Genomic DNA, 284,885 nt, shown 5'->3' with positions numbered 1-284,885 from the left:
CCTGACATTATATACGACATGTGGTATATGTGCATTCCGCTTTCATGTTTTTGGCAATCCTCATGTGGATTGGACTAGAGCTGCGACAAATGGAAGTTTAACGACCTTGGCTATACATAGAGATGCGATTCGGACACATGAGGTTTTAATAGTGTTGTTTCATTGTGTATATCCTTAAAACTTGACTATCTATCATAATACTTACCAATTACACCGTTTCTGTTCAAAGAAGAAAACAAACTAAAATGAAAAATGATTTTTGTAAAATATGCATTTGAGTTATTTCCCTTTGGACAGAAATTGAGTAGTTTAAATAAGTATGATAGTTTTGGCTTTGAGTTTCTTGCTGTAATACTTCAGTGCCATTGATGAGTTTTTTGTAGCAAATTCATAACAGTACAGTATATGTTTCACAGTTATGGCTGCTGGGTCCATAAAAATCTTAAGAAAGGAATGAAATCTAGTTGTCAGACTTCAATTTAAAGGAAGTAAATTGTGTAATATCATATTACGATTGTTTAAGCAAATACAGAATAATTTTTAATTGTTTATTATTTTTTTTTATATATATACCCTTAAAGCAGAGATAATTGAAATAATGAAATGATCTTATAAATGAAAGTTGAGTATTTTTTTCTGTTCTATTTTTTACTACAGCAAGAAAATCAAAGTGCGTGTGAGCACCGAGAGATCGCGATATCTTTTATTTTGCCATGTAAACTTAAAATTTAACATTTTTAAATTTAACATAATTGAATTGGAGTTATTTACCTTTATTCTTATTTGTTGTTGAAATTAACCATGTACAACTTATTTAAATTTCAATAAATTGTTTTTCCGACATGTATGGTTATACACATGCGCTACTGTGTGCATCTTGAATATATGAGTACATATTAAATGTATTGAAAGAGGCCTGAATACGACCTTAAAATAATGTTCAACTCAAGGCACTATGTTGTCTAGACTCAATGGCAGTACTGAGGTTTGAAAGATACAGCAAACAATTAAGACTGGAGTCGAGCGCACCATTCATGTGCTGGATTCGACCTCATTACATGACTAGTAGATTCAAACTATCCTCAGAGTAAAAAGATGTACCTGAATTATAAGGTCCGTTGTATAATATAAGTGTATACAAGAAGATAACATTGATTTGTTTAAAATCATGAATCTGACAGCAATACACTTTTAAATTAATGAACATACTACGCAGATGTTAATGATCCACCAATGCCACTTTCACCGTTGCCTACTTTCTTAGTTTAGTTGAAAAAATTTATATTTGCAGCTATAAAGGGATTGGACACAACAAATAACATCATTAGTGATGTCTTCTCCTTACTTTCTACAACGGAGCGTTCCATTTCAGTTGTTTATTTTCAACTAGATATCAACACTCACCAAAGATACAGGTCCTTTCATCTTTGTGCATTTTATACAATAGTGCGTTCCATATCATTAGTTTATTTTTGAAAGGATTTCAATTCACCAAAGATATTACTTGTTTAGGATACACCTGGGAACAGTATATCTAACAATATACATGTTCCTGGCTACACCAAATATTTCCCTTCACATTTTAATTGGGTGATGTCTTCAAATTATTAATTTAATTAATACAATAAAACTCAAAGTGCATGTTGCGTATAGTGTATCGCACTCTTAAATCTATAAGCATATATATAATCCATTAGATTTAATAGTTTAAAAAAAATGATTTGCTAAATTAAAGAAAAATGGTTGAGACGAGTAAATCACTCTTATGAAGTCTTCTCCATAATACAATGAGACTATATACAATAATAACAATAATAAAAATGGATATGTGTGGGATCGAGGAATTGTATATTTAAAAGGAAAGTAAAGGTGTCTCATTATCACTCGGGACTCCCGCGGTGCGAAAATCCATGTTTGTTATAATAATAAGTACTCTAATTTCATTGTGTCGTCTTCCTTGAGCAGCTATGAACAAGAATAAAGACCAGGAGTCGATTTCACAAAAAAAACTTACGACTAAGACTGATCGTAAGTCATGAACAATTCAGTATATTTACGATCAATCTTAGTCGTAAGTTTTTTTGTGAAATCGACTCCAGGACATTTATAAATTACTCTTCCAAGTCAAAGGTAAGGCCTTAGGTATAATTTCAATGAGTTCGACGGTGTCTTCAACCTATGCCAACATTTGAAAAATATATATTCAACCTATGCCTACAAACAAAATACAATAGGTGTTGTTATAACAATGAATAATTAATTACCTATTAAATACAGTCAGTAATTTTGAGCATTAAAACTTACTCCATTTGAATAAAACAACACCAGTGAAATACTGATTATAAATTATGCTGATAAATGTAAGTGTATGAAAAAAAAGATAAAAACATTACAACAAAACACTCTTTTTTGGTAAAATACTTCCAAAAGGTTGTAGTTCTAGATATGCACTTAAAAGCAAACAAATATAAATGAATAAATAAAAATCAAAAATTAAAAAATTAAAAAGAATTGAATAAGACTAGATGTGTCAAAACGACACGAATGGCCCTGTTCCAAAACGGAACTCAAACTTGATCTGTAACTCATCATGGTTAACTCACATACCAAAACAAAATCAGTCCAATATCTGAAAGCGTTTTGAAAAAAAATCTGTATAACTGTGATTTTCAACAATTATCAAAGTCCAAAGCCTGTAATTTCGATAAAAACTAGTTAAGCGGACCGAACCTCAAACTTGATTTGTAACTAATCATGGTTAACTCACATACCAAAAATCAGTCCAATATCTAAAGCCGTTTAGAATAAAAACGTATAATGGTTTGTTGCGGAATGACGGAATGACGGAAAAATGGAAAGCGATTGATTTTGATTGAACTCCTCAAAAGCGACTATGTGGGTAAAATATTTCAGACTTTGAAATAATGCGTCTGTGATGAATAAAAAAAATGTACAGTGGACATACAGATGCGGGTTACAATTTTGGCGCCCTACGTTTTTATTTTTGTTGAGAGGTTAAATACCAAACCGAGTTAATTTTTTATCAAGTATGAACTGGGGTAATTAATTCCGGTTAGTTTCCCCGGGTTTGCCCCCGGTGCAAATTTTATAGTGTGAAGACTTCATGAATAGCTCATGAAAGGTCGTTTACTAAAATTTCAGCAGATTCTAGATTTTTTTCTTTCTGATTTGAAACCCAAATAATACCACTGCAAATATAAAGTGAAAGTCTGAATTAGTATTTTGTCATCTTTTAGCAAAAAAGAAAAAAAAGGAGTTTCATAGCCTATCAATATTTCGTTTTAGCTTATTCTGTCCTTAAACCAATGATCTTCTGATTTAAAGTATAAAATTATAAATTCTTGATTTTCCTTTTAATTTCACCTAAGTAAATCCTTAAATCTGATATATAAATATCTACATTTAAATTTTATTTCATTCTGATGTTAGTATTTTCGAAATATGTATATTTGTACAATAAAATACATTGAAAGGTAGAATAAAGCACTTTTGTAATAAGTAAAATAAATGTATTCAAAACACAATTATTTCATACTGAACTGTGAAAAAAAAACACTTTTCTATTTGAAGCAGTTTTTAGATAGTGCTATATTCATTATTTCCATGCATTTGATGTGGTTCTACTTTTAGAAAAATATCATCAGTTATTTTCACCATGTATAGTATTATATTCACATAATACTAGTATATTCTGATCATGCATGCAATAGTTGCCACTGAAAGTAAAGCAATGTCAATCATCAATTATTTCTAATACGAAAGAGATCAATCTAATTAAAAACCGATCTCTCATCGCTCCTGTTTCTGATATGTCGCGTGGGAGATCTAACGAAACCGGCTTTGAGGTCACATGTGAGTGAACTAAAAGTCAGGAATTTATAAAGATATGCAAATGAGTTGACGACCTATTAATAAGCCAATCAAAAAAGTTTATGAATTATTATGACTGACGATTTCGTCGTAAATAAAATGAGTTACATCCCTTTGCCTTACGTTAAACTTCCAAGATCGTGGAAGACTCAATTTCATTGTTCGAAAAAGACACACCTACGAGGTCACTCACATGTGACCTCAAAGCGGGTTTCGTTAGATCTCCCAAGCGACATATCAGAAACAGGAGCGATGAGAGATCGGTTTTTAATTAGATTGGAAAGAGATCAGCAACACATAGAGTTGTCTTTACAAGTAACAAAAAAAGTCTTGTGTACACTTAACGCCAATTTTAAACTGGTTGTAAATTGATTGGCCTCTAATTAATTTTTTGTTTTTTTAACACTTAATCTATTATATTTTTTTCAACCTATGCCAACATATTTTTATAAAATTTTATACCTAAATTTCAAAATGTTGGCATAGGTTGAATGAACCAGTTCGACCTATGAACTTTGGATAAAAATTCTTGAATTATTATACTACATGTAATATCAGTACAGTATAATAGTCCCAGTTCATATAGACCTCGGTCGACTCGTCAAATTGACGTGAGTTTCATCCGGATTATAAACCCACAAGTAGCTGGCCGAGTGACAGCAAACCAGATTTTCCTGCAGAGGTTAAAACATGAACAATTGAGCAAGTATGGGAACGACATTTTAGTTTAAAACAGTTCTGAAGTTAGATTGTGATTGAATATTTGACACAGCAATTTAAAGGTTTTTAACACAAATTGAATCTGGTCTAAGAAGTGAAAATTTGAAATTCGACATTTACCTACTAGTATTATATGGTCTAATATTATTAATTCGTATATTTTAACAAATTTGATTCGTTTAGGGATAGTCACATGTTAAACTATATATTCGAAGTTAGAGAGAAAACGGCGGATAGCAAAAAGCATATTGCACAGCAAAAAGCATATTGCACGGTTATTTTTAGAATATCTAAAAACCGATATACTTTGTGACGTCATGTAATGAATTTCAGGATATTGTTAAACGACTTAAACGTGACGTTTTGAAAAAAATGTCAAATGATATCTGTGATCGATTATTTGACGAAAAAAATCTTCAAATATATAAGATGACCAACAAGCCAAAAAAAAAAAAAACCAATTGAAATAACAAATAATATTAATTTTGTTCTTGTCAAAGAGACTGAGACAATATGATATCTATAAAATTCCAACAAAATTAAATGACGATTTTGATACAAATATGGTCGGAAATTAATAATATAAAAAATATAGCCTGTGTGTGAGGTCAATATAGGATATATCGACCGAAAGAAGTATATCCTTGTATCGACCTCATACAAACTTAAAAGGCTATATTTGTATAATATTCAAAATCTTAGTACATTGGATCAGCATATCAATACAGAATTCATTTTTTGATGAAATAACTCAAAATAAACAGGAGATCAAATGGCATAGAAATAACACCATTTCTGTTCAAAGAGAAATAACTCAAATTCATATACTACTAGTAATAACCATCACTGTTGCTACTGAAAGGTCTACAACTCAACAACGAGAACAGCTAAAATCGTGAAAATTTAACTTGTCCTACATTTAGTCACAGGAAACAACATATCTATATTGAAAAGATGTCGTCAAAGCGTTTTCATGTAAATGAACTAACTTTTTAAAGGTTGCCCGCCGTACATGTCCAAATCAATAACCGATTTTTGTCTTTCGAAAATCCTGTTAAAATTCATGGATTTGTTATCATCATAAAGCTGAAGCATTATTAAAGAAATTGGACGCTTGTTTCTGGTAAAATTTTGTAGTTCATAAAACTTTCATGCACACATTTCATTCTGGTAAAGGTTAAATAACGACATGAACACATAGATACGATTCTAAATATTAATCTTTGTCCTACAACATGATGTTGGTTTTGTAAAAACTTAATGTACAAACTTACTGTGTGTCTCATAACTTACCATCCAGATTCCATTAAAAACAAATATCACAACAAATAAACTTAATACCATATTTCTTACCAAGGATATGTCTGTGTTGGCATAGGAAATTTCTTCCCAGGACATGACTGCATGGAACAGAATTCCCCATCCTTAGCAAAACTGTCTTTGGTTCCTGTCAAACCTTCTCGAGCAAGTTTGTGATTATTTTGTAAACACATGTAGTCTTTCCCTTTCCTGAACAAACTGGACACAGGTGTAATTGAACAACTGATAAACAGAGGATGCAGAAATACACATGATTCAGAAATTATAATCCTTATACACTGTACATACTTGTGCAAAACTTTAAACAGTTTTTTTTTAATGCAGAAGTTTCCATTCCTCATTATTAAAGGGAAGATGAGGTTTGCACCAATGTCCTTTCTTACTATAAACATAGAACTGACATGCCTGTTGCACTTTTTAATTACATAGTACTTTATTTTAAAAGATGATATATGGGATGAAATGTTTATAAATAGTGGGGTATTTGGCACACTTTTTATTAGGACATATGGGATGAAATGTTTATTAACAGGGGAGATGTGGCACACTTTTTATATACATTGGACATATGAGATGAAGTGTTTATCAACAGGGTCATATGTGGCACACTTCTTATTAACAGAGGACATATTAAAGGGATAATTCGCGAATTTTCACTTTTCATCTTATTTTGTTCATAATACCATAAAAAACATATTCACCAAGTTTTATTTTGATATGAAATCTAATAAAGGAGAAAATTGGGAATTATTTATTTTATTTCTTGAAACTTCCTGACTTATGTGACGTAGTTTAAGTCTTTGATGCATGCCGGGAGTGAAAATATCTCATTTAAGTCTTGTTCGTTAACCATTTAATAACGCCATTTAAAGCGCATCGACGACTTTTGGTGTAGCTATTAACCAACGAAAAATAAGTGATAGCCATGCAACTTTTAAAATTAGATCGTGTGGCTATTTTAAATCGAATTTTAATAATAAAATTAATTCATACAAGAGAACATTTTTATGATTTTTTTCTACAAATACTTTAAACAAACATATGAAATTGACATGATCAATAGTGAAATAAAAATACACGTTTGTATTTTGACCTTTTTGCTTCATTCTCACATTTTCACTTGCTTGTACGGTGGAAATAAAATGTGTATTGTTTTGTGACACCTAAAGAATGTTGAGTGCGTCGGTTAACTCAAGGTAATTAAAGGATTAGCATTATGTAATTCTAATCCTTTGATCCTCATTTAGTGAAATCTAGGCGTCACGGTTTACTGGCTTGAAGGTGTGAACAACATTTCGTATGAATTGAAAACGGGAGTCAGTAAAAGTTTTAGACACAGAAATCAAGGACTTATATAGACGTCCCTGCAGAAATGTAAAAAAAAGTTAATTAACGGGAATAATAAGGTCGCACAATAACTGGATAGCTGTTGTATATTTTTATATTTTGCATAAGCATGATAAGATCACTTTTAAATGAATTATGACTTTTGATTAATTCAGTAACGATAAAATACTTTATTATCTTAATTGAAGTATAAATTCATAATAAAAATGGCCTTCTAATTACGAGTGTATAAACCAAAAATTGTACTATTTTAGATTAGGATCGGCAGCCTTAAATATTTCAAACAGATCATTAACAATTGCAATTATATAATATAGTCCATCCAAAGTTATCTTTAATTACCTATTTAGGAATTAATGTTTTCATCAAAATATTTCAAATCTCACAAAGCACGAATGCTTCAGATATTTGATAATTTTTTTTAAAAATTGACAGAAAATTTAAGAATCTTTTTGGAATGGAATAGAAATTTACGAACATATATGCTTTTCAAGTGTGAAAAACAACAACATTTTGTTTTACATAATCGGGAATGTCCTTAACAAAATAGTCTTCGTCTCACACCGTAACTATATCGGGCCCAATTATATATAATACTTTAGCTATTTGACCAACAATGTATAAAAAAAAACAAAAAAAACCAGAACGAATTTAATGTCATCTTTCCCTATTGTTTAATGTTATTATAAGTCTGTTTCAACTGGCAAGAATACCTATAAAGCGGACAAGCAGTTTGTTCTTTAAATTGCTGTCATTGAATATCAAGAAAGAAAATAAATCCCGAAATTGATTTGAAACTTTGATACTCTATAGTTTTCCTGGAAAATATTCACATCCCTTAGGGATTATTAGTGTACGTCCAGTTGCGTACATATAACATGCATGTCGGAACAATTGTGATGATGACGAATTTCTTCTTTTATTCGAGAACAGTCTAATTGTAATATAAATGTCCTTAACTTCGATGAGCCAAAGAAAGTTATATATCGACCTGTATTTAAATCTCTTCTTCTTCTTCTTTTGGTATACAATAGTCTTTCGACATTTGATGATTACATACTGTTGGCATACGTGGACTAGTCCACTAACAAAACTTTTACCACAATTTACACAAAATGTATGTTTCTTTCTTATGTACAATGTATACATGTATATATTTGAATTTGCGCTATAGTTCCGTAACTTTTTATCCTGGCGTATATACGATGGTCGACAAGTGCGTACATTTTTTAAATCAAAATTTCTGGTATGGTCCGATCTGTCCTTCACCATTGACAAAAAATATGTATATAGATTTTTATTTCATCAAATCTGTTGTTTATTTTTAGGTATTATCTATATTTTTATAAATAATTTTCTTTACATCAGAAATTTTATTCATAAACAAGCGTATGAGCAAGGATTTGTATAGTTAGACTAACTATACAAATCCTTGGTATGAGTTTAGTAATGACTAGTATATAATATCACTTTCGGACACGCAAGATAGAGATGCATATTATACACCTAATAGTTCAAAATGGAAAGTTATAAGTTATCGGCCGTGTACACTGACCAATACCCTAAGAAGTGAAACGATGCATGAATTTGCAAGCTCGACAGGAAATCGCTTGAATACCTGGACGTGTCACACCCCCTGCAATACCTTTGGGAGTAATACCTTTAGCCATGCAGGTGATCAGTGGAGCGAAGATCCTAATTTATTTGAATAAAGTTTATTACATAAAAGAATTATGAACTAATTAGATTTCCGAAAACAATTCAAGTTTCACGGAACACTTATTTATGATTTGAAACTTTTACTTTTTAACTAATTCCAATACTATCATTATTGTTAAAAATAACAGATCATGGTTATTAAAAAAAAAAGATAAGAAAATTTTCTGTATCAACTTAGTTATAGTTAACTAGTCGGATAAAACAACCGTACGATTGACAAGATATCAACACGCAATTACGACTACATCGGGTTACTGTAGTTTTGGTCCTTAGACATATCTTGGGAGCAATTCGGAGAAGGTAACAAAATGGCCGACCGGAGAGAATTGATACTCTAAATTTAAAATCGATGGTGATCTCTTATCAAGCAGAATAAAACTTTAATATTCATGAATTTGAGCATTTTTATACAGAATGAACATAATATCAATTTTTGATTTTTTTGCGAAGTTTCCCTTTAAATGAGTGACATGTTTATTAATAGGAGAGTATGTGGTAAAATTTTTATTTACCGTACATAGGATATATGGTATTCACTTTTTATTAACAGGGACGTATGGGATGCATTTTTATGAACAGGGTCTAGATGCACTTTTTTGTAGACGAAAAGCATGTCTGGCGTAGATACAAAATTTAATCCTGGTATCTATGAGTTTATTTTATTAGCAGGGAACATATGGGATGCATTTTTTTCATTAACAGGGTTATATGTTGCACTTTTTTTAGCAGGGGATAATAGGATGCATTTTTTAAATAACCGGGTCATATATTGCACACTTTTTTATTTACATAGGACATATGGGATGCACTTTTATTATAATAGATAATTTGTGGTGCTTTTTACTATAAGAGGACATGTGTGGTGCTCTGAACTCAAATCCTTTATAAACAAAGAGTAGACTTGTGGGACTCCATGTCCCTATCTTCTTTTTAAAAGAACAAAAGTATGATGCAGCAACATTCTCCAAGTCAATTGTATCAATGCTGATGCAGCAACATTCTCCATGTCAATTGTATCAATGCTGATGCAGCAACATTCTATCAATGCCTCTTGTTGAGAATTTCTACACAAGATTTTATTTGTTTATCCATTTTGGTTCACATGTGGATGTGCCTTCAAGCAAAACTATAAAGTAAATAACTTTGTTCTTTATTTGGCCTTTTTAACATTTTTGATTTGAGCTTCACTGATGAGTCTTTTGTAGACCAAACACGTGTCTGGCGCAAATATAAAATTTCAATCCTGGTATCTATAGTGAGTTTTTAATTAATACTTCCTTGGTTGTTGATAAACTAGTTGGCAGTAAAAATCCTCTCCGGTCTTGTTAAAAAGAGACAGAACTAAAGTATTTAGAAATTTATTTGTAAATTAACATCTAAATACTGGACATAAATATATGCTAATTTCTATGTACAATAAAATCATCAAAATCGACAGATTGTAAACAACAATCATTTATACTGACACAACTGTACTTATATAGAACATTAAACACAATCACTCCTTCAAAGTTTAAAAATTTTCATTCTAAATGCATGTCTACCAGTCTACCAAACACATATACACATAATGGTACATTATGTTTTCTGAATTTAATAGCATTAGGCAATGGTGGACAGAAGAAAACAGTGTAAACGTCTATAGGACAAATATTTATTGGAATTTTTTTTAATAAAATTAAATTTTCACCATGGTCATGCATACAAAACTGTATACTTGTCATATAAGATAAAAACATCTGATTTTCAAAGGTATGGATATGTTATTTGCAGTTCATGTAAACCCATCTGATTTACATTATTTCGAAATGTTATTCTAGAAGTTATTTTTCAACAAACATTGTTGGTTTATAGGTAATTAGTACCTTCTCATTTTATTTTTTTCAAAACTATTACTTTATAAACAACTTAATAGCACTGCAAGTACTTGATAGTATTTACTCCATACAATTTGACAGAACTATTAATGATAAAAAAATATCACATTTACCTCCACAATAAAATTATAATATACAAAAATAAAATGCACAAGTAAAACATTAAGATCATTTCTGGCCATTAGCACCCCTGTTTAGAATGCAATATATTCACAAGAAGAGAGAAATTGTAAATTTTCCTCACAGGAAACTATTGTCTCTATCATATTTATTGTCCAATAGAATTCCTGGTGGAACTCTTTACATACTAAACAAGATTCATATATTGTCTCAATACATTTAGTAAATTGAGACTGGGAATCTCTGCCATATTGATAATGCACGTCTACTTCATTGGCATAAGATGTATAGAGCTTGGTTCACTGAATGGTCCAGGTCGCCCATGAGTATCAACTGGCCTTACAGCAAAATGGTAACGATTTCCTTCTTGGAACTGTGTCAGTGTACAAGCCATAGGTAAAGGTAAAGCTTTGACATCTCCTACCTGTAATAACATTAAATGGGTCAAACCAATCAATCAATCAGATATTTATGAACTTCAATCTCTCAAATGGAATATATACATGTCATGGCTAGGGCACATAAAACTTTGAACAGTTGTTGGATAGGAAATTATTTTTACATGTACACTAATGCATATACCTGGTGTTGTTTAAAATGCAAACGACTTTATTTTAAACCAGATTCATCATTAACGTAGTTATTTTTTCTTTGGTATATTGTTAGTATTGTAAATGTATTTAATACTTACCTGGGACAGGCTTGCATCAAATGAACTTACCTTTTTCCACAGACTAGGAGTAGAAGGTGCTGCAGTTTCTTGATAAGCGAATAGTTGATATGACTGTATTTCTGCATGATTTTTAGCAATATAGGTCATATTCCATGATAAAACAATGCCTACAAAAACAGAATATACTGATGAAAAGTGTTCTTAGTTTTAAATTGATGTGATCACGAGTTCATATAAACTACATCATTATATATATTATCAGGTATATCATATAATATATAAATACAACTTCACACTTGAAGAGTCAATATTTTGAAGTCCATGACGCATATTTATTTGAATGAAACTGGAACAATATGGATGCAAATGCAATGGAACCATGTAGCTTGTTACCATATTACAAGACACTATAACTTGTTGATGACAAACATGTGTTGGGGACAGACAGGTAAACCCGTTTTACCTCTTCCTTTGGAACAGTAGTAAAATGAAAACTGAATAGATACCTACCTTGACTAACTCTAGAAATTTTCAGTGTAGGTTTAGGAGCTAATGGTTTTTCTCCTGGTTTGATGGCTGGTGGATCTTGTACAGGTAATGGAGCAGGATGGCTTTGTTTCTGAGTTGGTGGTGGATGGACTAACTGTGATGGATTTGGAGGTAGCTGTGACTTCTGAAACAGATGAAGACAAGTCTTTTAGTAATACAAACCCTGATCCAAGCAACATTTTATATCTCTGGTTTATCTCATAAGAGATCAAGTATACATTAAACAATTCATCTTTTTATTCTTTAAATCTCTCAAGTAGCCAAAATAATGATGGGAAAAGAAATGAAAATATCATATATATATATTTAATCAAATTTCTAAATATTATCAATTTTAGTGTCGGTTTGACCAGGGACTTGTATAGTCTTTATACAAATCCTTGGTTTGACCCTGAATCCTACATTAACATTTGGTTTGATATTATACTGATGTTTTGATTTTTTCCGCATTTTGGACTGGATACTATGGGAAACTTTGATGAATTGTCATAACATCAGTTTAATAGTTTGATGCACTCTTTGTGTTTATATGGTATTTGACATTTTGGTTATCAAATATGGCTCTCCACCATTAGCATTACCAAGGAAATAGTTAAAACTAACATTCTATATTCATGTAATGTATACTATAGGGTTATTGCATGAATATTGGGGAATATTGTCCCGAGTAGAATTTTATATTGCACGAGCTTGCGAGTGCAATATATGTTCTACGAGGGACAATATTCCCCAATATTCATGCAATAACCCTTTTATTGTATAGCAATATAATATTTGAAAGTAAAAATTGGTTTAAACTAAGATTTTATCGTTAATGACGTCATGAATTTTGAAGATTTATTGCACTAGTGCAATATTAGAATTTATTGCACGCTAACTTTTGGTTACGTTCTGTGGGAAATATTATATTGCTATACAATAAATAAAATTATTAGTTAATATTATAGTTTATATTCATGTTATATTTTTTTTTATATAAATACTTTACTCAAATTCCAAGAAAGCTGTGTAATTATTGAAGGAACTGATTCTTAAATAGATCTTTAATAAAACATGTAGAAATTGCTACATTTAAGTTACCTGTTGGTTATTCTGGTTACTTGGTGCTGATTGTAATGGTGGTGGAGGTCTTACTGTTCTCATCATATTATATTGTTGGGCACCAGTTACCATTGTAGTGCCTGGTAGAGTACCTCTTGGAAGTGAAGCCAGGGGCACCAGTTGTGCTGCTCTTAATTGAGGAGGTCCAACATTTGGTTGTTGTGATATAACTGGAGGACGAACACCAGCTGATGTTGGGGTTGTTACAACAGTAAGCAGACTTCCTGGTCGTATTTGCTGGGCACCAGAATTAAATACCAACTGTAAAGGTTGTTGATTAGGGTTTACAAATCGAGTACCACCTGGGCCATTAAATATGATATTCTGTTGAGGTAACATTGCCTGTTGTGGAGTTAAGTTACGAACATTTCCCTGAGACTGAATACTTGATACAACAGAAGGAATGGAAGGAGTTCTGGCAACATGTGACACAATCTGTTTTTCTTCTTCATCTGTCAGATCAATAATCTTTGCTGAAGGCCTGGCAGCATTTGAAATTGCTGTTACCATATTTGTTTTTGTTGGCATGGACGGAGTAGATGTGACCATTATAAACTGTTGAGGAACCTGTCCAACTTTAGGATTATTTGATGTTGGAAACAACATAGCCTTTGTACTGTTTGACACTATAATCTGTTGTTGTTGTCTAGATGTATCCAGTAAACTTTTGACAGTTTTGTTACAAGGATATTGTCCAATTGGAGGTTCTGGAGGTTTTTGTGTAGGTGACAATAAAATCTGTGTCTTTTGTGGAGGTAACTGTAATATTAATTGGAAAAGTTTTAAATACAAGTCTTTCAACTAATTATGTGGCTAAAACATGATCAATTCCAACCTGTGACTTTAAGAGGTTTGGGGACGACCTTGTGATCTGATGTCTCACTTAAAACTATCAGTGACCTTCAAAACACTGACTTAAGAGACTAACTTAAATTTGCTAAAAAATTGACCTGAAGCATTTTTCAAAGGTACTTGCAACTTGAGTAGGGTACCCTAGTGGTACTCATGTTTTCCTCTTTTTAATTCTGTAATTCTGTCCTTGCAGATGACATATCAAATGAATTTAGGATCACTGATTTTTACCATGTTTAAATTATGAAATTATTTGGCCAGCCTAAAAATGACCCTTCTACAGTTTGACCATATTAATGAGTCATACTTACACTTAAAACTTGTTTTATTTGTGACTGTGTTGTGACACTACAAGTGGGTCTTGTAAGGTTGCAGGTGATTGGCTACTTACACTTAAAGCTTGTTTTATTTGTGACTGTGTTGTGACACTATAAGTGGGTCTTGTAAGGTTGGAGGTGATTGGCTACTTACACTTAAAGCTTGTTTTATTTGTGACTGTGTTGTGACACTATAAGTGGGTCTTGTAAGGTTGGAGGTGATTGGCTACTTACACTTAAAGCTTGTTTTATTTGTGACTGTGTTGTGACGCTATAAGTGGGTCTTGTAAGGTTGGAGGTGATAGGTATTAACTGTCTCGTGACGGCTGGAGGTGACTGGATCATGACAGGCACTTGTGTTCCTTGTGGAGACTGGCAAACAACTGGAACACTTGATCTTGGTGGTGTTTTGGTTCCACTTTTATTTGGTGTTGTCTGATTTTGACTTTGCTGCTGAGCAATTCCTTTACTCTGCAAGATAAAGTTCAATAATATTCTGTCTGGCTAAATATTGATACTACAAAGCAGGTATATAAGACAAATAACATGAACTTAAACACTGAAAAACATCTTTAAAATTTACAGATGAGCAGCTACAAATATCTACAATGCATACATTATGAAATTACTGTTAAGTGTGTCGTATACCACAGACCTCTTTAATATTCCTCAGGTGTGGTAACAATTTGCCCTTCTTTTTTTTATCAAAATTTCTTATTAAATTTCAATTCTATTATAGTAATATAGTCAGCCATGATTTGAGGTATGGATCATCATTAGGACTACAACTACTACTATCAACATTTTTAGTTTCAGGAACATTATAGGTCAATATTGAAAGCAGTTTGGTCAACAAATGTATTTCTCCACATGGGATCATTACTTTGCCACTTGAGCAAAGATTGCTATCTAATGTTTAATTTTTAATCCGTTTTCAATATTTTCAATATTTAAAGTTGGCTGATCAGCAGCTAGATCCTGTAAATTTTGGAATGAATGCCTTTTAAATGTATATGGATTACACAAAAGAATGGATTAAATTTACAATAGTTTTATATCTTCATGCTACACTATATGTGAGCTACTTGGAAAAAGATAACCTACAATACTGATTACAAAGTCTGTCTGATCTGACAATTTTAGAAAGAATGATTCTAAATGATTTTAAAAGGTTAAATATATTTTTGAAGATAAAGTGCAACAACCTGTTAGATAATAATGTTAGTTTTGTTTGGTTCATGCATTAACTGTAGAAACTCATCAAGGATACCTCAAAATTCATCCTATTTTTCATGTTTTGTGGACTTGTTACATAAGTTACTTTTTCCAGCGCACAATCACACCAAATTTTCTAGAAATGACTTTTTTTTTCTTTTTCTTTTTTTACCTCTAACGAATTTATTATTAATGCCAAAATTGAGATCCTGAACATTTTTCTGATAATCTCTGACAATGAATTTGAATGTGATTCCTATTTTCAACAGTAACACAATATTTAACAAAGTGATTATAATTTATCAAATATTCACATGTTATTGGTTTGTCAGATTAGTACATTACATTTTGAATTTATCCTATAAGACTCAAACTTCTTGCATTTAATACATAATTGCTTTATTAATGGCTTCATTTTGAGATCTTGTCAATACTTTCACATGCATGTTATGACTAACATGTCCACACACATGAATTATCAGTCAGGAAATTTAACACACTATCCACATTTCTAAAATCAATTTTAAGGAGAGTTAACTAGTGATATGCAATTTACATATAATAATTTCTTCCAGAGTATGGCTATAATACTAGCTGCTAAATGGTATATTTGGTATCCGTTTCACACTTTATATTATGGATATAGTAGAAATAATTCAGACTTTGGACATGTTGGACATCACTCCTATGTCACATTTTCATAGGTAATAGGCCAAAAAAAAAAAAAAATATACGTCTGTTTCCTCACTCTTGGTCAGAATTTTTAATTTCGAAAAGAAACGATTTTTGCTCCAAGCCACACGTATCATAACTGCTGAAGCAAAGTCTGATGCCCAAAAGTTCAAGAATTGATGGAGGAAAAAAGCACCAAAACATTTTCTGTACTCGGCAGGAGTGAGAAAAACAAACAAATTTTCATTTTGGCTGATTATTTTCTAATGTATGATTTAAACTGGATAATCTGCAACTCAACCTACTGTAAAATCAGAAATTTTTTGCAATATTTTAATTTGTGCAAATATAGCAACAGAAATTTTTCTATACTTCATTTCCCAAAATTGTAATAACTTATAAACAAATTTATATCCATTTTATCAACAATGGCAATATTAAAAGTTATATTTCTGAGTTTACAGTAGCTATATATGTGACTATTATTGAATACCATCAAATGACCAAAAAGTAAACTATCTGGATTACATGCCTCTTGTTATGTACAGATCATTTCTATGTTTTTTGTTTATTTTTCACATGTAGAAGTTTAAATTTAAATATTTTACAAGCAAGCCACACTATTAAACTTTGCCATAATATTTCGACATTAAATTAATTTTTATTTTAGTTTAAAATGTTACATAAATATTAAAATTTGTACAGTAGAGATAGCAAAATCTACTTTATTATACTGTATGAAAAAAGGTTTGTACATTTTTTATATCTTGATTGTTGTAATCCAGGTAGTTTACCACAGAATAAACATAAAACCATCCAAAATTCAGAACTTATTAATGCAAGCTTACCATGGTGTGTGTAGGAGAAGCTATTGGTTGCTGGAATTCAAATAATTTCTTATCAATAATATTTTTTGTATCAAATGGGTGTTAATAGTATTCCAAGGTACCAGGATTATAATTTAATATGCTAGACACGAGTTTCGTCTACATAAGACTCAGTTGTGCCAAAACTAATCATTCTCATTGAAAATCTTGATTTTTAAATTTCCCATTTTTTTTTATATGTATAGTCAGATTAACTGTTAATGATTTTTCCAGAAGAAATATTTCGGGATAAAATTGCACCAATAGTAACATGGGTCATTTCTAAAAAAATTTTTATTTAAAATAAACAATGCAGCAATATATTGCTGAAGAAGAAAGGGTGTCCGAACTCTGAAGATTCCTTTTTATAAAGGGCCTTCAAACACCCAATTTGAATTTACAGGAATAACACAGCTTTTAATGTAGAACTTTACAATATATTTGACATTCTTCTTTCAGACAACATTAGCCATTTAGACTTTTCCTCTTATAAATTATACCAGTACCCATATTAATAATTTTTTGACTTATGTTATATATATAGCAATAACCCCAAGAAAAATTTAAAAACCCTCACTAGTTAAATTTAAAGCTCTATATTACAATTATTACACAAAGCAATGGATATAAATTAGCAAAATATATGTGTGAAAGTAAAACATACCTTTTCCACTTTGTTTTCATCCACCTGTACACCAATGGATTTTGTGCTAATTTGCTACAAGTGAAATTTACATATTTGTTTACATGCAAAAACCAGATGCTCCGCAGGGTGTAGCTTTATACGACCGCAGAGGTTGAACCCTGAACGGTTGGGGCAAGTATGGACACAACATTCAAGCTGGATTCAGCTCTAAATTTGGATTGTGATTAAATAGTTGACACAGCATAGGTTTCGGACACAGAATGAATGTGTTCTAATGAACTTAAAAGTTTTGTTTTCTCTTAGAGCAATTCACTATGCTGTTGAATATTAATCCTCTCAAAAAAATGTTTGAAGAAATTTTCTTTTTTATTTATGAAATTTCAAATGAGAAAAATTGAACCCAATTTTTTTAATCACATCCCCCTTTCCCTTATTCCAAAACTAATCTCAATTAAAATTTCTAATGGAGTTTGCAACAATAACTACTCATTTAAATACATCATAAAATATTAAGATGTAAAAAAACTGCTTGTTATCACTGAATGGTAAAGATTATTTTAATTTATCAGTTGGTAGTAAAAAGTGAATATACATTGTATATTGTATATAACAAAGATTTAAGTTGATTCTGGACAAAGAAAGATAACTCCAATTAAAAAAAAATCTTGCTATTGCACAATATTTTGCAATTAGATATTTCTTGCTTACTATTCTGGACAAAGAAAGATAACTCTAATTAAAAAAAAATTTGCTATTTCACAATATTGTGCAATTAGATATTTCTTGCCATTGCGCAATACTGTGCAATTGAAAAGACTTGCTATTGCACAATACTTAATATAATAATTTTAGATCCTGATTTGGACCAACTTGAAAACTGGGCCCATAATAAAAAATCTAAGTACATTTTTGGATTCAGCATATCAAAGAACCCCAAGATTTCAATTTTTGTTAAAATCAGACTAAGTTTAATTTTGGACCCTTTGGACTTTAGTGTAGACCAATTTGAAAACAGGACCAAAAATGAAGAATCTACATACACAGTTAGATTTGGTATATCAAAGAACCCCATTTATTCAATTTTTGATGAAATCAAACAAAGTTTAATTTTGGACCCCGATTTGGACCAACTTGAAAACTGGGCCAATAATCAAGAATCTAAGTACATTTTTAGATTCAGCATATCAAAGAACCTAACTGATTCATTTTTTGTCAAAATCAAACTAAGTTTAATTTTGGACCCTTTGGACCTTAGTGTAGACCAATTTGAAAACGGGACCAAAAGTTAAGAATCTACATACACAGTCATGACAGTTAGATTCGGCAAATCAAAGAACCCCAATTATTCAATTTTTATGAAATCAAACAAAGTTTAATTTTGGACCCTTTGGGCCCCTTATTCTGTTGGGACCAAAACTCCCAAAATCAATACCAACCTTCCTTTTATGGTCATAAACCTTGTGTTTAAATTTCATAGATTTCTATTTACTTATACTAACGTTATGGTGCGAAAACCAAGAAAAATGCTTATTTGGGTCCCTTTTTGGCCCCTAATTCCTAAACTGTTGGGACCTAAACTCCCAAAATCAATACCAACCTTCCTTTTGTAGTCATTAACATTGTGTTTAAATTTCATTGATTTCTATTTACTTAAACTAAAGTTATTGTGCGAAAACCAAGAATAATGCTTATTTGGGCCCTTTTTTGGCCCCTAATTCCTAAACTGTTGAAACCAAAACTCCCAAAATCAATCCCAACCGTTCTTTTGTGGTCATAAACCTTGTGTCAAAATTTCATAGATTTCTATTAACTTAAACTAAAGTTATAGTGCGAAAACCAAGAAAATGCTTATTTGGGCCCTTTTTGGCCCCTAATTCCTAAAATGTTGGGACCAAAACTCCCAAAATCAATACCAACCTTCCTTTTGTGGTCATAAACCTTGTGTTAAAATTTCATAGATTTCCATTCACTTTTACTAAAGTTAGAGTGCGAAAACTAAAAGTATTCGGACGACGACGCCAACGTGATAGCAATATACGACGAAAATTTTTTCAAATTTTGCGGTCGTATAAAAATATCATTGTAGATTTTGAAGAAAATTGTGTTCTTCTTTTTCCAAACTTCTTCATAATATGACCACAACAATGCTTGAAAGTTCTTAAGATAAGTTTTAATACAAGTATCATATAATTTTAACATTATTCCATTAATGGATGATCCATGTAAATTGGGTCAAGGACAGATAAACCCTGCCAGACAGAGATATACACTAAACAATCATTACATTCATCATTATAGCTGACCTGCTTGAGAAACAAACCAAACCACTAAAACTTCACATTGACCAATGAAAATAAGGTCAAGGTCAAATGAATGCTTCCAGATAGACATGTACTACTCTGTCATTCAGCACATTAAAAATAGATGACCTTATAAAATCTGAGAAACAGCCTAAACCACAAAAGCTTAATCAATGAACCATGAAAATGAGGTCATGGTCAGATTCACCATATTAAATAGATGAAATGGTGTTAGTACAAACCAAAAACACTTACCCTGAGTGCTGCAGTTTTTGCTTTCCGTTTCTCATGTTTTTGTTGTAGCACAGTTAGTTCTAACATTTTTCTTTCCAGATCTCTAGCTTTGTTTTTCCACATTTCATTGCTGCTTTGAAGGTCATCAATCTTTCTGTGGAGATCTTTGATAGTTTCATCTCTGTATGTTCTCAAATACAACATGACCTTGGCCTTCACTAGCATTGATAATTCCTATAAAACAGTTTTGTTTCAGTTACATGCTCATGTCAAATAATTCATAAAAAACTTTTTTATTATTGCGAAAAATGCGATGTAAACGCAATAATTTAATAAATTTTTTATATTTAAAATCATGGAATTGAAAAGAATTATAGTGAAATTATCCTTTGACATAACTAACAGGTTTAGTATTTTTATTTGGACTCAACAATACCACATCATTTCATTTTCATTTAAATAGAAAATAATTAATATTTAAAATAAAATTGATGAGAAATTTTGTAATATCAATTACCTTTCGAGAAACTCTCCTGCTTTTCTTTGGAGATTTTACAGGTGTTTTCATTTCAGCAACATCATCATCATCATCTTCCTCATCTACATCTGTATCTGATGAAGTTTCAGTTTCCTCTGACTTTGACTCTGTCACTTCACTGTCAAGGTGACTTGCATCAGTGTCTGATAATTCCTCCATGGCTTTCACTTTATCTAATGGAATCCCTATTTGTGTTCCTAGCTTACCTATAACTTCATCTAAACGAGATTTTTTTGGTTCTGGCGACCCTGAGTCTTCTGACTCTGCAGGTCTCTTTCTATCAGATCCATCACTTTTAGTGTCATTTTCATTTTCCTCAATTTTGCACTTTTCCGACCCTTTATTATTTGATTTTAAGTCTGAATCACAGCTTTCTGATTTGATTGAGCATTGTTCATTATCACTTGTATCTTTGGAATCAGACGAATTTTTTGCTGAAGATAGAGCATCATCTTTCTCTTCATCAGAATCAATATCCATTTTCTCCTCTTTATCATCAGATATGGAGCTTGCCATGGACTTTGCATCCTGACTATCTTCTGAAGGCTCCAAAACATCCATCTCTTTTGTGTCATCTTGACTATCAGTGTCTTTTTCACTTCTTACAGACTTTGTGACATCATCATTTGTAAGATCATTTTCAACTTTTGTTAATTTATCACATTTTGACTCAGGTTCCACAACTTTACAAGTTGATTGGTCGTTCGAGTCCGATTTAATGCTATGACTGCTAGATTCATTGTGAATGTCTAATTTTGAACTAGAAATATAAACTTCTGGCTTTCCATTATGAATGCTAATGTCAGATTTTGTACTACTATTAGATTTAACACTAATTTCAGAGTTAAGACTATGATTCGTATTAGATGGTTCACTAATGTCTGAGTTATGACTATGATTACTTGAATCACTTTGAATTGAAATATCATCTTTTTTTTTATTATGAACTGAACTTATGCTATGAACACTAGTTTCTGAAATGATGCTATGATTACTTTTTTCAGACTTATCACTATTTACAGACTTCACACTATGAATACTTTTAACAGATTTATCACTATCTATTGACTTAACACTTGCTTCTGATTTCACACTATGATTACTTTTCATACTATGATTACTATTTATACTGTGATTACTTTTCACACTTTGATTACTTTTTACACTAGTTATACTGTGATTACTTTTTACACTAGTTATACTGTGATTACTTTTTACACTAGTCACACTATGGTTAGAATTCTCATTGTCTAACTCTAAAAGTTTATTTTCTTCTTTGAGATCAGCTGTGTTGCCCTTACTATCTAAGTCCATATCAACTTCCATCTGTAGAAGTTTATCTTCCTCTTTCTTATCCAAATCATCTTCAGAATTTTTGGTTTGTGACTGTGAGTCTCCATTACACTTGAGAAGTTCATCTTCAATGGAGTCATCAAGTTCTATAACATCTGGATTTGAGTTTGTATCCACTGTAAGGCATATAAAATATGTGAAGTGATATTATTCTTAGGAATATTTTTTAACATAAGGGGGGGTGGATAATTGTAAGAAATATCTTTCTTTTTTTTCTTTAAACTTGATGTTTTAAAAACAATTATGCAAACTCATAGATAATCTTATTAGACATGTATAGTTTTCTGAACACTTGTTGAAACTGAGTTGATAATCTTTGAAGAAAAAAAACAAAATCACTAACAATTTTCCATCTTCATATTTGTCTCATTGCATCACTATCACTGTATTACTGATTCAAATTCAATGTATTTTTTGCATAATTAATGCTGATTCAAATTCAATGTCTCATTACATCATAAACACTGAATCAAATTCTATGTACATATGTATCATTGCATCATTAACACTGATTCAAATGCAATGTCTCATTAGGCCACACTTAAAAATATTTTTGTTTGCCAAAACCCTACTCAAAGGTAAAGACAGTGTGTAGGTAGGTATGCATTTTCTAAAAACAGAAATTGATGGGTCAGATGTTATTTTACTCTTCATTCTACTGATTAAAAAGAAAATTTCACATCAGGACAATAAAAGATTTCGAGTAGGCAGCTTTTTTCTGGGTAGGTAGGGTTAGGGCAAACAAACCTATTCTTTTTTATGGTCTTACATAATAAACACTAAATCAAATTCAATGTATTATTGCATCATTAACAATTATTCAAATTCAATGTACATTTGTATCATTGCATCATTAACACAGAATCAAATGCAATGTTTCATTGCAAAATTAACACTGATTTAAATTCAATGTATCATTACATCATTAACACTGATTCAAATTCAATCTCATTACATCTTTAACAATGATTCAAAATGCAATGTCTCATTACATCATTAACAATGATTAACACCAATTCAAATTCAATAAGTTCATTGCATCATTAATACTGATTCAAATTCAATGAGTTCATTTTAAGGTAACTTTTTGTTGAGACTTCGACTCTAGTCGAAAAAGCGAGACTAAGCGATCCTACATTCCGTCGGCCTCGGTGTCGTCCACAAATATTCACTCTGTGGTTAAAGTTTTTGAAATTTTAATAACTTTCTTAAACTATACTGGATTTCTACCAAACTTGGACAGAAGCTTGTTTATGATCATAAGATAGTATCCAGAAGTAAATTTTGAAAAAATAAAATTTCCTTTTTTTCCGTATTTTACTTATAAATGGACTTAGTTTTTCTGCAGGGAAACATTACATTCACTCTGTGGTTAAAGTTTTAAAAATTTTAATAACTTTCTTAAACTATCCTGGGTTTGTACCAAACTTGGACAGAAGCTTGTTTATGATTATAAGATAGTATCCAGAAGTAAATTTTGTAAAAAAATAAATCCCTTTTTTTCCATATTTTACTTATAAATGGACTTTCTGCCAGGAAACAACACATTCACTCTGTGGTTAATTTTTAAAATTTTTTAATAACTTTCTTATACTATTTTTAATTTGAACCAAACATGGACAGAAGCTTGTTTATGATCAAAAGCTAGTATCTAGAAGGAAATTTTGTTAATACTTTGTACCTGTGTATCTGTATTTTACTTATAAATGGACTTAGTTTTTCTTCCAGTTAACATTACATACAGTCTGCAGTTAACAGTTTTTAAAAAATTTATAATAGTCATAAACTATCCTGCATTTTTACCAAACTTGGACAGAAGCTTCTTACAATCAAAAGATAGTATCAAGAGGAATATTTTTATTGATTTTTTTCCTCATTTTTGTTGAGCCTGCGATTTACAGCAAATGTAGGCGAGACACTGGGTTCCGTGGAACCCTTACAAATTTTTTGTATTTATGTTAATTGTTGAAGTATCTTGATGCGAAAGATTAAGGAATTGCATTTTTTAAATGTGTATTTGTAAGTTTTGCAAAATCAAACAATTGTAGCATTATACACCCAACATTCTAATTGTGTTTATGGAAATCTCTGAACTTTTCAAATGTTTTCATGTACATATGTATATGACAAATGAAGGTTTATAAATTCTATCAATATAGTAAGTACAGGAGTTTTGTCAGACAATACATACCTGTCTTCACGCTTGAATTATTTAGAACTTTGTCTGAGGTTTCTTGTGTACCCTGAATGTCTTTTAAGTTTTCAAATAAATTGTTTCCCAAATGCTTCTCTGTCATACCATTTTGTGAATTACTGTTCTTGATAATATTACACTTATTGCGGGATTCCAATCCTATAGATTTTGTTTGAGCTAAGAGATTTCCGAGACTGTTGGCATCATTTGAATTATCTTGGGGTTTCAGTTTAACGTTTTTGACATTTGTCATGATATCCTTGAATGAATTCCTGATACTATCGTTAATTGTGAATTTTTTCGGCATTGAGAGAAGGTCAAGGTCGTTTCCATTTTTCTGAAGAATTGTTGGTGTGTCGTCCAATATGACCAAGTCATCCTCTTTCTTTTCCATCTTTAGACTTAGATATTCACTAAAGTCTAAATCGTGCCCCGTCTGACTGTTGAGTGCCTTTAACCCAAGTAAACTCTGATTAAAATTCCGATTAAACTCGTTGTTCGGATCAGCTTCGTCTAATGCCTGCATATAATCTTTTTGTTGTGAAGTTGAATCACATGTAGAATCCGACGCTGGCATGGCCATTAACTAGACATCCTGTAAGTACAAAAGAAATATTTATTTGCACGTTCTTCTCGGGCGTTCTGGTAAAATACGCGTTACGCTTCAGCAATACCACGTGCAAATAGAATAAATTCTGATTGGACGATTCATACACTCTGAACATTGATCAGCGAATGTTTCCTTAAATTAACTGCCAACGAGAACCATAGTCTGAACATGAAAAACACTCTCCCGTATTTTTCAACTTAAAGACGCGAAATGACATACTGCAATGAATCAAACAGATATCTTTAACTTTGTTAACTTTCGTGTCCGTCAGTTATGAGTTATTATATGCTGTATGCCATTAAAATCTTTAAAAAAATCACGGACACTGAAGAGAGTGGACTCTGCAACTACATGATTTGTACATTACGTCTTGTACTCTTAATATTCTTGTGAACTGTGCTAAATGTAAATTTCAGTAGCGATTTCAGCGGGCATTGCGGGCGGTCCCCTAAATGGAGTTATGTATATGGTTTATGCCCTCAAACCCCTTTTTTAAATCCTGTATCCATCTTACCCTATAAGCTGAGACTACTATATAGTAGTCTCAGCTATAAGTTACATTATAACATTATTGACCCTTATGTTGTTTATATAGAAAATCAGCAGCCTCCCCATTAGACGATTCAGTTCTGGTCGATGGAGGATAACTGCATTATTAACTAGGCAATGATTTCTCGAAAACAACTTTTTAAAATCTATATATTTGTTAATAAACAAGAGTACCATCTGAAATGTCTCGCCTGCTTTAGTTTGTCATGATTGAACTTATATTTTACTACCGGCAGTATCGCACACATTCTATGAAAATGTGGTCCATGTCAAATGAACCCTGCTAGACAGACAGTTGCACTGAAACTACAACGATTCCACACACTTAACATAGTGGTCATATGATTTGCTTAAATTACATAACAGACTACAAACCACAAAAAAAAGTTACTTGGACCGATAAACCAACAAAATGAGGTCAAGGTCATATAAACACATCATTATCATTCCATATACAAAACATATATATGACCTAATGCTTATAGTATCTGATAAACTAACAAAATGAAAATTTAACATTATTCTATGTACCATGAAAATGAGGTCAAGGTCAGGTTAATCCTGCAAGTCGGATATGTACATCTTTTAATCATTCCACAACAAGTACATCTTTGTCAGTCCACACCAAAAATAGTTGATCTATTCCTTACAGTATCTCAGATATAGACTTAATCACGAAAACATTAACTTGATCACTTATACATGAAATGCAGTATCGGATATGTATACCTTGAATAATACAAATATACTAGAACACACCCGTGATATCGCGGGTCTGTGACTGAATTAAAGAATATAACTATGCGTAAGCCTTATTTTAGTATTGGTACCGTATTGTCATTTGATAAAGTCATGCCGATTATAAGATGCACAGTTTTCTCTGCTTTCACCATCTTTCTTTTTGAACCCGTCGACCTAGAACTTATCAATTATTGGTATTATTAATTTTATTTGGAAAACAAAAGGGCCTGGAAAGGAGTATTATTTAATTAACAGCATTGCCCTTTATGAGTTATAAATAAAGTTGAATTCTTTGATTTGCTGTTTTACGTCATTCCGGCTAACAAATAGAAAACTGTACATGCTGTACCTATACGCCTTATTTTAAGTCCAGATTTTTATTATTCGTATTGTCGTCTTAGAAAGTCATACTGATCAAAATACTACAATCGGGAACAATGTGACAATGATTGAATTTAGTAGTGTCAACCCTGTGATGACGAACCGTGTATATAGCAAAATCCTAAATACAGCGTTTGGTGGAGCGCCTGTCAGATGCGGAACGTACAGATAAGGTAATAGGTAACAGGTTAATATACTATTGGTATCGGTATCGGATTCGACCCGGAACTTCTTAATTATTGGCAATATTAATTATGTGGAAAACAAAAGGGTCTGGAGTGGTGCAATTTTTAATCAACAGCATTGTATTATATTAGTTATATATAAAGTTGAATTCTTTGATTCATCGTTTTTACGTGATGACGGCTGACAAATTGGACCTCGTCATTTTAGTATTATAGATATATATACTAGATATGTTTATGATTTTATTAGCGAGGTATTCACAGGACAAAAAATCTATAAAATTTCGGGACAGTCGTTGAACCATTAAAAAATTCGTCGAGGACAATGGAAATTTAATTATATCTGGTAGAGAATACTAGGTATAAACGTCCCCAGAAATATAATGCTTTAACATTACTAGTTTACGCCGTCGTTGGTGATTAGAATCCCTATGTATTGCATTCTGAGATTGGAATCCCTATGTATTGCCTTCTGAGATGTTTGTCGCAGGGAATACAGACAATCAAATTAAGGATAAACACTTTTAGGGTGGATGCTTCACTGATTACGTGGTTTTTCGAAATGATATTTTAAAGGTAAATGGGGAATGTGTCCCCATGGATACAGATGAATCCCCCGCTTACATACAATTTGCCACCGAAATTCAAACTCCATCTGTGTTTTGTGGTAATAAGCATTGTGTATATGTTTCATACCATTTGGTTGGGGCAAACTAAAGTAAGGAAACGAAAACGAGTCTCAAACGGTTAAAAGTAAAATCACAAAAATGCTGAACTGTGAGGAAAATGCAAAACGAAATGTCTCTAATCAAATGGCAAAATCACAAGCTCAAACACATCAAACGAATGGATAACAACTGTCCTATTCCTGACTTGATAAGGTGACGCCACCGAAATTCAAATTTGATCTATGCGTTGTGGTATTAAGCATTGTGAATAAGTTTTATAACATTTGGTTGAGGTAAACTCAATAGAGTGAACGGAAACAAAATTCAACACTTTCTCCATTTGTAAAGGGGCAAAACTCTAGAACGGTAATCATTCAAAGAGCTTGTAAGCACAGAACGGTAGGATTGCGTTAATTAATCAGTGGGACGTCAAATTAAATATTGCATAGTCAATAAATTGATTCAACTACAATTCTGGACAATGGGAGATAACTCCAATTTTTAAAGATGACTTTAACAATGACATCATTTAAACTTTAAGAACAGATTTTAAATTCCTGCACCTTGCAAAAGTTATGTTATTTACTTGACAGGTGTAATATTGTTGTATGACTTGAGTATCTGAGCATATATTACAATGAAAAATTCATGGATAGGATGTATAGAATTAAATGATCAATGCACTATATGTTGTGTATCAAAAAGGTAGTGATAAGCCTTGGAAGATTTAGATATCACGTCAGTAACATAGGTATTAGATTGCATTTACCTTAAAATGACTCCATCGAAATTCAAACTTGATGTATGTTTTGTGGATATAAGCATTGTGTACAAGATTCATAACATTTGGTTGAAGCAAACTAAAGTAAGACTGAGAACGGAAACCAATGTTTTGGAAGTTTAAATAAATGGCCCCTCCGCTACGGCGGGGCATAAAATGTATTACATACAGCTGTGCGATGAGATTACATGTTTTTTATTCAAAAAGACTCAATTCGTATTGGAAATATAAAATTTACCGTCTTTTGAAATCATTAAATACGTACTTTTGCAATGGAGATTTACAAGCTACTTAAATTCATTGTTTTATTCCGAGAAACGGTAGGCACATCAGATATGAAGCGGTCAAATATGCTTAATATAATATTGATGTTGTTATTTTAATCCTTCATTCCTACTAGAATCTTATACTTTGAAAAATAAATATCTCTTTTACGTAATCTAGTTTATCAAAATTTATTTTTCAAATGTACATACGTTATTTTGATTTTTTGATTTAGTTATTTTTGATTTTTTCTTGCTACAGTGTAAATTATAAATTTTATAGTCGACGCCCGGCGAATAATCTTTAATAATTGAAGGATCGCTAGAAACTCAAAGAAGAAGAATCATTATCTCTGGGTTTTTTTTAATGATTTCCTTTAGCTATAATTTCTGATTTATTTTTATTTTCAGTGGCTAGGACCGAAAAGTCTGTAATAACATCCTGTTTTTATTTCTAGTTATGTACCAGTGTTAGGGTATCATGGGCTGATTTTTGGTAAAATCTCAAGGATAGACAAGATACATTTGATAAGCCGCTACTCGATGTTTTAAAGGAGCTAAGGTGGAACAAGAAATGCATATACTCTTTTTATTTGGTTATCCAAGTATCCACGTATACTTAAAATGTGAAAAATATTTTCAATTGGATCGTAATGCTGTTTTTTTTTTATATACCGGTAGATTTGGGAAAGTTTGAAATTTCATTTTTATATCTTATTTGTTTCAGCATTTTTACCCGTAGTTGTTAGAATTATTGTATAATCGATTGACATTGGCTGAAAAATATTATAATGGATATGTGAAAGGACACTAAAACACAGAATTTCATAAATAAAATGGAAAATCAGAAGGATCAGTTAAAGTCAAAGTGATTGTGAACCAAAGTAAAGAATGCTATAAAAATCATTTTAAATAGTGAATTCAAAAATAAACTTATATATTGTATTGTATGCAGCAAAGTTACGTATTTAGGCAATATGCATATATGCATTGCACTATCATTATTAAATTGTTTAAAATTGACAAAATATTGGTGTATGTTCAACTCACTGTAATTTTGTGTGTAAAGAAGAGGCCAGATTGCTCAATAGTCAATAACAATATGAATTCGGTTGCACTTTTTTCGATCTTTGCCACAAATTACATATATCCTTGACCATATGTTTTGAATTATGAAGATGCATTATTAAGCGTCTGAATGAAAATGATAAGCATGGTTATTATAAAGAGTATCCATAGAATACCTAAACTTCCAGCAAACACAACACTGATCGGTCTTTACAGGTTATGCTGCCCGTGGCTATTCAGGCCATTCAGGAATACTTTTACTTTTCCAAACTACCAAGGAAAATCACGAATAGTATAAGTTTAAATAATCAATATCGAACTGGACCTTCAATTTGTCACCAGTAACAGCATATTTTAACATTTGAGAAGCAGTTGTTGAACAATTACGAAGTAATGGCAATAGCACATGAAGTACCCTTTTTCAAAAGGATCGGAGACCAAGATACCTAAATGCGTCAATTATCGAACTTGTCTTCGACTTTGTCATTAGAAACATTTATACTAAAATCTGAAAATCATTGATTGCACGGTTCTTGGAGGGATTTGGTTAGCAACCAAACCCCTGTGTTGATTTTAACATGAAATTAAACCAAATGGGATATTAAATAAACAAGAGTGCACACGCTGAAATGTCTCGCCTTCTATACTAATCATTGATATTATGTTGATAGTCCTAAGTATAAAGCTAAGCTTTAATACAACTGTCACATAAACTTAACATTAACCAAGATAACTAAACAAAGACCAATGAACCTTGAAAATGAGGTCAAGGTCAGATGAACCATGCCAGACAGACATGTACAGCTAACAATGCTTCTATACAACATATATAGTTGACCTATTACTTACAGTTTAAGAAAAATAGACCAAAACACAAAAACTTAACACTGTGCAATGAACCGTGAAAATGAGGTCACGGTCAAATAAAACCTGCGCGACTGACATAAAGATCATAAAATATTTCCATACACCAAATATAGATGACCTATGGCATATAGTATTAGATAAAAAGACCAAAACTCAAAAACTTAACTTTGACCACTGAACCAAGAAAATGAGGTCAAGGTCATATGACATCTGCCCGCTAGATAGGTACACCTTACAATCATTCCATACAACAAATATAGTAGACCTATTGCATATAGTATGAGAAAAACAGACCAAAACACAAAAATTTAACTATAACCACTGAACCATGAAAATGAGGTCAAGGTCAGATGACACCTGCCAGTTGGACATGTACACCTTACAGTCCTTCCATACACCGAATATACTAGCCCTATTGCTTGTAATATCCGAGATATGGACTTGACCACCAAAACTTAACCTTGTTCACTGATCCATGAAATGAGGTCGAGGTCAAGTGAAAACTGTCTGACAGACATGAGGACTTTTCAAGGTACGCACATATCAAATATAGTTATCCTATTACTTATAATAAGAGAGAATTCAACATTACAAAAAATCTGAACTTTTTTTTCAAGTGGTCACTGAACCATGAAAATGAGGTCAAAAACATTGGACATGTGACTGACGGAAACTTCGTAACATGAGGCATCTATATACAAAGTATGAAGCATCCAGGTCTTCCACCTTCTAAAATATAAAGCTTTTAAGAAGTTAGCTAACACCGCCGCCGCCGCCGGATCACTATCCCTATGTCGATCTTTCTGCAACAAAAGTTGCAGGCTCGACAAAAAACGGTGTAAACTATCATTAATTTCTTTCCTCTAGTGTTCTTTCTCTAGCAAATAAGTCCTGTTCAACCAACTGTCAGGGCATATTGATTAAGTTTAACAAGAACATTTTCCCCAAATAAAATAAAATAAAATACAAACAACATATTTAGAATTGTATTGGTCATATGAAAAAAATACCGAACACGTGCAGTACTGTGATAGAATCATTTTCATAACAGCGTAGTAGACAACCGCAATATTTATGTTGGTAATAATACTGAATCATTTACCTTTAACTTGTTTGTCATCGGCTATCGATAACAGTGATTTACGCTTACTCAATCTGTCAGAGGCCTTCCAATGGGAATTTAATTGAATAAGAAATTAAAGAACATGCAGGTGCACGAGAAAAAAAAAAAGAAAGATTGTTATTCAACATTTAAATCGACACACAAGATTTAGTCCTCTGTTAGTTATTCGTATTTTTTTTGTTTAGGTATATAGAACCTTTGACGACTCCCACAGTTTGAATGTCCATAACACGTACGATAAGACAAGTGGGAATTACAGACGAACGTTCTACTAATCTGACAAACTATTCTTTTCGTCATTTTGTTTTCTTTCAATGCACTTGAAATCCTTAAACTCTCAAGACTATCTTTGTCGTTATCTTTTTATCTCCAACGCTATTGATAAATATGATGCAGTTTAAAATATTTCATGAATATCTTAAACACTGATATGTATAGTTTTAAATATGTTTTATGACTGGTTCCTTAAATATATATTGCATTAATCATTACACACCACGAAGACAAATATTGCTTTTATTATTCATTTTGTATTGTACCAAGGTGAGAAACATATTAAAAAAAATATATTAAAATTGGATTATCTTTCTTTGACCGTAATTATATGTAAATAAATGGGGAATGTGATCATGGGACACAGATGATGCCTCCTCTTGCATTGAACGTTATAAAGTGACATAACTGAAGAAGCGTTAAACTGACGCTACCCTAATTTGTACTTGTTCTGGTTTTTGTGGTAATGAGCATTGTGTATAAGTTTCATAACATCGGGTTTATAGTCAAACTTAAGTTAAAAAACCGAAACGAAAAATTCAGCATTTTTCCATTTGTAAAGGGCATAACTCTACAGATCAGTAAAAGTGATGTTTTTTTCATAACATTTGGTTGAGGCAAAATAAAATTAGAGAACGGAAACGAAAAAAAAAATCAGCATTTTTTCAGTTGTATACGGGCACAACTCTGAAAAGGCCAAAGTAACGCAACCAAAATTCAAACTTTATCGATGTTTTCTTGTTATAAGCTTTTCGTATATTTCATAAAATTTGGTTGCAACAAACTTAACTTAGAGAATTAAAGCCCATTTCGGGACGTACCGAAGTTCAGACGAGCATGGGTAAAATGGTATGCCCCCTACGGCGGTGACATAAAACAAAAGGTTGTGATGCGTAGTTTATTTGATAATTAAGATTGGTTGTCTTTATTTGGTGTTTCAATCTTGTTTTATCAAGGTACGTTGTGCAGTTGATAGAATATGTTTGCTTTTAAATCATTGCTTTACTGATATAGGAAATAAATTATGTTTTCATCAGGCAGTATACAACGGTTCTAGAAAATCACAAGTTCCAAGAAGGACAAATAGATTCGATCTTAAATGTAAATACTGGCAGTAGTTATAACAAATGACATACGTAATGCATTACTTTCCTACCGTTGAACAGTTTTAAGGAAGTTTCGGCTTATAAATAATCTTCTCTTTATATCGATTTCATGTATTTTTTACTTAATGTACTACCTGCTACAAATACGCATAGCCGACATATCGTTCCTTTTTCTATTTGTATAATGGTAATCTGGAAATCATCTGCTGTTGCATAAGAGATATATACGTCCACACTAAATCTCCTGTTCTGGTCATTCTAGTGTCCACCAAACCATCTTTATTTATATACATGTTACTGGGTTTTTTTTCTTAGACTGACGGTTACATCAAATGTATCTATGAAATCACAATCGTTCCAGTATGTAATGTAGGTCGCTTATCTCCTAGGTCTAATGTGATGCAGTCTACACCTTGCTTACTATTACTATTTCTCAGTATAGTTTCAATATTTGAGAGTTGAAATACTCAAGATCTCTGCTTAGATAACGAGATTTGAAAATAACACTTTATGCGTTAAGTACGTCGGAAGCACTTTTCTGGAGGCAAAATCATTTTTAGAGTTTGTTAAGCATCAAAAGTCTCAATGCGTATCCCTCATTTCATACGCTTTAAAACTACTATGTAAAATGCCCGTTAACATTTCAATCATTTTTAATATAACGCCAGTTTCGGGTGCGGGGTTTTTCGTTGCTTTGAAGACCCATCGGTGGTCTTTGTCTTTTCTGATCTTTGGCCGAGTTGTTGTCCGACTCTCTTTTCGCATTCCCCGTTTCCATTCTCGATAACCATAATCATTAACTGAACATCGAAAAGCGACCATCTGTAAGGAGTGATAATTTCGATATGATAAAAGCATTCAAAGACCCTTGCAATGAACCAAACATGACGATTTGTTCACCCTCAACATGTCATGTTTCCCTCGAAGGGCACGCCCCTCGAAGCGAGGAAACATAACTTGCATCAGAAGTACAAATCGTGACATTCACAGTCCTGTCTAGTTCGCTGCAACAGTGCATGCTTTATCACCAGTATTCAGTCAACATACTTACTGAATCAGGTATTTGGACCTGCTAATAGCCCATGATCAGAAATCTAAGGTGGGTAATTAACTCTCACGACAATACTCAGCCAGTCACAGCCAATATTGGAATAACTTCCATAGATTCCTATGATTATTTGGACATGACAGACTTATATAAATATACGCTTATTCCGAATAAACTTTAGGACTAAAACTATTACTCCAGTGCGCGTATTTGTATGATAAATGTGGAAATAGAGTAAAGTTACCGTGATTCAGAAAATCAGTATAGAGATGATAATCAAATGTATTTATACGCTGGACATGTATTCGTACCCATTTTTCATTGACGCTAGAAATGTCTTTAGCTAGCTAATCCATAAACCATTCCATTCTGTATCAACCATCAACGTTTCAAACTGTGATTTTGTAGAATCAGCATTTAAAAATCCTTATATATATTCAATTTATGGTGAAATCAAACACAGTTTAATTTTGGACCCTGATTTGGACCAACTAGGGCCCAAAATCAGAAATCTAAATATGTTTAATAAAAGGTAATATAACTTATAAGCTTAGTTTTTAAAGAAGTTCAATTCATCAAAAAAAAATTAATAACATGAATAGCATTCAGAAATGAGTTTATACAGAATAACAAACAAACCTACCACAAAATGCTTCAAATAATTTACAAAAGAACAGAAAAAAAATCCAAAATTTTATTAATCATTATTACAAAGTCTTTTAAAAATCTATTAAACTTATCTGTATTAATTATCTGCAAAATGTCTAATAGTGAACAGTAAATTTCTAACTTTATTTATACAGTCCTACTTATAAACTTCTAATCATCAACACTTAGGAAACAGAAATGTTTCAAAACAAGAATGTGTACATAGTACACGGATGCCCCATCCGCACTATAATTTTCCATGTTCAGTTGACCCTTAAAATGAAGTAAAATATCTAATTTGGCATTACAATTAGAAAGATCATATCATTGGGAACATGTATGCCAAATTTCAGGTTGATTGGACTTCAACTTCATCAAAAACTACCTCGACCAAAAACTTCAACCTGAAGCGGTACAAACGGACGGACGGACGGACGAACGGACGCACAGACCAGAAAACATAATGCCCATAAATGGGTCATTAAGTCTGTGACTCCAATTATTATTGTGTGATAAGATATTTACCACATGCGTTGTAACCTGATAACAGGTGAAAACTATTTGACATTATACACAATTAACCATTTCTGTGCAAAGGGAAATAACTCAAACACATAACAAGTACCAATTGTGGCTACTAAAAAGGACGGCAACTACTCAACAAAAAAAACAAAAAAAACGCTAAAATCGTGAAAATTAAACCTGACCTGTATTTTGTCACAGAAAACAAGTATGGGGCAAGTATGGACACAATATTCAAGCTTGATACAGCTCTGAACTTGGATTGTGATAAAATTCTTGACATAATATGAGTTTCTGACACAAAACAAATGTCAAGATCTTACAAATCTATTATGCAATATTGTGCAATGAACTTCTTCAAAGTTTTCAAAAATTTTGGGATAAAAAATGAAAACTACTACCACCCCCTTTTTTTTGCAATTAGTCAAAAACCTGACATTTCTTTATACATTATTTACAAGTAGTGTAAGGGAGGTAAATGCGAACATACCAACTTTATATGTTAACTGTTTTTGAATTACCTCCCTTACACTGCTTTTAAATTGTCTTAATTGTCCATTGACCAGAAAAACCAAGTTTTCCCCTTTTTTGCCCCTAATTCCATAACATTAAGATCAATAACCCCCCAAAGTCATAACTAACTATCCCTTCATGGTATGGAAACTTGTGGTATAATTTCAGACAGATTCGTACACTTAAATACAAGTTATTGTTTGAAAACTGCAAAAATGCTTATTTTGGACCCCCTTTTTGGACCCTAATTCCTAAACTATTGGGACCATAACCCCCAAAATCAATCCCAACCTTTCTTTTGTGGTATTAAACCTTCTGGTAAAAATTTATATAGATCAATTCACTAAATCTAAAGTTATTGTCCAGAAAAACCTATTTCCCCCTTTTTTGCACCAGATTCTCCATTTTTAACCCCTTCTTCCAAACATATTAAGCCATAAACCCCAAAGTCATTACTAACAATCCCTTCATGGTATGGAAACTTGTGGTATAATTTCAGAGAGATTCATACGCTTAAACACAGGTTATTGTTTGAAAACTACAAAAATGCTTATTTTGGGCCCCTTTTGGCCCCTAATTCCTTAACTATTGTGACCATAACCCCCAAAATCAATCCCAACCTTTCTTTAGTGGTATTGAACCTTCTGGTAAAAATTTATATAGATCCATTCAAAAAATATTAAGTTATTGTACGGAAACTAAATGCTTCTTCGGACGACGACGACGACATACCATTATACGACGCAAAAAAATTATTTTTTTGCGGTTGGTCGTATAATCACTAGATAACAACATATTAAAATTTAAAGAGCATTGATTATTCGATTAAAAAGTTAATTCACTGAGAGGATATTATGTGTCATGGTCCAATTATGTGTCATTGTCCAAGTTATCAAAGGACAAAATTCCTGAACGGTTAAAGTGAAAATCACCAATATCGAACTTGACCTCAACTTCGTCATCAGCAACATATTAAAATTTGATAAAGAGCTCTGCCATGAGTGCATGATAAGCCCGTTGCCTTTTATCGTCAATATCAATTTAAAAAAAAATTGTGGTGGTCAAAAAATCCGTTTTGGTCTTTTTTGTTTTTTTGTTCATCTATTTTCATCATTTGCCTCAGATTTTAACTTTCCAAACGAGGAAATTATTTCGTGGTTTTGTTATTTATTTAAAGAATTACTAAAATAATTTGTTCTGTCTATGAAGAAAAACACCAAAAATGTGATACAGAAATGAACATCTATATATACATATATATGCGTAGGATAACTACGGCATAGTATGCAACACAATAGAAAGTGAGATGACATATGTATTAAGCAACATCTGCTCAAGTGCAATAGTAAATCAGTATTTTTTTTTCCTCAAAAGCTCTATTTCTGTATTTTTTCTTCCGACATTTAATTGGTGCGACCTAGATTAATTTTGCAGACAACCTTCAGTTACATACCTTCAACTGAAATTAATCAATGTCCACATGCACTTCTATAAAACCATGTCCTTTTAAGCAATATCTGTAAAAGAAAAAAAATCCTTTTAGATAAAACCAGATGCTCCACAGGGTGCAGCTTTATACGACCGCAGAGCTTGAACCCTGAACAGTTGGGGCAAGTATGGACACAACATTCAAGCTGGATTCAGCTCTAAATTTGGATTGTGATTAAATAGTTGACACAGCATAGGTTTCGGACACAGAATGAATGTGGTCTAATGAACTTAAAATATTTTTTTTGCCTTTGAGAAATTCACTATCCTGTTGAATATTAATCCTCTCAAAAAAATGTTTGAAGAAATTTTCTTTTTATTTATGAAATCTGAAATGAGAAAAATTTAACCCCTCCCCCCCCCCCCCCCATTTTTTTTCACATCCCCTTTCCCTTTTTCCAAAACTGATCTCAATTCAAATTTCTGATGGAGTTTGCAACAATAACTACTCATTTAAATACATCATAAAATATTAATATGTAAAATAAAGTGCTTGTAATCACCGAACGGTAAAGATTGTTTTAATTTATCAGTTGGTAGTAAAAGTGAATATACATTGTATATTGTATAAAACAATGATTTAAGTTGATTCCACTGCTATTCTGGACAAAGAAAGATAACTCCAAATTGAAAATTTTTTGCTATTGCACAATATTTCTTGCTATTGCACAATACTGTGCAATTGAAAATATTTGCTATTGCACAATACTGTGCAATTGAAGATTTCTTGCTATTGCGCAATACTGTGCAATTGAAAATTTCTTGCTATTGCACAATACTTTGCAATTGAAGATTTCTTGCTATTGCTGAATACTGTGCAATTGAAAATTTCTTGCTATTGCACAATACTTAATATAATAATTTTGGATCCTGATTTGAACCAACTTGAAAACTGGGCCCATAATCAAAAATCTAAGTACATGGATAGATTCAGCATATCAAAACAGCCCAAGAATTCAATTTTTGTTAAAATCAAACTTAAGTTTAATTTTGGACCCTTTGGACTTTAATGTAGACCAATTTGAAAACGGGACCAAAAATTAAGAATCTATACATACACAGTTAGATTTGGCATATCAAAGAACCCCAATTATTCAATTTTTGATGAAATCAGACAAAGTTTAATTTTGGACCCCAATTTGGACCAACTTGAAAACTGGGCCAATAATCAAAAATCTAAGTACATTTTTAGATTCAGCATATCAAAGAACCCCAAGGATTCAATTTTGTTAAAATCAAACTAAGTTTAATTTTGGACCCTTTGGACCTTAAAGTAGACCAATTTGAAAACGGGACCAAAAATTAAGAATCTACATACACAGTTAGATTCGGCATATCAAAGAACCCCAATTATTCAGTTTTAAATGAAATCAAACAAAGTTCAATTTTGAACCCTTAGGGCCCCTTATTCCTAAACTGTTGGGACCAAAACTAACAAAATCAAACCCAATATTCCTTTTATGGTCATAAACCTTGTGTTTAAATTTCATAGATTTCTATTTACTTGTACTAAAGTTATGGTGTGAAAACCAAGAATAATGCTTATTTGGGTCCCTTTTTGGCCCCTAATTCCTAAACTGTTGAAACCAAAACTCCCAAAATCAATCCCAACCTTCCTTTTGTGGTCATAAACCTTGTGTCAAAATTTCATAGATTTCTATTTACTTAAACTAAAGTTATAGTGCGAAAACCAAGAAAATGCTTATTTGGGCACTTTTTGGCCCCTAATTCCTAAAATGTTGGGACCAAAACTCCCAAAATCAATCCCAACCTTTTTTTTTGTGGTCATAAACCTTGTGTTAAAATTTCATAGATTTCTATTCACTTTTATTAAAGTTAGAGTGCAAAAACTAAAAGTATTCGGACGACGACGACGCAGACGACGCCAACGTGATACCAATAAACGTATTAAAATATATGACAGCTAATAGTTCGTTTTTAACAGTTTTACAATCATTGATGTAGATGAAATCAGAACGCATATATGTCTCACTTTTATGTCGCAATATACTGAATAAAATATGATTAAAAAGAGGCCCCTTGCATTGAAAAGTGCACGTCGAAGTGGAGAATTGCCTGTTTAGTTTTATAATTCCAACGAGCAACTCAATTTTTCAACTTGTATGTATTATGAAAGACGGATAAAGGGACTATATATTATGTAGAAGAATTTACACAACACCAAATACCACCACACTATGCAATCCTCAACGCTACAATTAGGTACTATAAAATATAAACGCAAGCAATTGCAACAGAAGATTCCAAGAAAAATTATTAGGCTCTCCGGAAACGTGTCTCGACTGGTAATTCTGATGTCAGCATAAAATTTTATATTTATCAGTAAAATACTGACTCTAAAATTTTATGATTTTTTTCCTGAGCTTATGTAAGCTTTGTCCAAGTTAATAAAAATCCATCCCAGACAGTTTGACTATGAAAATGTGTGTAAATTTTAAATTTAAAAAAGTCGAATTATCGGGGTAATTTAAGACAAGAGTGCACACGCTGAAATGTCTCGACTTCTTTACTAAACATTGATAGTATGTTGATAAACCTAAATTTAAAGCTACACATGTACTACTGAACCATGAAAATGAGGTCAAGGTCAGATGACACCTGCCAGTTGGACATGTACACCTTACAATCCTTCCATACACTGAATATACTAGACCTATTGCTTATAGTATATGAGAATGGACTTGACCACCAAAACTTAACCTTGTTCACTGATCCATGAAATGAGGTCGAGGTCAAGTGAAAACTGTCTGACGGGCATGCGGACCTTGCAAGGTACGCATATACCAAATATAGTTATCCTGTTACTTATAATAAGAGAGAATTTAACATTCCAAAAATTCTTAACTTTTTTTCCAAGTAGTCACTGAACCATGAAAATGAGGTCAAGGACATTGGACATGTGACTGACGGAAACTTCGTAACATGAGGCATCCATATACAAAGTATGAAGCACCCAGGTCTTCCACCTTCTAAAATATAATTTTTTAAGAAGTCAGGTAACGCCGCCGCCGGAACACGGTCCCTATGCCGAGCTTACTTCGACAAAAGTCGCAGGCTCGACAAAAACGAAAATAGGTATTTCAAAATATTGCTCTGACTTTTGATAATGAAATAGTTTCTGTGATGTTTCAGGGAATTCCATCAAGGTTAGATAAATATATTGATGTTCAAATAAAAGATAACCACAGACTTAATTTAATGTTAATGTCGCTGAAGGCATTAACATCAAGGATAGCACACGTTATGTCTCGGCAAGTGCGCGTTGGATTATGAGTGTAGACTTAATATACGAAAATTAAATGTTTATATCATTTTTTATTTTGCATGATTTATTTAAACATTTTAATTTAAAAAATATATAAAAAATTTGTAAGGGTTCCGCGGAACCCAGTGTCTCGCCTATTTTTGCTGTAAATCTCAGGCTCAACAACAATGAGAAAAAAAATCAATAAAATATTCCTTTTGTTACTATTATATGATTGTAAGAAAATCTAAGTCCATTTAAAAGTAAATTACAGAAAAAACGGAGTAATCTTTTTACAAACTTTACTTCTGGATACAATCTTATGATCATAAATAAGCTTTTGTCCAAGTTTGGTACAAACCCAGGATAGTTTAAGAAGGTTATTAAAATTTTAAAAACTTTAACCACAGAGTGAATGTAATGGTTCCCTGCAGAAAAACTAAGTCCATTTAAAAGTAAAATATGGAAAAAATGGATTTATTTATTTACAAAATTTACTTCTGGATACTATCTTATGATCATAAACAAGCTTCTGTCCAAGTTTGGTACAAACCCAGGATAGTTTAAGAAAGTTATTAAAATTCTAAAAACTTTAACCACAGAGTGAATGTAATGGTTCCCCGCAGAAAAACTAAGTCCATTTATAAGTAAAATACAGAAAAAATGAAATTTTGTTTTTACAAAATTTACTTCTGGATATCATCTTATGATCATAAACAAGCTTCTGTCCAAGTTTGGTACAAACCCAGGATAGTTGGAGAAAGTTATTAAAATTCTAAAAACTTTAACCACAGAGTGAATGTTCTGTTTCCCCGCAGAAAAAACTAAGTCCATTTATAGTAAAATATGGAAAAAATGGAATTTTATTTTTACAAAATTTACTTCTGGATACTATCTTATGATCATAAACAAGCTTCTGTCAAAGTTTGGTAGAAATCCAGTACAGTTTAAGAAAGTTATTAAATTTTCAAAAACTTTAACCACAGAGTGAATATTTGTTGACGCCGCCGACGACGCCGACGCCGACGGAATGTAGGATCGCTTAGTCTCGCTTTTTCGACTAAAGTCGAAGGCTCGACAAAAAGCACGAGTTGTCTCCCTTTCCACAATGATAAAATACTCAGCGCCGCGTACTCCGTATAGTCACCGCAATAAACCCGGACAGTAGGACAGACACTGTCACATCAAATTGAAAAGTCATTTACCGCATGTTGTTACGTAGGCACGTCTCGCTTGTTATTGCTTGAGATCAAGTTTATTTCATTTTGCACGAATGTTTTTTTTTTCTGATTGAGAATATTTCCTTAATAATTTTTCACAAGAAACTAATGGTACTGAAATTCAGAAATATGTCGTTTAATAACCCATGTATGTTTTACCCTTAAATAAAAAAACAAAACTGCCATCCAATATACTAGTTTATACCCTAATTGTATAAAATATTTTGACACACGGACTTGATATTTTTCTAAAAGGTCAAAACTTATTTTACTGATGATGCTTTCTTCTTAGTTTTATCTATTCTAAGAGAGTAGGATAGCTCACTAGTGTCAGACACCAGCATAAAACTAGTTTTTTCTACAGTTGGCGTCAAAAGATCTGATTTTTTTTATATCGCCGATCCCGGTCACATCGTATTTTGAGCTACCCGGTTTGCTGGGGTGAACGGAATTTGCATCTTTGAAAACATAAAACCGTTTTATGTAAAAGACGTGGCGTATGCATGTTACTGCCTCAGAGCCGCGATTCCATACACGCCCCAATCACAAGCAGCTCTTTAAACAAAATAAATATAGGGCCTATTCGGAGAGAAAAAGGGGGGGGGGGGTAATTATTCCGGATTAATCATCTATTTTCATATTTGTTTCCCGTTCGAAAATAACCAAACAAAAGTTTATTTGTATTGTTTTTGTATTTGTGAACTATCGTGTATACATTTAACATGTTTAAAACAATCCGATTGTTTTACATTTAATAAAATCCGGTTGTTTGGATTTTACACTAATAAATGTCTTGTTTTTGAAAAACAATCACATTTTCTTTTAATAGTTTTTTTCTCTCGGTAGAACTTAGCTTTGATCAAATCGAACACTTGTGCTAGATTGTCCACTAAACGATTTGCCTAGGTTGTCATTTTCCGAATGTATTTCATGATTGGACTCCGCGACACGCACAATGTCAGACATTCTACGCAAGTAAATTATACAAAGGGATGTCCGGTGCATGATTTCCTCGTCTGTCAAATGTTCAACGTGGCGTAGGGGTCGTAACTCTTGAAACTGCATAATATTTTTTTATGAATCTTCAAAAGTTCATAAGAAGCTTCATCAAACGTGACTAATCAGAAGTGTTCGTACGACTACCAAAAATTTTTTTGTGAGAAAAATTGAAACAAAACATGTTGAAAAAGATATTTTATTGTCATTTATTAAGTAATTGTTCGTCAATCTTCAGAAAGATACGCGTGTCACGTGATACAGAGCAATATTGATTTCCCCGCTAATATTAGCACACCTATAAAATACACAAAGAGAAATAAGATTTTTCATTGGGGCTTCCAACGGGATGAATGAAAATAAATAATAATGGTAAAATAACAGAAGATATTTACCAACTGATTTATTTTAACAACAGAGATATACATGACGATTTGTAACTGCAATAATAAAATTCAGACTCAGTTATCAACGTACAAAAATGTACACACTAAAACCGCGTGCATAAATTAACTTTTTGTTTGTGTGCTGACCATACAAGACATGTAAATGTCTTATGTTTGATTTGTCAACGGTTTCAGAGCAAATTAAACAAATTGTAAAAATATATATATATGCCTTCATTATTTATCTCATTTGTCCCATACATCTAATATCCAATTTATTTGACATTTCTTTTTTGTTTAATCGTATTTAATAAAAACTTGAAAAAAACTTGTATTTTGTTTCCGATTTATGCTTAAAATTATTTATCTAACATATGGTCTCATATAAGCGAGAGAGGTTGGAGATATTTGCTTACATTGCAAAATTTATCATTTCAGGTTTCATTATAAAATACGACGCTGCGGAATGCGATATTTTAGAAAAGTCGGGTTTTTTTTTGGGGGGGGGGGGGGGGGGGGGGGTTCGTGGTACTTAACTGACAACATACCCAAAATAAAAAGCCTTATTCTTATTTTTCTCTTTTTTTTTTAATTAGATTTCCAAGTCAGTTAGTTGCTTCAGATATTCTAATATTGGTTTATTTGTCTGCGCATGCGGACCGCATTGACATTTTAGACAACAAAATGCAGGGAAAATCTCAAAAAGGAAGAGTGACCAAAAGTTCAGGGAATTTAGAGAAAGCCTTTTTTTGAAAATTTCAAAATGATCAACGACTTTTTTACTGGACAATTTGTTCACGTGAATATATAATTAGTATATATATATATATACGTAACGCACTTAAAATGAATGTCGGAAATTTAAACCTTTAACAAAATTAAAATTTAAATAATTGTGTACGATACATATATGTTCATAAGATTATTCAGTACACAATTCTTTTTTAAACCAGTTTCGAGTTTTGGCTGTATTCTGCTTTAACCGTTGATATAGTTTCCATTTTAGGTCATTGAACATGTCGACGAATGGCGATATTGCATTCTAAAAATAAACGTAAACGAGGTCATGACCCACTTGGATCATTTTAAATCTGTAATTTTTCTGACGTTTCTCTCGTATTTATATATGCCAAGCAGTATATAATATATAAACTTGTTAATCGTTTATTTGTGAAATATAAATTTTAATGTTATCTGAATTTTGTGTATACCAGCAAGGTAAACCAGGCGATTGGCCATTGAAAATTCTCTCCAACGTCAAGTTATTTACATACATAATATCAGTTTTTACATTATTTACAATACAAAGTCCCGTTTTCTTTACCTCAATAGATCTTAGGATATAACAAATATATTATTTCAACTCTGTAATAGACATTAAATCTTACAATGTTTTTTGTCGGTTATATTGAAAAGAAATTAAAAAAAAGAACTCGTGATCAATATATTATGAGACATTTATTACCGTACCTATTACTGTCAGAGCATGTACATCGCATGGCATTTCCAACGCGAAACAGACTGAGAATCAATATTCAAATTAACTCAACAGATGCATTACATTATTACAAATACAATAATGCACAAAAGTTCACGGAGATGTACATAGTGTAATCCAAAAACTATGTTCGATACTTTCCCCGTCTTAACATTTCCTGCAGACGGTTTATGTCTTGAATGTGTAACTCTAAATGATTATTGTCTGAGTATATTGTTTATTGCTGTCATTGAGAAAACAGGGTTGCTGTCCAATATTGGAGATCATTGAAGCGTATACCAAACATCAGTTGCATCTTAACCGCCCTGTGTCGAGATTATAAAGTAGCGCTAAGAGCGTATCATGTCTAAAGTCTATTATCGTATGCATTTGGTTGCATGCGTTTTCTATCATTATTGGTCATTATTTCATCCATATTAGAATAAAGGTTCCTTACAGTGCGACATCAGCTTGCTCACAATTCCAATTGATTCTGATAATTATGTGATAAAAAGTATTTTGATGTGTACGGATTCACTGGCAGAAATATTGTAAATAGCGTTGAGGAGTTTTTGTGCAAGTTTCAGACACTAACTATTTTCACATTTTGTATCAAAGGCTAGAATATTGAAACCTTTTTCAAATTCAATAACTGTTCAAATATATGTTACAACTTTGAAGGTATGTCATGGAGTTATATACATTGAAGCATGCTATTTTATTTGCAATGTCAGTCGAGACTATAAAGGGCCAGCAACAAAACTTTTATGTTATCCTGGAAACTAATTATATAAGACACCAACCATTCATATAATTTGTTGGGGAAGGATGATTTCGTATGCCCGTATGTTTACTTGTCTGTGTGTACGTCCATCAGTTCGTCCCGTCTCGCTTCAGGTTAACGTTTTTGGTTGAGGTAGTTTGTGATAAAGTTGAAGTCCAATCAACTTGAAACTTAGTACACATGTTTCCTGGGCACAGGACGTTTGCGCTTTTTTACCTGTAAAACGATAGGACATTTGCGCTTCAAATACTATGGACATTTGCGCTTTATGTTTTGATTCACCTGTATTAAATTGATTGGACATTTGCGCTTTTTACCTTTGTATAAGTGAACTTGGATGTTCCAAATTTGCAGACTATCTGCAAAAATTATGTGACAATTGAATCACGATTTACTTGACTCATCCTGCTATGTTTATCTTGTTGAAGAGTATCATTGAACAACACTCAGTGAATTACATTTAGATTCATTATATTGATGATCAGGCATTCCAGTCAAGAACTGAGAAAGAAAAACTTGATTTTTGTATTTGAAATGTGGACAAAATACCAGTCAGAATAGATAACAAGAGCTACTTATTTTGACTCTTTAGGCTTCAGATATTAAGCGAAACATGAACTGTGATGACTGTTCGTGTTTTATGTGTTTTAAAATGTTAACTTTTAGCTGTATATAAACTTTTAAACATTTAAAAAAATATGACTTGTCGGTCCCAAGCCAGTATAAAAGAGGAAGGAAGTCATAAAAACAAATATTGCAAAAGCGCAAATGTCCTATGTAAAAAGCACAAATGTACATTTTTAAAAAGCGCAAATGTCCTATGATTTGAAGCGCAAGTGTCCAAAATTAAAAGCGCAAATGTCCTATGAAAAAGCGCAAACGTCCCGCGCCGTGTTTCCTATAATATGATCTTTCCAATTTTAATGCCAAATTAGAGATTTTACATATTTGTGTATCTACCTGGGAAAATAGATTTTTAAGGAAGTGATAAATATAAAAAAAGAAGATGTGGTATGATTGCCAATGAGACAACTCTCCACAAGAGGCCAAAATAACACAGAAATTTTCTATAGGTCACCATACACCCTTCAACAATGAGCAAAGAAAGAATGTGTGTTATTCTTTCTTGCAAATGCTTTAATGCATTGGGAAGTTTGATGCTATGATGAATTCTGAAGTTTGTTTTTCCATAACACATACCTGGGTACTGAGTTCAGACTTTTTGCCAATTGGTCTGTAACCTGACAATTTAAAAAAATAATCTTAGGCCCATTTAAATAAATTGGTCTCACTTAAAAACTTTATTCGTCTAGTTGATTGCAACCAGTATATAAAGTAGAAGCCTAATGCCTATCCAATGCAAAAATTGAACATTGAACCGGTTCGTTCATTTCTTGGATTGCATGTTTATGAATATTTCTGTATATTTTGATCGTCATACTTCTTTTGTGTAATCAGAAAAGAGCTGTTGTACTTTTGTCTGATGTTTATTTTAGTATCCTTGTCCTTTAATATTACAGATAACAAGTTGAAAATCTATGTTGGTTTCTGGGAAACAAATATATATAAATAGTGAAGTGCAGAACTATCCGTTACAATAAATTCTGATTATAATTAGTAATTCTTATTTCTGGCCGGTTGTTTTCTTTAGATTTCCTTGACCTTGTAGTTTCATATAAAGTTGATTGCATAATTTGCTATTAAAGTACTGCATTGTCAAAGATAAGGGAGGAAATTGAGAATCCAAATTCATGTTGATCCCATCACCTATAAATCATGACTTGTCTTCTGCTGAATGTACAAATGTATATGTCTCCGCTTGGAAGTACGCTTGGAAGTACGCTTGGAAGTATTATATTGAATATAATACTTCCATGGTCTCTGTGTCTATTAAAGCTTAAAAGAGCCTGTATAAATACAATCCTAATGGCTGATGTGTTACAATTGTATTTTCCTGTTATTGATACCAAGTGCCTAGAACAGGTATTTCTTCTTTTATGACCTGTAACAGGTATTTTCTTCTATTATGGCCTGAAACAGGTATTTTCTTCTATTATGGCCTGAAACAGGTATTTTCTTCTATTATGGTCTGAAACAGGTTTGTTGGGAATTTTTCACATCTATCACCATGTTTGTGTATCCTCTTTTCCTTATATTTGGTATTAATGTATACATTTTTTGTACATAAAAAAGATCGCATAAACTTCAAAATTGATTAGTGAATTATGTTAAAATGACCGTCTCTTATTTAGAAAGCCTTGAAAAAAATTGTAGATGTTCATGCTTCTCTCAAATGGACAATGTACGGACATTTTTAAATTGTCCGGATTATATGACTGTTTTAGAAGCCTTGATTCTCATATTTTAGCTTTGATGGACAGTTGACAATCATACCAAACCACAACCTCTTTAAAATCTTACTTAATCTGTTTTTGCACCCAAATAGAAATTATGCAAACATAAAAATTAACTAAATGGGTTCCCCTTACACTGACCTAATCACATTTTTTACTAAATTACATATAAATCCCTTAGCAAAAGTTTCAGTGTCAATAGACTAAGCAAGGGCAGTTGCTTAAGGTGCACAGTATTGGTACTATTTCTGTGCTTAAAGTCTGTAGTACTGGAAATTTACTTTTACTATTTAGTACTATTTCCTTACTTTAGAATTATTGTAATATTAATTTATTTATGTACTTTCCCAGTACTTGATTTGTACTTAAAATATTGATACAAAAATAATACCAACAATAATCACAGTACTCCATGTTTGAACATCCTAACTTACTGTCCCCTTTCATTGACTTGAGAATGCACCTACACTAATTTAATTAGAATTGGCCATGGTCTGTCAGAATTTGCTTTTCAAATATATTATTACAAGTACATTGTATAAGCTTTTCAAAAAGCTTGCCTGACTTCAAATTAGCATTTATTAAATGTTAGGAAGTGCTTAACTAGAAGGCAGGGCAATTTCTGGTAAAGGTTTAAGACCAGTTTATAATGGGCTTATATCGGTTTTGTTAGACTGGGTATCAAGTAGTCAAGCGCTACAAATATTCAGTATAGATTAACCATGGTAAAAATTTATACAAGTATGTACAAAATTTTTCATTTGTTCGGTCTCCTTCAAAGACAAACATATACCTTACCCAATTGAACTTTGAAATATATCAATTCATTCTCAATTCTGTAAAAAGTCTTAGGGGCTTTTAAAAAAAAACATTTCTCTTACATTCATCAAAATAATAAGCTGGTATGATTGCCAAGGAGATAAGTCTCTAACAGAGACCAAATTTCCAACAGAGAACCAAATTTCTTAGAAATTAACAACTATACATAAGTCTCCAACAGAGACCAAATTTCTTAGAAATTAACAACTATATAGGTCACTGCTACCCATGATATATTTTAACTTCTTTGCAACATCATCAAAGCTACCATATAAAGTTAAAACTGAATTTGACAAATTGAATCCTATTAATGTCTATATGTAGATGTGGTATGACACGGTATGAGTGCCAATGAGACAACTCTCCATCCAAATAACAATTTCTTTGTTTCTCAAGCACGGTTTTCATGGCAACAAAAAGTGTACTCTATTTAGAAATTTCCTGGAAAGTCCATCTGAGAGTAGTGTGCACGTGAGGTATCAACAATAAAATAATTGTAGATTTATAAAGAAAATTTAAATAACTAGAAAGAATTTTCTGATTTGTTGATTATAGTTGTTTTTTAAATCAATATGCAATATAAATGAACAATTAATTTTTCTTGTGTTATTATATTATTACATTTGGATAGGGGTGTTAACAATAAAAACTTAAACATATCTTAAAGGGGCATTAGCTGTCAAATTCATGTTCACCGATTTGACTCAAATTCTCATATTTGATTAGTAACAAACATACTAAAATGTATATCTTAATGTCCTTAATTATAAAAGTCTAAAATTAACAATTTAAAATGCAAATTTTCACATTTATAGTGTTATCAGACTACTCATTTCGGGGCCTTATATAGCTGACTATGTGGTTTGGGCTTTGCTCACTGTTGAAATCCTCTTGTGGAGAGTTGTCTCGTTGGCAATTATACCACATCTATTTTTATATAGAATAGTCTGATTTACCATCAAGATGTCCTCCGAAGACTACAGACTGTCATAACCTGATATAAACATAAAGTTAAGATATAAATAGATAACTAACTTGTGCCATTGGATTTTTTAAGGTTAATCATCATTTTAAATTACCTGTATAAGAACCAGTTTTAATGGATTGAATTTGTCAATAAAATGGTTTGCTCTTGTTTCACTTTCAATTTTGGCATTCTTTTCTTTTAATTACAGAACAAGCCTAATTCATGGGTAACCCATCTCTAGCTAAGGGGTTAGATTTAAGGTCACATGAATACAGATTTAATGATGTTGAATTATTCACTTGCAAGTAAATAATTCATCAGCGATGTTTCTTAGCTTATTTTATCAAAATTAAACCATTCTGGCTGAATTATTATCTCACTGTTCTATATATATATATATATATACATTACATTTTTTGGGTCTATTTAGCAAACCAGCAACAATCCACTAATTAATACTTACCTTACATATTATTGTTAGGGTATTTGCCTTCCCTAAGCTCACTGTAAAGTAAAATGATGTATAAATGTCTTTTATACTTAAAAAAAGATTTCATTTCTTCTCCCTTGCAGGTAAAAGGATGTATGCCTTTCATTCAATCAATAAATCAACCAAATATTGGTAATCACTAGTAAAATCCATTTAAAAAAGGGAGAAATCTAAAAATTCAGGAAAATTACAAGGATGATTTTAATCTACTTCAATTTTCCAAGACCATTGAATGTTTAATTGAATTTTGAATATCATTTGGAAGTCGTTGATACGCACGAAAAAAATATTCTATGTAATATTGAACCAGAAATGATATGGCCTGATATGGCCTCCCAATAGGTCCCAGGGAGTTGTATTACATTGATAGAAATTATAAATAAAATGTCATCTTTGTACTTTTGGTAACATTTGAGACACCTTTCATTATTTGCTTGAAGTTCAAATAGTCTGAGATGAAAATACATTTGTATCACACTGAGGCAAGATCATAAAGTGTGTAAACAAAAATGAGGATCCATCTATCTCAAATGTATGTTGTTTTGAAACTATAATAATAATATTGTGATGGGGAAACAGACACATTTTTTGAGGAATTGAAGATTTAGTATTATTTTCTTGGAATGAGAACACTGACTGCTACCCCACTGCAATGGTTTCAAAAAATAATGATCACAATTTTCCTAGTTGATTACATATTCATCAAATTAGACATATCTTCCAAAATGAAAAAATAGGAACTACATTTGTATCAACAAATGAGAACCTTTTCCCTGGAATTAAATTTTTCTACAGACTTAAAATGACGTACGAAGTCTCATTTTCATAAATTTCACTAAAATTGGGACAACTTTCAAATTCTATTTTTCCATCCTCAATATTAAATATGCATTATTTTGGCCATTAATAATTAAAAAAATTTCTAGCTATCTTAATTCATGGTTTAGTGATTAAAATATCCAAAATAATTGTTTATTATATTTCTATCAATTATAGATTTTACAGCAATCTCCGGTTTATAACAAGAATTTTTTTTACAAATCTCCTAAAAAAAGGTCTGTATTGCGTCTAAAATGGACATATTTCTTTTTCTAATTTCATATTATTAATCATTTTTTAACCTGCATGTAGCCCGTGTAAGTTCGTCAACGGTCACGTGGTCTGCTTACAAGGGGTCGACTCACAACATACAAGCTCGTTATCAAAACAACATGGCTGTTCTTTTGTGGAATCGGTTGGTTAAATATCCTTCATTTATCATGCATTTCCATGTAATTGTAAGTATTCTGTCGTTTCTACCGTCAAATTTCAGCGTCGGCGATCGTCGGGATGTAATGTTATCGACGTCGTTGGTGTAAACAATGAAAACGACGAAAATGTCAGCAGACGATCGCACAATAATTGACGCTTTTGAAATGAATATCATAATAGTTAAAAAATATTAACTCACCATGTCAATATAGCTTATCTTCTTTTGTCATTTTGCAGGTTGGTTGATCTGGTCGGATTCAAAGGTCCAAAATGGCTACAATTTGATAAGTAAGCGCATGCGCTAAATTCAATATGCAAATCTGTTGCTCAACCAATGGAATCCAGTGACGTGCGAGTGCTCAAGGAGTGTCCAACTCTACCTCCTCAGTACTCAGTACTCGAAGGTTGTCGAAGCAGTTTACATAATGTAGAAAAGGGGGACCGAGCCTTTATTGGCATACCTGTTCCACAACATGTTGACCATACAGCACATATATATATAGTGATACATGGGCTTACAAAATCAATTTATTTATGCGATTTGAGCAGGGTCGAGTTTATACAAAATCTTGGAGTAAAGAATATTTTAATTTTGAATAACAGCCATTTACGAATTTCTAATGAAAGGAGGTTTCGAAATGATAAATACCCCCCCCTTTTTTTTTAAATGTACTCTCTTCATATGTAATACTTTGTCTGATTGTAGTGTTAAAATTATTTACTATCTCGGCAAAAAAGGGACATGTCTACCACCCCAAACTTACCACCACACTGATGTTTACCCAAGGTTCAAAACATTCGTGTGTATCTGGTTTGAAAGATTAATTAATGCACAGCAGTTTAAAGGTCGAGGTCATTTTATCAATGCAAATATTTTTCATTATCGTCGGTTTATTCAATGCTACCACTTTACTACAATGTTCTATCCAAGAGTACCGTACTGTAACGTTTATAACAATCGCGACATAACAATTAAACATTTTTTTAAAATTAAAATGTATTATATATGCATAAATCAATATAACTCTCATTGGTCTCATTGCATGTCTTAATTTATATTAATGGTAGAGCAGCCGACAGTAAATCCGAATCTGCGAATGTCAAAGTTAGTCTATCGTGACACGATTCATTGATAAATAGATCAGACCCGGAATTTAAAGACGTCAATATCATAGTTAGTGCATCCGAGTTGTAACAGTTACAACTGAACTCTCCAAAAAACAACATTCAAATGAGTCATTTTATATTCTGTCGATCCCATGTAGTCAATCAAAATTACGATTCAATAATAAACCAATCAACCTCAAAAAGTCTCCATGTACACAGTCATACTAATATGATAACGTAGGGTGTAATAGGTATAAGTTAATTTTACGATAGAGACCAGATATTCGACTAATAAAACACGTAGATATATGTATAATATAATAATAATAATAATATGTCAGAGATAGAAAAAATATCACTGAAAAGTCGGAATACATTTATCTACATGATGAGTCATCAGTAAGAGGCAGCCGAGGGATCGTTAACATTTTACATAAGATATCGATCTTGTTAGCTAAATCATCAAATCATATACAAATTGGACCTACTTTAAGGCAGCAACCATTTGATTTTCTGGGGGGGGCTATGGTTTTTTTTGGAAAAAAAAGTTTGTTTCCAGTTTTTGGAGAAAAAAATAATTTGTTTTTGATTCTGAGAAAAAAAATTGTTTGTTTCACCCTCAGCTGCCACTATATGTAATGTTAAAATTGAAAGAAAAAAATTGTTTTCGACTTGTCGTGAAAAAAATAGATTGTATTTCGCAGCAGGCGAAAAAAAAAGTTTGTACAGAAAAAAAAACCATAGCCCCCCCCAGAAAATCAAATGGTTGCTGCCTAACAATCAAAACAGGCGATAAACCATGTAAATTTTATAATAGTACCTTGTAACTTGTCGCTGCTATATTTGTACGTGTGCATAACCCATACGTGTATTGTGTATGTCATGAAGTAACACGTTTAGAATATATTTAGGTCAGTTGTTATAGTGTATAATCTTGTTAACTGGGGAAGTGATTTAAATGCAAAAATGTATTGATCACTTATAAATATGTGTCTGTTGTGTTGAAAACACATTTTATTGTGATATGACGTGTGTAAATGATGAGGTGAATGATTCGAACAGTGCACTTTATAGCCTCTACTAAAAAGAATTACGTCCCAAAATATAACCACGCCCAACACTTAAATGTATATACTCCCCGGGGTAAGCATACGTAGCAACTGATTAAAACACAAGAAATGAAACCTGATCTATTAAACCAAATTTTTATACAAGCCCCCGGTACCAGCCCAAGTACCCTTAGACGAAAGAATATTATAAACAGTTACCACGTAAAGGAGCTAACTTAATAAAACTGTTAGATACATCATTTACATATCGAGTATTCTATAAAGTACAACGTTGCGTTACATGATCCATTGATCTATCTGGCGATCTATTACCTACAAAACTATTTTATTCTGAAATTTGAATCTCTTCGTTTACTTTATGCCGTGACTCTGACCCCAGCACCATATCGTGAAGTTTACTTTCTGCTCGTACAAAATGTTCGCCATCTTCCATACGATTTTTTAACGTTTTTTTTTTTTTTGGCAATCAAGTTTCTCTCTCTCATTTTTAAGTGACAATACTATTGTGTACTACATCTTGTAAATTTGACTAGCGGAACAAGCCAAAAATATTTTGTATATTAATTTTAATGGGTGATTAGATAAAAGTATTTAATTCCAAGATAATGGTACCATATATGCATTTTAAAAATCTGCCAGCCCCTCTCATGAAAAAAAATGTGTTTTGTCAATTTAGAAATGACAGTACAATTTATGAAGTCATGAAGTACATGTAGCCTTTTAACATGATTTATTGATCTTTATTCACAAGGCTCAAACTAGATGTATGATAAAATGAAATTTAATAAGAAATTAATTACCACCTGTAAGATAATTTTTCATTCTCGTCTTTAAAAGCACTGAGCCTACTACTATAAGCATAGCGATATCAGATATGCTATAACTGGATTGGTATTGGATACAATTGTTTTTAACAATGTAAATAAATGATTAAATTTGTTTCAACTTTGTCATGTAGGGGGAGATAACTCCGATAATGTTACTTTTATAAAGGAATGGGTTATGAATTTGCATGTTTTGTTGTCTTGCAATAAAATAAACATGTGCTCATAAGAATTAATGCTTTTTTATATACTTTTATATGATGGAAAAGCACTGATCGTGCGCACATTTCTAATATGAAGCGCGGATATATAAGTTCTTCGTTCAACGCTCTTTCACCCTACATTGTCATAGAATTGAATTTTTTTATATGTTGTGTACATGTTTTTATTTTGTACAAGTTATTACTCGTACAAACATACAAACATTTTGTTCAAGAAATTACTTGTATGATGCCATCAAACAAGTAAAATAACTTGAACAAATACAATTGTACAAGTAATTCCTTATGTAATTGTTATTGAAAAAAGATAATAACTTCAGGTACAAATCATTACAAAAGTATTTTTTCTTGACCTATTTGATGTTCACAACAAATCTTTTCCCTTTAAACAATTATTTAATACAAAGTCAAAAGGTATACATTTTTAACATGTGAGAACTTTTTATTCTAAAAATATGTGAGCTAAGCTATGTAGTTTAATAGGCATTATGCCGCATAAATGAAATGAAATAGAAAACAGTGTAGTAAAGGAAATTTCATGATGAAAAAATGAAATTTTGAGATGCCAACGAATCAGTATTCACACGCGAAAGTTGCAATTGCTTTCTCTAAGTGATGGTCAAGGTCATAGTCACTGCAGCTGTAATCAAGGCAGATGTAAATCCAAAAGATGGAATTACAGATGTCATGGCCTGTGCACAAAATTGGTTTATTTGATTTATAATGATTGACTTTTGCTTGATTTTCCAATATATGATATCATACATGTATACAGTATGCAACTTTTTAACATGATTTATGTTTGAAAATAAATGGTAGAAGGGTTTTATATTATTGTTCCTTTTAACTACTTTATTACTTTGCACCAGGAGCAAAAAGCTAAAACAAATAACAAACACAAAGAAATGAGTTTTTGAATAAAACAGTTAAAAACAGACGGGAGGAACAAATATAATTCAAAGATAGTGAGTTGTAATTGTTATAATCTTTTTCTCAACAGAAATTGTACAAGTAATTACTTGTACAATCATATGTGTACAAGTAATACTTAACTTATATGATGACATCGTACAGGTAATGTATAATTCATATGAAAATAATGTAATGTATAATTCATATGAAAATAATGTAATGTATAATTCATATGAAAATAATGTAATGTATAATTACTTTACATGTATGTATGTTTCATAAGAGTCCGTAACTTTGATTGGCTAAAAGCAATCGCAAGGCATTTTAAAGTCATATGAAACGAGTGACCGGTGAAAAATAATGTTAATCCAATTCTTGAACCAATGCATACAACATATATCATAAACTTACTCTTCTGTGCACGATTTTATAATTTTTTTCGCATAAATTTCGTATAATCGTCAACTTTTTTTTCAATCGGTCAGTGTTGTTGTGAAAAAATGGCAGGTAATTAAAGTTGGTGCTTTGAAACCGAAGTTTAACGATTGTCACCCGGATGTAAACAATCAACAAAAAAGCATGGATATTGAGCACGTGTTTAACATACATGTACAATCAGATTATAGTTTATTTCAGTGACAGATCCATGCGTAAACGCGATCACCGGTTTTAACGAGAAGGTTCACGCTAATATCACTTTGCATACGGAAAATATGTCGGCGAATTGCTTCCTGGAAGCAAGCAATTAAAAAAAGTAAACTTCATCTGAATGTGGACAAATTAAAGAATTTTCTTCAGAAAAAAGTATGTGTTCATATTGTGTTAATTGATATTTTATCGTGTGTTTTTCTATGTTGTGATGTTATACTATTGTTTCAGAACTGGGAGAAGGTTTGGTACCATTAAAACGTTTAATACCGATGCAAATGTTTGCAGCGGTCTTAAGTCAGGAGTTGTCGTTTGTTTATGTAATTTATACGTGTTTCTCGTTTCTCGTTTTTTATAGATTAGACTGTTGGTATTCCCGTTTGAATGGTTTTACACTAGTAATTTTTGGGGCCCTTTATAGCTTGTTGTTCAGTGTGAGCCAAGGTTCCGTGTTGAAGGCCGTACCTTGACCTATAATGGTTTACTTTTATAAATTGTTATTTGGATGGAGAGTTGTCTCATTGGCACTCATACCACATCTTCCTATATCTATATGAGTTTAATAATGAAAACTATCCATTTTATTTAAGAATTGAATGCTCTTTTTTGTAAATTTATTGGGGTGTAAAAGCGTTGACCGAAGTACATTTTGTATGAAGCGCAGAGGCGCTTCATACTTAAAATGTGCGCACGGTCAACGCTTTTACAACCCTATAAAGTTACAAAAAAAAAGCATTCAATACTTATAATTACATTTTTACCTATAGGATCACGAAAACACGCCTTTTATCAAGTTTTTATTTTATTTACCTGTGCACTTTATTGTGGGACCTCGTGTCATCATGAATGAGAAGTTTTATTGAGTGATACAACTGCTTAAGGAATAACACATGATGTGCAGTTAGCCAATCAGAATAACGTATTGTAATGAAACATACATCTAATGTAATTATTATAAATATGCTTAATTTTTTTTTAATTTGAGGTTTTATATGACTTATGGTTTAATGTCAAATTGTATTTCTCAATAAAATTCAATATACATGGCAGCACGTGCTTCTCACGACAAATTCACAACAATGCATAGGTTTATCAACAAACAAATAATTAATTGCTACAACCAAGGATTTGTATAGTACTATACAAATCCTTGCTACAACTCGTACTATGATAACAAACCAATGGGTCATATATATTTTGATAATTACAATTTTTTTATAATATCATTTATTTTATTTTATATAATTTATATATTTTATATAATTTGTAGAATTTATATATTCATATATTTTATATATTTTATATATTTTTTTTACCTTTATATCACGTTTGAAAATTATCATAAAAGGCATAAAATTATTCTGCTCATTTTGGGCGACCTGATTGGTTAATAAATTGTTTTTTTGTTTGTTCGTACTTTGATAATGTCATGGTTGTAGCATACACATGTCATTGTAGAGATTTGATGCTTCCTTATGAAATTATATAGGTTGTAAAAGCGTTGTTCGCCGGTTTGCTCATTCAAAATGTCGTTCGGGCAACTACCCAATGAAATCACAAAAAGCATTCATTCTTATTTATCATGTAATCATACCGCTAACTACAAATAAAGACACTGACATAAGCACAGAAAAACTTAACTTAACGCAAATGTGGGTCTAAATCAATAACCTACTTATATAATGATTACATTAGATGTATGTTTTCTTATAATACGTTACTTTGATTGGCTAACTGCAATCGCGCGTCATTCCGAGATTAACCTTCATTTTAGAATTGAATGCTTCTTTTTGTAAATTCACTGGGGTGTAAAAGCGTCAAGTGATCGAAGTACATTTTTTTTGCGCTTCATTCTAAAAATGTGCGCACGGTCAACGCTTTCACAACCCTATAAAATTACAAAAAGAAGCATTAAATACTGTTAATTACATTTTTTAGCTGGGATCATGAAAAGTTTTTCTTTAATTTACCTGTGCACTTTTATTGTGGGAGCTCGTGTCATGAATGTTACATTTCATTGTGTAATGAATGATAATTACAGAAGGACCGAGATTGTTGTCAGCCAATCAAAAACTTAGGATCTATTTTATTTTAAGAAACTTCAAAGTAAAAGTGGAACAGTTTTAGCCGCTAAGGGAGTTCTTATTGGAAATAGACAACGTATTACTAGATCTATCTATTTACAGAAGTGCAACCTGAATTTAGTCAAGAAATAAGCAATTTATAAAAAGCATTAGCAAGTATTGTTTGTGGTTCCCCGGTCATAACCCCCAAAATCAATCCCAACTTTCCTTCTTTTTTTTTTTGGTATGGAAGCTTGCTGATCAATTTCACAAAGATCCATAAACTTATATTCAAGTATATAGCAAGGACACAACTGGAACACACTAGAAAAGCTGGCCCAAAATCGAGTTAGATGGCGGGAGTGCCGGCGTCAATGGCCTATGCTCCCCGGAGGAGCCAAGGGCCTAAGTAAGTAAGTATTGTCTGTATACCAGAAAATCCTAGATTTGTTGCCCCTAAATCCTAAACAGTTTGGGTCATAACCCCCAAAATCAATCCCAATCATCCGTTTCACTCGATATGGAGTACAATTTCATAGTAATCCATACGATTATACACACGTTATATATTGTCCTAATACAAAACAACGTCTTAGCTATACGACCGCGACCAATCGTATAAAATGGGAAATGTATCGTTACAATATGGTTACACGACAAAAAAAACATATAGGAGTGACATATGCAGTGATTTTAACATGATTTTTGTGTGTGTATTCTAATAATCATTAATCATGAAAATGTTCATGTTTAAATGTAAACACACTTACATGACACATTTTCATATTAATAGTTATGCGCTATAACCATTTAATGTAAATGTGTAACTGTTTGTACAAAAATATGGCAAGCCATTTTACTATATTTATTCGAATTTCAAGAAATCTCCTATAATATATAAGATATCTCCTTTAATATATAAGATATCTTATATAATTTCATTTTTATAAGATATCTCATATATTATATAAGATATCTTAGATGTTATATGAGATATCTTTAATTTTATATAAGATATCTTTAATGTTATATAAAATATCTCATAAAGTTTATATGATATCTTATATACTTTATAAGATATCTTCTAAAGTTTATAAGATATCTTATAAAGTATATGAGATATCTTATAAACAATTTTTTTATAAGATATCTTATATAGTTTATAAGATATCTCATATAGTTTATAAGATATCTTATATAGTTTATGAGATATCTTATAAAGACAATTATATAAGATATCTCCTAAAATTTATAAGATATCTTCTAAAGTTTATAAGATATCTTATAAAGTATATGAGATATCTTATAAACAATTTTTATATAAGATATCTTATATAATTTATAAGATATCTTATATAGTTTATGAGATATCTTATAAAGACAATTATATAAGATATCTGATAAATTATATGAGATATCTTGTAAACTATATAAGATATCTTATAAACTATATAAGATATCTTATAAACTATATAAGATATCTTATAAACTATATAAGATATCTTATAAACTATATAAGATATCTAATAAAGTTTATGAGATATCTTGAAGTAAGAATAAATAGCAAAACGGCTTGCCATACAAAAAAGATAGTGTATATATAATTTATAATACATACAAGGATTTATATAGGACTTACTAAACAAATCCTTGATATATGTATATGATTCCAGAAAAGATCAACACGGATAATATTGAACGCTACCTTTCAATTCAAATTTTATGTTTTCATCTTACAATTTGGAATGATTATTATTCGTTCGAAGTAATACATGGTCATTCATCAAAAATATATATTTTTGTGTAGTATGACCGCAGTGTGACTCCTGATAGGTAAAAATCATTGTTATTATACAAACTAAATATATGTTGTAGGTTGAATGAATATCCCCAGATTATTACAGACTGGCAAATAATCTGTGGAATGAAGTAGTTCAAGATTTCACGCTTTTTTTATGTAGAAAAAAACCATACTGAGTTATAATTAAAAATTAAAAACGTGTTTAACATGTAAATTCAGATAATAGTTTATTTTAAGGACATTCATGCGTATTGAGATCACCTAATTTTTACGAGATGGGTCACACTGAGGGGTCACTTTGCATACGGAAAATATGTCGGGGAATTGCTTCCTTACCTGGAAGGAAGCAATGAAAATAAAATAAACTTCTAAATATGAACAAATTAAAGAATTTTCTTCAGAAAAAAGTATATGTACATAAGTTTTATAATGAAAACTATCCATTGAGTTATAAAAAAAACATATGCATTATTTTTTTCAATTTGAGGTTTCTTATGACTTTAACTTCCGACGGCAAACTGATTAGAAAACTAGTTAGATTGCGATCAACAATCAATGAATGAAATATCAATTGTCGATCATACCTTATAGATTTGTAATAAATGTTTAAAAAAAAAAGTGCAATATAAGAATCTAATTTAATGTCTTTGCATGTATTCGTTCAATAATTTCCTGAGCTATAAAGGAATTACAAGAAACTCGTTTCATACATATGACTTTAATGTATTTATTTGTTTTGTTGTCTATCAGCATGTCGAAATGTCCTACTGTAATTATATATATATTTGTTTATTTGTGTGTTTCTTTGTCCTGAGTGTTCTTGCATTTGTTTGTACTGTAATCCTGTCATGTAGTGTTGTCATTTAAATGTTATATTTAACATTGCCATAAATGCGCGAGGTTTGGCTAGCCACAAAACCAGGTTCAACCCACCATTTTAACTTAAAATGTCCTGTTCCAAGTCAGGAAAATGGCAGTTGTTATCTTAAAGTTCGTTTCTGTGTATGTTGCATTCATTGTCGTTTTATTTTTTTGCAATTCAGTGTTTTTGTTGTATCGTTGTTTACCTCTTATATTTAATGTGTTTACCACAGTTTTAGTTTGTAACCCGGATTTGTTTTCTCTCAATCGAGTTATGACTTTCGCGTGAACACGGTATACTATTATTGTTGCCTTTTTGTTCTATAGGATTACTATGCTAAGCAATGTGCGCCATAATTGGCTTGTATCTTGTGACAAAATTATGGCAACCCGTTTTGCTATTTATTCTTACTTCAAGATATCTCATAAACTTTATAAGATATCTTATATAGTTTATAAGATATCTCATATAGTTTATAAGATATCTTATATAGTTTATAAGATATCTCATATAATTTATCAGATATCTTATATAATTGTCTTTAAAAGATATCTCATAAACTATATAAGATATCTTATAAACTATATGATATATCTTATAAACTATATAAGATGTCTTATAAACTATATAAGATATCTTATATAAAAATTGTTTATAAGATATCTCATATACTTTATAAGATATCTTATAAACTTTAGAAGATATCTTATAAAGTATATAAGATATCTTATAAAGTATATAAGATATCTTATAAATTTTAGGAGATATCTTATATAACATTAAAGATATCTTATATAATATATAAGATATCTCATATAATATATAAGATATCTCATATAATATATAAGATATCTCATAAAAATGAAATTATATCTTATATATTATAGGAGATATCTTATTTAGTTTATAAGATATCTCCTAAAGTTTATAAGATATCTTATATAGTTTATAAGATATCTTATATAGTTTATCAGATATCTTATATAATTATCTTTATAAGATATCTCATAAACTATATAAGATATCTTATAAACTATATGAGATATCTTATAAACTATATAAGATATCTTATAGACTATATAAGATATCTTATAAATTATATAAGATATCTTATAAATTATTTAAGATATCTTATATAAAAATTGTTTATAAGATATCTCATATACTTTATAAGATATCTCATATACTTTATAAGATATCTCATATACTTTATAAGATATCTTATAAAGTATATAAGATATCATATAAACTTTATGAGATATCTTATATAACAATAAAAATATCTCATATAACATTAAATATATCTTATATAATATGAGATATCTTATAAAAATGAAATTATATATTAAGATATCTTATATATTAAAGGAGATATCTTATATATTAAAGGAGATATCTTGAAATTCGAATAAATAGTCAAACGGCTTGCCATACAAAATCGTCAAACGACTTATACCTGATAACTAATAATGATGTTCAAAATAACAATTTATTATCATTTTCTTCTAACGATTTCAAAACTTGAGACTTCTATAACTATGTGTAGTGTTGTAGTTATCTTAGCCAAAACCAAATCTTAATTTTTTTAAGAAATCTGTTTATTATTCTACAATCAATTACCATTTACGATTTAAAAATGGTCGAAATGTAAAATTATTCAAAAACAATACTAGAATCATTTTCTTGTTAGAAGTTTTTTTTAAAAGATACATCATACTGTTATCAGCGTCGTCGTCTTCGTTGTCATCATTTAGTGTCGACTTGAGTAAAGGTCTTTGTGAAATTGTACCACCATGGTCCATACCACGATAGGGAGATTGACTTGTGATTGTTTTTGGGAGGTAATTTTCTTTACTGATTAGGAATTAGGATAAAAAAGGGGCAACACACATGTATTTTTCATGTTTCAGTTCAATAACTTATGTATTTTTGTCGAGCCTGCGACTTTAGTTGCAGAAAGCTCGACATAGGGATAATGATCCGGCGGCGGCGGCGGCGTTAGCTAACTTCTTAAAAGCTTTATATTTTAGAAGGTAGAAGACTTGGATGCTTCATACTTTGTATATAGATGCCTCATGTTACAAAGTTTCCGTCAGTCACATGTCCAATGTCCTTGACCTCATGTTCATGGTTCAGTGACTACTTGAAAAAAGTTAAGATTTTTTGTAATGTTAAATTCTCTCTTATTATAAGTAATAGGATAACTATATTTGGTATGTGCGTACCTTGCAAGGTCCTCATGCCCGTCAGACAGTTTTCACTTGACCTCGACCTCATTTCATGGATCAGTGAACAAGGTTAAGTTTTGGTGGTCAAGTCCATATCTGAGATACTATAAGCACTATGTCTAGTATATTCGGTGTATGGAAGGACTAAGGTGTACATGTCCAACTGGCAGGTTACCTCATTTTCATGGTTCAGTGGTTATAGTTGAGTTTTTGTGTTTTGGTCTGTTTTTCTTATACTGTATGCAGTAGGTCTACTATATTTGGTGTATGGAATGATTGTAAGGTGTACATGTCTAGCTGGCAGGTGTCATCTGACCTTGACCTCATTTTCATGGTTCAGTGGTCAAAGTTAAGTTTTTTGAGTTTCGGTCTTTTTTCTAATACTATATGCAATAGGTTAACTATATTTAGTGTATGGAAACATTTTACGATCTATATGTCATTTGCGCAGGTTTTATTTGACCTTGACCTCATTTCCACGGTTGATTGCTCAGTGTTAAGTGTTTGTGTTTGGTCTGTTTTTCTTAAACTATAAGCAATAGGTCAACTATTTGTTGTATGGAAGAATTGTTAGCTGTACATGCCTGCCTGGCATGGTTCATCTGACCTTGGCCTCATTTTCATGGTTCAAAGGTCAATGTTTAGTTTTTCTTGGTTTATGTTAAGTTTATGTGACAGTTGTAATAAAGCTTTATATTTAGGACTATCAACATAATATCAATGATTAGTAAAGAAGGCGAGACATTTCAGTGTGTGCACTCTTGTTAAAGTGTATAGCCCTTTATACAATATTCCATACCTCAAGCGGAAGGTTGGGATTGCTTTTTTGGGGTTATGGCCCAAACAGTATAGGAATTTTGGGCCAGAAAGAGACAACAAATTAAGAATTTCTGGTTTCAAGACGATATTTTAAAATAAGGATCTCGATAAAATTGTACCACTTAGAACTAGAGCCTCTAAAGAGCCTGTGTTGCTCCCCTTGGTCTTTGTGCATATCAAACAAAGGACACAGATGGGTTCATGACAAAATTGTGTTTTGGTGATGGTGATGTGTTTGTAGATCTTACTTTAATGGACATTCTTTCTGAACTTGGCCCAGTAGTTTCAGAGGAAAATATTTCGTAAAAATTTACAAAAATTTAAAAAAATTATGAAAATTGTTAAAAAATGGACTATAAAGGGCAATAACTCCTTAAGAGATCAAATGACCATTTTGGTCATGTTGATTTATTTTTAGATCTTACTTTGCTCTACGTTAGTGCTGTTTACAGTTTATCTCTATCTATAATATTATTGAAGATTATAACCAAAAACGGCAAAATTGTCTTAAAATTACCTATTCAGGGGTAGCCCCCAGCAACGGGTTGCCTGATTGGTCTGAAATTTCAGGATAGATAGATCTTGACCTAATGAACAGTTTTACATTCGTTAGATTTGCTCTAAATGCTTTGGTTTCAGAGATATGACAGGTGAGCTAAAAAGGATGGTTGGGATTGATTTTGTTTGGTTTTTTTTTGTTGTTTTTTTTTTTTTAAATATAACCGAATACTCACCGTTTAAGAATGAGGGACCAAACACAATACTCTTTTTAAACACTTTGTATACATTGCTTATTTCTGGACAAATTTCAAAGGCCTTGATTTTTTTTTACATATAACCTGTGTATTTAGATTTTGGAATTTGGTTCCTGTAGAAAAGCATTAGTATTTCAAAATTTCAAAAGTTTTGTAAACAGTTCATTTATAAATATGACCATATCAATGATAATTCATGTCAGCACTGTGCTGACTACTGGGTTGGTGAAACCCTCGGAGAATTAAGACTCCACCCGCAGTGGCATCAACCCAGTGGTTGTAAAAAATCTCAGCTTAGATACCAGGATTAAATTTTGTTTTTACGCCAGACGTGCATTTCGTCTAAAAAAGGACTCATCAGTGACGCTCGAATCCAAAAATTTTAAATAGGCCAAATAAAACACGAAGTTGACGAGCACTGAAAACCAAAATTCCAAAAAGTACGTTTTATAGAATTATTAAACGCATTGTTATAATGAATGATATTTTGGAGGGGAAAAAAATCTTCTATTTTTGGAAAAACAACATGGTAGGTTTGTTTGTTATTATCAAGGATTTGTATAGTTAGATTCTATACTAATCCTTGTTATTATGCATAACTTATTTGTACTTGGGTTTGCTTAATCTATAAGCGTGTATATATTTGATCATTTTAAGGGTGTGCCCTCTGCAGTTGTATCTAAGGGTAATCAAATGAATATTTTATAAAAATTGATTAATTTCAATAATTAAAACTCAAACTTAATGCATTCTAATGTAAAGAAGATATTCAGAATGCGTTTTTAAAAACTTTCTGTGTTTATATTTTGAAACAAAAAGTTAATATGTCTATCCTAAGGAGAAAAATGTCCCCGACACAGAAAGGTACGTAAATGTTTATCTTTTTGACACCATATATCTCAAAAAGTCGCACATGAAAATATGTTTTGATTACATATTCGAATTGATCAGGTGAAAAATAGTTTGAATGAAATTATTATTTTAATTTTATAGGGGTTATTGCCCTTTGATGTTTCGACTTATCTTAATGTTGCTTAGATCATCTTACAGTAAAAATTACATGATAAGAAAAGTAAGATTCGAAAATATCAATTGATAAAAACTATCCCTTGACTCATTGAAGTAGTTTTTGGCCTTAAGGTGGTATGGGTGTCTAAATTAAAAATGATAGAATTTGTTCATACTTTGCAAAAATGTAGTCCTTCTTGGTATATGTTTCAAAAATATAATAAAAATGATAGATCATCGCGCATTTTCTCAAGCTACAGGTTGTGACAAAATTACACATTTTGTATGGATTATACAGGAAAAAACATCATTATGTGATTAAAAGCTAAACTAAATGATAGAAATGAATACGAGAAGATAGCTTTTAGTAAATGCTTTGAGAATATCAAAAGAAAAGATAGGGTGACCATACGTTTTTTTCTGGCTAGAATACAAAATAGCAAAATTCCAGAGTTACCTCCCATTAAATATACATTTGTCCCCTTCTGAAGCCATTTTTGTACGAATCTTTTCAAACTTCAATTGTATCAAAACTACAGATATAATGAATAATAGAGATAGGCCATTTTGTACATATACCGAGGGGAAACTTGATGCAAAGCATTATTATTTACTGTTTCATTGCATTTATTAGAAAAAGAGTTCTTTGTGGCAAATAAACCAAGATTTTTATAGAAAATCCAGTCTTTATTACAGAGATATTTGTTATAAAATTTGAAACATGTGCTAGTGTTTATTTTTTTACAAATAGTTCTAACCAACCTGTAAACTCCAAAATACCTCGTGCTGAGTCACTAAAGTCGAGCGCACCCTAAACGGTGTACTTGATTTGGTCCATATTTTTGTTTTGTTTTAACCAATAACTACAATAATAAACTTGTTTTTAGGAAATCAATGCTAGCACTGCACATGGTTGGAACCCCCCCTTTTTTTTGGACGATCAATGCATTTGAATGGGAGCATATAGTTGAAACAACCCCCCCCCCCTTTTTACTCTGGGTTGGGACCCCCCCTTTTTAAAATGGCTGGATCCGCCCCTGCTGCACTGAATATAAAGAAAGCGGGACTGCTGAAGGTATTACATAATGTACTGCAAATAATATTGAATCTACTGAACATAATGTCGAAAGTACTGAACATAATGAAAAATGTACTGAATATAACGTCAGAAGTACCGAACATAATTTAAATACCACTGCATATAATAATGAAACTACTGAACATAATAACCAAAGCACCGAATATAATGTAAAAACTACTAAACATAATGTAATAACTACTGAACATAATGTAATAACTACTGAATATAATAGGATATCTACTGAACATAATATACATACTACTGAACATAATGCATAAAGCACCGAACATATTAAACAATCAACATCAGAAGACAGTCATGGCGTTCCATATGGTTCGGTTTACATCTTTATATGGTGTCAGAACATCATTATGATGATGTCGAAACATCATTATGATGATGTGCATTCGTCGTCCTGATGGTCAATGAACATGATTACGATTAAAGCGATTACTCACTACGTCAGAACTGATTCCGATCTGCTTCTGCGGAGTAACAATTAATCAGGCTCAAACTTTTAGCTGTCGTTTGGAAAATGGTTGAGATTTAAAAAGAGATAAAACTTGGCATGTTAGTACCTCGTTTTAAGATGTAAAAAAATCACATCTGATATTGTTGGAAAAATGTAAAAATGAATTGCAACGTTTTGTTTTAATCGACTGGTCTAAAATAATAAACATATAGTGAACATACGGTTAAAATTATTAAATTTAAAAAGATAATTCTTTTATTTCATGCTCTATGCTCATTTTAACAAGGGAGGGCATTATATTTGTCAATTTATGTACACCATAAAAAAAAATTCTATAAGAAGTTAATACACGAATTTCTAGTATGTATGTTCCGGACCATATGAGTATTTGGACCGTACGCGTACGGTCTGGATCGTATGCGTACTTTTTCAAAATACTCATACGGTCGGACCGTACGCGTACACATTTAAAGAAGATGGTCAAGTTTACTGATTAGATTCGAATATATATTACAGATTAAGATAACTGAAATCTTGAATCAATTTTTAATGTTAAATTATAAATTGAATAAAAAACTTAATATTTTAAATATTTAAAAAAGACAGGTTATTTTAATCTGTTAATCTCTTGTATTTAAAAAAAAACTACATGGAATAAACTTTCACTCATTGAAATTGAAGTTATTGGAAGTAATCATAATGTTGGAAGATTTTTTTTGAGAATATTTATGAACTTTACAACAAAAACCGACAAAAAAAAATGGATAGAAATTATAAAAAAAAAAATGGAAATAAAATAAGTAAAAAAATAATAAAAACTTGTCGAAAACAAATGCAAAGATTTAAAAAGGTAGAGTTCTTTGTTACTCTAATAATACTAGTAATTGATAGGATCTTCCTAGGAAAATCCGTAGGCATCAATTTTTACGCCTCGTTCCGCTCGCCTCAATTGTTAAAACCTGAATCCTTAGTTTTAACAATTTCACTGCAGAAAATTTTTCATCTGAAGCTAATATCGAATGAAGGTGTGATAAATATTAATGAGACCATAACCGGCAAATCCAAATTAAGTTCGTGAAGTCGCAAACAACTTCCACACTCACTACTGACGCAATATTTTAAACTTATAATGAATGCATTTAAGAACTTTTTTTGTTGTTATTACGAACAAAAGTATTGAAAATGTGTGTTTGTGTGTAATTGTTAGGTGGTTCCTTTTTTTGGGAAGGGGGGGAGGGGTAAATTTGTAGGTCTTTGAAAAAGGGGGTATTTATTGACTGTTTTTCCTTCTTCAAGGTGTAGAAATGAAAAAATACGAGAAAATCCACTGTTTTCTCACACGGCCCCACCCCCAATGAAAGAAAATTACCATAATTATTACTTATTTATTTATTTTAACATTCCGATGTATTGTTACCAAAGAGATTTCTACTTACGTAGCTTTCGTTTTTGACTGGTAACCGATTTATAAATACGGACATTATAGAGTGCAAAGTAACATTCCTTATCGCTTGTTATAAATTTATTTCTTCAATGAATACTCATAAAAATATTTTTTTTAGATCACAGATTAATAATATATAATTTGTATCACTACAATATAATAGTTATTACGGTGAGGTTGAATTCCCGATCATTTATTCATCATCCACGCACGAACTTGTCTCAGAAAAAAATATACATTACTTTCAGGTACAGATATGATTTTTTTCTGAGACAAGTGCTTGTGACCATCCACAAGAATTTGCGGTCATCCGATGATCAGTACTTCACTACTTTGATTATATCTGAGTGTTCTTGTCTATACCAGTTTTCAAGAAAAGTTTTCTCTATAGATAAGTTATCAAGATAATAGCCAATAAAACAACAAAACTATGAATAATCAAAAATTGCCCAAAAAGGACCTTTACTATAGAGTATACTCAGACACATTGCACTATTTTTTTTTTTTTTTTATTTTTTTTTCATATAGTTCCAGGATAAACGCAAAATGTTAAAAGCCGCTGCCGTAAATCTTCACTTTGAAATATTCAAAACACAACTCTCTATCTGCAAGAGAACAACAGGTCTCAGTTTACAATAAATAAATGCATGGTTTAAAATCATTTAGACACAATCTGATAGATTACAGGTATTGTGTGTTCAAGCTTTGCTTACACCGATCTTAAAACGCTCAATTTAAGATCATTGGGATTCTCTGGTTTTGTCGGATTGAACCACACCTTCAAACATATGAAGGCTGAAATTTCATTGGCTGATGTAATATAAACCAGGACAGAAAGTAAAACGAAGTGTTGTCAGATCATTGTAACCAAGCTTAGACAGATGATCTGTACATTATATATTAATGATTTGTTAGACACCGACTGCAGTGTGGGTAGGAGCACGTGTATTTCCTTGATCGACTTTAATAAAAAAGAACTTGGTTATTTTTTTTTTAATTTCATTATTGTTTTATTTCCCCCTGATTTTAAATGCAAACAAACTATTTCGCTTCCCTTCTGAAAATATAAAATCTCTTTCAAGAAATTTGGAATCAAACATTTACCAAAAATGATTTGATTGGCTTGCTTGCTTTGTTTTTATAACTGTTTGCTCATGCATTTTAATTAAGTTTTATAATTCCAATCAACAGATAGGCTTGGTTTCAGCTTGTATGATGTTATTGAATGCTTGAACAAACATTTATGAAGACAAAGAAAGCAAGCCAACCAAACCTTTAAACTACATACATTAGGAAAATAGCTGTAACATGTTTTTGTACGAATATGCTTATCAATTTGCCGCTGCACATCAAGCATCCATCCATAACCATCTATATTGAAGTTGTGAAATATATGCACGAAAACATAATAAAAAGCTGAAAGTAAATGAAATACACCGAGTTAAAGTTCATTTCATATCTCCTTTAAACAATTTCGGATGAAAGAGATGGGCGCTCGCTGGTCGAGTGGTGTGAAAAGTCTAACAACTGTATCACTAGTCTGTCGACACTTAGGTGTGTGAGTTCGAATACCGCAGGTGGCAGGTAAGCTCGACTCCTATCTTAATTGACCAGAATTGTCAGTTTTCCAAACGAAGGTCGGATGGTCTCACTGGGAACTTCGGCTTCCTCCACCAATATAAACTCACCGCCACGAAATAGCATGACAGTGTTGAAAGTGGCGTTAAATATTAATCAATCAACAAATCAATCAAATCAATCATCCATACTGGTATAATTATGGCCTCTAAATCTATATCTTTATTCTCATAAAGGCAAGTGTTGAAACAAAGAGTGTGGACACAGTAAGGATTTGGACACGGTTAATATATTTAATTCTTTTTCTTTAAAGAGACAAAAACGGGGAACATAATGCAAAAGACGGACATCACCCCATTCATCTCTGTTGGAAAATAAAAATATCAAATACCCTAAATTGAAAAAGTGTGGCAAAGTGTGATTTTCAGTGTTTTTCCCCCCTTTTAACTAAATAACCGTATGAACTACGTAAAATCCTTTATACATTACCGAAAAGGATCAAAATGAGTACACAATGAAACAAATCTCATCTAATTAAATGAAAAAAAAAATCCAAACACTTCACCAGGAATCAACTCCTCTGTATCTCAGAAACCGTTGACGCCACTCCAAATCTGTTGACATACTCAAGTTGCAGAATTTTAATAGCAATTAAAAAAATCTCCATTAAAATAAGTTGAAAATAAACAATCTGTATATACAAATATGTGAACATTACCCAACCTGACCATTTCGCATTTCGCGGGCAGTACGTGGACTAAGCACGCGGTCTCCGAATTTGGATATTTTGGCTTATTCTGTGGAAAAAATGTGTTTCAAAGTCAAATTAAGGAAGTACAAAACACTACATGTATACGTCATATCACAAATATTTCCGACTTTGTATGGTTTTGGAGGAGTAACACTACATTATACATCTTACCATTTATATTATTCAATAATAATTTTATAAAACAAACCATCTTGCCATATTATGCATGAGTAGATAATTCTATAGCTATTGTTGTGAAATATTTTTAAAACTGACTGTGAGTTTAATGGTGTATTTTGCAATGAATAGAAATAAGAAGATGTGGTATGAGAGCCAATGAGAAAACTCTCCATCCAAGTCATAATTTGTAAGAGTAAACAATCATAGGTCAAAGTACGACCTTCAACACGTAGCCTTTGCTTAACCCAAATAGCAAGCTATAAATAGCCTCAAAATTTGTTTTATCATATTTGAGGGGCCTGATGGGGGGATCTCATCACGATTCACAAGTTGATTTTTTTTGTCAATCACGATTCACAGAAAATAAATTTCCATGATCACAGATCACGAAAATATAAAAGAAAAAACAATCTGTAGAAAAACGGATCACGATAGCGAAAATGCGCCGATCACGAAGAACGAAAATAACCCATCAGGCCCCTCATATTTTCGCTATAGCCGCAAATTTCTCCAATTAGCTCCTGTATTAGGGACGACATCAAAAGTTCAATGTAGGATAAAAAACTTAATTCACATAGTTTTTCCACTGACCCCCACCCCCCTCTTAACTTAGTTTGGGAAACATTGATTTAGCAATAGGGATATGATATGTAAAAATCGATTTTAGATATACAAAACTTGAACTTGCAGAATTTTAACACCCACCCCCAAACTATTTGATTTAAGTTTTTTTATCCTACATCGATCTTTTGATGTCGTCCCTTAATTGATCTTAATCTCCCTCCGAAATGTTAGAAACGTTGATTTTGTTAAATTGCATTGTCTCATTTTTCCTATTAATTGCACTCTCGCTAGCGATAGACACATATTTGCAGTGGCGGATCCAGAAATTTTCATAAGTGGGGGCCCACTGACTGACCTAAGAAGGGGCCCGCTCCAGTCACGCTTCAGTGATTCCCTATATAAGCAACCAAATTTTTTCCCAAAAAGAATGTCAATAGTACACGGATGCCCCACTCGCACTTTCATTTTCTATGTTTAGTGGACCGTGAAATTGGGGTAAAAACTCTAATTAGGCATTTAAATAATAAAGATCATATCATAGGGAACATGAATACTAAGTTTTTTTTTAAGTTGATTGGACTTCAACTTCATCAAAAACTACCTTGACCAAAAGTGTATAAAAATAAAAGGAAACAATTTTGTTTTACTTTCTTAGCGGCAATTGGCGTAAAGATTCAAATATGAAGTAAAAAATAGTAGTTTTAATCTTTAATAAAAACTAAATGCAATATTTCCCAATTTGATATACCATTGCACATCTGTTTGATATCATTGACTTTACCGGAATTTCTTAACTTGTATTCAAATCTGGCTGTGTTTAATGCTCATAAAACTATCGCAATTTTAAAGTTTTTAATTGAAAAAAAAATACAACATACAACATGCATGATTTTTTTTAGTTTCTTTTTAACATTTCATTCTTACATAATTAAATTCATTTGACAATCATTTACACGAACTTTTTGTGAAAAGAATACCAATGATCTAAGCTAAGGCATTATTTTTTTTGAGGATTTTTGTACATTTTTTTTTTTTAAATTCTATGATAATATTTGTGCAATGTTGAACATGATAGCCGTCATTAATCCAAATAAGTAATACAGTAGTGTAATAAAACTTATATTTTAGTCATGCATAACTGATATCGACGAATTTAGAATAGTTCGTCCATACATCGTTGTTCTTGAAACAATCATTATTAGTATACATGTAAGTTTCCTGACGTATAAGCGCCATTGAGGATGAGCTCTATAGAAAGCAGACTAGTAGCGTTTCGTTAGTTTGTTTGTTGGGAAAGGAGAGGAAATGCAACCACTTGTACAGATAAACGACAGAATTACCATACAAGCATTTATAGTCAACACAACCAGAAAGAGTTCCCATCGTTGGACGGGGAATATGAAGGCTTCCAAGAATGAACAAGTGACATGTCCAACTCTGAACAGTTAGAAAACGGACTATCGACATCGACCGCTTGTTCTTGATATTTGAAACTGCATGCATATATACGTATACGTTTATGATAGTGATGAGTTCTTGCGTCTGACAAAAACTAAATTCCTTCATGGTTATATCTTGCCATACGTTTATATTGGTTTGTAAGGTGATTACTCAAAATCGTTATTTGAAGATGTAGATTCATTTCAATACAGAAATTTCGTCTATATATTAATTTTGATGTATACCATGGAGAAGCTCTGAAGGTACATTACTCCCATTTTGTTTGGGTGTGAACCATCGATGTTTACAGCAATATCAAAGAATAAGATGATGATGGTAGAAAGAACTATGGGCGTCATGTGGCAAATATTACATGCATATCGGACCATGAGTTGTCAATCTGTATGAAAAGATTTCCAATACAACCATATTATTGAGAAGGAATGTTTACATGCTATACTCTCGTACTAGTATTACAGGGTTCTTGTGGCGTCCACCTTAGACACACATCTTTTTAACGATGTTTAAAAAAAAGACAGAACCAATTTAATGTCATATTTCCCTTGAATACCAAGAAAGAAAATAATACCTTCATAGACAAGTCTAGCCATAACCTTTTTTGATTAATTAGGTCATTCCTAAACAAGAATGTGTTCATGATACACGGATGCCCAATCTGCACTATCATTTTTACGTTCAGTTGACCAGGAAAATGGGGAAGAACTCTAATTTGGCATTAAAATTAGAAAGATCATATCATAGGGCACATGTGTACTAAGTTTCAAGTTGATTGGACTTCAACTTCATTAAAAACTACCTTGACCAAAAATTTTAACCTGAAGCGGGACAGACGGACGAACAAACGGACGGACGGACGAACAAATGGACGCACAGACCAGAAAACATAATGCCCCTCTACTATCGTAGGTGGGGCATAAAATTGTCAAAAAAGAGGGGATACAGCAGTCAACATTGTGTTAAAAGATCAGATGAGATGAACATTTCACTTAACCAAACAACTATTTTTATTCAAGCAGTCACTGTGTTATACCATTAAAATGAGTTCAAGGTCAATGAACATAAAATAAACGGAAACTTTGTAACATAAGGTATATGCACACAAAATTTGAAGCATCCAGGCCTTAAAGGCATAAAACTTTGCTCAGTGCTCGGAGCACAAAAATCATGATCGAAACATGAAATCCAGCAATTTGATTGGTTGATTCTTGAGTCTGAGTACAAAAATCTTTCTCGAAAGTTTTATGACCGCAAGGCCAGGCCTTCTACCATCTGAAATATAAAGCTTTAAACAAATGGATAACGCAGTCATCACCATCTAATTGTAGTATCTATGTCTCTCATACTGCAATGAAAGTCGCAAGCGAGACAAAAACGAAAGAAACAAAGAGGACGTATCATCGACAAATGAACCATACAAATGCGTTTGTCAAGATTTCTCTGGTCAGAATTACCCGACTCGCATTCCATAAATGAAATCTGCTTGGCCGATTGACTATGGATAGGAGAAACTAACCTTACCGCTAAACATAACAGACTAATGAGCCATAATTGTTATCAAAGGTACCAGGATTATAATTTAGAACGCCAGACGCACCCTTCTTCTACATAAGACTCATCAGTGACGCTCAGATCAAAATAGTTATAAGCCAAACAAGAACAAAGTTAAAGAGCATTGAGGATCCAAAAGTACAAAAAGTTGAGCCAAATACGGCTAAGGTACTAGTAAATTAATCTATACCTGGGATAAGAAAATCCTTAATTTTTCGAAATATTCAAAGTTTTGAAAACAGGAAATTTATAAAAATGACCACATAATTGATATTCATGTCAACTCCTAAGTGCTGACTACTGAGCTGGTGATACCCTCGGGGACGAAACGTCCACCAGCAGTGGCATCGACCCAGTGGTGTAAATATTTATCAAAGGTACTAGTATTATAATTTAGTTCGTCAGACGCGCGTTTCGTCTACATAAGACACATCAGTGACGCTCATATCAAAATAGTTATAAAGCCAAAAAAGTACAAAGTTGGTAGAGCATTGAGGATCCAAAATTCCAAAAAGTTGTCACCCATAACATCTCTGATCAACACTGCTAGACAGATTTTTGCTTTTTACAGCCATTCAATACACTAAATGGAAATAATTGCACACACCGATGCAACTTTATACAATTTACCTATCGCTTATAGTGTCTTCACAAAAAAAGTAACGTTGACTAATGAAAATGAGGTCAAGGTAATACAAAACCCGCCAGACTGACATAAAAACCTTGCAGTTACTCTATTCACAAAACTTATTTGAACAATTGATTACATAGTATATAATAAACAGCCTTAATCACAAAAACGTCAGTTAACCAATAATATAGACCCCCCCCCCCCCCCACAATGTAAGAAAGTGAGTTCAAGGGTAACAGACATATGCAAGACCGGACATTAGACATCTTTGTACATTAACTCATCATAGATAACCGGATTGAAATTTTGGATTTGCGCCAGACGCACGTTTCGTCTACAAAAGATCACAAAAGACTCACCAGTGACGATGGAATAAGAAAAAGTTAAATAGGTCAAATAAAGCACGAAGTTGAAGAGCATTGAGGACTACAATTTTCTAAAAGTTTTTGCCAAATACAGCTGAGGTAATCTGTTCCTGAGGTAGAAACGCCATAGTAAGTTTTGTAAACAGTTACTTTATAATTATGACCACATCAATGCTAATGCATGTCAACACAGAAGTGTTGGTGATATCCTCGGGAAATAAAACTCCCCCAGCAGTGCATCGATCCAGTGGTTGTAAAGAAACTCATCATAGATACCAGACGTAAGATATTTTAACTTTTAAAATTTAAAGCTTTATGTACCACTAATACGTATTGTTTTCAATTTAGCATCCCTGTCTCACTTTCTAAAACATTAACTGCAGGTGAGACACAAATAAACTGTTAACACAGAGCTATGTCTCTCCTTTGTATAATATTTATAACTTAAAATTTTTGATTAGATCAATAAGCTTTTTCAAACTCATTTTGTTGTAGCATCTAACTGTGTAAATTCTCTTTCAATTAATTATTCATTTATTAAAAAGCAAATGTTTTTGGTATTTCTCTCATTACACAGTTGTTATATATTTTATCATGTCTAGTATAGTGAATTAAAACACTTATCTTTAAGTTATCATGCTGTCTCACTTAAATGCCTTCGGATCATAGCTTTTCACCTATTGCAAAATCGACAAGATCCAGATCAAACCTTTTCTCCTATGGTCATCATCAACAAGACCAAAGTCATACTTTTCTCATAAGGTCATCAACCTTCTTTTCTTATATGATCATCATCAACAAGATATAGATTAGCTTTTCTCATTTGGTCATCATCAACAACAAGATCCAGATCATAGCTTTTCTAAAAATGTCAAAATCAACATTATCAAGATCTTAGCTTTTGTCATATTATGGTCATCATCAACAAGATTCACATCATAGTTTTTCTCATATGATCAAAATCAGGAAGATTCAAATCATAGATTTTTTCTTATGGTTGTTATCAACAAAATCCAAATCATAGCTTTCCACATATGGTTGTCATGAACAAGATCCAGATCATAGCTTTCCTCACATGGTCAAAATCGACAAGATCCATATCATAGATTTTCTCGTATCATCATCATCAACAAGATCCAGATCAAAGCTTTTCTCGTATGGTCATCATCAACATGATTCAGTTATACTTTTCTCACATGGTCATCATCAAAAATACACAAGGTTTGAAACCATAAGAGAAAGGTTGGGATTGATTTTTAGGGGTTATGGTCCCAACAGTTTAGGAATTAAGGGCTTAAATAGGGGTTCATATAAGCATTTTTCTAGTTTCAAGACAATAACTTGTGTGTAAGTGTATGGATCTTTCTGAAATTGTACCACAAGGTTTCATACCAAAAAGGGAGGTTGGGATTGATTTTGGGGGTTATGGCCCTAGCTTTGTATAAATTGCTTATTTCTTGACCAATTTCAATGGGGTTTTATTCTTGAATTTTTGGGGTTCTTTAATATGCTGAATCTAACCATGTATTAATGATTTTAAGTTTAATGATTTTGGGCACCGTTTTTAAATTGGTCCACATTGAGGTCCAAAGTTTCATTTCATCAAAAATTGAATTATTGGGGTTCTTTGATATGCCAAATCTAAGTGTGTAATCAGATTTTTTATTTTTGGTCCCGTTTAAAAATTTGTCTACATTAAGGTCCAAAGGGTCCAATATTAAACTTAGTTTTATTTTAACAAAAAAAATGAATTATTGGGGTTCTTTGATATGCTGAATCTAAACATGTATTTAGACTTTTGATTGTGGGCCCAGTTTTCAAGTTGGTTCAAATCGGGGTTCAAAATTTAACTTTGTTTAATTTCAACAAAATTTGAATATATGGGGTTCTTTGATTTGCTGAATCTAACCATGTATTTAGATTTTGGACCATAATAGGTTATTCCCAATTTAAAAAAAAAAAAGTTCTTAGACCACGTTCATTCTGTGTCAAAAACCTATGCTGTTTCAAATATTTAGTCACAATCCAAATTTAGAGCTGTATAAAACCTGAATGTTGTGTCCCTACTTGCCCAGGGTTTGACCTCTGCAGTCGTATCAAGCTGTGCCCTGTGAAGCATTTTATCTCATATTGTCACCATCAACAAGATCCAGAACATAGTTTTTCTCATATTGTCACCACCAACAACATTCAGATCATAGCTTTTCTCATATAGTCCAAATCAACAAGATACAGATCATAGCTTTTCTCATATAGTCATCATCAACAAGATCCAGATCAAAGCTTTTCTCATATGGTCAAAATCAATAAGATCCAGATCATAGATTTTCTCACCAGACAACAATCAACCAGAGTTCAAATGACGAAAATGCACTGACCAGCCTTCAAACTCCTTCAGGTAGAGTATAAAACAGACTGGTATAATTTTTTTTATTGGAGATGAAATACAATGTATTATAATTTTTTATGAAGATCTATCCATGGATACACAAGATGTCCTTTCATTAGATTCAGCAGGAAGTGTTTCCATGACAATAACGGTTGTGACATTGAATCAATTTGATTGGATGATGACATTTTCATTATCCTTCCAAGAGGAACTTTGTGAACCTACAACAAACAACATGTAGTTTCAATATAATTCATCAGATGTTTTATTATTGCATAGGACACAAATATCCACCTAAGTTCAAATAAAGAAGATGTAACTTATTGTTCATATTAAGTTGAAACCCCTTTTTGTTATCTATTTGTGTTATCTATTGTCAAATTCTATGTTACTAAACATAACTTTTGGTAAGTCTTAATATCTTACAAGGATATTTCAAAACTTTTAAACAATATTTAACAAAATAAACAATGAATTCTTGATGGTAACTGGTACTAGACAAGCATATCTATTATATAGAAAAGCACATGCCATTAATGAAGGCTGTTTCTTACTGACCTGTAGTGAAAATACTTGGCAGTCTGTCTTTTTATCTGAAGGTACACCTTCCAATGATATTTCTCCTAGAAAAAAACATAATCATTCATTAAACTTGAAAAACATAGGCAAATCATAATAAGTATGCCATCTGGTGGTTTGACCAGAATATCAAAGACATTTCTTAATTCCATCATAATACCATAACTTATAAGAAATGGTGTAATTAGTACCTCTTTAAGCCATACTTGTTTAAAGATACAATAAACTTATTGAGCGATACAAAACTTCCTTAAAAAGTTATTGTTTGTGATGCTCTTTCTTGTCTCAATTACTTCTATGTTTATAGCTTTCCAAATGTTGTTCATTCTAAAAATGTGCGCACAGCCAACGCTTTTACAACATTATGAAGTTACAAAAAGAAGCATTCAATACTTATAATTACATTTTTTAGCTAGGATCATGAAAATACTAATTTTATCAATTTTTTATTTAATTCACCTGTGCACTTTATTGTCGGACCCCATGTTATCATGAATGATAAGTTTTATTGTGTAATGCAATTGCGTAAAGAATAACACGTGATGTGCAGTTGGCCAATCAGAATAACGTATTATAATGAAACATATATCTAATGTAGTTATTACAGCATGATACACTAAAGCTAAGTTTCATTTCTTGAATTGTAATTGGCAAAGGATCCTTGATATATTTTATAATTTCACTTACCTGAAACTTTATTAGAACCAATGACCCATAGTAAAATAGAATACATTGGTACATGGTTGATAATGTAAACAATTGTGGACAGGAAACCTTGAAACAGTAAAACCACCATCCTCAACTAAAAATAATAAAAAATAGAAAATTTAATTTGTGTTCTCTTTTTTACTACAAGATATATAGATTCATCCACTGTATCAAGTGTGTTACAATAATTCTCCACTCAAAAGTTAAATCTTAATATTTAAAGCCCTAAGTTTTTCTCACACCAATCGAGAAATTTGAATAACAAGCATGAGAATTAGAGAAAACAGATTTAACTTATACATAGTTAGAGGGACAAAAAATAATGAAAATGTCAGGCAGATGCTGGAATAATTTAGCACACTAACTGATGAACTAATTGTCTTATGTTTCAGTTGTATTGTATTTACATTACTCATTTGTCTATATATGTAGTTTGACATGCTGGCAAAAGTATAATTATGTATTTGATAATGTATAACTGGTATACTCTTGTTGTACCTTACAGCTACCTTAGTTGTAAATAAAGTCTTACTGTTTCTTTAGGCGACATTTCTAATTCATTTTAAATCTGATAATCATTTTCTTATTCTTACTTAAAACACATTTCTGGCTGTAAATTCAACTATTCAGACAATACATATGCATGCACATAGAATTCATCAACAAAACTTACCAAGGTGAAAACTGTATAATACAGTGCTGTTGTTGGCAATAGAAATAAGAAAATTGTAAATAACAATGTTCCTACAAACAGCTGATCTACATCAAATGATGCTGAGTCTACACGTCGACGTAATACATTCCATTTCTTCCCTCTAAATAATCTCCATAAGGCAGATAACACATATACTTGCAATCTGTATAACCTAGAGAAGAATTCACATATATACTTTGTGTAATAAAGAGAAAAGTTCACATAATGTAATTAGTATAACCTAATGAAAAGTTGACAAATGATATTTGTATAATCTAGAGATAAGTTTACATATGTATTTGTATAAGCTAAAAGTTTATGTATGTTATTTATATAATCGAGATAAAGTTCAAAACTGATATTTGTACGATCAAGAGAAAAGTGCACGTTTGATATATGTATAATCTAGAGAAAAGTTCACATATGTAATTTGTATAACCTACAGAAAAGTTCACATATGTAATTTGTATAACCTACAGAAAAGTTCACATATGTAATTTGTATAACCTACAGAAAAGTTCACACATGTAATTTGTATAACCTACAGAAAAGTTCACACATGTTATTTTTATTATCTAAATAAAGTTCAAAAATGATATTTGTTCAATCTAGAGGAAAGTTCATATATGTAATTTTGTAAAAACCTAGTTTGTAATGTGGTATAGACCCTATTCTTGTCTTTGTTGAATAGTTAGACTCTTGATCTGCCACAACTCTGGTTAAATACATTCTTCTGTAATGACTTACAGCTTACCTAGCAGCGTACACATAATAGCAGTAAATGTGTAGCGTAGTTGTGGAGATAATGTCCTTTAAAAGACAAATTTGTGCAGACAGACCAAGAACACCAACACAGGAAGAGCACCACAATAAAGTATTGAATACTGGCGACTTCAATAAATGTAGATATCCTGTAAACAAAAACATTAAAGATAATGTGTAAATATTGGTTATTTGAAAATGTGATATTTTGGTTACATTTGTGTTAAATTATCATAGTATATATATAACTACTGACTTTGCCCTTGAAAATTTAGTTTAACTAGCACAAAAAAAAACACTGGTAATACAAACCAATAAAAATTAATGAAAAATAATAAAACAAATTTATTGTTTGTAGAAGAAAAATGGCTGTATCTAACTTTTTGTGAAACAATTTATTTTTTGGTCATTGTGTTACTGTCTTGTAGATGTACTCTTCAAAACCCTTTCATTTGTACAAATGCAAAACTTATAAAAACAAGCACACAGGATGATAAAAATGTATATCTAAGCCACAGAAACATTGTGCTGCAATGAATAATATATATATATAATTATTATAGCAAACCTTTCCATAAGTAGATGTGGTACATAAAGAAATGACCCAGGAATTCTGTTAAAGGTTTATTTAGTTTGAGACCAGCAGGTGCTCCCATCAACCAGTTCAACAGTATGTCTAACTCACTTGCTACTTTCTATAAAATGAATCAATCTTTCTAATGACAATGAACATGTTTTGACTAAAACAAGCAATACAAATGTCAACAGATGTAAAGGATGCCAAGAAAGCACTGTGTGTGAAGTAAATATAGCTAGAGATTCTAATATGACATGCTTCTTTCGCTTTGTGAATAAAGCCATGCTCTAAATCCAATAAAATTTGTTTGCACATGCATATATTGACTACTGCAGAATAATGAATTTTATCAAATTGGCATGCATTTGATATATTTCATTAACTTAAATACTTCCAAACTCTTAAATGATGCACATGTTGTAACTAATTAATTTATTATGACTGAAATGTGTTCCAATTTGAAATGGACATATTTGACCTAGATACGACATCCGTTCATGCTGGCTGTTCAAACTCCTCCCTCTGAAAAATCACAATGCCAGTTGTTTACAAACAAAAAGGGGAGTTTCATGGAAGAGAGTACACAAACCCTCTACACCTATACACATCAGACATAGAAATTACCTTGATTGTACTGATCAGAATCAAAATAAATGATACAAGCTATACTTTATTATAGTTTTAACATGGGTAGGCATTATGTACTAGTTATTTTAGCCTTCACTATCGCTCAGGCAAAAATAATCACGAATATAATGCCTACCCATGTTAAAACTACAATAAAGTATAGCTTGCATCAATTATTTCTTAAATAAAATAAAACATTAAATAAAGAACTTTTTGAACATAGATAGAAACTGTTTAATAAGGAAAGATATAAAATGTATATATTTCTTAGAAGGGCGTAAAGGGGGGTATCTGCACGGAAGAACGTGAAGTAAAATTGCCATTTCACGATGAACGAACAATCAAAAAATTCCTGCATGTCGATCTTTTTACCGATTTCATGAAACACTGTGAATAACGAATTTTTTTTCATGGCATGAAAATAACCCTTTACCACTCTCTTCTTAGAATAATCTTACAATCTTAAAATTGGCCTTCAACAACCTAAAAGTAGTTACAAACATATTTTATTTCAAGGGACAATTTTTGTTGTTGCTAATTTATTATATATGCCATTTCATGCCACTTTCGTTCATTTGTAGAATTTTATGAATATCATTTCATTAGTGGACAATAGCAAGACCAGGTAAATCTGCATCAAACAAGACAAACAAATAAAATTGATGATGCAATGATCTACATAGGAATTTAATTTATAGTAATCAAAATATATCTTTAAAACTAGAGAATATGTAGGCCAGTAATACTACAATCTTAACATACACAGTTTCAATTGTTTCAGAGAAGAACTTTTTTTAATAACAATGGACAATAATGAAACCAAAATTATGGGAATAATTCAAGTGGCAAAAATGTCCCAGATGAGCATGATGAGTTAAAAATATTCATAACAAACCTCTGTCCATAAAAAAAAGTGAGTGGTAATGCTGTCTATCCAACCATTCTGGGTGAGAAATATCATAACTAAGATGCCTAACAACACATCTAATACTGTCTGACTTACTACATTTTGGGTTCTGATGAAAAGAAAAAGATCAAATGTCAATGATGTACTTTATAGTTTGATGAACATGTAAAATGTATATTATTTAAAATTATGAATTCTATTAATTCTCATATCCTTAATTCTAGTAAAATTAACCAAGTTAACTTTTTTGCAATAAATGTGATATTTCAAAAAGCAAATTAAACATTTACTAAATTAGAAACATGTTTGGGACTTGTCTCATTGGCACTCATACCATATCTTCTTTATCTTTTGCGTATTTAAACAATGTAGTACTGTGGAATAATTTATTTTTGTGTTTTCCAAATTTAGTGAAGAACAATAGAACTTCCAGGATATTTGATTTCGTGGTTTTGACAAAGTCTGTATAACAGCTTATAGAAAATTTGTAATTCATTGAAGTTTTTAATTTATGATTCACTTGGAACCACTAAATCCATGAAATGTTATATTCCATGAATATTAATTAATTCACAGTATTTAGCAATATTACAAATTTACTTACTCAAATAGTTTGTTCTTTGATGTTTTTGCAGAGTATAGCTTTTTTTTCTTTAAAATTAAATGCTGACAAAAAGATGGGATTTCAGTGATACTTTTTAATAATCCTGTCCTTGTAAATCTGTAAAAGTAAAACAAAAATTGAAGCAATCTGACAGTTAAAAACAGACATAATCAATCTTTATTGGGTTGGAACTAATACTTTTAATTGTCATCTTAAGTCTGTTCTTCAAATTGTTTTCATTGAACTATTTTATTTCTTGGCTTTATATTTCCAGATTTATCGCCCCTTTTTAGATAAGCTCATTTTGCTATAGATCCAGACTGTTTTTTGAAGTAGCCAATTACTAGAGAAATACATATCAGTAAATACATGTAAGCCATGTTATTTTGGATTACTGTAATTTTTTCTATAGAATGTGTGTAATGAAAATTATACGTATATAATTACCTATTATCTATTAATACTGTAAGGATAGAATACAAAACTGTTAACACTTGTAGAAATATGCTAGACATGTTGATGTTGTTCAGATAATTAATAATCTGACTTGAAGCTGAATGTTGTTGGTTTTCATTATCACATATAACAGTAGAATAACTAACAAGAGGCTGAATCATGTTGTTTTCATCCTGAATCATATCTGATGATTGTAAAAAGTAAGACTCTAAAATATTTTGAGGATTAAATAGTATACAGTCTACACGTGTTCTGCTCTTTCCAGATAACAGTATACAATCCAGCTGTCCTGTATCAAGCTTGTATACAGATATCCATATATTTTCACTTGATATTTTGTTTGAATGTCTGATTGGTTGTGAAATGTCACATGTCCATTCTCCAACAACTTGTGCATCTAAATTGTTATCTAACATTCCTACAGATAGCACATATATTCTATGACAATTTCTGTTAACTTTGCCATACAACTGACAGCTTGGAAGACTGAGAAACTGATATGGAATAAACACAGTCCAAACATTGTTTTCTTTATTAATTGAAAAACTATCTTTAAATTCCATTTCTGTGTATGCCTCTACTGTAAAAGAAATTATGACAGTTAGTATAATAATAAGTTTAACATTTTTAGGGGTAAAAAAATTACATTGACATAAATAGTTTGCATATATGATATTGTTTAATTATGCTGGTGCATGAATGCTTTTATATTTTTGCTGGTGTCTATTCATGTACATGTAAGCTATTGTATCATATAATATTAATGCTAGTGTATATACATGTACATGTTTGCTACTATACTGTATTATATCATTGCTGATATGTATGCTATTGCATTATATTATTGTTGGAGTACATATGTATGCTATCATATTATACTTTTGTTGATGTATGATTATGTAATCTACAGTGTATTACATAATTTTTTATGTATATGTACGTATGCCACTGTATTTTTATTATACCTCAGTATGTTTTTTCTATTAAAAAAGAATAAAATAATTGTGCTATTTCATTCCACAGACACTGAGCCAGTCAATATTTTCAAAGACTGTTACCCTGGTCAATATTTAATTAACATATTTCCCATACCTTTTTCATACTAAATTTTCAATGTACAACAATGACATCATTGACTATTTATCTTTAAATGTGCACTTGGCAATGTTTAACTGTGAAGTATTGTAAACAGTACAACAACGTTACGTGTATGTGTTTGTTGTGGTAATTTCAAATTAATATATTACTTGGTAGCTAGCATTTATTATACATGCACAGGAGTTTTTACACAAGGATTCCTAGTTTTGATTAAGTAATCAAAATATCGAAAAAATACCACACTGACAAAAAACACCCTGATAGTTCATTTTGTACCTGTTTATGTGACTGTTTTTCCCTAGTGGTGTATGCAAATCGACTTTTTAGACAGTTGATTTGTTCAGTATAGTAAAACACTTATTGACTGGTTAGTGGTGTAATAGCAAGTTTGTTGTCCTTTTGATACTAACTATTGCCCTGGACTTCACCTAGAGCAATTTACAATAACTGTCTTTTGATTATAAGGTAAATGTGTGGTTTTATTGACTTTTGAAAAACTGATATTCACTGAGACCAAGGGTTGAAGTGAATGTCACTATATGTTTCAAAAGTCAATTAAACCATATACAATGTATTTACCTAAACAAAAGTTAATAATTGTTTTATTCCATGTTCCGAAAGAGAAAAATGTGTTTTCAATTACTGTAACAGTCACTAACTTTTATTTACAATAAACATAATTGAATGTTTTTGTTTTGTTTTGAGCGGTGAATATACTTTTTCCTTAGGTGAATATGCTTTTTTATTCAAAATCTAATTTATTTAGAAAACTCTACTAAAATTCTGTCAATTTGGAATAATAGTTGGTATCTCAGGGACAACAAACTAGCTATTATCCTCATAACCATTCAATAGGTGTATAATATAGTTTTGGGTGAGTTTATGCTAATTTAATATATTATTGCTGGTGTGTACATTTATATGCTACTGTATACACATGGTATAATATAAATGATGATGCAAGTATGCTACTGCATATTATCGCTTATGTAGGTATGCTATTATATTAAATCATTTCCAGTGTATGTATGCCATTTTATCTTATCTCATTTACATTTCTAGGAAGCATCCGTGTGGAGGTCGTGCACTATCCATATTAGGTAAGTAGGGAGGCAGGGCTTTATTAGTTACATAGTGTGTAGTATTTCGTTATTGTTTGTGTATGATTATGTATATCAGCTACCATATTATATAATTTCTGATGTAAGTATGCTACATGTACTGTATTATATTATTGCTAGCGTGTGCATCCTTCTGTATTATATTATTACCAGTGTATGAACGCACACTAAATTCCTAAGTTCAAAGACTAATAGCTCCTCCAAAAGTCAATTGATAACAATTTCTTGTGGATAAACATAGACATGTTATGTCCTTATATTATCTTATCTACAAAGATCCAGGGAATTCTGTTTCAGAGAAGTTGCGATGATTAACTGTTGCAAAAGTATATCTAAGCCAATATGTACATCTACATACTATGTCCTTATTATCTACAAAGGTTTATGAAATTCTCTTGTGTGGTTTCAATACATCTTGAAAGGCTATTCAAATTTTTTCTGTGATGGTGTCATAGTTATATTTTTTTGATTACAGTTGGGTGCACACCAAGCATTACATGTAGACAGTTGGAAAAAGTTAACACAGCATTTACTTGTGTGTACTTCATGAATACAAGGCGTTAACTCTACATTAACATCAAAATTTCTGTACACATAAAAATTAAACAGGCGTTTACCTCTGAGTCTGTGTTAAAGCGAAAAACAGTGTGTCTTCCAATTTTGTAAAGGGTAAACAGGTGATATTTGTACAAATGTACACAAAGTTTATTTTATAACTTACACAATTAGTTTACGAGAAAAGTAAACGTGTGTTTACTTTCAAATGCAAGTAAAAATACACTTGTGAAATCTGAAGTAAGCTCTCGTTTACTACCCACTAAACAGACACATAGTTAATGCACTGAGACATTAGAAATTTCAATTTTGGCCGTGTTAACGTAAATATAGTTAACTAATGAAATATGTGCACACAGCATTAATGTGTGTTTACTTGATGTGGGTCTCATTTGGGTCCTAGCATGACACAGGATTGCCGATTTATTGTAAGCATCATATGTGAAAGTCAAATTATTGTGCCATGTAACTGGAAATAAAGTCTAGCGAGACACGGGAAATTACAAAAAAAATGAGAATTGCTTACATACACAGTGTAAGCGGGATACAGGAATCTGACCAAACAGTAAGCGTAATCCGGGATCAGAACCCCCCTTGGTGTAATGCTTGTTCTGCACTAGTCCGAGATTACTAGTTCTGCACCCAACTATAAATTTTCTTATCTCCCCCTGAAAAATAGAAGTTGTCATGAATTGACCAAGAAACTTGTCATCTGTTGGAAAAAGTGGATATTGACAAGTCTCATTTGATTGACTTGCAACGTTGAATAGTTTGACAGTTTAAGCAATAGCTTTTGATATGAATACACACTTACCAGTGCTTACTCAAGTTACTGGTGTTTATCTGTTAGTTCCAAACGGTATCCGACTTGCTTATTAGAAAAACTCTAAAACGTCGACACGATTGAGATCACAGGTAACAGGAAGTTGTTAGTTGTCACGCCGAAAAAATATTCGCAATCTGCACCCGAGGGTCACCTGCCAAGAAGACCACCTGCACATTTCTTGTAAGTAGTCTCAGACGATAAAACAGACTATTTCTCCGTAAAAACTGTCACATTTTTCTGGTATATGCAATTTTTTGAATCCGGGTCCGTTCGAACACAGTTCCAAGTTCGCCCCTTGTTCCGGTTCGCCCTGTAAAACATTTACTTTTAATCCTGGACTTCTATAAAAAATGGGATTAAAAAAAACTATATACGTAGGTCATTCAGTCAGTGCGTCCGTCTGTCCCATGAATGTTTTCGTTGCATCCACAGGTGATGATCCTGTAATGAGCCCCCTATAGGAATCCGGGTCGGTTCGCCCTGATTCACGTTCACCCTAGTAGCTGTTCGCCCTGATACCTGTTTGCTCAGGGTCTATTCCCATGGTTTTTATTTTTTTCTAATTGTTGTCTAGTCGCATAATTTAATTATAACTCAATGGATAGTTTCATTATAAAACTTATGTACATATATTTTTTTCTGAAGAAAATTCGTGAATTTGTTCATATTTAGAAGAAGTTTACTTTATTTTCATTGCTTAGGAAGCAATTCCCCGACATTTTCTGTATGCAAAGTGACCTCAGTGTGACCCATCTCGTAAAAATCCTGAAAGGTCAAGTGAGCTTTTCTCATCACTTGGCGTCCGGCGTCCATCATCTATAAACTTTTACAAAAATCTTCTCCTCTGAAACTACTGAGCCAAATTTAACCAAACTTGGCCACAATCATCATTGGGGTGTCTAGTTTAAAAACTGAGTGGCGTGACCCGGCCAACCAACCAAGATGGCCGCCATGGTTAAAAATAGAACATAGGGGTAAAATGTAGATTTTGGCTTATAACTCTGAAACCAAAGCATTTAGAGCAAATCTGACATGGGGTGAAATTGTTTACAGGTCAAGATCTATCTGCCCTGAAATTTTCAGACAAATCATCAGACAACCCGTTGACTTGTTGGATTGCTGCCCCCAAATTAGTAATTTTAAGGAAGTTTTGCAGTTTTTGATTATTATCTTGAATATTATTATAGATAAAGATAAACTGTAAAATGCAATAATGTTCAGCAAAGTAGGATCTACAAATAAGTCAACATGACCAAAATTGTCAATTAACCCCTTGTTATTGCCCTTTATAGTCAATTTTTAACCATTTTTCTAAAATTTTAGTATTCTTTTAAAAAAATCTTCTCTGAAACTACTGGGCCAAATTAATCCAAACTTAGCCACAATCATTATATGGGTATCTAGTTTAAAAAATGTGTGGCGTGACCTCGCCAACCAACCAAGATGGCTGTCATGGCTAAAAATAGAACATAGGGGTAAAATGTAGATTATGGCTTATATCTCTGAAACCAAAGAATTTAGATCAAATCTGATGTGGTGTAATATTGTTTATCAGGTTAAGATCAACAATGTATCTGCCCTGAAATTTTCAGACAAATCAGACAACCCGTTGTTGGGTTGCTGCCCCTGAATTAGTAATTTTTAAGGAAATGTTTCAGATTTTGGTTATTATCTTGAATATTATTATAGATAGAGATAAACTGTAAACAGCAATAATGTTTAGCAAAATAAGATCTACAAATAAGTCACATAACCAAAATTGACTATTGACCCCTTAAGAAGTTATTGCCCTTTATAGTCAATTTTTAACAATTTTCATAAATTTTTGTGAATTTTTTGAAAATATTTTCCACTGTAATTACTGGGCCAAGTTCATTATAGGTAGAGATAATTGTAGCAACAAGCATGTTCAGTAAAGTAAGAACTACACAAACATCACCATTACCAAAACACAATTTTGTCATGAATTTATCTGTGTCCATTGTTTAATATGCACATAGACCAAGATGAGCGACACAGGCTCTTGAGAGCCTCTAGTTTTAATTAGATCGTAAAATCTCCAATATAACAACATAGATTTTTCATAAAATTGGATATTTCATTATTGACATATATATATGAGCAATAAGACACCAAGATGTGTACAATATTAGATTTAGATCTGTTCAATAACTTCTAGATCTGACTATAAAATTGTTTTGTTGTACATATGTTCCCACCATTTATGTAGGGAATTCGTAAATTATCAGCAAGAGGTCTTTGTGTTGACCAGATTTGAAAAGGTGAAATATTGTAGATTTGTACATGATATATATATATACACATCAACTCATGGAGGCCATGTTTGTGATGTTCGCTTAAATTGTATAAATTTCAAGATTTATATAGTGTTTTAATTTGAATAGATTGACTTGATTCATTTTACATCGTGCTATTACCGAAGAAGGATATCTGTTATCTGAAATATCTAATATTTGTTCATTTTATAGTTATTGTTTGGTGATGTTGTAGCCTTTTTGACTTGTTAGATAAACATCAACTCATATACTGATATATTTTACAGGTATAAATGAGTGCAAATCAGGAGAAAAATGTACTCCATCGCACCCTCAGTATGGATGAAGCCCGTGATTCTATCAAAGCAGTTGGGTCTGCTGTTTTCTACGGCACTTGTTCAGTTTCCATGGCATTTATCAACAAAGCTTTGATGACAACTTTCAAGTTCGACTATCCTGTTTTCATCATGGTTGTGCAAATGATTTTTACCATTTTTATATTAGAATTATTGAGCTGTTTACAACTTATTCAACTGCCAAAATACACACTAAGTCGAGGGAAATCATTTGCATTACCAGCGTTGTTCTATGCACTGAATTCTGTACTTGGTTTAACTGCTTTGAGTCATATGAATGTAGCCATGTATGGTGTACTTAAGAGATGTGTTCCTCTGGTTACCATGTTCCTGTCAGTTGTAATACTAAAACAGGGATTTCCATCGAAGAAGACTATTGCAAGTGTTATATGTCTAACTTCTGGATGTATTGTAGCAGGTAAATTTTTATTATTATATACATGTATTGTAAATAGGTATAAGAAGATGTGGTATACATGTAAGTGCCAATGAGACAACTCTCATCCGAGTGGCAATTTAAAGTAAACCATTATAGGTCAAAGTACGGTCTTCAACAGGGAGCCTTGGCTCACACCATGGAAGTATTATATTGACAGGAACTACTACGACCCGACTTCAAACGTTTCATCTGCGATGCCGCGCGCAATTTAATGACATGTTAATTAGCTTGAAACATGGCACGTTATTTACACACCAGTGTGTGGTGCCCTACGATATTGTCATTCACGGTTGCTTTCGGGAATACGGAAATAAACGAAGAAATCGAAAGTTGTGATAAATTCTTAGGAAACAGCAATCGGCAAACCACGACAGATTCCGTTACCTTACATCTGCATATGTGTGTCGATTGAGTGATTGATGGATTAATGCGAGTCATCATTAATTCTATAGAAAAACACATTGACGATGGAGATTTGTACCAAATTTATTGAATAAATGCCCCATTTTTATTGATTTATTTTTCGGTAGAAATTGGACTATATGTAATATATATCGCAAGTTGTGATTGTATAATAACTACTGTTTACTCCACTGAGTGGCACACATATCCTGCATTTTTAAGACGATTGTAAATGATCGTTCTGATAAAATCAAAAGATCAAAGAGATTTTAGACAAAGGTAGGAATTATTAAGCTTCGCTCTAAATCCAGGGTAAGATCATTGGTTGGTATATACGAATGTTCAGCTGAACCCCGATGTGTTGAAATTTTTTTTAGTACTGCGACTCAAGGATTTGTATAGTGACATTATACAAATTCTTGTGCGACTGTTCAATAATATTTACCAGTATCATTTGGTCGGATAGTGATAACATATTTTACAGGACAAAAATATAAATACATAATTAGCTATATAACGTAGTTAGATCTCTATTTTCTTCTGCTGTATTTTGTTGATTGGTACTTGCTCGATTAATTTTCGTATTATAAACTGGAAATTTCTACTTTCCAGGATTATCCAGTAACTTAACCATATATATCACTCTAAACTTCACAGTTTTAATATTTATCAAATATATTTATTGTTAACCGGCGGTAACCGGAACAGACCTTAATCGCGATTTAAACTTCACCCACAAACTAATAAAATAATGTAACTCACTATTTCAAATCGTTGTAGAATAATTAATTCTGGGCCGATTTTCATTTTTTATGCATCAGTTGATTTGTTTAAATAAGTTGTTCACGAATAAAGGTCTACCGACGCGATTGAAATAAGTAAAGGTGTTTTCCGACAGGTAATATTGTTAAGCTGTCTCGATTAAAACCACGTGATTGATAAGAAGTATCTCTGGTCAATTTATGACCGCGGCATCGCAGATAGTCACAAAAGAAATTAACGACAGCGTACTAATTAGACAGTTTCCATATATTTTCTACAGGGCTACCCGGGTTATAAATAAATGCTAATTAATCGTTGTAGTTCCTGTCAATATAATACTTCCATGCTCACACCAACAGCAAGCTACATGTATAATGACTAGTGTAAAACCATTCAAACGGGAAAACCAACGGTCTAATCTATATAAAGAATTGAGAAACATTTGTAGACCACATCAACAAAAGAAGACTACTGAACATCAGATTCCTGACTTAGGACAGGTGGCTTAATTCAATCGAAAGACATATTAACACCAGGGCTCACGCTACCAGGCGACTTGGGCGAAGAAGTCGCCTTCCCGACCGTCACTTCGCTTTCCCCGACCCCCAAAAGCGAAAACAAGTCGCCCTGTTCTTGACGATAGTCGCTTTCAGTCGCTTCAGTCATCGGACATTTTCAATTTTTACCAAGTTGGTGAAACATCAATTTTTATACAACCGCAAAAATTTTTATTTTTTGGTCGTATATTGCTATCACGTTGGCGTAGTCGTCCTGCGTCGTCGTCGTCGTCGTCCGAATACTTTTAGTTTTTGCACTCTAACTTTAGTAAAAGTGAATAGAAATCAATGAAATTTTAACACAAGGTTTATGACCACAAAAGGAAGGTTGGGATTGATTTTGGGAGTTTTGGTCCCAACATTTTAGGAATTAGGGGCCAAAAAGGGCCCAAATAAGCATTTTCTTGGTTTTCGCACTATAACTTTAGTTTAAGTGAATAGAAATCTATGAAATTTTGACACAAGGTTTATGACCACAAAAGAAAGGTTGGGATTGATTTTGGGAGTTTTGGTTCCAACAGTTTAGGAATTAAGGGCCAAAAAAGGCCCCAAATAAGTATTATTCTTGGTTTTCGCACAATAACTTTAGTATAAGTAAATAGAAATCAATGAAATTTTAGCACAAGGTTTATGACCATAAAAGGAAGGTTGGGATTGATTTTTGGAGTTGAGGTCACAACAGTTTATGAATTAGGGGCCAAAAAGGGGCCCAAATAAGCATTATTCTTGGTTTTTGCACCATAACTTTCGTATAAGTAAATAGAAATCTATGAAATTTAAACACAAGGTTTATGACCATAAAAGGAAGGTTGGGTTTGATTTTGGGAGTTTTGGTCCTAACAGTTTAGGAATAAGGGGCCCAAAGGGTCCAAAATTGAACTTTGTGTGATTTCATCAAAAATTGAATAATTGGGGTTCTTTGATATGCCGAATCTAACTATGTATGTAGATTCTTAATTTTTGGTCCCGTTTTCAAATTGGTCTACATTAAGGTCCAAAGGGTCCAAAATTAAACTTAGTTTGATTTTAACAAAAATTGAATCCTTGGGGTTCTTTGATATGCTGAATTTAAAAATGTACTTAGATTTTTAATTATTGGCCTAGTTTTCAAGTTGGTCCAAATGGGGGTCCAAAATTAAACTTTGTTTGATTTCATCAAAAATTGAATAAATGGGTTCTTTGATATGCCAAATCTAACTGTGTATGTAGATTCTTAATTTTTGGTCCAGTTTTCAAATTGGTCTACATTAAGGTCCAAAGGGTCCAAAATTAAACTAAGTTTGATTTTAACAAAAATTAAATTCTTGGGCTTATTTGATATGCTTTATCTAAATATGTACTTTGATTTTTGATTATGGGCCCAGTTTTCAAGTTGGTCCAAATCAGGATTCCATATCAAGTATTGTGCAATAGCAAGAAATTTTCAATTGCACAGTATTGCACAATAGCAAGAAATATCTAATTGCACAATATTGTGCAATAGCAATTAATTTTCAATTGGAGTTATCTTTCTTTGTATAGAATAGTAGTTGATAATATATGTTGGAAATGACTATGATGTCATTTTCTATTTTTATTTGCCAATAACTTTAATGTAAATAACTTCATTGGAAATTTGCCAATATAAAATGTTGCTGATGAAGCTTTTTTTCCTTATCTTATCTAAAATGTTTTTAGATAATGTATGTTGGACATTTGCCAGACATGACTATGATGTCATTTTCTATTTTTATTTGCCAATAACTTTATGTAAATAACTTCATAGGAAATTTGCCAATATTAAATGTTGCTGATGAAGTTTTTTTTATTGTTTTATACAATAAACAATGTATATTCACTTTTACTAACAACCAATCTTTACCATTCAGTGATAACAAGCACTTTATTTTACATTTTAATATTTTATGATGTATTTAAAAGAGTAGTTGTTGTTGCAAACTCCATTAGAAATTTGAATTGATATCAGTTTTGGAAAAAGGGAAACGGGGATGTGAAAAAAAAGGGGGGGTTAAATTTTTCTCATTTCAGATTTCATAAATAAAAAGAAAATTTCTTCAAACATTTTTTTTGAGAGGATTAATATTCAACAGCATAGTGAATTGCTCAAAGGCAAAAAAAAACTTTTAAGTTCATTAGACCACATTCATTCTGTGTCAGAAACCTATGCTGTGTCAACTATTTAATTTTAGATTTAAAAAGTTTGAAGAAGAAATCTTTAATTGATTTGTAAAATCTTGACATTTGTTTTGTGTAAAAAAAACCCATGTAATGTCAAAAATTTGATCACAATCCAAATTCAGAGCTGTACCACGCTTGAATGTTTTGTCCATACTTGCCCCAACTGTTCAGGGTTCGACCTCTGCGGTCGTATAAAGCTGCGCCCTGCGGAGCACCTGGTTTATTGATAATTAAAGAAATTCAGACATAAACGATTCATTATCTTTTGAAAAGAGGTTGAAGCATTGTCTTCGCAGTGTGTAGCAGGTTATTTGATAAAAAATACAACTTTTTATCACTTCGTGCATTTCCGCAAATTCCGGTGCTTGTTACTCGAAAACGTACATCAACCCCAATTTCGGCGGCAAAATAAGTTTGTTACTTCATTTAAACGTGATAAAAGTTGCCTCCAATAAATTTTTAATCCATTTATTGCATTAAAAACATCATGTTCCTTTCCAAATAACTTGTCAAACATCGTTTATTTTTGTAAATTTTCTTGCATTCGTCCGCCATTGACCGATTTCTAAACTCCGGATCTTAACCGGACCAGCTATGACCGAAATCTGTACTTTTACAATAATTACTACGGACGCACAGATGGCACAGCTGACAGAAGAATATTGATCCCAAAGGGAAAAATTACGCATTCCACACGCATTAAGAGACTTTTGGTTACATCTAATTGATTGGTGTATATAATTCGCAGTGGCGGATGCAGGAATTTTCGAAAGGGGGGGGTGCTAGCCCAGGGCAAAGGGGGGGGGGGGGTGCAGGGGGGGTGCAAACATATGTCCCGATTCAAATGCATTGATCGGCCAAAATAAAGGGGGGGTGCGGACCCCCGGAACCCCCCCTCTGGATCCGCCACTGATTCCCTATATTTTTTATGGATTGTTTCAAACAATTGATTAAAGTTGCTTAACTCTGAGACTATTATACTAATATCAATATATTATGGCCCAGCTTAATAACTTTTATATTTTTTTATGAGAAACACTGAATGTCATACACAAGATAATTTTTAATTAAATTGTAATTGATATATATTATAATTTCTTTACATTTTTTAAAATATTTTTTTTTTTTTTAGTGCTAGATATTTAGTTGGTAGTTTCTCACAAGCTTAAACAACTTTTAATTTCAAATGTTACTTTAATTGTAATTTTTTACTCGGATATGAATTAAACAATATACAAAGAACATTATTTACATATGGCCCTTTATACTATTGTAAAATCCAAACATTGTATCGCACCACGCGAATGAGCACTTCTCTTTCAAATCTCACCACTTCTCCCTATCAGTTTCAAAAAGAGAAGTCACTTCTCCCTATAATTTTGAAGTAGTGTGAGCCCTGTTAACACAAGTGAACATACACTGAACAAATAAATTTAATCTATGTCAGACACAAGTTTGATACAAAATCAATAAATTAACCCTTGTTTTACATATTATATAAATTACTAAGCTTAATCACATGATATTTACAAAAAAGAATTATCACTGGAATGGTCTAAACACCAAGTGTTGCTATTTTAATACTTTAGCTTTGAAACACATGAGGTCTGTTTTATCGTGTTATATTTAATTTTACTGTGTCAGACTGTGTCTGCATGAAACCATCAACATAAGGGCAATGTGATCTCACAATAAGGATGCATAAGGAGGGTAATTTATTTTATTATCGCTTTTTTGTGCATTTTTCCTTTGATCTTTTTATGCCCCACCTACGATAGTAGAGGGGCATTATGTTTTCTGGTCTGTGCGTCCGTTCGTTCGTCCGTCCGTCTGTTCGTTCGTTCGTCTGTTCGTTCGTCCGTCTGTCCCGCTTCAGGTTAAAGTTTTTGGTCGAGGTAGTTTTTGATGAAGTTGAAGTCCAATCGACTTCAAACTTGGTACACATGTTCCCTATGATATGATCTTTCTAATTTTAATGCCAAATTAGAGATTTTACCCCAATTTCACGGTCCACTGAACATAGAAAATGATAGTGCGAGTGGGGCATTCGTGTACTGAGGACACATTCTTGTTTTGAGCTACTTTTACTTATCATGCTACTCGCTTGAGATGGAAAATTATCACTAGAAACTAAGGAGGCACGTGGCACTGCTAATGAAATTGACATATATATCATAGGTACATTGTAAAATAGCGATAAACAGAATATCACTGGTCATCTCAACTTCGATTGCTTTTCTCTATTTTGAGATGATCAACGATAATGATAATTACGTAAAAATCTTTGAATCATTACATTTGCTTAGTTTGCATATGTAACATACTAAGAGGATGCATAGAAAAATGTCAGGTCAATCTACTTTTTCAATCTCCACATTGAAACAACTTTTCTGGAACTCTCTAATCCATTGTCATTCTTTATTCTTTTGTATTTAGAATGAAATTCAAAACAGTGTGGCTGTGGCCATTGATTGACACATTAAATTCATCCATTGACTAGGACAATTTACGTGAATGTTTGTCTGTAACAACCACTGTTCACACTGTACCTACGATAGACATTTAAACTGTGGGGTCACCAAAGGTTTCTTAACGCCTTTAATTATAAAATAATTCGAAAAATTAATCAGGAATAACCTTTATGTTTTGATTTATATCATTGATATAAATCAAAACATCGTGTTATTTCTGATTAATTTTCAAATTACTTTATTAAGGTGTTGAGAACCTTTGGTGACCCCATAGTTTAAGTGCCTTTAAAAAGTACATAGTGAGCAGTGGTCGTTACATACAAACGTTCACCTAAATTGTCCCAGTCAATGGATGAATTTAATGTGTCAATCAATGGCCGTAGCCACACTGTTTTGAATTTCATTCTATTTAAATGTCGAATTTAAATTAAAGATGCCAAATTCATCTCCTGAAGAACTTGTTGCCAAAATTTATCTTCTGTTCATCATACCGCCAAACCTGACCTATATTATATTTCAAATATGACTTTAAATGCTTTGAAAAAGAACTGTCACCATGTAACATAATACTACATTTTGACTTTGATGTAGCATTTGAATAATCTTAAAAATTAGTTACATCTATTTTACATGAGGATATTTATTAATCCAAATTTGTGATACTTTAATATTTTTCACACTACTAGGTCCTTAGTATAACCAAATCAATATAAATAGTAATATGTGATTATCATTTTTCAGGATATGGCGATTTGCAATTCAGTTTAGCAGCTTATACATGTGGAGGTCTAAGTAATCTGACCCAGTCATTGTATCTTCTCCTTGTTCAGAGATATATAGCAAAAGACATAACTACAGTAGAAACGCTACAACTAAACAGTTTTAATACTCTACCATTCCTCCTGTTATACTCAATAATAAATAAGGAAATCGTGGAAGCCGTACATTATGAAAGATTGGGAAATCCATTATTTTTGTTTGTTTTCTTTGCAGCGGTCTCTATGGGATGTTTGTTAAACTATTCCTTATTTCTATGTACTAGCATGACATCAGCTCTGACAACCAGTGTTGTTGGTGGCATCAAGGCAATGTTACAGACATTGTTTGGTTTGTTTACATTTGGTGGCATCAGCCACAATATGGCCACATATGTAGGCATTGGTATGAACCTCAGCGGTGGCTTGTATTATATTTTTGCAAAATTCTCAGAAGGAAAATCAAAACACAGATCTGAAGAAAGTTTGAAGAAAGTTATAAGTATATCTACAGCAGAAGATTTTAAAAAGTATGCCAATGGATCTCTGAAAACTTCTGCAAGTACTAGTAAATTAAAACCTATACCAGAACAGACTGATAGTCATGAAAAAGTGTAAATTCAAACCTTAATTAATATATAAGATCATGAAATAACTATTTATTTAAGTTTAATGCAAAATATTAGTGTATTGTTTTCATATACATTATGTTTTTAGCTATACTGTGATATAGCCTTTTTTTCGCTAATGCAACATCTAGCAATCACCAATCAATTGATCAATCTATTTTTAACTCACCAGGCTCTAAAGGCCCACCTAAATCACCTGCATCTATTGTACATCCAGTAATTGTCTATGTTATCATCCCCTCCTCTGAAATTGTGAAACAGCCTAACCAACACTGTTTTGAAAATCATGTTATTTAACATACTCTTTTTGTTTGTTTGTAACATGAATTACTTCTTTATTTTGAATCTGTTAAGTAAGTTTGCAAGTTGTGTGTCTAAGAATAGGACTTCATTTTTACTAATAATTATATACGATTTGCAAATTGTGAAGGCCCTACAAAGGTCCCTGGTTTTAATGCATTGCAAATGAATTCAAATGCTTTCTAAAATAGTAAATAACCTAATGGAAATCACCTTCACTGAAATGAGGGTCAGTTCTCTGTGATATGACTTTGTAACACACAGTCATTCGTTTTGGGATTGAAATGTAATTAAGAGAGTCTGTAGGTATTCCTACATTTGACTGTATTTCTCTTTAAAAGTTCTATACTTAAACTTGATTATTACAAAACCAATGAAGTAGCTTCATAGTTTGGGAAAATAAAGTCGTCTTGATTGTAAAATTGGGCTCAGTTTTTTTTTACCTTTCCCCTGTGAAGTATATGTACATATACCTGGTCATCACAAATTGATTTTTACCTTTCCCCTGTGAAGTATATGTACATATACCTGGTTATCACAAATTGATTTTAAATTCATGCTTCACCTGTTCCTACAAAATCCCCCAAAAAATGGTATCACATGAATAAGAATGAAACAGAAATTTATTATTTACTAGTAAAGAATGCTATTTTTACATATAATTATTGTGATACTGAAAAGTTCATGTATGTTTTCTACAAAATTGTTACTGAAATCCTTTTTCCTGCTACAATCAGGTAAAATTTATTAAATCCAGATCATATTTTTTGAAGTCGCAAAATCTATATTTAGTGAAAATCTACAATTTTTTGTGATATGATATTGAATCCATAATATTGAATCTCTGCATTATTTTGTGTTAGTGATTTAAACATCACCTTTTTATTAGCTCACCTGGCCCGAAGGGCCAAGTGAGCTTTTCTCATCACTTTGCATCCGTCGTCCATCATTGTCGTCCGTTGTTAGCTTTTACAAAAATCTTCTCCTCTGAAACTACTTGGCCAAATTAAACCAAACTTGGCCACAATCATCATTGGGGTATCTAGTTTTAAAAATGTGTGGCGTGACCCGGCCAACCAACCAAGATGGTCGCCATGGCTGAAAATAGAACATAGGGGTAAAATGTAGATTTTGGCATATAACTCTGAAACCAAAGCATTTAGAGCAAATCTGACATGTGTAAAATTGTTTATCAGGTAAAGATCTATCTGCCCTTAAATTTTCAGACGAATTGGACAACCGGTTGTTTGGTTGCTGCCCCTGAATTGGCAATTTTAAGGAAATTATACCATTTTTTGGCTATTATCTTGAATATTATTATAGATAGAGATACACTGTAAACAGCAATAATGTTCAGCAAAGTAAGATCTACAAATAAGGTAATTTGACTAAAATGGTCAGTTGACCCCTCAAGGAGTTATTGCCCTTTATAGTCATTTTTTAGCAATTTTTCGTAATTTTTTCTAAACTTTTACAAAAATCTTCTCTAAAACTACTGGTCCAAATTTAACCATACTTAGCCATAATTATCATTGAGGTACATGTATCTAGTTTTAAAAATGTGTGCGGTGACCCTGCCAACCAACCAAGATGGCCACCATGGCTAAAAATAGAACATAGGGGTAAAATGTAGATTTTGGCTTATAACTCTGAAACCAAAGCATTAAGAGCAATCAGACAGGGGTTAAATTGTTTTGCAAGTCAAGATCTACATGTATCTGCCCTGAAATTTTCAGATGAATCCGACAACTGGTTGTTGGGTTGCTGCCCCTGAATTGGAAATTTTTAAGGAAATTTTGCTGCTTTTGGTTATTATCTTGAATATTATTATAGATAGGGATAAACTGTAAACAGCAATAATGTTCAGCAAAGTAAGATCCACAAACAAGTCAACATGACCAAAAAGGTCTGTAACTAATGGACCAAGTTCATTATAAATTGAGATAATTGTAAGAAGCAAGAATGTTCAGTAAAGTAAGATCTACAAACACATCACCATCACCAAAACCATCTGTGTCCTTTGTTTAATATGCACATAGACCAAGGTGAGCGACACAGGCTCTTAAGAGCCTCTAGTTTGATTTATTTATGCTCTGCTATACTATTATTATTAATTTTTATAATCAATAACTGCGTTGTACGTGTACTTTGTTTTGTTTGATTAGGAATAAGTTTATTGTTCATGTACATGTACTTTGTTTTGTTTGATTTTGAATAAGTTCATTGTACATGTACTTTGTTTTGTTTGATAAGGTATAACTTTATTGTACATGTACTTTGTTTTGTTTGATTATCAATAAGTTTATTGTACAAATGTACATGTCATTTGTTTTGTTTGATTATATTTATCTATAATTCATTGTACATGTACTTTGTTTTGTTTGATTCGGAATAAGTTAATTGTACATGTACTTTGTTTTGTTGGATTAGGAATAAGTTCATTGCACATGTACTTTGTTTTGTTTGATTATCAATAATTACATGTACATGTACTTTGTTTTGTTTGATTAGGAATAACTTTATTGTACTTTTATTTTTGTTTTGTTTGATTATCAATAAATTCAATGTACTTGTACGTTCCATCTTAATTTAAGCACTGAAGGAAGGAATTTGAGCCATTGTCACTTTGAGGTTAAATGGACGAGTCTTACAAATTATATGATTTGCTACGAAATTGACCAATTATGAATATTGACAATTATATATATTGACAGAAACTTTTTGACAACTTGCACATTTTAAGACATGATACGGATGTGTTCTAAAATGGATGTACTACAAGATTAAGCATAATATATTTTTATTATACACATTAGCTCTTTTGGGACATATTATATGTATTTAGTATATACTATTGCCAGATATGCACATGTCATTTTTTTGTATTTTAGGAAGATGTAAAAAAAAAATCAAAACTATCTGACTGAAAGTTCTAATTGCTAGAAAGAAAAATACAAAATTTTTATAGGATGATCTATCAAATATTTACCAAGGTTTTTTTTATGATCTTTTGAACATTTAATTTCATTTATATAGTGGAACAACATTACTGTTGTATTTATAAGATCCACAATTAACCATGGTTTTTAAAAACTGATGGTGTCAACACTGATGCCTTGCGATTGTATTATCACATTCCTTACACACTAAGTGGGTATATTTTTTTATCTTTGAGAACTCAGTAGTGATAAAATGTGCTTATTTCTCATTTGAGTTTCTGTCAGTATGATACATATCAATGCACTAGTGAAATTATTAAATCATGTAGACTGAATGCTGACTCTGGGATTTAGGCTGTTCCTGTTTGGGTAGTAATATGTGAACACAAAAAGGGTCCAGTTTAATCCTACCACACCATCTCCTTATTCATATTATATTTATTTGTGATGATGAGCTTTTAATGGAATACATGAAAAATATCTAAACTTTACAAGATGCTATTCATAGGAGACATTGATGCAATAATATTAGTTACACAGTGTGCAATTGTCCTAATACAAGAATTTATCGGGTCAATAAAATTCATATCGGGTGAGGCGAAGCCAAACCCGATATGATTTTTATTGACCCGATAAATTCCGTATTAGGACAATTGAACACTCTGTAATGAATTTATCCTGATTTTGTTATATTACATATTATTGTATAGCAATATAATATTTCCCACAGAACGTAACCAAAAGTTAGCGTGCAATAAATTCTAATATTGCACTAGTGCAATAAATCTTCAAAATTCATGACGTCATTAACGACAAAATCTTAGTTTAAACCAATTTTTACTTTCAAATATTATATTGCTATACAATAAAAGGGTTATTGCATGAATATTGGGGAATATTGTCCCTCGTAAACATATATTGCACTCGCAAGCTCGTGAAATATAAAATTCTACTCGGGACAATATTCCCCAATATTCATGCAATAACCCTATATTATTATATTCAAATTCAATGTTAGGACCAGGGATGGGGTAATCGTAATCTGTAATCGTAATCGATTGTAATTGATTACATTTTTTCAAGTAATCGACAGTAATCTGTAATCGAAGACATTTTCGATTACATGTAATCGTAATTTAATCGATTACAGCAAAAATTTGGATGTAATCATCGATTACTTTTCGATTACATTTCGATTACTTTAGTAAAATAGTTTGATGAAAAATAAGCTATTTCAGAGGAAAATATGTATGTTATCACTTTGTAGTACAGATAAAATATTATGCATTAACAATACTTGAGATTTAAGCAACTGCCTTATTTCTATCTATTGTCTCTAGCTGCATTATGAGTAACCAGATCCCTCCCCTACCTAAATTTACTTTATATCTAGCTTTTTAAACAAATGGATGTATGTGCTTGTCAATAATTCAAGAGCTTTAATATTTAAATAAGAAAATAGATTTGAAAAAATAAAATAGATCTTAAATAAGAAATGTGTCTGTCTTTCGTTAAGTTCTGTACTACATTTTTTAAAAGTAGTAAGCTTATTTGTATTAAATTTAGGACAATATCAATAAATATATTTTAGATATTAAATCAAAAAATGTGAAAAGTAAAAAAATATTATTACTACAAAGCAACTCAATTGTTTTTTGTTTTTTTTATTAGGTCAATCATATAAGGGAGATAATTCCAATTGACATAATAAATAAGGGAGATAATTCCAATTGACGTGATAAAAAATTGTACTGAAATTTATTAGGACAATATCAGCCAATCAAATTGCGAGAAATTACTCTAAATCAGGATAATTGTTTTTACACTGTTTTGTACAGTTTTTGTTTATATTTGAATTGTCTTAATTTGTTATTGGTGAGAGTTTTCTTAATGTGAAATTTACTTTTGAAAGATAAAATATAAACCATCTTATCTACATTTTGTAATACCAATGTAAACATTTGAATAACACAATAAATAATTTGTGTATTCTAAAAACAGCTGTTGAATAGCTAGGTAGTGTCAGGAAAAGATTTTTGTTGAAGTGAACTTTTAAAAAATTAACAAATGAATTTCTCTTCAGATGTGCATCTTTTATTCTTTCTGATTTCAATTTTTTTCCATAGTTCTTAAAAGTTTTCCATTAAATTACAATGCCATTCAATGAAAAACATAAGCAGCCAAAACACTTATTTCATTGAAGACTTTCATCTTAAGACTTTTTCTTAGATGTTGATTATATTATGTTGCTAATGTCATGTTACTTAAGAATTGAATGCTTTTTTTTGTAAATTTATTGGGGTGTAAAAGCGTTGACCGTAGTACATTTTGTATGAAGCGCTTCCTTCATTCTAAATATGTGCGCACGGTCAACGCTTTTACAACCCTATAAAGTTACAAAAAGAAGCATTCAATACTTATAATTACATTTTTTAGCTATGATCATGAACACACAAATTTTATATCTTTTTTTATTTAATTCACCTGTGCACTTTATTGTTGGACCACGTGTTATCATGAATGAAAAGATGTATTGAGCAATGCAACTGCCTACGGAATAACAAGTGATGTGCAGTTAGCCAATCAGAATAAAGTATTATAATGAAACATACATCTAATGTAATTATAACTTAATGGTTGTAATTGATGAATAATGAGTTTGCCATTTCAGAATTTTAAGGGAGAATAAAGTGTTCTTATGATTTTGTCTTCTTGAATAAGCATTGTTATTTATAATGTTGAAGAAATGTTTGATTTAGATTTAATGTGTTTGTTATACTGTTTTGTGATAAATTATTATGTTTATAACATTTTATATGCTATATTTGATTGGTTTAAACAAATAAAAGAGGGATTTATTTTTTAAGCATTTTATTCCTTAATTAAATTGGTGTGATCACATGCACTTATATCCAGAAAAACCTGAACATCATACTACTAAATTAAAACAATTTTATGCCCACGCTGTAGCCATGGGGCATCAGGTTTTTAGCTTGTTCGTCGGTGCATACGTACGTATGTTCTAAACTAAAATTGGTTTCTGTTCTCTAACTTTTGTTTGCCTCTACCAAATGTTATGAAACTTATAATACAAAATGCTTATTACTTCAAAACACAGATCAAATTTGAATTTTGATGGCTTTACATAAAGCGTTCTAGAGTTGTGTCCCTTTGCAAATAGAATAATTGCTGAATTTTTTATTTCCGTTCTCTAACTTTAGTTTGCCTCAACCAACTGTTATAAAACATATACACAATGCTTATAACCACAAAATACAGATCAGGTTTGAATTTTGGTTGTGTCACTTTGACCATTCTAAAGTTATGCCCTCTCAAATGGAAAATTTGCTGAATTTTAACGTTTTTGTTCTCTAACTGTTGTTAGAATTTTTGTTGTGTAACTTTAAATTGTTCTAGAGTTATTTCCCTTTACCAAAGGGAAAATAGCTGAATTTATCATTTGTGTTCTCTAATTTGAGATTGCTTTGATGTTATAAAACTGATACACAATATTTTTTACCCGAAAAACACAGATCAAGTACAAATTTTGGTAGCTTCACTTTGACCGTTCCTCAGTTATGTCCCTTAATCATTTTATATGATATGAAAGCAGGGGCATCATCTGTGTACCATTGACATATTCCCCATTTTTTTATTTTGATTTGTAATGTACAATAAGCTGCAAAAATTCCTTTACAGCCTCCAAATTTTTACCTGGATGGCCTGATGAAGCTAATTTGTTTAATGAAATATTCAGTGAATATATGAAATATAACAACAATTTTTATGACACTCATTAGTTACGTTCTAAGGCATTTAGGTATATATGCATTATTTTTCTGAGACAAGTGTCTGTGTCTGTGGATGCTGTTATCAAGTTTTTAAAATAATCTAAAGAGATGACAAATTCTGACACATTTAAGGTTCAGATTCTATTGTATGTTCATGTCATGGTTAGAAATGTATCTTGTACTTGCCAAATATTAAGTCTTCTATATAAAAAAAAAAAACGAAGACTGTGCAAGAAATTTTTAATATTTTGACCGAACTGAACATTAAATATATATCATTGAATATCAGTAGAATAGATAATGGAAGTGGGGAATGTTTCAAAGAGACAACATTACCTAGCCAAAGTGCAGAAAACAGACAATGTTTGCCTCGAGGGCCAATACAGCTGACCAAGAATCTATACCAGTGCCAATACAGAAACAACCAGTTCATAACACTTTTATTAAGTAATCCAACTTTTTCAATATAGACTTGTTCTAAATGCTGTATTACATACATCAAATGTGAATATTGGGCCAATATTTCCAATACAGACTGGCAATGAATCCTGAATTACATGCAGAATATATGTTTACTTGTAATTCAGGATTCATTGCGAGTCCATATTGGAAATATTGGACCAGGCCGAACAGCAATATAGATCATGTGATTTATATAACCAGTACGACACCACCAGTATGACACATGCTGTTTTGGTAGTATTAGGGCTGTTTCAATAGTATGCTATCATGTTGTTGTTGTCTGCGTCGTCAGCGTCATCTGCAACATCAGCGTTGTCTGCGTCATCATCTGAAGATGCATGGTTTCTGGATAATAACTTTAGTATAAGTAAATAGAAATCAATACAATTTTAACACAATGTTTATGTCCACAAAAGGAAGGTTTGGATTGTTTTAAGGGGTTATGGTCCCAAAAGGTTAGAAATTAGGGGCCCAAATAAGCATTTTTGTAGTTTCAGTCAATAACTTGTGTTTAAGTGTATAAATCTCTCTAAAATTATACCACAAGTTTCCATACTACAAAGGAATGGTTATAGGAGTTATGTCTCAAATCATTTAACAATTAGGGACAGAAAAGGGGGAAAACAAAGGTCTTTCTGGTTAAAGGACAATTTTGACAGTTTAAAAGCAGAGTAAGGGTGGTAATCCAATTCCATTTCAAGAATACTGTTAAATATCTGTTTGATTACCTCCCTTACACTGCTTGAAAATTATGTATTAACAAATGATGATTAGCTGTAAAATTATTTTTAGAAGTTACTATTAATTAATATTAATTTTAACCATGACTATGTCATTTTATATTTTATTATTTTATGATGTATTAAAATGAGTAGTTATTGTAACTCCATTAGAAATTTGAATTGAGATTATTTTTTGGAATAAGGGAAAGGGGAGGTTTAATATCCAGCAGCATAGTGTATTGCTCAAAAGCAAAAAAAAATGTTTTTAAGTTTATTAAACTACATTCATTCTGTGTCAGAAACCTATGCTGTGTCAACTATTTAATCACAATCCAAATTTAGAGCTATCCAGCTTGAATGTTGTGTCCATACATGACCACTGTTCAGGGTACGACCTCTGATGTCGTCCTGTGGAGCATCTGGTTTAATAGTAATTACTAACCTCAAATGAGTTTCGTTAAGATTTACCTAGAGATGTTTGTTTACCTTATATGGCCTTTGATATTACATATTACATGGAAAAAACAGTTTTCTGTTCTGTATTCAACTGTTTTTGTCGAGCTTGCGACTTTTGTAGCAGAAAGCTTGACATCGGGATAGTGATTTGGCGGCAGAGGTTGTGTTAGCTAACTTTAAAAGCTTTATAATTTAGAAGGTGGTAGACCTGGATGCTTCATACTTTGTATAGAGATGCCTCATGTTACGAAGTTTTCGTCTGTCACATGTCCATTGACTACTTAAAAAAAAAAATTTGTAATGTTAATTTCTCTCTTATTATTAGTAATACGATAACTAGATTTGGTATGTGGGTACCATGCAATGTACTCATGCCCGTCAGACAGTTTTCACTTGACCTGGACCTCATTTCATGATCAGTGAACAAAGTTAAGTTTTGGTGGTTAAGTCCATCTCAGATACTATAAGCAATAGGTCTAGTATATTTGGTGTATGGAAGGACTGTAATGTGTACATGTTCAACTGCAGGTGTCATCTGAACTAGACCTCATTTTTATGGTTCAGTGGTTATAGTTAAGTTTATGTGTTTTGGTCTGTTTTTATAAGACCGCAAAAAAAATTTTGGATCGTATAATGGTATCCTGTCCTCGTAGTTGTCTGCATGATCGTCTAAAGACTTTAATAATAATAACTTTAGTTTAAGTAAATGGATTTCTTTGTAATTTTTAATACCACAAAAGGAAAGTTGGGATTGATTTTGGGGACGATGGTCCCAACTATTTAGGTATTAGGGGGCCAAAAGGGGCCGGAAACATGCATTATTCTAGTTTCAGGATAATAACTTGTGTATAGATATTTCGATTGCTCTGAAATTGTACCACAATGTTTGATACCACAAGTAAAAGGTTAAGATTCAATTTAGGGGTTATAGGGCCAACAGTTAAGGAATTAAGGGTAAAAAAAGGGCCAAAAACAAGCATTTTTCTAGGTTCCACACAATAACTTTTGTGTAAGTGTATGGATCTCTCTGACATTGTACCACAAGGTTCCATATAACAAAAGGGAAGGTTGGGATTGAGTTTAAGGTTAAATTCCCCAAAGGGTCCAATATTAAACTTACCTGGTAGTTTGATTTTCACAAAAATTGATTTCTTAGGGTTCTTTGAAATGCTGAATCTAAACATGTATTTAGATTTTCGATTATGAGCCCTGTTTTCAAGTTGGTCCAAATCAGGGTCCAAAATTAAACTTTGTTTGATTTTAACAAAAAAACAATGAATTATTTGAATCTGGAATAATTTTGAATTCTGGAAAATTGATTAGAAATGTATGATGAAAACTAACCTAACTAAATAGGGTTAGCCATGCACGCATGGCTAAGGTTAATTTTACTTTCATTATCATTTCAGTATGAACTAACTAACCACCCTTAGTCCTGCGCGCATGGTTAGTTGGGTTAGTTTTCATCATAAATTTCTCATCAATTTTCTTGAATTCAAAATTATTCCAGATTCAAATAATTCCTTGTTAAAATTGAATAAATGGGTTTCTGCAAATATAACCATGTATTTAGATTTATGATTTTGGGCCCCTTTGAGGTCAAAAGGGTTTAAAATTAAAATTTGGTTACTTTTCATCAAAAATTGGGGTTCTTTGATATGCTGAATCTAAGCATGTATTTAGATTTTGGATATTGGACCATAAAAGGTAAATATCCAATTTAAAATTTTTAAGTACTTAGACCACATTCGTTCAAGCTTGAATGTTGTGTCCATACCTGCCCCAACTGTTCAGGGTTTGACCTCTGCAAAACATTTTATTCTTATACTGTATGCAATAGGTCTACTATATTTGGTGAATGGAATGATTGTAAGGTGTACATGTCATGTCATCTGACCTTGACCTTATTTTCATGGTTCAGGGGTCAAAGTTAAGTTTTTTCAGTTTTGGTCTTTTTTCTGATACTATATGCAATAGGTCAATTATATTTGGTGTAAGGAAATATTTTATAATGTACATGTCAGTCACGCATGTGTTATTTGACCTTGACCACAATTTTGAACTTGGTTAGGTCAGTTTCTTAGAAACTATAAGCAAGAGGTCAACTATATTTAGTGTATTGAATGTTTGTAAGGTGTGCATGTATTTCTTGTTTGGTTTATATGACCTTGACCTCATTTCCTTAGAACATGTTAAGTTTAAGTGATAGTTGTAGTAAAGCTTTATATTTAGGACTATCAACATAATATCAATGATTAGTAAAGAAGGTGAGACATTTCAGCATGTGCACTCTTGTTGTAATATACTGTATAATGATTAGACTAGTGTTTTGTCTTACTTTTCACAGAAAAATAGTTTTTGCATTTAGACAATTAATTTCTGCCTTCTCCCTTTAATCCCAGTGAATTGGTGCTGATATTTTTTAGTTATAGTGTGATGATTATATTGTCTGACATCCTCTTTTGGGGACTAGTTGCATTCAATCAGTCCCTGAAATATACATTTGATGTCGGAGCAATCTTTGACTATTGGTACAGTGGAATGTAATGATAAATTGTTAGATTAAATTCCCTTCTTTATCTGGTCTGTGTTTTTGTGAGTTGTTTTTCAGCTTTTTATTGATCAGATGAGTAACGCCCTGTTCAATTGATTTTTATAGTTTGTTCTTATGTTGTACTGTTTTACCACTGTCCCAGGTTAGGGGGAGGGTTTAAATCCAGCAAACTAGTTACACCCCACAACATTCTGTACATGCCTGTCCTAAGTCAGGAGCCTGTAATTCAGTACTTGTCCTTGTTGCTGTAAATCATTTGTTGGTGTTTTTTTTTGTCATTCATTATTTACAATTAAATCTGGAAATGTTAGTTTTCTCATTTGAAATTGTTTTCCAATTATTTATTTCAGGGCCTTTTATAGTTGACTATGCTGTATGTGTTCTGCTAATTTTTTAAGTTTGTACAGTCACCTAAAGTTGTTAACTCATATGTCGTTTGGTCTCTAGTGATTGTCTCATTTGCAATCATACTGTATCTTCTCATTTTTATTTATATATCGTCAGTTATATCTAAGCTCTTAAAAGAAATTGGCAAGCAAATATGTATTATCAAATGTTTTTATTTTCAGTAATATCCACAATCACAATATGACTAGACTATAGGAACATTTAAAAACTGTTCTTTAGTTTATAAAAAAATATCTATTTTTCATAATAATACTCTTTAAAAATATAAATTACTTCCCTCTACCCTCATTTAAAGTTATCAAGAAGTAAAATCTGATTCAGTAATAGAGAATTAATGTCAATTTCAACAATGTGTTTGTACATTTTATGACAAGTTTCATTCTAATCTTGTAATTACTTCCCTTACAATAAGTCTAGAAAACATAATTACTTCCCCTTCAATAAGTCTAGAAAACAAACTAAGAATTTTGATATAATGAGGTTCAAAAACCCTATAATGTCTTGAAAAAAAGAAAGAAAAGGTCACTGAAACTGTTCCAATAAAACCTTTGATCATTATTTTATGAAATTGAATAACATATCATAATCTTAATAAGGAATGGTTTGTTAGATACAAAATATTTGAAATTATTTTTTTAATATTTCTAGACGTTTGTTTACCCATTTATAATGTTTTTTTTTATATCCAAAACGTTACCAAGTTTTTTAAACATGTTAAATGACTGAAATCGGCAAAAAACTGAGAAAAATATTTACCACATAATCTATCATCTAGTTTTATCTTGTAAATTAAGACAAATATACATTAACATTAAAACAATTCTTAATATAAAATAGTGAGGTATTTATTCACAAATGATATGCTAACATATTTATAAATGATGAAATGACTACAATTAATGTTAAACTTTGGTGATTTCCGCCTGTTCATCAGTGTTCTGCACATCTTCCTCGTCATATTCTTTGTCTTTTACAGTCCTTTTCAATAACCATGGTCCTGTGATGGCAATAGCTATTGCACCAATTGGTGCTGTTATGATAATTGATAAGACAGCCATTGTAAGAATGATCTCTCCATATGCTTCTAATGTGGCATCTCCTTTCCTTCTTGCGGCATCAAGTGCTACACCTCCAATAGCAGCCTGAAATCACAAAGTCAAAATTGTTCATAAAAAATATCAATATAAAATTCTCATCCATATAAAGTTTGGACTATTCTGCTAAAAAGAACCAATAAATTTTAAAGATTGGTATTTCTATAAAAGAAATCTAAAAATTCATTATAAAAGCACTTGGTTATAAGACTAGGTACGAGTATGTTTTGATCTGAGAAGGTGGAAGAGATACCCATAGAACAGAGCTTTTGTGGACAATCTCAGATATAGTTTTGTTAATGTCAGTTTGTTTTAATGGAGTGTTTATAAGCTTTTGCTGTATTGATTTTTACAGCAGTGTTTAAGAAGGACTAGCATTTTCTGTCATTAAAAGTATATGAAATAATTTTCACATTTATTAACAACATTGTAAATGCACTATGTAAGTATCTCCTTACCTGAACTGTTGCTTTTGGGAACCATGCAAATGGAATAAATAACATTTCTTTGAAGTTTAGACCAGATTTAAATACAGCTAGGAATGATACGACCAATCTAACTACCATACCAATGGAAAGAGTTGCCATTCCCAAACCTGTAGGAAAATAAATAAATTAATATATGGTTGGAGAGCAATAAATATATTATAAATCGTTTTATAAACTTAATTTGTGCTGTAAATGTTTCTTGGCATTTACAAAGGTTTCTCATATAAAGATTTAAGCTATACTAGGAACTATAAATCATGCACTAAATAATTTGCTTATCTAAGATGTTTAAGATTTTTACTGAACTAAAATAGCTTTGTTCATACATTTTACATTTAATTCTTAAAATTTGAAAAAGTTTCAAATATATTTCACCATAAGGCCAATTTGGTCCCACATCTTCTTTTTTGTTTTGTATAAAGGATTTCTTATCTTTTTCATAAGGAATATATTTTTTAAGGTGGTACCAAACACATTGACTCAAATCAATTTGGTTCATTCAATTTTCATAAAATTTTAACGAGATATTCACTTTTAGCCTTTGACAAAAATATAAAAATTGAAAAACAAATTCAAACTGCACACTTTATTGGAAAAATTTCATTGGATGTATAGCAGTTTGACAAACACTTATGATTGAAAAGTTTAATATTTCCGTAACAATAGATCGTGAGTTTTCTCCCTGTAGTGTTATGTGCCACCTTAACACAATTGTTTTGGCTGTATATTCATATCATTAACCTTTAACTTTTTCTTTTACTTACCTACTGTCTGTCCATCTATTTTTGATATTTGTACTTCAGCACCGATTAGTCCAAATAAAATGGGCTGGAACAACATCCACAATATGGCAACAATGTCTTTGATTGGGTCCTGAAATGTAGAAAAAAATAATTGCCAAATCATACTACCTGAAGCAAAATCAATATCAGACTTTTGGCATGCAAAGTCTGAAATGACACCATTGAAAAAAAAGTAAAATTTAAGTGCTTATAAGTGCTGAAGGGTATTGATATAAATTCACTTTACAGTGGAAACTAAAAATTAAACATTGCATTGAATTCTAAAATGGAAGCCAATACTATGAAACAATTGTGTACAAAGGAAGATAACTCCAAATTTAAATATGACTTTAACAATGTCATTGATATTTTTCAAACATATACTAGCACTAGATTTATAAACAATGCACAATTTATGTAATTTTCTTGAACAGTGCAGTTATATCATTACACATTATTTTGCAGCATGAATATTGGAGTAAATAATTCAATGATATATTTCTAGAATGTTCATGGATAGGATATAGAGAATGCTGTGCTCAATTCACTATATTTAAAGTGGGGATAATTAAAGTGTGGATGGTAGCCTCCTGTTTAGCAATGATTTTAATAACCTCAATCAGGCATTTTTCACATAAAAAATTATTGTGACCCTTTTTTTTTCTTTTTTTTTTTAAGTTTTTCAATATTATTCTTTTAGTGAAAGTAAATCTCATCCAAATCTTTGAAATTTTTACATCACATTATTTGCTTTAATAATTTTGGTTTTGAACTTGACTTGCTTCTATACTAATTTTTTCCCAGAATATTATACATTGTAGCTTCAATGTTATATTGCAGGACAAACACAGAAGGATTTTATTTGAAAGATATTTTTGATTTTAAAATTTAAGTGACCAAAACAAGTATAACTTAAGATGACTACACAGCCAATTTTAACTAGTACATTGTATATGCATGCATGTATACATCAAGATTCAATACACAGATTTTTATTTGTCCTCAACAAACCTGATCATTATCTTTTTTCTCTTTCCTCCATCTGAAAGCAGCAACAAATGCTATAGTTAGAACACCTAGAGGTCCTGCTCCAGACAGTTCTATTGCAGCACTACCAAATGTTGCCAATAATCCAGCCCCTAGTAATGTCATACCTCGGTAGAAAATGAAATTATCCTGCAAAATAATGTATACAATGTTGTTTAAAATATGAATGAATATGCTCTAAGGGACATACTGGTAACTAACAAATATGAAAACAAATACTAGTTGAATCTATATTTATATTTTCAAGTTTATTTAATGTCCAAGATTGAAATTGATACAAGAAAAATTAGTATCTAAAAACAAACTTATATGGCATGGGTTTTGCTCATTGTTGAAGGCCATACAAAGCCCAAAAGTTTTTTCACTCCCGGTTACCTTGTCTTTGATAGTTGTCTCAAAGGCAATCAAACCACATCTCCATAATTTTATATTAGTGACAAATTGTTTTCTATAACATTAATCCAATGAAAGCCTTTCTTTTTCTTGGTGCCAATTTTCATACATTGCAGATATATCATTAAATTTGTGTGTACTTTAACTAATATATTAGTTGACAATTGGACCATGGAAGTATTACCGTGTAATATTGACAGGAAAAACAACAATAACACTTCAAAGGTTTTTTCTTTGTTACCAACTCTCTTACTTGTTAGTTGGTTTAAGATATGGATTTGTAATTGGTTCTTAGCATGTGATCAATGAAAGCTTTGTTATTACTATGATATTGCTTCCATGCATGGACAAAGCAATGAAGTTTGTGTGCTTGAATACAAGAAAGATATTATTTTCTTCCTACAATCTATGAAGAGATATGTTCTGACTGTAATCCTACCCCTTTAGCTGGAATGTACCAGAGAACTATTCCACCAATCACTCCATATGCCACACCTAGAAGTGCTTCTGCTGGTCCTTTTATTATAGACACAGCAATATCACCTACAAAAAATAAAATGTTAGAATGTTAATCAATGGAGGAAAATAAGCTTCTAAAAATAACATAAAACATCTTTCCTTTTCTCTCTCTCACATTTGATGTGTATTTGTTTTCTCTTGAGCCTGGATTGATTGATTATATGTTGGTGTTTAACAACACTTTCAGCACAGCTATATTATGGCACTCAGTTTTTCTTGGTGGGGGAAACCAGAGTGACCAGAGCATAGAGGCAACTAAAAGATAAATCTGCTATGTTAAAATGACCATTTATTCACCAATGCAGTTATTCACTATTGTAATAACATTTTAGTGAACAGTACGCTAATTGACAGATAGATATTTTTATTTTAAAGTACAACTTGGTACATACTAATAAAGGATTCCACTTGTACTTTGTATGTACATACACTACAGTTCAAACAAAAAGAGACCAGACATTCTGGAACATAAACATTACATATGAGTTTTTAATTATACAATTAAATTCTTTAAGCACCAAAATAAAAAAAAATCCCCCTTTTTTTCTAATTTAACTTTAGCTAAATTCTGCTTTAAGGATTAATGACAATATTAAAAGACAGCACAGTACTAATTACCGAACTGTGGTTTGTAAGCAGATAAGTTATACAATATCTACTTCACATTGAAAGGGTTAATTTAAGGATTACTGAATTAATATTTCCTAATGCAGAATAATTACTGATCCAAAGAAAATCAACATAAAGCTGTCAAATATTATTTAAATAGCAGATTAAAGCATACACAATCATCCAATTACTTCTACTTAGAACATACTCACCCCTTCTCGTCCAATGAAAAGCCAGTTTTTTGCCCTCTAATTTTCATAGTACATGGTTTTCCATGCACTATGAAATCCTATACATGAATGACTTTTCATTGTCAGTTAATTATGAAAGTGAACTCTTAAGAACCACACTAACGAAGTGTAGAATCCCCTAAGGCATTTTCCTTGGGAAAATAGCCTACTGATCAATAAAAACATTTGAATTTTGCAAAATTTCATGCATTTGCTCATATCGAATATACAAATAAAATTTGATTAGGATAAATAAAATGGGATATTTATTTAATTTATATAACTTACATTTGAATGAATTATTTTCTTTTTCTTACAAAAAAAAACCACAATGCAAGACTACTGATATATAAAGCAAAGGATAGTTTTCTGAGAAACACAATACATTTGAATTTATCAATAAAAAGTAAGAATTTAATGTTGAATGGTCTGAATTCAAATATTCATACAGAGAGTTTTATATTTATCAAAAAGGGGAATTATATACATGTAATATTGTGCTGCTTTTTAAAATTAAAAAATCTAAAGATATATAAGTATAAAATTTTACCTGGAGCAGAGGAAAACAATTTATCCTTCACAAATTATGTCAGTGCTATTTCATTTCATCCATTGAAATGATCATTACCTATGTTAGCTTTTACATTTAGTTCATTATAAAAAGTGAACTCTTATTTAGGTTTGAATATAACAATGGAAAAGGATAATTTTGTAAGGTCACTCAAAAGTGTGAATATGTTCTAAATTGGTCAGACAATACTTGGTCATGTTTTATGAAGATTTAAGCCCTCGGCTTCGCCTTGGGCTTAAATCTTCATAAAACATGACCAAGTATTGTCTAACCTATAATTAGTCTTAAAAATTAATCATTACATGTATTATAAATTCTTAAGTTGGATATCACATGTTTAAATAAAATAGTCTTACAAAATGCCTTACTAGACTATTATGAAAACAAAAACTATTCTTTTGAATCAGGACATATGGTTATAAATATGTAGGGTTCAAAACTTCACACAGAATAATATCAAAGCTAAAATTATTAACTAATATTATGGATTTATTAATTATAAATTTTGATATGATATAATAAACTCTCAAGACTGGATATTACATGTTAATAATATAATCTTATAAAATGCTTTAATAAACTTTAATGCAAACGATAACTTTTCTTTTGAATCGGAACATATGGTTATAAATATGTAGGGTTCATACAGAATAATATCAAAGTTAAAATTCTACTAATATTATGGATTTATTAATTAATAATTTGATGTTGCATTGTAAATTGATAGTATGCTCACTACACTAAAATTAATATTTACTATGAAGGCTGTGATTATATCATATTTTATGACACAGCTAAAAAGCGCTTTTAGTTTTTTGCTTATTTACCATTAATTTAACATTGAATGATTAATGTTGAGAGAGGAATAATTACATTGATTTTTCTCAGCAGGAGAGATTTAAAAGGAAGGTTTATTTTTACTGTTTCTCACCAATATTAAAAGCAAACAATTTTATCGTAGAGTTCATAATGGATAATCCTTAGTAATTTCAGACATTAATGGAAATTTTGAAGAATATGGCCTTAAAAATTACAGATAAACTATGCATTATAATGAATTAATTAATTGTTGTGCATTTTTGGGGCTAAGGTGAATGCTGAGGAACCAGATAGGTGTTCACAGACTAAAAATGTCTTGCAGACTTGTATGCCTAGAGATATGAGGACTGCACTGTGCACATCCAAAAAGCCTATTTCTGAATAATTTTTTTTTGGTTTGATCCAATCTAAATTGAACTCACAATAGATCTTTATAAGTCTTTGTATAGACTCCTCATACTAACCAAATTGCCAGGAATGAAGGGGGTCCTATTAAATGTCCTTTTCCAAGTCAATGATATAGAAAACAAACAACAAAACATAATCAAGAACACTGGACACCCCAATCTGCAGACAAGACCCACTCAACCTTGTTTTTCATAAATGACCATTACAGTATAGAGAGGGGGTAGGAGGGGTCCTGATCCCGAAATCCCGGGCTTAAAAGCACCAGATCCCGAAATCCTGGGCTTAAAAACACGAAATCCCGAGGTCCCGAAATTCGAAAAAAAAATTCCCGGATCCTGAAGGGGTCATTCCCGAAATCCGGATATTAAAAACACCCGATCCCGGAGTCCCGATTAAGGTCCTATCCCCCCTCAGTATAGCATATTTTTGTTTATATCAAAACAGCAATGATAGACATATGTCTTTATAGAGGTTTATGCCTTCCATTATTTTGTGGTTAAAATTATCTTTATATTTCTTTTATTTTAAAAAGAACTTCACAAATTCTTCTTTCAAAAACAAATTATGGATCATTAATTTTGTAACTGACTTGTACAAATAATAGTTCTATGTGTGTGACTTATTTCTTTGTAGATAAAATAATTCTGTGTTGACAAATGACCATTAATTGTCAACTATCTTGGAAGAATATTCAAATAATTAGTGAAAATTCACCCCCCTGGATTTAAACATCTTATTTCAATTTATTGCTTGAGGTGGGTCTTTTGAGAACTCATGCAATAGAGTATTTAAAATTTCATTAAATTTTCTTATGAATATAAGTGGTCTATTGATTTGAAATAAAAATCATTGATTTCAAAAAGTGGTGCACAGCAAATTTTAAAAGGAATGCAGAAGGTCTCTTTTAAAAATCAATGCAAGTCATATTATATTGAATATTTAGTAGGTTACTATCTAAACTTCTATCAATTTCATAACAAGATATGCAAATCTTAGTATCATGTTCTTTGTCAATCAATTCTACTGGCAGCCTTCACCTAAAAGCCTTGCTATTGTTCCATGGCTCTGACTTTATTGTCTGTATTACAAATAAACATGTCTACAGACCCTCCATGGCCATGAAGCATTGGAACAATTGCCCAATACATAATTATGTCTTTTTAAAAGTTCCCTGTAATAATAATTTTAATTGTTATATGAATAGTGTAGTGATGGGTAAGGATCAGTTATTTATCTAATTTTGAAAGCACTCTCCAAAATATTCAGCTTTAAAAACATTTTGCAATATTTACACATGTGCTCCTTCTAACTGACAGTACTTTTCAGAGGAAAAGTTTATTTTCCAATAAAAACTGACAGGATAATGGAAAAAATACATTTGAGAGGGGTTAAACTGTAATATGTATCAAGAGTGGTTAACCGTTATATATCGAAACAGAATTCTGATACAGTGAATACATTATTATTTGGGGATTCCTTCAAAATGGATGAACCAGAAATTCAAGAGCTAAACAAATATAAATTTCCTTTAGAATTTGGTATACAAACAAAATCAAGTAGCCAATAAAATACAACTTTTCATCAATACAAAAATATGGTACCAACAAAACGAAATAAATTCACAACATCAGAACAATTTATTTATAAACCAGAGAAGCCTTTACATCTTCAATGTCAGTGTTAATGCTCATAAAAAAAGAAGGTATCATAACAAAAAAGAATTATTTTCAAATTTTAAAAATGAATTTTATGAGATGTAGGATGTTTACCAATGAAGCACCAATCCAACTTCATAAATAGACAAAAAGTTTTAAAACAATAAATAACATCCACTATTGCAACCCTTTATGCTATAATTTTTATGCTACGTCAAAAAGACTAATAAGAGGACTCATACCCAATACATCACATGGTTATTTATGGAATTCTCTTCATTTTCAATAAGTTATATTCAGCTGATAACTTAAAGTTCATTAAATATGCTTACAACCCATGCATGTTTCTCATGACTTTATTATATAACAACCTTGATTCCTAATATAATCTCTTCATTGAAGTATTTTTTTATAAACTTTATTTAAAATATGCATTTCTTTAAATGTCTTCGTTCAATAAGAATATTGCTGAATAAGCATTCAATTCCTTTTTTATGTTATCATGCATACTAAGATTTAATACTAAGCTTCTAAGCTGAAATCATTCAATGTGTCATATCAAAATCGAATTATTGAAAGAGTAGAAAAAGCTGTAATTATTTAATCAATCTAACCTAAAAGTTAGCAATTACAAATCTGAGACTTTTAAAAGTCTGTCAGTTTCAAATAAAAGTAAAATGTAGTGCAAGTTATAATTCACAAGAGGAATACAAAAGACCAAGATTGATCTTTAAAAGCTACATGTATAGAAATCCATTTCACAGTCGTATTTAATTTCAATCTACCTGTGAATCTTTTCATTTATATAACCTTTATATTTGATCTACCTTCTGAGTAACACAAAGGCAAGATTATTTATATTTACTTATATGGATTACAACTGTAGCCCAAAGTTTCCTCGCATAGTGGGGGTTATTCTATTCATCAAAGTTTGTAAGATAAATCTGACAATCATCTCAACTCTGTACTTTATTCTTATATCTATAAATAGAATCGGTGGGAGTTTTTAACCGAAACATTGCAACCTATCCTCTTACAAAATCTCACCGATGTTATACGTTGTTTGTAAACAAAGTTCAGAATTTTATGCCTTATATATTAAATAAGTCATTGTTTGGACCTTGGCATCATTTCAAGTCAATCTATGAATAAAAACAGAAAAGATATCTTCATACAGCAGTCAATATTGTTACAAAGTTTGAATCAAATTACAGAGAACCTATATTTGTATATCATCTGAAAGATTTTATATAATTTTATTACGCCAAAATACTTATAAAATAAAAGATAATTTGTCAAGGACATAATTGTCCTTCCTCAAGCTTGCATATAATATGTAAAAATACTTTTTGAATGGACAGAAGGATGAGCAGAAAAAGACAGAAGGACAGATGGAAAGACAGACATACAAAAGGACCAACAGTTAAGGGTAACACTTATTGCCCCTTTCGTCTAGCAGCAGGGGCATAAAAAGAAATACAGTTTGCCATTTTATTCATTATCGTTTTTCCTTCAAAAGGAATTCACACCATCAAAAAAACGTTTTTTATATTTTCAGCAAAAAATATCTGTACAAATTATTTTGGTATGATGTGATATTAAAATCAATACAAAAATTATCATATAAACATCATAATTTTAAAAACTAAATCATGACAAAATATGAAGCTGTAATGCAGTGAAGGAAAGCAAAAAACATTAATTTTTATATCAGCAGATTTAGTACATTGAGCAATTGCTTCCAGTATCTTTTTACATTCCTAACTTTAAAACTGTTTTTTATTCTTCTCTATTTTTGTTGATTTTAACTTATATTGTACTAAGAGGTGAAGGAGTTTTCTGAACTGATTTTTATGTATGTTCTATTGATCAAGTAAAAAAATAAAAGTTCTGACAAAAACACTATTTACAAGTTGAAATTCCTTTTGTTTGTATCTTGAAAGATGATACAGGGAAAAGATGTTTTAGAAGTTTTAAAAAGCATCTTTTAAATGCTGGTAAGGGAAGGTCGTATATCTAGAGAATCTACAAATTAATAAAATAACTGATTGCATTCATTTCTTCATCTTTAATTGTAAACTTTATTTTATTTACATATTTCCATAAAATTACAAGACTAAACATCTCAAAGAGCTTTATCAGATATAGGATTTTGAACAGACGGATCAATAAATAGCTATAGGGTTCAAGAGATAATGCTGATTGAAAAAAAAAATATATAAAAAAATCACTTAAAAGGCTTATATAATAGAATCTTGACTCTTTGTAAATAGCTTCTCATTAAAACAAACATAAATAATCATTGCTTTATTGGAGGTTTCCACATGAGAGATGCAGTAAAATTTATTAAATTCATGTCCACACACAGATGATGCAAGTCTATTTTTGTTCTTATTAATTACCTTAGACATCACAAAATGCTATTGTTAAAATGGACCATTCATATTTCATTGTCATACAGTTTTAAAGAGAATGTCAAAATATTGCAGATTGTATTGAATTATCATCATGACATAGCAGAAATTAAACCTCCAACATTTTGGTCCATTATTTCAACTATTAAATTGTCATAAAAATTAATCATAATTTCAAATCAATAATGATGAAGGTCAAGTAATATCAAAAATAAATTCAGTGAAAGTAATGATGCTTATCTCAAAATCCTCAAAATCCTCTTAGTACATTATTATATCATACTCTTTTTTACAGTAAGAAAATGATAAAGTTTCAGGATTTACATGGTAACCCAATTGAAGACAAGTAACACACATAGAAATATTCAATTCAATTATTTCTAAAATTTTAATTACAGATTGTAAAATCTGGAATGAGAAAAAATAAACTACCGGTACTGGTATTTCTATAAATTAATATTCCAAGGGACATTAACTCTTTTAAAAATAGTTGATCAGCACTGATGAGGGAGGTTGGAGGGGTCCTGATAAATTTGAAACCAGATGCTCCGCAGGGCGTAGCTTTATACGACCGCAGAGGTTGAACCCTGAACGGTTGGGGCAAGTATGGACACAACATTCAAGCTGGATTCAGCTCTAAATTTGGATTGTGATTAAATAGTTGACACAGCATAGGTTTCTGACACAGAATGAATGTGGTCTAATGAACTTAAAATACTTTTTTTTCCTTTGAGCAATTCACTATGCTGTTGAATATTAATCCTCTCAAAAAAATGTTTGAAGAAATTTTCTTTTTATTTATGAAATCTGAAATGAGAAAAATTTAACCCCCCCCTTTTTTTTCACATCCCCCTTTCCCTTTTTCCAAAACTGATCTCAATTCAAATTTCTAATGGAGTTTGCAACAATAACTACTCATTTAAATACATCATAAAATATTAAAATGTAACAAAAGGTGCTTGTTATCACTGAATGGTAAAGATTGTTTTAATTTATCAGTTGGTAGTAAAAGTGAATATACATTGTATATTGTATAAAACAATGATTTAAGTTGATTCAACTACTATTCTGGACAAAGAAAGATAACTCCAATCAATTGAAAATTTCTTGCTATTGCACAATATTGTGCAATTAGATATTTCTTGCTATTGCGCAATACTGTGCAATTGAAAATATTTGCTATTGCACAATACTGTGCAATTGAAGATTTCTTGCTATTGTGCAATACTGTGCAATTGAAAATTTCTTGCTATTGCACAATACTGTGCAATTGAAGATTTCTTGCTATTGCTGAATACTGTGCAATTGAAAATTTCTTGCTATTGCACAATACTTAATATAATAATTTTGGATCCTGATTTGAACCAACTTGAAAACTGGGCCCATAATCAAAAATCTAAGTACATGTTTAGATTCAACATATCAAAAAAGCTCAAGAATTCAATTTTTGTTAAAATCAAACTTAGTTTAATTTTGGACCCTTTGGACTTTAATGTAGACCAATTTGAAAACGGGACTAAAAATTAAGAATCTACATACACAGTAAGATTTGGCATATCAAAGAACCCCAATTATTCAATTTTTGATGAAATCAAACAAAGTTTAATTTGGACCCGATTTGGACCAACTAGAAAACTGGGCCAATAATCAAAAATCTAAGTACATTTTTAGATTCAGCATATCAAAGAACCCCAAGGATTCAATTTTTGTCAAAATCAAACTAAGTTTAATTTTGGACCCTTTGGACCTTAATGTAGACCAATTTGAAAACGGGACCAAAAATTAAGAATCTACATACACAGTTAGATTCGGCATATCAAAGAACCCCAATTATTCAATTTTTGATGAAATCAAACTAAGTTCAATTTTGGACCCTTTGGGCCCCTTATTCCTAAACTGTTGGGACCAAAACTCCCAAAATCAAACCCAACCTTCCTTTAGTGGTCATAAACCTTGTGTTTAAATTTCATAGATTTCTATTTACTTAAACTAAAGTTATGGTGCGAAAACCAAGAATAATGCTTACTTGGGCCCCTTTTTGGCCCCTAATTCCTAAACTGTTCAGACCTCAACTCCCAAAATCAATACCAACCTTCCTTTTGTGGTCATAAACCTTGTGTTTAAATTTCATTGATTTCTATTTACTTAAACTAAAGTTATTGTGCGAAAACCAAGAATAATGCTTATTTGGGCCCTTTTTTGGCCCCTAATTCCTAAACTGTTAGAACCAAAACTCCCAAAATTAATCCCAACCTTCCTTTTGTGGTCATAAACCTTGTGTCTAAATTTCATAGATTTCTATTTACTTAAACTTAAGTTATTGTGCGAAAACCAAGAAAATGCTTATTTGGGCCCTTTTTGGCCCCTAATTCCTAAAATGTTGGGATCAAAACTCCCAAAATCAATCCCAACCTTCCTTTTGTGGTCATAAACCTTGTGTTAAAATTTCATAGATTTCTATTCACTTTTACTAAAGTTAGAGTGCGAAAACTAAAAGTATTCGGACGACGACGACAACGCCAACGTGATAGCAATATACGACGAAAAATTAAAATTTTTGCGGTCGTATAAAAAGTATTCCCGGATTCTAAAAGTATCAATCCTGAAATCCAGAGCTTAAAAACAACCGATCCCTACATCCTCACCCCCCCCCCCCCCCCCCCCCCCCCCACTGATATTTGAAGTGGTTCGAGACATTGCAGGTAGGACATAAGTTTTATAAAATCTGGGAAGAATTGTCCACTTGAGCATCCTGAAATTAAGACTTATTTAGAAAGTTTGAGTGATTCTGGTCAAAATATTTGTTATATAATTCAAATTTTAGATGACAAAGTGAAGTTTTAATCATTTAAGATTTCGGTGAAATTGAAATGATAGAATACTATTTGATTACAATTCCATAAGAATAGAGACATCCTTAGTACTATTGATGTCTCTGATAAGACATTTTGGTAATTGAATTTCTTGGTAATCAGCTTTCTAATAATATAAAATTAAAAGTAATAGTTAAAAGGTAGTAAATTTGGTTCAACTGGAAATTAACAGACTTTTTTAAAACCTTAATGTAGCTAATATTCTGAAAAAATAATAGATAACCGAACAGCATTGCACAAAGAGCAAAAAAAGTACTGTTTTCTGTTCAAATATCAGTTGAATAGTCTCAGAAAAAATATACTAAACTATACTACAGAAATATCTTGTTGAAGTAGACTCGATACTTATATTTTATCATTTAATATGATGGTGTTTTTTTCTGACTGTAAAAAATGATTATGGTGTCTTTACACTAAATCCATTGAATGTGTACTGTTTGACATTTTGGTCTTGTATACAATTTAAGATTTTTCTACCAGAGTTTGTTGGCTTTGAACTAGCTTTCAGAACTGAATACTCTCAGAATGGTTCCTTGATTTTTAGCCATTTTATTTTAATGAGTCTGTGTTTCAGTATGATTACAAAAAATGTTCAACCCTGCCTACATTCTGTATGTATCTGTCCCAAGTCAACAGCCTGAAATCAAGTGGTTTGAACTGGTTTCATGTGTTGCTGTACACTAATATTTGTGTTTTATCAATAGTTTTGTACATAAATCAGGACTTAAGTTTTCTTGTTTGAATTGGGCTTCATTTGTCATGTCAGGCTATTTATAACTTGCTATGAGTTATAGATTTTGCTCATAGTTGAAGGGCATACAGTGAACAGTAGTTTCTTTCTTCACGTCATTTAGTCTGTTGGGAAAATATCACATTGCCAATCATACTGCAACTTTTTTTTATAAGAAGACTACAAAGATCTATGTACTGTGGATTTATTTAAGAATTGAATGCTTCTTTTTGTAACTTTATGGGGGTGTAAAAGCGTTGACCGAAGTACATTTTATGGAAGCACAGAAGCACTTCATTCTAAAAATGTGCGCACGGTCAACGCTTTAACAATCCTATAAAGTTACAAAAATAAACATTCAATACTTATGATTGCATTTTTTAGCTAGGATCAAACCTGACATCACCTGACCTAATACGTCATCTCATGGGATACCTCAGCAGCAGAATTGATTTTGTAAAATTATAATCAAATTTCGTATTGTTCCAACACTCATTTAATTTTCCAATTTTTATCAAGTTTGTATTTAATTCACCTGTGCACTTTATTGTGGGACTTCGTGTCATCATGAATGATAAATTTTATTGTGTAATGAAATTAACTAAGGAATAACGCGAGATTGCAGTGTAGCCATTCAGAATAACGTATTATAATAAAACATACATCTAATGTAATTATTTATTTTTGTGGGTACCAATTTTCATGGATGAAGGAAGAATCACATGTTTCGTGCTATTTAATTTCGTGGTTTTGACGAAATATGCATACAAAACTGTAGAAAAGTTGACATTTGTTGAACAGTTAATTTCGTGTTTTTTGTTGTACCCCCGAAATCCATGAAAATTGATATCCATCGAATAATAATGAATCCACAGTATACAGAAAAAAATCTGCTTACAGTGACAGTCAAGAACAAGGAAACTAACAAGTTTAAATTGTTAATGAGAAGCTTTTGTTATTTGTTAATCGCAATGTATCTATAATAACAGGGAAAACAATCCATCCATTAACACAATTCAAACATTTCTTTTCAAAAATATTTTTCTTTTGTTTTTTAATTCCATATAATGACTATGCTTGATATAAGAATATTTAACAGAACATATATCTAACCAAGCCGAATGCGTAGACCCTATCAGATGTCAGTGAACCCATTTTCTTATGAAGAATCAATAAAATCGAGTTTTAATCGTTTTGATAAATATTGATAGCGTTTTGTGACCTTTATGTTATTGAAAATTATGAAACATATATAGCTATATAACAATTTAAGTAAATGTCACATGGGTTTATATGTTCATCCATTATATGATTTGACCAAAAACCATCAAAGAACCGCCTTAGATCCTATCAAATAATCGTCTACTTTAGGTCTTTAATAAGAGTTGATACCATCAATATATCTGACGCAATACAAATCAGCAATAACATGTATACAAACTCTATTACAAAATATCTAAAATCTTTTGAAGACAGTTTTAATTAATGAATAAGTACCTACTGACACTGATTAAGACAATTTGTTTATATGTGACGTCATTTTATGCTTGATCAGCATTATGTTTTGAATACACTCATGTCTCTTATTTATCCAAGGTCGTTTTAGTGACCAAGGAGAGATGATGGAACCTATCAAATTTACATAGAAATCCTTTATAAATTTTTCTCTAGTAGAAAAATATTTTAAAAAGAAACACACAAAATGTGGTTAACCCTGAATCTTCTTTTCATCAACTTCCAAGAAAATGAAATTTCTTGAAAAATGAAATGAATGTCGAATGCCAAGAAGGTACAACAGAAGTATCAAATTGAAACCAGCAGCAGGTTAAGTTAACTACTTCAAATTTGTTTTTGTAAATTGACTATTCAGAGCTAAGCTGTTTCACAACCATAACTATACATTCTAAACCACTGTACTAAACTACCTCAACTATATCATTAAATTCCATTCAACTGTCTATCCTTTAAAATCATTCCGTAATAAACTTAATGGTTTCAAAAAATAAAAAATCATTTTTTACAGTAACACAAGAGTGCACACGCTGAAATGTCTCGCCTTCTATACTAATCATTGATATTATGTAGATAGTCCTAAGTATAAAGCTTTATTACAACTGTCTCATAAACTTAACATTAACCAAGATAACTAAACAAAGACCAATGAACCTTGAAAATGAGGTCAAGGTCAGATGAACCATGCCAGGCAGACATGTACAGCTAACAATGCTTCTATACAACATATATAGTTGACCTATTACTAATAGTTTAAGAAAAATAGACCAAAACACAAAAACTTAACACTGTGCAATGAACCGTGAAAATGAGGTCAGGGTCAAAAGAAACCTGCGCTACTGACATAAAGATCATAAAATATTTCCATACACCAAATATAGTTGACCTATGGCATATAGTATTAGATAAAAAGACCAAAACTCAAAAACTTAACTTTGACCACTGAACCATGAAAATGAGGTCAAGGTCACATGACATCTGCCCGCTAGACATGTACACCTTACAATCATTCCATACAAGAAATATAGTAGACCTATTGCATATAGTATGAAAAAAACAGACCAAAACACAAAAATTTAACTATAACCATTGAACCATGAAAATGAGGTCAAGGTCACATGACATCTGCCCGCTAGACATGTACACCTTACAATCATTCCATACAACAAATATAGTCGACCTATTGCATATAGTATGAAAAAAACAGACCAAAACACAAAAATTTAACTATAACCACTGAACCATGAAAATGAGGTCAAGGTCAGATGACACATGCCAGTTGGACATGTACACCTTACAGTCCTTCCATACACGGAATATACTAGCCCTATTGCTTATAGTATCTGAGATATGGACTTGACCACCAAAACTTAACCTTGTTCACTGATCCATGAAATGAGGTCGAGGTCAAGTGAAAACTGTCTGACAGACATGAGGACCTTGCAAGGTACGCACATATCAAATATAGTTATCCTATTACTTATAATAAGAGAGAATTCAACATTACTAAAAATTTGAACTTTTTTTTCAAGTGGTCACTGAACCATGAAAATGAGGTCAAGGACATTGGACATGTGACTGACAGAAACTTCGTAACATGAGGCATCCAGGTCTTCCACCTTCTAAAATATAAAGCTTTTAAGAAGTTAGCTAACACCGCCGCCGCCGCCGCCGCCGCCGCCGTAGCCGCCGCCGCCGGATCACTATCCCTATGTCGAGCTTTCTGCAACAAAAGTTGCAGGCTCGACAAAAACCAAACTGCCTCACGACCATCATATGGTCCAAGGACACAGTTATCGTGCTTTGGTTATATAGTCCCTAGTGTGAACAGTGTGTAACTTGCATTTTTTATTTGATACACTTTCCCAATTTATTTCTTGATATTTTCATGTAATATTAAGAAGGGGGATGTAATTACATGTTAAAAAAATTTGGGTGCTGAATCTTTATGTTAAGTAGTGATTTGGTCCAGTTAAAAAAAGCCAAATTTTATTACGTCTGAAGCTGTCAAATTGAATTTTAGACCCCCTTAAGGGCATCCGATACAGTTTCTCGATAAAATGTCATTTTTATAATTTTGTAATATGTTGTAGGCCTTGGCGAGTTATAAAATAAGACACAAAATAAAACATAGGTCACCGTGCTTGTTTTCGAGAAAATTGGGGATTTGTGCAATTTTGTAAAACAATTAGGCAATGTTATAAAATTTTTGGAGCAGATATTTTTCATCGTAAATTATTAACATCGGGTTCAATCTGAAGCTGTGATAAGTGACAAAAAGGAAAAAAATAAATCACTACATGTACAACTATACAATTATTCAAGCCTTGCTTGACATTGCGGACCAGATGCTGGTCAAATTACCGGCGACATTTTTCAGATGTATAAATATTGCTTGTAAAGTACTATCTATAAATTGTTATATTGTTTCCGGAAATAAAATCATGTGAATAACAAATACCTCTCTCTGTTTGTTGTCTAAGTGAGAAACATCTCAAGAAAAGTTATAACGGACTGTTGATAATTTTTACGGCTTTTAAAATTAAAGACTCGGCAATTTAGAACTTGACATATAGGTACATTTACTGTACACACTCGTATATTATTTCATACCGTATGTTGACCTCTAGATTTGTTTTGTTTTGTTTGGTGGGCTGCTGTTTCATTACAAATATTCCTTAAAATCCTTTTATTCACGTTTTAATCACTGATAAATCCGTTTTTGTTGATACGAATTAAAAGTTCACGTCGTTTGGGCGGTAAATCAAATTTAACGCGCATTGCAATTCGAATTAGAATTTACGTTAGGATGTGAAACATTTCGAATGCGGATTATACTTTCGAATTAGATAAAATCATAAGAAACGGGTGACCAGTAAAAAATAATGTTCTTCCAATTCTTGAACCAATGCATACAAAGCCGAAGTTTAACGATTGTCACCTGTTTGTCAACAATCGACAAAAAATCAACAAAAAAGCATGGAAATTGAGCACGTGTTTAACATGTAAATTCAGATAATAGTTTATTTCAAGGACCTCCATGCGTATTGGGATCAGCAGGTTTTTACGAGATGGGTCACACTGAGGTCACTTTGCATATGGAAAATATGTCGGAGGAATTGCTTCCTGGAAGGAAGCAATTAAAATAAAGTAAACTTTTTCTAAATATGAATAAATTAAAGAATTTTCTTCAGAAAAAAGTATATGTACATAAGTTTTATAATGAAAACTATCCATTGAGTTATAAAAAAACATATGCATTATTTTTTTTAATTTGAGGTTTCTTATGACTTTAATGCAAATCGAAATCGAATTACGTGTGAACTCATCATTATCCTGCAAACAGAACTTCTTTTTCTGTACATAAATTGCAGCACATACATTAGGCCGTTACTTTTTTCATTTGAATTGTTTTACATTGATATTTCGTGACCTTCTATATCTGACTATGCAGTATGGGCTTCGCTCATTGTTGAAGACCGTTCGGTGCCCTATACTTGTTAATTTCTGTGTCATGTTTGTCTCTTGTTGAGAGTTGTCTCATTGGCAATTGCACTACAATTGTACATCTTCTGTTTTATGTGGTCAGAAAACAAAAGCAAACTCTTATAAAGGAGAATCTTCAATTTCCTAAAGAATGCTCTTGTCCATGCAAACAATGAAATTATAACTTTGAAATTTTTGATTTGGCAAAACTGATTGGATTAGTTGCGATTAAAATCATAGCGTAAATTTATTGGTAAATAACTTTTGTATTTTTTTCACCATAGCGCGTATATAAAATATCGCACTTCCATTCCTCTGTTTGTCCTTCCGGTCCTTCTGGTTAATTACATTTTTCAAGTGAACAATTCTTGCCAACTTTTTATAAAACTGATATCGTATGGACACGTTCAAAAATCAGTGCATATCAACTATTCTTTAAAAGTGTTATGCCATTTGGAAACATTGATTATATTGGAAATTGCATTGCATTTGCTGTCATCCCATCATTTATATAATATATTTACAAAAAAAATATAGGGAACAAAATAAACAGTTGCGCTACGAGCTGTTTATAAGCCCGTCGTGTTATTAAAAAAACATTATACATGTTTTTAAAATAACACGGGGGTTGTACAGGAAGTCATGCTAAGTATATCTTGACTCATTCATTATTCTTGCCCAATAGTAAGTTTGTATATCACAACACGTTTTATATGATCCCCAAATTGAAGCTCAATAAAAATTCAAGAACTCGAAAATTAATTAAAGAATCATCACGAAAAAGTATACAGATCTTAAGAATAATTTAACTAAAAAGTATGTGAAAGTTTTATGCAATAATCATAAATAGTTTCTGAGATACGGCGTGACATGTGAAAACCCACTCTTTTTGTCATAAACTCAATAACTCTAAAATCAAATTTTGAATCATCCTCAAAAAGTATATACAGATCTTCAGATTAATGTAACTAAGAAGTGTGTAAATTTTTAAGCAATAGTCATAAATCGTTTTTGAGTTTTTGAGAAAAAAAAACTGTGTTAGTTACAAAGTCCTGTAACTCAAAAAGTTCACCAAAAATTAAACAGATCGTTTGACCATCATGATTGAAAAAACAACCATGTTCAGTTTAATGAAATTTGGATAATATGCTGTTCCATGTTTACGACGGACATTTGTATACCATAATACGTCCCGTAAAAAAAATTACGGTTGTATAAACATATTGTTGACTATTGCCTTTTGTTAGATAAAATACGTGCAACGTTAAGGAAATAAGAACTCTGTTCTTTTATATTAGCGGCGTGTACCTACGTTTTTGGTATTAGTTTTTAAATATCATTGGTTTCCTGTGCTGTAATACAATGTCATGGATGATGAATGATAATAAAAATGATAATTGACATGCATGATATTAGTAACACCAGAAGGGTTAGTCTCTTGAGACTGCTCACTTTACATTATTATGTTGAAGATCTCAAAGAAACAGTAATTTGTTTTATTTCTTATGATGTTATTAGACTGTTATCCTGTTAGAATTAAATGCACTAATATTAATGGCGTAGAAGTTAGCATGCGGGAGAAACAGAAATTGGAGCATTGAAATCCACATTACGTTTCTTATTACGGAAAGTTACACGCAATATGTCCTGCAAAAAGTGACGTTTTGCGGGAATTCAAAGGCTTAACGTCGCGCCAAGAGTTAACTCCCTTGAAATTGTATCGGATGCCCTTAACACAGAATTGTTAATATTTTGAGAAAGAGCTGGTAGAAGTTTCTAGAAATTTGATATTATTTGTCCCATTAGTAGTACACTACACTGTAAAAATCTTTTAGAAAGAGCAGGTGCGATTTTTTAAATTTGAATTTATTGTCTAAAAGAAATGCACAATGAAATAACTGTGTTATCAGGTCTAAGAAAACATTTGAAACAAAACCTTCTCATTTACATAATGCAGAGAGCATTAGTACAAAATGTACCTACCTGTAGAAAACGCCATACCAAGTACAACACCAAAACCAGTAATGGCTAACACATCGTCTATACTTGCTGCTGCTATCACTAATGTAGGAATTCCTTTATTTATACCATAACCTCTGTCTGACAGGTTCAAGAGACTTGGTACTACAACTGCAGGGGATACTGCAGATAAAACAAACCTTCAAAAATAAAACACAGAATTATTGTAATTGGGTTTTTTTTGTGTCAGCTGCAGGTGAAATGGTATTAAAAGTGCAAAGTTATAATAAAGCAACTACATAATACTTAAAATGTCAAAATGATTTTAAAATGTCACTTGTTTGTTTCAGGACAGTGGATACAAGCACTGCTAATACAATGAGGCTGAACCAAACCTACTAAGAAAACAGGGGAAAACTTCACAATTTTCTAGCATTGTCTGTCATCAAAAGAAGTCTGATGCTTCTACAGATAGACACAATATAGGCTATATCTAGAACAAATAAACAAAGCAATCTCCACAGTTGTTGATGGGTGTTTGTGTATTTTGAATACCATAATCTCCTTTTATTCATAAAAAATAGAAGTAGCATTTTGTACACTGCAGCTAGAACATTTACAAAAAAGATAAAATTTCCATGTTGTCCATAACTTCATCGGAGTTGAATCGACAATTAGTTGAACTGCTTCTGGAACAAGCCTCAAATAAATACATGTGTACATGTAAATGTGACCTATATTTGGAGCTTGAATTATTTTGATTTTTGATTACATAATTTTTTCTGAATTGAAGGTTATATAAAATAGAGAATGGAAATGGGGAATGTGACAAAGAGACAACAACCAAACCAAAGAGCAGAAAACAGCCGAAGGCCAACAATGGGTCTTCAATACAGCAAGATTATTTAGGTGACCTACAAATTTGTACTTATTCGAATTTAAGAAACAATTTTGTATAAATTTAACATATATAGCTAAACAAATAACTGCTGCAGCCCCTTAAAGAAAGACAATTACACTTCATTCTTTTATTGTGTATATGTATAACAACATAATTACCAGATCTCCCCATAGTATAATAAACCAAATGACCTTCTAAACAAGAGTAAAGGATGTATAATGCAGTGATTTATTGTTTATTTTGTCTGTCATTGTTGACTATCAAGTGATTCTCTGCATTGGTAGGATTGTAAATTTCTCAATTCTTTAAAAGAATATGCCACTCAAAAATGAATAAACAAATTTATTTAATTCAGTTTATTTTACAATTACAAAAAAGATTTATATACAACCTCAGATATCAAATAGCGTATAATAAATAATACTATCCCCAATCTGAATTTGTAATAAATTTAACAAACTCTGCAGGGGAAATATAGGTAAAAATCTCATACTCAGGTGTGGGACCAATTCATGCAATTATTTCATCTCCATCTTCAAACGTGTCTATTATAAAACATGGTATGTGACACACAATAGAATTAGTGTTTAAATTACCCATTATTTAAAAGTACTTAGACATGTTATCACAAATTAATCCACAATGTAAAGGAGAAAAGGTTAAACCTTCTGATGAGTCAAGAAATAAGCAACGCAACAATAAGTACTTTTTTTATTAGTTAACCCATTTCTCGTTTCAATATATACATTTAATTCTTTCCAATACTAGTTATTTAAAAATATCTATGGTGTGTGAACTTTAATAACACTATCCTAAAATAATAGAACAAAGTAAGGTTCACACCCAAAAGTCTACCGCAAATTTATTCATAATGTTTTTATTATAGATATATTATTTTCGTCATGAATTACAAATTCTTTGATGTGAGTTTAAAGAAATTAAGACTGACTCTTGATAAAGCTCTAATACATTATTTGTAAAAACATGCTAAGTATAATAACCTAATAACATGCATGGAAAGTTAATAGATCTTACAAATGACTACAGTCAGTTATTTACAAATATCAATTATAATATATCTGACCAAAAATTACTGGAAAGTTGTTTTTGGTGAATGCTTTCGTACTTACATTGTACAACAAGCAAGCAGTTTCTGATGGAAAAATGCCAAATTAGACAAAATATTCATAAAATACGAAAAAAATTCAACATAAAAATTCACCAAATGTATTTGATTTCAATTATCCTGTAAAGGAGAAGATATTATATGATAAAAGATTTTCGATGTAGAAATTTGGAGAACAAAAAATTCAAAAGAGGTCATTTAAGATCATTTAAGCAAGAAAAAACTGAAAGTTTATTGAAGTCATCTAAAATGGTTTAGCTCAAGGCTTAATAGACTTGTATTTCACCTACAAGTCAAATCTTTTCCATTTTCCTGCATTTTCAGTTTTGCAGTTGTTCAGTTTTAATTCTGAAAGCTCTTGATTGAAAATGCATCCAAAGCCCCATTAATCCAGGGGTGAATCCAACAATTTTTAAAAGGGGGGATCTTAACCAATGATAAAGTAGGGGTACTAACTAAATGTCCCCATTTAAATACATTGATCTTCAAAAAAAGGGGGGTCCGCCACTGATTATCATACATGCATGAGATCTTTATTCATAGAAGATTTTGCCAAATTTGAGATTGAACTTTTTAAAATACACCTACAATGTAAAATCTTTCACCTTTATACAACTTTTATTACTGACTTTACCACATGCAGTTAAGTTATGGTACAATTTATCTTAAGAAATCACCCCTGTTTGAGAATTAATATGTAAACTTGATCATCAAGATCCGCTCATCCTGTTGCGTCGTTTTGTTCAAAACATTTGATTAAATTCTATAAAGGATTCTCCGAGTGCTTACTATTTTGTACCTATACCTATGTATACTATTACTACAAATATTGACCTACTTAAGGATATTTAACAAAAGTAAATAAATACAACATTGTAAATAAACTATAACATGGATAATTGTAAACAATATTATTCATTCACCACATGATCTTGTTGACTAATATGGCACTAACAACTGTTAAAGTACCTAAATCCATTAAATAGTCACCCATATATTTATATAATGTAAATTTTAGTGGTAAGTAGGAATTGTATAAATCTGGTTCAGGTTAATGGACTTTTAGATTTATAATTCCAAAACAATAATACTCATCAATGTTTTTGTTATCCCCTATGTAGTATTAACCAGATGCTCCGCAGGGCGTAGCTTTATACGACCGCAGAGGTTGAACCCTGAACGGTTAGGGCAAGTATGGACACAACATTCAAGCTGGATTCAGCTCTAAATTTGGATTGTGATTAAATAGTTGACACAGCATAGGTTTCTGACACAGAATGAATGTGTTCTAATGAACTTAAAATTTTTGTTTCTCTTAGAGCAATTCACTATGCTGTTGAATATTAATCCTCTCAAAAAAATGTTTGAAGAAATTTTCTTTTTTATTTATGAAATTTCAAATGAGAAAAATTGAACCCAATTTTTTTAATCACATCCCCCTTTCCCTTATTCCAAAACTAATCTCAATTAAAATTTCTAATGGAGTTTGCAACAATAACTACTCATTTAAATACATCATAAAATATTAAGATGTAAAAAACTGCTTGTTATCACTGAATGGTAAAGATTATTTTAATTTATCAGTTGGTAGTAAAAAGTGAATATACATTGTATATTGTATATAACAAAGATTTAAGTTGATTCTGGACAAAGAAAGATAACTCCAATTAAAAAAAAATCTTGCTATTGCACAATATTTTGCAATTAGATATTTCTTGCTTACTATTCTGGACAAAGAAAGATAACTCTAATTAAAAAAAAATTTGATATTTCACAATATTGTGCAATTAGATATTTCTTGCCATTGCGCAATACTGTGCAATTGAAAAGACTTGCTATTGCACAATACTTAATATAATAATTTTAGATCCTGATTTGGACCAACTTGAAAACTGGGCCCATAATAAAAAATCTAAGTACATTTTTGGATTCAGCATATCAAAGAACTTCAAGATTTCAATTTTTGTTAAAATCAGACTAAGTTTAATTTTGGACCCTTTGGACTTTAGTGTAGACCAATTTGAAAACAGGACCAAAAATGAAGAATCTACATACACAGTTAGATTTGGTATATCAAAGAACCCCATTTATTCAATTTTTGATGAAATCAAACAAAGTTTAATTTTGGACCCCGATTTGGACCAACTTGAAAACTGGGCCAATAATCAAGAATCTAAGTACATTTTTAGATTCAGCATATCAAAGAACCTAACTGATTCATTTTTTGTCAAAATCAAACTAAGTTTAATTTTGGACCCTTTGGACCTTAATGTAGACCAATTTGAAAACGGGACCAAAAGTTAAGAATCTACATACACAGTCATGACAGTTAGATTCAGCATATCAAAGAACCCCAATTATTCAATTTTGATGAAATCAAACAAAAGTTTAATTTTGGACCCTTTGGGCCCCTTATTATGTTGGGACCAAAACTCCCAAAATCAAACCCAACCTTTCTTTTATGGTCATAAACCTTGTGTTTAAATTTCATAGATTTCTATTTACTTATACTAACGTTATGGTGCGAAAACCAAGAAAAATGCTTATTTGGGTCCCTTTTTGGCCCCTAATTCCTAAACTGTTGGGACCTAAACTCCCAAAATCAATACCAACCTTCCTTTTGTAGTCATTAACATTGTGTATAAATTTCATTGATTTCTATTTACTTAAACTAATGTTATTGTGCGAAAACCAAGAATAATGCTTATTTGGGCCCTTTTTTGGCCCCTAATTCCTAAACTGTTGAGACCAAAACTCCCAAAATCAATCCCAACCGTTCTTTTGTGGTCATAAACCTTGTGTCAAAATTTCATAGATTTCTATTAACTTAAACTAAAGTTATAGTGCGAAAACCAAGAAAATGCTTATTTGGGCCCTTTTTGGCCCCTAATTCCTAAAATGTTGGGACCAAAACTCCCAAAATCAATACCAACCTTCCTTTTGTGGTCATAAACCTTGTGTTAAAATTTCATAGATTTCCATTCACTTTTACTAAAGTTAGAGTGCGAAAACTAAAAGTATTCGGACGCCGGACGACGACGACGACGACGACGACGACGACGCCAACGTGATAGCAATATACGACGAAAATTTTTTCAAAATTTGCGGTCGTATAAAAATGGTTATCAACACCAATGTTTGGACTGAGACAGATATTTTAGAGAAAAAAATGATTTTTGCCTTAAAAACATTGTGGACGTACCTGGGTTGAAAACAACAATCTTGCCCTGTTTTTTGCTTTTAGTAACAAAAATTGTAACAAAATTATTTAGCATAAAATGTTTTAAAAAGGTTTTATTATTTTTTTATGCCCCTTTTACTTTTGGATGTCCATAAAAATATTCAACTTGACTATAACAGAATCAAAGACTATTTTTCTCCAGGAAATCAGAGGAAGATGCTTCTGGTGAATCCTATGGCTTTAACAAGAGATTTGTTCATAAGTCATCACTAGAAAACTCTACATGAATGTTTTTGTAGATTCCTTTTTTATTGATAATTGAATAAAGTAAAAGATAAATTATATAAGAATGCACAAATGCGCAATGCATTCTTCAAATGTTAGTTGTGACTTCTATTTCTGTGACTGACTTAGCTAAAAAGAAATTTTCCATTTCCATTTTTTACTGACAAATCCCACATCAAATATATTGGTACATAGCTTTGGATCCATCCAATCATTTTATAGTAGACAATTAAATTGAATTAATGGGTAGAATATGGCATCAAAAATTCCAACCCTTACACTTTAATTATAATATTTATATGCCCTAAGTCAGGAACCATTAAAAATTAGTGAATTTTATACTAATTTTATGTTTTTAGCCCCAAAAAGGTCAAAACAAATTCAATTTCACACCCCTACTTTCAAAAGTCCTGGATCTGCCCCTCTGTGGAATAAGTTGTAAGGTACTTGTATGGGGTGTGACAACATCTATCTGTTTAGTGTCAGTTGACGTATATTTATATGGAGTGAATTGACCGACACATGTATCTGTATGGTGTGAGTTGACATATATAAATGTACTGATAGAGTTGACAGATATCTGTATGGAGTGAGTTGACAGACATATGTATGAAGTGAGTTGACAGATATCTGTATAGAGTGAGTTGACAGATATCTGTATGGAGTGAGTTGACAGATATCTGTATGGAGTGAGTTGACAGATATCTGTATGGAGTGAGTTGACAGATATCTGTATGGAGTCAGTTGACAGATATCTGTATGGAGTCAGTTGACAGATATCTGTATGGAGTCAGTTGACAGATATCTGTATGTAGTGAGTTGACAGATATCTGTATGGAGTCAGTTGACAGATATCTGTATGGAGTGAGTTGAAGTGAGTTGACACATATCTGTATGGAGCGAGTTGAAAGATATATGTATGGAGTGAGTTGACAGATATCTGTATGGAGTGAGTTGACACATATCTGTATGGAGTGAGTTAACACATATCTGTAAGGAGTGAGTTGACAGATATATGTATGGAGTGAGTTGACAGATATTTGTATGGAGTGAGTTGACAGATATATGTATGGAGTGAGTTGACACATATGTGTATGGAGTGAGTTGACAAATATCTGTATGGAGTGAGTTGACACATATCTGTATAGAGTGAGTTGATAGATATCTGTATGGAGTGAGATGACAGATATCTGTATGGAGTGAGTTGAAGTGAGTTGACACATATCTGTATAGAGTGAGTTGACAGATATATGTATGAAGTGAGTTGACGCATATCTGTATGGAGTGAGTTGATGCATATCTGTATGGAGTGAGTTGATGCATATCTGTATGGAGTGAGTTGACACATATCTGTATGGAGTGAGTTGATGCATATATGTATGGAGTGAGTTGACACATATCTGTATAGATGAGTTGATGCATATCTGTATTGAGTGAATTGATGCATATCTGTATGGACGAATGAATTGAAATTTTTCTGTATGGAGATAGTTGACAACTACTAAACGAAGTAACTTCCCCTCCATAATTGCAAAGCAAGTTGTTTTTTTGTTTTTCATTTACATATATGATGTACATGTATTTGGAATATTTCAAATTTAGTTCAAGCTGTTAAAGGTATATGATAAGTTAATTCAAGATTTGGGTATATTTTAAAGAAATTTCAGTAAAAAAAGGAAGCAGTTTTTATAAGACACAAAATATTAAATGATACTGTATGTTTATGTCATATTAAAAATCAGACTGTTATTATTTGTTTAGCTAAAATTGAAGAATAATTACATTATGAATTATTCTTGAACCAATGAAAGTTGATTTTTGGAAAAAAATAATTGAGTGTCTTACCCAAGCATGAATGCCCATTCCCATGGTAATCCAAGAAGGAAATGTGATGCTATAGCTTCTGCGATACATTCTACCAGGCAAGGAGAACAGGCAAGTCTTACAACGGTGAAAGACAATTTCCTTAATGCTACAGGGTCTAGTCCAAGTCCTGCTCGTATCAGAATAACTGTCAATGCAATTTGTCTGTAAAGAAAAAAACATATCTTGTCAAACAAATCTATTGGTACATGTATCAAAATTTACAAAAAATTTGTGTGCAAAGAAAGTGTCAATTTTATTTTGATGTCTATCATTCTATCATACTAAAAAAAATCAAGATAACTGTACAATGTAGTATCTCTAAGCTACATACAAAGCTGAGGAATAGACAATCATTGATTAAGCATTCTATGATATACCGGTATTCAATATTGAAAATGACACTAGTTTTTTTTCAAATCTAAACATTTAATGAAACCTGCAGGCAAAGTGGGTAAACGTACTTAATCTTACAAGAAAACTTGACAATCAAACACATCCCTTAATAAATTAAAGAACCTACAAATAATTATGAAAACATGAATGATCCTAATTTTGCACAACTGTTGAATAAGGCAAGTTGTGTTTTTTTTGTCTGAAAAAGAAATAATTGCTGCTGTATCCAGCATAAAGGAATACTTTTTATTCACTTTGGGCAACATTTGTAGCTGACAACACCACAAAATTCATGTAAAATTTATCTAAACAGAATTTTGTCAGAACTAAAGTCCAAATTCAAATGAAACTTTGATACATACCTCAAAGCACCTGACCAGTTGGGATCTAAATGATTGCCCACTACATCAATCACTGGAACATTTCTGAGTAAAGCACCAACCAATAACATACCTAAAATTGTTAAATCATAAATGACATTTATCACAAACTACCAACATAAGTTAAGATAAAAGTTCTTGCTTTTTAAATTAGAATCTTTTTTTATTATTATTACACGTATTAAAACTACTGAAGAAAAAAAAGTTTTTATTATTTAAAGTTCTTAAAACAATAAATGGTGAATCTACATGTATTCTTCTTGTAAACATTTGATCAATACATTTTGTCTTTCATTACTTAATCTAGGAAGTATACTAACCTAATAAAGGAGGTAATTTGATGAATGATATCAAATAGCCACCAAGAACTGAACCAAAAAATAAGACGTAGAGTGAGAAGAAGTTTCCTCCGGGTAAGGCATAGTCCTTAAATAATGCTAAAAGTATGCCAAATGTTATACCACAGAGAAACAGGAACTGAAAATATCTAGCAATCACTCCATGTGGTGGACACATAAATGTAAACTTAAATCTATCCCAACAGTTTGGATTCTCTGGTAAAGGGTGATACTTTGTTCTGCATGGCATGCATAAGTTGTGACAAAATGTCCTACATCCATGACATTTCCTCGCGCTCTCTTGCTCTGTCTCTTCATTATCCTCTTCCAAAATAACGCCATTCATATTATCTGTTGTGTCGGTTTCTTTAAGCATTAAAGCTTCTTTGTGGTCCTCAGAATTTTCTGAAACAGGAAAGACTATATGAATATAAGGAGATGTTTTAAAAAACATCAATGAATCAGCAACCCAACAAATAAGCAACAAATTCAGGAAAATCTTAAAGACAACTCCATACTTGTTTGTTACTGTTCATCCGTGCAAGGTAGAGTAAAGTACAAAGTTATTCCAACAATAAGAAAAGATATACTGGTCATTTTAGTTAGGACAGGACAAGAAAACTCACCTTACTAGATTATTTCGATATGAATTACTGGTTCATTTAGATTAAATGATTTATCTACCAAATTTCTGGTCCAATAATAGGCAGGATGTAAAACTTCAACAAGAAAATATAATTCACAATTGCTTATAACTTTAACAATCTTGTGCAATCAGCAATCCCACATTGATTTTTCTTTAAGACGTTTTACACAGTCAATTCTGATATGCTGTATCAAAATGTGCAAAGAATACCATCATTTGTTTTTCAAGACATTTCAGTTTGAAACATATATATGTTTATTTTAGACCATGTAGACAGATTTCCCCAAATTTAATGCCATATAACAGATTGTGCATGCTTAAACACATGTTTGATATATATTTCTAATACTTTCAAATTCACATATACACCAATCTCGAGTTTTTTTTTATTAAAGAAGTACACCAGATGACCATGTAGTCAATGAACAAAGCGATGTGATAGAAAAATCAGTTTTGACTGTGACTAATAACATATATCTAAGCTAGGCGACAGGAAATTTATGGGAAAAGGGCGCAAATTCAAAGTCGTCTATTCTCTTTGATAAGATTAGCTAGATTTTATTGTTTATTTTTGCAACCTTGTGAACAACCGAATAAGTTTGGATAGATTAATTTCTACTTTTCAGACTTTTGCCTCTGTATGTATAACTGGGATAACTATAATTACAGCATTTACTGTTAATTTATATATATGTCTCTGGATATGTTATATTGGATAAGATATTCAATCTAATCATAACAATAATAAATAGGGGGGGTTGAAACTTACACACGGACAGATTCCATGCAGTACAGCTCTTGACAGCTGGGAGGGAAATGTTTGATTTATAAAGTAACGACATTTTTGTCAATTAGTGATGTCTTCTTCTTATCGTTTCATCCCTTTCTGTCCCGTTTCTCTTATAAATTTCACCGGTGTGCTTGATGTCATCAATACGTGTGCACGTGTTTACACACATTTCGTATTTACATCACGTGACAAAATGTTGTCCGTAACTACAGCATACGGGCACCGAATTCCTGTGTCGGAAATAATTTAGCCACCATTTTGTTAAAGTGAACTAGAACAGTAGAGGAAAACAAAGGAATAATTGATAACCCTTTATTGACAACACAGAACGCGATTGCATACAGCCTCAGGGGATTATTTAGAAAAATGAATACATAATTAGAAATGGCTATAACATGATAATCTTTGGAAATTTTCTGTTTAATTTGCATTAGTGTTGTGATAAATGGAGGGAAAACGAGGGGTGTGTGTCGTGAAATACCTGATTCCCTTTCTCTGATACGTTGGTGGGCACAAAGGAGACTGTCACAGAGATGGAGCTTTACATAGAAACATTGACTGGTACATTCTTCGAGCTTAGAGTGTCGCCTTTTGAGACGATAATGTCTGTGAAGGCAAAAATTCAAAGGCTCGAAGGTAGGTTCCAAGGGTCATTTTATGCAGTATGGTCATGATTTCTCAGAATAATAAGAAATATGTGTACTAATTTTTTACATGTGTATGAAGATAATTGTATAAGATATGGAGAACAAAGAAAAACAGGTGCAAGTCAACTGACCTGGGACAATAGCAGGGGGACATAACTCAAGACAACATTCCATTCTCAATCCAAAATGTTATATTTGACACTTCTTAAGAATGGGCAAAATATAGATATGAAACACTGGCCTGGTTTGATAAAATTATTAATAACAAATAAAATTCATAAAGATAAGAAGACATGATATTTTAATTTTGTATAAGTTTGAGATGTTTTTTGGAAAGCGTTATACTATTTACATTATTTATGTACAAAACGTACATGTATTGAATAATTTGAGAACCTATGTGTCCAGCTACTTTTATTCTTAGTTATTCATGAACAATTAAACATGCATGCACAGTTTGTCCATTAAGATTTATACTATAGGAAATCTTCCAACAATTATATTAAAAATGGTTAAACTGTAAACAAAGTGAAAGAAATATAAAAAATTGTGTTATTGTATAAAAGTGTAAAAAAAATATAATTCACCATGTAGACTATTCATCCTTGTAAATATATTGCTTAAAACAGGATAATATCAATATACTTGTAGTTAATCATTTATTAACATTAATGATCAATTATTCAGATTGTTCATTCAACATGAATAAGCTGTATTATCTCGAGGTGTTCCTTTAGGATATTCATTTAGCATTATGATTGTCTGTATAGAAATTGAATTACATGTACATGTAACAATACTTTTTATCTTTGATAAATTAATAACAAATTGTTCCAAAACTTGTATTCTGTCTTCAAAGGATTATTTAGAGAAAAGGAAGAAACATAATTTTTCAATATGAAATTACAATACATGTACATGAGTATATGTATATGTATATATGACCAAACTGTTTTGTGTATAGATAAGATTTTTAAAAAATTGTATTGGCCGGTAAAACAAAAATTTCTGGTCATAATTTGTCTTACCTAATAAAACTTGCTAACTTCAAGACCTAAGTATAAATGTATAAGCTTGCACATATGCATGAAGTTGTCACAACATTATTAGGTAATGCTTCGTCTTCTGATTAGAATCATGGCAATAAAAAATTCTGACAAATTTTAGTTTCCTTTTTAAATGCAACCTTGTAAATGTGAAGTTATTTTATGTATATATGAGATAGCAAATTATTTAGATAATGGTTTTCTGAAGCTTTTTATTCTATTGCAAACACAACAGAGTCAGACCATCAATATTTTGTTAAATTACATTGAAACATGAATGGAAACCTTAAAAAAATTTAAAAAATCAACCTGTTTTGGTGCTGATTTTTATGAAACATAAATTGACCTAAACAAGTTTGTTTTTTTTCATTTTTTGATTTAAAAAAGACCAAAATTGGAAAAATGACTAAATTGTAAAAGCTGCAATGTACATGTACAATTGTTCATGATATACTGTATAGCGGGTTATTTTTGCAGGGTGTAAATTTTCGCTTATTTTCGCAGATAGAATAAAATAGCCAAAATAAATCTGCCAATTTAAAAGTGTACATGCAAAGGTATTGATGAGAGTTATGAATCTGCCAAAATATTCTGTATACCTTATTAAAAAATAACCCACTATACAGTTATATATAAGGATGAATCAAACAGCACATCTGTTAGAGTTGCCTGCATTCAAATTTATAGTCCTATTTTCATAAAATGGATATTACAAATCTGACATGTATATTACAGGAATACCAATAGCTCAACAACATCTGATTTGGCAGTCTATGGAGTTAGAGGATGACTACTGTTTACATGACTATAGTATCCATGATGGAGCCACACTTAAACTAGTCCTAGCAATGAGGGGAGGACCCATCAACACAAGGAGAAGTGAGTCTCATCATATGATTCTCTGTTTCATATAAATTTATTCAGACTTTTCACTTTCTCCACCAAATGTTACAAATTCAATACATGTAGCTGAAACATTTTGCTGATGTGCTGCTTGAAAATTGCTTGTCTATTTAATGTCTCACTACATCCCACCCTAACAATTATATTTTTTTCTTAAAAGCTTCCTGTTGTGAATATGCATTAAATAATTCCCACTGGGAGTTAAGCTACATCAAACATGTACAATTATAGCAACACTATCATCTTCATTAGTTAATTATTTTTTCTCAGTCACACAAGAAAGTAGTCATTTTTATAGAGGGCATACAAAAAACAGAGGAAGGCAAAAACTAGAATACATGTACAGTATGATGCCACAATTCTGATGGAACACAAACTATTTTATCTGGGAAATGAGGTATTCTTTGAATCAAATATATATATCTCAAAAAACTAGCACAGAGGCCCAGATTTCTCTCTTTGTACAATGTATGTCAAAAACACACCAACTGCATACACTAGATAATATTTTATAATCCTTAATTATATGTCTTCCAGTACAGCCATTTCCCATAATATTTTGGGAGGCATATTATCTCTACAATTTTCAATTCAGGTATAAAAAAATCATTTATTTATTAGACATGATTATTATGTCAAGATCTAGAGAAAACCCTAGTTTTGTAAAACTTTAATTAGTTCTGTCCTTGTTCATGTTGTAAAGACTTTTTATACGACCGCAAAATTTGAAAAAATTTTCGTCGTATATTGCTATCACGTTGGCGTCGTCGTCTATGACGTCGTCGTCGGCGGCGTCGTCGTCGTCCGAATACTTTTAGTTTTCGCACTCTAACTTTAGTAAAAGTGAATAGAAATCTATGAAATTTTAACACAAGGTTTATGACCACAAAAGGAAGGTTGGGATTGATTTTGGGAGTTTTGGTCCCAACATTTTAGGAATTAGGGGCCAAAAAGGGCCCAAATAAGCATTTTCTTGGTTTTCGCACTATAACTTTAGTTGAAGTTAATAGAAATCTATGAAATTTTGACACAAGGTTTATGACCACAAAAGAAAGGTTGGGATTGATTTTGGGAGTTTTGGTTCCAACAGTTTAGGAATTAGGGGCCAAAAAAAGGGCCCAAATAAGCATTATTCTTGGTTTTTGCACAATAACTTTAGTTTAAGTAAATAGAAATCAATGAAATTTAAACACAATGTTTATGACCACAAAAGGAAGGTTGGTATTGATTTTGGGAGTTTTGGTCCCAACAGTTTAGGAATAAAGGGCCCAAAGGGTCCAAAATTAAACTTTGTTTGATTTCATCAAAAATTGAATAATTGGGGTTCTTTGATATGCCGAATCTAACTCTGTATGTAGATTCTTAATTTTTGGTCCCGTTTTCAAATTGGTCTACATTAAGGTCCAAAGGGTCCAAAATTAAACTTAGTTTGATTTTAACAAAAATTGAATCCTTGGGGTTCTTTGATATGCTGAATCTAAAAATGTACTTAGATTTTTTATTATTGGCCCAGTTTTCAAGTTGGTCCAAATCGGGGTTCAAAATTAAACTTTGTTTGATTTCATCAAAAATTGAATAATTGGGGTTCTTTGATATGCCAAATCTAACTGTGTATGTAGATTCTTAATTTTTGGTCCCGTTTTAAAATTGGTCTACATTAAAGTCCAAAGGGTCCAAAATTAAACTAATTTTGATTTTAACAAAAATTGAATTCTTGGGCCTCTTTGATATGCTGAATCTAAACATGTACTTAGATTTTTGATTATGGGCCCAGTTTTCAAGTTGGTCCAAATCAGGATCCAAAATTATTATATTAAGTATTGTGCAATAGCAAGAAATTTTCAATTGCACAGTATTCAGCAATAGCAAGAAATCTTCAATTGCACAGTATTGTGCAATAGCAAGAAATCTTCAATTGCACAGTATTGTGCAATAGCAAATATTTTCAATTGCACAGTATTGCACAATAGCAAGAAATATCTAATTGCACAATATTGTGCAATAGCAAGAAATTCCAATTGGATTTCAATTGGAGTTATCTTTCTTTGTCCAGAATAGTAGTTGAATCAACTTAAATCATTGTTTTATACAATATACAATGTATATTCACTTTTACTACCAACTGATAGATTAAAACAATCTTTACCATTCAGTAATAACAAGCACTTTTTTTACATTTTAATATTTTATGATGTATTTAAATGAGTAGTTATTGTTGCAAACTTCATTAGAAATTTGAATTGAGATCAGTTTTGAAATAAGGGAAAGGGGGATGTGAAAAAAAAATTGGGGGGTCAATTTTTTTCATTTCAGATTTCATAAATAAAAAGAAAATTTCTTCAAACATTTTTTTGAGAGGATTAATATTCAACAGCATAGTGAATTGTTCAAAGGCAAACATATTTTTTTTAAGTTCATTAGACCACATTCATTCTGTGTCAGAAACCTATGCTGTGTCAACTATTTAATCACAATCCAAATTTAGAGCTGAATCCAGCTTGAATGTTGTGTCCATACTTGCCCCAACCGTTCAGGGTTCAACCTCTGCGGTCGTATAAAGCTGCGTCCTGCGGAGCATCTGGTTGGTCCTGTTTTCAAATAGGTCTAAGTAGTCCAAAGGGTCTAAAATTAAACTAAGTTTGATTTTAACAAAAATTGAATTCTTGGGGTTTTTTTATATGCTGAATCTAAACATGTACTTAGATTTTTGATTATGGGCCCAGTTTTCAAGTTGATTCAAATCAGGATCCAAAATTATTATATTAAGTATTGTGCAATAGCAAGAAATTTTCAATTGCACAGTATTCAGCAATAGCAAGAAATCTTCAAATGCACAGTATTGTGCAATAGCTAGAAATTTTCAATTGCACAGTATTGCGCAATAGCAAGAAATCTTCAATTGCACAGTATTGTGTAATAGCAAATATTTTGAAATTGCACAGTATTGCGCAATAGCAAGAAATATCTAATTGCACAATATTGAAATTTTCAATTGCAGTTATCTTTCTTTGTGCAGAATAGTAGTTGAATCAACTTAAATCATTGTTTTATACAATATACAATGTATATTCACTTTTACTACCAACTGATAAATTAAAACAATCTTTAGCATTCAGTGATAACAAGCACTTTATTTTACATTTTAATATTTTATGATGTATTTAAATGAGTAGTTATTGTTGCAAACTCCATTAGAAATTTGAATTGAGATCAGTTTTGGAAAAAGGGAAAGGGGGATGTGAAAAAAAATTGGGGGGGGGGGGGGGGGGGGGTAAACTTGTCTCATTTCAGATTTCATAAAAAAAAAGAAAATTTCTTCAAACATTTTTTTGAGAGGATTAATATTCAACTGCATAGTGAATTGCTCAAAGGCAGAAAAAATATTTTAAGTTCATTAGACCACATTCATTCTGTGTCAGAAACCTATGCTGTGTCAACTATTTAATCACAATCCAAATTTAGAGCTGAATCCAGCTTGAATGTTGTGTCCATACTTGCCCCAACTGTTCAGGGTTCAACCTCTGCGGTTGTATAAAGCTGTGCCCTGCGGAGCATCTGGTTTATGCTGATTTGTTGAAAAATTGATTGTTGATATTTATACCCTAGCAGAAAAAAAGGCTAAATTAAGTGAGATACACAATTAAGTTATATGAAATAAATATGTAATGGTATCAATAAACCAATTTTTCAAGACGTTTTGGCCTTAACATCTTTTAAATGATTGAAATATGTAATGTTTTTTTTTATACAATTATATAAAGTATGTTCCTTATTGGAATTTTGAAAACAAGGAAATAAATATTTGTTACTGACTTTCTATTTACATTTGTTTATACACGACTTCAATCTTTGATACATTAAATCCTTTATGTTTTAGTTCCCATGGAAGATCCAACACTCAGGGAAATGGCTGAATATGTGGAAGCCAACAGAGATGAAATATGGGAGAAGGTACCAGGAAATAGACAGGTTACATTACTTGTGTTCAGAGAGGGTGACCAGTTGAACTTTTTCCGTGTAGTTGATAGAGGAGATGGAACACTCACTCCGTTGTCCGAGTCTCTCAGGTATGTAGGTCATCTGTATCAGATATAAGTTATATTTTGATACCAGTCTTATAGTGAAAGATTACAGGTGTATATACATGTATCATCAGGTAAAACTAATGCTTCAGATCTGAAGTAGATTATTACATATTAAATGATAAAGCTTTCTTCGGTCAGAATTTTCATACTTGCTACATCACAAGTTTTTGATAACCAATCTTGATAAAGTCTAACTGTTTAAAAAAGTACTTTATTTTAATAATATTGTATACATGTATATGTTTTTATGTCCCCTTATATGGACATGACGATTAAGGTTTTAGAGACTTGACAACAAAATTGATAAAACCATCAATATATTTTTGTTGTGTATTTATAGATCAAAGGTCAATCTTTGCTTTGTGTATACATTATCAGATGTTGAAAATAATCTTCAATTACCTTTTAAGAAAACATGTAATTATATATTGTTTAGGGGCCAGCTGAAGGACGCTTCTGGGTGGGGGAATTTTTTGCTGCATTGAAGACCTGTTGGTGACCTTCTGCTGTTGTCTGTTTTTCTATGGTCGGGTTGTTGTCTCTTTGACACATTCCCCATTTCCATTCTCAATTTTATATTGTAATGTAATGAACATTTATTTAGATAGAATTGAATTGCTGAAAATAATTTTTTGAAACATGTATATTTTAGTGGTGCCTCCATGTACAACTTCAATGATGAAGAAGAAGATGATGACACCCCTCCAAAAGAAAAGGTGGAAGAAAACGAACAACTGAAAGAAAAAATGAAAACTCTTCGAGGAAAAATGGAAAAATTAACTCTTAAAAAGGTATATTATTGTTAGAATGTGTGGCACATATTCATGACATTGCCTCTTAAAGAAGTATTCAAGTAAAGGATTTATTCTTCCTTCTCAGATGTGTTTAAGCTATTTAATAGTGGTATGGGGTAATTTTACTACATTAATAGTCACAGTTTCAGCCTTCACGCTTAACTTTTGAGTCCACAGAAGCTCAATATTTTGAAAATTTTAGTTGGATTCTGTTGGTTTGCAGAGAAGAATTTTACAAGCCAATGCTGTAGGACTTGTGGTTAAGCTTGAAGACTGCAGTTTAATTGGGGTATTGCTGAATTATATAACATTGATGGATTCAAAGTTACAATTTTGATCAGATTTATTATTCATGTGTGTGACTATTGACACATTCTTAACTGAAACTGAAAGTTATAAATAGTCATACTAAACTATTGTCTGTTTTACTAGTAGAAGTATAACAAATTGTGTGTGTATATACCTTAAATAGGCCATACAAGATGTCGTAACAAAAAGTACTACAGCCAAAATATTTGTTAACAATCATATCCTAATTTAAATAACTTTCAATGAGAAATAAAATTCAACCAGGAATGCTGATTATCAAAATAACCATTGTCATTATAGTGGTACAAAAGAATGAAAATTGAAATGTTTTACAACACAGTATTCATATAATCAATGTTTTTCTGTTAAACTTGTGTTGGGTTCTTTTTCTTCAATACATGTATTTCATTTAAAGTATGTTTTGCATTTCAGCCTAGAAAAAAGCCCCGCCCACCTTCTACAGGTCACTCAACTAGGTTACGACATGTTCCAGGTTCTGGACGAGCTCTTGGACATTTAAATAGAAATATGTGCCTCCCTCCAGTTGGTCATACCCGCCATTCTCCTCTTACCCTGGATGATAGGACTAATATAACAGAACCATTGTCTTTATCTTCTTTCGGTGAACAAAGTCGAAGTGCCAAATCCTCAAGAAGTGGTAAATTAGTGGATAATACTGAGTGTTTGAGTAGACTAAGTCATACATTAGCTAGTGTGAAAGAAAATTCTAGTGTAAAGGAAGCTATTACGGATATTAAAGATAAAGAAGGACAGTTTCAAACTGCTGCTCTGCCTGAGAAAACTGTTGATAAAAGTCTGTCAAAACCAGAAGAAAATATATCAAAATCAGACTCAGAGAAGTCTTTAAGTGAAACAAAAACTGAGGAAACACTGCCAACCACAAGTTCTCCTTGTAAAAAGGATTCTGTGCTCTCTGCAAGTTCTCTTTCCAAAAAAGATTCTGGGCTCTCTGTAAATTCTCTTGGCAAAAAGGATTCCGTGCCTACTTCTAGTTCTAGTAAAAAGGATACTGGAAGTGATAATTCAAAGGACACTAACAAACCTAGCACATCTAAAGCAAAACAACTTCTCAAAAATGATCTAACAATAGAAAATTTAAAAGAAGTGTTAGGTAGACCAAATACTTCTTCTAGAGATTTAATGTTAGAAAGTTTACAAGAGACCTTTGGAAGGCCCACAACGTCTTCCAGATATAAAGGACTAGAAAGGAGAAAGGAATTTACATTAGAAAGTTTAAGTACAAGTGAAGCAAGAGCTATGTCAGGACTCTTAAGGCAAGCTTCTCTTGAAAAAATTGGTTCTTCACGTATAGGTAATTTTACTGGTAGTAAATCACGTTTGGGTAACTACAATATAGGATCGACGGTTCAGGATGGCAGAATAACAACTCCAGAAGGAAGACTTGTGGTGAGTTTTACCATTCAAGAAATTGAATATCTTTATATCCCAGTCACTTGTTAAAATCTTGCTGATGTTTGAAGACACCAGACTTGCCATTGTAAATAAGAGAAAAATATATCATGTATAAATACAAAATGTAGCAGCCAGATGCATGAATTTTTTCAATGAATTACTTAAAAGGCAATTCCAGTGGCAGTGTATTTGATCTGATACAGGGAAATACACAAAGCCTGCTAGAATTATTTTTTTTTAATTCATACAGTTTTATTACAGCTTTCTTGCATTTTGTAGCTAAATACGTTCATGCCATAAAACTTAACATTTTCTCTTGTTCCATTCATGTATGTTTTTTCATTGAAATTTAATAAGATTGTTTTACTCAGTCGCAGGTGTCAATCAGAAATAAATGTTTTGGGGCTAGCTAGTGATATAAAATTTCTGTCAAATTCACAACAGTGTAATTTACGAGGTGCCAAATTATCAATAATAATACTGACTGATTTATTGAGTGTGACCATCATATATTTAATTGGTCAGTTGTGTTAATTGCTACATTTATGGATGTAAATTTTTTATTTTTATCTTCAATTATTAAGAAAACATACATTTTATGTAATACAATGTGAATTATTTGGCGTTTCAATCAATGCTTGGCAGTTGTCAATGTTGACAGAAATTATCACTAAATATGTCAATCTATCATGTAAAGACCATTATTGAGTGATTTAATACTTCTTTCTACTAAACATGCATTACTACACAGAAGTCTACATGTATCAACAGAAATGTTTCATATACATCATTGTGGGACATTCATGATGATTTCAAAATGTATATGTATTAATATTGAAGATAAGAATATCTACAGTTAATTGTAACCATTTTAATTCTGTTCATCTATGATTCAAGGTTTTAATAAATTAATATGATAAATAGAATTCAATAAAATCTATACAATTCACCAGGGTTTCCCCTGGGTCAATTATTTTTTCTCTTTCGCCAAAACAATATATTTTTCGCCTCTTTATTATTTTTTTCCCCCTAGTAACACATATATATATATATATATATATATATATCTTTTTAAATTTTCCTTTTTTTCCAGCCCCCCTTAAATAAGATGAGTTTGACCCATTGCTGTCTATGACTATTCAAACTTGTCTTAGAGTCTACATTGTACTGAATAAATACTAAACATTTAAATTACCTTTTCTGATCATCATTAAAATGTAAAACTATGCTTGAAACACGTGTGTCACTGAAAAGACTTTAAAGTACCCACTCAAATCAATTATCGATATCAAAGTTAATTGATAAAGTTTTAAATCAGAGACCTTTCTTGCTTTTGTACATTTTTCGTCATAACAGTTTTCTTTTCTGGACTATCATTAAAAGAAGGAGAGGAGTCGTCAAAATTTGCATCAAACACCTACGTCGCAAAGTGGTTATAAATCCTCTTTGTGACATGTGACGGGCGCCATTTAACCATATCATTTTGTCATATAATACAATCAACACCTTTATTAATTAGTCCTTTGATGCCGATAGCTATAAAATGCAATCAGCTGATTATTGATTTTCTGTCAAAATCTTAACGAGTTCATAGTGAATTCCATGTATTGTCAAGTAAAGTACGAAAACCCGAAAAAGTAAATAAACAAGATGGTTGAAAATAAATTGTTATATATATTTCTATCGCCAATGACGAATTTTAATCGCCACAATTATTATTTTTTCGCAAATTGCGAAAATGGTGACTGCCAGCGGGAAACCCTGCAATTCACAACCAGATTGTTGTAATTGAATTTATAATGTTTTGTATATTTATACTAGATTGTAATAATATGCACTATGTTAGTATGTACTTTTTTGTGCCATTCATATAAAAAGAGAATATTTATTATTACAGTCAGCAAGATTACAGCGTGTTGCTAGTAGTCGAGATGGTCGTTTATTGTCTCCGTCCCACCGACTTCCTCCTGTCAAATCTAAAAAGAAAGCTGCTAAAAGATGCTTTGTCTGTGCTAAAAAGACCGGTTTAGCAACAAGTTATATTTGCAGGTAAAAAGCTATGATAAAACACTCTGTAATCTAGGATAACATCACATGTTCAAAATCCCATCCTATTTAAATGATATCAACACCAAGTTCTGACAGTGCAAATTGAAGTGATTTCAAAATAATGTTCTAGACACAAAATAATGCTATTACATTTCCCAAGTTATAACAATGTCTAAGTAGCCAAGAGCTTAGAATTAATTCTTCTATTCTGATAATAATTACATTAATGAAACATCTGTCTCAAAATTAATAAAGATGTGTAATATTAGTTGTGTTACTGAAATCTTCAAAACAGAAAGTAGCATTGTTATATACCAGAAAACTGTGCATGGACACAAGATTACTTTTCAGTCATATAGAGTTTTGTAAGTCTTGTAGTATCTAACAGTTCCTCATAAGCTAGTTTGTTGTCAAACATAAATATAAAACATTAAAAAACATATTTTTGTTTTTTTTATAATTTTCAACCAGATTTTCAATTAAACTGCATGGTATTTCTGTTGTCATTTTATTTGAGATGTTAAAAATATAAACTTGTAATAAACATGATAAAGAGGCATAGTTTGAAAAAATGTGTTACTGAAAAAATATTTCTATTTACAAATGTACATGGTCAAAGGGGAGATAATCAGATTGTCTTTCTTTTTCAGGTGTGGTAATAATTTTTGTGCTACTCATCGTTATGCAGAATCCCATGAATGTACCTTTGATTACAAAACAGAAGGAAGAAAGTTACTAGAGCAGAGTAATCCAGTAGTTAGTGCTCCCAAATTACCCAAAATTTAACTCAGGATTGATATTAGCTCTTCATTTTATAAACAGTGCTTAACCACAAAACCATATCGTGGCATACACAATATGGATTAGTTGTTGAAATATTTTGTTTTTGGAGTGATTAAAGTGTTGTTGTTCAGGACTGTGATAGAATAAATACTGTAGTTCAGTCTTTCATTTTCATCTCTTATAAAGGGAAACATTTTATCTGATAAATCATTATTTTATTCAATATTGACTTTTTTGTTTAATGAAAACTTGATTGTTTTAACCCTATTTGTTTTAAAAATACAAATTTTTTGCTTTGCTTTATGAATTTTTATAATTGTTGAATAAGTTTTAGACTTAGAAGAATACAATATTATTTTTAAAGAAAAATCTTGTTTTATTTACAAGGTGATAAATACAAGTTACTATTGTATTATGTTATGTTATGTGATAGAAATTTTATAACCTCATTAAATTTCAGGAGATAATCAGCAGTTTTGTTAGAGAATGAAAACCTCTTTAAAATTCTTGCCTTTTTCTAGGTTTCAAAACTTTACTGATTTACTGCCTGAGAAATGATATAATAAGTTTATATTTATACATTTATAGATTTTATAAGCAGTATGTACATTTTATAAGGAGATTTTCACCGTACAACTTTTATTTTCTGTATTTAAAAATATTATACAGTTATTGTAAAATTGAATTTTCAAGATAATTTTTATCAGTTATTTGACTTTATCAGTAATTTAGGTTAGAAAATGCTGATCTTGATAAGAATTAGCAGATAATGATAATTTGTGATGAGTGTGTTCATTTATACATGTAGATTGGAAAGGATATATGAGATTATTTTACTCTAGCCAAAATCTTTGCTGATCATGGTTTAATTCTATTCAATCTTTTTCATGACACAAGCAAAATTAGTGTTGCATGATGAATGGACAGCTCAAAAAATGAAGTGGTATATCAAAATAATTCTTTTTTATTTAAGGGTGTTGTTTGAGAAAAATATTTCTTGTTTGACATTCAAAGATTTTTATATAAAATATAAGAAATAAAACAGATTTCGATGATTTAAGAAAATTGAGATATAAGTTAGAAATTATAAAATATTTATTGGGTTTGGTCAAATTAATTTTGTTTAAATACAGTACATGATAATGTTTTGAAATGTACATACTGCTGCTGAATAATATCGCAATATATATTTTTAAAACAGAATTTACAAGAAATACTAAATATTTAATGATACAATTTCTAGCATTGCAAATATGTGCAAAATTAATTACAAAATTATATATGATGATAGCTTTCATTTGAATTTATTTGGAATGTTATATTATATTGTGTTGCTCTGAAGGCAGGCTATCTTCAAACATTCCAATATACATGTCTAACCATACTTTATTGAGTCTAGATTTATTGTCCATCACTATGTTTCTTACGTATTCCTGTTATATATAATATAAGGGTAGCTTTAATGAAATTAGACTATTTTGTGGTGCAAATATTAACATTTTCATGTTTATAACAAATGGCAAACCTAAACATTTTCTGTGATCAAACTTGTTTACATTTTTGTTGCACTTAAGTTTTTTGGTTTTTTTTCTGAATAATTTTCAGTTTTGTGAATTTTTCCTCGAATTAGAATATTTCATTTATTGTAATAGCAATGCTTTAAATAGATATACACAATTTTTATAGATCATAACATGAAATTTGGGTATGTTATTTATTTATTATAAATTGATATAGAATATTAGAGCCATATCTTATATGGAATTTCAAAAATGAAGATCGTGAAATATAATTTTTCATTTTTGTAATTCCAATGGTGCTATATCAAGTAATCTACTTATTTTTTTGATTTGAGGAATAATTTGTTGATATATTAATAGGTAGCTGATGTGTTCCTATGTTAGGGGCTGTTCTGTATGCTAGTATTACATGATTGGATGGCTGTGAGATTTTGTTGTTTTAGTTTGTGTATGTCTGTTGTTACTGTTATGACCACATTAATCATGTTCAGACAACTGTTTAAGTTAGGTGCTACAAAATCATGCTATAAATAATTTTACATTTTTTTGACAGATATAAGCTTCAGTATACTAAAAAATACTATTAAACAGTATAAACTTTATTTTAATACAATTAAACAGTGTAAACTTCATTTTAATTGATTTATTATCTGTTTAGTTTAAAGTTTTGCTGGGTCTGAAATACTATGTCTTAAGAGATCATGAATTTGTTATTGGTCAAAGGGAAATAACTCATGCAACTTTAAAACATGAGAAAATTTATGAAATTATGAATAATCATAATAAAAATCATTTGTTAGCTGTATTTTGTAGCATCCTAACCATTACAACAGTAAATTATACTCTCTCTCATTGTGAGTTAATAATGCAGTGATTGTAAATTGTGCACTGATAACTGAGTGTGAATAAATAAATTCTTTAATTTGTAATGGTTGTTACTTTATTGCCTCCCTTAGAAATTGCTTGTTTACTGTATTTAACAGTTTAACTCTGCATGTTCATGTTTTCAAAAAATCATTTTTTCATGCATAAAGAAAAAATTGTATTTTTCTATATTTGATTTCATGGTTTTGCCAAAGTTTACACACAAGCCTATTGAAAATTTGTACAGTGTTGAACATGTTAATTTTTGGTTATTCTATATCTACAAAATCCATAAAAATCAGTTACCCACAAATAATAAAGAATCCATTGTCATTCTTAATTTAAAGTTATTTTGTTGTTCTCACTACTATGTGATTGTGCAAGCTTGACAATATTAATTAACTATTTGAGAGAAGTTAACTACCATTACTATTTTTAAGATACTACTAGGGGAGTTTGTATTTAATATTTATTTGATTTGATGAAATAATGCAATAACTTTTTTTTAAATGACTTGCAATAAGAATAGCATGTACCAGTTTATAGATACAAAAATAAATCAACTGTATGTTTTAAAAATTAATTCAGTTTTTAAAGTTAAAAATTTTATCAGTTTAATATTGACAAATCTCGCTTGTCAAGGAAATAAAAATTCAAGCCTCCAGGAAATAAATCAGAAGAATTGACCAGCATATTATTATCACAAAACTAAACCAAAGTGACCCATGTATTAAAACTACAACAATGTGACCAAGTTCTAACTTTCAGTCTCAGAATTACTACAACATCTCTGAAAGAATATTACTTTCTTAGCCTGGAAATCATGCAAATAAGCCTTGCTAAGTTAATTTTAGGGACCCAACTACAAAATTTAAACCAAAACAAAAATAATCTTCTACAGTGAAGCTCAGTCATTTTGTCTGTAATTATGATCTTCAATGGACATTTTGTTGACAGTTACTAAATGGATGTCAACAGATATATATGATGTTTTCTATAGATATATGTAGCGTAGTATTGCATTTAGTATTGTGTTTCTGCTTTTGTGAATCCAAAAATTAAATTAAAGAAGGAGACAATGAGGTAGGCCTAATTTCTAAATAAACTCATCATAGATACCAGGACTAAATTTAGTATATACGCCAGACGCTTGTTTCGTCTACAAAAGACTCATCAGTGACGCTCGAATCTAAAAAAGTTAAAAAGGGCCAAATAAAGTACGAAGTTGAAGAGCATTGAGAACCAAAATTCCTAAAAGTTTTGCCAAATACAGCTAAGGTGATCTATGCCTAATACATTGTATTTGTTTCACTCATTTGGTCTAAAACTAAAAGTTATCATATGCAAATGGAAATTTGAAATTGAAAAGCCTATATCATATTTTTATATTACTTCATTTCTTGACAACTTTACATATTTCAATAATTCAAAATACTATTTAGCCATAATTAATGCATTTTGATATTTTGCAAAAATTTTGCATCGAAGGATATCTCTAACCAAAATTAATTCAATGTTTACATGATGGACAATATAAAGCTTCACTTGTTACAGAATTTAAAATGGTTTTTAGTGTCCTTCATTTATGTTTTTGAAATAAATATTCAATCTTTGCCAAAGTCTGTCAAAAAATTTAGTATTGGGCTCTATTTAGAAGTAAATAATTTGTTGATGTAGCTTAGAAATAAGCCATGATATTGATAAACACATGCAGCTATCATAATATAAATTATATTTGCCACTGGACGATAAGCAACCGACAATCAATTATAAGATAAATTTAAGTAAAGATTGAAAGACTTTGTGAAATGGCCCTGGTGTGAAACCATTGGTAAGCATGTTATGACAAGGATGAACAGTTCTTCACAATGCTGAAAGTATCCAGCTTTAAGGTATCCAATCAAAGTATTAACTTATAATTTGTGGTGCAATTTTGATGCATTTCTCCAGTACATTGCTGTCAGCCACACTATATATATTGTGTCTACAATCGCTTTTGAAATACAATTAAAAAAGGAGGTATGATATAATTGTCAATCAATGAAACAACTATCAACCCGAGTTTAAATGATAATTGAAGAGTTCAAATGATAAACATCCCACTGTCTACATTTTATGGCCATATCATGCTTGACCCTCTATAAGCTGAGTCATTGATGTTATATTAGACACTCCTAGAAGTACATAGTTCTATGAATAGCTTTGGAAACGTATCTTAACTGGTGCAGTGATATTTCCTTGGCAAGTAACATTTTGGATATCAATATCAAATAGTCTGTATTCGAAAGTTTTGATAAAAGTTGTATAAACTTTGCTATACTTCGAACTAATGGAAATGTATAACATATTGAGCAAACTAAAATCAGTAATATATAGCATGGTAATACAAAGCAGTAGCCGGACACTGGCAGGTTGTTTCAGAAATGCCTAAAACCATAAATGTCTTAATCCTGAACAAGTATGGTTAAATTGTAAGGGGCATCTGCTTATACTTTTCATATGTGCACATAGATTTTGTGTCATGAATTAGTTCACCGTATCCTTTCTTTTTCATTACATATGGGTATTTTGAACTATTTTTTCAGTCCTTCTTTTAATTGTTTAGGTAAATATTTGAAAAACGTATGGTTCGTGTAACCGGTTTAACAGAAGCACAACTCCTTCTGCTCTATATCTATAGCTAAGGTTTACTTACCAGATGTGAGTGGAGAAGCTTCGGCCATAGTTACAGAATCTACTATGTGTTATGGTACCACCTTGTACTACGGTGTTTGTTATTTTATCCCCCGTTTTATCCTATAACTTTACTATTACACGTTTCCTTGTAATATGAGGCAAAACACAAGTAAGTTAACATAACATACATTATTTTTTTTCGAGGCCTGGAGGGATGAAATGTCACAACTGAATGTCCGTCATATTTTGACAAGTATATTAATTTATTGTGGGAATTTTATCGTGTGTGTCCATTGTTTAGCAGGTTATAAAATAAAATACATGTAGTAAAATGAATGCAGAAAACCCTCATATTTATTCTGTAATTTCTCTAGATATTGAACTGGAATTTCCCCAAAATATGAATATAGAAGATGTGGGATAAACGAGACAGCAACCTTACGGAACAAAAATCCTAAATTCTTGGTCCATTTTAAGGATTAGATGAAAACTTCCAAAACGTGAAAAGCGTTTTGTTTTCGTACTAGCCGATTCATAATAGGTAAAAATGTAAAAAAAAATACAGCAGTTGACACACATGCAGGCACTTGTCTCAGAATTTTTTTTATATATACCTTAATATTATATATAGGTGTTTAAGTACAGAGCCACGTCATATATGTAACAAAGAAACATAAAAAGGCATATAGACAAAGCACACATCAAAAAAGAAAGACAAGGAACAAACAAGCGTTCCAAGTAAAAAAGATAAACAAGAATACGAGAATATCATAAACAATAATAACAGGACGTACAAGTACCACAAGTATCCCAATTACAATAAAAACAAACAAATATTTAACAAAGAAACAAAGAAAGGCATATATCAAACTCAACAACCTCATTCGTTGCTTTCTTATTTTTGAATTTCATTTATGTATGTTAAATCCAACCCTTTAAACGACTGGAAGACTGTAAGCACTGGGACCGAATGGCCAGACCAACATGGCTCTAACGCAGAATCGCGCGCCTGGCGTTAGTATGTAATCGCCACACAGGTAGAGTTATAAAATAATTTGGTGAAAAAAAAATCAAAGACAAATGCCTGTGGTATTGGTATTATAAACTACACATAAATAACCTCACTTATGTTTTTATCTCCGCTTCAAGCAGGTGTTCTTTGCGATTAACTAGTCCACAGACTACACAACATAACATATAATCTATCTTCGTAATACTGCATATGAAGATTTTCGAATTGATTATTTTTGAAGTGGAAAAAAATATTTGAGTGTTAAACGCATAAATAACGTGATTTTGTATGGTTCTATTAACTTTGCGTTTTTCTACTCTTCACTTCCACATACGCTTATCAAACAGAGGATTTCTTATTCGATCAAAAGGACCTTCAAAAAATCTGACTGCGAATTTATTTGCTGCATCTCATCTAAAAAAGTAAAATTGAGAATGGAAATGGGGAATGTGTCAAAGCGACAACAACCCGACCATAGAGCAGACAACAGCCGCAGGGGCGGATGCAGGAATTTTCGAAAGGGGGGGTGCTAACCCAGGGCACCCAGGGCAAAGGGGGGGGGTGCAAAACATATGTCCCGATACAAATGCATTGATCGGCAAAAATAAAGGGGGGTGCGCACCCCCGGAACCCCCCCCCCCCCCCTGGATCCGCCACTGAGCCGAAGGCCACCAATGGGTCTTCAATGTAGCGAGAAACTCGCGCACCCGGAGGCGTTCTTCAGCTGGCACCTAAACAAATATGTATGCTAGTTCAGTGATAATGGACGTCATACTAAATTCTGAATTATACACAAGAAACTAAAATTAAAAATATACAAGACTAACAAAGGCCTGAGGCTCCTGACTTGGGACAGGCGCAAAATTGCGGCGGGATTAAACATGTTTTTTTTAGATCTCAACCCTCCCCCTATACCTCTAGAACTTGAAATGTTTTTTTACACTTACTCAGTGGACCTGTGGTGAGATGATTAAAGCTGTTAGTTTTCTCCTTGGCAACATCTATGTGCATTTCGGGAATGTAGTATATATTCCCAAGGGCACCAAGTGTGCCCCTTTAATAAGGACTTGTTTGTAATGCAGCAAAGTTTAGGACCAAACTCCTTAAAGATCCATATATGTTCCATTTAATAGATTGGAAAAAAAAAATATATCACATACTGTTAACTTTATGTGTTTGCTTTATATAAACTGATTTCGCGTTTTTACGAATTCGCATTTGCAACAACGCGAAAACGCTAAATTGGCCGCACTCGGCTTTTATAACTCTGATGATAGTTGTCGTATTGGCAACCACCACACATCTCCTTATTGTTCATACGAGTTGCAGTTTGAACAGATTGAAACATTCTTAGATCTTTATAAACGATAGCTTATTTCATCATGGACATTTTAAAAAAAATCGGATTCCTGAGAAAAATTTTGCTTTACGGCAATATTATAAAAAAAATCAGAATTTCTCAAGAATTGCAACTTCTGCGTATATTGTACATTTAGCCTCTGAATTCAAATACAATTTTGAATTATTGTATTCTTTTTGTATTGTCTGTAGGTTCGTGTGTTGTCCAAACAACAAAAACAATAAGATATAACATAAAACATTATAATGTCTGCTGAGCATTAGCCCAATTTCCCTCTCCTGTTAACCACATATTATTATAACTAATCCGGGCCGGCCAACACTTTGTAACTATGCTAAATTTTATTTGTATAAACTGTGTGTAAGCAAACTATAAAGTCTTTTTACGTTATAATTTTGTAATACGTCGTTTCTAAATGATCTCATCTTAGATTTATACTTAGTTGCATTAAGACTATTTTTGGGACTCACTCGTAGATTTATACTGAATCGTTTCAAAATATTGTAGGACTACAAAAGTACTAAGCCATGTGCAGATTTGATTTAAACTGCATCGCATTGAGACTATTATATATGATATCATGACTCCCATATCAGCTGACGTAGGTCCAAAGTCTGATTGTGGTTTTTATGATGATATGATGATAATTATGGACTTTGGTGTGTGATAATCTCTTATTGTCCTTCATAAAATTATAAATAATCGATCTTTTACAGAAAATAAGAGCTCATGTTCCTTGTTTTTATGCATATATACAATCCGACATTAAATAAAGAAAATTTTACTTTTCTTTGTGTGTATAGGACAGAATAATATATAGAATGTGTTAAATCTTATAAATATCTTGGACTGGTAATGTGTAACAAAATTTCGTAAAGTTCCGCGAAACCCAGTGTCTCGCCTACTTTTGCTGTTAATCGAAAGCTCATCAAAAATGAGGGAAAAAATCAATGAAAATATTCCTCTTAATACTATCTTTTGATTGTAAGAAGCTTCTATCCAAGTTTTGTAAAAATCCAGGATAGTTTAAGAATCTGATTTACTTACAGATGGCGGTATTCTGCTTTTCTGCTGTCAAATTCTCTTGACTGCTCATCTTCCTTCATCTCTGAATCCCTGTCGCTCTCTGTCGGTGCTTTGATATCTTCAGATGGTTCCAACCTTCACCAGATGTTCCGACCCTGTACCATTACAGCCTCCGGTTTGCGGGTCAGTAGAGGTGGCCAAACCTCTACTCATCAGCACTCGGCTTCCAGCTTAGATCATCTCGGCGATGCCTTAACCAGCAAGATGAACGCTCTACTATTTCCCCTAGCTGTCTTACTGCTGTAGTTCTTGTCTTTCCAACTATTCCCATTGCATGTAGCATCCTCCATACTGACTGTGCAGGAACACCTCTGCAGCCTACTTCTACTGGGAACAGCCATGCTTTCTAACCTCTCTCTCTACATGTTGTCATCAGCTCTGTGTACTTTTCCTTTTTCCGCTGGTATGCCTCTTCACATCTCTCTTCCTAAGGAACTGTCGTTCTATTGCAACTATCATCCTTGACGACTGTGACCAAACTACAATGTCTGGGCGTAGGGCTAGGGTTGTCTGTACGCATTCTGGAAACACGAGCTTCTTTCCAATGTCAGCTCCCATGTTCCATTCACTGCCCTTGTCCAAGATGAAGTGCTGTTGTAACTTTGTTGCATGTCCCGTATTTCTCTCTCTGACGAATCTATTCTGCTTTGCCTCTGTTTTTGATAGTCTCTTCTTTCTTCTCTCAATATCAAGGATCTCTGCTAGATGGTTTAGGACCTTGTCATGCCGCCATCGATACCTTCCCTGTGTCAGAGCAACCTTGCAGTCTGAAAGTATATGTGCCATAGTACCTCTTTCACCACATAACTTGCAGCTTGGTTCTTCTATCAGTCCCCACTGGTGTCAGTTTGAAGGGGAAGGAAGTGTATCGTACACTGACCTAAGCATGAATGAAATTCTGAATGGTTCCATCCGCCATAACTCTTCCCATGTGATCTTTCTTTCTTGCAAGTTCCACCACCTCATCCATGCTCCTTGACGGCTAAGCTGTACTGCTTTTGCCCTTCTTTGTTCTTCTTCTATACTGTTCTTATTTTTGACTGCACCATGCTGCTCTTCTCTTTTTGTGTTGCCTTTGACCACTGTTGGAAATGTGTCATTCCTAAGCCTTGTCTACCAGTACAGGTGTTGTAAACTATGTCTTTGTGATGAAGAATACTTTCAGCTTGATCTACTGCAGTTCTCGCTGACCATTTCCGCCCAGGACGTGTCAGTATTCCAGCCTTACTGATCTTGCTATCCGTTGAGTCTCTGAGAGTCATAACAAGTCTGATCTTTGATACCTTGTATTCCTCCAAGGTTGATGATAAAGGTAGCTGTAGTTGTGATGATCTACTGTAAAGGCATATTGCTATAAAACTTGGTGGTACTCCTAGCCATCTTCTTATATGACTGTTTATCTTTCTTTCTATAGATTCGACAGTTGATGTCATTTCATAGATCATGAGAAGCCATGTCAGTCTTGGTAACAGCCCATCTTGGTATATCCAAGCCTTAAACTTCCCAGGCAAGCCACTCTTTATCAACCTTCTTAAGCCATTCCACAACATGAGTTTGTACTGTTTTCACGCTGGTATTGTCTTTAAGGGTATCATCAAACCATTTTCCAAGTCACTTTATAGGGTTGTCTACTATTGTTGGTATTTCGTCCCCTTGGATCTTAAGCTGGAACTTCGTTGTTATCTGACCCTTTAGTATCATTGATCTTGACGTCCTTGGCTTAAATTTCAACCTTGCCCAAGTGACTACTTCTTCCAGTGCTGACAGTATCCATCTTGCTTGAATATGGGATGATGTTGTAACTGTCAGGTCATCCATAAATCCTCTTGTTGCTGGTAGAAAAATCCCTGAATCTGTCTTTGGACATCTTGTTTCTCTTTCTGCTGCCTTCATGATGATATTCATATTCATAATAAATAGTATCGGTGAGATGGTACAACCTGTAACTATTCATTTCTCTTACTTCTGTCATGATGTGGTCTTGTTATCTACAGTAAATCGCAGCTGTATTCCATCAAAATACTTTTGGACTATCTTCTTGATGTGTTCTGGAATGTGGTAGTGATCCATTGTCATCTCTATCAATTTGTGTGGTACTGATCCATATGTATTTGCCAGATCTAACCATACTACTGCCAAATTCTTCTTTCCTGTCTTTGCCTCATGTATGATTTGGATAGGAACACTTGTATGATCTACACATCCCGAAAAACCTGCAATGCCTCGATTCTACATAGATGTATCAATGTAGCTGTTCTCTATCATATACTTCGCCATCCTGTTTGCCAATACAGAGAAGTAGATTTTTCCTTCAACGATCAACAATGAAATTGTCTTAAACTGTGAGATGTCTTTTGACTCCTTTTCTATTGGTACAAAGCATCCTTCTGCTTTCTGCCAGCTTTCAGGAATGGTTCTTTTTTTCCACAGTGTTTGGAATAGCTGCCACAGTTTTCTTAGTATCTATGGGCATTTCTTGTATGGTACACCACTGTTCCCATGTGCTGATCCTGTTCTTACCTTTTTTACCACCTCACAAACTTCCTTCCATGTTGGTTCCTTTGTTTCAAATTCTATTATTGGTTGTTCTTCTTCTTCAACTCTTGGACAATATCCCAAAGGTGTCTCTCTTTCTTTGTCTGAGTGCGTTTCATGCAGATACTTCTCTACTTCTTCCTTACTACAATGCAGATGCCTTGTTCTTTCTCCACCCAACAGTGTTTTTGTTTAGTTATTTTGATTCTTAATAAAGTTTGCTCTATTTTTCGCTTTCTTCTTATTACTATTCTTGAGTTGTTCTGCCCTTCTAGTTCTTCTCAATTCCTCTCTAACACTGTCTGTAATGCAAGCTATTCCCAACTTCTCTATCTCATTGCTTTTCTTGTACCTTCGGTTTAGGTCTTTGAGCTCCTTCCTTAGATGTTTAATCTTCTGTTCTCTCCTGTTTGGCGTCTGCTTGGTGTTACTCCTTTCTTTCCTCTCCTCAACACCAAATCTCTCCTTCCCGATGTTATATACTAGTGTAGTCAGTGTTTCTATTCTCCTCTCAACACTTCCTTGGAGTGATGTTTCTAAAATAACATTACCCCTAAGCTGAGAGATTCCTTGCGCTATGGTTTGTCCTGCGTATCACCAGATAAATCAGTGCGCTGCTCTGTAACAATTCCTCGACTGCATCCAGACCTTGACTGGTGGATCTTTAAGCCTCTTTGGTTCTTGCAGACCATAGCGCAAGGAATCTCTCAGCATCAGTCACATTCCACGACAGCAGTCAAAGCTTGAATAGTGAGGAGTACTTTACACAGCAAAGGCAAGAGACATCACATCAGAAAGAAAGGATAGCATGGCCACAGATGAACAGCGAAGCCCAATGAAGAGATCTGAACGATGATTTAGGGCTAATGTAATTTTAGAAACATCACTCCAGAAATGATAAATCTGACCCCAAAAAGGAAAGATAAGTCCTTAATATACTAGTATGATATTTACAAAGATTGGAAGCAAGAGAAGCTAAATATATTTGAATACATTTTTACAAAACATTGAACAAATATGTACTCTGTGGTTAAAGTTTTTGAAATTTTGATAAATATTGGTTTTATCCGAACTATGAATGAAGATTCCCTTTTTATATCGATATTGTTATCTACATGTGTGAGTATTGGCACCGCCTTATAAACTCGCCACCAAAGTTATTGCCATCAGCTTTCAATGAATATCAAACAGGAGAGGTAATTACAACCAATTCATGGTATAATGAATTAAATTCTTTAACGAGAATAATAATTTATGCCCCATCTTTTTTGCAAAAGTATAGTGAAAACAAAAAGAGGTTGCTACAAACATGTCTCAATTTAGATTTTATTTAGCATTGAAAAACACTATGATAACAGTTTCCGTGTCGCATGGTCAACACGGCAAATAAAAATCCTATTTAAATTTCAAACTCAACTTTGAATTTAAACATTTCATTTATGTAAAAAAAACTAACAAACCCAAATACCTTTGTGTAGATTTAGACTTAAAATTAAGAGAGTTTGCTATAAAAGAATTGTTAATAGTCGAGGAAAATTGATGGTATTGTCTCGTCTCTAAGGATGGGACATGCAAGGCTTTCTCACTCAACACAGTTGAAGATGGAGCTCATTTCTTATTAACGTGTCGCACCCCTGTATAATGATATAAGAGAACGATATCTGAGGGCCCTCATGGGGTTTTTGATTATGTGATTACTTGGCCGTTTTTTTAATGATTATTTGATTATTAAGCCAAATATTTCATGATTATTTGATTACCTAGGACTGTATTTTTAGTTTATGATTATTTGATTACTAAAGATAAGCAAATATTTAATGATTATGTGATTATATTGGCAAAAAAATGGTGATTATGTGATTACTAGGACCCCCCCATGAGGGGCCTCATATCTTAATAACAGTTTTCATAAGTTGCATTGCTTGAGAAAATTGCATAACGACGGATCTTTTAATCTGGATAACAGTCAAATTGTAACATGCAATACACATTTGAATTCAGTGATTATATCTTTAAATACTTCAAAAGGGTAAAAAATATCAGAACATACATATTCTATCTTGAAATTTAAAAAAAAACCAAAATACTAGTAAATAAGTTTATGAAAATCAGATGTTGACCTGGAGTTATCCTCCTTTGTATACTGTATGGACATCATTATTGGACTGATTCTCAGTTTCCGTTTTATTCATAAACAAAATCCACATTGTTATTAACTTATCATAATTATGTTGTACTGCATTGTCTGCATCTGTAACTTGATTGATTGCTTGTAATGAGCCCTCGGAAGTAACACATTGATGACTTTTTGGAAGATAATATGTATTTCGAATCATCTTGCCTTCAAATTCCTCATTCAGCGCTTTTATTGCTGTTCTTCATCTAAAAGACAAAGTGAGGTCTCAAAATAGAGCAAAAAAGATTTAGCTATTGAATTCTTAGTATCAAATTTTCATAACCGTGTTTGGCCGTTTGCAGTTGTCTCTATTATACAGACTCGTGTAAGGAAAAAGACGTTACGGCTAACTTGCACTTCCTTAATCGCTGATTACTGGAACATTACACATGGCAAGCAATAAAAATATTTTTCACAGTCCACCTCTCATAAAAACAACTTTAAAAAATCTAACCACTTAACAAAATCTTATCAAACATTAAGAAAATGTTCAAGTGTTATCCGTCTTGATGCCGGACCTAAAACGGAGATAGAAGGAGATTACAGGGAAAGGAGGGCGGATGTCGTGCGTAAATCCGTCTATTTGTTTCTTCTTTTTATGGATTACGATAACGTGTTCTGTAAACTTTTTTAAAAGGTTTTATTACATTTACATAGAGTTGATATAATTTTTTTTTTTCATTTTTTTCTTTAAATTAACAAAAATCCATCAATATATATACAGGATTGCGTTTTGAACAACTTATCATTGCACACTTACAGAGTGCTGCCTGAAGACCAGACTAACTATGCTTCCAAAACATCCACTTCAATTCCCTCGCTGGTCACTTTTCCACACATACACTAGAACATGATATTAAAAGTTGTTCTGTAGAACAAGGAGTTTGGATGAAAATGTATGTAACAGTTGAATATCAGCAAACAATTAATATCACGTGTTATCAACAACAAAATTTAATAGCATAAATCCATCTTCATAATTTTAATCACGTATTGCTTTGGGGATATATAGTTTTAAATTTAGTAAATTTTCAAAATTCATTAATCTGATTTTAAAGATATTTCAGTAGTATAGACAATCGGATTGCTACTAAATACAAACACGCAAAAAAACCCCAAAACAATTCAAATATGTAACATTTACAAAAATATTAATGTAAAACGACATGCCTCCTCTCCTTTGAATTAGCATTAAATGATTATAGTTAGAAAAAATGCTTCTTAATTTTATATTATAAAACCGATATCATGACTTGTAAAATATAAAGGGGATTGTTTCAAATCGTGTAGCCTAGGTCTCTACTATGCATTCTTTTTATATATGTTTTATTTAAACGTCATCCAAACCCACCCAAGCAGAAAGTATTGATCTATATTCAATATTTATATGCTCATATGCATTGGTAATTTTAAAAGTATTTGTTTTGCTTTCTATACATATATGATAATATGCATTGATTATAGTCATAGATTATATATTGTTGACATTGTTTTTATTTATATTGATGTTTTATATGATATTTTCTGGTGTGTTTCACCTCTAATTTTTTTCGTGTCGAGGATCTTCAGCGGCCTCCACGTTTTTACAGATTGTAATGGATTATGGACCACACACCAGAAGTTCAGTACGTTACAAAATATTATTCAGCTACAATAAATGATCTATAACAAGTATATTTATTTGTATTTGATTTAAGGTTTATAACTTCCAGTTCGATTGTCTTGAACGTTTACAAGCTATTCATTCTTTTTTCAGCCTAATTCTCATTTTTATATTATTAATATATTTGAAAAGTCATTAAAATTTAAATTTTTGGTATACTGACGTAGGTTAATTTCCTCAAGAGGATCTGCTTCAGAAATCAACGAAGGTTCATCGGTGTACAAGACAATGTAAACTGAAAGTACTGAGTAAGCTTAAATTATGAGACGTTTTGTAGTAAATTTTCCTTTCAAGTGATTTTTCAACTTTCATTTCCTTATTTGATATTTTATTGTTCTTATAAAAATATGTGGTATGAGTGCCGATTAGACAACTATCCATCCAAGTCACAATTTGTAAAAGAAAAACCATCATAGGTCAAAGTATTGTCTTAAACACGGAGCCTTGGCTCACACCGAACAGCAAGCTATAAAAGGCTCCAAAATAACTAGTGTAGAACCATTCAAACGGGAAAACCAACGGTCTAACGCTGTATAATTTGTTCACACACCGTTGTCAATATAATGTAATTTGATGCGACTGTGTTACAAGTGAAATTTAGATCGCTAAAAAAACAGGTGAAATCCAGCTTTTTCTACATGAGAAAATGTCTGTACCAAGCTCGTACCAAGTCATGAATATGACAGTTTTTTTTATCAATTCGTTTGATGTAAACTTAGTGAGTTTTTGATTTTGCCATTTGATTAGGAACTTTCCTTTTTTAATTTTCCTCGGAGTTCACGATTTTTGTGATTTTACTTTTTCCCTAATCAAATGTCAAAATCAAGAGCTGAAACACGTTGTACAGTGACGCGGACGTCAGAGAGATCACTTTCGTTATCCATTCGATCACGAAAGTGATCTCTCCGACGTCCACGTCACTGTTTTGTAAATTCCCGCGAAAACATCTTTATCAGGTTCGATTACTGAACTTTCATGATCACCATACATGTAAATTGTATAAAATGGCGGACGTCAACATTGCCAATGGGGATGATGAAATTGTTGGACCAGACAAAAAGAAGCAGAAGACATCACCATCTGTAAAGTAAACATGAAAATTAAAAAAATTACACCATAAGATCGACAAACTCTTCACTGGCTCTGTTTTATTTTGTAAAACTGAACGGAGAAAAATGCAAGGGCCACGTGGCTTATTTAAGCTGTCGTCAATAAACCCTGTCATGAAATAGACTAATCCTCCTTATTTGCATATTGCTATATATCTACCTAAGTCTACTTTAAATAATCTCTCTCTATCAAACAACTAGAATGGCAAGGTTGTGTTATTATTTAACTGATAGTGGATTTGGTCAATATATAGTGACAGATAAGTCCAATATACCGAACTTTATTTTCAAAGTATAAAGCACCACGTACAACTTTTTATCAAGTCACGGGAATGATTTTGTTTTCTGAATTTTACTGATAAAGGAGGTGGATAACTAAACAAATTACCCAAATTGGGAATTGACATTTGAATGATGGGTAACAATACCCATTTCTAGGAACAAGGATACATTATTTTTCAACTTAATTTAAATGTGCACATTTTATTTCATGTCAGTTTCTTCAACTGGTTTGAGAAGATCCTCACGAATGTGATTTATCCCCAGGCCCGTAGCCAGGAATTTCCAAAGGGGGGTTCGTTGGACTAACAAACTCGACTTTAACAGTCACAATTCGAACAGAACACCGACTTTAACAGTGCTTATTTGTTTTCAAGGGGGGGTTCGTCTGAACCCCCCGAACCCCCCCTGGCTACGCGTATGATCCCCATTGATGGGTAAACATGAGTCCAAATTATATGTCTTTGAAAGGCTTATTTTATTTTTTATTTTTGTTACACCTTATGCAGTAATGGCCTTGCACAAGGACGTATCATACATGTCAACCTCTGACAATGGGAAATCATGTCATGACATGACATGACATGTCAAAAAGCGTGTGAAAACGCGTGACATAGATGCGGACTTGTTAATATGAATGTGGTAATGTTCATAATTTCATACAAATTTGTGAATATAAAAAAACAATATATATTCTACTGTGAACTTTTATTGTATTAAACAGTGGTCTGTTATGTTGCTTGTAAAGCACCACCACTAGGCACATATTCAAAACAACTGCCAGTTTCAAGTTTAGTTACATTTATTTGATAACAGTACACAATACAAATGTAACATAGTCAAGTTCTGATCAGAATTCAGTGTCAATTTCTTTATAATTGAAAAGGCTCTCCCACAGTAGGAATTGATATTTGACTGAATTAGCTTCATCAAGATTTGAAAGAATGTCATAAATTATGTTTTTTTTTTTGGCAATGTAAAATGTCATCTCTGCCATTGCTATTGCCTGGTTAAAACTGGGTAGTTCATCAGAAGAAAGCTGGTACTATGAGAGCTGATCCAACAGTTCTGTGATATTTTTATCTCCATAGCCTGTAGAAATCTGTTGCCGTGTTGGCTAGAGTTGAAACTGAAATTGAAAAAGAAAAATGTTCTATAAATTTGATTTCCATTATAAGATAAACATGTTAAATGCTTATTCAAATAGCTACATTGCATTTCTCCTCTCACATGTATTGTTTTTTTATCATTGCAACATAGAATGCACAAATTATGCGTTACTTGTCACTCGATCATTTAAACTTGAACTCCAAAATATAATTTATAAATCTTGAATCTTGCCGTACACATCGTTTTGGCTTACCAATCGGCACTTTAGACGACGGTGCAGGCCCTGCAAGTGACCTCGTTCTGTGCACATTTCCCCTATTAAGTGAATTTGAAAGAAAGTCACAAAATCGTTAAAACTAATCACAAACTACTTACCTTTTACTGTTTGTCCATACAGAAAAATAAACAATACGGCAGCCAAACAATTACTTCGATTTTTTCGGTATTTATCGCCGAATAAGGAAAAAACCCGAGAATAGCGATATCACTAACGACCAAAAAATGAAAAGAACGAAAAAGCGTGTAATTGCGTGTAATGTGGTGAAAAGCGTGTACACGCCATGTGACAAAATCCTCGCGTGTAAACCGTTGAAAAAGCGTGTATTACACGCGAATATCATGTCACTTGACATGTATGGGACGTATAACTAATATACGTCCTTGCCTTGCAGCAGAAAACATAAATTAGCCTTCAAGACATCATAGTTTTTATATTATATCCCTAAAAATGTAGCAATTTTCAGTGATTAAAGAATGAATTTTGGATTTCAAAAGTAGCTGTCATTAAGCACACATTCATGTAAACATAGGTAAATGACAACATTTTGCCTTAAGACACAATGACAGAAAATATCATTTTGGTAAAATTTGATAGCCTTCTAACATATCAAAAAGTACGATTTTGGAAGGCCATGATCTGTATTTTTCAGTTTTCATCTAAACTCCGATATTGAAGGGGAAAATGTTGCAATTTACATGACTGTGTAGCATATGACAGTCAATATGATGATTTTTCAAACAGTTAATTCATATTCCAGGAAAATGAGGAATAATGGGGAGATAATTCCATAGTTTTTGTTTTCATATAGCTAGTTGCAAACTACAATGTAGTACATTGTTATGTACCTGATCAAAGAAAATATATATAGTATTTTTGATATGCTTTAATAATTAAAAAATGCCATTTTGGGTTTCAAATAGTTTAATTTTTATCTAGATTCACTTTAAACTTGCATACAATAATTAAATAATTTGACTATGATACCTGTGATGCCTCTCACAGAAGAATTATAAAAATTGTAAAACAGATTATTACTAGAATTGCAAATACAAAAGTACTGAAAGTTTATATTAATTTTTCTATGTAATGATGAATACATTTTTGCATTTCAGGGAAGGTATTTTACTTGGTTATGGTAACCCACTCCTAGATATCTCTGTGAATGGAACAGAAGAATTTCTGAATAAGTAAGTACTGCATTACGTGTAAATTTACAACATTCTGTTTTAAAACTATACAACCTGAACCACTAACACACTATCAGTGTGACTTTGGCCAACTATTTTAGGGTGCAACCTTTAAACATGTTAAAGTATGGTTTGGTTTGTGACATTAAATTTTATACATATCGTGCCAAATAAACCTACTTATCTTTTATACTGAAACAATTTTGTGTTTTGGAAATATAGATACACAGTGATGTATTGAAAATGAAGCAGTATTTGTTTTAGGATAGATTATGAATAGGAATAAAGATTAAGAGTTAATGAATACAAACATTTCAACTTTTAAAATTCGGAGTGCAGACCTGCCAACTATCCCGATTTTCGCGGTATCATCCCGATTTTCATCCCTCAACCCGAATCCCGATATCGGGATCGTAAAACAAGTCAAAAACCCGATTTTCACAAAATATACCCGAAAAAATTATTGGTTACCGATTTTGAAGTTTTTCTGATCAATTTTTAAAAATCTATAATTTTACCTGGGGACATATTATGACAAGTTTATATTAACCCTGTGCTAATCAACGGTCACAACAGGTGTCATAATTTGTTGTTGCAAGTAATCGGATTACCTGATGGGTCATAACAATCCTCAAAATTAGTTAATATTTGTAACAGAAATTCAGTCAGACGGCCTTTGATTTTTAACCAATTTATCATATAAGCACAATTTGCAACGTTTACCGTAGTTCCATGACAAAATCATATTAACTAAAAGATGAGAACAGTGTAATGAACTCTTAAGAAAACATCGTTTATCTTGAAATCCATTTAATTTTTGAAATCAGACATGAGTCTGTTGATTTAAAATCGATGCCATTTTGTATACACTTCTACTGTATATAAGCCTCCGCCGGTAAGAGCACCTCTGAACACAAAGAAAGATAACTCAAATTTTATCCATTTTCTCATTAATACTGGCAGACTTAATAAAAATCTGAATTTATTTTTCTAACTTTAGGACATATAGGTTCATGTCTTTTGAGTCGTGGTCTAAAGACAAGTAGGTCTTTGGAGGGGGAAAGGGGGGTCTTCATTTTAAATCCTTCATTTTTTATTGTCATTTTTCTCTTTTCTTAAATTGTTTTGTCAATTTTAAAATAAGTACAAGAATCATGCAAATAAAAGAAATCAAGGCTTATAAGCTTATCATCAGTATACCAAAAGAAAAAAGAAGAGATATGAGACTATTTTAAGAGTAAAAAACAGTGCACACAGAAATGCCGCAAAAACTGTAACCCTTAAAAATCTGGTCGCGCACTAAATCCCCACGGGGAATTTTCAAAAGTTGGCAGGTCTGGGAGTGTCAAAAGCATTTTCTGGATTCCATCAGGAATGCTCTGAAATCCAAAGAGAGGTTTGGTAAGAAGATGATTGATTAAATTTGAAACTATCTTTATAAAAATGTCAGATAATTGCCTGCTGTACTAATTTGCATACCACATCCACTTCCTTTTTGCATTCTCAATGAAGCCATCAAATTCTGCTGTTTGCAAGAAATGGATATCCATGCAAACTTTTTAAAATAATTTTACCTTATAATTGAGACTATTTTATATTGATTGTGCTTATATTATCAACAATAGTGAGTAGAAACAATCAATATTGTACTTTTATGAAAAATATATCAACCAAGAGATTAAACTTACCAAATGTATTTTCATCTTTAATTAATTGTATCCTAGTATTTCAGCATAATTTCTCAATTCATTACATTTGTACAGCATACTAAATCAAAGATGCTTATTTTTTTTCTTTTAGATATGACTTAAAACCAGACGATGCTATTTTGGCAGAAGATAAACACAAGTCCATGTAAGTATTATATTTACATCAACAGAATATACATGTAAAAGAAGGTTTGTTGTATTCCACCAAATTGTTTGTATTTTTTGTAAAGCATGCAGTTGATATGTGTATATCTATGAGATCTAGTGATACACATAAAACAAAACAGTGAGTCTAGTCTAGTGATGAAATTCTGACAATATGTATGCCATTAATGAAATACATTTTTATTGTCTTTAAAAGTTATAGACTGCCAGGCGCATAGCTACGTTTACGTCAAAACGCCCGGGCGTACACTTGAATTTTGGTAAACAAATATTTAAATCTCAATAAATTAAAAAGATCTTGTTTGAAGCGCATCAGTCTTGTAAATATTTCTTCAATACCTTGTAATTGCGAACAAAAATGTAGAAATTGATTTTCGATCAAATGGTACCGTATTATATATTTGTTCATTTTCTGTCAGTCAAAGTCTAAATCTCCCGGGAATTCTTTGAACTTTCCATCTGTTTAAAACAATTCATAAACAGTATATTTTTTTTTTCATTTTTCAATTGATATTCGGACTGATCTTTCAGCAACTAACTGACGGTCTGAGATAATTATTTTTCACAAGAAAATTTTTAAAACCGTTAGATATTGTCATGAAACTTGGACGGAAGTTAACATATATTCTAGATCAAGTATAAAAAATATCTAAAGAAAATGTTATTTTAAATCCTGTAATGGACTGATAAATTGATTCCATTTTCGCGGGAGCGGTAATCCAAGGCGAGAACCACGGCTTAACAGAACCCTTTACGAATTTTCATAATGCACCTAAACATCTATGCAAATCAATCATTTCATATCCATTAACGACATTTGTACGAAAAGGGGTTTTAGTCGAATATTCGCTTGACCCCATGGATCATTTTAAACATATTTTACAGTAACTGGTTGGGATGTTTTCTCTAACACCAATGACCATTACATTCCAAATCAACACAATCAATACATTTAACATAAAAAAAAAAGTATCAACTTGCTACATGTATTGATTAGCTTTTAATGACAAATGTGCCTCCTCCTCGAACCCACTACTTAAAGGTGTTATAACCTAGATCCGATTGGAACCCTCAAACCCTTCACCGAGGTTGGGGCGTACACTTGAAAATAGCCTAGCTACGCCACTGACTGCACTGTCATTTTATGACGTTTAAAGTAAATGAAATAAAAGTGAGAATTATATATACGTTTCCATTGTTCAATTCATATTCTTAAATGATAACACATTATGATAATAATCTTCACAGGTACAGTGACATGGCCAAGACATTTGCAGATCATGTAGAGTATATTCCTGGAGGAGCTACATTAAATGCCATCAAATTAGCACAGGTAAGATTGACTACCAGAAGTCAGAATGTCTGTTGTAATTAAGCTTAACATAGTTTTTTTACCACTGCATATTTAATATGAAAAAAAGAGGATGTGGGGTATATGCCAATGAGACATCAACTTAAGGATGTACTTAGGTGAGGTTTTGAAATTAATGTCAAATGTTCGGATTACAATACAAGGTAAAATATTTTGCCCCCATAACACCCATTTATTTTTTCATAGAAGACTTAATAGCTCATGAAAGTTCATTTACCAAAATTTTAGAAGATTCTTGATTTTCTTTCTTTTGTTTTTATACGACCGCAAATTTTGAAAAAATTTTCGTCGTATATTGCTATCACGTTGGCGTCTGCGTCGTCGTCGTCGTCGTCGTCGTCGTCGTCGTCGTCCGTCGTCGTCCGTCGTCCGAATACTTTTAGTTTTCGCACTCTAACTTTAGTAAAAGTGAATAGAAATCTATGAAATTTTAACACAAGGTTTATGACCATAAAAGGAAGGTTGGTATTGATTTTGGGAGTTTTGGTCCCAACATTTTAGGAATAAGGGGCCAAAAAGGGCCCAAATAAGCATTTTCTTGGTTTTCGCACCATAACTTTAGTTTAAGTTAATAGAAATCTATGAAATTTTGACACAAGGTTTATGACCACAAAAGAAAGATTGGGATTGATTTTGGGAGTTTTGGTTTCAATAGTTTAGGAATAAGGGGCCAATAAAGGGCCCAAATAAGCATTTTTCTTGGTTTTTGCACAATAACCTTAGGTTAAGTAAATGGAAATCTATGAAATTTAAACACAATGTTTATGATCACAAAAGGAAGGTTGGTATTTATTTTGGGAGTTAAGGACCCAACAGATTAGGAATTAGGGGCCAAAAAGGGACCCAAATAAGCATTTTTCTTGGTTTTCGCACTATAATGTTAGTATAAGTAAATACAAATCTATGAAATTTAAACACAAGGCTTATGACCATAAAAGGAAGGTTGGTATTGATTTTGGGAGTTTTGGTCCCAACAGTTTAGGAAAAAGGGGCCCAAAGGGTCCAAAATTAAACTTTGTTTGATTTCATCAAAATTGAATAATTGGGGTTCTTTGATATGCCGAATCTAACTGTATATGTAGATTCTCAACTTTTGGTCCCGTTTTCAAATTGGTCTACATTAAGGTCCAAAGGGTCCAAAATTAAACTTAGTTTGATTTTGGCAAAAAATGAATCGGTTGGGTTCTTTGATATGTTGAATCTAAAAATGTACTTAGATTCTTGATTATTGAAGTTTTTTTGGTCCAGTTTTCAAATTGGTCTACATTAAGGTCCAAAGGGTCCAAAATTAAACTTTGTTTGATTTCATCAAAAATTGAATCCTTGGGGTTCTTTGATATGCCAAATCTAACTGTGTATGTAGATTCTTCATTTTTGGTCCTGTTTTCAAATTTCAAATTCTACATTAAAGTCCAAAGGGTCCAAAATTAAACTAAGTTTGATTTTAACAAAAATTTAATTCTTGGGCCTCTTTGATATGCTGAATCTAAACATGTACTTAGATTTTTGATTATGGGCCCAGTTTTCAAGTTGGTCCAAATCAGGATCTAAAATTATTATATTAAGTATTGTGCAATAGCAAGTCTTTTCAATTGCACAGTATTGTGCAATGGCAAGAAATATCTAATTGCACAATATTGTGAAATAGCAATTTTTTTTTTAATTAGAGTTATCTTTCTTTGTCCAGAATAGTAAGCAAGAAATATCCTATTTGTTCAATAGCAAGAATTTTTTTTAATTGGAGTTATCTTTCTTTGTCCAGAATCAACTTAAATCTTTGTTATATACAATATACAATGTATATACACTTTTTACTACCAACTGATAAATTTAAATAATCTTTACCATTCAGTGATAACAAGCAGTTTTTTTACATCTTAATATTTTATGATGTATTTAAATGAGTAGTTATTGTTGCAAACTCCATTAGAAATTTGAATTGATATCAGTTTTGAAAAAGGGAAACGGGGATGTGAAAAAAAAGGGGGGGGGGGGGTTAAATTTTTCTCATTTCAGATTTCATAAATAAAAAGAAAATTTCTTCAAACATTTTTTTGAGAGGATTGATATTCAACAGCATAGTGATTTGCTCAAAGGCAAAAAAAACCTTTTAAGTTCATTAGACCACATTCATTCTGTGTCAGAAACCTATGCTGTGTCAACTATTTAATTTTAGATTTAAAAAGTTTGAAGAAGAAATCTTTAATTAATTTGTAAAATCTTGGCATTTGTTTTGTGTAAAAAAAACCCATGTAATGTCAAAAATTTGATCACAATCCAAATTCAGAGCTGTATCATGCTTGAATGTTTTGTCCATACTTGCCCCAACTGTTCAGGGTTCGACCTCTGCGGTCGTATAAAGCTGCGCCCTGCGGAGCACCTGGTTAGACCCTAATACAATGTAGCACCAAGTCAAATAGAAGGTAAAAGTCCGAGTCAGCCTTTTTCTGCCATATTTTAAATCTCAAATATCTAGAAAAAGAGGTCCATGACCTATCAATATTTTTAGCTAGTTTTTATCCTTAACCTCTACCAGGTTATTGTATCAATTTTGAATTCTTGATTGATCAATTTTCACCTAACCCCACCTAAGTACATCCTTAAATGAAAGATAAATAAGAAATATGGTAACAAATGATAACCACTGAATAGCAGGCTCCTGCCTTGGGACAGGGACACACATAATGTGGCAGGGTTAAACATAAGTGCAGAATAGCAAAAGACATTTAAGAAAAATATATAAAAAATTCAAACTGTTTTGCAAATGTCAAATTGTTACAAAGGTGAAACAGAAACAACCTGTAAATTTAGATCAACAAAATGATTGCAATTATATGTCATCAAGTTTATGCAATTAGCTTTAGCATTATATTTATAATTAATATAGTGGTTGTTGAGAGTTCCTGATGCAACATCATTCTTTGGTTGTGTAAAAAAAGATGAGTTTGGTGATATTTTGGAGAAAAAGGCAAAGGAAATAGGTGTTAATGTTAAATTCCAATACACAGATAAAGAATCGACAGGCACTTGTGCTGTCATTGTTACTGGAAAAAACAGGTGAGAATTACCAAGGAATTATACATAGCATCAATAAGATGGTCGAGTTAAGTTTTCAACTTAAGTTAGATTGATAGGAACTACTTACAATAGACCATGATATGTTCTCTAAAGTCACGTAGCTGTCTGTACATCTCCTTTTGTTGACCATATTGAGGTCCTGCTCACTCATTTGTTGCCAGGCAACTTTGTAATAATGAGCAATGTTGATGTCCATCAGATTGTCTTTTTCTGAATTTTATACCATTAATCGAGACATATTTCTATGTCAACAGTCAACTTTATGATGGTTATGAACTTTGTTTAAACATTGTTAAAAAATTATTTAAAGTATTATCAGAAAATGAGACAACTCTTTATGGAATATCGGGTGACTGTAAATGATCCATATAAAGATAAAGATGATATTCTCATATTTCTTTCAAAGGAGACTTTTTTCTATTTTAGATCAATGTGTGCAAATTTAGCAGCAGCAAACCTTTTCACAGAGGACCATTTGAATAATTCAGAAAATTGGTCTTTGGTAGAAAAAGCACAGTTTTATTACATCGCTGTAAGTTATTACCTAATTTTCTAAGATATTTGTATATTAAAATTTTAAAACTTGTTAACAAAATCAGTCATTATTTAAAATTTTTTTTTTTAACTTAAAGCTGACAATAAAAGATACAGTTTACTTAAGTGTTGTTGTCAATGTAGCAGTATTTACAGCTGAAAAGTAATATTGTCACTGGAAATGCAACTATTTCATAATTTAGAAAAATTAACTATTTGTGTTAAGATTAATGTTGAATATTGATGACAATGATTAATGCCAAAAATGTTCATTGATTGAGTGATTTTTTTTGTTTTGTTTTACAGGGATTTGCATTAACAGTTTCACCACCATCCATCCTTAGAATAGCTAAACATTCCCATGAGAAGAATAAAACTTTCTGTATGAACTTGTCGGCACCATTTTTATGTCAGTTCTTTAAAGACCCAATGTTACAGACATTACCATATGTAGATGTACTGTTCGGCAACGAAACTGTAAGTAAACTTCCCTACCTAATTGGGAGACTTTCTATTACAAACTTTAAAGAATAGATGAAATGTAATAAGCCTGACATATATTGTGGGTATTGACCATTTACTTGTACAGTTATTTGTTCGTTTTTTATTGGTATAGCATATTAATGACAATTATGTTTTTACAAGTTACTAATTGAATGTGTTGTTGTTGAAGTGGGTTTCAGTAAGTTTTACTACCATTTATCTTCATAGAACTGAGAATGGGAATAAGCAATGTGTCAAAGAGACAACAAGCTGACCAAAGAGCAAAAAAATACCAAGGCCACCAATAGGTCTTCTACGCAGTGAGAAAATCCTGCATCAGGAGGCTGGCTGCGGGTTGCACCTCAACAACAGTGTATACTAGTTCAGCTAAATGGTCGCCACATTAAACTCCTAAACATCAGAATAGCTAAACTTTGTAGTTAAGTTCAACATGAAAAAAGAATTTGATAGCTTGGTACTTTATTTTTATCAAAAAATCTATAAATGAACATCTGTCTTATTGCTTTATAAAAATGTTTACAGGTTAGTTTTGTAGTTCTAACATAATTATCATTACCTTTGAGTCAGTAAAATTCTCTAACAATTAATTTGTATATTTGTCTTTCAGGAAGCAGAAACATTTGCAAAAGAAAATAACCTTGAGGTAGGTGAATTTTCATTCTGACATGGATTTAGTAGGTTGTATGAATTCAGTTTTTGTTGGTCTTTGAAGGAGACATTTTTGTCTTGTTGTATAGCATTCTTAAAACACAAACTTGTAATGATAACATGTCATGTTGAATGTGTAAAATATTTACCTATTGATAAATTTAAATGACTTAAAACAATGATTATTTTGTCACTATAATAAAACTACCTGACCTTAAGTTGGACAACAAATGTCTTTCCTGGACATCAAAGTGGGCTGACAACCACATACAGGTTTTGGAACAAGCAATGAAGTGTAAATGACTATATGGCAATGGGGAATGTGTCAGAGACAACAACCTGACCAAAGCAGAAAAGTTTAAATTTGTAAATATATTCCGCAAACTTCCCAATAATGTCTATATCATAATGAGGAAATAGTATTTGAAAATATATGAGTTGAGAGGCGTGTTTGGAAAAAAGAATTAACACTCTGGTATTTCATACAACAATCTGAAATTTATTTCTCGTTCTTTTTATTTGTATGCAAACTTTTCCATAAAAATAATTGAACAAGGTTGTCATTTATATATTAAGATGTCAAGTCAGCATATGTCCGAGACTAGATTTGTTTACATAGGTTATCATGATAGGGATGCTAGTGGATATTATGAAGTTAATAAATCAGTCTAAGGTATTTGAATTGGAGGAGGTAAACATATTTTCTAAATTACTCGTGCAATTAACAATTATCACAGTCTTCACGCTGAATGGCAGCTCAGTCTTGTAAAATTGCTCTCGGGCCTGTAAAAATCATATCTACAGGCCAACAGAATTTAACTAAAAATTTTCAAAAATTTCGGGCCTGTAGATTTAACAGTTCAACGTGAAGACTCTTATCACCATCAATAACGCAGTAAAGTATGCAAGGATATTTTATTTTCTTACAACTATTATTTGATAGTATATTTATTTTATTTTTCAAGACAACAGATAGGAAAGAAATTGCAAAGAAATTAGCAGGTTGGAAGAAAGAAAATACTTCTAAATCTCGAGTGGTTGTCATTACACAAGGAGACGGAAATGTCATTGTTGCACAAGGTAACTTTGAAAATTATTATTTAAAGCTAATAATTTTACCATTGCTGTTTTGAATTAAAGTCATTGTAAGCAGAAAACTTGATGTAGGATACCCATTTTGTGCAATCAAGATACTCATAGTAATATTAAATTAATTTCCATCAACATTCTGGATAGAGAGTACCAATTTTGTGCAATCAAGTCCACATACTTTTCCATTCAGAGCCTTTCAAGCAAGTCTGTGTATATGTCTAGTTTGTACAAGGTTTAAAACTATAAAGTATATTTAAATAAAATTTCAGATGACAGAGTAACAGAGTACCCAATTATACCTATAGCAGCAGATGATATTGTAGATACAAATGGTGCAGGGGATGCTTTTGTTGGGGGTAAGTGAATAATTCAGACTTTCATTATACCAAGATTTTTACAGAAATTATTTGTTTCTTTTGAGTATTTTAATGAGGGATCAAGTATATCCTTAGGTTATAGACATTCCAATGGAGATGACACTTACAGTAATCAACTTTTACAGTAGGGTTTTGTTATTGGTTCCTGTATTTAAACAAAAAATTAGACATTGAGAAGAATTTTTATATTAATATTAGTAAATACGTTTTATAAATCTTGAAACAAATTTTACTTCATAAAATGTTTCAAATAACATTTCTTTTAATTTGCATACTTTCAGGATATCTTTCTCAGCTGGTACAAGGGAAATCCATAGAAGAGTGTGTACGTTGTGGAAACTATTCTGCCAACTTAGTTATACAGCGATCAGGTTGTACCTTCCCGGAAAAGCCAAGTTTTCAATAACAGACTAATTAGGGAATATTGTCTTTAGTATTTCATTTAAGTGGGTAAACATTCTGTGGGAATTAATATGTAAACTGCTTTTATTAATAAGTATCTTGGTATCTATGTCTTGGATTTAGATTCTAGTATATGGAATGGAGATAAATTGTTAAGAATTCTTTTTAAGGCTTAAAGTGCATACATAAATTTATTAAAGAAGAAAAAAATAGCAGCTCTGTTTATATAAAATTAACATATAAGAATGAATAATTCTTTTTTGAATTGTCTAAAAATCAAATTTGTTTTTATACGATTGTTACTTTTTATATCCTTTTTCCACAATTTTCATTAAAATGCACATTTTATAATTTATTCTTTTATTTAATATTATGAATGTACATTCTCTGAAATATACTGGTTGTAAAAGAAGCATCAAATTTAAATTTAACATATACTCATTTTAGATCTTCTGATTCTCAATGAATTTGAAATAATGTTGTAAACTTTAGAATTTTTTGTGTACCTTATTTATTACAAATGTTCTATAACAGACAATTGAAGATTGTTTAATGGTTGATTCTGTGCATTCGTGTTGTTAAATAATACTAGGGTAACTTACTTAAAATTTGATTTGTATGATGAGATTTAAGGACTTATGTATTGTTCTCATGAATCAAAACATCGAATTGATTTCTAAATTTACAGTATTTGCAAAATGTTGTATGTGTTAGAAAAACTATTTAAATGATATTAAATATGTTCCATTAGACCCTTTTTGGGCAACTGTAGTCCTACACTAAAAAAAATCATTTCAATTATTAAGTTATTTCAGATAAGAGATTATGCTTTTACATTATTTGTGGATTTTTATAACATTTTCATAGCATTCAAAATGTAGGATTGCAAGTTAAACCTAAAGGGTCTTTATGGACAATACAAATCAATGCCATTATTTGTTATTATTTTTACAAGTTTTAACTAGTTTTATATGAACTTATATTTTCATTACTTTTCAACATTTTTCCAATTGCATTTACCTTGATTTCAGTCTTGAAGAATTATGCCTGAATTAGATCACAGGTTTCAATGATGAATAAATTGGGCAGGAAAAAAATCGACCATGTTTAGAATAAATTTGATTGTGGATTTTCCTACATTTGCAATCAAATTAGATATCAAAGACATGTGTTTGAGAATCTCGATACTTATTTTAGTATTACATGATCTTTCCACACAATTTCATGTTGTGAACTTGTACATCATTGGTTTACCCATCATATAGAATAAAAATGAGCGTATTCAATTGTGCAGTATCAAATGTCTCATTGTGAAATTTAATAGAGGGTATACAAATAAATAAATGTTAAAGGTTTCAATGTCATTCATTTCTGTTTTGCTTAGACCAGGCATACTGTTTCCAGCAGCTGGGTTAATGACAAATGGCAACGAATTTCACTGAAAGCAAAACATAGGAATTGCTTTGTTAGGCGATGACAGTGTCAACAATTGTTAAGTTTGTGCTCAAGTTAATAGGTTGATAGGATCTATTTGTGATAGATCAAAGATATTTTCTATGAAGTTGTATTACTATCTGTTCATACCTAGGACATGGTTCAGTGACTGAATTTATAAACTACATGTTGCTATCCATCTGATTGTCTTTGCTGAATTTATGCTGACAAGCAAGACGCATCTCTGTGTGAACAGTTTATATTTTTAAAGTTGGTCTGAGCAAAAATACATCTCAGTTCCATGGAGATTATTTGCTCCCACCTGTCAGTCCATTAATTGAAAGTTTTGCTATGTTTACATGTGGAAGAGTTGCAATTTAAATTTGAAAATATGCACTTTATTATCAAAATTACATAGAGGCTTATTTAAGGTGTACAGAAAATAAGATTTTACAGTTTTATCTTTTACTATCAAACAATATGGAAACACTTTATATGTGATTAGACAAACATTTGATAATGACAAAACTAGATAAACTAACAGAAAATTATTTAAGGATGCATAAAACTTTCTTGAGTTACATTGATGACTTTAAATTGATGTTTTGTGAGGTGAGAGAATTAATCCTTATTAATTTCAAAGACAAAGGTCAAGGTTGTTTAAGTTCTAACAGAAAAGGCTTGTCAGCACTATGCATTCAAATTTAAGAGGTCGGGGGAACTTTTTGTTAGGGGGAGAGAATTGTAAGAATAGCATTTCTTGTCTGGTTATCCTCAAATCGGTTTGAAGGTATTCATCACAAACTTTTTTGTTTTGATTATAAGAAAAAAATCTAAATATGGAGAAGATTTTTCAGGGAATTTGAGAATGAGTTTTATCTTTGGTGATTGTCATTTGTTGTTTTTTATTGTCAGCCTTTTTACATTCAATAAATTAGTTAAGAATCTCTGTTTGCTATTCCATATACAGCAAACAACTTATGAATGTTGTCCATATGTGTCCTTAAACATCTTTCTTTACATGTGAATCCCCTGAAATCTAGATTTAATGATAAAGCTACAAGAGGGTCATAAGTATCGTACTTGCCTATAAAGTGAATTTCTAAAATACTTATTGAGTTTGAAGCATTTTCAGAACGTCCCAAATAATGATTATCAGAGCCTACAATACCAAAAGTTTTTGTCTTTCCAGTTATGTAATTTTTTTAAAGTAATGACACCAATTAATAATAGCAAACAGTCTGTATTATCTTCTCTGCTCATCATACTTTAATCATTTATAAATTATTTATTTATCATAATTAATACTTGCTATCTCTTGGTAGAACCATATACTTTTCTGCAATAATAGCTGTCAATTGATTTGCCTCAGTAAAACTAAAATTTCGATTTATTACTTGTTAAATTTCCAACTCGCCTTAATGGCATATGTCATTGATTGTCTGTTTTGCTTTATTAAATAAAAGTTCATAAATAATTTAATTAAAACATATTATATTGGCTAATTGAAACTAAACTGTATATTATCCATCGTTTAGCACTGTAATTGTACAGCAAAGACCAATAAAATGTCTACACATGTGTCACACAGAGATGTTTTAAAAAAAACGGACCAGAGCACTTTAAAGATGAGAACATTTTTCAAGTGCTTCCAATCAAAATGCATGCTTACGGTAGTCTCCATTGTTAGAAGAAAATTCAATTGCATATGACTTGTATATAGCACTGAAGTAAAGGCATTTGTCTCTGAAATATACGTATGTACATGTACTTTAAAGCATATAGGTATTTTTTCAGAGACAAATAGTACCAACAGAAGCAAAGTTTATGTTGTGTATCTATTTTTGTGAAATTAATTAATAACGGTAAGATGATATAGATATAAAAGTGATTTGATGAGAAGGCTAGCAGATCTTTTTTTCCTTTTTTGGAAAATTGTTTTTACTTATAATGTAAAACCTACTAAGTTTCATAACAAAACAAAATAATCAAATATGACCCATAACAAGCTGCACATCTTTAATAAGAGTACAACCCCGGAGGGGTAACTTCCTATATTTTTAGTGGTACAAATGTTCCGCGAAACAAGGTCGTTTTTTCGCTTGTTAGAACAGGGTCGCTTTTTCATGCCCTGCTGGTGAGAATAGTTTTTTTTTTTGTCGAGCCTGCAACTTTTGTTGCAGAAAGCTCGACAGGGATAGTGATCTGGCGGCGGCGTTAGCTAACTTCTTAAAAGCTTTATATTTTAGAAGGTGGAAGACCTGGATGCTTCATACTTTGTATATAGATGCCTCATGTTACGAAGTTTCCGTCAGTCACATATCCAATGTCCTTGACCTCATTTTCATGGTTCAGTGACCACTTGAAAAAAAAGTTCAGATTTTTTGTAATGTTGAATTCTCTCTTATTATAAGTAATAGGATAACTATATTTGATATGTGCATACCTTGCAAGGTCCTCATGTCTGTCAGACAGTTTTCACTTGACCTCGATCTCATTTCATGGATCAGTGAACAAGGTTAAGTTTTGGTGGTCAAGTCCATATCTCAGATACTATAAGCAATAGGGCTAGTATATTCGGTGTATGGAAGGACTGTAAGGTGTACATGTCCAACTGGCATGTGTCATCTGACCTTGACCTCATTTTCATGGTTCAGTGGTTATAGTTAAATTTTTGTGTTTTGGTCTCTTTTTTTCATACTATATGCAATAGGTCTACTATATTTGTTGTATGGAATGATTGTAAGGTGTACATGTCTAGTGGGCAGATGTCATGTGACCTTGACCTCATTTTCATGGTTCAGTGGTTATAGTTAAATTTTTGTGTTTTGGTCTCTTTTTTTCATACTATATGCAATAGGTCTACTATATTTGTTGTATGGAATGATTGTAAGGTGTATATGTCTAGCGGGCAGATATCATGTGACCTTGACCTCATTTTCATGGTTCAGTGGTCAAAGTTAAGTTTTTGAGTTTTGGTCTTTTTATCTAATACTATATGCCATAGGTCAACTATATTTGGTGTATGGAAACATTTTATGATCTTTATGTCAGTAGCACAGGTTTCTTTTGACCGTGACCTCATTTTCACGGTTCATTGCACAGTGTTAAGTTTTTGTGTTTTGGTCTAGTGATAGGTCAACTATATATGTTGTATAGAAGCATTGTTAGCTGTACATGTCTGCCTGGCATGGTTCATCTGACCTTGACCTCATTTTCATGGTTCATTGGTCTTCGTTTAGTTATCTTGGTTAATGTTAAGTTTATGAGACAGTTGTAATAAAGCTTTATACTTAGGACTATCAACATAATATCAATGATTAGTATAGAAGGCGAGACATTTCAGCGTGTGCACTCTTGTTTAAAACAAAGTATTTGTCTAGAACTGGATCGCTTATTTAATTGTTATATATATGATACAGCAAAAAGAGTTGATCAGAAATCTTTTGTTTTGCTTTATTCTTAATCCGTGGTCAATTTGAAGTTAAAAAAAAACGTGTCTAGAACAGGGTATATTTTTCAATATTTCTGTTAAGAACAGGGTATGTTTTTCAATGTTTTCTGGTTAGAACAGGGTATGATTTGGAATGTGCTGTCGGCACAGTTATACCCGAAAGGATAGTCAGCACTGCACAAATTATAACATATTGCTGAATGAAAACTTGCAAAAGCTGGTAACCTCTCTAACATTTAATTACAATACTGACTCATTTTCACAATTTCACACATGGGGAAACCAGAAAAAAATATAACAAGTTTGTTACAAAAAGCTGCACATCTTTAATCGGTGTTCAATCACTGTCCAAAGATTGATTTATGTTTTAAAAATGAAATCTGTTGGAGCCACCCATGAAACAAACTATGTACTTTCTATGTGTTTCTGTTATACTGAGTGGATTGGTTACTAGACCTGTCGACGCTGGCGAAGATGGATAATAAATAAAAATTCAGCTTTTTATATCTAAAATAAAAACAGCATTAACCGTATGTGCTTGTGATAAACACAGAGTGAAGATAAAGGGATCTTCAAAACTCAGTCGGAAGAAAGACCGACAAAACTATAACAAACATTGGTGACTGGACAATCGTATTTCTCAAGTCGTTCATCTGTCATTGTTCTTTTGACTTTTCACATTTGCGTCAACTTCATTAAACTACAATCCTTATTTGAACCATATTCTACAGGAAAATTTTCATTCCTAACTTTTATAGACTCCATGACATACCTGTATGTATAGACGTGTGTCAAACAGGGACGGATTTAGGGGGCATGGTGTTCTAGCTGATTAGTGCAGGCTCCCTCAGCGACAGTGGCTCCCCATTTTACCCTCCACTGTCAATTTCCATTGAATGGATGACTCATTGAAGAAATCTAACCGTGATTTTCATATATATAAATATTTATAATAGGCTATAGCACCACCTATGAAAATTACAAAATTTAAAAGAAAACCTAGATGATTGTTCAAAACAGCATAATTTGATAATAATTTTCCAAATGATTCATGTCTACGAAATAAATTGCAAAATAAACGTTATGGCTAAATCAATTTACTATTTGAATTAGACATAATTTTATTACGATTCGGTTGATGCACTGGGTTGATGGGTACATATTGATAAGTTTCAGGATAATATGAGTGTAAATCCATCTATGACATATAGCATCAATTCAAAATTAGAATTAGCAATACCTTTAAACATAAATTTTGCCTCGGAATAGTAAACTGTCAAGAATTACTAATGCTTCTCTAAGTCAAAGATGACCGCTTGTCAGTCTTATTTCACCCAACACTATATGCAGCCATCTTTTCCATAGATTTAAATAAATGGGTTAAATCATAACCGCCCAAGCTATGACTTAGTTATAGACCTTAAACAATATCATTAATTAAAAACTTAATGCTACGAAGTCCCATAGAAACGTTGTTGTCTAAATTAACTTTTGCTCTATATGTATTGATATATTTATAACTTAGATTATCGTTTGGGGAAAACGATGACTGTCGAACCATGCAGATATGAAAAGGGTATTCGTTGGGAAAAAATGTGATGATCTTCGTCATCAATTAAAAACTTGCCATGGTTTGTCAATTAATCTGCGACTAATGATTATCTGATTGTCCCTTTTATGTTCGCCCGACTCTTATATGTCCCGAAGTTTCTTATACTAACATGGAACAAGCCTGGGTGCTGAAAAAAAAAACAACCAGAAAATAAAAGATATCGAGTGCAAGATATAAACAATAGAGAATAATGGGTAAAAACATAAAGAGAACAAAAATATAGAAATGATTCTAGGTCTTTGCTTATTAATGTAGTTATTGGTTACATGTAAAACAAATAAAAATATGGACCAACTCCAGTACACATTTAAGGGTGCACTCGACTTTAGTGACTCAGCGGTGACATCCCATTAGTCAGGGCCGTAACTACATTGAGACAAATGAGGCAAATACCTCATGCTGGAAATTGCAAAAAAAAAAATGAAAAAAAGATTGTCTTTATATCAAATTGTTTTCACGGAATGTGTCTTGCAAGATGCAAGTTCTCTTCACTCCCTGATGTCGCCCCTGCATTTTTTTGTGATCTATGTTTCTATTTTACTTTTGGTTTTCGGAGTTGATGGTCTATTTTTTGTATTTCTGTGTCTCGGGTTTGTCTTTTGTTCTTTTATTGTCCTACTTTATGACTAGTCTGAGTGTTGTTTTTTCATTTGTAAACGTGTGCAATGTTGCATATCCACCGATGTCCAGATATTGTGCGGGAAAATATTTTAAGAATATGCTCTCCTTTTTTATATAGATTAGACCGTTGGTTTTACCGTTTGAGTGGTTTTACACTAGTAATTTTGGGGCCCTTTATAGCTTTTTGTTCGGTGTGAGCCAAGGCTCCGTGTTGAAGGCTGTACATTGACTTATAATGGTTTACTTTTATAAATTGTTATAACTCAAATTGTTATTTGGATGAAAGTTGTCTCATTGGCACTCACACCACATCTTCCTATATCTATCTACGATGCTATACTGGACACAGAAAAATGTCGTTTCTGCATGGATAATTGAACTTGATATCAAAGAATACAAATATTTTTTTTGTCTTTTTTTCCCGTTGATTAAGATATTCAATTTTCTATATTAATAATGCATATATCTATCACTTTTGTGCATGTCTCACCTAGTTTCGAGTGATTTAAACGACTCAGAGAAAATACTGGCAATTTTTCTTAGTATGGATTGTAAAATTGGGTATTTTCTCCGAGTCGTTAAAATCATTCGAAACTAGGTACATTGTATATATAGGTGAGACATGCACAGAAGTGATAGATATGTATTATAAATAAAGAAAGAAAAGGAGTAGGTTCAGTAAGACCCCTTTTTGGCCCCAAAATATAGCAGTTTTACAAAATTGTTAAAATGTAAACCTTTAGTTATTTATTGGACAGTAGAATGCTTCTGCTACATAAATATGGGCTGTTTTTGACAATACAATGCACATGTATCCGGTACTAGCACCATTAAGTCATGCTAAATTACTGAAATCCTCATAATTCTAGCATTTTAGTTAAATTTTAGACGGTTTTCGTGTAAAACGAAAGTGGCCGCATTCGTGTTCATCCTTAATATTGAAATGTAAGTTGTATTTTATGATAATACATAACATATATAAAGGTTGAGGATGAACACGGATGCGGCCACTTTCTTTTTTACCAAAAACCATCTGAAAAGTGACATTTTTCGGCATATTAGGTAGATTTTTCATATTTGAGCTTGAATCGGATCGTTTTTAATGACTAAATCTGTTAAAATCTTTCACATAAACTAATTAATTCAAATAAAATAGACACTTAAGTGTTTAAAAAGTGGTCAAAATCTTTCGTCAGATGAACCTGAAATTTGAGGCCAAAATCGGTCCTTACCGGACCTACTCCTTTACTATTCTAATCAACCACAAAAAAATTTAAAAAAAATATTTGTATCAGCTCCTGTGGATAAAACTACATAGCTGACATGGTTTAAATTAAAGAAAGACCACCAATTTCCCGGTATCAAATCATTTAAAAAAACAATGTACTGCCATATGACCTTTTACATTGAAGGGTTAAACTTGCATTAAGTCGTGTTTAGACAGAAAATAAAGGAATATGGAGTAAACGTGCACGGGACCTAATCGCACGCAAAGTCAATGCATAGAAAAAATACAAATGATCAATGGTTAAAGTTTTTATTCCTGTTCTTCATCTTGATAGTTGCTGGAGGATCTTGGACTTCAATAATTATAAATACCGTAAAAGAAGGTCAAGATGGTCCCTAGTGTCGACTTAAGCAGTACTAGTACTTAAAGTATAATACTGCACTGTCACTATATTTAAATCTAGTCATAAAAAGATCACCAAAGTCAGCACAAGACAAGAGCAGACAGACAGACCCGGTATTAATGATTATGAGAAATAAGATTTTTACTTTATCCTCAGGCTACATATCGGTGTTACCCCTAAAACCTAAAAGTCTTAAATTACAATAAATCTATGTTTTTGCTTTGAGACCAGAATATTGTCGAAAAAATAGCTAAAGATTATTTGCGTTTCAATGTAAGAAAGAGTCCGTGGAACGCTCAGAATGCATGATTTTGCGTTATTTTTCTCAGAGCTTCTGGGGGCCTTTAGCGGCAAATATTTTTCGCCTCGCTACGCTCCGCGAATATGTTTTGCCTCACTATTAATAGAGGCTAGTTACGCCCCTGTTAGTCCGACAACCATTATTCCGAAAAGCCATCTTTTCCGACAGCCCATTACTCCGACAGCCCAATATTCCGACAGACCATTACTCCGACAGCCCAATATTCCGACAGCCCATTATTCCGACAGATTATTATTCAGACAATGCATCTGTCTTAAAGTCATATGAAACCTCAAATTAAAAAAAATATGCATATGTTTTTTAAAACTAAATGGATAGTTTTCATTATACAACTTATGTACATATACTTTATTCTGAGGAAAATTCTTTAATTTGTCCACATTTAGAAGAAGTTTACTTATTTTTATTTGCTTGCTGCCAGGAAGCAATTCGCCGACATATTTTCCGTATGCATAGTGACCTAAGCGTGACCCTCCTCGTAAAAATCCGGTGATAGCAATACGCATGAATCTGTCATTAAAATAAACAATTCCCTGATTGTATATGTTAAACACGTGCTAAATACCCATGCTTTTTGTTGATTATTTACTATAAGGTGACAATCGGTAAACTTCGGCTTCAAAACACGGCATTTAATGAGTAGCCATATTTGTTAAATCATAACAGACAGATAGAAAAGAAATTGACGATTATACGATATATTTGCGTAAAAAATAATAAAATCGTGCACAGAGGACAGTTTATGATATATACATACATTGGTTCAAGAATTGGATGAACATTATTTTTCACCAGTCACTCGTTTCTTATGACTTTAAGTGTATGGGTAAACTTTCTCTAAAAAGACCAACTCCGATCTCTATAATATTTGTTGTTGTCCGTCTTGATTCCGATTCTTCTTCTCATGCGGGGTATTTGTCTCAGTATATTGGAGTTGAATTAATTATTGCAACTGCTCAGTCCTTACCCTCGTCCCTCTTTCGTTTTACGGGTCTGATTAATTTATTTGTCTTTATCATGATTTCGGCGTTTGTGTGTCCACTGTCATTCTGTGTTGTTCTAGTTCGCTGGTGTTGTTTTTTTTTTTTTTTTGTCTGGATCTATATTCTATTTACTAGATCTTCGTTTTTCCCCTTTTGCGTATCGGGGGGAGTGAAGTTTCACCACTAATCTATCAAGTTAACTACATACTTATAGAGTTGGATAACGCTACCCGTCCTCAGGCTTTGGTCGCAACACAGTTTTATTTAAATTAATTTTGTCGCGGTAATGAGCCAATGTAGCTTCAGTCAAAATGAGAAAATGGAAGAGACAAATACAAAACTAGGTCATTAAAAATAAGATAACAAATAGGACGAAATATGTGCCCCGAAAAGATGAGTAATTCCAGCTCTACCAAGACTTCCACTCGTGCGATTGTATGAAATGATCATGTTCGGGAATATGTAATCTAAGATTGTAGTATAACATAATCAGAGATCAATCTTTTAATTAGATTGGGGAATATGGATCCACGAAATGTTGAGAAATACAGAGCACTTCCAATAACGATCGATCAGACTTTTAACCCCGCCACATTATTTAAGTATGTGCCTTCCCAAGTCAGGAGCCTGTAATTCAGTGGTTGTCGTTTGTTTATGTGCTACATATTTGTTTTTCGTTCATTTTTTATATAAATAAGGCCGTTAGTTTTCTCGTTTGAATTGTTTTACATTGTCTTATCGGGGCCTTTTATAGCTGACTATGCGGTATGGGCTTTGCTCATTGTGTCATTTTGGTCTCTTGTGGACAGTTGTCTCATTGGCAATCATACCACATCTTCTTTTTTATATTAGTCTGAGAGATGACACTCAATACATTTGTAGGGGTAACGATTCTTTACCGATTTTATATCGTGAGCTTATTTTAAAATCTAGAAAAATAGGCCCCTTTTATGATGGTTCGGGAGGGGCAGGATGATGAATTACCACAAACCTATTTACGTAGAAGAAATATCACAGACATGAACCAACTACAACTACTAAACTACCAGCTACTGACTTTGGACAGGCACATTAAGAATGTGGCGGGGTTATGAATATGTCGAAAAGGGCTTAACTCACCAGATCGATGCGAAGCACACAAACTTTTAACATTTACATGATAGGGTATTTATACATCCCTCACAGCAACATAAACACAAAGTACAGATATGAGACTTTTCGCAGTTATCAACAGCATGTTCAAAGCCAATAACAACTAATAAAAATCGTGTAGTTAGTATCTAATTCCCTGTATAACATAATTCGAATTCTGCATATATACTCGTTATTAAAATTCTGTATAGTGTGTATTTGAGTATTCAGTATAAATATATATATATATATATTTTCCCTCCGGTTTATATGATCCGTTCATCCTACATTGACTCTTAAAATTCAAGAGTCTATCTAAAAAATGAGGGGACTTTCTCTAAAAATGAGGGTACTTTTTATATGGCCTTCCAAATACCGTTTCGATCCCTAACATCACTGAAGAGACATTTATTGTCAAAATCCGAATCTGGTGTACTAAATAAATATTGACACCGTATGTTTGTGGCATAACATCGTGGCCACAAGTTAAAAAAAAAATTCTGTTTAGTATTAAATTTATATGAAGATCCATTTTGTTACATCTTCTGATCAATTTTATTTGGCAATCGCCAATGGCAGTCAGCAGGGTTAAAGAACATCAGTTGTTCGACCTGTTAGTCAAATGCGTTTTGTTTAAATATGTTTATCCGTTTTTTTCCCATTTTTTCTAGAAATACATATTCAATGATTTATGTATATACGAAAAGGTGCAAAAATTATTACTCTATACACATATATTTTACTTGTATTGTATTAAATGTCTTATATATAATATTAATGTTGACCCAATTGCTATACCGCCGCTTCTAAAAAAAAAGTGGGGTATACAGTTTTACATCTATCCGTCCGTCCGTCAGTAAGTTCGTCCGTCCGTCCGATGAATATTTTAGTTGAATTTTAATCATGAACTACATTACAAGATTTCTGAAATTTGGTTTCAGGGTTTATTGAAGTCATCTATACCTAGTTATGTGTTTTCAGATTCATCACTCAACAACTTCCTGTTAACCGAACACTTTTAAATGATAGCCAAGTTGAAAATTTTCGTCACAATTTTCTCAGGAACTACAACACAAAGATTTAGTTTCAAGGTTGATATAAGTCAGCTATACCGTGTGGTGCTTTTTCAGATTCATAACTCGAACAAGTTTTCAAGATTCAAAGATTCAAAGTTATATTTAGAGTCGATATTCAATAAACTACATAACACAAGCTCTAGTGACCCTTTTAAATCGACTTAATAACAAAATACAATACACACACACAATACAATATATGCACACATACAAAAGTCATGAAAACAATATAATCTTAAACATATAATGCATAGTAAGATACCATAAATGACATATATAAGTTAAAAAGCATATAGTACACTTATTACCCGTTAATACCGAAATATTTTTGCGGGAGTATCATCAGAGCAGTCGTTCGTACTTTCACTTGTTGTTCTTGATTTATATCCTGTTTATAGACCCTGTATTTTTGAAAATGAAATATTCTATTCTAGATTTCGAATTGAGTATATAGAAAGTATTCGAACTACCTTTATGTAAAATATACGGAGTTATTTCCTAAAATATGAACATATACGTAATAATACCATCTTCGCTAGCCAAGGGTTACAATCGTAACCCTTGGCAAACGAAGATGAATAATACAGACAGACAGACAAATTTTATTTTACCCTGATACCCTGATATTTTATATGTGTCGGACTAATGGGTTGTCGGATTATTGGGCTGTCGGAGAAATGGGTTGTCGGAATATTGGGTTGTCGGACTAATAGGTTGTCGGACCAATGGGCTGTCGGACTAATGGGTTGTCGGACCAATGGGCTGTCGGACTAATGGGCTGTCGGAATAATGGCGTGGACTCAGCAAGAGGTATTTTGGAATTTACAGGTTGTTTAGAACTTTTTGTAAAAAATAAACACTAGAACCTCATAGAAAAGCAAATGAGTTTAATCTATGTTTCAAATTTTATAACAAAAATCTCTTAGTAAAGGCTGTGGATTTTCTATAAAAATCTTAGTTTATTTGCCACAAAGTACTCTTTTTCTATTAAATGCAATGAAACAGTAAATAATAATGCTTTGCATCAAGTTTCCTCTTGGTATATGTACAAAATGGCATATCTCTATTATTCATTACATTTGTAGTTTTGATACAATTGAAGTGTGAAAAGTTCGTACAAAAATGGCTACAAAAGGGGGGAAATAAACCTTAATCATCGCAATCCAAAATATGTATTTTCACATGGCTCCGTATACAGATTGGCAAAGTTGTTTTAAGAAAGAAAGAAAAAATCAATCATGTTTCTTTGTTGCTACAAAAAGAAGACTTGAAAATCAGCCCATCATAACTTTTTGTTCATCCGATCAGATTGAAGTAATGATAGTTTCTAAGGAGCCTTCAACATTCCGCTTGTCAAATTTAAGAGAAGATTGTCAATAAACTCCGTTTCAAGGGAACATAAATGGAACCATAACTTACATGCATACATGATCAGCACAACACCAGTAACATGATTATTATTCGATTAAATCTTTAAAAAATAAAGAGATATGATTGTAAGGACATAAAATGACCATGCACAACAGCTAACAATGGTTCGGAATTTGGATTAGACGAGCCGAAAAGTATGAGAATATGTTACTAACTCCTTGTAGTATAGCGAGCATATTTCCACCCCGTTTTCCAAATCATGTGCCGTCTAATATTTTCTGATTCAAGTTGGTGGTCATCCTGTTGGAATAGATTGACTCTGTAGGTTTCATATTGTGCATTTTGATTAACGGCCTAGGACCTAGAAAGACAAAAATGGTGATGGGGTTGGAAAAAGGGGAAAGGGTGTGTGTGTGTGCGTTGAACTCATTATAACTGCACCATAACAGATTGTGTCAATACCTAGTCAGGATTTTTGGTATATATTGTGCTTTAACTAAGCCAGGCTATCTAGTATATATTGTGCTTTAGCCAAGTCAGGCTTTCTGGTATATATTGTGCTTAAGCCAAGCCAGGCTAACTGGAATATATTGTGCTTTAGTCAATACAGGCTATCTGGAATATATTGTGCTTTAGCCAAGTCATGGTATCTGGAATATATTATGCTTTAGCCAAGTCAGGTTATCTGGAATTATATTGTGCTTTAGCCAAGTCAGGTTATCTGGTATATAGTGTGCTTTAGCCAATTCAGGCTATCTGGAATTATATTGTGCTTTAGCAAAGTCAGGCTATCTGGAAAATATTGTGGTTTAGCCAACTCAGGGTATCTGGAATATATTGTGCTTTAGCCAAGTCAGGCTATCTGGAATTTTATTGTGCTTTAGCCAAGTCTGGCTATCTGGAATTTAGTTTTGCTTTAGCCAAGTCATGGTATCTGGAATATATTGGGATTTAACCAAGCCATGGTATCTTGACTATTTTTTGCGTTTACCGGGTCGGGCTGATTGAAATATATATTATGTTTGTTGTTGTTTGTCTTGTGTCAGGTGCATTGCTTAGTTTAACATATTTTATTAACTCAAAGTAAAATGGATTCGACACAAGTAAACCATACTTATGAAGTGCATTGCTGGATGTTATAGTCCTTGTGTAGTCTAGTGTACTGTCCCAATATTTTTTTTTTGGAAAATGCCTTTATCCTTTTTAATGAGCCTGTGCACGACTTTTGTCGCAAAAGCGAGACATTATGATCCTACTTTCCGTCGGTGTTTTCGTCGTCGTCCGGTATCGTCAGCGGCGGCGTCCACAAATATTCACTCTGTGATAAAAGTTTTTGAAATTCTAAACTTTCTTAAACTATCCTGGATTTGTAGAAAACTTGGACAGGAGCTTGTTTGTGATCATAAAATAGACTAGTATCGAAAAGTAAATTTTGTAAAAAACAAATCATCCGTATTTTATGCATAAATCTTAGTTTTTCTCAGTCCAGTCAACATTACATACTGTCTGCCGTTCAAGTTTTAAAAACATTTATTAGATTCATAAACCATCCTGGATTCTTACCAAACTTGAACAGAAGCTTCTTACAATCAAAAGATAGTATCTAGAAGGAAATTTTTTAATAATGTTTCCCCATTTTTGTTGAACCTGCGACTACCATAAAAAGTAGGCGAGACCTTGGGTTCCGCGGAACCCTTGTAATTTTGTATGTATAACTTGATAAAACTTATATTATGAATAACGCCTTTAATTAAACAGTCAATAAAATGGTTCTTATCATTTAGCGGGGATATACGTCGTTTCCTTTAACATTATAAAAAAAATCAAATTACAAACTGAATTGAATCAAAAACACTTCCGTGTCTCCTTTATCTCGCATGCGGAACTGAATTTTGTAAAACTACAGTTTCTATTTTTTTTCAAATCTACTGTGATGTCACAGATAAAATTATCAAATAGCTCTTTACACATATTTTTGTGATGTCTATAAATAGGATAAATTTAAGTTCTTTGTTAATTCTTACCTGAGCAGGTACGCCATCTGTTACCGAATGATGACCACTGCTATTCCTCTATTAAGCAGCTGTTTCACAGTTCTTTGTTCAAAAATATTCTATCGATTTAATCAAAATTCAATTCCATTATTACTTAAAGTATTTTAAATTCGGAGCTTATATGTTACCGAGTCCGTTAACTGATAAAACATGGTGAAACTAATTTTGCTGAACAAATAAACTAGTCGGAGACGGAGCGGCGAAGCCGTACCCAAAAAGTTAACCTCAACAAAGTGTTGTTACATCAGTGTCCCAGGTTAGAAGAGGGTTGAGCACTTATTAACTTGACAAAAGGCACGAAAAACGGATATAAGAGTACTAGCATTTAATGAAACTCAACTCATCATAGGCGTTTTGTCTACAAAAGACTCATCAGTGAAGCTAGAATAAAAAAAAATAAAAAAAAGTTAAAAAAAGAAAGAAAAAGGCAAAATATGGTAAGCAGTTGAAAAGCAAATGTAGAACAAAAATTCCTAAAGCTAGATCATTCCAACTTACAAATAAATCATGTTCCGAATACACACCAAAACTCGCTGTCTCTTCTATATGACAGAAATCCTCTTTTTAAATTGTAACTAGTACTTAAATATTATTGCTATTAATGAGGGGGGGGGCAATACCTTTCTATGTTAACCTGTTTTTGGCCTTTTTCAATGTGTTGTTAACTGATAAATCAGATAAATTTAAACTGTTACATTGTAACTGTTTTCAACCCACTGTGTTACTGACTGTAATCAGCATTTTTGCCAAAATCGAGGTGTTGTTAACATGTTAATGGACCCCTATTGCCCCCCTCCCTCTCGTTAATTGTTAGGTTTTTTTTATCAGGATATAAGAACATATAATTTCAACTATCAATTCAGTATTGTCTGCATATAAAGAAAAACACATATACATTGAAATGTTGACTGAACATTTGTTTTCTGATTTGCTATGAAAAGTGAGATATAACTTAATGAGATTCCAAAATCTTATGATATATGAAAATAGCAAGAGTTCACACGCTGGCATGTCTCGCATTGATTTTATGTTGATAGTCCTAAATATAAAGTTTGACTACAAGTATCACATAAACTTAACATGTTCAAAGAAAATTAGATCAAGGTCAGATTAACAAAGCCAGAAATACAGTGATATAAGAAGATGTGATATGAGTACCAATGAGACAACTCTCCAGTTGAGTCACAATTTGAGGTCAAAGTAAGGCCTACAACACTTAGCCTTGGCTCATACCGAACAGCAAACTATAAAAAGCTTCACAAAAATGATTATAGTGTAAAACCAATCAAACAGGAAAACCAACTGTCCATAATCTATATAAAAAACAATGAGAAACAATAAACACATATGAACCACATCAACAAACGACAACCATTGAATATCAGGTTCCTAACTGACGAGGAAAGGTAACACCCGGCCACCAAAAGCTCTTTTTTAAAGAGCTTAGGTGGTCGAGTGGTCAAGCGCGTCGGTCACAGTGCAATGCGAATTGGTGCCACGATAGGCTCAGTGGCACTGATGAGATCGAATCCCGACGAGGGAAGAACAAATAATTTGCTGACGCAAACTTACAGATCTAACATTGTTGGGCTGATGTTTAATCGAATTATATATACAGAAAGTATTTTCAGCCTTGTATCGCCATCACTGCTGGTGACCCGATGGATAAAATTTGTTGTAGAGTCGTCACTGGTTCATATTCTTAAATAAGTAAGATACATATATAAGTATATATATACAACTCGTCTAAACGTCAACCCAACAATGTTAGATCTGTAAATTTGCTCTCGCATTATTTTTGTTCTTCCCTCGCCGGGGTTCGAACCCATGCTACTGAGATATCGTGACACCAAATCGCCTGCACTGTAGCCGTCCCGCTAGACCACACGACCACCTGGGCTTCATCGTGAAAAGTGAAGCTTTCGGTGGCCGGGTGTTACCTTTCCACGTCAGTTTTAATCTAGCGTCGTACTACAGTACATGATATATATGGCATGGAGATGTTATTTTTACAGATCAGCTAAATTATCTATAGTAAAGGATCCTACAAATTAATGTAAGATACAGTCACAGAAAATGATTATATTAATAAGTACGTCTGAGCCAGTGACAACTCTACAACAGATTTATCCATCGGATCACCAGCAATGATGGTGATACATGGCTGTGTACAATATATATATATATATATATATATATAAGTACGTCTGAGTCAGTGACAACCCTACAACAGATGTATCCATCGGATCGCCATCAATGATGGTGATACATGGCTGTGTACATAATGTATATACAACTCGTCTAAACATCAACCCAACAATGTTAGATCTGTAAATTTGCTTTCGCAAATTTTTGGTTCTTCCCTCGCCGGGATTCGAAACCATGCTACTGTGATATCGTGACACCAAATCGCCTGCACTGCAGCCGTCCCGCTAGACCACACGACCACCTGGGCTCTCAAAAAAAAGAGCTTTCGCTGGCCGTGTGTTACCTTTCCACGTCAGTTTTAATCTAGCGGCGTACTGCAGTACATGATATATAAGGCATGAAGATGTTATTGTTACAGATCAGCTAAATTATCTATAGTAAAGGATCCTACAAATTAATGTAAGATACAGTCACAGAAAATAATTATATTTATATATATATAGTTACCATATCAATCATAATCACGTATTACTTAGTATCTTGTTTTTAAGGAGGAATAAAAGTTACTTTTAAACCACTCTAAATCAACTATAAAATTCTCTGAAATTGACATAATCAAGCTAGATACACGTTATGGTTAAAAAAAAAAGTTGTGCTCCTGTTCAGGTGCTTTCTTTATATGAAAGATACTTCACTGATACAGGATTTTTTTTTTGAATGATGAAAGGAGGCTATTGCATCGTCCATTAACCGGCTCATTTCCTGCATTATATATGGTTCTCTCACTTAATAATTTCAAACTTGATGACTACGTCGAATGCATTTAACCTATCGAAAGATACAGTTCAGCTTGCTTCATATATATTTACAAACATTAACAAATTGATAATGAAGATTGAGAACAAGACTTTACGACACCTCCCAATTTGGAACTTATCATCATTTCTATGTAGACTGTACAGTAACGAATTTATGGTGCATGCTAGTATAGCATATTGAATCGGTGATTAAGAAGTGATTCGTTATAACAGAAACTTCGTTGTTAGCAAATTCGTTATAAAAGGATATTTTCCCGTGCAATTTCGAAAGATTAGTCGTCTGTTTGACTGGGAAATATAAACGAAAATTTCGTTTTAAGGATGTATTCTTCTGACATTTCAGTCTCATTGAAATCTCGTTCTGGAATTATTTTTAAAACATGTGATACAAGTGGAAAATATCAATGAACTTAAAAAATGTCTTAATCAATCTTAACTCTGTGAAATAATTGGGTATTTCCAATTAGCAGTTTTTGAGTAATCAAGTTTTCAAATTTTATTACCAATCAAGTCAGTCTTTTTAGCCAAAAATTAAGAAAATGGGTGAGGGATAGAAAAAATAATTTTACCAGAAGCATAAACATCCCTTTTTCTTTTCAAATTTCTTAGATATGTATTTTTTCAATCATTTATAACAAAGAAGTTGAAAAAATATACAATTTGTACTTAAAACGGAAAAAAATCACAAATTTACAAAATTGACAACATGGTAAATTTGACACAAAAAAACATCAAAATATGATAAAACTTTCTTATATTTACAACTACCTATAGTTTTTCTAATTCAAATTTATTCAGATCGGTCCCCTTCATCATAATTGAAAGTATGACAAAAAGTTTAATTGTGGAAATGTGGTTTTTTTTCATGATTATAGCCCCAAAAATAGGTAAAAATTGATGAAAAATGGGAAAATCATCAAAATTGGGTACTTTCAAAGGGTCGTAGCAAAAAAAGAAGTGCACCACCATATGATTTTTTCTTCACCCATTATTTTTTTACAGTCATATAAACCCCAGAAAATAGATTAAGAAAAAAAGTTTAATTCTAGAAATTTCTTGCTCCTCAGAGGTGTACATCCTTAAACGTACTTCGCTATAAGTACTATAAGCGTATTCGCCATAATAGAGTTTAAAACAGGCAAGATGCAACAGGGATATTCTAATACACAAGTCGAAAACTGACAACGCCATGGCTAGACAGAAAAACAACACTTACGGTACACCAAACACAACACAGAAAAACGAAATACTGAGCAATACGAACCCCACCAATAACTGGGGGGATCTCCGGTGCTCCCAAGGGTTAAGCAGATTCTGCTCCATATGCGGCATCTTCATCGTGTTGCTCATGTTTCAAGTATACAAACAGGTTGATAAGTCTAATTCGGTCGGTTACATCCATGGAAACAAAATTTCAACAAAGCCTACATATGAACATAAACACAGTATATTTATGTCTCTGATACAGTCAGGATTCTACTTCGTCAAAATTATCTCCCCATTACGCCAGTTCATTTACACAATCGTAGAAATGGAAGCCATTGTAGGGATGACGCGCTACCAATTTTGCTCTTAGAAACCGATAAATTTATCCACATTGTACCATTACGATCCTTATAATATGTCACTTGTATTTTAAAAGACAAATGTATCAACTAGCTAATGAGCATCAGTTAATGATCTTGTCTGCATTGATTAAACTAAAACTATTGTTTGATCGGTTGTCAGGTGGGATTTTCGAAAATTCATAAACATTTAAAAAAAAATCTAATTAAATATTAATTTCGTGGAAGGGCAGACTAGATTTTTTTAGTGATTGAAGACTATAAACCCTTGTTATCACACACAAAAAATTATAATTTTTCGATGATATGCATTTTCATCATCCAGTAAAAAAAATAGCTATTCGAACACACCTACTCTGTTTCATTGATTCATTAGATAGGTATTTCACTTGACCCATATATTTCATCTTTTAGTACTGTAATTTTTTTATGTTATAAAGTCAACATATAAAAATGATAGAATCTGAAACGAGACGATGTATGAAATATTCTTGCTTTGTACGATATCAAGACAAAATATTCAACTCAAACACGCCCTAACATAAAAAGGTGCACCCGATTTTCTCTTTTCGATACTATTGTTACCCATTTTATTTATTTTTTTCTTGAGTCACATAATGGAAGGGCAGACACGAAAATTACTGAACTAATAGATTGATATGTTTTCCGTCCGTGGTAATTTTTTTTTAAATCGGAGGTTATGTATTTTCTACATCCAACTTGAAAGATATCCATGTCGTCGACTTGATATCTAATTGTTCTGCTTAACTATGTACTAGATAAATTGAAAACTTAGGCAAACGGTGTTTTTAAAATAAAACACTTCTTAATTGAGAAGAAATTTGTAATTTTGTTTGTTTCTATTAACTTTTAAATGTTTTGTCACTATAATAAACATTACAGTACACTGCGATATGAAGTGTGATAATATAATTATTTCTGTGACTGCATCTAACGATCCGTTAGAACAGATAAATTAGCAAATCTGCCATCAATTCCATCTTCATGCCCAATATATCATGGTCTCTGTTACTCAAGATTCGACTGACGAGAAAAGGTACCAAAAGGCAATCGAAAGCTGAATGTTTAGTTCAGTCAAGGTGGACAAGTGGTCTAGATCGCTGGACACAGTATACTAGCGGTGACCGTGTGGTCTCGATATCCCATTAGCAAACGTGCAGATTTAACATTTTTGTGCTGATATTTAGAGTAATTATACTATATATAAAGTGCCATGAAATTCAAACTAACAATGTTAGAGACGATTTGATTCTTTACTTCCTCCCCGACCAGGGCTGGAACCTGTACCGTGTGATTTCAGGTCTCACTTTTGCGACAACACAGCCTAGCATAGCACAGACGACTAACATATCAGTTATATTTCCGGCCAATTGATACGATATCAGTCCAGGGCATGTTCTATCTATCATAACGGGTGCCGGACCACATTTGGAGCAGGATCGGCTTAAAGTACTCTTCAGCAGCACCAGAGATGCTTTTTTATGTTGTGTTTTGTAGGCTTGTACGTGTTTGTCTTCTATTCGGTTTGATTTTATTTTTGGCATTCATATAAAGCATATTAAGCAAAATAGATTTATTTAAAGTCGGGTATACATATAGCAATTCCAAGGAGAGGCAAATGATACCAAATGGACAGTCAAACTCATAGATCGAAAACAAATTGACAACGCCATGCAGGCTAGAAAAGGTAAATTTTAACAGACAAATAATAGTACACACGACACAACATAAAAAACTAAAGGCAAAGCAGCATGAACCCCACCAAAAACTAAGGGTGCATAGGCGGATCCAGGGGGGGGGGGGGGGCTTTCGTGGGAAAAATTTGGTTGATTATATAGGGAATAATTGAAGCATGACTGGAGCGCCCCCCCCTTTTTAGGAAAAGTTCTGGATCCGCCACTGGGGTGATCTCAGATGCTCCGGAAGGGTAAGCAGATCCTGCTCCACATGTGGCACCTGTCGTACAACATACGCCCCGTGGAGCTTTTATCCGAAATACACGTACTGCTGCTTTGATATATAATATATGATATATATTGACCGTTTGAACTTGAGTGAATCTGATATCCCTATTACACAGACAAAAAACTTGCTTTGAAATTGTTAACTTAATATTATATTGAAATAAAAAAAACTTGAGGGAATCATTTAATCATTTATTCGATGATAAAAAAAAATCCTTCACTGTCAGCATATTTGGACCTAATAGATCTAATTACTTCCTAAGCGAAAGGTCCCATGCAATTTTCTATAGTCTTTCTACGTGTTCTGTATAACCTCTACACAATGCACAAGATAATTCTATCAATTCATAAGTTCGTTGTTTACATGTCCATAATATAATAACATATTGCCTGTCAAATTAACCAATCAAAACTCATCATTTTACTCAAAGGGGACAAGTTGTTTCTACCACTGAAGGCGCAATGAGAAATAGGTCACGGATGATCAACATAATAAACTAATGGTAAAACTTGGGAAGTATTTTGGTAAATACAGATATTATTACAATATATATTATATCGAGTTTATTATGTTTACTTCAAAAGACTTGCTTGACACGTTCCCACATTTCTATGTAAAACGAAAAACTTCCATAGAAAAAATATTCATATTCTCCTAACTAATAGCCCTGCGTCCGTTCCGTTGGAAGCCATATTTACAAATGGAGGACGATTTAACGTCTCATCAAAATATGGGAAAGAATGACGACAATTTCCTAGAGATTCTGTTTACACAGTAATTATTTATAATTAATGTTATTCAAAGGATATGTAAGGGACAATATTGTCGTACTTTTGAGGTGATATTATCAGGATTTTTGTCGTTAATTCGTTTTGAAGTGAAGGGCATTTCATCTCCGTAAAATATATTTTTGCGATGTTTATTTATGAATTCTTTATGAAATATTTGGTTGATAATGATAGGATATAGGTAAGTATTTAAATTGTATAAATGTTATTCAAAAACAAATAGCTACATATTAATTACTGTATAGGAAACGGGAAATTTAATGTCAAATTAACGAGTTAACCGCCACGGAACTGTAAAAGATGGCCGCGAAAATATTTTGCCGAGAAATCGTTACAGTATAATTTAAATTACTGCTACTGATATATGCATATATTTATGTTTATATCTCGCTCTAAAAAAAAAATCTGTTCAACAGAAATAATTTACTGCTCCAACACCAGACCTATTAATTTAAAAAATAATTATTCTTGTGCTATAAAATTTAAAATGTTGTTCTGTTAATTTTTTTCTTTTCTAGTCATCCCTTGTTTATCTGAAGGCCTTGAAATTTTTGCACTAGTCATAACTAAACCGTATATCTGACAATCTCTTTAAAGCATTATTTATTTTTATTATTCTAACCATAAGCAAGAGAAGAAGAAAAAATAATTCATTATTTACACAAAATATCTATAACAGGTGAAATTAACAGAGTTGGTTGTTAATATTATCAAATAAATAAGACACAATATTTTGTTATCCTTTCCAAATAAATTTGCCTAGTTGTTCCTAACTAAAAATGTTAGTTTGTTCCATACAAGACCAAGTTTGTTCTGTACAAGACCAACTTATATATCATGTAGATTATACCAACTCGCATAATTTATCATTTGTGTACAAATATTTTTATGATAATTATTGAACACTTCATGCATTTTCTCCTTAGATACTGTAAGAAACTTTTGACAAACTCAGAAACTGAAATAACAAACTGTTTATACTTGAAATATTTATAGCAGGATCCTTGGACGTGAATTAGAATTTGTTTCTATTTACAAAATGAACATGCTTAACCTTCTTATTTGAATCAGATGTGGACCTGAAGTGAAATGTTTTTAATGCCAGTGAGAAAAATAGACATATCAAGACCGGCTTTTACCTTTAAAAAAATCCTTCTGGCTTCATGAGAGATGAGAAATCAGAAAAAAAGTAGGATATTTCACAACTGTGTTAAGGATTTTTAGGAATTTGCTGTGCTTTTTTTTTTTTTTTTTTTCACTTAATTTACAGATTTAAACACTTCTCTGTAAGTAGATGTTCTTTATAGATGACTTGTCTTTGTAGTGTGTGCAACCTGCACATTTTGAACTTGTATCATGCAAATTTCTGTCCACTTTTGACATTGTGTATTTGAAAAATATTTATGAGTTATTAATCCTGACTGAATGATGTCCATTTCAAAAATATAAGGGATATCAAAATTTTTATTATCAGAGCACATATAGAAAGAGTTTTTACTCATTAATATCCTGGGGGGAATTGATCATTCTGAATAAAACGCCAACAATTAAAATGATACTTTTTTCAAAAAGTTATAACCACAGGAACTCGAAGGAATAATCCTTGAGATAATCTCAAGAAACTGAATATTTTAAAATTTAGAAAATTATACATGTTATCTGTCTCTGTGGCTATGTTACATGTATATTAAAAGACCCTTAATGAATTGCTTGCTGTAAACATGAATACAAATAACGGCAATACCAACAACAGCGTCTTTAGTCTGGTAAAGTCCATACAGATGAATGAAAGCTGATAGAGAACTGACATTCACTTTCTGTTGGTTTTATTTCATAAATAATTAATCTGTGCATGTGCATTCTTACCTACAGGAAATGGTAGGTCTATGTCAATCACAAGCAATTGAAAACCGCAGAGAATCTTCTCTTACATCAATATCATCATATGTACATATAATTAAATCTTCAAAATTTGACAAATATTTCTACAATACATTGTATGTCTTGCTGTAAATTGCTCAATATCAGGAAATCATGTAACCAATCAATAAATTCAGCAGAGGTTATAAGAAAAATTGCCATCAACATGTAAGCAGATATAGAATCACACAAAATAATGTATATGCAAGTTACATTTTTGTACAGCATTGTACAGTGTTGTACAGGGATAATGGTATAAGAAAATAAGTCTGATCTGGGTTTATGTTTGTGGACAAAGTTTGCTGTCTCAGTATCTGAATTTTAAGCACAGTAAAAATCACCTGGAAATTTCTTTATTACAAATGTATGTTACTAACATATTGAAAAATAGTATTTCAATGTTTGAAATAACTTGTAAGATTAAAAATAATTTAGAAATGACTGGAAAAATCTTATTATATGATAGTCTTTAATTTATACACATTTTTATTTTCAGATTGTTTAAGATTCATGGCATTGTGTGAAGTGTTTTCAGCATGTAGTTACTTTTATTTTACCAATCTTTAAATAATTCTCAAAATGAATTATGTGTTAAGTGGTTGAGCTTTACAGAATGGTAAGAGAAGGGGAAACAGAAGGACTTGCAAATCTGACTTATGCAAAGTGGATTTTGGAAGCCATTGATAAAATTAAACATCAAAAACAGCAGCCAAATCTTCAGCGTATTGTTCATGCTGTTCAACAGTACCACAGTGTTAGTAGGGAGTCTATAGAGGAGCAGCTTCAATTGGCTACCAAAGATGGTTTGATTGTGAGAACTTTTAGTAAAAAAGATTGGTCGTATAGAGATCCATCCAAGATGCCTCATACAAAAAGGAGGTCATTGAAAATTGACAAGAAAACCGACTTGACAAAATTTCTTGTCAAGGCAGTGATGGAACTAGGAGAAGAAGGAAGCTCTCTGAAGAAGATAAAAAATCATCTGAATGCTATATACAGCATTGAATGTCTGAATGGTGTTGACTTGACACTTCTTTTAAAAAATTGTCTCAAAACTGCAATGGACAACAAGTATTTGATAAAAGAAGGGAGGAGTGTAAAGTTGGGAGAGAAAGCATCAGACATAGACATAGCTGGGAGTTCTAGTAACTCTGCATCATTTGATGAAGACTCTACCAGTGACATGTCATTCTCAATTGAACAAAACATGGTAAGGACATCAATGTTTATAGTTGTTGGTCAAACAACTGAACAAACAAATTAAAAAAAAAAAAGAATCTACAAAAAAATTTGGTTTCAAAAGTCGGAAAAGCATTTTTGACTGTCAGATGTGTGTGACTGTCCTTCATTTAGTTATATTTTAAGACCATCAATTTGTGTACTAGGCAAAAACTTAAAGTTTTTCATCATATTTCAGTTAAATAATTTCATAATACTATTTAAATTGACAAGATTGTTCTTCTAAAACAATTTTTATGAAAATTACCATCATAAAGAAATGTTGTCATTGTTTTGAGAAAAACAATAAGTAATTTGTAATGTAATGAGGCAGTAATATAGGTGATGATTTCATGTGATGATTTCATGTATTGGTTTGATAGGGATTACCATTCATCACAGAATACACAGAGTACTATAAATCAATATTCCTTAACGATAGCAGTGATCAACTTTAGTAATTGATTTTTTAATAAGGTAAAGAGCTGAGGATAAGAATCGCATACAACATATGAGAAACAATATTATTACTTCATCGATAATTGTAGACACAGATGATCAGTTATCTTCAGGTTGATTCTTGTAAATAGTATAATGAGACATTCTAGATCTTCATAATACTTATATATAATTATAAGAATATGGAATAAAAAGACAAATAACTGCTAAGGTCAAAGTATGCTAGCAGCTGCTGTTAAATTTATTCCTGTTCATAGATTTATACATGTGGTTGGTCAGGTTTGAATTGGAATGATTTGAAGTTCTGAAGATCTGATATTCTGTCTACATGGATAATTTGGTATTCAGCCATTACCTGACCAAAATCAGCATTATTGCGTTTTAATTGACACTATTCATAAGATTCTTAATAATTATATATTTTAGGAATTGTTGGTCCAGTCATGCTTCACATTCACTTGGGCTTCGTAAACATTGCGCTTGTTCTGTGTTTGGGAATCTTGAAATGCTACTAATCTTTTTTTTCCAAAATCAGAGGAGTTTTAATGAAATATAATTAATGGAAAACTGAAAAAACAACTTGCAAGGAAAATTTAAAAACTGCATGTTAAGCAGATTAAAAAATAACTTTGCCTTTTGATATGTTTATTTTTAAAATTAAGTTATCTGTCCACACCTTGTTGAAGCCTTGTACTTGCAAGTACATTTAAACCAATGACATGGTTTCAATTAAACTGTCAGAGAATCTAGATGGAATTGTTGTTTTATTTGCTACCGCATGAAGAACTAATATCAAACAAATCTATAACCCCCCAAAAAACACGAAGTACAATGTAGAAATCAAGAGTGTCATTAATCTTAACTGTTTTCTTAACACTAAGGACAACTATAATGCATAGTTATTACAATTTTGTCAAATATCATCATTTTGGATTGATTTTGGGGGTTATGGTCCCAAAGGTTTTGGAATTAGGGGCCAAAAAAAGGGGCCCAAATAAGCATTTTTGTAGTTTCCAGCCAAATTTTTCTTTTATCACCAATTATTTTAAAAAAAATAGACAAGACATACTTTCAACAGATATATGTAAAGAATATATGTTGTTTCAAAATCATAGTTTGCAACATTGATTTTAACTGATATCTACTATATATTTTATAGAAATGTGCCAAGCCTGTTTTGATCTGTTGTTTTTGTCTGGGTGATGAAAATAAAAACCGCAGTGGAGAACCAGAAGACCTCATATCCTGTGCTGATTGTGGTAACAGTGGTAAGTTTCATAAAGTAGCAACAAATATGGTTAGATGTCATTATAATGTAATCTAAAGTTTAATAGTAGATACTTCTTAAGAAATTGCTTTGCATCAACTTACTGATATCAGTCAACCATGATAACTGTTTATAAGAATTTCTACTACCGGTCAACAGAATCTGTACAAAATTTTCAGAAAAAAATTGCATCAGGCACATGGTTGAAAAGTTTATTTTGATTGTCTGTATTAATCATTATGACAAAAGAAAAACAATTTTCAACTGCAGCTGACTTTATACTTGAATCATTTATATCTTGTTTTGCTTCTTATTGTAATATTTGATTTTACTTCAAGGTCACCCTACATGTTTGAAGTTCTCAGTAGATCTGACAGAAGTTGTGAAGTCTTTGAGATGGCAGTGTATTGAATGTAAAACCTGCTCTTTTTGTCAAAGATCTGGCCGAGAGGTAATATTTTAAATAGAGAACATCCTCAACATTATTTGTTGTTAAACTTTTAAATGCTTTCAGACACCACTATCTTGACTTTACTTACCATTGTTAGTGATAGGGGACAGTCGCAATGCAAATTATATAAATTGAGAAAGGAAATGGGGAATATGTCAAAGAGACAACAACCAGACCAAAGAGCAGACAACAGCCGAAGGCCACCAATAGGTCTTCAACGCAGCGAGAAAATCCTGCACCGGGAGGTGGTCCTCAACTGGCCTGTAAATAAAATTGTTCAGTGAAAATGGACGTCATACTAAACTCCATAACATATAAATGAACATAAATTAAAAAAACATACAAGACTAACAAAGGCCAGAGGCTTCTTACTTGGGATAGGTGCAAAAAATGTGGCAGTGTTAAACATGTTTTGTGAGCTCTCAACCCTCCCCTATACCTCTAGCCATTGTAGAATAAAGAAACGCATAGCAAAACGCACAATAAAACTTAATTTAAAAGAAGTCTGAGTTCAATGTCAGAATAAGTAACAAAAGATACAAAATGACAATGATACATAAATGAACAAAGGAAGACTAGCAGTTACTGACATGCCAGCTCCAGACATCAATTAAACTGATTTAAAGATTATGTCTTCATCATATGAAAATCAAATACAATCCCCCCAGTTAGGGGTTAAGTATCATACCATCATAAAATATATGAGGAGAACATAACCCGTGGTCATGTCAACAACTGGTTTTAGAATAAATTTGTTTATTTCTGATGCAAAGACCCTATGAGTGAATCAATATTAATGCCAAAATATGCAATTTTTCCTTAATGACTTAACAACAGTATCATAACTATATCCTTTCCCAATAAGTCTGTTAAAAGGTTAGGTTAGTTTTTGAGGTGAAAGCTGACATTTTTATGCTTTGTGAAGTACAATGTATACCATAAAATATTGGATGTGAAAACCCTGAACGCATAAGATGTCTGCATGAATGATGTCCTTGTATTGATGATCAAATTTAGTATTAATTAAATGATATATTTGTTTATCTGTTTACAGATTGACATTTACCTTTCTTTGCAGGATAACATGTTATTTTGTGATACCTGTGACAGAGGCTTCCATATGGAATGTTGTGATCCACCTCTTACTAAAGCCCCTAAAGGTAAATATGAGAAATGAACAATAAAATATTCTTTGAATATGAATATTTTGGAGTAGCTAAGGTAAAAATAACATTCAAGCTACTTTGAAATCAGTCCACTCATTAATTAAAAAAAAAATATTCTTGTTTGACAGACTCACTTAAAGTTGACACTTCTGCCAATGAAATTATTGCTTTTGACAGCTTATACAATTAGTTAACGAAAATGGTTGAAATATGATTGAATATGAATAATATTTCAAGTGCACGAAATATCCTTGAATCTTTAAATCTATTGAATATTAAGTTGGTACGTACATTGTATGTGATTAATATGAAATGATGGCTATATGTAACATTGGAATATATATTAAACCTCATCAATATTTATAAAAGTGTTGTGGGGCATGACATTACTGTTTGTTCGATTGTCTCGGACAAGTGGACACTGGCGTCGGGCAAGTAGATTAACCATACTACTTGCCTGAGAATCGATGTCAGATGTGTAATAGATCAAATTCAAAACTTATACATTCCCCAAAAATTGAATGATTGTTTTATTGATCATACAAAATGAAATAAATATTCATTGAATGAACATATTTAAACATGCTGGCAGCAGCTGACGAGGGGAATGTAAGTAAAGGGGAAAGAAACCAATGTAAATGCTTCTTCTTAGTATAGGCCTCCTTGAATTAGGAGCACTTCAATATGGAGTTTTACCTAAACTTTAAAATTTTAAATTAAATTATTTCTCATTTGATTTTGCTTTTATGCATAACAATATATCAAAAGAGGTTTTATTTAATTAGATCTGTATATTTTAAAATAAATTTTAAATATAATTTAAATAGGCAGATTTTCTCGGTGAAATTTTTTATGTACTACATGATCATGTATCAATGTCTGTAAAATTCAAAATAAAATTAGAAATGCTTGTTTTGCCACCATCAACAAATTAAAAAGGTTTTATTATATACAAAGTGGCCAGGTGTATTTACATTCTTAGTTTAGCCTATACCACTACTACAGAATTAATAGGTCCATAGGAGAACCTAGTGATTTGGGAAGTGATTATAGATGATTTAATGATGGACACATGATAGTGGCATTGAGTCAGAAAACTCAGTCTTGCAAATAATCTTTCAGTCTGAAATAATAAAATGAATTTTGATGTGGTATTCTTTAATTATTTACAAACAAATTCATATAACATAACAAAATGCTCCCTTCAGGTAATCAAAGCTCACATGTTATTAGTGCATATCATCAATATGTAAGATTTTCAATTATGAATTCGAACAAGTGAGTAAAGAGTTCAGACAAGTTGAAAATAATAATGAAGATGCCTGCTGTGACAAAATTTTTGTATTGAATTTTTTTTATTTGTAGGCAAATGGAAGTGCAATATTTGTGACCCAAACCGGGGAAATAAAAAAGGAAAGAAATATTTAGAGATGGTGACCAGATTGAAAGAAAAGTACAGAAACAAGGAAAAAATCAAATTAAAAAGACCAGCTAAGAAGTTTTTTTCACAGAAGAAACATGATTTGATAAAGTATGTAATGTTATTATCATTCAGGTAACTGTAAATAATATATGGAATTTGCATTCTAATCTTTAATTTAAAAAAATTCTTTGCACAACGTTGTGTGAAATATTTTATTGTGGTGCAATTTTTTTTACCGTACAAATAAAAATGTACAATCGTTTGATATTTATGTTAAATATTAAAAAATTGGAGTATAGCAAAAGTCCTGCCCCAGGCAGTTAAAAGCCCCTTAGATGTTTGATAACATTGTTTTCAGTGGAGGGTAATTAAAAGCTACTTTTGTAAAGAAAATTAGACCTGAAATAAAAATTTCTTAATTAAGCACTTTGAAGGTAAATTCACTACAACAACTTAAAACTGTTTTACAAGTTCACAAAAATGTAACAAACATGAAATAATGCTCATCCTATATATCACATTTTATAGCTTCCACTAAAGAGATTGGCATCATGTATACCTCTTCTTAGTTTGTATAAACATATTTATTTATATTAATCCCTTTCCACTTTGCAGGTGCGAGTGCTGCCTTGTAGCCACATTAGCCTGCTCTTTTTCGAAATCTACAAGGATGTCTTTAACGTCTTAACCAGAGATTTGATTTCATTAGACAAAATTTATTTTCTAGAATATGTTTTATATAATGCCATTGTATATCTCCATTTCATACATTTTTTTTGATGAGCAAGAGAATTTTTTAGTGCTAACAAATTGTTGTTTATTATAGGATTAATATGTTTGTGAGTGACTTGGTCCAGTTTATATACCAATAAATTCCTTTAAAAAGGCGTTTAATCTTTATGATTCTTTAAAATTGGAGATAAGGAATATATTTTCCCTACTTGTTGCCTCTATCACACGTTAATTGTATATTTGAGTCATTGAATAGGCCTGGCGCATAAATAGACTTGTTAGTTAACACAAAAATATGAACTCCATGAAATGTCCTACCTGATGAAAAATAAATTACAAAAACTCTTATTATCATCCAAACAAATGTTTTGTGTTTATTAATCAATTTAACGATTATCGTACAGTGAAAATGAATTTTGTTAACATCAGTGTTATTATCGCCGCCATCTTGTTTACATTGGTTACGAAAAGAAGTTTGGTCAAGGTCGTCTATCGAAAAATAAACAACGTCCAGATCAACTACTCGAAGTCCTCTCGACCAATCATATCAACGTATTTCCTAATATGTAAATTATATAAGAATTATACTAAATTGGTAGACATCTATTATCTACATATGACTAGATATAAGTGAATATGCATTTATTTTCATAAGAAGTGCACTCCTTATTAAAATAAGCGAACACTATGGCCACCTGACATTGTAATAATTATATGACCTATTTATTATTGATTTTTGTATTGTAGATGTCCAACACCAGGTTGTGATAGTACAGGGAATGTAAATGGAAAATCAAATGTTCATCGGTCGTAAGTTGTCTACTCGCTACATTTATTTTTCCTGTCTGTTTTTTTTTAAACATTTTTTAAGTCATTTTTGTTTTATATGTAAGATCTAGACACTTTATTTTGTAGTCTTGTTGAGCTGTTCCCCTTTTATTATTTATAAATATTATTAATTATTAATTATATGGAAGATTGAATTGTAAGCGTTCTTGCCGGTACAAATCTTGCCAGAATTTTACCATATATAGAAAAGCAATGTCTCAAACACATGAGAAAATAATTACTGATATAACCAGTTTTAGATAGTTATTTTAAAATATTTATCATATGGATTATTGCATTTGAAAAGCAATCTTAATACTAATTTCATTAAAGATATTGATAAAAAAAATTACAAAACAACAACAAAAAATTGTTTGCGAATTACTTCTTGAAGTTATTTCAACACAGTGGACATTAAAGCTCTGTTCCCTTATGTATTTTTTTTAATTTCTGTAATAATAAATGTTGTTTATAGCAAGATTACAATTATCGACTGACATGAACAGTGTAAGAAAGTTTACATAACATATAATTTACATTGTAGGAAGCTGTTTTGTCCTTTAGTCACACCTGAACAGAGGAAAAGATATAAACTTGAAAAGAAATACACTGCCAACAATGGACAATATGATTCTGATTCAGAGTTTGAGGAGGATAGGGGTAATTCAAAAAAAGAGATAAAGAAACCATTTGATTACTCCAGTGATACAGGGAGTGAAAATGGAGAAGTTGGGGACACCTTTGACCCATTTTTTGCCATTAGCAAACCAAAAGGTCTTGTTGATGGTTTAACACAATTTTTTACTCCATCAAACAAACGTACGTCCCGTGTTTCATTAAATGCTGCAATTGCAGACTTTCCTTCCATTCCAGTCAAAAACAAGCATTCAAAATCACAGCAAGCTGCTAGTCGGCTGCTGAAAAGATCTAAACTTGTGCAAGCCAACAAACATTGTGTTAAGAAAAATAAGTTTGGTAATGCCATCACAAACCACTTCCCAAGAACATTCACAAAAAAAACTGACTTTAATCCTCAATTCCATAGTTCAATATTGGAAAGTAGGGATAGTTCATCTGACAGGGAGAGTTTAAATGACGATTCCATTGACTTTACAACTATTGTTAAAAGAGGGCATGGAAGGTCATTAACAAGAGGCAGAGGAAGGGGAAGAGGACGAGGTAGAGGATTTGGAACACTTCTTAGTGGAACAACAATATTTGGAAGAGGGAGAGGATTTGGACGTCCTCCTGGACCAGGACGCGGAAGACCATTTGGTAGAGGAAGACCCTTTGGTAGAGGTAGACCCTTTGGTAGAGGTAGACCATTCGGCAGTAGAGGTAGACCATTCGGCAGTAGAGGTAGACCATTTGGTAGAGGTAGACCATTTGGCAGTGGCATTAATAGGAAAGCATTCTTGGATGAGTCGGACGACTTTTCCATGTTAAAAAGAATATCTCAACTTGACAAACCTTCACCCGGTAGGGGACGTGGTCGTGGAAGGGGACGAGGTCGTGGTAGTTCTTCTGTTGCCAGCAATGAGCATTGCCACGGTAAGAATCAATGCTGCTTTTCTTGCCATCACATAACTGCATCACTTATGTAGTCGCTGGTGCATGCTGTAAAAGATAAAGGAATGTAGTATATGCATGTGTGTATTGTTTGGCAAATGGTTCAAAGGTACCCCAACCTCTCTTACTGCAGAGCATTTTTGCTCTTGTTGTCATTTCTCTCTTTGTTGCAAGCAATCATGTTAAGATTCAGTAAGTTTCAATCAGCATGTTTTGGATTTTGATCCTTTCGCATGTTATTGTAGTTTGTTAGTATGTTTGGTAGTATTATCTGCATGTTCAGTTGTTTACAAGCACACAAAATAAGAAGGGACTGCATTTGTAAAGGTGTCTATATTTTTTTTTCATTGAAAACCTTCATTTTTTGAACATTTTCACTTCAAATTCTGTAGGAAGGTATCTAGATACTTGAAGCTTTCTTATTTTGTATGTTTTTTAGAGTAGAATTTATTTGTTATCATTATTAGTACTCAGTTGTTGATTTATAACATTAATTTACATTAACATATACATTGATAGTGTTCAAACTAACAATAACGAAACAAGTGTCATGTCTCCATACATTTAAAAAGTTATAATAGAACATTTAAGGTAGATCATACGTATATATTTTTTGAGACAGAATTTTTTTATAATTTGCCAAAATGAAGATTTTACTACGCTCTTTTCAAAAATCTAATAAAAAGTATGAGTCACCATGCTATTTTTCAAGCTATGAGTCGTTGAAAGTTGCCAAAATTTGGTTAGTTTGTTCATGAAAAAACACATTAGTGTCCATAGAAAAAAATTCTATGAAATGGAATTTTGAAATAAATTGTGAGAAGATAGGTTTCATAATATGTTTTAAGAAAATAAAAAGAAAACATGGTGTCACCGAACTTGTTTTCTTGCTACAAGTAAAAATAAAAAATTTCCTTATTAGCCCAGTATAAATTTTGTACTAAAAGAGTTATCTCCCCTTAAATGGCACATTTGAAAAAAATGATTTTAAAACCAAAAAAAAATGATATTTGTTAAAATATTTTGTACAATAACATTAATTAACAAGTTTTTTTAATATAGAAAAAAAAGTCTAACCATTTAATTGCAAATCTGTCTCCAAATTTGCAGATTTAGGCAAATAACTAGACCGATTTTGTACTGTGATTGTACAATCCAAGATGGCTGTATACCATGAATTTATCTTAATATGATCCATATATATTATGAATATGTACATCTCTAAATCTTTTGTAATAACTACATATACTCCTGGTCTACCATGTCAATGTACTAGAGAAAAAAATATCACTGCAAATTTCTTCAGATTTGTTTTTTTCATATATTTGGTTTAAAAATTAAATGTATTTTGAGTTTTAAATTGTATATAAAATAATGAAGACACTCTACATGTACAGCAGTCAAGAGTTAAGATACAAACTAACATTAGGTTACACTATATTATTCAGAAGTTTTCTCTCTGTCCATTAAAAGTAAGAAATATTTATGTTGAACTTTGTTTCTTGGTCTTTTCTTTGATGTAAAAATAATGAGGTATGATCTCTAATGAAGCAACTTCCAGATAAACTCATCAGGATTATAATTTTGTACATGAGACGGGAGTCTCAATTAAAGTAGGAACTGATATCAAAGGATGCAGAGAAAACTACGAAAGGGCGCTGTTTCATCAATGAATAACAGTATGGTATTTTGTTAATGTTTATAAGAGTTTTAACCAAGACAGTTAGACTATCATCATACTATATGAATCAGCAACTGAATATTTTATTTATTCTTGAACATAAACCATACATGTTTTAACTAATTTTCAAGATAAAAATTGAGATGTTATCAAAATATTCTGGTAATGAATCTTGGTTGAGGTACATTTTCTTTCAATATACCTCTACCAGAGAAGTTTTAATGTTGACATTGGAATTATTTTATAAAGTTCAAAGTAGAACTGATTTATCAACAGAAAATTTTGCTAATCTGTATGGTTTATTCGATCAAGTCTTCTTAGAATCAGACCATATTAAAACCAATGCTAATAAAGATTGAGAATATATAGCAAAATTGTTTGGTAAAAGGATATTTAGTTCTAAAGCAAGTTCAAGATAATAGATCTCAGCAAATTCATTGTATCATTATTGGCAAGTAAGCTTGAATTAGCCAGGTATACCAAGTTTACTTTAAGACTAGTTCAGATGCTATGCTTTGTTTATCCTTTTATTCTGATGATTAAAAGAAGGTTTTACATTCTATATGCTAATTTCAATGTTTTGTGATGTCATTTTCCCATGTATCATATTATTTAGTTGTGAAGATGAACTGTTGGACCCTTTCAATACATTTTCAATACTGTTGAATTTTACTTGATATGATGAGTAGTTTATTTATTGATCTAAAGACTCAAGCAGCAACTTTTGTTGACTTTCAGAAAGCCCTCCTCCTCCAAAACCACCAAAAGAGCATCCACCAAATGTTACAGATACTGACAAGGATTTGTTTAAGCAGGCACAGGAAAAGGCTCAGGAAGTTTTAAAGCAGGTTTGTATTTATGATGTGTGATGCAAACATGATGACGTCAACCTTCATGGTTTGAAAAGTCAAGAAAATTGCTGCCAATGCGGTTCAATGGAATTTTTTCATCTTTAGTCACATAAATGAATCAAGTTCATTTTATTGTTTTCATTGCATGAAAAAATTGAGAAGCATCTTTGTTTTAAATGTATATGTATACATGTTTATTGAGTTAGATTTTTAAAGAATATATATGTTATAGATAAATATTATTTTCTTTTTACCTTAGTGATCAGTATTAAAGGCAACTCCACCAGATCATACAAAAATCATTCACTTCATGGGGTAAACCTTCTATGACAGATATATATCATTTTTGTTTAAATTCAATTTACACATTTAGAATGTAGTCATGATGTAGATGAAATACATTTTTGTGACTGATTCTAGCCTTAATTTAGACGTGTTTGTTATTTTACTTAGAACTTGAATGCAATATATATTTTATTTACCAGAATTCATACAAATTTGATAATATCATAAGTAGAAGTATCTTTTGAAAAAAAGCAAAATACTTACACAAAAAGAGATTATTAAATGTTTGAATTCAAAAGTTCTTGAATAAATAAAATACAGTACAAAAATCATTTGAATTAAGGCCATGTACATGTATATACTTGGTTAGAAAAAATAATAGAAAAAGGTGGAGTTGTCTCTTTGAGTTGCAAAATCCACATCAGATAACATTTATATTGTTTATTATTTAGTATTTATGTAGAATTTGGGTGTCTTTTTATTATTGGAGAATAAATGGCAAGCTTGCTTTATCATATTTCTTTGGCAATCAGTTCCTACAGCTATGCTTATCTCCATCTTTTAAAAAGTGGTATATCAGTTTTGCATGTAAAAAAGCTTGTTTGCAAAAGGAATGAAATCAGACTCCTAGCTGTTGTGTATGTTGCAACTCAGCTTTCATTGTTTCAACCTTTCATTTTAATGTTTCATCTTGTTTTTGTGTTTAAACTGTTTTGTGAACAGTTCCTCGAAAAAAGTTTGATAAATACATTCTAGATAAACTTTCTGATTTCTGATAGAAATTCTATATGAGATAGATGTCAATAATTTCAAAGTGAACGAAAGAACTCAAAATTGGCATAGAAATGTTTTACTTCGGAGTAACAGAATATCAGAAATTAAAATACTATGGTTAATTCAAAATGGTAGATTTCAATGATTAAGGAAGGAGATTCTCCACAATTTGACCATTTTAATAGTTAAGCAAGATGTCCAAATAAATTAAATGGCATCAGGAAAAGAAAAGGAGAAATGTTTTATTTTAAATACATACACAAAAAGGAGATGAAACACTGTTTTTGGTTATGATCATTTCTTATTGCATGTTTTATTTTTTGTTATGTAGCCTAGTGTAAACACCTTTATTAATCCCCAAATTTTTTGGGTTACAGTTCACTTTTGATTTGCAGGATGCCTCTAAAAACTGTAGTCCAATGTTGGAGGAGTGTTCCCCTACACCCTCTCAGTCCAGATTTCCACCATGCATAGAGTTTGGAAAATATGAAATTCAAACCTGGTATTCCTCACCCTATCCCCAGGAATATGCTAGGTAAGTATTTAATGTAAGTAGAATGTCACAGATGATAAGACTTGGACATCAGTATAATGGTGATGTGATGTATTTGTTACACATACTGTAAAGCTTCAGTGGCTGGAACTCAAAGCAATTGATGAAGTGTTATTTGTTATTGGTAGTTATACATCATGTTAGGGGCTGAACTGTTATTTGTTATTGGTAGTTATACATCATGTTAGGGGCTTTATGCTTAATCTCATCTGTCAATACATCTGTACATCCAAAATTGGTTTCAATTCTCTTAACCTTTTCTATAGCAAATGTTAGGAAACTTATACAATTCTTATTACAGTTCTGTCATAACTAAAAAAGGCAGAATTTGCTGTTTCCATTCTCTAACATTACTTTACCACATTCAACATGTTCTGAAATTTATACACTGCTTACCAACAAACACATTTGGAACTTGAATTTGGGTGGTGTTCATTTTGCAGTTCTTGTGTTGTGCGTCATTTATTTAATGTCCCGTTGTAGTGGAGGGGCATTAAGTTTTACCCTTGGTCATCTGTACGTTCGTCCATACGTTCCAAAGTTGGTTTCTGTTCTCTTACTGCAGTTTAGCAAAGACTCATCAGTTCAGAGTCGGAATATTATGTCTGGGTAAAGTGACAAGTGTTCCTGGTGACTGTTACTTTGTGAACATTCAGCTCAGTGAGTCAGTCTAGTACAAAGCAGGGTTAATATTCATACTACATTAGCATGTTCTCCTCATGAATATGTATATTAATTTGCCACTGGACATGAAACATCCATCCATCAGTCACTGTGTCTTATAATTGTGATGTTGTTAAGTTGTATGAGTTGAGATATTTAAGTTCAAGGAAGCCTCTAGTTTTAGTTTGATGTACAGTGATACAGTTTTAAATTTTACACTCATTTACTAATGTTTGCAAATATCTAATGACAATTTTTTTCTTTTCCACAATTAAGATATGAACATTTTAACATTGTTTTGCAGATTACCAAAGTTGTACATTTGTGAATTTTGTCTTAGATTTGTTAAAAGCAGGAAAATGTTATCCAGGCATATGGTAAGTACTAGATTGTTATTAAAAATTCATTTAAGGTGGTACCCAACACTTTCACCAAAATTAATTTGGCTCGTTTAATTTTCATAAAATTTTGACAAATTATTTACATTGACCCTTTAATCCTTTCAACACTATACACGGCATATGCCGCGATGACATACGCCATCTGCCACTGCTATTCGCGGCATATGCCGCGATGACAACGGATTTTTTATAAGGACTCTTAAACCATTCGCTTTTCATTTGGGTCCTCTCTAATTTTTCCTTGTATGAATCGAGGATATACAAGGAGTCATTTGCGCTTGAAATCCCGTCAATTTTTATTGTAAAATCATGCAGTAGAAGGAAAATTGAAGGAGAATAAAAACAAATATTTTGACAAATGCAAATGGCGGAAATCGGAAACGAAGCTGTAAATATGGAAATATTTCGGCATTTCTATGGGGAAATGACAACAAGGATAAGTTAAAAGGTTTCTTGTTATCTCAATGTGTTTATTACATTCAATTCGTGTTGGAAATATTTTTTGATCGATCATTACGAGACGTAGAAAAAGGGGGGGAAAACGGATGTTGACTGAAAATTTTGAGGACGGAGCCACTTATTTGTGCCACGATTACATAATACGTTGTGTATGATGCAATACGCTACGGAATCGAGCAACTGGTGTCTTTTTTATAATATGGCAGATAAAACAACAAAATAGATGACTAAAAGTAGTTTTATTGTCGAGCCTGCAACTTTTGTTGCAGAAAGCTCGACATAGGGATAGTGATCCGGCGGCGGCGGCGGCGGCGGCGGCGTTAGCTCACTTCTTAAAAGCTTTATATTTTAGAAGGTGGAAGACCTGGATGCTTCATACTTTGTATATAGATGCTTCATGTTACGAAGTTTCCGTCAGTCACATGTCCAATGTCCTTGACCTCATTTTCATGGTTCAGTGACCACTTGAAAAAAAAGTTCAAATTTTTTGTAATGTTGAATTCTCTCTTATTATAAGTAATAGGATAACTATATTTGATATGTGCGTACCTTGCAAGGTCCTCGTGTCTGTCAGACAGTTTTCACTTGACCTCGACCTCATTTCATGGATCAGTGAACAAGGTTAAGTTTTGGTGGTCAAGTCCATATTTCAGATACTATAAGCAATAGGGCTAGTATATTCGGTGTATGGAAGGACTGTAAGGTGTACATGTCCAACTGGCAGGTGTCATCTGACCTTGACCTCATTTTCATGGTTCAGTGGTTATAGTTAAATTTTTGTGTTTTGGTCTGTTTTTCTCATACCATATGCAATAGGTCTACTATATTTGTTGTATGGACTGATTGTTAAGTGTACATGTCTAGCGGGCAGATGTCATGTGACCTTGACCTCATTTTCATGGTTCAGTGGTCAAAGTTAAGTTTTTGAGTTTTGATCTTTTTATCTAATGCTATATGCCATAGGTCAACTATATTTGGTGTATGGAAATATTTTATGATCTTTATGTCAGTCGAGCAGGTTTTATTTAACCGTGACCTCATTTTCACAGTTCATTGCACAGTGTTAAGTTTTTGTGTTTTGGTCTATTTTTCTTAAACTATAAGTAATGTGTCAACTATATATGTTGTATAGAAGCATTGTTAGCTGTACCTGTCTGCCTGGCATGGTTCATCTGACCTGGACCTCTTTTTCAAGGTTCATTGGTCTTTGTTTAGTTATCTTGGTTAATGTTAAGTTTATGTGACAGTTGTAATAAAGCTTAGCTTTATACTTAGGACTATCAACATAATATCAATGATTAGTATAGAAGGTGAGACATTTTAGCGTGTGCACTCTTGTTCCAAATTCAACACAAATGTAATAAATTACACCTTTTACCTGTTAATTACCTGAAAATGCAGGTAACCTGATAAAAATTTTACTGAAATAACTGCCCAACATTACAGTTCATACTCTCCTGAGCATTTTTCATGCAATAACTTTCTCTGTATCTCTTATAATAAAAAAGATACAGCAGTTTGAAAAGGAATATACTGTTCTAATGAATGAACACAAAAAAAATGCAGCAGCAGCAGCAATTTTTCTATTTTTTTGTGTAGCGTTGAAAGGGTTAACAAAAATATAAAAATTTCAAAAATTTTGAACCAACCGTTTTGTCAGAAAAATTACACTGGTTATATAGCAGTTTGACAAACACCAATTTTGATCATTGAGAAGCTTAATATTTCTTTTACAACACAACTTAATTAAAACGTTGAGCTGACTTTACAGAGTTATCTCCCTGTAGTGTTTGGTACCACCTTAAATAACACAATAATTGAGTTTTCATAACACTACCACACCTGACATTTGTATGCCTGCTTACATAACAGGTAGAATGGTTTGAACTATATTTGAAAGTGATACTGAATACATGTCCAATTCTTTTGATATATGAATGAAATGATATATCACATTGTGGTGTATAAGTCAATGAATTAGCAAACTGACAATCCCCTCCCACACAAACCTCCTAAAAAACCAGCACCACTTTTTAAGAAAATTTGTAAAACTGTTCTGAGAAATAATAATTTGGTCAAAATTGCTGAAAACTTTTTTGGCTATTTTCATATCCAGTTTCTCATGCTCTCGTTGCTTGCAAACCTGTCACAGTAAAAGATTTTATTGTGTTAAATTTGATATACAAAAGTTGTTTTTTATGAAAAATCTGAAATGTGAAAAACACTGCTTTAGATGAAATATATATGAATTATATTTTAAGATGTCAGTCTGTTTAAAGTTTTAAAAGATAAGATTGAATATATTAGTTTACGATTTTATAATCCTATATTATGTTTTGTTTTCAGGAAAAATGTGGACTGAATCATCCACCAGCAAATGAAATATACAGGAAAGATGAATTATCAGTGTTTGAAGTGGATGGAAACTCCAGTAAAATTTACTGTCAAAACTTGTGCCTTCTTGCTAAATTATTCTTAGATCACAAAACTTTATATTATGATGTTGAACCATTCTTATTCTATGTGGTGACCACAAATGATGAGTTTGGATGTCATCTTATTGGATACTTTTCCAAGGTGAGATCAATCATTTTATTGAATAAAAAAATAATGACCCATTCTGACCATCATTAATTTCTCTATCTTTTATTGAAAAAAATCAAGTTATTTTTTATGATATAGATGCTTTGAAGCTACAATATTTTCAAATTAATGATATCTGTTAAAATAAACTGGATCAGATGGGATATGAACAACTCTTTTATTAAAAGGAACAACATGTAAAAAGGAACTTCTGGGTGTGCCAAAATGTTTAATCTTATTTCTGTGTTGAATAATAGTAGCTTTTTATATGACCGCAAAAAAATTGCGGTCGTATATTGGTATCACATCGTCGTCATCGTCGTAAGACAGATGGTTTCCGGATAACAACTTTAGTATAAGTGAATAGAAATCAATAAAATTTTAACACAATGTTTATAACCACATAAGGAAGCCTGGGATTGATTATGGGAGTTATGGTCCCTAAGGTTTGGGAATTAGGGACTCAAAGAGCCCAAAACAAGCATTTATCTAGTGTCAGTACAAACAGTTGTGTATAAGTATTTCAATTGTTCTGAAATTGTACCACAATGTTTAATACCATAAGTAGAAGGTTGGGATATATTTTGTGGGTTATGAGGCAAACAGTCTATGAATAAAGGGCCAAAAAGGGGCCAAAAACAAGCATTTTTATAAGACCGCAAAAATTTTAATTTTTCGTCGTATATTGCTATCACGTTGGCGTCGTCGTCTGCGTTGTCGTCTTGCATCGTCGTCCGAATACTTTTAGTTTTCGCACTCTAACTTTAGTAAAAGTGAATAGAAATCTATGAAATTTTAACACAAGGTTTATGACCATAAAAGGAAGGTTGGGATTGATTTTGGGAGTTTTGGTCCCAACATTTTAGGAACTAGGGGCCAAAAAGGGCCCAAATAAGCATTTTCTTGGTTTTCGCACTATAACTTTAGTTTAAGTAAATAGAAATCTATGAAATTTTGACACAAGGTTTATGACCACAAAAGGAAGGTTGGGATTGATTTTGGGTGTTTTGGTTCCAACAGTTTAGGAATTAGGGGCCAAAAAAGGGCCCAAATAAGCATTATTCTTGGTTTTCGCACAATAATTTTAGTATTATAAGTGAATAGAAATCAATGAAAATAAAACACAAGGTTTATGACCACAAAAGGAAGGTTGGGATTGATTTTGGGAATTGAGGTCCCAACAGTTTAGGAATAAGGGGCCAAAAAGGGGCCCAAATAAGCATAATTCTTGGTTTTCGCACCATAACTTTAGTATAAGTATATAGAAATCTATGAAATTTTAAACACAAGGTTTGTGACCATAAAAGGAAGGTTGGGTTTGATTTTGGGAGTTTTGGTCCCAACAGTTTAGGAATAAGGGGCCCAAAGGGTCCAAAATTGAACTTTGTTTGATTTCATCAAAAATTGAATAATTGGGGTTCTTTGATTTGCCGAATCTAACTGTGTATGTAGATTCTTAATTTTTGGTCCCGTTTTCAAATTGGTCTACATTAAGGTCCAAAGGGTCCAAAATTAAACTTAGTTTGATTTTAACAAAAATTGAATCCTTAGGGTTCTTTGATATGCTGAATCTAAAAATGTACTTAGATTTTTGATTATTGGCCCAATTTTCAAGTTGGTCCAAATCGGGTCCAAAATTAAACTTTGTTTGATTTCATCAAAAATTGAATAATTGGGGTTCTTTGATATGCCAAATCTTACTGTGTATGTAGATTCTTAATTTTTGGTCCCATTTTCAAATTGGTCTACATTAAAGTCATATGGGCCCAGTTTTCAAGTTGGTTCAAATCAGGATCCAAAATTATTATATTAAGTACTGTGCAATAGCAAGAAATTTTCAATTGCACAGTATTCAGCAATAACAAGAAATCTTCAATTGCACAGTATTGTGCAATAACAAGAAATTTTCAATTGCACAGTATTGCGCAATAGCAAGAAATCTTCAATTTCACAGTATTGTGCAATAGCAAATATTTTCAATTGCACAGTATTGCGCAATAGCAAGAAATATCTAATTGCACAATATTGTGCAATAGCAAGAAATTTTCAATTGGAGTTATCTTTCTTTGTCCAGAATAGTAGTTGAATCAACTTAAATTATTGTTTTATACAATATACAATGTATATTCACTTTTACTACCAACTGATAAATTAAAACAATCTTTACCATTCAGTGATAACAAGCACTTTATTTTACATTTTAATATTTTATGATGTATTTAAATGAGTAGTTATTGTTGCAAACTCCATTAGAAATTTGAATTGAGATCAGTTTTAGAAAAAGGGAAAGGGGGATGTGAAAAAAAAATGGAGGGGGGGGGGGGTAAATTTTTCTCATTTCAGATTTCATAAATAAAAAGAAAATTTCTTCAAACATTTTTTGAGAGGATTAATATTCAACAGCATAGTGAATTGCTTAAAGGCAAAAAAAAATATTTTAAGTTCATTAGACCACATTCATTCTGTGTCAGAAACCTATGCTGTGTCAACTATTTCATCACAATCCAAATTTAGAGCTGAATCCAGCTTGAATGTTGTGTCCATACTTGCCCCAACCATTCAGGGTTCAACCTCTGCGGTCGTATAAAGCTGTGCCCTGGGAGCATCTGGTTGTAGTTTCGAGGCAATAAATTGGAGTTATCTTTCTTTGTCCAGAATGGTTGTTGAATCATCTAAAACCAATGCTTTATGAAATCTTCTTTGAAAATTGGAGTTATCCTTCTTTGTCTAGAATAGTAGTTGAATCAACTTAATATATACAATATACAATGCAATATTCACTTTACTACCAACTGTTAAATTAAAGCAGTCTTTACCATTCAGTGATTACAAGCACTTCAAATACCATTCTAGGGCTATGCCCCTATACAAATGGAAAAATTGAAGAATGTTTTAGTTTCTGTTCTCTTAACTTAAGTTTGTCTCAATTAAATTTAATGAAATGTGTATATAATGCTTATTATCTCTAAACTCAATGTAAGTTCAATTTTTGGCAGCTTCACTTTTACAGTTCTTGAGTTAGGTCCCTTTAAACGTTATATGCTAGCGGGGGCATCATCTTTGTCCCTTTGGACACATTCCCCATTTATTTTTTTAGAAGTACTATTAATTGATATTAATTTTAACCATGACTGTATGACATTTTATATTTTAATATTTTATTATGTATTTAAATGAGTAGTTATTGTTGCAAAATCCATTAGAAAAATTTGAATTGAGATCATCATTTTTGGAATAAGGGAAATGGGGAGGTGAAAAAAAAAATTGGGAAAGGGGGGGGGGGGGTTAATTTTTCTCATTTCAGATTTCAGAAATTAAAAAGAAAATTTCTTCAAATATTTTTTTTTTTTTTGAGAGAGAGGATTAATATTCAACAGCATAGGGAATTGCTCATAAGCAAAAAAAAAATTCAAGTTCATTAGACCACATTCATTCTGTGTCAGAAACCTTTGCTGTGTCAACTATTTAATCACAATCACATATCCAGCTTGAGTGTTGTGTCCATACTAGCCCCAACAGTTCAGGGTTCGACCTCTGCTGTCGTATAAAGCTGCACCCTGTGGAGCATCTGGTTATATTTGGTATTGAATTGCCAAATGTAAATAATTTTCTGTATAAAATTAATTAATTCATTATTTCATGATGGAGTAAGACTGGAACAAAATAGAACAAAAGTTTAGCTTGGCAAGAAAGGCTCACTTGCGTCATTTATTATAATGGTTGCTTTCTTTTTTAGGAAAAACACTGTCAGCAGAAGTACAATGTATCATGTATAATGACAATGCCCCAGTACCAAAGGAAAGGATATGGCCGATTCCTTATTGATTTCAGTAAGTTTTTATATGACCGCAAAATTTGAAAAATTTTTCGTCGTATATTGCTATCACGTTGGCGTCGGCGTCGTCGTCGTCGTCGTCCGAATACTTTTAGTTTTCGCACTCTAACTTTAGTTTAAGTAAATAGAAATCTATGAAATTTTGACATAAGGTTTATGACCACAAAAGAAAGGTTGGGATTGATTTTGGGAGTTTTGGTTCCAACAGTTTAGGAATTAGGGGCCAAAAAGGGCCCAAATAAGCATTTTCTTGGTTTTCGCACTATAACTTTAGTTTAAGTAAATAGAAATCTATGAAATTTTGACATAAGGTTTATGACCACAAAAGAAAGGTTGGGATTGATTTTGGGAGTTTTGGTTCCAACAGTTTAGGAATTAGGGGCCAAAAAAGGGCCCAAATAAGCATTATTCTTGGTTTTTGCACAATAACTTTAGTTTAAGTAAATAGAAATCAATGAAATTTAAACACAATGTTTATGACCACAAAAGGAAGGTTGGTATTGATTTTGGGAGTTTAGGTCCCAACAGTTTAGGAATTAGGGGCCAAAAAGGGACCCAAATAAGCATTTTTTTTGGTTTTCGCACCATAACTTTAGTATAAGTAAATAGAAATCTATGAAATTTAAACACAAGGTTTATGACCATAAAAGGAAGGTTGGTATTGATTTTGGGAGTTTTGGTCCCAACAGTTTAGGAATAAAGGGCCCAAAGGGTCCAGATTTAAACTTTGTTTGATTTTATCAAAAAATTGAATAATTGGGGTTCTTTGATATGCCGAATCTAACTGTGTATGTAGATTCTTAATTTTTGGTCCCGTTTTCAAATTGGTCTACATTAAGGTCCAAAGGGTCCAAAATTAAACTTAGTTTGATTTTAACAAAAATTGAATCCTTGGGGTTCTTTGATATGCTGAATCTAAAAATGTACTTAGATTTTTTATTATTGGCCCAGTTTTCAAGTTGGTCCAAATCGGGGTCCAAAATTAAACTTTGTTTGATTTCATCAAAAATTGAATAATTGGGGTTCTTTGATATGCCAAATCTAACTGTGTATGTAGATTCTTAATTTTTGGTCCCGTTTTCAAATTGGTTTACATTAACGTCCAAAGGGTCCAAAATTAAACTAAGTTTGATTTTAACAAAAATTAAATTCTTGGGCTTATTTGATATGCTTTATCTAAATATGTACTTTGATTTTGATTATGGACCCAGTTTTCAAGTTGGTCCAAATCAGGATTCCATATCAAGTATTGTGCAATAGCAAGAAATTTTCAATTGCACAGTATTGCACAATAGCAAGAAATATCTAATTGCACAATATTGTGCAATAGCAATTAATTTTCAATTGGAGTTATCTTTCTTTGTATAGAATAGTAGTTGATAATATATGTTGGAAATTTACCAGACATGACTATGATATCATTTTCTATTTTTATTTGCCAATAACTTTATGTAAATAACTTCATTGGAAATTTGCCAATATAAAATGTTGCTGATGAAGCTTTTTTTCCTTATCTTATCTAAAATGTTTTTAGATGATGTATGTTGGACATTTGACAGACATGACTATGATGTCATTTTCTATTTTTATTTGCCAATAACTTTATGTAAATAACTTCATTGGAAATTTGCCAATATAAAATGTTGCTGATGAAGTTTTTTTTATTGTTTTATACAATAAACAATGTATATTCACTTTTACTACCAACCAATCTTTACCATTCAGTGATAACAAGCACTTTATTTTACATTTTAATATCTTATGATGTATTTAAAAGAGTAGTTATTGTTGCAAACTCCATTAGAAATTTGAATTGATATCAGTTTTGGAAAAAGGGAAACAGGGATGTGAAAAAAAGGGGGGGGGGGTTTAAATTTTTCTCATTTCAGATTTCATAAATAAAAAGAAAATTTCTTCAAACATTTTTTTGAGAGGATTAATATTCAACAGCATAGTGAATTGCTCAAAGGCAAAAAAAAAACTTTTAAGTTCATTAGATTACATTCATTCTGTGTCAGAAACCTATGCTGTGTCAACTATTTAATTTTAGATTTAAAAAGTTTGAAGAAATCTTTAATTGATTTGTAAAATCTTGACATTTGTTTTGTGTAAAAAAAAAACATATAATGTCAAAAATTTGATCACAATCCAAATTCAGAGCTGTATCACGCTTGAATGTTTTTTCCATACTTGCCCCAACTGTTCAGGGTTCGACCTCTGCGGTCGTATAAAGCTGCGCCCTGCGGAGCACCTGGTTCTCTCTTGCTATTACTGTAAACTATATAAATTATAGATTCTATATTTCCTTACTGAATCACACTATAAATCATGGAAGTTGATTCTATCAGGATTCTGTAGCCACCTAGCATTTCAATTTTGTTCATATTTGATTTCAAAACATGAATTTATCATATTCAGCAAACATTTGTTTGAGGCATTTTTATAGGTACAGCAGAGTACCAATACCTTATGATTAATAACACCCAAAAGATAACTAAAGTTTTATATGCCAATAAGTCAATTCAACCAATGTTGTCTATAGATTGTTCATAACAAAATATTTCATTATTCCTCCATTTTATAGGTTATTTGTTGTCCAGAATAGAAGGTCAAGCAGGGTCACCAGAAAAGCCATTATCAGATCTTGGGAAAGTCTCATATCTAGCTTACTGGAAAAGTGTCATCATAGAATACTTACATAAATACCAGGATGCTAGAGTATCAATCAAAGGTATTACTGATTATAAGTTAATGATGATGAAAATTCTCAAATATATATGTAATTCAGTACACTCTATTGATTATGTTGATACAGAAAAGACAAACTAAGTTGAATTAAAGAATCTATGATTTTTTTCAAGAAGACAATTTGTGTACAAACATCTTCAACTCATGTGGACATTTATAAGTGAACTGGATCTTGTTAATTATAGACCATAGACAGACTATATTATAAAATGATTGAAGAAAAACAAAGTAAATGAAGAAAAAATGTCACCCCAAAGAATTTAAGATTCCCTAGCATTGTTCATGTCATATGCTTAAATGGATTATTTATGCCATATTGTCTGAAGAATTGTTTATAGCCAATATTTCTGAAGTCACCTTGTACATAGGCATACATTTGTACCTTGAAAATTCTAAGAAATTATAAATGGTATTTTGACAATTAATGGAAATTAATGTGAATTTTGTCTAATCTTCATTCCAGCCATTGCCAGAGAAAGTGGTATGAGTGCACAAGATGTAGCAATAACTTTACATGATTTGAAGATGTTGGTTCCACAAGATGGAAAGTGAGTAAATATTGTCAATTTAGGTTTAATTTATAATTTACTGGTGTATGAAAAAAAAATGAAAGTTGTATTTTTTTTCAATTCGTATTGAAAAATAGATAAAAAATCAAATCTTGAATACTTATTGATAATTTCCTGACTTGCTGTTCTCAAAATACCCACTTAGAAGGTACATCACAATGAAATTTTAATGTAACATTCATTTTCTAGTTTCAACAGTAAATGGTCTCTGATAGTTAGAGGGGAATATTTAACAAAGCTGCATTTAATTTTAGAAACAAATAATCATAAAAAAGACAAAAGAACTAACGGAAACTTTTATACCGATATAAAAATGTGTCAGATTAGATCTAAGATTGTAGTATTGAAAGTTATTTTTATTAGACTATAGATGATTGCATGTCCATGAATACATGTATAAGGTGTAACATTTATTATCCTCAGGTTATTATTATTCAGGAAGTATAATGCTAACCTAATAGCATTGATTTGAATTGCCCGAGGTTACTGAAGAAAGTGCAAGATATACACAATGATTTGTATGTGTAAAATCTGCATGTACTCTTATGGTACAAAATCAATGATTTGAAGTATAGATGAAAATGTTTTTGATTTCAGAGTTGTTCTTGCTTTGAACAAGGAATTGATAGAGAATTATATGGCCAAACTTGAATCAAAGAAACATCTTAGAGTAGAACCAGATCAAGAATGTCTTAGATGGACACCTCTGATATCAAACTACAATATATCAGAAGAGGAAAAGAAAGCTGAAAAAGAGGTAAAACTTTTGTCTATGTCAGGAGGAAAATACATGATATTGTAATACATATATTAAAAAGGGAAGAAGTTCAGACCAAAAAATACTTTTTTTTGGATGAGTTATCTATTGTCACTTTAAATGAAAAAAGCTAAACAGAAAATTTTGCAACAAATCTACATCACTTCAGTTAAGTTATGTCTTAAAAAGTCATTTAGTGCAGCTTTTACTTAAACTGGTTAAACTCACATCAAGCATATAAACAATGTTCATCACTATTATGGCCAACTCAGTTACCTTGTTATGTTTCTTTTCATCAGTTATATGTATATTGTCAGTATTGAAAATAAACCATTCGCAAAAAATCAGAAATTATTTTGATTTTTTTATAATGGGAAGATTGTGACTGGGTGAATATTGAAAAGTGATAAGAATTTTCATTTTGATATCTGACGCATATATCTGAATGAAATTTTCCTGAAATCACAATGATTAATATTGCCTTTTTTTCAGTCTTGTAAAATCACTACAATAAATACATGAAACAATTTCTAAATTTACAATATCCTTTCTCTCTGATGACTCACTCATTATCTTTGAGAAAATATACTGTATTTGTTGTTTTCCTTCTCTTATATAGTTTTAGTTTATTGTCATGTATTGTAATTTCAAATAGTCCAATGAAAAAAATCACCACAATTATTTGTACACTTTAATTTAAACTGTAATTGGACTGCTCCTCGGGGCGTCTTGATTGACATATAAAAATTGTTGTTGTTGTTGTTGATGACATCTACATAGAACAGTGTTCTAGGATTCCCATTTCCTGTCGACCGTGGCAAGTTGATTTAGGTCAAGGGAAAGTGAAAAATTTAAATCTTTATTGTCCGTGGGCAAGTTAAATTAAATTACAGAAACTTCATATTCATGCAGATCAAACGGTTAATGAAACAATTGTAATTCTTTTATTTCAATAAAATCAGGAGGAAATATGGATATACTGTTCCCCGATCAGAGTCTCAAAGCAAGTTTGTTTTTGTTGGTGTAAACCATGCTGGGGTTTTAAAGTCTAGGGGAGAAAAACATGTGCACGTTTTATGATCACACTCATAAATATGCTAAGCAAGAGAAATCTTTAATTTAAAGCGTCTATCTGATCTAGATGTAAAAAAAAATATAACTGGAATGCAAAACGGTTTAAAATCCGGATTTCAAATTGTTGATTTTCTGCTTAAACTGTTATCACTTTTTTGTGTCAATACATTTGAATTACTGATGTTATGTCATAAATAGACATGTTTCAAACTAAAATAATATATTTCAAACTAGTATAAATATATTCCATCAAATGTTTTGTATATCTAGATGAACATGACATTGAATTATCACAAGCTAGTTTAATAGACACTAATTAATTTCAAAGGAAATAACAGAGCTCATAATTTTAAATTGAACAACATGAACACACATGCAATAAAAGGAATAACAAAATTATGAATTTGTTTTGAAATAGTATAACATTAAGGGAAAGTTCATTAAACTTGTGGGAAAGTGAACTTTTGACACCAACTAGTTGCAAATGCATAAAAATCCTAGAACACTGATAGAAGAAATATCTCATTCTAAAGGAGTAGGTTCAGTAAGACCCCTTTTTGGCCCCAAAATAGATCAGTTTTACAAAATTGTGAAAATGTAATCTTTTAGTTATTTATTGGAAAGAAGAATGCTTATGCTACATAAATATGGGCTGTTTTTGACAATATAATGCACATATATTGGGAACTAGCATCATAAAGTCATGCTAAATTACTGAAATCTTCACAATTTCAGAATTTTAGTTCAATTTAAGACAGTTTCCGTCTTAAATGAAAGTGGCCACACTTGTGTTCATTCATAATGTTGAGATGCAAGTTGTATTTGATGATAATACATAACATATATAAAGGTTGAGGATGAACACGGATGCAGCCACTTTCATTTTTGACAAAATCCAACTGAAAAATGACGTTTTTTGGCATATTTGATAGATTTTTCATATTCAAGCTTAAATTGGAGCGTTTGTAATGATTAAATCAGTTAAAATCTTTCACATAAACTAATTGAATCAATTGAAATAGACACTTCAGTGATTAAAAAGTGTCCAAAATCTTTCGTTAGATGAACCTGAAATTTGAGGCCAAAATCGGTCCTTACCGGACCTACTCCTTCAATCTGTCATTTTGAGATTTACAAGTTTTCTATTAGTTGTCTTGCATAAAAGAAAGCATGTAATCAAGAAAAAATGTAAGTCTGTATCAAAATTTGTATACAAGAAAATTATAATCTCAATTTATTGTACTATAAACAAAAACTTGACTATATTACAGTTATCTGAAATGAGTGATATGGTAGACAGTATAGCTGAGGATAGAGAATGGATAGAGACTGTCAGTCCAACTGTATCACCTCACAAGTTGGAACGGTCACTTTCAACATCACTTAGTCCAAGACGACTAGATTTAAAATCTCCCATGGAAGAGAAAAGTCCAGTCAAAATACCTCCCAAAGAAGAAGACATGGAACTATCATCTTCATCTAGTAGTGAAGAAGAGAGTGATCATGATGACATAAAGATAAATCCACCAGTAATAAAACTGGGTCCTCCACCAAAACGAAGGGTAGGTGTAATACTATTAGTTGTATGCAGATTTCAAAACTTATTTGCATAGAAAATGTTAGTACAGAACAAACAAGATATTTTTAAGGATAATAGGAGGAAGTATCAATGTTATTAAACAGTCATGTTTGTCAGTATTTTGATAAATACTTTTCCATTTCAACTTCATTTGTACAATTTGTATTATATGGTTGCATAATATTTTGAAGTACAAAAGAATAAGGGAACGAACAGTATTTAAAATGAACCATTCATTTTCTTCCTGATATTTAACAAATACAATTTTGGTATGTTCTTGACAAAAATGTGAACAGAAATATATATCCATGACATATTTAGATATAAGTAAAATACAAAGAAAACCACACACATACATACAATAATTAACCATTGATGTTTAGGCCAAATAAAAAAGTATGTGTGGTTCCAGTTACATCTGAAAAAAAGTTAGGGTAGGTAGGTAGGGATTTTTTTTTTATTTTATGGTTTTTTTGTCGAGCCTGCAACTTTTGTTGCAGAAAGCTCGACATAGGGATAGTGATCCGGCGGCGGCTACGGCGGCGGCGTTAGCTAACTTTTTAAAAGCTTTATATTTTAGAGGGTGGAAGACCTGGATGCTTCATACTTTGTATATAGATGCCTCATGTTACGAAGTTTCCGTCAGTCACATGTCAAATGTCCTTGACCTCATTTTTATGGTTCAGTGACCACTTGAAAAAAAAGTTCAGATTTTTTGTAATGTTGAATTCTCTCTTATCATAAGTAATAGGATAATTATATTTGGTATATGCGTACCTTGCAAGGTCCTCATGCCCGTCAGACAGTTTTCACTTGACCTCGACCTCATTTCATGGATCAGTGAACAAGGTTAAGTTTTGGTGGTCAAGTCCATATCTCAGATACTATAAGCAATAGGTCTAGTATATTCGGTGTATGGAAGGACTGTAAGGTGTACATGTCCAACTGGCAGGTGTCATCTGACCTTGACCTCATTTTCATGGTTCAGTGGTTATAGTTAAGTTTTTGTGTTTTGGTCTGTTTTTCTCATACTTTATGCAATAGATCTACTATATTTGTTGTATGGAATGATTGTAAGATGTACATGTCTAGCGGGCAGATGTCATCTGACCTTGAGCTCATTTTCATGGTTGAGTGGTCAAAGTTAAGTTTTTGAGTTTTGGTCTTTTTATCTAATACTATATGCCATAGGTCAACTATATTTGGTGTATGGAAATATTTTATGATCTATATGTCAGTCCCGCAGGTTTTATTTGACCTCGTCCTCATTTTCACGGTTCATTGCTCAGTGTTAAGTTTTTGTGTTTTGGTCTATTTTTCTTAAACTATAAGTAATAGGTCAACTATATTTGTTGTATGGAAGCATTGTTAGCTGTACATGTCTGCCTGGCATGGTTCATCTGACCTTGACCTCATTTTCATGGTTCATTGGTCTTTGTTTAGTTATCTTGGTTAATGCTAAGTTTATGTGACAGTTTTTAATAAAGTTTTATACTTAGGACTATCAACATAATATCAATAATTAGTAAAGAAGGCGAGACATTTCAGCGTGTGCACTCTTGTTTTACATTGAGTCTATGGGAGCAACATTCTGACTTTAACAGTGCTTAATGAAAAATGACAATAAAATCTTTAGGGTAGTCTATTTTTAAGCTGAAAAAGTAGGGACGGTAGGGTTACTGAAACCACACATATATTTTTATATAGATAAAGTCCAATAATGCAATTCAGACAGTTTTGGTTTCAGGGTTAATATATGTCGCCTATACCGTGTGGTGCATTATCAGATTCATCACTCAACATTTCCCTGTTTACCACTCACTTACATATTTTTACACTATTAAGATGCTTCACTTGCAGCGGGGGTATCATCAGTGAGCAGTAGCTTGCAGTTTCACTTGTTTGTTTTATTCCTACAATTCGCTATGATTCAAACACACAAGTCTTTGGATACCGAGATCTGAAAAGAAGAATGTAATTTTTTCATGTTTCTCAGTCATCTCAATATGATTTCCGCATTCCCCCTTCTTTTTCTTTTATAAAATTTCAACTTGAAGAATTGATAATTAGATGTTATTGATATTGACTATATTGTATACTTCTTTACATCATTAGCCTGGTCGACCAAGAAAAAGGAAAGCAGAATCAGAAGAAGATGAGATAGATGTTAAAAAGATGAGAGAAGACAATGAAGGTATTGATAATATTTGGTTCAGTTGGTTATATCTCTTCTATTAGTATGGTAATATTCATTTCATAGTCGGATCTAACTATTTTGTGAATTGTTTGGCATATTCTCATTTGAGATGAGAACAGAGTTGTGTTCATGTATGCTTCCTTAAAATCATTACATGATGTAAAGATCAACAACATCATCTGAAGCATCTTTCCTGACATAAACAACAAACTTTTCTAACACAAACAACAAACTTAAATATTAAGGGTACTTTGGAATTTGCTTGTCATAATTATTCCTTATGAAGTTCAAAATTTATCTTGTCCAGCACCCATCTTGTCAGTATCCTTATATGATAAAGATGTTCCAGTCTGTATATAAACATTGTCTAGGCGGAGGCATTTTACCCACCAAGATGTACATTTTCGAGAAGCAATTCTTTGGTAATATGTTTTGACTAGGATTTTAGCAATGGACAAAAGCTATAGAGTTTGTAAGGCATTCTAAATGCATATGAATGTTACATTTGAGAACTAAAGAAAAACAAAGGATATCGGGTATCCATCCATGACACACAATCAGTATATATGCACACGAAAAAAAGGAAAGGAATAACACTTTTATTTCTGTTCTTCATCTCATAGCATTTATAAGATACAGACTAGTACAAGGAATGTTCATATTCATAATCATATCTAATTTAGATGGTCTTGTCCTGTTTTACATGTAATAATTTCCACTTACTGTTAAAAAATCCATCATTGTCTTTTATACAAATTATTCACACACATTCATTGTTTAGTGATTTGTTTAAATTTTGTTATTTGAATTCTTGGATTACTTATTCAATATTTCAGGATAAGCTATATAGATTTAAAGAAAACATTTTGAATGAACAACTGGTTTATTTTTATTTTCAGAATCAGACAATGAGGAAAAAATAGATGATAAAGAAAATCTTGAAAACTTTGTTGAGAGTAAAAGTTCTAGTCAACAGTCCACTGAAGAACCAATGAAAAGGAAACGAGGTTGGCCAAAAGGTGTACCAAGAGGTTCTCCTTTTGTAAGGAAACCTGGACCTAAAGGTAGACCTAAGGTTAGTATAAAACGTCTTATCATTTTGATGTTATTTTCACAGTTTAAAGTTAAATGAATTGAAGTTTTGTTGGTTATGGATATTGATTAACAAAAATATTAGAGTTATACAAGACATTAAGAGCTGGTTCAGTAAACTTACATTGAGGCATTGATTTATTATGAATTTGTTGTAAAAGGAATTAGCATTTGTTGTTCCAATTGCAGAAAGTAGTTTTAGTACATCTTCCCATTTGTTTGCATCATATTTTGATGTAGCATGATTTTTTAAAGATAAACAATTTTGTTCTTATTTTGGAAAGTATATAAATGATCTTAAATAAGACCATGATTGGAGTATTAAATAACAAAATGGTTCAAATCAAATAAGGGTGTTTAGAGAAATATTATGAACTGTAGTAATTTACAAAGAATAACTGGTGATATCATTGTTCTTTGGCTGAGTAGGAATTGCCATGTCCATGTTGTATATATAATTGAACAGCTTAACATGCATTTACAAATCAAATAAAGAAGTCTGATTGGTAACTTTTGAAGTAAAAAAAAAATAATGATATAGGAGCTTCTCATAATTTTACTCTGGATAAAGAAAATATGGCATTATTTTTTTCTTTACTAGTATAAAAGGATTGTTAAGCTCATGGAGATTTCATAGTTTTTGAAATTATAATTTATAGCATATCTATTTAGGATTAATTGTACTGTTTCACCAAAAATAAAAGAAGGTAATTTTTGTTCGGTTAATTTTTTTTGTGTTCATTGTGTATCGTTCAAACATATGTACAATGTTCAGGTTTTATTTGACTCAAAGTAACTTCCAAGTTGTTTCATGAAATGATGTAATGTGGTTTATTCAATCATTATATTTGATAAAAATATATTATTTATAATAAGCTTTCTGCAAATAACAGCTGATGATGTTCTGTCGTTGTTATATTTTCACCACCTATTTACAAGCAACTTGGATGTAAAAAGATTCCAGTTACTGGCACAATATTTATATTCGTTCATGTTGAATTTAAACAATGCATGGATTTTCTTCTTAGTGGTTAAATCAGCTGCGTAAGAAGAAACAAAAAAACAATTCAGTTGTTAATATGCAAATGCAAAAATTTAGTAAGTTATTTAAAAAAAAAAAAAAAAGAACATATGGTCTAATGAGTAGAAGGTTGAAAAAGCCAAAAAGAAAAACAGTAATGTTAAGCACACGTAAAAATTCTCTAGACTAAAAGATTAATGTCTTTCTTCCATATACAGGGAATGTATTTCAGTACTTATTTCTTACTCGTACATTATTCTTGAACACAACAATAAAACACTTAATGTTATGTATAACAGTACCCCAGATAAGAATTAATGAATTTTTCATTTGTGTCACTTACAATTGGCCGTTAAAAAATAATGACAAATTGGTAAATAATCCATGTTTTCATTAATTTAGAAAGAAAACCTCAGTACTTGTTGATAATTAAATTTTTAAGGCACTTTTGTTAATACAAGATCTGTAGTATGGCATTAGATATTTTAACTCCTACTTTTTTATTTGTTAGTGTTTTATAATGTGTATCCTTATATGTCTGACTTTTTTGTAAATTTATTTTAACAGACTCAACGCAAGGATTTCATGGAGACCAGTGTAACAAAAGTAAAAGAAAATAAATGTGAAAAACAGAAGAAAGAGTTCGATGATGATTCAGATAATGAATCCATTGAAACAAAAAGAAGTGAAAACTTTGATTCTCTGGCAGAAACAAAAGAGAAAGACGTGAAAATAGAGGAGGATATTTGTGTAAATAATTCTAATAATAGTGCTAAATTATTAACTGACAAAATCAGTGAAACTGAGGCTGCTACTAAAAATGTTGAATTAGAAATGGAAGAAAGTAAAGATTCTTCTAAATGTGATGATATAGTAGAGGACAAAAGTAGTGATATTGAGGAATGTGACAGTGCTAATGTAAGTCGTGAGGCTGAGGATGCTGTACAGGCATTACAAGTGGCTGAACAGGGGGATAGTGAGGAGGGGAAAGGCAATAGTCCTGATAGTTGTGAACATGAACGTGAACATTTAACACCAGAGTTATCAGTGTCTGGTCCAAGTCCAGCCTCACAACCATGTGTTACAGACTGCATATCTGATACAAATAGTGACGTCCCTGCACCATTAACGCCTCAAGTGCCAACTCCACCTCCTTCACAGGAAAATCTGTCTCCAAATATCAAATCTGTGTCAAATACTGACTCACCAATTAAAACATCACCTTCCAAAAGTGACATTATGAAAGAAAGTGATAACAATGATAAGTCTAAGTTACATCATGATGAAGAGGAAGACAGTACATCTGATGATGACATTCCAAGTGATGATAATTATCAAGATGACTTTAATGACTCTCCTCCTGGTGCTCCAGCACCTGTTACAGCACTCCTATCGCCACCACCACAGCCAGTAGTGGTGCAGCAATCACCCATTCAGATGTCACCTGTACAGCAATCCCCTGTTCACCAATCACCAATTCAGCCATCGCCTGTACAGCAATCTCCCATTCAACAATCGCCTATCCAGCATTCACCTTTACAGCCATCCCCCATACAACATTCACCTATTCAACAATCACCAATGCAACCGTCACCAATGCAACCATCACCAATGAAACATTCACCTGTTGTACATAAACAACCCGGCAGTGCTAAATCTTTCCATGAAACATTTCCTGAGGACCTTCCTAGTAACTTTGATCAATTAAGTAATAGTTCGACGAGCAATTTACAAAGTGATTCCTTGCCACAACAGCAGGAAAAGTTTAAAACACGACCAACTCAGAATCAAAATAATTGCAGTAATTTTCCTCCACAAGTGTTTCCACAGAATTCATCTATGGGTCAAATGACCAATACAAACATAGGAAGCACAGGATTTGGAAATGAAATGGATGTTTCACAACTTCAAGGATTGGAATCCCCTGCTTCAATTGGTAGTAACCATGGTAATGAAATGCCAAATTCTAACAATTCTGCAGAAAATGTACCTCCGTCTATTCTTAGTTTTATGGACTGTGCTGAAGCTCAATCACACAGAACATACAGTAATGCATGTATAAATAATCACAATAGTGGACGTTACATGGACATGGTATCTTCATCCTATCCAGTTAGTAGTTGTGGTTCATTCATATCTCCTGTACCTAGTGGTGCAAACATTGTACAAAACTTTTGTCCTCCTCCTGTTAGTACTTACGCCCTCCAGCAACAGCAGCAGCAGCAGCAACAACAAAATTCAACACACAGACTTTCACATAGTAATTCACAGTGTCGTGTTCAACAGCCACCATCTGTAAGTCGACAGAATAGTGGCCCTGGACCATATCCACCTCAGAACATTAGTTGTGATCTAGCAAAACTGCAGCAATTAACAAATGGAATTCCAGATCTCATGCCTAACAATACCATGACTCCTCCCCCAAATCTTACACCACCTCCTACTCATAACATGACTCCACCTCCTATGATGCGAGGCATGACAACACCTCCTGTTCCAAACCAGCAAAATTCATCAGGACTTGTTGGACCATATAAACAATATCAACAACAACCGACACAAAGGCAGCGTTCTTCTTCTGTGCGAAAAAGTCCAAATGTGACCGTTAATCCTAATATGACATTTACACCTAATGTGACAATTCGTCCAGGATCTAATATGATCACGGGTTATAATAATTTATTGGACAGTTATCGTATGAGGCAGCCTATGATAAACCCAGGGTATATAAATCATGGGTTTCCACTTAATCAGTTGGGTCAGACTCCACCAATGCAAATGCAAATGTTAAATATGAATATGAACATGAACATGAATATGAACCCAGCACAACAACATTTTCCTCAACACATGCAACCTTCTCAGTCGAACAATATGTATGCATACAGTTACATTAACGGAAGCCTACCACCATCTCTGAACAATATGAATGGGATGATGAGGAGGTAATGTTGGTTGTATGACTTAAATTATTTCATTTTTAATATTTGTGTATAATTTGTTAAATTTTCGAGGACCACGGTGATGTGTTTCAAGTTATGCATTCATTGTACATAGATAATCACCAACATGTTCAGGTCAGGTTATAATGTGATCTGTGTGTGAGAGAAAGTACAAGTTGTATGCAAGTTATATTTATTTATTAAGTTGTATATTATATTTGTGTCTTTTTTATGTAAAAGAACAAAATTTTCCCTTGATGGGAATTTGGCAAAGAACAGTATTAGTATATGTTATTCTTAATTTCTTATCTGATATTCTACTAATACACATTTTGAAAGCCTTTGCATCTTGTATACCTTCATACACTAATGAATTTTTAACATGTGAATTTTTACCAGTACTTAAGAAACATTTTTGAGAAATGGATTTTTGATTCAAGTCACAAAAAACTCACTCTACATTTCGATGTAATTAAAACAAACTTTATGAACAGTATTGGACTATTGGACTATTAGTTATTGAAAAATTTAATGTCACTATCTGTATTTATAACAGCTTTATTTAAGATTTTTAAGTATTTTGATATAATAATATCTTTAGTTACTTACCAGGGTTCAAAAACTGGTTTGTTAAAAACAAAGGGCATATATTCTTGACACTCTCCAATATAATGAGGGTTTCCAAAAAGAATTAAAGCAAAGAAGTGGGTTGGTTGATCGTCTTATTTGGAATTTAAAACTAAGGTTAAAAATTGAAATTGATGTTACACACTCATTATATCTCATCCTTTAATTATTCTTTTTTCTTAGTCTTAGAGATTTCATATAATAGTAAGTGATGGCACCATCTTTGTTCATGTGTATTGGCTATCTTGATTTAAATTAACTTCTCAATTCTGCCCTAGGGAGATACACTTTGTAAACAACCAACAGATTAAATAAACAACTTCCCATTACTTACAAAAAAGATTGAAGAAAGTCAGGCATACAATTTGAGTTACATACCTCTGATCATTTTATTATAATAGTTTCTTCTGTTGTCATTTGTGAAATGATTGGTTTGCCTCAGACTCGAGAATATAAAATTTAAAGTATTTTGTCATATGACATATGTATGGAAAGAAATAATTTTGAAGTACTTACATTTGTAGGGCACAAGTTTACCTTTATTTTTTTTATTCATTGAAATCCAAAATTTGAATATCCGAATGATAGGTAATATTTTATTGACATGAAAGTCTGACATCACATGAATTTGGCTCTCCCCAATCTACACACATTCAAATATGAAAATAATTTCACAGTTTAAAGTTTTGTTAAATTAATTGAGAACACAGAAGTATACACAGAACAAGTGTAATTTACTATTTTGAACCTCTAAAATATATGGCAGAAGTAGTTAATACCTTAAAAAAAATTTGTGAAACATTGTGTCTTAACACTTGTTTTGTCATTGTTACAAATAAATATCCATGACACTTAGGAAAATATACATACTGGTAGCCTAAAATAATAATTATATGCAAGTTAATATCTCCCTTGAAATAGTTGATTCACTCCCTTAAAAATAAAAAAATAAAAGGGAAAATAAGATGTTTCATTTTGTTTGTTCTATCCTCTGGTCTAACATTTGATCTGTAAGGGAGGCATATTCCCGGTGTAATTTCAGGTTTACAAATGTGCCTTATCAATTGATATTTGACTTTGTGGCATTTTACCATTTACTGTTGTTTTTCTTTGATTTCTACAGTAACTAAAGTTATTATATTAAATGATTTATTACAGATACAAAAATATGTTGAACAAACATTTTTTTATATGTGGATGCATTTTAACTCTGTTTCTTACTATCTCTAATGTTGTACATGGATTGAGGAGTGTGTCATGTGACTGTTGTGATGCAATGTGATATTTAACTTGTATGTGGGAGAGAGAGCCGTCACAAAACTGTTACCATGTTATATTTTTGTTAGATTGTAAATAGTATCACGTGGACTGTGCATTTAAAACAATAAATTATGATTTTTCTCCTCAGATTTGGATTAATTTTTAATATGAAGTGTACTTGAAAAACTGTGTCTCACATCTATTCTACATTATAAAGAAAAACACAAGTAAAACCTAAAGACAATCCTGTTGCATTTTCCTCAGCACCACCATTTGAAGTTAGAATTTCTTGATACTTAGAACCAAGCTCCGCTAATCTACTTTCTGTTTCTGTTCATTTGATGACAGCAAAGGTTTAACCCTTTCCTCCATAGTGACGCCTTTTGACGCCACCCCCTTTACTCCATAATGACACCTTTTGACGCCTGTGTAGTACATCTGTTGAAAAGCTTTGACTACAAAGTGTCTGCAGTAGACTTAATAAAATTTGTATCCAATATGAAAAGGAATATCATAGGAATATCTGACTTAATTTATTTGATGAAATATTTGTTTTTCGCAATGCATTAATACTTTAAAGCATATTTTCAGGATTTTTTTTTGAAAAATCCTATGCGAATCAAGTATGCAAAAAAAAAAATCAATGGAGGAAAGGGTTAATTAATTTTTTTTCAAACACCTACATGTACAAATCAAAGCTTCAAAATACTTGGTACCAAACGATGAATGGCTTGTGAGTTGTATCTCAAGAATGTTATGCACACATAAAAGATATTCTCAGCAACTACCAAAAAATTCATGACACCAATCCTTAATGATATTAAATATGCAGTTGTATTGGCATTGGCACATTTAATTACCATGGAGATCATTTGTGCTAGACCCTTCAGTCATGGTCTATTGACTTTGAAAATTTGTTTAGTTTACATGTTAGGTCAGTTCATGGTGAATCACTAGTGATAGATCAATGATATTTGGTATGCAGTTGTATAAGCATTGGCAAACTCATTTCCATGATGATTATTTGGCCCTACCCCCTCAGTCATGGTCTATTGAATTTGAATCTTTTGCTTTGATTACATGTACGTGTATTAGTTTGTGATTAGATCAGTTTGTGGGTAACCACTAGTGATGGGTCAATGATATTTGTTATGCAGTTGTATATGCATTGACATTTCTCATTTGCATGGAGATTATTTATTCCTGCCCCCTTAGTCATGGTCTATTGACTTTAAAACTTAAGCATTGTATTAGTATGTGATTAGGTCAGTTTAAGATGAATCACTAGTGTTAGGTCCATGATATTTGGTATGCAAATGTATTGGCATTTGTAAGATTTATTTCCATGAATATTATTTAACCCAACACCTTCATTATGGTTCATTGACTGAAACTTTTAAATAGTTACAAGTTAATGTTTGTGTTCAGGTTTGTTTTAAAAGAACAAACTAATAAGATTTCAGAGGTATTTGGTATGCAGTTGTATTAGCATTAAAACTTTTCATTTCCATGGTGATTGTTTAGCCCTGTACCTTCAGTCGTATTTCATTGACTTGGAATATTTGCATAACTTTACATATTAAAGTATTGCTATTTTAATTTCAACAATTGCATTATCAAAATTACAAATTGGGAAGACATATCTATGTGTTAATAGTTTGTTGGTGGTGTTTTTTTACCAGTTCTAAAGTTATGCCTCTTTATAAATGGAAAAATTGCTTTGCAGCTGGATACGACCACAGAGGTCCAACCCTGAACAGTTGGGGCAAAAACGAATACAGGTCTAAATTTGGATTGTAATTTAATATTTGACACACAATAAGTTTCTGACAATAACTGTAGCCAAAGAATTAAGAATTTGGTTATAGGATTAGAAGTTATATACATTTTTGTCGAGCCTTCGACTTTAGTCGAAAAAGCGAGACTAAGCGAACCTACATTCCGTCGGCGGCGGCGTCCACAAATATTCACTCTGTGGTTAAAGTTTTTGAAATTTTAATAACTTTCTTAAGCTATACTGAATTTCTACTAAACTTAGACAGAAGCTTGTTTATGATCATAAGAAAGTATCCAGAAGTAAGTTTTGTTAAAATAAAATTCCATTTTTTCCGTATTTTACTTATAAATGGACTTAGTTTTTCTGCGAGGAAACATTACATTCACTCTGTGGTTAAAGTTTTTAAAATTTTAATAACTTTCATAACCTATCCTTGATTTGTACCAAACTTGGACAGAAGATTGTTTATGATCATAAGATAGTGTCAAGAAGAAAATTTTGTAAAAATAAATTTCCACTTTTCCGTATTTTACTTATAAATGGACTTAGTTTTTTTGCCAGAAACAAAACATTCACTCTGTGGTTTAAGTTTTAAAATTTTTTATAATGTTCTTAAACTATCCTGGATTTCTACCAAACTTAGACAATTTTAAGCTTGTTTCTGATCATAAGATATTATTCAGAAGTAAATTTTGTAAAAAAAATAATCACTTTTTCCATATTTTACTTATAAATGGACTTAGTTTTTCTTCCAGTTAACATTACATACAGTCTGCAGTTAAAGTTTATAAAACATTTATTAGATTCATAAACTATCCTGGATTTTTTACCAAACTTGGAAGCTTCTTTCAATCAAAAGACAGTATCGAGAGGGAAATTTTTATTGATGTCTTCCTCATTTTTGTTGAATTTGCGATTAACAGCAAAAGTAGGCGAGACACTGGGTTATGTGGAACTCTTACAAATTTTTTTTTGCTTTTGTGCAAAACACTATGCTGTTGCAAATTTCATATATGGATACCTCAGTTGAGGTTTTTGTCTAGCCAGCGATGTAAATTGTATAATGCAAAACAAAGGGATTACAACCAGGCAACAGCAGTGTAAACTATTGGTGAAAGGCTTTATATTTCAGAGTAGAAGTCCTGAAGGCTTCATACCTTCTATACAAATATCTCATGTGTCTGTTGACCTTGACCTCATTTTTATGGTTTCATTGGAAGATTTTTGTTAATGGATGACGTCAGTCAGCAGGTGCCAAGTAATGGGAAAATTTCACTTGGTTCTTTGGGACTTTTCACTTATACACTTCATTGAACATTTAAATGCATGGCTCACCATAATCAATGGAAATTGGTATCCTAGAAATAATAGTGAATCTACAGTAATCAAGTATTATAATATATCACTTGTTTTTCTATTTTTTATGGCAGGTCCTTTTTGATAAGGCTAAAAAGTGCAGTTAAAATTGGTATTTTATTTAAACATCATAATACATATAAAACAATATACTTGGATAACAAATAACTCTATTTCTAATATCAAATTGTCAATAATGCTGACAAGGAGGCTATTTAAAAAGCCCTCAAACACAACAACAAATCACCCAATGATTTCTGAATATAAACAACTCCCAGGGAATAACTAGAGGAATACTGGAATATAATCATATCTAAACTAGCTCTTGAATTATGCTCAAAAGCTACCTAAAGCATAGTATGAACACAGTTGAAGTTAGTTTTTATAAGACCAACATGATCAATGATTTTGTGACACTATAATAATATGAAACAGGATGCAACATTGTCAGGATAGTATAAAACCATTAGAAGATCCATCAAAAGTAGTAAGACATTTATACTTCAGACATCATAGATATGGTATACAATCATTTCAACATGGCAAATAAAACATAATACAGGCAACAATATGGCAAATAAAACATAACATTGGCAACAACATGGCAAATATACACAACATAGTCAATGCAAAATCATCACAACAATTTTGATAAACATACATGTACCAATTTTTATCTATGACACTAAGAACAAATCAAAGTTTGTAAGAGCTGAAGGGTAAAGATTACTTAAATTTATCAGTGAAAAGTAAAATTGAATATCTATTGTATAAAATCATTGGTTGTAGTTGATTGAACTACAATTATGGACAAAGGAAGATAACTCTTATTTTTAACGATAACTAGCAAAAATTATGAAATTTTCTTGACATGTATATTATCATTTTGGGACTTGAATACTGAGCATATATTTCATTGATACATTTTTGGATGGTCATGGATAGGATGTATAGAATGTTATGATCAATGCACTATATTTCGTGTTACTCAAAAGAAGGGATAAACCTTGAAAGATTTAGATATCAAGTCAGTATCATAGAATTTTGATTGCAATTCATGCAATCTTTACCAAAAACCCATAATTTTAAAAGTAATACTGACAAAAAAATAAATTCCATTAATCAGTAACATACAGAAAAATCTTTTTCATTTTATTTTTCAAAAACTTGCTGCAGATGCTATCATTTATCTAACTGCTTGTCCATCAAATTGTATGAAGGTTTGACTAAATTATTAAAAGAAAACACTTATTGTCTTATATTTTTTTAACCTCAGACTCTATCTTATCAACATTGTACTAGTTTAGATATAGCCAGTAATAATGTGACATCCATAGTTCACCAAGAATTTTTACATTAGTTTTTAGTTTTAAAGGCACTTTATTCTTAATGTTCAAATGCCTTTGTCACTAACCATATATAATTTACAATATCTGCCCATTTATATCAGTCAAATAATGAAAATATCATAATATCATAAAATACAACCGTTTAAACATTGTAAATATACATTCTAATACATTGTTCATAGGATATATAAATACATAAACATTGAATAACATGGAAGTCAAATAATCCATGGCATTAAATAGAAATATTTTGATTAGCATCTTTATAAAAACCTGTGTTTGTTATGACACTAATAAAACTAGAATTTGTAGGTAACAAATGCTCATTCTAAAAAATAAATGTGAAAACTTGTCAAAAGTTTCTATTTTGATTATTCTTTTTATAAAAGACAAAAGCAACCTAATTTGAAATAATTTCAAGTGAAGCATTTATTGTTTTGATTTTTTTTTTTTTGGGGGGGGGGGGGGAGATATTTTTTTTATTTTACTTTATACTCTATATTGTAAGCTTTGAACACTTTGATAAAAAAAAGAACATTTCTTTTTCTTTTGAAAGTTTTGTTTTTGTTGAAAGTATTGAAACAAGAAATTTCTCTTTTTACCCCAAACATGCAAAATTCAAATTGAAATATCTCAAAAAGCAAGTAAAAGAACATATATTTGTCTTTGCAATTTTTGAGTGCATATCCAATTTGAGTCAAATTTGAAGAAAAATCATTGTAGCATATGCCCTTATTATAAAAAAGAAAAAACATAGAATCTATATATTTATTTAGTTTGATCAAAAGGCACTAATGGTGTAAATAAATGTTATACATATATTATGTAGATTTGATGCTTTCAACAGCAGCCATGATATCTTTCAGATCAGCATGATCACCAAATTCTTTCTCATGATATTGGAATAATATTCCTTGCTCTCCTGGTCCGATCACATATACACCTTCAAAAACATAAAACATCTTGAAATACTGTACACTTGAATCTGTCTTGAAAAAATTAAAACCGATGCAAAACTATATGTACACAGATACAGATACTAAGTGGCAGCTTCAAACGCATTTGTTGGCAATTCAAGTTTCAGATAAAATTATTTATGCAAAGAAAGATAACTCTAATTCACTAACCTACCGCAACTTTTTTTTCTCATAATGATATTGCTTTAGAAATCTTCATTTTACATATCCCCAGTGTATATGCATATTGCAACTCCTATAACTGTTCCAAATGAAATATTTAGAGTAAAAACCATATCTTTTAAATCTTAAAATTTCCACAAACATTGACATCATAAATAAGACTCTACAGTAAACATTTTTTAAGTCATAAACAAGGCAATATACAGTCAGTGACTGAATATCACAAATGAATTTACAGTCAATGCAATTTGAAGCTGAAGTATATTAACTAGTATATTAGATTGTACTTCAAAGTTTAACATATCAATTACCTCCTAGAAGTCTTCCTTCACCTATCATGTTACCAGGAATACTTTTCTTTTTTACACGATAGATGTTTTTCATGACACCAAATCTAAGAAGACTAAACAATGATGTCCACCTCTCTTTTGGTCCATAAAACTTTTTCTACAATAAAAAGATTTCACATTTCAACATTTAAGATATAATACTATTGTATAGCAATATAATATTTCCAACAGAAAGTAACCAAAAGTTAGCGTGCAATAAATTCTATTATTGCACTAGTGCAATAAATCTTCCAAATTCATGACGTCATCAATGACAAAATATTAGTTTAAACCAATTTTTACTTTCAAATATTATATTGCTATACAATAAAAGGGTTATTGCATGAATATTGGGGAATATTGTCCCTCGTAGAACATATATTGCACTCGCAAGCTCGTGCAATATAAAATTCTACTCGGGACAATATTCCCCAATATTCATGCAATAACCCTATATTATCGAAGTTGTCCTTTGAAATATGGATAGGTAAATTATGTAATTGTTGCAAATAAAGTTTATTGAGAACTAGCTACAGAATTTAGGAATACTCCATTTACAAATACTAAGGGAACTTAGCATCGTAACTACTAAAAAGTGTGCATTTACATTAATACCGTAATATGACATAGATGAATACAAAGCAGAATCAGTTTTGACCTCTTATTGAATAGAATGTCCCTGAATTCAAATCATTTTAAGTCACCCCCATCACATCTTCGCTAGCCAAGGGTTACGATCCACTCCCACTCTCTTCACCCTTGGCGGATTGAGATAATATTTCGGAGACATAAGGTAAGGATTTTTATTGGTTGCAGTAGAAACTCGCTGCATCCAATAAAAAAGCGCCTATAACATGATCACGTGTAAATGTAGAAAGTGTTTGTAAACAATTGCCACGTGTTTATTGTGCAACAAGCCTTTACATCACTAAACATACGACTATATTTAGTGACAACTTGAATGTTTTTAATCAACTAATAGAAGTTCCTGTGTATGTTTCATGCACAAATACGTGAATGTTGACGTATATTTTCGTTTCCGGCTTTACCAAGTGTGTAGAATCTAGACGCTACCGTGTTTTTACCTCCAAATTGAAGAATGCAAGTGCTACCATTGGTCAAGAATAATGTATTCGGAATGGGCGTGACTTTAATCTTCAGATAGATGGCGCAACATTGATATCACAAATGTTGGCTCAATCTGCCAAGGGTGAAGAGAGCTGGAGTGGATCGTAACCCTTGGCTAGCGAAGATGCCCCCATCAATGTTAAATATATATCAAGTAATACAATGTGATGATGATAGTCTTTTGGTATTCATTACTTAACAATAAAAAGTAAAATACCTAACAGACAATGTCAAACTGAAGACATTTAAAGAATTGAGAATAGGAAATGTGTCTAGATACAACCGAACCAAAAACGCAGAAAACAGCCCAAGGCCACCAATGGGTCTTCAACACAGCAAGAAAATCCCATACCCAGAGGCAGGAAAGTTTGCATTTAATGTCTTACAGAAAGAAATCTCAAATATTTCTTAAAGGACTGTCTCAGGTTTTTTTTTTAAATTGAAAATAAAGAAAAAAAATACCTCCAAATCTAGATAAACATGTCCTTTAAAAAATGGTTTGAACTCATCAACTCCCAGTGTCTCATGAACTACAGCATGTAGCTGGACTCGATGGGCTTCAAGTTCAGGTAGCAGAGAGGACAGTCCAATGGCTTCCTGAAATAAAACAAGAATAATATGTCTACATGCAATAAAATAACAAACTTGTTTAAATTATGATACAGGAGACAATGCTGTTTTTCTTTTTTTATGTTTTCTTCATCTTTTTATACCTCATTCTTTAATGTAATATACTGAAAGCTTAAGGAGAATATTTTGTAGTCATGTCAAATTCTTCATGGATTATAGAAAAAAAATTTTCATTTTCCAGTTTCTGCAATTTGGCAAATAGAAACTAAGACAAAAGCCATCTTGATTTGACACACACTGACACATTTATCTTTGGAATATCCTTTAGTTTTTACCTCTGTTCTATACAATTATTTAATTTCATTCTTAACTCTAAATGTTTTGCATGCAAACTTTCAACTGTTAGATTTACAATCAAAGCAAATAAAAGCTATCTTATAGTCCATGTCAAGGACTGTTTCCATTACAAAAGCTGTATAAAACTGTGATAGTATTATAAACTACCTCTCTGCACAAAGATCATCCTGGTCTTCTGACTGCCATTAATACCACACCATTATCATTCCATAGATCTGATGCCTGTAACATACACAGCTTTGTATTAACATAACTCAGTCTGGTCAATAAATCAAAAATTCTAAGAATATAGCTAACATAGATGGTTTTGTATAAACATAGCTCAGACAGAAGCGATAGATTGTATACCATATGCCTTATCAATTATGCTTTAGTTTATGTATATTATGGGCATCATAAGCTTTCAACAAGAGGATCCTAAATAGTACAGAATTTCTTTGACTTTTGACTTCAAATAGGTCATTAGATAAGTTCAACAGGTTTAATCTACCATTTTCTACTTATTAAGGAAATGCCTGCACAAAGTCAGAAATATGACAATTGTTTTCCATTGGTTTGATGTTTTGAGCTTCTGATTTTGACATTTGGTAAGTGACTTTCTGATTTGAATTTTCCGTGGAGTTGGTTATTTATGTTATTTTACTATTTAGAGAGGTTTTTTTTTTTATATCAATTGGTGTCAAATACTTCAGTATTTCAGCATGACATTTTTCCATCATGGTCCTTATGTTACACTTTTATCTGATATCATTACATAACATCCCCTTGTTCATCTAACTGTTTGCGAATGCCATGTAATACATAATGCACTTACTGAAAAATTGTTTTTTGTCTGATCAATTGTCTGCAGTTTGGCAGTCTGTAAATACTGAAGAGTAGCTTTCTCAGTAGCCATGAAGAATTTAGTAGGTAGATTTATAAGGATAGCAGCTCCGGCAGTTATTCCTGCTATACTTAACAATGCTTTAGATATTGACATCACCCTATAAATGAAAAGAATTTTGAAAGTTTCTCCTATAATTGTGTTATTGTCTTCCTTTCATTGCATAGAACCTTGAAAGTATAGGATCAACTAATCAACAAGCAATAATGGTTTTTTATTCCAGTCGTTTATAATTCTTTTTAAAAAATTCCTAGTAACAACAAATAATTTAATTTTGGATGTAACGCGTCTTCTAATTGGCTGACGTTATTTTGTTATGAGCCCATAGACATTATTTAGTCATGTGACCGTGACGTCATCAACGTTTTTTCATGGTTTTCTACGGTTTAAAATGGAATTTAGAATTAAATTATAAGAAATGACTGTAATATTTTTTCTGTCTATTCGAAATAACATAAACCAGATGCTCCCCAGGGCGCAGCTTTATACGACCGCAGAGGTTGAACCCTGAACGGTTGGGGCAAGTATAGACACAACATTCAAGCTGGATTCAGCTCTAAATTTGGATTGTGATTAAATAGTTGACACAGCATAGGTTTCTGACACAGAATGAATGTGGTCTAATGAACTTAAAATACTTTTTTTTCCTTTGAGCAATTCACTATGCTGTTGAATATTAATCCTCTCAAAAAAATGTTTGAAGAAATTTTCTTTTCATTTATGAAATCTGAAATGAGAAAAATTTAACCCCCCCCCCCCCCCCCCATTTTTTTTTCACATCCCCCTTTCCCTTTTTCCAAAACTGATCTCAATTCAAATTTCTAATGGAGTTTGCAACAATAACTACTCATTTAAATACATCATAAAATATTAAAATGTAACAAAAGGTGCTTGTTATCACTGAATGGTAAAGATTGTTTGAATTTATCAGTTGGTAGTAAAAGTGAATATACATTGTATATTGTATAAAACAATGATTTAAGTTGATTCAACTACTATTCTGGACAAAGAAAGATAACTCCAATCAATTGAAAATTTCTTGCTATTGCACAATATTGTGCAATTAGATATTTCTTGCTATTGCGCAATACTGTGCAATTGAAAATATTTGCTATTGCACCATACTGTGCAATTGAAGATTTCTTGCTATTACACAATACTGTGCAATTGAAAATTTCTTGCTATTGCACAATACTGTGCAATTGAAGATTTCTTGTTATTGCTGAATACTGTGCAATTGAAAATTTCTTGCTATTGCACAATACTTAATATAATAATTTTGGATCCTGATTTGAACCAACTTGAAAACTGGGCCCATAATCAAAAATCTAAGTACATGTTTAGATTCAGCATATCAAAAAAGCTCAAGAATTCAATTTTTGTTAAAATCAAACTTAGTTTAATTTTGGACCCTTTGGACTTTAATGTAGACCAATTTGAAAACGGGACTAAAAATTAAGAATCTACATACACAGTAAGATTTGGCATATCAAAGAACCCCAATTATTCAATTTTTGATGAAATCAAACAAAGTTTAATTTGGACCCGATTTGGACCAACTTGAAAACTGGGTCAATAATCAAAAATCTAAGTACATTTTTAGATTCAGCATATCAAAGAACCCCAAGGATTCAATTTTTGTCAAAATCAAACTAAGTTTAATTTTGGACCCTTTGGACCTTAATGTAGACCAATTTGAAAACGGGACCAAAAATTAAGAATCTACATACACAGTTAGATTTGGCATATCAAAGAACCCCAATTATTCAATTTTTGATGAAATCAAACTAAGTTCAATGTTGGACCCTTTGGGCCCCTTATTCCTAAACTGTTGGGACCAAAACTCCCAAAATCAAACCCAACCTTCCTTTAGTGGTCATAAACCTTGTGTTTAAATTTCATAGATTTCTATTTACTTACACTAAAGTTATGGTGCGAAAACCAAGAATAATGCTTACTTGGGCCCCTTTTTGGCCCCTAATTCCTAAACTGTTCAGACCTCAACTCCCAAAATCAATACCAACCTTCCTTTTGTGGTCATAAACCTTGTGTTTAAATTTCATTGATTTCTATTTACTTAAACTTAAGTTATTGTGCGAAAACCAAGAATAATGCTTATTTGGGCCCTTTTTTGGCCCCTAATTCCTAAACTGTTAGAACCAAAACTCCCAAAATCAATCCCAACCTTCCTTTTGTGGTCATAAACCTTGTGTCAAAATTTCATAGATTTCTATTTACTTAAACTTTAATTATTGTGCAAAAACCAATAATAATGATTATTTGGGCCCTTTTTTGGCCCCTAATTCCTAAACTGTTAGAACCAAAACTCCCAAAATCAATCCCAACCTTCCTTTTGTGGTCATAAACCTTGTGTTAAAATTTCATAGATTTCTATACACTTTTACTAAAGTTAGAGTGCGAAAACTAAAAGTATTCAGACGACGACGATGATGACGACGACGACGACGATGACGACACAGACGACGACGCCAACGTGATAGCAATATACGACAAAAAATTTAAATTTTTGCGGTTCATATAAAAATGTGGTGCACACTGTTAAATAACCCGCTACGCCCGTTATTCAGTGTGCACCACATTTTTTATGTTATTTCTTCGTAGACAGAAAAATTATTACAGTCATTCCTTAATTAAATTATTTTGTACATCAAAGTTTCAATAGTTTGCATAAAATGAGGCAGGCATTACCTGTAAATGGGGACGAAGTCTGTATGAATTATTTTTTTGTTACTTAAATATTTGTTAAAAAAAAGAAACAGAAATACTGTCACGTTTCCGATTTTGGTTCTGTTTTTAGGGATTTTAGTTGTGACGTTATTTAAGTTATGAAATCATATGCAATGTAAACAAAGAAACACTATCATCAGGTAATTATATCAAGGAATTATTACAGTGCTTATCCAGTGACCTTTGGGGTATCACAATAGCAATGACCAAAACAGTTTACCAAATTGCAGTTAGATTTCTTCTCCAACTAACCGATCAACTGGTAAATTATTTTAGCAGATTGCTCAAGTGAAATGTTGTTAGTATGAAGTGAGTGCTGTACAATCAAAAGTAATACTTACCATCCAGATCCAGTTAGTTGATATCTTTGTCATTTGTTTCAAACACAAAAATGACTTACTATAATATGAGTCACTGAATAAGAAGGTCTAATTTTGACATGGAAACTTCTATCATAAATAGATTTTATAAATAAATAGTTGAAAACATTGTTTTGTAAGTCTATAATTAATAGCTCTGTTTTCCAACAACAAGTTTGTGCATTATTGTAATTTGGATTTTTTTTTCTAAAGCAATTACTTATCTGCTACCATTAAAGGGAAATAATTTACATTACTGAAAATAAGCAAAATGTTGTCACAATTTTTGTCTGACAAATTTATATCAACTTTCCTCATTTAATTTGTTTGTAACATTACTTTTATGATTATTAAACTTTTATCTTCTGTTTTGAAAAGAAACAATGAAATTTATTTTTAAGATGATTAAAATTTTGAAAAAAATTGTAGGCAAAATCAGAAGCCAGGTATCATTGATTAATTTTTTAGTGTACAACAACTCAATAAAAATTATTTCCCTTTAATGCCAGCAGATCAGTAATTTGTATAGAAAATATTATACGAATCATAATTACACAATAACTTTGTCTTAGAAGACAAAGCTATAAAATATACATCTACAAAACAATGGTTTGAACTATTTATTTATAAAATCTATTTATGATAGAAGTTTCCATGTCAAAATTAGACCTTCTTATTCAGTGACTCATACTATAGTAAGTCATTTTTGTGTTTGAAACAAATGACAAAGATATCAACTAACTGGATCTGGATGGTAAGTATTACTTTTGATTGTACAGCACTCACTTCATACTAACAACATTTCACTTGAGCAATCTGCTAAAACATTTTACCAGTTGATCAGTTAGTTGGAGAAGAAATCTAACTGCAATTTGGTAAACTGTTTTGGCCATTGCTATTGTGATACCCCAAAGGTCACTGGATAAGCACTGTAAAAAAAATAAATTGGTATTGCGTTTCTTCCTATTTTATACTAGACTGATAAATATATATTTTACTCAATGTTTCATACAAACGAGACCGGAAAAAGGAAGTACATTGTAGATTTCTGCGCAGATGCGGGAATTTTTTATTTATTTTTATACTGTTATTGGGGACTTCGTCCCCATATAAGCCAGCAGGTAATTTGTCCTAATACAACAAATGTACATATATCATTAAAGTTTTTCGTAAGCAAGATAAGGTGTATCTTAAAATCCTTAATTGCATGCAATTTCAAAAGTCATGGCTGACATGTATAAAACCACATAAATTAATATTTCCAATCATATTACTAATTTAATGAAGGTCAAGAAGAAAAATCCATCTGTTTGGGACAAATCTTAACTTACTAAGTAGTTGTATGCCTACGGGCATATAAACCACAACATCTTCTGTGAGTAAGAGAAGGAAGTTTGAGTATTTCAAATCTTTCTTCAAAGCACAATTTCTTAGATCAATAGCATTAATTTAGTCTGTTCACATCTGTACTTTTTCCAAAGAAACTACTGTATATCTTAATTTCAATTGCACGTTCCAGACAGACAGTCATGTACAACTAGCAATCATTCCATACACCAAATATAGTTGACCTATTCCTTATAGTACTCAAAAACAGACCAAACCACAAAAAAAATTAACATTGACCAGGAACATATATATTGATAGATATATACTGTTCCAAGCATTGACCAATGAACCATAAAAATGAGGTCAAGGTCAGATGATAACTGCCAGACAGACATGTACACCAAACAATAATTCTTTACTCCAAATATTGTTGACCTGGTTCTTTTAGTACTTGAAAAACAGACCTAAACACAAAAAACTTTACATTAACCAATGAACCATGAAAATGAGGTTGAGGTCAGACAGACAGACAGACAGACAATTTTTGCATTACATGTAATAGTAATTTAATGCATTACTTTATCAAAAAGTTGCATAATTTCAAGCATTACATTGCATTACATGTAATTGTAATTCAATGCATTACTTTTATAGCAAAAAGTTGTGTAATTTCATGCATTACATTGCATTACTATTTTCAAATACTATATATCTTTAAGTTAACAGATCGTTGGAGATTTAACAAAAACATAAATTAAAGATTTCTTGATTAACTAGGAAAATAATCATTTGAATATTAAAATTTTCTATTTTCTATTTACCATGCCTGGTCCAAATGAAACTTAAAAATGACCAAGGCCGTAGCTACCCTTGAGGCAAGTGAGGCAATTGCCTCACTAAAATTTTGACACTGATTATTTTTTTAATACATATATATCAATATAATAGTCATTTGTTGTTCTGTCTCAACCTTAATTTCTATATAACTTGTCATCATTCCTTTTAAACTATTCTTCCTGGATATAACTCAGCATCTCAACGGGTGATGTTTCTCGATAACTTTAACCTAGTAATGATAATCATCATGGATCTCTAGTTAAAAACAGGCTCTTGCAGAAAAGGAAAAGCGACACTGAAGGTAAAGAAGGAATAATTCTAGTAAACTAGTTTTTTTGTGAACAGAGTCTGAGTATTGTATATAACTTCATTAGAACAATCCAAAAACGATAAGCAGACTGACAAATCAAGTACTGGTATTTGGAAGGGGGCAGTTCTGTCTGCGTATTCATTTCTCTGTTTAACCAACTCTTGACAAATCAAGTCATCGCAAGGGGGCAGTCCTGTCTGCGTATTCATTTCACGCACTTTTATCTTTCTCTTTCAAAGTGACAGATAAAAAAAATATAAAAAATATGAAACATGCATGGATTAGTTTCTATCCATGTTTCATGTGTTTCTTTAACCTTAAAAAAAATGAAAGAATATCCCATATTCCAATTTGATATTATTGAGGAATGGTAGAACCTTAAACACTGGATTTTGTCTTTACTTATTCAGGACTACTGAATTTCGTTTCTTTATATTCGGGGTTTCGAAATCGGACACCCCATACCCCTAACCCCGAAATTTATAGATTCTGGAACTAAAATACCACCAACTATTTCCAGAAATAATTTGAAATTATGGACCTACATGTAAACGTCAAAAACTCCATTCCAATTCCCCTGTACCCATATCATATATACTCTATAGATAGATTTATATACATTTATCTTATCTCATTCTATCCCTAGTTTGTCTACTCTTTGTCAGCATAAAAGCGAGTTTAATATTTTGTAACTGCAACTGTATGATGGTGCTTACAAGGAAAGCTTAATTTCCTTTTGCAAACAAAACTGTTACTACCGATCCTGCTACCAAATTGCTGATGGAGAAGGAATTGGAAGAAAACATTGATCATTGTGTTGATGATAATGTGCTTCCTTTAGAAACATAGACTGCCCTGAAATGACTGAAAACTTGGAAAAGAGCATGCATGAGTGGCGAGAGATTGTGCGGGCTTGCCATGTTCATCGCGATAAGGATATCAGCAGACCAAATTATGATTCTGAAACGAGTTGACTGAACCGGCCATAGAAAAATTTGGCAAACTCTACTGAATCGATGTTTGTTCTATGTTCTGGCAGCAGACTCAAATCAGTGATATTTGGATGATTATCTTACATATAAATTTAAATAAAGTTGTTAAGAATTTGGTGTTAGTAAAAGTCTTAAAATATAAAAAAAAATATATATAAAAAGTGTCCAAATTCAAAACATTATCAAACTCTCTAAAAATGCCTAGAATGCAGGATTTTGCACCATTTGCTTCGCTCGGCTCAAATATTTTGCCTCACTAAAATAAGATACCTAGCTTCGGCCTTGATGACAAGTCATCCTGAATAACAGAGAGATATCAACTGTAAATTAATTGCATACCTGACCCTTGATCTTGATCTGGTAAAGACACACCTCCCATAGACATTATTATACCGCTTGAAATATAAATAGTCTCTCTGACCTAATTATTCCTAAACCTGGGGCGGTTATCAACTGGGGAAAGACATGAAATTTAAACCGGATTTTAGGTTAGTGTTCAGGTTTTACTGTACTGTCAAGGATCTTTATACATAGTACTCTGAACGGGTAGTTTAGTTAGATTGACATTACCATGGCAGAGATTATACCCGAAATAAGTGATGTATTGAAAGAAGCAACAAATTCTTTTCAACAGAAATTTGGGTACAAACCAGAAAAAGCTGCATACGGTCCGGGAAGAGTGAATTTGATCGGAGAACACACGGATTACAATGATGGATTTGTTTTCCCGATGGCAAGTACAATAACTCAGTTATATCAGCTATAAACTTGTAATTATAATGTATTTAGGTAAATAGTTAAAAGTTGTTTACAGAGTTTCATTGAAAAAATAGTACTATTTTTTAAACGCCAGATTACATAACTTGTGACAACTTGTACTTTTTCCATTGACAGTTTTGACTGGAGATTATGTTTAAAAGTTTGTGCTTTCAAGTTGGGTCTTGGCTGCAGAAAGATTAACGGATAGAAATGAAGACAATGAATTATTATTGATCATGTGAATTTACACGTTTCAAAGAAACATCATTCAAGGTTAATGCTGACGAAATTATGGGAAAGCTTTCACTTGATTGGTTACAATACACACACCTACTTTTTACAGTAAAACATTGCTGACAGAGCTGTTCTGGTCCTTCAACCAGGAAAAATAACTATTATTATTTAAAAATAAACATGTAACCAATGGGACATGACTGTGATCATGACTTCTTGCCACAGGCACTTGTCTCAGATCCCCCCCCCCCAATATACCTTAATATAACACAAGGTACTTAACCACAGGCAATTGTCTCATAATTTTTTTTCCTCTATACCTTACTATCACAGGGACCTGTCTCAGATTTTTTTTCTTATATACCTTAATATATATAGGATTTTTAAAAATTTAAAAAAAAAAAAAAAAAAAATAAATTGTGAGACAAGTGCCTGTGCTTACTATAAGTCCTATAACACAAGGTACTTAACGTCCATGATCCTTTAGTTGGGGACATTTCTGCTCATACATGTATACAGAAAGATGCCTATTCTGTAAAACCCTCGTTTATGGTTTGTTTTTGCTATTTCTTGTTTGAGAAAGAAAATAATTTGACACTATTTGAAAGCTCAATTTAAAAAAGAATCAATCTTGATTATCTTATTTTATATGAATTTTATTTTGTGACATTTAATCACATCAATCTTGCCAATATTGTGCCAAACGATTGTACGTCGTCCCAGACAGTATTGTATATATATATGATTGTACAACCCCCTGCAGTATTGTAAAGTATGATTTTTTAAACCTAGAAGTATCATAACTTATGATTGTACTTAGTAACAGTTTAACAAGAGCTAGTCATTTTACAGGCATTACCTCTGGTTACATTGTTGGTTGGGAAGAAGACAGATTCTGGGATATGTAGAGTTTTAACATTAGCAAGCATTGGAAAGGACAACTATGTGGAGTTCCCTATTCCGTCAAACAAAAATAGTTTATCACCTGGAGAACCAATGTGGGCAAATTATGTCAAAGGAGTTGTAGCTAACTATAAAGGTGGGTTTTACGAATTCACCGCAATACAGAGACACTTACTTGTTGTTGACATAATGTATTGTAAAGTCACATGTTTTATTAGGTCTTTGTATACATAATGTCTTTAGTCAGAATAGTAAACCAAGTGAGTCAAACTTTATACACATCTTTTATATCAATTACATAACAAGGGAAGTACTACCACTAATCCCAAACAGTGGGTATATTAAAAAATGGTGTATTTCATTACAACTTTTAGATTTCAATGTATTTAATGATAAATTTTATAGGAAACTGTTTACCCTCTTTTAAATTAACATGATAAAGAATTGAATGTATTTTAGTAATTTCAATGCATATATAATTCAAGCTTTTATTTGTTGAGCACTTATAGATATTATATGTTATATATTTTATCACACTTTTTATGTGCTATATATGCTTCAGTGACTTGACTTATTAAAAATACTTCAGTTTGAATATTTTATTTTTCATGTATGTGTTGTAGGACCAATGTGTTCATTTGATGCTGTTGTTGTTTCGACTGTTCCTTTGGGAGGTGGTGTATCTAGTTCAGCATCCTTAGAAGTTGGTACTTATACGTTTCTTGATGAACTAAATGATCTGATATTAGATACAACTGTGCCAAAGACACAGAAAGCATTAGCTTGTCAAAAAGCTGAACATGAGTTTGCAGGGATGCCTTGTGGTATAATGGACCAGTTTATATCAATGTTGGCTAAGAAGGATCATGCTCTTCTGATAGACTGCAGGTAAGCCAAAGGAAGGAAAATTATATGGTACTGAATCTGTTAAACAACATTTCTTTGTTATAGACCAAGGAAAACAATCAAAACAATATGATAAACATATCATTATTCAAATATCAGCCACTCCACCCAATGTTAGTTAATTTTTTTTGCTTATTCAGTGCATTGAGTTTGTGAAAACTAGTTGTTATCTTATGTACATTTATTATTCAAAAGAGATGTGGAGTACTATGCACCAATTAGACAGTAGCACAATTAACTCCATAAAACTGTCAAAAAGTAACTGAGAATTAAACAGTCTTCAAAGATAGAAAGTGTATAAACCATTGTGACACAACCCTGCCATATTTTTCTTAAAAGTATTTGTTCACTTTTTGAAAAATTAGATAACTTTGCTCTGGTAGCAGTAATAGTCATAAATTTAAAAGGCTATCAGGCATGTTAGGTACTACAACATTAAGTATTAATTATTTGAAATCTAGAGATGAAAAAGGTCTCACAATTGTGGCAGATTACACAACTTCCTTATTAGAGATGAACAAACTTTGATATTTGTTTTCCATTTACTCTGAAGAAAAATATTCATTATTTAACATTATCATTTTATTAAATTTGCTCTGTAGGTCATTAGAAAGCAAACTTGTTCCAATGAAAGACTCCAGTGTTGTTGTTTTGGTCACAAATTCCAATGTGAAACATCAGTTGACAGGAACAGAATACCCAACTCGCAGAAGACAGTGTGAAATGTCTGCTAAGACCATGGGAAAGAAAAGCCTTAGGGATGCAACAGAAAAAGATTTGGAAGGTAAATGCCTTAGATATTCCTTTAACAATGCAATTCATTTTTTTTAATATTGTGCTTTGATGATCTTTTAATAAATATTTTTGAAACAATTCATCATGGTAATTAGTTTTGATCATTATTTTCTGATTTGATAGTAAAAAGTCTCAGCTGTATGCAGTTTATCTAAATTCATACATTTACTAAACTATGGCAAACCTAATTCTATTATCTTTTTATATTTAATAGAAAACAAAGACAAATTAGATGAAGAGACATTTAAACGTGTACGACATGTGATAGGAGAAATTTCACGTACAGAAGAAGCAGCAAATGCACTTGAAAGTGGAGATTATAAAAAGTTTGGACAACTTATGGTTGCAAGTCATAATTCTCTACGGTAAGCCTTTTTTTAAAAGAATCATACACTAAGATCTGTTTAAAACTGAAGAATCATCCGGTAACATCAATAGTCTTGATTATGTCATGATTTAAACAACAGTTTGTACTAGCAGAGGTATTTAGTTATAGTGGTATCTATTCATCTAATCTGTTCTTCTGGCAATAAATAGGTTCATTTGACACAATCAAGTGGTTCAATGGAGTAAATTCAGTAAGAGCCATATTATTAAGTTCAATGTTTCAAGGTAAATAATGTTTCAAGTTGATGATAAAACGTGAAAAAAGAACAATCTTTGTCAACGTTTAATTTCAAAACACAGGTTTTTACATCCCAAATAGACAGAAAATACAGATTTCTAAAAAATTTGACAAAAGTGTCAGTAAATTAATTCAAGGCCGTGGAAACATAGAGTACAGGCCTTGAAAAGATAAATATTCAAGTCAGATATGTAAATGTTATAACAAACATTATGTTAAAGATAACTTTTGTTGACACATGCAGGTTTTGATTTCTGTCCAAGAAATTATTGTAAATTTACCTTCACATTATTTTTCTAATCGTAAAAGTCCTGATAATGAATTGCTTGTGAAAGTTGGTTTACAGTTTACCAATTAACCATTTCCTCTTTGGCATATCTGTATTCATTCAATACAATCATCAGTATTTTTTCTGAGGAGTTGTGGTTTGATTTAAGTGAAAAGTAATTGGAATGGAAGGATAACATTTGTATCTATTACAGAGATGATTATGAAGTGTCCTGTACTGAATTAGATGAGTTAGTAGAGGCAGCATTAGAAGTAGATGGTGTATATGGTTCCAGAATGACAGGAGGGGGATTTGGTGGTTGTACAGTTACACTAGTCAAGCAATCAGCTGTCAATAATGCTATTGAAAATATACAGGTAAAAAAAAATATCTAAAAATAAATTAAAAGATATGAATATAAGCATAACGCTACATAACTTTTATTGATATAATGCAGCAAAACTAAATTAAAAGGTGGTTAAGTTTCATCATGTCTTGTATTGTCACTGTGGAAAAGGACAAAACTTTATAAATAAGCAGTTTAATTCTATTAATTCATTGATTATTGTCAGCATTTATTATTTAGATTTTGAAATGACCAACCAAAATAAGAGATTAGTTATTGCGATCACAGGAAAGGCTTCATACAGATACAGCTACATGTATCAGATATCATAATGGAAGATCTTACTATTGTGATATTCAACCAGTTTCATTATTCCCATTAATAAAATTTGTAATGACTTCTAAACTCACAGCAGTTGAATCATACATGGATGTTTATCTTTTTTAATGATTTTTAAATTCATGCTTGTTAAATCCTTGATTTTTTTTCTTTCAGAAAAAGTATAGTGCTAAAGCTACATTTTTTGTATGTCCACCATCAGGAGGAGCCAAACCAGTCCCTGTTTAACAAAAGTACCTCATAGGACTGTGAAATGGACTTATTGTTATTATCTTAAAGGGACTTAATCTCCTTATTGTTATAAATGGGTAATTTAATTAATTGGTAATTAACTTGTTGTTGTTATATTAACTTGCTGACAGTGTGGCAGCTAGCTGTTGAATCTCAAGTGTTTTAGAGAATACTGCTTTCATACATTGTTAAGTCTTTGAATCTCTGGAATCTCATTTATAGAAATATAGCAATATTGTGTTTGTTATATATGAACTTGGGTTTAATAAAGAACTTTATATGGTTTTATAAGCCTGTTTTTATGATTGTAATTTTTTAATAAAAAAATCAAATTTCTTTAAACATTTAAACTACTAGTAGTTGCAATAGAAGAGATAGAAAATATTCATCACATGATAAAGAAAGGTAATAGAAAAGAAAGCAAATAAATCTTAAAAATAAAGATAAACATCCATAGAATATAGGTCATTAAAACAATTGTCACACAGAAGGTACCATGAAAGATCATAAAAAAATATAAAAAATAGGTCACCAGGAAAATTACAGGAGATGCTAAACAAGTGTAACAATTACGTAGTGAAAACATAAGATCAAGTTGAAAATTCAAGACATTGTGAGTGCATTTGTTTCTAACCAGAAATTTTGTCATCGATGACTATCGTTTAGTAAACGTTAAGCTGCTAGAAACAAATACATTGTTTAATAAACTTTATCAACCCCGCGTAGTCAGACAGAAATAGATTACACTCACGCACTGTAAACAAACAGGTAAAAGTGCGGGATATAAATAACCAGGACTTTGCGAAAACAACACGTGCTCGTAATTTTTTAAACGACAGATGCAGAAACAAATATATCATTTATACGTCTCAACGATAAACGATCAACGACTACGCGACTATTTTGCGCGTACATCGTTTATGTGAACGATGTCAACGTTGACCAAAAAATGTAAGAAACAAATGGATTAAACGACTACGCGCATAATCGTTTACATCGTTTAGGTTAGAAACAAATGCGCTCTGTATAAAATATCATGTAGGAGATACCAACACATAATCAACAATATGAAAACCATGTAATTAAAACAATACAATGATACACAAACAGAAGACAATGTAATTAAAACAATACAATTCTACACAAACATGGAATAATAAGGAATTTGAAAAAAACCCTCAGAATTACAGACTAACACATAAACATGTCACGAAGAAAAAACCAGCACATTATTAAACACAAATGACATACATACATGATCTATAAGGAACAAGATACCAAAACATGGTCAAACATTGATGAAGAAGAAGATACAAAAGATGGAAACACAAATGTAGAAGATATCAACACATCGTCATAACAAAAATTTAGAAGATACTAACACATGATGGAAACAAAAATGCAGAAGATATTAACACATTGTCAAAACAAATATATAGAAGATATCAACACATGATGGAAACAAAGATATAGAAGATATCGAAGATACCAACACATCATCAAAACATAGATATAGAAGATACAAACACATGGTCAAAACAAAGATGTAGAAAGTACAAACAAATGGTCAAACCATAAGTGTAGAAGATACAAACAAATGGTCAAAACAAAGATGTAGAAAATACAAACAAATGGTCAAAACATAAGGGAGCTACCATTTGATTTTTATGGGGGGGGGGGGGGCCTAGGATGAAATTTGAAAAAAATAGGCAGGACAGGAGTTTTGATTAAAAAAAAAGGCAGGATGAGACACTTGCAAAAAAAAAAAAGTCAGGACGACAATTTAGGTAAAAAAAAGTCAGGATAAACTAAAAAAAAAAAAAAGGCAGGACCGAACAGAGTGAAAAATAAAAAGGCAGGACAGAGATTACAGCTAAAAAAAAATGCAGGACAAAATTTTTCATCCTAGCCCCCCCCCCCCCCCATAAAAATCAAATGGTAGCTCCCTAAGTGTAGAAGATACCAACAAATGGTCAAAACATAAGTGTAGAAGAGATACCAACAATCACAGTGTTAAAAGTTAAAACATAGGTGTAGAAGATACCAACAATCACATTGTTAAAAGTTAAAACATAGGTGTAGAAGATACCAACACATGGTCAAAACATAGGTGTAGAAGATATCAACACACAGTTAAAACAAAGATGTAGAATATCCCAACACATGATTAAAACATAGATGTAAAAGACACCAACACATGACCAAAACAAAGATTTAGAAGAAATTAACACATGGTCAAACCAAAGATGTAGAAGATACCGAATACATGGTAAAAACATAGGTCTAGAAGATACTCACACATGATGGAAACCAACATGTAGAAGATATCATCACATGGTCAAAACAAAAATGTAGAAAATACCAACACATGGTAAAAAAAAAGATGTAGAAGATCCCAACACATGGTCAAAACAAAGATGTAGAAGATCCCAACACATGGTAAAAACAAAGATAGAGAAGATATCAACACATGGTCACAACAAAGATGTATAAGAAACAAACACATAGCCAAAACAAAGATTTAGAAGATACCAACACACACATGGTAAAAACAAAGTTGAAGAAGATACTAACACATGATCAAAACAAAGATGAAAAAGATACAAACACATGGCCAAAACATAGATGTAGAAGATATCAACACATGTTCAAAACAAAGATTTAGAAAATACCAACACACACATGGTCAAAACAAAGTTGTAGAAGATACAAACACATGGTCAAAACATAGATGTAGAGGATACCAACACATGCCATGATGGTCAAAACATAGATGTAGAAGAAATCAACACATGGTCAAAACAAAGATTTAGAAAATACCAACAAGGATTAAAAAAATAACGATCATCAAAGACATCAAATGTCTTGCAGAGAACTAAACACATAGTAAAATGGAGACAACAAAGGCAGTGCAGAATGTGTTGAAATTATAAGAATCGAGACAAGTAGGTATGTTGATTTAGAAAGCGCACTACACGTGATTATTTCTAAAACAAAATAAACGTACACTTGAGTTTATTATAGTTAGTTTTAGTGAAAATTTATTGAATTTATCTATATTTACGTTGATTTTGATTAGCAGGGACATGCATATTGTTAGAACATATCAAAAGAAGAAAAGGGGCAATATTTGATGGATTCCGTTATAGGGATGGCACAACATAAAAGGGATAAGAAATACCAGTTCAATTAATAACTCGTTTGTTCATTTTCCTTTTTGAGTTATCCCGCTTTTTTCGGGAATCAAAAATATTGTATACAATTTGCTCAAGAGGAAACAAGGGTGTTGTTACAAAACCTTTGGAAAAACATAAGATTAACTTTTTAAACACGGACAAAATTCAAGAAACATACTCAATGTATTTTATATTTTGAAGTTATTAGGCCGACTAATACCAAATTGTAAATACACTATATATCTATAAAGAATGGTAAATGTAAGAACCAGCAATATAACGAAAATGCAAGTTCAATGACTGTCATGTACAGTTGTTACATAAAAAGTTGTTTGTAAACTGAATAGAGGTACGGATACACTAACTTGATGATGAATACAGAATTGTACACGATTGAATTTGCCATTTACACGGATGGTGGAATACCATGGTTCAGTAAGTCAATAGTAACCAAACGTGTATCTGAAAGGTATTCTGATTGAATCGGACCAAAATGAACTTTATTGAATTGATGTGTCAAAAAGAAATGTTCTTTGAATGATTTTATAATAAGATATATAATTCAGCAAATCGGATTTATCATTTCAGAATTCTGAAGAGTAGAATGAACAACCGTAAAAGAGAAAACGTGTGATTGTATTTTCTAAAAAATGTGTCAAATATAAAATATCATAAGATACACATATCCATAGTTATTTGATATACATATTCCTTAACTATATAATCAAATCCAAAGTAATTCAATCAGTCAGGGGCATTACTTAAACAAGTATTTTTTTTAGTTACTTATATAGGTAATTTTTGTTTTAAAAAATTATAAAATTACATTTCAATAGAAGCGAGTATTTTATATCATAAAATGAAGAATTTATTAGATCTAGGAGGAGTATAGAGATAAATGGTTACTTTAAAAATAATGACAAAAATATTACTTGAATAAGTTATTTTATACATCTTTGAAAGAATTAGTAATACGACATATTTAAGGAACATATGTAATTGTTTTGGGTTACAAATTATAAATAACATCAAGTCTTAATTAATTCAAAGTTTCTATCTATTTATATCTGTCTACCTTCAAGATTTTTGAAGAAAATGATATTTTTTAAATAGTCCCTAGAGACAGATCTTTGACCCAAAAGCGTCAGAAAGGCAATTAGTGTTTCAGAAAGATTAGATTTTATATTTCACGGGAAAAATAACCAGATGACCATGAAAATTTGCTAAAGCTATTAAACCCTGTATAGTTGGATACCTATAAAAATAATATTTAGAAAAGCTACTTATATAAGTAATATTTAAAATAGCCTCGTTTTCAACATTACTTATATAGGTAATTTTAAATGTTACTTGTTTAAGTAATGCCCCTGACTGTCAATAGTAAAAAATCTGCGAAAATTAAATTTTTGATAACATTTATCGAGGGCGTATGTGACGATTAGTGAAGAGTGCAACATTTAGTAGAATGTGGACTCATTCCACGTTCCCATTCTCTAGTTCGCTGCTATTCTATTTATTCTTGAAAATATAAAGATGAGTTAATCAGATGTTTCAAAGTTACCTTCTCATTAATGGACACAAATGTTCTTAGACAATAAATGTGTTCGTCTTTTTTATTATTAAGAACCTTTGAACCTTATGGCAACATAAAATTGAGAATGGAAATGGGGAATATGCCAAAGAGACAACAACCCGACCATAGAAAAAAACAACAGCAGAAGGTCACCAACAGGTCTTCAATGTAGCGAGAAATTCCCGCACCCGGAGGCGTCCTTCAGCTGGCCCCTGGTATTTCTAACTTGAAATTTTGTAGATTTTAAAAAAATGTATGAAAGCCTGATATTCTTTCAATAGAAATGGATATTTAAGTTCCCTATGATATCACATGTAACTTTGCACTGAGTTGATGAGCTTATGCACTAACTCAACATTAAGAGATGTGTGACACAGTGCAGTGTAGTAATAAATGCATTATCAAAAAAATAATGACAGATACATTTAATTTTCGTCTAAGATGTGCTAGGGGATCTATAACTAAGGATAACAACGGGATTCTTTCTTTTTTACATTTAAACAACCATCCCCGCAATAAACATTCTCTTACCGTTTATGGTGTCACAAAAAGACATCGAGTCATCAAACCACACACATTAAGGTTATCAGTACACATGTACTTCAACACGTTATACACGTAAATGACAGACTGAAAGGTTCAAAGTCTATATGTAAACATGAGGGTCAACATAATTCAAATACATATTTTTACTTACCATAATTGCTGTAATAATCGTTTTCAGCTAATAAAATCTCAAGCGAATTAAACAAATGGCGCTGCAAATATTTTTGTCGTTATAATTTTAGTTGTCTTCCTCTCTTATTTCACATTGACCTTCTTATCAATTGATAAAGATATAAAGATCATAATGGCCTGTCGTATACCTGATATAAGTGAATTATTGCAGACAGCTAAGGAAAGGTTTAAGTTGAAATTCGGAAGCCTACAAAATAAAGCTTCATGTGCACCAGGGAGGGTAAACCTAATAGGGGAGCATACAGATTATAACGAGGGATATGTTCAGCCAATGGTTATTACTTTATATTAGAATACGCACATAGTACAGTACATATTTTTCTGGGGTTTCAGATTTTTTCATTTTAAATTTAAAATATACTAAAGTGTCAGAATTTGTCTATACTTTACATTGACGGTTAAAAAAGAACAATGAGAGCGACTTCAAGTGAGGAAGAAATTAAGATGTCAAAGGGGGAGAGGGTAAAAAAAAAACACAAGTGGAAGAAGTTCGACTGTGGTCTGCGGGGAAACTGATGTGCTTCAAAATTGTCAGCAATTCTTAATGAGTTAGAGATACGAATATGCCTATGAATCCTAAATTAACCTTTGTATACATTGTTTAAGGCACTTCAAATGGTGACGATAGCTGTTGGGAAGGCGACTGATAGTGGTCTATGCAGGGTTTTAACTTTAGCAGATGTTGGGGAGAACAATTACGTAGAATTTCCTGTACCTACTGAAGAAAATCCCCTAGTTCCTGGTCAGCTACATTGGGCGAATTATGTCACCGGTGTGATATCATATTACTTTTGTAATCATTAAACAAAGATAATAGATTGATACTTTATAAATAACACAAAAACGAGAGGATGACAGAGCAGAAATGTTATCCCGAGAAAACATGATCCACCGAGGCGAAGGTCGACAATATTTTATCGGAGTAATAAGTTCTTGGAGTAATACTAGTTTACCCTCCTCGAATATTTGTTATTTTGATATATTTAACTGAATGAACTTTCCAAAAACAATTATACAATAATGTAAAGCTTTTATCATGCATATTCAAATGTATATCCATGGAATTACAAATACTTTGAACAAAAGCCAATCCTCATCACAGCATTCTTTCTTCAGTACTTATTTTATCTGATCAATGTAATGACAATGAGGGAATGATTGTTTTATCATTTTTCTCAAAAACTGTTAATCTTATTTTAATTTGTAAATTGTATCTTCATACAGGGCCGATTGTTTCATTTGATGCAGTAATAATTTCATCAGTACCTTTTGGCGGAGGGGTTTCCAGTTCTGCTTGTTACAAGTGGCTACATACACTTTGCTTGACGAACTGAACAATGTGAAGGATGATAAAGTGTCAAGAGTAGAAAAAGCACAGAGGTGTATGGAGGCAGAGCATGAGTTTATTGGTCTCATGGATGGCACCACTGACAGCGAAACAGGACCATGCCCTTTTACTTGATTGTAGGTAATATTACACATGTAAATAAAGTTCGCCAGTTATTTTGCTTTTGATATGCAATCAACAGTTAGTAGCAATATTTCAAATAAAATCGACAGAAAAGTTGCCGGTTAGTTGGCTGTCAAATTCGTGTTAACCTATTGACTCAACTTCTCATATTTGATATACAACATACTAAAACGTATGTCCAAAATATGACTGTCTAAAATTCAACCAATTTACAGCTCGATAAAATGTAATCATTGTTTCGTTTTTATTTTAGTTTAGACACCATCAAATAACTAACGAATCCCTCCCGTAGACTGCCGACAGTCATATAAGCGATATAAATATAAATATAAATAGATAGCGAACTCGTGCAATTGGATTTTTCTAGGTGTGTTTCATTTCATATTTTAGGTTTACATATATGTTAATTTTCGTTTTTTACCTGTTTAAAAATGAGTTTTTTTGTGGATCGAATTGGTCATTCAAATGGTTTACCCTTGTTTCACTTTCAATGTTGACATTATTTTCCTTTTAATGACTGAACACGCATAAGACATGTGTAATCCATTGCTAGGTAACTGGATTAATTGAAAGTCACACGAATTCGGATTCAATGAGTTCGTATTATTCATTTGCAATTGAATAATTCATCAACGATGTTTCTTATCTTATTTTAACAAAATTGAACCACACTGGCTGTTAAAAACAAATTACTATGATTGAAAAAAATGAATTTTATTTTATTTTTATTTATACATATTTAGTATATATAGCTAGTGCCTCTGTTATAAAAGCATGATTCTCAACTAAAGACAAGTTTATGATTCTCTAAGAGACTTCCATTTAATTATTGGATATTTTAATCTCTTCTTGCAGTACAGTCAATGACAAGCAGTATTTAAAAAAAAACTATATGTAAATATCTTCTGTAGTACTATGAAACCATAAAGTTAATTTCATAATTCCTTGGTTGTTTTATTGATAAATTCTAACGTGTCTCATGAGCTGATACGTACTGAATATCCAAAACGAACAAGACAATGTAATGAAGCAACAACACTCCTTGGTGTCAACAGTTTGAAAACACATGAAGGTACTAACTATAATTAAGAAAGCGCGTGCATATATTATAACACATTCATCAATCATCGAATGATATCAAAGGATGATGATGTAAATTATGTATTTGGCTTAATTTAAAGGGTCTCATATTTTAATTCTTTATTGTATCATTATATTTGTGGAAGTTTTAGCCTGTTTAAGATAAATCCAGTTTTTAAATTATTATCATCCTTTCAAAAAGAACCAAAGATGATCTATGATTTAGGTTATACGCCAATGATACAACAACCAAGTGACAAAAAGCCCAAAGGACAACATACAGGTGTAAACTAGTATATAAACAAACTACGCAACTAGTCTTAAAATTTGTGAGGAATTTTAACATAGAGTGTCAAAGATCTGCTATCAACAAACTACTAATCTCATATTTTACTAATACAAATGATAATATTACTCGCATGCTTCCTGACTAATGAGTGTGTAAGAATGTCATAAACTCATAAACTGTTATTTCACAAAGTTATCTGAAAATAGGGTATTTTTGCATTAAAACATACTCACCCCTTCTCGCCCTATGGCAAATCAGTTTTTTCCCTTATAATTTTCATAGTACATGGCTACGATTCATTATAAAATGTTATACATGAATAACTTTTGAATGTAAATTAATTATGAAAGTGAAATTTGTAAAATAACTACACGAATAATGTGTACAATCTACAATCTCCTGAGGCAATTGAGATAGGAAAAGGTTTTATGAATAAAAATAAAAAAGAATACATTTATAAAAAAAAAAATAATATTGTAAGCGTCACGAAACAGATTAGATGATGTAAAAACTAAAAACATCAAACTGTTATGGAAATATATCAAATCCCGGATAATGACAACATTGAAATGTCCCCACTAAAGAACAAAGGCAAACTCAAAAAAAAAGAAAAGGCAGAAATACTAATTAAACAATTTAAATCAGTATTTATTATGGACAAATCCACAACCATACCAGAAATAACAAATTATTTTGAGGACAACATACCTAACCTCACTATAACTGAAAATGGACTCGAAAAACTGCTAACAGTCTTAAGACGTAAACCCACAAAAGCTTGAGAACCAGATGGAATCCCTAACAGAATCTTCAAAGAATGCGCAAGTCAAATAGCACCAGGACTTACAGTGATATTTCAAAAATCTGTAAACTCTAGAACGGTACAACAGTACTGGCTAAACGCAAACATATCTTGCATATTAAAAAAAGCAATAAACATGATACACACAACTACAGACCTGTTTCACTAACAGCAGTTCCATTTAAAATATTTGTACACATTATATGCAGGCACATAATGACACATCACGAAAGGCAGAAAGTTTTAACACACTTACCATGGCTTCAGATATGACCACTCATGCAAAACCCAATTACTAGCCACAATAAACGACTTCATGAAAGAATTGATGCCGGTCTACAAAGTGATATTGTCATCTTAGGTTTCTCCAAAGTGTCCGACACAATACGCCATAAGAAACTACTTTCAAACTACTTTGAAAATGGAATAGGTGGACCGTTAACAGCTGAATAAATATGTTCTTGACAAACAGAAAAATGAAAGAAGTATGAGAACAATCTAAAGACGTGAAGTTGACTCTGATGTATCACAAGGTAAAGTCCTAGGACCGCTATTCTTCTTTGTCATATAAATGACCTCCCAGGCTCAGTCAGATCTTCAGATGATAAAGAAAGACCATGACATCCCCAAAGAAGATCATTAGAAGTAAGGGCAAACAATTGTGGAATGGGGTTCAAAAATTCTAAAGTCTAAACAGACATATAAGTACCCATAAATATGTTCTTGACAAACAGAAAAATGAAAGAAGTATGAGAACAATCTAAAGACGTGAAGTTGACTCTGATGTATCACAAGGTAAAGTCCTAGGACCGCTATTCTTCCTTTGTCATATAAATGACCTCCCAGGCTCAGTCAGATCTTCAGATGATAAAGAAAGACCATGACATCCCCAAAGAAGATCATTAGAAGTAAGGGCAAACAATTGTGGAATGGGGTTCAAAAATTCTAAAGTCTAAACAGACATATAAGTACCCATATTTCCAACGTAGCGAAGAAGGCAAACTCAACACTAGCCTGCCGGAGAAGGAATTTGAGATATTGCCCTCAAGAAAAAATTAAAACAGCATATATTTCACTAGTCAGGTCAATAATGAAATATGGAGCATTATTATGGGACCCTAACACATCTACGAACACCAACAAGCTTGAAAGAATACAGCGAAAAGCTGCCAAATTTATGGGAGTAAACTATAATTCAAGAGAAGCTGTTTGCGTCTCAAACAAGTTCGCCAACCTGGAACTACACACAAGACCTTCTACAAACAAGACGCTCAACTTATAAGCTTATATTTCTGCACAAGGTGGTTTAAAGGCTACACAACCAGACGAATATTTAAATATAGCATGTTCAAAAAGAACAATTACTACAAAAAAATGTGACAATTATGAAACAATAAATATGGCAAAAAAACAAGTCAAGAACAACAAAAAGTGTTTTGAGAATCTAGCGAGCAAAACACCACATTATTCTCACTATTTTGCGTAGAACAGTGATCGATATATAATGAAATATAGAACAATACTATGGGACTACCAACACATCTACGAACACCAACAAATTTGAAAGAATACAGCGACAAGCTGCGATATTTATGAGAGGAGACTATAATGCCTGAGAAGACGTTTGTGTCTCAAACAAGCTCACCAAACTGGAACTACACACAATACCTACAAACAAGACGCTCAAGTTAGAAGCATATATTTCTTCACAAGGTGGTTAAAGAACTCGTTCCTGATATAGAACCAGACGAATATTTAAATATAGCACGCTCAAAATTATTACTACCAAAAAATGTGACAATTATGAAACTTTATTATATTATTAGGAATAAATATTGTGGAAAAACAAGTCAAGAACAACAAAAAGATTTGAGATTCTAACGAGCAAATCACCACAATATTCTCACTCATTTTTCGTAAAAACAGTGATCGAGTGAATTCACCTTGAAGTAACTGTAATGCGCATCGATCGTTGAGAGCTTCAAAACTGACCACACTCACCCGCAAAAATCGACGGTGCTTTCTCTGCCGTTGTATTAAAGCCAGTATTTGTATCCACAAAATATCCATATATACATATACATGTACTTATAGATTATCGTTGCACATATCAACGAGAGTGAGAAAATCTAATAGTTGAGATGACCAATGGTAATCTGTTTATCGCTATTTTACCTGTTTTACCTATGACGACGTTGTCAATTTCATGTTAATTTCATTGACAGCGCCACGTACCCCCTTAGTTTCTAGCGATGATTTTTATCGCTATTTTACGAAATTTGCCTTTAAGCTTGCTGGCTGATACCGTACCGGCTCAAGCGAGAAAATCAATCTCGTTGAGATTATCAACGATAATCTATTACTCCGCTGAGAAAGGAAATTTTCAGTCATCAAGATGAAAGGAAAATTTCGTAATATAGCGTTAAAGATACTAACAGATATAATGAAACATATATGGAACAAAACAAAAATTAGTATACCAGACCTTGGAGTCGGTATTGTTTTTTTTTTGCAAAGTAAACAATAGCTGTTGATAATAGTTATATTTATGTATGTTCTAATAGTTATATTTATGTATGTTCTAATAGTTATATTTATGTATGTTCTAATAGTTATATTTATGTATGTTCTAATAGTTATATTTACGTATGTTCTAATAGTTATATTTATGTATGTTAAAATAGTTATATTTATATATGTTCTCTATATAAGTACTAGTACGAAATTGTAGATAAATTACAAATAAAGCATTCGTATTTGGTATATAGAGCAAAGGAACTTTTTTGAAGTAAGAAAAATCCTGTATATTCATCAATAAAATGATGTTGAGTGAGTTTTATGATTATGAAAAAAATACAAAAGCTAATTTATTTAACATGGTGTGCTTTTAAAATGATGAAATGTAAAATATATAAGAATTAAATATTACCGGAAGCAGACATACATCCATTTTTTAACAAATTGTCCCTTTTTGTCCTCACAAAATTACCTCAGTTCTACTAGTATTTCATTCCATCCATTGATTTAACACAATGCCCATTAAATATGATATACACTCCTTTTGTTCAATTCATATTAAGGTTTGCATATTACAACAATGGGACAGGATTATGATGTAATATTTGTTTAAGTAGTGAATATGTTCTAAATTGGTCTTACAATAACTTGCCACATGACCTAGTATGGTCTGACATATACTTAAAATCATACATGTAACATGACCTAGTATGGTCTAAAAAAGAAACGAAAGATACCAGAGGGACAGTCAAACTCATAGATTGAAAATAAACTGACAACGACATGGCTAAAAATACAAAGACAAACAGGCAAATAATAGTACAGAAGACAAAACATAGAAAACTAAAGACTAAGCAACACGAACCCCACCAAAAACTGGAGGGGAGGGGTGATCCTAGGTTCTCCGGAAGGGTTAGCAGATCCTGCTCCACATGTGACACCTGTCGTGTTGCTTATATTATTTCAAATCTAACATACACTTAAATCATACATGTAACATGACCTAGTATGGTCAAACATATACTTAAATCATACATTTACATGTTACATGACCTAGTATTGTCTTACATATACTTAAATCATACAGGTTATTTTAGTTCTCTTACCTTTGGTTGTTGTTAAATATTCTTTTGTTGACACGCGGTGAACGCTCTTGAAGGAGAATGACTATTATATTTGTTTCTGACTATTCAAAATAACCTAAAGCCTAAAAAAATGTGCCGCATACTGAATAACCCGCGTACACATTTTTGAGGTTATTTCGAATAGACAGAAAAAATTATGGTCAATTCTTATAATTCAATTCCAAATTCCTTTCATAATGGATAAAAAAATCAGTTATAACGTCACGGTTACATGCCAAAATTAAGTCTATGAGATGATTAACAAAAACATTTCAGTCAATTAGAAGACAGGTTACGTCCAAATTAAATTATGAACAAATTGAAAAATGTTATGTTTTCTTTTTTACCTTATAGACAGAAAGGACCTGTTGGACAATGCAAAAAAAAAAAAAACTTGAAATCAACGTTTTGAAAATAAGATTTTGGAGATGCATTTATATGTTATATGAAAACAACAGTCAAACGATACCAAGGAGACATTGCAAACTCATTAGTGGACGAAAAAACTATCAATCCGTAGGCATAAAACGACGAAAAGACAAACAAGGAAACTTACGTACTGAGCAACATGAACCCCAACGAAAACAAGGGCGATACCAGCTCTAATTAAAGGATGGAGATTTTGAAAACTCAAAAGTTGATGAAAAACTAAAAACGACGAAAAGACAAACAAGAAAATCTAGATTTTGAGCAAAACGAACCCAACCAAAAAAACAAGGTCGATACCAGCTAGGTGCTCTTAAATGATATGTAAATTCTGTTCCACTAGCTAGTGACAGTTGTAAATGATGAATCTCATTCGATGATTTCACAATCACGGGCAGGAGGAGGGGATTGTGATTGCGACAATGGGAACATATTCGAGTTCATCTGTGACACAGATATTCAAAACAGATCAACCAACTGGCGTTCGAAAAATTTCGAATTGACGATGAATTTTACGCTTGTTCTGAGGGAACAGTCATTATTTATCAGCTGAGGGGGTCGGTGCATTTTAGGGGGGGGGGTCATTGCCAAAAATATCATACCACTGGGGGGTTACCATCAAAAAAAATTTTAACTAGGGGGAGTCACACAATAAAGTTTTTTTTTTATGTCTGACTTGTATATAAAATATTGAAAAAACTTGAAGTGAGTGTGCGATCTGTGAAATAATATTTGTTTATTAAATCTTTGATAGTGTAAACTGTAAAGCACCATGAAGCAGGATATGCCTAATTTTTCAAGGGCAGTGAATCTGATCACTCCTTTATATCACAGTTGTGTAAATTTACAATCAATAAATTTACAACTATATGAAACGTTTCTCCCTAGTTTTGACCACAGGAAACAGTGAGTTGGAAAGGTTTCTGGACATGCATAATTAACTTTCTATAGTCATGATAGTGTTTAAATCATTTTGATGTGATTCTTGAGATGAAATCGGTGTGTATATATAATTATTTTGATGAAACAAGGATGCATGTTAGTTATTTGTCCATCACGTGGTAATTATAGGTATACTTATTTTATGAAATTATTACAAAGATATCGAATAAGAATAAAAGATGATCTCGATATTATAGGTATATCCCTACTGTATTCTTTAATTTTTAAGGTAATATTTTTCTATTCGATAGTATTTTTTGCCCTTTTCTCCTTTTATTCATATTTGAACACCAGTGTTCTCTGTTCTTTTGTAAGTCTCCCAAACAAAGTTTGGAGACTTATTGTTTTTGCTCAGTTATTATTTTTCTTCTTCTTCTTCTTCTTCCTCTTCTTCCTCTTCCGCCACTTTAAAAAATGAACTTGTCCGCAGCGTTTCTCCAAAACCGCTTGTCAGATTGACTTAGAATTTCATAAAATGGTAGACTAATATGTCTAGGTGAGCCATCAATCTTTCGTTTGTGCATTAGGGTCTATTAAGGGGTATTTTGGGGGGTAGAAAGGAGGAAGGGGTTTACTATAGAACCCTATGGGATTTTATTTTCTAAAATTTTCAAATGAATATAACTTGAAAACTGTAAGTGATAAATACATGCAGTCTTCAGAATCGATTATAGGACAATAAAACAAATCACATGAAATATAGGGGGAGTCCATGGGAGTTCATCCCCACCCCCTTCTATTTGAGAATATGATTATATTTTGTAAACGGTCCAGATCCCCACCCCTAAACCATATATATTCTTGAATGGGACGATAAAACAAATCAAATGAAATTAAAGGGAAGTCCCTAGGGGGTCATCCCCACCCCCTCTTATTTGAAAACTTGTAAACGGTCAACATCCCCACCCCTAAACCATATATATTCTTGTAGGGGACAATAAAAGAAATGAAATGAAATAAAAGGGAATTCCGTAGGGGGTCACCCCACCCCCTCTTGTTTGAAAACTTGTAAACGGTCAACATCCCCACCCCTAAACCATATATATTCTTGTAGGGGACAATAAAACAAATGAAATGAAATAAGAGGGAAGTCCCAAGGGGGTCACCCCACCCCCTCTTGTTTGAAAACTTGTAAACGGTCAACATCCCCACCCCTAAACCATATATATTCTTATATGGGACAATAAAGTTAATCAAATGAAATTAAAGGGAAGTTCCTGGGGTTGCCCCACCCCGTTCAATTTGAGAATGTGCTATTATCTTGTAAACGGTCCAGATCCCCACCCTTAAACCATATACATTCTTGTAGGGGACAATAAAACAAATGAAATGAAATGTAGGTAAATTCCCTGGGGGTCACCACCACCCCCTCCTGTTTGAATACTTGTAAATGGTGGAGATCCCTACTCGTAAGCCATATATATTCTTGTATGGGACAAAAAATCAAATCAAATGAACATGGGACCATATGAATGGCGAGTTATGGGAGCTTTGTTTGGAAGACTTCGTAACAGCATCCTGTTACAATTACTTCTTGTTTTAATTTGTTTTTTGGTCCATTTTTCTGTAAATTTTATCCATTCTACGATATTCTTTCCTATCCAGATTTCAGACCTTAATAAAAAAAAATACTTGATGGACACCATGGTATTCACACACACTAAACAATACACTATATGATTTGGAAAAGAACAAATATATTCAGCTGGGCCCCTTAACAAAAATGTGTACTTGTTCAGAAAAAATTGATAACACACTAAACTCTTAAAACATACATCTGTACAAAACAAAGAAAGGCCAGAGGTTCCTGGCTTGGTTGTATATTTCTTTATCTCAAATGAATCATTTACATATTTAATCAAGAAAGGACAAGAACCATTTAATCGGTGTTATTTTATTTGCACTTCCTAAATCATTTGTACATTGGAATCCTGAACATCCCCCCATTCATAACTAGATATTTTAAAGTTCAAAGGTTAAAAAAAAAATAAGACACAAGGGCCTGTGATTGGAAAAATAAATTAATAAATTGGAACATACAATTTTCTGTATATTTTTCTACATGCACATGTCAGATATTTCTTTTTGAAAAAAAAAACAAGAAGAAAAGCTGTTTGTTATACTCAGAGCTTCTCAAAGCCGGTTACTATGTAGCTGGTCATGATCTCCTCAACACAACTGGGAATTCTTTTTTTTTGGGGGGTCAAACTTTTGAAATTATTTTCTTAGGGGGGGTCATTATGTGATTTTATAAAATAATGGGGGGGGGGGGGTCCCAACATAAAATTTTATATCAAAAATTTGAACCGGCCCCCTCAGCTGATAAATAGTGACCATTCCCTGAATGTCGCAGCAACTAGGAGATATATACTACATACAAAAACTGAAAAGCTGAAATCACAAATACCAAATATCCGAAATATTTGATATCTGTACTTTTTATGCAGTCATCGTAAAAGGAATGAGACATATTTCAAACTGTTCTAAACATAAAGGCAACAGTATAGTATAACGGTGTTCAAATCGCAAAAATCGATTAAAAAACAAATGAGGGCAAAAACAAAAACTGTATACCAATTCGTGACGTTAATCGTAAGATTCCAGTAGATCTTCTTCACATTTATAATACCTCTGTTAGAACAGTTTTTGTGTAAGGAGCATATACCTGTTAATGACGTCCATATAGTTTCAACAGGCGTAACGTATTACCTTAGAGGTAGCAAATGAAATGTTACTGCCAAGAAATTGAGAGTTTGAGAATTTGAGAATTGAAATCATAGCGTTTGAACTCGTGAATATGTGTCAATATCGAGAAAAACATCAAGTAATAAAGCAGAAAATATCATGTCGGTGAAAAATGTCAATCTCAAGTTCTCTAGGGAAAATATGGGATGCATGCACCCATTCAAATGGGAGTTGATGAGTGATAGAACATAAACAATATATCTGAAAGTGAAATTAAGGAACGTTGCAAGGTACTTTTTCTTTTTGTCCTTGATAATATCTGTATGATTTTCGAAAGCAATTCGGTGCAAATTAGTACTATATAGATGATGTTCCCTCACTAATATTTAAATTTTGGTGACTATGTTAAACACATCTATCCCATCGAACATTGAGATGAAAGATACAACAAATAAGTTAAAGTCTGCCTCATATCTAGACTTACATCTAGAACTTGACAATAAGGGTCGGTTGAAAACAAAAACTTTACAACCAAAGAAATGATTTCAGCTTCCCAATTGTGAACTTTCCATTTCTTTGGATCAATATTCCAGCAGCGCCTGCATACGGCGTATTTATCTCCCAATTGATACAATATTCCCAGGCTTTTATGTCCTATCATGGGTTTTCTTGATAGAAGGTTGCTGCTCACGAGGAAGCTAATAAAAGAGTTCACAATGGTGAAGTTGAAATTATCCGTTGACTGTATGGAATACTAGTAGCGGATATGAAACCACAATACCTTCCCCTTTTCACGAATGTGACCTACCAAATAAGACTTATTTCTGGGTTTGTACTAACATTTGCAGCATGACGAATGCCACATGTGGAGCATGATCTGCTTACATTTCGAAGCACACACGATCACCCCCAGGTTTTGGTGGGGTTCATGTTGCTAAGTCTAATCTTTTATTTAAAATACCATACGAACCAGCTTTTTCCTAAGAAGGTGTATTGCTGTTTTTAAATGGTGGTGGGAGGTTGACATTATGACTTACTTTCTATATATAATTCAATTAGTATTTTATCAATGATTTGTCTTTTATGACTGTTGATAAAATAAAAACTGTATACATTTCATGCGTTCAAAGCGCTCCGCTAGATTAACCTTCGCCGGTTACGCTCAAGCCATATCATTTGAAAGTCAGGGGTGCGTAAATAAGCAGCAACGTTAAAGCTGTAAAACCAAAAAGGACCTAAACGGAACAACTAAAGTCAACTTATGTCAACTTTGCCAGAGGGAGTAGTTGTTAATTTATGAAGGGAGGATTTGAAATAAGTATAGGTTACAAATCAGGTCAGTATCAACGCACTTTAGTGCTATAAAACCAGGTTCAATCCACCATTTTCTACATTTGAAAATGCCTGTACCAAGTCAGGAATATGATAGTTGTTCATTCGTTTTTGATGTGCTTTGTCATTTTATTTTGCCATGTAATTAGGGACTTTCCGATTGAATTTTCCTCGGAGCTCAGGATTTTTGTGATTTTACTTTTTACTACTGAGCTGATGATCATTGTGACGCTCTGGTGTTAACAGTCCATCAGTGATGGCATCGACCCAGTGCTAAGAAATAGACTAGATAATAAATAAATTAACCTAAACATTGACAAACCAAAATGCGTAAACACGCTTTGAACAACGTTAGAAGTTGACCTCATTATCCTTTGAAATTTAGATGCGAATAAATATTAAAAATGTCATTAAATCGGCATTAAAAATGTATAATAGAAACTGATATATACTTCATCGGGTACTCTAAAGGCATATTATACGTTTATCTGTCAAGTATACTCTTTAATGACCTTCCATCATGTATGTACTTCAGGTGTGTTGTTTGTGAAAGGAGAAATATATCAAGGTTTATCCATTATTATAGCATTTTCGTGTATTTGTTGGCGGGGAAACAGTATACTTATTATTCATTACATTGTACTGGAGAGGGTATTGTGTATTACGTGTATTAAAAATTTGGTTAAAAATGTCAAGTTTTAAATTGCTATGCAGAATTATTTTCAGTTAAAACTTTACTAACTCATCAATATAACTTAAGAAATAAATTAAGTTTAAATCATTATATAAATGTTTTATAGATTATATCCACTGTCATTATGTTTTGATATCAATTGCCCTTTCTTGAATCGTTAAAAAAAGGAATATTCTATATTGTTTTGTCTTCATGCACCGATAATTAGACGCTTTGGTATATTTTTAAGGGAAAACCTACCATATGTAATTGAACAAATCATTATGAAATATTACTTTAGATTGCCACGGATATTAACCACAATCCCGTCCTATTCTCTTCATTGAATTGGACTTTTAAGTTATAACTGGATTTTTATTTTCAGAAACAACACGATGTGTGCTACATGGCGAGCCAGATATGCGTACCCTAATGGAACACGAGTTCATTCTCTGTGTTTGTGGGTTCATATCGCACAGACTGAAGTTTTAATTTGGTGCATTTTTGAAATTGTTCGGTTTTTTAGTTGTTTTAGTTGTATTTATGTTTCAGTCATGCGTTCAAAGCACTTTTCTGGATCTACAAACATGAATGCTCAAATACAAACAAGTATATATGAAAAATTATTACACCAGGGTTTTCGATATCACAAACTAGTCAAAACATTTACTAAATTTTATCATCGGTATAAAGACATCATTCGTAAATATAGCTCAACATGCAGACTTCTAATACATTCAGGTATTTCACATCCAATTTTTTATGGAAATATTCTTTATAAAGCACAAAGGTGTCAGTATTCACCTCAGAAACTTACAAAACCTTTG

General features: G+C 31.8%; 9 protein-coding genes across 26 annotated transcripts; 5 read left to right on the top strand and 4 right to left on the bottom strand.

The window, feature by feature from the left end:
• Positions 1 to 10,339: 10,339 nt before the first annotated feature.
• Positions 10,340 to 51,703, bottom strand: LOC143045659 (uncharacterized). 6 transcript variants are annotated; one of them, XM_076218315.1, is made up of 14 exons: positions 51,547 to 51,688; positions 50,070 to 50,110; positions 46,667 to 46,707; positions 37,304 to 37,367; positions 24,502 to 25,099; positions 20,937 to 22,426; positions 20,441 to 20,653; positions 17,904 to 17,957; positions 17,222 to 17,251; positions 14,721 to 14,957; positions 13,297 to 14,076; positions 12,178 to 12,340; positions 11,716 to 11,834; positions 10,340 to 11,418 (listed from the first exon to the last, which is right to left on the bottom strand). In XM_076218315.1, exons 5-14 carry the CDS (start codon positions 25,085 to 25,087, stop codon positions 11,260 to 11,262), a joined length of 3,831 nt encoding a protein of 1,276 aa, XP_076074430.1. In that variant the 5' UTR covers positions 25,088 to 25,099; positions 37,304 to 37,367; positions 46,667 to 46,707; positions 50,070 to 50,110; positions 51,547 to 51,688; the 3' UTR covers positions 10,340 to 11,259. The 6 variants fall into 6 exon arrangements, with proteins under 6 accessions (XP_076074430.1, XP_076074431.1, XP_076074429.1 ...); XM_076218316.1 differs by lacking the exon at positions 46,667 to 46,707; XM_076218314.1 differs by lacking the exon at positions 50,070 to 50,110 and having other exon boundaries at positions 51,547 to 51,657.
• A 26,453-nt stretch (positions 51,704 to 78,156) lies between these two features.
• LOC143045653 (phosphatidylinositol N-acetylglucosaminyltransferase subunit Q-like) lies at positions 78,157 to 87,765 on the bottom strand. Its single transcript, XM_076218301.1, has 10 exons — positions 87,632 to 87,765; positions 84,035 to 84,623; positions 83,588 to 83,704; positions 82,972 to 83,092; positions 81,441 to 81,567; positions 80,865 to 81,021; positions 80,090 to 80,282; positions 79,396 to 79,510; positions 78,688 to 78,752; positions 78,157 to 78,350 (listed from the first exon to the last, which is right to left on the bottom strand). Exons 2-10 carry the CDS (start codon positions 84,604 to 84,606, stop codon positions 78,195 to 78,197), a joined length of 1,623 nt encoding a protein of 540 aa, XP_076074416.1. The 5' UTR covers positions 84,607 to 84,623; positions 87,632 to 87,765; the 3' UTR covers positions 78,157 to 78,194.
• LOC143045654 (uncharacterized) lies at positions 87,729 to 98,702 on the top strand. Of its 2 annotated transcripts, none has more exons than XM_076218302.1 (3): positions 87,729 to 87,883; positions 90,207 to 90,693; positions 97,826 to 98,702. In XM_076218302.1, exons 2-3 carry the CDS (start codon positions 90,213 to 90,215, stop codon positions 98,455 to 98,457), a joined length of 1,113 nt encoding a protein of 370 aa, XP_076074417.1. In that variant the 5' UTR covers positions 87,729 to 87,883; positions 90,207 to 90,212; the 3' UTR covers positions 98,458 to 98,702. The 2 variants fall into 2 exon arrangements, with proteins under 2 accessions (XP_076074417.1, XP_076074418.1); XM_076218303.1 differs by having other exon boundaries at positions 87,764 to 87,860.
• Positions 98,703 to 110,236: 11,534 nt separating this feature from the next.
• Positions 110,237 to 158,867, bottom strand: LOC143045651 (sodium/hydrogen exchanger 9B2-like). 3 transcript variants are annotated; one of them, XM_076218295.1, is made up of 10 exons: positions 158,725 to 158,867; positions 140,142 to 140,564; positions 139,804 to 139,894; positions 139,028 to 139,210; positions 131,714 to 131,889; positions 114,344 to 114,447; positions 113,476 to 113,640; positions 112,447 to 112,555; positions 111,653 to 111,789; positions 110,237 to 111,242 (listed from the first exon to the last, which is right to left on the bottom strand). In XM_076218295.1, the coding sequence occupies exons 1-10, from the start codon at positions 158,750 to 158,752 to the stop codon at positions 111,003 to 111,005; spliced, it is 1,656 nt and encodes a 551-aa protein (XP_076074410.1). In that variant the 5' UTR covers positions 158,753 to 158,867; the 3' UTR covers positions 110,237 to 111,002. The 3 variants fall into 3 exon arrangements, with proteins under 3 accessions (XP_076074410.1, XP_076074412.1, XP_076074411.1); XM_076218297.1 differs by lacking the exon at positions 158,725 to 158,867 and adding an exon at positions 152,320 to 152,390; XM_076218296.1 differs by lacking the exon at positions 158,725 to 158,867 and adding an exon at positions 141,575 to 141,729.
• Positions 141,815 to 156,094, top strand: LOC143045650 (AN1-type zinc finger protein 4-like). The gene is made up of 7 exons (XM_076218293.1): positions 141,815 to 142,231; positions 144,024 to 144,167; positions 148,069 to 148,258; positions 148,929 to 149,067; positions 149,812 to 150,807; positions 152,711 to 152,862; positions 153,513 to 156,094. Exons 1-7 carry the CDS (start codon positions 142,129 to 142,131, stop codon positions 153,646 to 153,648), a joined length of 1,860 nt encoding a protein of 619 aa, XP_076074408.1. The 5' UTR covers positions 141,815 to 142,128; the 3' UTR covers positions 153,649 to 156,094.
• A 10,631-nt stretch (positions 158,868 to 169,498) lies between the features above and the next one.
• On the top strand, positions 169,499 to 183,310 carry LOC143045652 (uncharacterized). Of its 2 annotated transcripts, none has more exons than XM_076218298.1 (11): positions 169,499 to 169,624; positions 172,428 to 172,502; positions 174,303 to 174,356; positions 175,625 to 175,709; positions 178,636 to 178,805; positions 179,253 to 179,358; positions 179,667 to 179,837; positions 180,472 to 180,507; positions 181,478 to 181,592; positions 181,874 to 181,960; positions 182,263 to 183,310. In XM_076218298.1, the coding sequence occupies exons 1-11, from the start codon at positions 169,542 to 169,544 to the stop codon at positions 182,385 to 182,387; spliced, it is 1,107 nt and encodes a 368-aa protein (XP_076074413.1). In that variant the 5' UTR covers positions 169,499 to 169,541; the 3' UTR covers positions 182,388 to 183,310. The 2 variants fall into 2 exon arrangements, with proteins under 2 accessions (XP_076074413.1, XP_076074414.1); XM_076218299.1 differs by lacking the exon at positions 169,499 to 169,624 and adding an exon at positions 169,804 to 169,856.
• A 21,742-nt stretch (positions 183,311 to 205,052) lies between these two features.
• LOC143045649 (uncharacterized) lies at positions 205,053 to 244,508 on the top strand. 5 transcript variants are annotated; one of them, XM_076218288.1, is made up of 20 exons: positions 205,053 to 205,113; positions 207,794 to 208,507; positions 210,134 to 210,242; positions 210,580 to 210,692; positions 211,771 to 211,852; positions 213,224 to 213,389; positions 214,761 to 214,823; positions 215,386 to 216,392; positions 218,830 to 218,939; positions 220,379 to 220,536; positions 221,522 to 221,594; positions 224,424 to 224,654; positions 228,397 to 228,490; positions 231,080 to 231,226; positions 231,707 to 231,791; positions 232,410 to 232,569; positions 234,915 to 235,205; positions 237,338 to 237,416; positions 238,319 to 238,494; positions 240,100 to 244,508. In XM_076218288.1, exons 2-20 carry the CDS (start codon positions 207,911 to 207,913, stop codon positions 242,479 to 242,481), a joined length of 6,123 nt encoding a protein of 2,040 aa, XP_076074403.1. In that variant the 5' UTR covers positions 205,053 to 205,113; positions 207,794 to 207,910; the 3' UTR covers positions 242,482 to 244,508. The 5 variants fall into 5 exon arrangements, with proteins under 5 accessions (XP_076074403.1, XP_076074407.1, XP_076074406.1 ...); XM_076218292.1 differs by lacking the exon at positions 205,053 to 205,113 and adding an exon at positions 205,256 to 205,363 and having other exon boundaries at positions 215,386 to 215,501; positions 220,397 to 220,536; XM_076218291.1 differs by lacking the exon at positions 205,053 to 205,113 and adding an exon at positions 205,256 to 205,363 and having other exon boundaries at positions 215,386 to 215,501.
• Positions 244,509 to 247,592: 3,084 nt separating this feature from the next.
• Positions 247,593 to 277,427, bottom strand: LOC143045647 (peroxiredoxin-like 2A). Of its 5 annotated transcripts, none has more exons than XM_076218282.1 (6): positions 277,289 to 277,427; positions 253,181 to 253,349; positions 252,514 to 252,588; positions 251,902 to 252,036; positions 250,294 to 250,429; positions 247,593 to 249,786 (listed from the first exon to the last, which is right to left on the bottom strand). In XM_076218282.1, exons 1-6 carry the CDS (start codon positions 277,303 to 277,305, stop codon positions 249,665 to 249,667), a joined length of 654 nt encoding a protein of 217 aa, XP_076074397.1. In that variant the 5' UTR covers positions 277,306 to 277,427; the 3' UTR covers positions 247,593 to 249,664. The 5 variants fall into 5 exon arrangements, with proteins under 5 accessions (XP_076074397.1, XP_076074401.1, XP_076074398.1 ...); XM_076218286.1 differs by lacking the exon at positions 277,289 to 277,427 and adding an exon at positions 271,437 to 271,488; XM_076218283.1 differs by lacking the exon at positions 277,289 to 277,427 and adding an exon at positions 270,677 to 270,833.
• LOC143045646 (galactokinase-like) lies at positions 260,318 to 265,521 on the top strand. Its single transcript, XM_076218281.1, has 7 exons — positions 260,318 to 260,557; positions 261,670 to 261,856; positions 262,344 to 262,608; positions 263,229 to 263,410; positions 263,636 to 263,786; positions 264,529 to 264,691; positions 265,156 to 265,521. Exons 1-7 carry the CDS (start codon positions 260,396 to 260,398, stop codon positions 265,225 to 265,227), a joined length of 1,182 nt encoding a protein of 393 aa, XP_076074396.1. The 5' UTR covers positions 260,318 to 260,395; the 3' UTR covers positions 265,228 to 265,521.
• Positions 277,428 to 284,885: the final 7,458 nt, after the last annotated feature.

This window comes from Mytilus galloprovincialis, chromosome 9 (assembly GCF_965363235.1).
Source record: "Mytilus galloprovincialis chromosome 9, xbMytGall1.hap1.1, whole genome shotgun sequence".
NCBI classification, from domain to species: Eukaryota; Metazoa; Mollusca; class Bivalvia; order Mytilida; family Mytilidae; genus Mytilus; species Mytilus galloprovincialis.
This window is presented reverse-complemented; position numbering and strand designations above follow the sequence as displayed.

Excerpts from the sequence above, each read along its gene's own strand:
- LOC143045659 (XM_076218312.1), bottom strand. The coding sequence starts at position 25,087 with ATGGCCATGCCAGCGTCGGATTCTACATGTGATTCAACTTCACAACAA. Across the intron at positions 17,252-17,903 it reads ATGAAAACAAAGTGGAAAAG|CAACCAATAGCTTCTCCTAC; the intron begins GTATGTTTTACT and ends TTTGAATTCCAG. Across the intron at positions 11,419-11,715 it reads CTCCTAGTCTGTGGAAAAAG|GTAGGAGATGTCAAAGCTTT; the intron begins GTAAGTTCATTT and ends ATGTTATTACAG.
- LOC143045653 (XM_076218301.1), bottom strand. The coding sequence starts at position 84,606 with ATGGAATTTAAAGATAGTTTTTCAATTAATAAAGAAAACAATGTTTGG. Across the intron at positions 81,568-82,971 it reads ACTTTTTTTTATGGACAGAG|AAAGTAGCAAGTGAGTTAGA; the intron begins GTTTGTTATGAA and ends TTCATTTTATAG. Across the intron at positions 81,022-81,440 it reads CCACATCTACTTATGGAAAG|GATATCTACATTTATTGAAG; the intron begins GTTTGCTATAAT and ends TTTTGTTTACAG.
- LOC143045654 (XM_076218302.1), top strand. The coding sequence starts at position 90,213 with ATGAGTGCAAATCAGGAGAAAAATGTACTCCATCGCACCCTCAGTATG. Across the intron at positions 90,694-97,825 it reads TTCTGGATGTATTGTAGCAG|GATATGGCGATTTGCAATTC; the intron begins GTAAATTTTTAT and ends ATCATTTTTCAG.
- LOC143045650 (XM_076218293.1), top strand. The coding sequence starts at position 142,129 with ATGGAGCTTTACATAGAAACATTGACTGGTACATTCTTCGAGCTTAGA. Across the intron at positions 142,232-144,023 it reads AAAAATTCAAAGGCTCGAAG|GAATACCAATAGCTCAACAA; the intron begins GTAGGTTCCAAG and ends TGTATATTACAG. Across the intron at positions 144,168-148,068 it reads ACCCATCAACACAAGGAGAA|TTCCCATGGAAGATCCAACA; the intron begins GTGAGTCTCATC and ends TTTATGTTTTAG.
- LOC143045651 (XM_076218295.1), bottom strand. The coding sequence starts at position 158,752 with ATGGCCGAAGCTTCTCCACTCACATCTG. Across the intron at positions 113,641-114,343 it reads GGTACATTCCAGCTAAAGGG|GATAATTTCATTTTCTACCG; the intron begins GTAGGATTACAG and ends ATTATTTTGCAG. Across the intron at positions 112,556-113,475 it reads AGAAAAAAGATAATGATCAG|GACCCAATCAAAGACATTGT; the intron begins GTTTGTTGAGGA and ends TCTACATTTCAG.
- LOC143045652 (XM_076218298.1), top strand. The coding sequence starts at position 169,542 with ATGGCGGACGTCAACATTGCCAATGGGGATGATGAAATTGTTGGACCA. Across the intron at positions 178,806-179,252 it reads ATTGTTACTGGAAAAAACAG|ATCAATGTGTGCAAATTTAG; the intron begins GTGAGAATTACC and ends TTTCTATTTTAG. Across the intron at positions 181,593-181,873 it reads AAATGTCATTGTTGCACAAG|ATGACAGAGTAACAGAGTAC; the intron begins GTAACTTTGAAA and ends ATAAAATTTCAG.
- LOC143045649 (XM_076218288.1), top strand. The coding sequence starts at position 207,911 with ATGGTAAGAGAAGGGGAAACAGAAGGACTTGCAAATCTGACTTATGCA. Across the intron at positions 216,393-218,829 it reads CAGCAATGAGCATTGCCACG|AAAGCCCTCCTCCTCCAAAA; the intron begins GTAAGAATCAAT and ends GTTGACTTTCAG. Across the intron at positions 224,655-228,396 it reads TTATTGGATACTTTTCCAAG|GAAAAACACTGTCAGCAGAA; the intron begins GTGAGATCAATC and ends TTTCTTTTTTAG.
- LOC143045646 (XM_076218281.1), top strand. The coding sequence starts at position 260,396 with ATGGCAGAGATTATACCCGAAATAAGTGATGTATTGAAAGAAGCAACA. Across the intron at positions 261,857-262,343 it reads AGTTGTAGCTAACTATAAAG|GACCAATGTGTTCATTTGAT; the intron begins GTGGGTTTTACG and ends TATGTGTTGTAG. Across the intron at positions 264,692-265,155 it reads ATGCTATTGAAAATATACAG|AAAAAGTATAGTGCTAAAGC; the intron begins GTAAAAAAAAAT and ends TTTTTCTTTCAG.